The sequence below is a fragment of the Amblyraja radiata genome, chromosome 34 (genome assembly GCF_010909765.2).
Source record: "Amblyraja radiata isolate CabotCenter1 chromosome 34, sAmbRad1.1.pri, whole genome shotgun sequence".
Taxonomy (NCBI): domain Eukaryota; kingdom Metazoa; phylum Chordata; class Chondrichthyes; order Rajiformes; family Rajidae; genus Amblyraja; species Amblyraja radiata.
The window spans coordinates 17,567,684-17,797,995 of NC_045989.1; the positions used below are offsets into that span (position 1 = coordinate 17,567,684).

The 230,312-nt window shown below is 41.0% G+C and overlaps 4 protein-coding genes and 1 long non-coding RNA gene across 11 annotated transcripts; 2 read left to right on the forward strand and 3 right to left on the reverse strand.

Annotated features, from left to right (window-relative positions):
- The first annotated feature begins 33,085 nt into the window (after positions 1-33,085).
- mesd (mesoderm development LRP chaperone) lies at positions 33,086-39,712 on the forward strand. Its single transcript, XM_033050273.1, has 3 exons — positions 33,086-33,318; positions 35,229-35,461; positions 38,754-39,712. The coding sequence occupies exons 1-3, from the start codon at positions 33,154-33,156 to the stop codon at positions 38,980-38,982; spliced, it is 627 nt and encodes a 208-aa protein (XP_032906164.1). The 5' UTR covers positions 33,086-33,153; the 3' UTR covers positions 38,983-39,712.
- Positions 39,713-40,819: 1,107 nt separating this feature from the next.
- LOC116991566 (cell migration inducing hyaluronidase 1) lies at positions 40,820-163,680 on the reverse strand. 2 transcript variants are annotated; one of them, XM_033050270.1, is made up of 29 exons: positions 163,552-163,680; positions 114,887-115,051; positions 109,502-109,639; positions 107,538-107,679; positions 104,345-104,581; positions 103,525-103,704; positions 97,558-97,628; positions 96,823-96,918; positions 94,577-94,698; positions 93,047-93,194; positions 90,871-91,062; positions 81,183-81,352; positions 80,369-80,578; positions 70,665-70,870; positions 68,042-68,111; positions 67,777-67,905; positions 66,534-66,619; positions 65,290-65,421; positions 63,359-63,394; positions 61,801-61,956; positions 61,241-61,421; positions 60,113-60,328; positions 56,505-56,716; positions 55,527-55,712; positions 52,946-53,150; positions 51,133-51,219; positions 48,516-48,673; positions 46,997-47,094; positions 40,820-41,548 (listed from the first exon to the last, which is right to left on the reverse strand). In XM_033050270.1, the coding sequence occupies exons 2-29, from the start codon at positions 114,987-114,989 to the stop codon at positions 41,421-41,423; spliced, it is 4,095 nt and encodes a 1,364-aa protein (XP_032906161.1). In that variant the 5' UTR covers positions 114,990-115,051; positions 163,552-163,680; the 3' UTR covers positions 40,820-41,420. The 2 variants fall into 2 exon arrangements, with proteins under 2 accessions (XP_032906161.1, XP_032906162.1); XM_033050271.1 differs by having other exon boundaries at positions 163,537-163,666.
- On the reverse strand, positions 118,905-192,767 carry LOC116991565 (cell surface hyaluronidase-like). 6 transcript variants are annotated; one of them, XM_033050268.1, is made up of 26 exons: positions 192,684-192,767; positions 187,040-187,383; positions 178,147-178,626; positions 173,934-173,981; positions 162,950-163,090; positions 162,117-162,675; positions 161,122-161,285; positions 158,478-158,663; positions 155,401-155,570; positions 154,493-154,702; positions 152,633-152,838; positions 149,153-149,222; positions 145,038-145,166; positions 142,865-142,950; positions 140,519-140,650; positions 140,197-140,232; positions 138,123-138,275; positions 137,849-138,026; positions 136,936-137,151; positions 136,607-136,815; positions 131,904-132,086; positions 129,334-129,556; positions 126,861-126,962; positions 125,890-126,050; positions 124,893-125,002; positions 118,905-122,127 (listed from the first exon to the last, which is right to left on the reverse strand). In XM_033050268.1, the coding sequence occupies exons 2-26, from the start codon at positions 187,374-187,376 to the stop codon at positions 121,931-121,933; spliced, it is 4,686 nt and encodes a 1,561-aa protein (XP_032906159.1). In that variant the 5' UTR covers positions 187,377-187,383; positions 192,684-192,767; the 3' UTR covers positions 118,905-121,930. The 6 variants fall into 6 exon arrangements, with proteins under 6 accessions (XP_032906159.1, XP_032906158.1, XP_032906153.1 ...); XM_033050267.1 differs by having other exon boundaries at positions 192,679-192,759; XM_033050262.1 differs by lacking the exon at positions 192,684-192,767 and adding an exon at positions 190,023-190,275.
- A 2,503-nt stretch (positions 192,768-195,270) lies between these two features.
- abhd17c (abhydrolase domain containing 17C, depalmitoylase) lies at positions 195,271-208,328 on the reverse strand. The gene is made up of 3 exons (XM_033050272.1): positions 207,669-208,328; positions 202,208-202,387; positions 195,271-196,959 (listed from the first exon to the last, which is right to left on the reverse strand). The coding sequence occupies exons 1-3, from the start codon at positions 208,127-208,129 to the stop codon at positions 196,740-196,742; spliced, it is 861 nt and encodes a 286-aa protein (XP_032906163.1). The 5' UTR covers positions 208,130-208,328; the 3' UTR covers positions 195,271-196,739.
- A 32-nt stretch (positions 208,329-208,360) lies between these two features.
- On the forward strand, positions 208,361-210,930 carry LOC116991570. Its single transcript, XR_004416826.1, has 3 exons — positions 208,361-208,456; positions 209,145-209,560; positions 210,920-210,930. It is a non-coding gene; the product is annotated as an uncharacterized LOC116991570 (long non-coding RNA).
- The last annotated feature ends 19,382 nt before the right edge of the window (positions 210,931-230,312 follow it).

Sequence of the window (230,312 nt, forward strand, 5' to 3'; positions counted from 1 at the left end):
CCACTTTCAAATTGAGTAGCAAGAGAACACAATTGTTTAAGGGATGATTTTCAACTGCCTCCTGCACAGTGGAAATATATAAGCAGTATTCTGCAATGTATTATCTCTTTAGTCTTATAGGTAGAAAAATGAATGCGGTCCTTTAGTATGAATATAGGGTGTTAGGCAGAAGGTTAAAAAGCAGAACCTCGGGCCATAATCTCTGGATTAATCCTGGTGGGCAATCTGGGCAGGTGAATGCGTGGTTGAGGAACTGGTGCAGGAGGAATCTCTTCTGGGGCAGAGATGACCTGTACAAGAGGTTGAATTGAATCTGAAGGGATGGAATTCAATTCAGACATGCAATTTTGGAAGTTAAATCAGGGCAGGACATGCGCAGTAAATGAGAAAGTTTTGGTTCTCTGGAAAACTCTGTTCGCTGATTAGCACGGTGATCGCTGGCCCTCGTTAACAGAGAAACTGGGATCAGCAATAATCTTATTAAATGTGGAGCAGGTTCAAGAAGCTGTGACCTACTCCATGTTTGTTATAGGAATTAACATGAGACGTAAAATTAAAATTCAAACACATATGCTGTTGTACCCTTCTATATTAAAATCTAGGCTTAATTAAAATATATTGATATTCTAGATGGTTTGCCTGAATGAATATTACTTGTTTTGTGCACTCCTTAGGCTAATGAATTATTGCAAGTATTTCTGTAATGAGCTGCTTAATTGTTCCATGACTGTCACACGTCCAGCACCATAAAAGTGTGCTCAATACATTTCTATCTTGTAAATACACAGGAATTAGGTTAACTCTTACTTAATACATACCCACTGAATAAAACGTATAATTATATGTTTCTGTTTAGAATCAGGGATCAGTCAGAATAGTGGTTGTAGCACATTCTTTTCCTTTGCAGGTAACTTCTCAGGTTCAAGGATGATGTGCTTCAATCCTGTTTTTGTGGGTCCTGGAGTGACTAATTAGCCTGGCCTGAGCGTTTAAAGGCAGGCATTTTTTGTCAATGGCTCTTGCCGCAGGTGTGGAGCCTTAACGATAGTTTGCTTCAGAAATGTTCTCTCAGTAATCCAGCAAGTATTGGCGAGTGACTTTTCTATGGAGTAATGACCCGAAAATACATAGGAAACTCATCAACATATTTGCTCCTTGAGATCTCAATTCCTTTGAGAAAGTAGTTCAGAAAAATGTAAAGTGCATAACATCTGTGAATTATTTTTACCCAGCTCTCTCTCACATTGCTCGGCATTAGAACATAGTAGATTTCAATTTGCGCTTCCTTCCACTAGCCATGTGTAGAACCAAAATAAAATGCTTTTTTCCCCCGTTCCTGCATATGTGACCTAAATTTGGATTAAATTGACCTGATTTGCGCAGCTCCGTATTTTTGTGATTGTTGACCTTTGAACCCTTCTCAAAAGAGTTAGTTGTATTCCTTGTATTCTTTTGAATATAAAATGTTAGTGCCATGTTTTGCACAAGTTAGATTTTCACAACTGAACACCCAAGATTATTGAATTTAAAATTACTATTAAAACAATTAACAGTAATCAAGTTAGTGATTTTTTTAAAATATTTTCTCTTAGGACATGGGCATCACTGAAAGGTGAGATCTTTTAATTAATTGCCCTCAAGAAGATGTTTGTCAGTCTCTTTCTTCAAGCCCTGCAGTCTGTGAAGAGCATTGCTTTAAGTAGTTCCAGGATTTTGACCAGTGTTGATGAAGGTACAGGAATGTCATTCTAAGGCGGGTCAATGTGCAACATGGAGGGGAACTTGCAAATCATGATGTGTAGAAAGGAACTGCAGCTGCAGGTTTATACTGAAGATCGACACAAAATGCTGGGGTAACTTCACTGGATCACTGGAGAAAAATAGGTGACATTTTGGGTCAGAACCCTTCTTCAGACTGACATGCAAATCATGATGTTCCAATGTGCTTGGTGCCCTTGACAACAGAAGTGATTGTTGGGATATGCTGTCAAGGAAATTCAGTGATGCATGTGAATAATTTTAATGTTATCTGATGATGAAAAATAATCATAAGCATTTGCATCTCATAGCTTTGATGCAAACATTTAGGTGCCCGGGTCTAGTCTATGACCTTTAGTTCATTTGGTTGATGAAAGTGGAATTACCTACCTGCAGTTTTGTGCATCCACAAAGCTACATTGCACATATTGACATTTATTTATTTTTGTCATGTGCACGGAAATACAGTAATAAACTTTGTGCTATCCAGTCAGATCATACTGTACACGAGTACAATCAACAATCCCACCCCCTTCCCCACTTCACCAACTCGCACCTGAACCCTCCCATCTACAATCTTTGCGCTGGCTTTACACTTTTCTTCCCTTCTCTCCTTACCTGATATTCTTTAGTCTCCTTTACATCACTGGCCCTTGTCAATCCACAAGCTAATCACCCCCCAACTCCTCACCTGTATCCACCAATCACTTGACAGGCTTTGTCCCTTTCCCATCTCTGTTTCAGCTTTCTCTTCCCTACACAGTCAGTCTGAAGAAGGGTCCTGACCCAAAGTGTCACCAATCCGTGTCCCCAGAGATGCTGCCAGACCCACTGAATTACTCCAGCACTTTGTGTGTTTTACTAAGTTTCCAGCATCTGCAGCTCCTTGTGTCTCCATACATAAGTACAACAGGCTATGTAAAGAGAAAAGTATCAGAGTGCAGCATATAGTGTTGCAGCATTGTACCGTTACAAAGAAAGTGCAGATAAAAAACAAGCTCAAGGGTTGACCGATGTGGACCACAGCCTTATTTTATGAGAGGTCTGTTAAGTGGTCTGCAACAGGAGTGACGAAGCTGTCACTGAATCTGGTGGTATGTGCTTTCAAGCTTTTGTATCTTCTGCCTAGTGGGAAAGCATTTCCCCAATGCTTTCTTCAGTCTATCTTGCTTCATATCCAACAAGCTTGTTGCTTGGGGGCAATGATGACACCGCTCTGAACTGAGATTGCTTCTGTTGTAGGAAATAACCTGCAAGAATCATGAAAAACAGTTCCATCTCTGTCACCTCTACTCCAGAATCAAGGTCACCCTAGCTGAGCTGTAGTTGATAGGGGAGTCAAGAGGTGAATCACTCACCACAGAATACCCAGCCTGACATGCTCTTCTAGCCCCATTTTTTATGTGGCTGGACCACATGTATTTCTGGTCAGTGGTGGCATGACAATAATCTTTCAAGCGCAACTGAAGGGAAAAAATCATCTCACCTCTGTTTTAAATTGGCGTGAGAATTATTGTGGAAGACAGGATGTTTACTACACTTGAAGTTCGATATGATGCATCAATTAAATTAATGAAACTTGATCTTTTTGTCAATTAATGTACTTAATTAGTTTGGATTAATCTTTGGCAGGCAGTGAAGTTTTCCTTGACATGTAGACCAGCCAGAGAAAATGTACTTTGAATGCACAGCTTTTGCAATGCAGGCAGGAGATGTTCGGGGGGGGGGGGGGGGGGGGTGAAAGGTTTGTCAAGAGAGTCAAGAGTGTTTTAATGTCATGTGTTCCTGATAGAACAATGAAATTCTTACTTGCTGCACAAGTTTTGAAAACCTTCCTGAACCTCAATCTGAAAAGCACCAAAAACACCAGCACAATGTTTCAGAGTAACCGTTAAGTAAACTTATTAAAACTTTCTTTCAATTGTCTAGTTTAATACTATGCTGCAAGGCTGTTTGATGTTTACTTGGTTTTCTCCCCTTGTTAGTTCCCCGTTGAGTTACACACAGCTGTGTCCAGCACTCATGTGTGATACCATTTCCTGCAACGCTTGGTTTGCTTTATTCTCTTGCTCCAGATGAGAACCAGATTCACAGATCAGAGAATCATAAAGTCCTTGGAGCTCCAGGAGGCCATTCAGCACATCATGTCTGTACCAGCTTCTAATCGACCAAACCTGGCAGTTTGATTTTCCCTGTTCTTCCCCATTGTCTGCCAAAGAATATCCTTTTGAATATGCTGATTGATTATTTTAGTACCACTGTTAAAAAAATAACCACTCTTGTATGAGCAAAAATGTTTATTCCTCGCGGCCCCTGGTGACTTCATCGAAGTGGAGCCATTTTCTCATGACTTGGATCTGACATTTGTTTTATTGATTTTAATCAAAATCTTTTTTATTTAGTTTTCAGGACATAACAAAGTGCAAAGTTGTCTATTTGTTACAGACAGAGTGTACGAAAAGAATAAATAAAAACAACTTATGCTAACATATAACAAGAAAACAACAATTAAAAAAAAATGAGATACCAAAAATAATCCCTCCCCAGTCACTGCCAGTGAGCATATGCAAATATCAGCCTGTCACAACAATAATCCATGATAAATGAATGGGTAGACTGTTAAGCTGTTAAACTGTGCTTGATGATCAAGCATTTATAAAGTCTGGAATGCATTTAAAAAAGGTCCCCAAGCTTTCTGAAACCTTCCATTTGAATGTTGGAGTATCTGATTTTCTCGAGCTTTAGGCAGGACATAATATCTGTCAGCCATTGAGTATGAGTGGGCGGGGTAGGTTCTGTCCACCTGAGCAGGATTGTTCGCCGAGCCAGAAGGGAAGCAAAAGATACAGTGTGCCGTTTATCTGCAGTTAATCCAACCTCCTCACCAGTGACCCCAAAAAGAGCGATTAGAGGCTTTGGTTCCAATTTGATGTTTAACACCTGGGATAATGTATGAAAGACCTCTAGCCAGAACTTGTTAAGGCTGGGGCATGACCAATACATATGGATAAGAGAGGCTTCAGAAATTTTACATTTAACACAGAATGGACTAACCTCAGGGTAAAAAGTAGATAATTTGGCTTTTGAGATATGAGCCCTATGTACCACTTTGAATTGAATCAGACAGTGACGAGCACATAGAGAGGTGGAATTAACCAGTTTAAGAATGGAACTCCATGTACCTTCCGAGAGAGAGGAGCCCAAGTCTTCCTCCCATGTTGCCTTGAGCTTGTCCATGGGGGCACGTCTTAGGTCCAACATCCTGCCATATAAAGGTGAGACAAGTCTATTCTGAGATGGGTTTAAAGAAAGAACTGTATCAACAAGGGTTGTGTCTGTTGGTATAGAAGAGCTGGGCAGTTTATAGAACACATAATGTCTTGTTTGCAGGTATCGGAAAAAATCTGACTTTGGAAGATCGAATTTGTTGCTTAATTGTTCAAATGATGCTACAGTGATGCTACATTTGTTTTATTGATTTTAAATGTTTTTTAATGATAAAAAGAAACCTAATTACACCTATGATATAATTTATTTTATCCTTCCTTCCTTCCTTCCTTCTCATTTTCAACATCACCCGTCTCAGTGTTCCTATACCAATCTCTGTCAAATAGCAAGCACCATCAGACATAGCATGCCAGAAAGATACCTGCACATATGAGAAGTTTATTATAATTTCCCAAACAAAGCCACATTTAGAGATATAGTTATACACCATGGAAACAGGCCCTTCGATCCAACTTGCCCATGGCAACCAAGATGCCCCCATCTACGCTAGTCCCAACTGCCCGTATTTGGTCCATATCCTTCTCAACCTTTCCAATCCATGTACCTATTCAAATGTTTTTAAAATGTTGTTTTAGTAACTGCCTCAACTACTTTCTCTGGCAGCTTATTCCATATACACACCACCCTCTGTGTGAAAAAGTTGCCCTGCAGGTTACCATTAAATCTTTCCCCTCTCACCTTAAACCTATGTCCTCTGGTACTTGATTCCCCTACTCTGGATAAAATACAGTGCATTCACTCTCATGATTTGATAGACCTCTATATGACCATCCCTCAGCCTCATGCACTCCAAGGAATAAAATTCTTGCCTGGCCAACCTCTTCCTATAGCTCAGATCTTCAAGTGCTAGCAAAATCTGTACATTTTCTGTACACACTTTCCAGCTTATAAACATCCTTCCTATAGCAGCATGACCAATACTGAACACAATACTCTAAATTTGGTCTCACCAACTTCTTGTACAACTATAACATAACATCCCAACTTCTACACTCTATATCCTGACTGATGAAAGCCAATGTACTGAAAGCCTTCTTGACCACCCTATCGACCCGTGATGCTACTCTCAGGGAACAATGTACCTGCACTCCTCTATCCCTTTGCTCTACAATACTCTCGGGGGCCCTGCCATTCACTGTGAAGGTCCTGCCCTAATTTGACTTCATAAAGCTTGCGCTTATCTGCATTAAATTTGATTAACCATTCCTCAGCTTCCTTGCACAGCTGATCAAACTTCATATGATGCTTCTTCTACAAATATGGTGGTAAATCCTAGTATACTCAAATATTTAGCGGCGTAAGGAACTAAAGATGCTGGAATCTTGCATAGAACAGATGGTGTAACTCAGCGGGTCAAGGCAGCATCTCTGGAGGACATAGATAGGATCGCCCAAAACGTTGCCTGTTCATGTTCTCCATAGATGCTGCCTGACTTGCTTAGTGTTCTACTCAAATATTTCCCAGTCTAACGTTAATATATTAGCTACACAAAAGTAGTCTAGTCAAGTCAAGAGAGTTTATTGTCATGTGTCCCTGACAGGACAATGAAATTCTTGATTTGCTTCAGCACAACAGAACATAGTAGGCATTGACTACAAATCAGATCAGTGTGTCCATATACTAAGTTTCTGTTTTCTGATAATTTTATTCCTAGCTCTGATGGACTCAAAGGCGTCAGATTTAAATTAAAGATCCTATAGCCATCCGGAGAAAACCAACAAAACCAGGAACCAGAACTGCACCACAGAGAGCATATTAACGTATGGCATCTCTGTGTGGTACCTCAGCTGCACGGAGGCGGAGAGGAGAGCTCTTCAGCGCGTCGTCCACAGAGCGCAGAGGATTATTGGGACACAGCTACCAGCCTTGGAGGGCATCTACCACACACGGTGCCTCAGGAAGGCCGTCAGCATCCATAAAGACTCCTCACACCTTTGTAATGGACTGTTCGATCTACTTCCCTCCGGCAGACGTTACAAGGCCTTCTACGCCCGAACCTCCAGACTCAGAAACAGCTTTATTCCCAGAGCTATAGCGGCTCTGATCCGGCCCTGCTGAGTGACCCCCATCCCCCCTGGACTGTCTCCCTCAGATGGTCACGTCGCACAGTTTATTTATTTATTTTATTTTTTGACATCGGTTGGAAGCTGCATACTAAATCTCGTTGCACTGATATGTAATGACAATAAAATATATTATTATTATTATTATTATTATTATTATTATTATTATTATTATTATTATTATTATTATTATTATTATTATTATTATTATTATTATTAAAGGATAATGTTGATTTGTATTCAAGGGCATTGAAAAACAGAGGTAAAGGAGAGAATATTGTTTGACGACTCTTAGAGGAACATATACAATACATCACAGTCATGGTGAGGAAAATATACCAGGACATAAAGGTAAGCCTTAATCTGTCAATATGGGTTTATGCGTAAATGTTAACTTTTCAACTCATACTATCCAGCAGCCTCCATTCACCTTCCAAAGATGCTGTCTGACGTCAATTCTTTCTTGCATTTTCTGTCTATACATCAGTTTCCAATGTCTGCAGTTTTTTCTGATTTTTAACTTTTCAAATGTGGTAAACCTCGACTATTTGATACCTCACTGCGCTACAGAATCTGATAATGAATACTAAATCATTCAAGCCACAAGCTTTAGCGTTATTCTGCCTAGAGGTCTATTCCTTACTCTGTGGTCATGCACTTTTCAGTTTAGATCAGCATTTCCTTCTTGGAAATTCATGTACAGAACTTTTATTTAATCATGATGCATGATCATAGTGGGAAAAAAATTTCTAGAGAGATATATTGTACAGTAAAACTATATTAATCTAGCACACGCGAGAATTTGCAGGAAAGAACTGCAGGTGCTGGTTTAAACTGAAGATAGACACAAAAAGCTGAGTAACTCAGTGAGTCAGATAGCATCCCTGGAGAAATGTAATAGGAGACATTTCGGATCGAAACCCTTCTTCAGTGAGAGTCAGGGAAAAGGGAAACGAGAGATATAGTCTAATGTATAGAGATATAGAACAAATTAATGAAAGATATACAAAAAAGAAACGACGACAAAGGGAAAAGGCCATTGTTATCTGTTTGCTAGGTGAGAATGAGTACAGACAATGACACTCAACAAGACGACTTGAGTGGGGGAGGGATGGAGAGTGAGTCTGTCCAAGTCTGTCCAAGTCATTCATCCATTATCAGAGTGAGGCTAAACGCAAATTGGAGGAACAGCGTCCTATATTTCACTTGGGCAGCTTACAACCCAGTGGTATGAATGTTGATTTCTCTAACTTCTAGTAACCCCTGCATTCCCTCTCTCTCCATCCCACCTTGCTTAAAAGAAAAGTAAATGGAAAGTGTGCTGGAATATTAGAGTTAGATTTAGAGTTAGAGTTCGAGAGAGTTAGATTTAGCTCTTAGGGCTAAGGGAATCAAGGCATAGGGGGGAAAAAGACGGAACAGGGTACTGATTTTGGATGATCAACCATGATCATATTGAATGGCGGTGCTGGCTCGAAGGGCTGAATAGCCTACTCCTGCACCTATTTTCTATGTTTCTATTAATGGAATAATATTCAATAGTCCATAAACAGCAAATTCCCAATATTTGTGGAACAGTAGAATAATACATTTTTCACTGAATTTGGTAAGTTTAAAGGGAGTGTAGAAATAGGACCAGCAGTGAAATTAAAAGCTCAGGTTTAGGTTTATTATTGTCACGGGTACTGAGATACAGAGAAAAGCTTAGTTTTGCATGTTATCCAGTCAAATCAGGTAAAACCTTCAACATTGTTTCTAACCACCACTCCATTTTAAGGAACCTACAATCTCCAAACCTCTGATTCTCCTCCATGCCTCTTCCAACACTAACAATTTACCAGTCTTCTCCATTTCCAATTCAAGCCACATTCCACTCATCACAGGTCTGATTGGGGTTTCTGGCTGACAAACTCACAAGCCCAGCCATGGCAAACAGAGAAGAGAATTCAGAAATCAGAGGTGCAAAGGGACTTGCGAGTGCTGGTGCAGGATGCCCAAAAAGTGAATTTGCAAGTCGAATTGGTAGTAAAGATGGCAAATGCAATGCTAGCATTTATTTCGAGAGGAATAGAATATAAATACGGGGATGTAATGCTGTAGCTTTATAAGACACTGGTCAGACTGCATTTGGAGTATTGTGAGCAGTTTTGGGCCGCATTTCTGAGGAAGGATGTGCTGGCATTGGAGAGGGTCCAGAGGAGGTTTACGAGAATGATCTCAGGAATGATTGATTGGGTTAACACATGACGAGCGTTTGACGGCACTGGGTCTGTACTCGCTGCAGTTTAGAAGTTTGAGGGGGGGGGGGGGGGGGCTCATTGAAACTTACCGAAAAATTAAAGGCCTGGATAGAGTGAATGTGGAGAGAATGTTTCCACCAGTGGGAGAGTCTAGGACCAGAGGCCATAGCCTCAGAATGAAAGACGTATCTTTGGAAAGGAGATGAGGAGGAATTTATTTCATCGGAGGGTGGTGAATTTCTGGAATTCATGTCACAGAAGGCTGTGGAGGCCAAGTCAATGGATATTTTTAAGGTGGAGATTGGTGGATTCTTGATTAGTGTGGGTTTCAGGGGTTATGGGGAGAAGGCAGGAGAATGCAGGGGTTTGGAGGCAAAGATATGAATGGTGGAGTGTACATCATGGGCTGAATGGTCTAATTTTACTTCGGAGTCACGTTAGTGACTACGTGAAGAACCCGCCAGGACGCATGCGTGTCATATCGCTTCACGCATTGCGAAATGACAGGCGGGGTGGAGCGTTCCCCTGCAGCGGTAAATTTGAAACCGCGACCGACAGGTAAGTGAATTGCTCTGCGGTCATTTTTTGTTTCCCGCGCTGTTTTTTACAGGGGGAAACTGGACAAAAATAGAGTCCACAAGGGCTGCGTCTAAAGCTGGCTGGGGAGGACCACGGAGTTGCGGGCAGACAGCAGCAGCTGAAGGCATCAGCATCACCATGAATGGGATCAGCTGTGCCCGACTTAGCACCGGCGCCGGCCAGATCAACACCACGGCCGGGCGGGAAGGCCACACAGGTCAGAGCCGTTGACTCTGACAAGTCAAAACGGCAGGCGGGGGGGGGGGGGGGGGGGGGGGAGTATTCCCCTGCAGTGGCAAGTTTTTAAAACCAAGACCGACAGGTAAGGGAATTACTGCGGTCATGCTTTGTTTCCCGTGCTGTTTTTCACAGGGGGAAACTATGGACAGGAGTCCACAAGGGCTGCACTTGCTGGGAAGAACTACGGAGTTGCGGACAGCCAGCAGCGGCTGACGGCATCAGATCACCGTTAGTGGGATCAGCTGTGTCCGACTTGGCTGACAAGTCGAACTGCAAAGAAATGCCGCGTGGACCAGCGTTACTGGGGCCAAATAGAGCGGCTTATGGAGCACATGCTCCACTGTGACAGACTCTGGGAGATGGAGTCTAGTCACAATGGGTATATAATACACCCATGGCAGCATCTTATCAGGGCTGCACAGTCCATCTCCCTCGACAGAGTACTGGGAGCCAATTCTGGGCTGGCTCTGAAGAGGGGTTTTGCTGAAGAACAAATCAGTGTGCAGGGGGTGCAAGAACAAGGGAACCTCCTGGAAAAGGAGTCCAAGTTTGTACATCTAAAAACAACTACAGGAACATGGCTGTAATAGACACTACTGCCAAATATTTGGCACCGGAAAATGGGTATCCCTCAAAAATTTCCCACGGTGAACAGTTACATCTGAAAACACATTGGAACGGGAGTCAGAAGGCAGGATGTTTAGCTAAGATGCTGTGGCATTATTGTGCAATACGGAGTATGGGATTAATAGTCTCAGGAGAATGCCATCCGCCCAGCTTTAAACCCTAAGTTTGCAGAGCTGTGCAGACCTGGAGGGATTAAACCACCAAAATTACTACTTGGGGGCAACCTGTCAAAACAGGTAAAAGAGCTCAATAAGGAGGCCAATACCCTGGGGCTCATAAAGGCGGCAACAGGCAGGATCTCCTACACACGACAACAGTACCTCCACGCACCCACCAGCAGGAAGACACACAGAAGCTGGTGAAAGCTCAAAGGCCGGGCTACAGGACAGAGGTCTTTTAGGCCTAGCCCAGACCGGCCTTCGTGGAAGACGTGCAACCCCAAATCCCAAATCCAAGGAAGAAAACAAACTTTCCACTGGTCACCATGGAGGTAAGGGGGTCTGGTCTCTTCCAAAAAACAGGAAGTGTAAATAACACAAATTGGGTGTAGATTACATTTTCTTGGGAGGCATGGAGTGCAATAACTACTAACACTTATTTTCTACCTAGTGTTCAGGGATATACAATTGAATTTGTGCACAAAATTTCCCGGTTCAGCATGTACTGAACTGAACGTTCGTGCCTTCACGATAAGAAAAACTGGAAGCGCACGCTGAACTGGAGAGGCTAGATGCTAGGGAATCATGGGGAAATCCCAACACGACTCTTTGGAATTCGTGTCAATATCTTTACGAAAAGCAAAAAGATGTGGTTACCAATCATTCAGGTCTGACAAAACTGAATACATTGTGCAGTAAATTCATTCGAAATTGGAAACCTTTGTTACTGCCAAACAATTGATCCATAGGCTACTTTATGGATTGCATCCATTAAAAGATGCTTACTATATGGTGCCTATGCGGAAGGATTATAGACGTTATTAATTCTAAGCTAACACCTTCCACCACTAAGGACTACTTGGGGTTCACCTTTGACTTAGTCTACATGTGGGTAACTTATCAAAGGAAGGTACAGACTTAACTGAGGCCAACAACCTCATTGACATCAGTAAACCACCTGTTCGACTGGTAGCAAGGGTAATTGGCAATACTGTGGCCTTGCCAGCCACACTGTTTGACCTTTGTATTACAAATAATTACAAGGACAAAGGTATAAGCACTTAAAATCAATACTGGTCATGTGTAGAGACCAATGAGGCTACCAATCTAAGCAATCACGGAATTACAATGATAGGGGAAATATTGGGCATTGTTCAAACCCTATCATTGTCAGCAACCATTCAGTGGTGCTACAAACTGATGCCAGTGTTCATGGTTGACATGTTACTAACCCCATCTCTAGTTGTGGATATAGATGGGATGCACAAGAAGCATCATTGCTTCAGATACGTGTCATAAACTACTTGGAAATGTTGGGTGCATTTTATGGACTAAAATCATACTGTTCAGAAATGCATCACCTGCATGTTAGACTACAGATTTATAACACCACCATGGTGACATATACTAACTACATGGGTGGAATCAAATCGGTATCATGTGATAATCCGGCTAACACAATTTGGCAATGGTGTATTCAGAAAAACATTTGAATATCAGCTAGTTACCTACCAGGTAACCTCAAATTTAGTGGCAGACACCAGGTCACGCAAATTCTCGTTTAATCCAACTATTCTGCTCCTTGAACCTATAAACTTATGAACAATCATACATTTCATTTTCACATAATAGGCACTCTAGAATTTCCTGGTATTGATATTTCTTTCATTAGCATTCTCAGCAAGCAATAGAAATGTAGCTGTGGCAGTAAATAATTAAAGAAAATGGCCTCACTCTCATAGGTTTTCAGATGCTCACTCGCCTTCTTTAGATTCAGTCATGTAGTTTCCACAGTTGAACTCTTGCACTAATTGGTTATTTCAGCGCAAATGCTACATCTCCTTGCTGGCTACATCAAAGTATTCGATTTTTATGAAATTTCACCATTTTTGTAGAATCTGTAATGACAGAATGAATGTTTGATTGCCACCATATGTGAGAAACAACATTCCTTCAATATACACTATATTTAGTTTGCAAACACAAATTTTAATATGCTTCATTTAGTAGTTGTCTTCAAATTTGTTTGTATTGTATTTTCTCTGAGATTCATATTGTAATAGAGCCATTTTAATGTTGAGATTCAAAATATAAAAGCAATTCTGTTGGTTAATCAGTATTAATTCAGTCACGAATAACCCGAGGAAACTGCATTAAACACTGGTGTAGTTGAATGATTTTCGATTTGTGCAATGATCTATTATTTATTTATCACCTGGTTTAGATTTCCATTTCTACTTTCCACATTGACTGAGTTGTGCTTTAAATTCTCAGAATCTCACTGCAGCAGCCTCCAATGTTGAAATAACTCCAAATGAAGATCTGTTAATCATTTTTGAGCAAAAATCTCAAGCCGTAAATTCAAATTGCTTCCTTGTGTAAGAAATACTAGTTATATAGAAATATTATATATAAAAATACATTTAGGAACAAACTTCTGCAACCTTTTAAATGGACATATTTCGGGGGGGATCAACTGAAGTATATATTCCATGTGTATTTTTTAAAGTCCTCCCTTTGAACTACAACAGATCTTGTTTTGAATCCCAGAATATTGATCCTGCAGAGAAAAATATGTGGTATTAAAGGTCTGTTGGTGTGCTGTTTAACTTGAAGAGGAAATCGGTAAAGATCCCAATTTTCTGATTTGGTTGATCCAATTCTTCTTTATTTTTAATGCCATGGTTAAGAAGTGCTCTCAAAATATTATCAGTGAGATGCTTTTGAAAACCCTTTAGATTTTACACACTGCCATGGGAGTGTTGACTCCATATGCAGGAGCACATAGGTTGTGTTGGACTGAATAATGCCAAATTTGATTAGAAAGTTGTTAAGACTGAATTCAATCAGACAAATGAAGTCGGAAGAAGGGTTCTGACCCAAAATGTCACCTATCACAATGTTTAGGAAACATTTAGATATCACAACGTTTAAGAAACGTTTAGAGAGCTACATGTATAGGATAGGTTTAGAGGGATATGGGCCAAATGCAGGCAGGTGGGAATAGTGTAGATGGGGTATATTGGTCGATGTGGGAAAGTTGAGCCGAAGGGGCCTGTTTACTCCAGCACTGTGTTCTTCCTTTGTAAAGCAGCATCTTCAGGTCCTTGTTTCTTGAATGATAAGTATATTCATCATTTTCCTTGTGTGACCCATGTAGATATGGAGAGGCCTGCAGGGCTCAGAGGAGAGCCGTTGATTGCGGAATACACAGGCTTTGCTCAGCTTACTAAACTAATGTAATCGGTCAGTGACCTCAGTCTTCTAAGAGTATTAAAGCAGCTGCGCAAGAAATAAATTATTCACCATTTGAAAGCTTTCTTACTCGATCAAGGTAGACAAAACGTTTAAGAAGGAACTACAGATGCTGGAAAATCGATGGTAGACAAAAATGCTGGAGAAACTCAGCGGGTGGAGTTTCTCACTATGGAGTGAAGGAAATAGGCAATGCTTCGGGTCGAAACCCTTCTTCATACTGATGTGAGGGTGGGGGGGGGGGGATAAGAAAGGAAGTGGAGACAGTGGGCTGAGGGAGAGCTGAGAAGGGGAGGAGAAAGTAGGGAATACCGGAAATTAGAGAAGTAATTGTTCATACCGCTGGGGTGCAAACTGCCCAAGCGAAATATGAGGTGCTGCTCCTCTAATTTTCGGTGGTCCTCACTCTGGCCATGGAGGAGGCCCAGGACAGAAAGGTCGGATTCGGAATGGGAGGGGGAGTTGAAGTGCTGAGCCACCGGGAGATCAGGTTGGTTATTGCGAACCGAGCGGAGGTGTTCGGCAAAGCGATCGCCAAGCCTACGCTTGGTCTCACCGATGTGGAGCAGCTGACATCTAGAGCAGCGGATGCAATAGATCAGGTTGGAGGAGGTGCAGGTGAACCTCTGCCGCACCTGGAAAGACTGCTTGTGTCCTTGAATGGAGTCAAGGGGGGAGGTAAAGCGACAAGAGTAGCATTTCTTGTGGTTGCAAGGGAAAGTGCCCGGAGAGGGGGTGGTTCGCGTTGGAAGGGACGAATTGACCAGGGAGTTACAGAGGGAGTGGTCTCTGTGGAAAGCAGACAGGGGAGGAGATCAAGGTGTCTATCTTCATCCTATATCATTTGTTTCATGCAATTTGTAAGGGCAGAACAAATGGTTAACTGCTGCCATTTGTGAGAAAAATAATTAATTTAATATAAAACGCTTACATTCGCAGACATGCAGTTTAATATCCCACACTACAGATGGTTATCACAAAGCATTTGGATATTTATGCTCTTACATCAGAACCAGACAGTTGTGAATTCAAATCCCATTACAGAGACGTACCAGTGCACTGCTGGGGGACTATTTTCAGAGATGTTTGTATTTCAGATGGGACATTCAAACAAGGCCTGTTCTGCTCTCTCAGGTGGAACTGAAAGATCCCAGGACGGGTATTTGAAGAATAGGATGTGATTTATCCCTGGTGTTCTGTCTAAATTTAGCCTTTGCTCAGCAAGACTGAAAACAGGTTTTGGTAGCTGCTTGTATGCAGCTTGATTAACACGTTCTTGCATTGCAGGCTGTCAAGATTTAAAAAAAACACTTAAATAGCTGTAAAGAGCTTTGTGATGTCCTGAGAGGTTTGGGTGAGGTTTTGTATGAACGTAATTATTTCTTTCTTTTCTCTGTTAAGGAAATAAATGCAGTGTTCTGTTGTTATAAGATTAGCAACCCTTATTCCTGGATTGAATTAAATCCGACTTTTTCCAGAAGTCTGATTGTGCAAAGGCAAAAAGTCAGGATGGTAGAACGGTGATTCCATACAGAGAACTAGAAATAACTCCGAGCTGAAGACATATCAAATTTCATTTGTCCAGAGTTTAGTCATTTAAATTCAGTGCAACAAAATAATATTTAAATGTTGTAATAAAAATCCAACTGGTTTACAAAATGCCTTTTAACTTTGGCCCATGTCTGTCTTCTTGATGCCCAGCAGGCTACTCAGTTGTGTCAAAGTTGAACAAAATCGAAAGTAAAGAGCAGTAAATGTCAGCTTTGTCAGAACAACCATCTCTCCCTAATAAATACAAAATAAATGCTAAAATGTGGATTGTAAATGAATTATGAATAAATACAATTACAATACAATACAATATACAATACCGTTTATTTGTCATTTGAACCTCACATGAACTTCAAACGAAATTTGGTTTCTGCAGTCATACAAGAAAAGAACCAAGACACACACCAACACAATTTACACAAACATCCATCACAGTGAATCTCCTCCTCACTGTGATGGAAGGCAAAGTCTTGTCTCTCCCCTGCTCTCCATTCCTCTCCCGAAGTCAAAGTCAAAGCCCCCGGCGGGCGCTAGCAAGTCCCACGGCCACTTAAAGCCGCGCCGGGTGATGTAAGGCCCTGCCCCGGGTCATGATGATGGAGCCCCCGGAGGGCGCTAGCAAGTCCGCGGCCATTTAAAGCCGCGCCGGGCGATGTAAGGCCCCGCTCGGGTCACTCTCAACCCCGCAATTCGAGCGGGAGAAGTCGCCGTTGCCGGTGCCCTGCAAAGCAGTCTCCCACCGGGGACCCGCGAGCTCCTGGTGTCACCGTCCACCGGAGACGGGTCGCAGCAGCGCGCCACCGCAGCTCTCCACGCTCTGAAGCCGGCCAGCTCCACGATGGTAGGTCCGCAGCTCCGCAGGCTCCGTGACTTGAGCTGTCGTTCCGGTTGGAGGCCGCTCCACGGTGCTAGGCCCCAACGGCAACGGAGACCCGACAGGGAAAAGGTCGGGTCCCCGTACAGGGAAGAGATCTAAAAGTTTCCCCCACCCACCCCCCCGCCCCCCACACATACACAGTCAAAAACCCACCACAAACTATACACTCAACAGGGCAATAAAATAAAAAAAAGACAGATGGACTGCAGAGGCTGCTGCGACATCGGTCGCGCTGCCAACCGCACAGAAAAACTTTACTTTACTTTAGACTTTAGATACAGCACAGAAAAAGGCCTCCAGCCCACCGAGTCCATGCCGACCAGTGATCACGATGTACACTATCCTACACACTAGGGACAATTTACAATTTTTATTCAAGCCAATTAACCTACAAACGTCTTTGGAGTGTGGAAGGAAATCAGAGCATCCGGAGAAAACGCAAGCGGTCACAGGGAGAACGTACAAACTCTGTTCAGACAGCAACCGTAGTTAGGATCAAACCCGGGTCTCCGGCGATATAAGGCAGCAAATCTACCGCTGCGCCACTGAGTTAAAAAAGCATTAATACATATGTAATATATTTATATTACTTTATTGTTTTTCTTTCTAATGTTAAACTAAATTCTAATAGGGATCAGGAGGCCCCAAAATGGACTGGGATTAGCATAGACAATTCCCACTTAGAATTTGCCTGTCTTTGTATCACAAATATCTGGCTTCCTATTTTCATATTTCCTCATGGATAGGATGGGTTTAGACGGATATGGCCAAATACAGGCAGGTGGGAAGAGTGTAGATTGGGCACATTGACTGGCATGGGCAAGTTGGGCCAAAGGGTCTGTTTCCATGCTGTATGACTCCATAACTCAGTGGCATAACTCAGACTGAGAATTCACAGAGGGTTGTGTGTGGCTAATCCATAACCAAATCCTCTTCAATGACTCCTTCTATGTAGATTTGACAACCATTTACATTATAATCACACAGTAGGTTACCTTTAACCCTCAACTCCCTTTCATATTGATAAGAGATTAACAAGCCATTACCACATTGGTGAATGACAGAGCTCTCTCTGCAGGACTGCCCAAAGATCTTAGAGCAGAGCCTTTGGGACTGCCAACACTACCCATATGCTATAACAGTCATTATATTCCAGTCTTGACTTTGACTCTTATCTTTGACTTTAAGAGGTCAAGTCAAGTCAAGTTTATTCGTCACATACACATATGAGATGTGCAGTGAAATGAAAAGTGGCAATGCTCGCGGACTTTGTGCAAAAAGACAAACAAACAAACAACCAAACTATAAACACAATCATAAACACACACATATTTTTTTACATATTAAATATTGGAAGGAAAAACGTTCAGTAAAGTTAGTCCCTGGTGAGATTGGAGTTCTTACCAGGATAGGAGATAGGGTCCTGACCTGAAAAATATCATCAGCCCATTTCTCTCCACATATGTTTCTTGGACAACTGAGTTCCTCCAGCTGTTTAGTTTTTGCTCAATATTCCAGCATCTGCCATCTCTTGTGTCTCCTGTTACTATACTTCAAAAGTTCTTTATGTAAAACACTTTTGGACAACCTAAGACCATGCCGCACACTGCATTAGTCACAAAATGTTGGAGTAATTCAGCGGAAAGGCAGCATTTCTGGAGAGAAGGAATGTGTGACGTTTTGGGTTGAGACCCTTCTTCTGTCCCACTGAGTTACTCCAGCATTTTGTGTATAACTCTAGAAATATATGTAGTTAACGCTTCTAATTAGGGAGTATGAGGCGTTGTCAGTCTTAACTGAAAAGAACTCTTCAGGTAGACACAAAACGCTGGAGTAACTCAGCGGGACAGACAGCATCTCTGGAGAGAAAGAATGGGCGACGTGTCGAGACCCTTCTTCAGACTGGTTAGGGATAAGGGAAACAAGAGATATAGACAGTGATGTGGAGAGATAAAGAACAGCCGCCAACTCCTCGATGTTAGGCAGCAGGGCAGACGGAGATATGATACGGAAAAAAATTGCATCTCCGTCAAGGTAAGAGATTAGAAAAAGTTTCCCCCATCCCCACCCCACGTAAAACAAGCGAAAGAACACTAAAAGCATACATTTAACACATATCATTAAAACACAAAGAAGGAAGGGACAGACTGTTGGCGAGACAGCCATTGCTGGCCCCACCCGGTGGAATGAACCATACAATATGGTGAAACCTCTTGAAATGCGTCATCTGGGTAGCAGTGGAGATCAAAGATCCTATAGCGTGGTGGAGATCTTTGCGGAAGGGTGGCAAGGTAAGACTGGAAAAGCAGGTTATCTGGCCTGGAGCATCTGACTGGTTTGAGCAACCTGAGAAATGTTGCACTGGATCAGCAAGTGCTGCTTTCTTTTGTGAGTAGGAATTTGTTGGGTGTATCTGTGCAATGTTTTACATTCCTTATTTTAAAAAAAATCTTTTTCGTAAAACAAACCTGTTACAGATGATGCCGAGGACATCCACAATTTTGACAAAAAAATATTTTTGTTCTCTACCAATTTTTCAATCTATTCTGAAGACACTGTATAAGAAATATGCATGCATCACTGTACTTTGTTTTTCAACCTTATTGATTACTATGATCCTCACACCTAAACCCATTACTTAAATTGGAGGGCAAATGCGGAGACAATTTCCTGTACATTCTATCCCTGAGCCAGTGATCCACTCTCTTCCTGATCGGAGCAATATACTGGGCCAGAATGATACACGTGAAGTGTTCCGTATTTTTTGTGACACATCATGCTGAAGTCATGCTAATAGCTTAAGGCTCCTTTGGTCTTTGATTTCAGTTCAGACACATGCATTTGACATCTGCTGTGATTAGTACAGCTAAAATTAGGAACTCATGATATAAATGCACATTCCACGATCATATACTAACCCAGTAATCATTTATTTTTCATTACACCATAACCTATTGCGACTTAATATGTTTATCATTATCGATGAATCGATTTAAGATTAAAATATAAAAGAACCAATCAATTAAGGAGTAAGATTTATAGTTTCACTTTTGTTAATAAAAATATTGTCACAGTAATGGTCAAAGGGACCTGTTGATTTTTTTCTGTAAATGGGAAAAGCACTGACCCAGTTCAAACTAGTTATACTTTAGTCAATATAGTTATAAGATAAATTTTAATTCCGCCTTTTTCTTGAACTAAGTTGAAATATCTGAGCAAGAGCTGCTGCATGTCACAGGAAATAGCTGGAGCTTTTGAGGCATTCCTTCGGCTATTGTTCTGCTGTTGGAAAATGAACTCAGCATAATGTCACCTGTAGATATTTGGTTCAATTGTCAATGTGATGATGAGGGCGTTGAGTGATTCTGCCATTGATTCCACCCATAGGTGTGATGCAAGCATTGTCAAACTGTAATTTGTCCCGCTGAGAATATATGAAGGCATTCAGAGCCACAGCAGTGAGCAACAAAGAGCAAAAGTGACCTTGGAAGAAAAAATAAAGGATGTTGAAGGCAGGTTAAACAAAATACAATACATATTGTTTGATGAAAGCATGTACAAATTAAAATTTTCAGTATCAGATTTCCCAATAGCTGTTTTTACATTAATGTATAAAAAATCATATTGTTACACTTTTTCAGTAATTTTGATCTTTACTGTTATCGAAGAGCCTATGAATTATCGTCAGTGATCAGTCAACATTATCATCACCTCATTATTATGTACGGACGAGTGGCAGCTTGCTGTGAACAAATTGGCAGTCACATTTCTACATTACAAAGTACATTTGTAAATTCCTTCATTGATTGTCAACTACTTTGGCTGTTGAGCTGATTACTATGCCCTACCTGTGTATGAATACTTTTATTTCATGGCAGAAGATACTCATAGTTGTTCACAAGGTGTTCTATTGTTAGAGTGAGCTGGAAAAGCATGCTGACTGTTAAATCTGGTGACTGATTAGATTAGATTAGATGATTAGATAGCCTTTATTGTCATTCAGACCGAAGTCTGAACGAAATTTGAAGCAGTCATACATACAATACAATACAATAAAAAACAACAATAAACACATATTAACATCCACCACAGTGAGTCCACCCAACATCTCCTCACTGTAATGGAGGCAAAAGTCTTAGGTCTCCAGTCTCTTCTCTCCTCTTCTCCCTCTGCGCTGAGGCGATACCCCCCGGGCGATGTTACAACTGTCCCGCGGCTCAAACACCGCGGCCCGGGGTGGTCGAAGCTGCCGCTCACCAGTCCTGCTGACGCAGCCGCTGGCCCGCGGCCGAACCCCGGACTCAGGCCACCGCCGCCAGAACACCGTGCAAGCCACCGGAGCATCGTTCCAGCCCCGAGCCGGATCGCCCTCACGTGAGTGCCGTTACCGTCTCAGCCTCGCGCCAGGCCGCCCCGACTAGGCGCCGCTCCTCCCTCGGGCTGGGCCGCCCCGACTGGGCGCCGCTCCTCCCTCGGGTTGGGCCGCCCCGACCGGGCACCGCTCCTCCCTCAGGCTGGGCCGCCCCGACTAGGCGCCGCTCCTCCCTCGGGCTGGGCCGCCCCGACTGGGCGCCGCTTCTCCCTCGGGCTGGGCCGCCCCGACCGGGCGCCGCTTCTCCCTCGGGCTGGGAACGCCGTACCTCCCCGAGCTCGGCCACTCCGACGGGAGCACCGTTCCTTCCTCGGGCCGGCTGTCCTCACGGTAGCGTCACAGCCCCTCACGGAAGCCCTGTTCCAGCCCCGAGCCGGGCCGTCCTCACGGGAGCGAGCTCAGTGCGAGTCCTGGCGGGCTCTGCCTCCTGAGCCTCGAGGTCGCCAGCTCCGCCATTAGGCCTCAGCGCAGACGGAGGCAGAGAAGGGGAATACGACATAAGTCGCATTCCCCCGCAGGGAGAGACAGCAAGCCCCGTTTCAACACCCCCCCCCCCAAACAGAAACTAAAAAACAAAACTAGACTAACCAAAACGAAAATAAACAACCCAAAAAACACAAAACAAACAGGACTGCCGGAGAGCCGCTGTAGCCAGAGCCGCGCCGCCACTTTCAGACTGTAAACTAATTCCCAACAAATCTTGGTGCAAGAGCACCAGACTAGATCTGTTAGGAGTCAAGAGTCAAGTCAATTGTCATATGTACTGAAATGGAACAATGAAATTCTTACTGAAGATAGACACAAAATGCTGGAGTAACTCAGCGGGACAGGCAGCGTCTCTGGAGAGAAGGAATGGGTGACGTTTCGTGTGTCAAGACCCTTCTTCAGACTGGTTAGGGATAAGGGAAACAAGAGATATATTCTTACTTGCAGCAGCACGACAGGTTTGTAAACACAGTACCCAATAGATAACATAATAAGCAAAACAAAAGTTCAATAAATAAAAAACCCAAAGCTTGAAGACCCTCGGGCAACCAAGACAGTTTGGAGTTTAGTTGGAACTCGTAGTGTTCAATAGGCTGATGATTGTTAGGAAGTATCTTTAGGAATTTCTTTAAGATTGCATCAATGTGCTCGGTCCAGAACAGATCTTTAGCGATAGGCACGCCCAGGAACTTGAAGTTGTTGACTCTCTCCAGCACTAACCCGTTGATCTTTGGCCTTCCTCTTCCAAAGTAAACCTTCTCTTCTCAAGTTAAACCTTAATCATCAATGACAGTCCTTATTATTGTTGTTTAATTTGCAAGTTATTTAGATGTAGGATACTGTGGCAGCCCCTCCTCCATCGTGTGCTGCTCCGATCCCCATCACCAGCAGATAGGCCAGGAGAGGCCAAACCTCAGCACCAAACCTCAGCCCCTCATTGAGCTGAGGCCACAACCAAATAAAAGAAAAGAGAAGAGAGGGAGAGATAATAAACAAAAATCACATGAGATCACCCTACTGTGAATGTCGGCCCGATGACATCCCTGACGCCACAATGCTTAAAGTCTGAGCTTCCACCAGATATGTGGCATTGGTATGGAGATGTCCACACCAATGTTAAGGAGCAATAGCGTACACGGTAAACATCAAATTTAGTCAATGTCAATCAGGTTCATCAAGGCCATCATGGCAAGTGTTCTGACTTTAGTCTCTTCATGTAGGCGAATTACTTGTTGAGTGTGATTTTGATAGTCCCCACCCCCCTCCCCCCTCCCCCAATTTATGGTAATGTCAGAGGCCCAAATGTTGATATAGACATTATAAATTGATAAAAGTGTAATTTTGGGCCTGAACAGATTCTGAAGTGGACTATGGTTGCCCCATTCAACAAATCCTGTTTTAGTATTTACATTATAACGAGACGTCATTACTGTCTATCAATATGGCAGCTATATTGTAAAAGAAGTCTTACATGAAAGTCTGTCTCCTCCATCTATTTAATGATTTTGCATTCAATAGCATCTTACTGATTATGAAATTGCACTGGAAATACTTGCACAATTTTGTCAATTGATCATGCAGGGAGGTAACCAAGCCACAAAACAAGCCTTGCTAAAACACACCCACTGCATATTTATCAGTGGTACCAATTAAAACCTGTTTTTACACTCCCTTTCTTGAGGAATTTATCGAACGTGATTGGTATTTGTAATGAGGCTGATCAAAATGACCCAGATCAGCTAATGTTAGATACCTTCAGTAAAGATAATAAAAATGGTTGGATAGTAAATATAGAAGGGGTCCCAACCAGAAATGTCAGTTATCCATTTCATCCAGAGATACTGCCTGACCCTCTGAGTTACTCCAGCACTTTGTGTCTATCTTTGGTATAAACCAGCATCTGTGGTTCCTTTTTATTATAGAAATGATTCGGATGAGAACATACAAGGGCAGGATTAATAAGTTTCCTGATGATACAAAAGTGAATGGTTTTGCAGATAGTGAAGATGGTTGTGAAAGATTGCAGCACAATCTGGATCAATTAGCCAGGTGATCAGAGGAATGGTTGATGGACTGAGATGAGGAGAAACCTTTTCACCCAAAGAGTTGTGAACCTGTGGAATTCTCTGCCATAGAGGGCAGTGGAGGCTAATTCACTGGATGTTTTCAAGAGAGTAAGATTTGGCTCTTAAAGCTAAAGGAATCAAGGGAAAAGCCGAAACGGGATACTGATTTTAGATGATCAGTTCTGATCATGTTGAATGGCGGTGTTGGCTTGAATGGTCTACTCCTGCACCTATTTTTCTATGTTTCTAAGTGGGCTGAGAGGCCTGCTCTCTTCTGTATAGCTCAATGATTCTCTGCAGGAATGGATCAAACCTGAATTAAACAATCTAAGGTGGGACAAATAGTGTTCCAATTGTGCCTGGGGAATGAGCATATTAGCAGTGCTACATTTACAATTGATCAAGTTAAACATTTTTGTAGAGTGAGTCGACCTAAATTTAAACATGACTAAATCACATTATCTGGATATTGTCAGGCTGGCTTTTGAGAGAACTTGCAATGTGCAAATTGGCCACTACATTCCCCATGCTGCCTCAGTAACTGCTCTTCAGAAATATGCCATTGACTGAAAAACATGTCAGAATTAACAGCACATGTAAACATGTCTTTCTTGATTCAGATTAAATTCTTCAATCTCCTCATGCGATTCTAAAAGTTGCCACTTTAATGTCGACAGTTGAGTTTTAGTCATACAGTCATAGAGTGATACAGTGTGGAAACAGGCCCTTCGGCCCAACTTGCCCACACCAGCCGGCAATGTCCCAGTTACACTAGTCCCACTTGCCTGTACTTGGTTCGTATCCCTCCAAACCTGTCCTATCCATGTACAGTGCATTGAGAAAGTATTCAGACCCCTTCAATTTTTCCACATTTTGTTACATTACAGCCTTATTCTAAAATTGGTTACAGTCATTTTTTTTATCATCAATCTATGCACAATACCTCATAATATAAAAGCGAAAACAGGTGTTTAGTAATTATTGCAAAATAATTAAAAACAAATAACTGAAATATCACATTTACGTAAGTATTCAGACCCTTTGCTGTGACTCTCAAAATTGAGCTTTGATGCATCGTGTTTCCATTGATTATCCTTGAGATGTTTCTACAACTTGATAGGAGTCTACAAGTGGTAAACTAAATTGATTGTACATGATTTGGAAAGGCACACACCTGTCTATATAAGGTCCCACAGTTGACAGTGCATGTCAGAGCAAAAAACAAGCCATGAAGACGAAGGAATTGTCTGTAGACCTCCGAGACAGGATTGTGTTGAGACACAGATCTGGGGAAGGGTATAAAACATTTTTTGGAGCATTGCAGGTCCCGAAGAGCACAGTGGCCTCCGTCATTCATAAATAGAACTTTGAAACCACCAGGACTCTTCATAGAGCCTGGCCAAACTGAGCAATCGGGGGAGAAGGGCCTTAGGATAGAGACTTACTAACATATTCAGGGAGGTGACCAAGAACCCGATGGTCACTCTGACAGAGCTCCAGAGTTCCACTGTGGAGATGGGAGAAACTTCCAGAAGGACAACTATATCTGCAGCACTCCACCAATCAGGCCTTTATTGTAGAGTGGCCAGACGGAAGCCACTCCTCGGTTAAAGGCACATGACAGCCCGCTTGGAGGTTGCCAAAAGGCACCTAAACAAGATTCCCTGGCCTGATGAAACCAAGATTGAACTCTTTGGCCTGAATGCCAAGTGTCACGTCTGGAGGAAAACAGGCACCGTTCATCACCTGGCCAATACCATATCTACGGTGAAGCATGGTGGTGGCAGCATCATGCTGTAGGGATGTTTTTCAGCGGTAGGAACTGGGAGACTAGTCAGGATCGAGGTAAAGATGAACGGAGCAAAGTATAGAGAGATCCCTGATGAAAACCTGCTTCAGAGCATTCAGGACCTCGGACTGGGTCAGACGTTCACCTTCCAACAGGACAACAACCTAAAGCTCACGTCCAAGACAACGCAGGAATGGCTTTGTGACAAGTCTGTGAATGTCCTTAAGTGGCCCGGCCAGAGCCCGGACTTGAACCCGATCGAACATCTCTGGAGGGACCTGAAAATAGCTGTGCATCAACACTCCCCATCCAACCTGAGAGAGCTTGAGAGGATCTGCAGAGAAGAATGGGATAAATTACCCAAATACGCGTGTGCTAAGCTTGTAGCGTGATACCCAAGAAGACTTGAGGTTGTAATCACTGCCAAAGGTGCCTCAATAAAGTACTGAAATACTTATGTAAATGTGATATTTCAGTTATTTATTTTTAATTATTTTGCAAACATTTCTAAACACCTGTTTTCACTTTTTTATTGTGGGCTATTGTGTGTAGATTGCTGATAAAAAAAATGAATTTAATCAATTTTAGAATAAGGCTGTAACGTAACAAAATGTGGAAAAAGTGAAGGGGTCTGAATACTTTCTGAATGCACTGTATCTGTCTAACTGTCTCTTAAATGATGGGATAGTCCCAGCTTCAACTACCTCCTCTGGCAGCTTGTTCCATACACCTACCACCCTTTGTGTGAAAAAGGTTTTTTTTTTTTTTTTTCCACTTTCATAACTTCTCATTGTAAAATTGAGATAAGAACTACCGTACTTCTCTTTGTAAAGATGCTGCCTGACTGTTCCAGTCTTTGCCTGTTTTTTGATCAATTATCCCATTGGATCTCCGAGTTCTTTATTAGTTTTGACCATATTAAATTGTCTGTTCTTTTCAGTTTATCTGATATCTGTTACCAAATATTGCACCTCCTTTGCTGTAAAGCAGATTAAACCAGTATTTCTTCCCTTTGTTTTAGTCCCCTCTGTTTTGATTCGGTTGAAGTGCCCGTTCCGATCAGTTCATCAGTTTTCTTGGTTTTGAAAAGGACTTGCACAACTTCAACACTTCTCTTGTCTGCAGCTATTATCCAGTCTGATGAGTATTTCAGACACATTTCAGACACATTGTCTTCATTGTTGCAGTTTTTTGTACTTATTTTGTATTTAATTCCCAAATCATGGGAATTACTGGAAATACACTGGAGTCAGGTCAGTGACTGTGGAGAAATTACAGGGTTTTAATTTCCAGATGTACCCTAAACGTACGAAGGATCTAGCCCTGAAGTATTAACTAGTGTCTTCTTTCGTAAGCCTGGCCCCATAATTGTATTCAACATTTTGTTCTTTTCATTCAGATGCCTGACATTACCTCACTTGCTACATATTATAAAAGCATACAGTATATATATTCGATGCTTGAAAATGAATGCAGATAATTTCCTATCTGATTATGCATATGTTAAAATTTCTAACAGGTTTCACAACTTTCGCAGTGAATGAGGAGTCTATAAGAATGCATGAAGAGAAGATTAAGCTCACGATGGGACTGAGCAGTGAACAGCACCATCTGCTGGATATTATGCGAGTATATGAGTGTGCAGAATTCTCTGCCTCAGAGGACGGTGGAGACTGGTTCTCTGGATACTTTAAAGAGAGAGAAAGATAGAGCTCTTATGGATAGCGTGTTAAGGGATATGGAGAGAAGGCAGGATCGGGGCACTGATTGTGGATGATCAGCCATGATCACATTGAATGGCGGTGCTGGCTCGTAGGGCCGAATGGCCTACTCCTGCACCTATTGTCTATTGTCTATTACACGATTTATACCAACACAATGATTCTGCAATAAAGCTCTGGAACAATATACCTTTTCCCATAGGGATGAGGTGATCGTGTGGACAACTCAAAGATTTTTCAAGTAACCTCATGAATTTTTCCATGCTAGCCTTGTTAGCAGAGCCCGCCATTTGCTGTGAAAATCCCTAATATTTCTTGGCCTTTTCAAGGAAACTCGTACAGCCTACTCCTGTGGTTTGAAGTAGAGTACGTGCACTAGTGTCTCTCATCATACAGCTTGCTGGCTCTGCTCGTGGGATTGGGAGAGGTTTCCCTGAGGGAAAGGACATCTGGAGTCTAGAACAGAGTGTCCACAAAGTTTAGCACTGAATGATGCATTACTGCGGAGCTGTTCGCCCTTCATGCCTATGCCAGCGTAAATGAAGCGATTGAATTTTTATAGCAGTTTAGTAGCCACTTCAATGCCTACGAATACTTTATTTCCACAATTCACAAACAATTCATATTCTACAACTATCAATGTGGGATTTAAACTTGCAACTAGATCATTAGTGCAGGGCGACTACTACTATAGACCAAAAACACACAGTGGTGCAGTGGTAGAGCTGTTACTTCACAGGGCCAGACATCCAGGTTCAATCCTGACCTCAGATGCTGTTGTATGGAGTTTGCATGTTCTCCCTGTGACCACGTGCATTTCCTCTGGGTGCTTCGGCTTCTTACCATATTCCAAAGACGTGCGGATTTGTAGATTAACTGGCCTCTGTAAATTGCCCCTAATGTGTAAGGTGTGGTCGAGAAAGTAGGAAACATAGGCATGGGCTCAATGGGCTGAAGGGCCTGTTTCCATGTTGTATCCTTAACCTGAAAAGCAAGCTGTATTTTTGTCTAGGTAAATCTGTGAGAAGGGGCATGGGTTTGACTGACTTGGCAAATGAAATTCCTCGTATGTTACAAAACATACTTCGCTTATCAAGTATTATTGTGATTGTGATTGGGTTTGTTACAGTTCAGATCCTTACAATATTAACCCACTGCAGCCTGCAAATATGTTGTTATTTTCTCTTCTTTCCCAAATGAGTACAAAATGTTGGAAATCATCTTTTTACAAGGGTGAAGAGTATAAGTGAAGATTTCAAGGGCCAGGTTTGGTTGAGTAGCTCCCGGTTGAAACACAATCATGCCAGAAAGGAGCAGGAATTGTTGCATCAAATGGAACACCTCTGCTTACAAATTAAATACAAAACTGCAAGTATTACTTCACAGAACAAAAGTAAAATTGATATTGAGCACCGAGTTGTTTCAAAGGTATGAATTGTACAAAGTAAAAATTACAATGGAAATTTATCATAGTGCCTGGGTTATATTAGATATTTCATGTTAGTTGTGTTATTGAGAACAATAACAAAGAACCACAAACAACCCACCTAGAGAATGTTGGCATGGAGAAAGGAGGAAATAGGTAGCAAATAGGTAGGAAATAGGTAGCAAATAAATAAAATGAAAGACCAATCAAGCAACTTTTCACCAGGAACTCTTTGTCTACGAGTGATCCATGAAGTTTAACACAATGGATATTGTATGAGCTCTACGGAGATTGATTGTCATCTCGTGTGTGTGTGTGTGTGATCGTTTAGTGGCCAGTTCATTAAAACAGTAGAAGCTTTCAACTAATTTGAGTTAACAGCAAAAATAATACAATTATTAATTATTAAGTGTGCACAATTCAGCAACATTAAATTGGTGCAGAGGTATAATTTTAATAACATTAACAGGGTGCCTCTGCCCATTTAATGAAATTGCTTGGCATCTAGAGCATTGAAACAGATATTAGGCTTGTTTAAGTTCAAATCAAGCCTCTCCCCTCCGATTCCCCACCTGCTACTTTATCCAAGTCTGCCTGTCCTTCCATTTCCCATTTTTATATCTGGTATTCGTTTACACATAAGTAAACCATTTATCCCAATTAAATAAAAACACAAAATGCTGAGGGAGCTCAGTGGTCAAGCCAAATCTGGGGAGGGAATAGACAGGTAACTCTTTGGTTTGGGACCCTTCTTCATTGATTAGGAGTAGGAGGTAAAAAAGTTGGAAAGGAGTGATGAGGCCAGGACAAAGCCTGGCAAGTGATGTGGGTACAGGTGAGATTGGCAGATAAAAGGAGTAAATTGCAAAGGCTAGAGGTGAAAAGGAGAGAAAGGGCAAAAAAAAGTGTCAGATAAGGAAAGGAGAAGAGGGGAAGAGGGGGGAGGAGTGGAGGTGAAATAGTGAAATGTAAAGCCAGAGGGAGCATTGAAGATGGAAAGGGAAATACAATGGAGAAAATAGGAAATGGGAAGGAAGGAACTGCAGATGCTGGTTCCTTCTGGTTTACACTGAAGATAGACACAAAGTGCTGGAGTAACTCAGCAGGTCAGGCAGCATCTCTGGAGAAAAGGAATAGGTGATGTTTTGGGTCGAGAGCCTTCTGCAGACTGTCAGTGGAGAGGGAAACTAGAGATATGAAAAGGTACATAGAACAAATAAATGAAAGATATGCAAAAACAATGATGATCAAGGAAAGGTGGAGCCCACAATGGTCCATTGTTAGCTGCACGGAAGTAGATAACGAGAGATGCAAACACGGAAAGTCAGTAGGAGTAAACTAGTACGACCACTGAGAGAGTGAGGATGCAAGAGTTACTTGGAGTTAGAGAAATCTGCATTAGATCTTTAAGACAAATAGCTGAAGCAAAAATGAAGCTGGATAATGAGCAGCTGCAGAAAGAAATTCTTCAGATAAAGCAAATGATTGATACAATTTTTACAGGCTTGAATTAATATGTCTGAGGTGGACAACATTCTTTGGGCATTGCCCAATAACTGTAAACTTTCATCTTTATGGCTTGAAGCTACTTTAGATATTTTTTACCAAGTAGAGGCCTCAGTAAAACTATTTAATTACCTGCGAATCCACCTGAATTGAGGAAAGTTGCAATGTTTTGCATAACTATTTATCCCAATAAAGTAATGTGCGTGAATGTTCTGGTACATAAAATGCTTTAATGGAATGTACATCAAATTATATTCTAAAATGTAACCAAATGTAATCATCATTCTAAGGATGTCGACTTTTGCTCAGTATGTGTGCTTAATTTACATTTAGTTATGTGGTTCAAGAACTGGAACACTCAATGTAAAAGTTTAATTCTGTGAAAACCTATTCATAAGACATTTACTCAAAGTTATCAAGAATTAACAATATGTTTGATTTCAAGAAATATACTATTAATGATTGGATAGGGCAATTATTGTCCTTTCTCTCTATCATTGCTGTTTAGATTACACATCTGGGTGCTTTAAGATAGTATTATACAATCTACCACTGAATGCCGTGCATGTTATTCCTGAAATATTATATCAGGACAATGCATGTTTTACTCGAGCAGTTCTGCACTGTGTCTATATCTGTTCTGTGTCCTCACTGAAGTAGTATTTTACTCCACCAATACCATGACCAAAATGAGGCAACTTGCAAAACCAGTTACTGCGTCAGTAGCCTCCAGGAAAATAGTTCCACAGTGTGAGGACATCTGTGCATTTTAAATGTGATTTGTCGTTGCATCAGCCTTCATCAAAATAAAGAAAAAACTTAAAGACGTATTGGGACTTCCAGCTGTTGTAAACTGCTACAATTAAAATTGCTTCTGCAATTTCCCCGTTTGTGAGTTCCTAATCTTATTTATGAAGCAAGATTACTGGCTGCATGAGCAAGTGTTCTCGAATACTCAATGTCTGATGTATGATTGATTATCATTTTTCAAAATAGTTTGTTATGGTGGTAGTGGATGAAGATACGATAGTGGCATTTAAAGAGGCTTTTAGATAGGCACATGCAATTGTTGAGATATGGATCATGTACAGGCAGATTAGATCAGTTGACCTTGGCATCATGTTCAGCACAAACATTGGTCTGTTCATGTGTTATACTGATCTAAGTATATGTGAACAAAGTAACACTTCTGTCTCTTTTCACACAACCTTCACTGGCCAAGAAGCTTATTTGCTCCAGCAAATAAATGCTTTTCACATAAAAAGATTATAACCAGTAGGTTCAGCTCACAGACACAAGTGTGATTCACTTCATACTTCAATTGCTTTTAACCAAGCAGAGTTAACTCCTACAATTAAATGTACCCCACTAAAGCTCTTCACAAAAGGAGAAGTAGTTTACAATCTGTGATGCAACTAATAGACTCAGTTGATAGAAATGTCTTCATTGTGAATGAGCATTGCTGATGGCGCTGCCCTTTATGTGAGCTGCATATGACGGGATGTAATTCATCAATGTGCTAAGTCTAAGTAATTCAGCATTACTATTCACATAACGTTTGCAGTCTATTAATGATTTTTTTGCTGTGCTTCATATATTGCAAATTAGCTTTGCAGATAAAGCCACACTCTGAATGAGGTTTTTAAATTTATTTATTTTTTAATTTCAAAATATTGTAGCCTGTACATACAATACATGATCCTTACAAAACTCCATCCAACATTCTCGGAGGCGATACATACATACAATACAGTTTCCCCAAATCTCAATTTTACCCCACACCCTTGCCGCTCATGTGGCCCACTGAGATGCCTTTGAATAGGGTGATTTCACGAAAGGTCACTGGATCATAGATCCTCACCCACGTGACCGCAAAATTTAACTGGGGTACAAACGTCACTTCCAGTACATGTTATTGATGCTAGAAACGCGAACTTTCACCCCCGTTAAAAACCGCGAAAACGGCCCGTTTTTGAGCTGTAAATAACTGTGCCAGTCGGGGTGACCGTGAGACACCGTTATCTTACTTTAGAGTCCAGAAGAGAAAGAAAAACGAAGGTAAAGTCAAGAGAGCGCTGAAGGGAAAATAACAGCGGAAGTTGTTGGTTGTGCAGAAATAAAGATCGAAAATATCGGGAATTATCGCGTTTGGTCACTGCATTTCATCAAAACATCAATAATGCCTTAGTTTTGATGAAATGCAGTGAGCAAACATGATAATTCCCGATATTTTCGATCTTTATATCTGCACGGCCAACAACCCGCTGTTATTTTCCCTTCAGCGCTCTCTTGTCTTTACCTTCGTTTTTCTTTATCTTCTGGACTCTAAAGTAAGATAACTGTGTCTCACGGTCACCCCGACTGGCACAGTTATTTACAGCTCAAAAACGGGCCGTTTTCGCGGTTTTTAACGGGTGTGAAAGTTCGCGTTTTCAGCATCAATAACATGTACTGGAAGTGACGTTTGTACCCCAGTTAAATTTTGCGGTCAAGTGGGTGAGGATCTATGATCCAGTGACCTTTCGTGAAATCACCCTATAAGATAATGGCTATCATCTAATGAAGTCCTACAACGGGATAAACCTTTCTGACTACCTTTCCGACATTTCACTGTACATCTTGTATGCGTACACGTGACAGATAAAGTTGACTTGACTGACATTGCACTTCACGTAACATTACACATTTTATATTTGTTATGCGTTAGATTTAATGTTCCATTTTGTGACGGAACAGCCATTTGCGCCCGTTATTCCCATTGAAGATGATAAGCCTTCATTGGTACTTTGATTAGGCCAATGAAGATGATTTGATTTAGGCCAACATCCCCATCTCCAGTTGGAGAAATAAATAACTCAGTGAACTTGCCTGAAGCAGCTCGCGCCGCGCGCTCCCGCCCAAGTCGCCCAGGCAACGCCGCGCGCGCTCCCGCCCAAGTCGCCCAGGCAACGCCGCGCGCGCTCCCGCTCCCGTCGCCCAGGCAACGCCGCGCGCGCTCCTGACGACGTCGCCCAGTGATCGCCGCGCGCGCTCCCGCCCACGTCGTCTCCTAGGCAATGCCGCTCACGTAATGCCGGGCGCGCTCCCGCCGCCGACGCCCAGGCAACGCCGCGCGCGCTCCCGACGACGTCGCCGAGGCTTTGGTTGCAAGATGGCGCCGAGCAGGTTGTGCCCACTGCTGCTGCTGCTGCTGTCGCTGGCCGTGCTGTGTGCCGGCGTGGTCGGTGACGACAATCGGCCGAAAGCCGGCAAGAAGAAAAAGGACATCCGCGACTACAACGATGCCGATATGGCGCGGCTGCTGGAGGAATGGGAGGTAACACTCTCCGTGGGGTGGGTAGGGTGGTGTGGGCCACTACACTACAGGGCGCAGACCCAGGGCGCTACCGAACCCAGACCTTTGTGTATAATAGCGCCAATATCCTTCTGAGTCCACTTCTCTGCTGCGTAGCGATTGCTCCAGAGTTAAAGAAAGACTTTGGAAACACTTTGGCTTTCCGTTTTATATATATGGAACAAAATAAAATTGGGTCCGACCTTGGAAACCGTTAAACCGCAGGCCAGGAAGTCGGTTGACTCTTCGTTTGTACAACTTCTTGAATTTGTGCCTGCTCTTCCTCGAGACCCACTGACCTACTGCTTAAGGTCAGTCGTAGTTAACCTGTTGGTGTGTGTCCTGAAATCACACGTGTTTGTGATAAGTACCAAACCCGAACAATTACATTAGCCCAACGTCAGTTGTAGGGAAACTGTTGGAGTTTGTAATGGAACTCGGTCTGTAGGAGGGTCTCGATCCAAAACGTCACCCATTCCTTCCCTCCAGTGATGCTGCCTGTCCCGCTGAGTTACTCCAACACTTTGTGTCTACGTACCTAAACTGAACAATCACATTCTTTCTCGCAGGTTCATACACGTTTGTAAGCACGATATTCAATAGATAACATAATAAAACAAACAAAAAACGTTCAATAAATAATACAACAACAAAAATATTAGTACAAAACAAAACAAAAAACAAGACCCCAGTGTAAACCGGACAGTTTTTAGTTTGAAGTTTAGTTAATGTTTGTAGGGTTCAGTAGCCCGGTGGATGTTGGGACGAAGCTGTTCCTAAACCTGGAGGTAGACAAAAATGCTGGAGAAACTCAGCGGGTGAGGCAGCATCTATGGAGAGAAGGAAATGGGCAACGTTTCGGGTCAGGTTCAGGAAAACCTTGGAAAGAGCAATAATACTGATCAGAAGTGGCAATGGTTTATGAAAGAAAAAAAATGTTTCCAAGTAATACTATTGAGGATGTGACTATGGGGGTCATTTAAAGTATTTTGGATATTTAGAGAGTTTTTGAAGATCCACAGGAGGTTGGCCATTAAGGTTAGAATGGGGTTAATATACTGACATGGATAGAGAGTTGGATATCTGACAGAAGAAAATGTGAATAAATGGATTATTCTGCTTTTGGCAAGCCCGGATTTCCACAAGTACTTGTCAGTTCCATGCTGACCATTGATCACCCGTTCACACTAGTTTTCGTTTCCTACACACTAGGGGCAATTTACAGAGGCCAATTAACCCATAGACCTGCGCGTCTTTGGGATGTGGGAGGAAACCCGAGAAACCCCACACGGTCATGGGGAGAAAGTGTAAATTCCACGAAGATTGAACACTTTGGCTCCACCAGCTGTGACATTGTGCCACCTTTTATTAAAAACATAAAACTATTAAAAAATCCAAAATCCAAAATCAAAAAAACTACTTTTTATATCTCCTCAAACGAAAAATCCAATGACCTTGTATGAATACTTCTGTCAGTAGTTTTTAATTGAAATGAATAAACCCATTGGATTGTTCAGCCCACAGGTTTCCCAGCCTAAATGCTGTGAAGCAAATGGAACTTTGCATTCCTCATCTGGAGTCCTTCAAGGAATACTGTGATGGAAAGTCATCAGTCTGAAGAAGAGTCTTGACCCGAAACGTCACCCATTCCTTCTCTCCAGAGATGTTGCCTGTCCCGCTGAGTTGCTCCAATATTTTGTGTCTAACTGATGGACAGTATTTGTTGTGCAAGGGTTGATTAGCTGTGTGGAATTGTTTGCAAGAGTCCATGTTCGCCTGCTAGTCCTGAGCTTTCTCCTTGCACACCCACTCTATCACTATGAAAATCTAAAATCACTGACAAAATAATTTCTTCTTAGCCGAAATTCATCGTGTTTTTTGTTTTAATACAGAAAGATGATGATATAGAAGAAGGGGATTTACCAGAACACAAGAGAACTTCACCACCAATAGACTTTTCCAAACTTGATGCCAGTAATCCTGAAGGGCTTCTAAAGTTAACCAAGAAAGGCAAAACATTAATGATATTTGCAACAGTGGGAGGAAATCCCATAGAGAAGGAAACTGAAGAGATAACCAGTCTTTGGCAAGGCAGTCTATATAATGCAAATTATGATGTACAAAGGTAAGTGCCTGAGCATTATGGTTAAAACAATTGTGGATGTGCAAAGCTCATCCTAAAACTTTGTTTTAGAATGTTTTGGCAGTGTGGCAGTTGTGTTGTATAACGTATCCTAATCCAGGGTATTAGAAACATTTCTAGTTTGTTGATATCAGGTTGTACTTGGAAGCCCTTTCAATTATGCAGAATTTGTTCAGTGCAATTGCCGAATTGGTCATTCTAACTTAATATTGCATGTTGACCAGTGATCATTGAAACTTGTGCATGATGCACCTGATTGGATATCCTTCTACTGTTGCACTTGCTGCTGCTTGATAGATACATGTGCAGTTTCTGATAGTTTTTTTAAATCTTATGCCTCATTGCCTGGTTCTAGTTGGATGCAAGATAATTTTATGCAAAAAAATATTGAAATTTCAAGCTTTGTGTTTTTCATATGAATATCAGAGATTATGGATCACTAGCTAAACCATTGAAGGCCTGAGTAACCAAACATTGACCTCCTTTTCTACATCCTAAATTTGCTGCAGTGAGAATTAATGTTGAATCACATTTGTATTTTCTTGTTAAAACTGGTTGTACATCATTTCCAGCCTTGGGCACTTCCTTCTGTTTAATATGTTGCATAAAACTGTTATCTACTCCAATTCTTTTTTTGACACTTTATAAAGTTTAGTTTGGCTGAGCCATGTTTGAAGTTATGATGGGTTCTTCCCAGTGTCTATGCTTTCACCAACTTAACTGAAACAGATCATTTTATTGTTTGTAGAATCTTAGTAGACTGGATTGCCACAGTTCATGCATTACAAGGGTGCTTGTAAATCAAAGGACCTTGGGTTGTAAAATGCCAAGGCTGCTGCAGAAATGACCAAATCTATTGATTTTTGAGGTGATTTGTAAACGTCATTATATTGTATAATGTAAAAATAGAAAACGCTGGCAGTACTCGGCAGGTCAGTCTACATCTATGGAGGGAGAGGCAAAGTTAACAATTCTGGTCAATTGTCCCTCATCAGCTTGTTAACTGTTTGACATTTCAGACACCTGAATTGCAGAGTATTAGTTTGAAATAGATTTATTGTTTTCTAGATTGTAACTGTTGTAAAACTATCTGATAAGCAGAAAGATCAAATTGTTTTAAGAGACTATCAGTTACATTACAATCTTGTGGATAATATTGTTTGGAAAGGGAAGTTTAACCAATCTAGAGTTTAAAACACGTTATGAAAGTGGAAAAAGAAAAACAACTTTTAATGGATCACATGAGCCTCTTTTTTGTTATCAGCCATTGATAGCTGGTGACTTAATTGTTAGCTATTTATGAGATGATTTAATGCAAAGTAAAAACATGCAGAATGAATTGGAACTATCAGATTAGCAATGAATTTGCCAATTGTGGATTTGTGGATTTAGGTTGCTTATTTTACTCAAGCGTTCTCTTTAATTATTTATACTCTGCTAATGTGACTGGTCATAAATGCAGTATAGTACAAAGTGTTTCCTTATGGTTCACTATTCTACACTAGATGGTAATTATATTTTTAATGCAATAGACATTAGGTGCAAGAGTAGGCCATTTGGCTCTTCGAGCCAGCACTGCCATTCAATATGATCATGGCTGATCATCCACAATCAGTATCCCGTTCCTGCCTTCTCCCCATATCCCTTGACTCCGCTATAAGAGCTCTATCTAACTCTCTCTTGAAAGCATTCAGAGAATTGGCCTCTGCTGCCTTTTGAGGCAGAGAATTCCAGATTCACAATTCCCTGGATTAAAAAGTTTTTCCTCATCTCCATTCTAAATGGTCTACGCCTTATTCTTAAACTGTGGCCCCTGGTTCTGGACTCCCCCAACATCGGGAACATGTTTCCTGCCTCTAGCGCGTCCAATCCCTTCATAATCATATATGTTTCAATCTCATCCTTCTAAATTCCAGAGTATATCAGCCTAGCCGCTCCAATCTATCAAAATATGACAGTCCCGCCATCCCAGGAATTAACCTTGTGAACCTACGCTGCACTCCCTCAATAGCAAGAATGTCCTTCCTCCAGGCGTGGTCTCACTAGGGCCCTGTACAACTGTAGAAGGACCTCTTTGCTCCTGTAATCAACTCCTCTTGTTATGAAGACCAACATGCCATTAGCTTTCTTCACTGCCCGCTGTACCTGCATGCTTACTTTCAGTGACTGATAAATAAGGACCCCCAGATCTCGTTGTACTTCCCTTTTTCCCCAACTTGACACCATTGTTTTTTTCCACCAAAGTGGATAACCTCACATTTATTCACATTAAACTGCATCTGCCATGCATCTACCCACTCAGCCAACATGTCCAAGTTACCCTGCATCCTCATAGCATCATCCTCCCAGTTTACACTGCCACCCAGCTTTCATCTGCAAATTTGCTAATGTTACTTTTAATCCCTTCATCTAAATCATTAATGTATATTGTAAATAACTGCGATCCCAGCACTGACCCCACTAGTCACTGCCTGCCATTCTAAAAATACGTGATGTTTTAATTCTATTTGAAATGAAAATGGACTGGATATTGGCATAAGAATTAAATGCAGCAGTAGACCTGATGCCCCTTTGAGTGCTTTGTCATTTATTAAACTAATTGTCCTACACTGTCCACATATTCCTTGACTGGCTTAATATCTGGAAATCTATCCATCTTTGTTTGGAATAAATATGGGACAACAAATCCCCAAAGATGTTAGACTTTTCCTGAAGGCTTCTTGTAGCTCAAGTTTGGTTTGCCTGGACATGCTGGGTCTCCTGGTTGCTAAACATTTTAACTCTCTAAGTGCTGCTGTTAACTCTCTCTACTCGCCCTGTTCTCCAAAAACATTTAAGTTGATTTACTAATTTTATGTTTCTCCTTTTAAAATGTCCTTGTTGGTCATTGTTGCTCAGTGATTTTATCTTTGTAATTATGACATATTTGCAAAGTGTCAAGGCATGTTGTACTGTGTGACACCTAACTTGCAGTCCTTTGTGTTCCATTCTTCTGAAAGTGCCCAGCCCCATTAATATTTTTGATTGCCATTAATGCCCATGCATTCATGAACAAAATCAAATGAACCATGCTAAGAGGAGCACAGGGAATGGACAGAAAAAGCCAGTATCTTGAGCCAGAGAATTAGAAGCTTCTATGCTTCTCCTTTTTTCTCGGCCTTTTCCATTGGCACTTTCTTAATTTTGTTTTCGGTTATCTGCATACCATATTTGTGTTTACTTCAGCACTTATATTCTTAAATTTGAGCATAATTGTTTAATTTTCCTCTTCTAGATTTGTAGTTGGTTCTGATCGGGCCATCTTCATGCTGCGTGATGGAAGCTACGCTTGGGAGATTAAAGACTTTCTGGTAAATCAGGAACGCTGTGCTGAGGTCACGGTTGAAGGGCAGACATATCCTGGAAAAGGAGCAGGGAAAAAGAAGAATGACATCAAGCCAGATAAGAAAAAACCTACAGCAGCTTCACCGAAAGATAATCGGGCCAACAAAAATGAGCTGTGAAGTAACTGAGTTAGATGGAGATCAAAAATTTCTTTTTGCATTACATGTGTTGCCTTTTGATGTTGAGATTCCTTAACATGGAGCTGCAGTTGGATTCATGAATACTGAATTTTGTAGCACACGGTGATAGTTTTTAAAGTTGGAACTGTGGTCGGGTCCCAATGCTCATTGTTAATATATCATTTTCTAATGACTTTCAGACTCGATGAAAAGAGTGCAACTGAAGTACAGTAAAAAAAAGATCACCTTTTTGGCCTGCACTTTGTGCTTTAACACTGAATGGGCTGCCTCTTCATTTAATAATATTTAAATGTAAAATAACACCAAGTACCTTTGTGATTGAAGTACTCTTCACATCCTCGGGTGATTTACTGTTGATGACTTCTATGAATGGTGACCATAACATGAACTCTGTTATTGGAAGAGTTGCTATTTTTCATTCACCTGTGTTGTGTACCAAATTTCTTTTGGACTGTACTTGGGAACAAACGGTACTGTGTCCATTTATGTTATTGTCTTTCTTTTGATTAGCCTTGTATTGAAGAACATTCAATCTGTATCTAATTGTATTACAATGATACAGTAATGTCAAATGTACTTTTCATACAGTAGGAAGAATACAATTGTCAGTAACTTCTGATATTTTTCAAAGAAAATTGTATTCCATTCATCTGAACTGAAACTATGAATCGGTAAACATTTTTTACAGAATAAATCTATACAGTCAGAACAGGATGTCTTGCAATTGCTGTAAAGAGTCACCTATAACTTCATTTCTTTGTTGTTTGCTATGCTAGTAATCTAGCTGCAGCAACTATTGCTTCTTTAAATTGTTGTATCACTACTGACATTTATTGATCAGTTTACTCAGTCCAAACAGCAGCACAGTGGTGCAGTTGCTGCCTTGTACTGTCAGAAATCCGGATTCAATCCTGACAATGGGCGCTGTCTGTAAGGAGTTTATACGTTCTCACAGTTGCCATGTGAGTTTTCTCAAGGTGCTCCAGTTTCCTCCCACACTCCAAAGACATACAGGTTTGTAGGTTAATTGGCTTCTGTAAATTGTCCCTAGTGTGTAGGATGGTGCTAGTGTGCGGGGTGATCGCTGATCGGCTTGGACTCGGGTGCAGAAGGGCCTGGTTCCATGTTGTATCAAATCTAAAGCAGCAGTCGAGCGTTGGCTGATTTATTGATATGTGTTGACATGCTCAACCTTTCTGTTCATTTCAAATTTGTTTCAATTTTTTGTCATTCATAAAGCATAGAAGCAAGCCCCTCAGCCCAACTTGTCCATGCATGTGCTATATTTAAATGGTGTCAATTGTTAATAAACAGTGTGCTCACGATGGGCATCTGGTCTCAGAGGTCCAAAAGATGACCAGCCTAAAGCAAATGTGATCTGGGTCTTGCTATGCTGGAAAAGTTGCTCTCTAGGGAATTGACACTGATGTATTCCAGATGTATAATGTTCTCCTTACAGGCATTCTGAAGAAGGGTCTTGACCTGAAACATCACCCATTACTTTGCTCCAGAGATGGTGCATGTTCCACCAAGTTACTCCAGCATTTTGTGTCTATCTTCGGTTTAAACCAGTATCTGCTGTTCCTTCATATACAAGTTAGAATAGTTGATCTTTTGGCACAAGTCTACACCAAGATTACATATTTTTGAATTGTTTTTTTAGTACAGAGATAATGATCATGTTAATGGCATTTTCTGTCAATGAAAGACTTTGGACTTCAGTGCCAGTATTGCAGAAAATGACTAATATGTACCTTCCAATAGCAATTATTTGGACATGTATGGAAGTGTGTGCCATTCAACAAGTCACTGCAAATCCTTTTCAGCTTTACATTTATTAGGAAACATCACATAGACAATCTGTAATTTATTCAAATGATAGGTTATAAATTACATCCAAAGGTCCCCTTGAAATGCATCTCAACTCTAATAAATTACAATCTCAGCCAACACTTAGAATGCCATTATTTCAGGAGAGCGGTGTTACCAGATAAAGCAACAGCTAAATGGAAAATACATGTAAATTGTACAATACAGTTCCACGAGTGTCTTGGTGTTGTTCTATAGTGACTCAATAAATAAATAGAAATTTACATACAACAGTAAATAAAGTCAGGTTGAAAACACCTCAACATACAGACGTAGGAAGAATAGCATATCCGAAAATGACCAGCTATTTCGGGTGTATGGAAAGATTGGAGTTAAAATGGTTTCTCAAGTACTGTCTACAAATATCAGCTTTTGAAACAAGCCTTGTTCACAGACAAATAAACACAATGTTAAATATATTGTACTACCGCAACATCTTGGGAACTTTGACTATGTTGCAACAATCTGCATTTAAAACTCAGTAGTATTCCAAGATTGATCCTGTATACCCAGACTTGCATTCAGCCTCTGCAGTGAAGTGCGGCCGCTCATAGTTTCAACTTCTTTGTGATGGGGATTGGGAGGACCTCATGAAGTAGGGCTGTATCTTCCCCAACAGCGAGCTTGACCCACTCAGGTTTGAAACTTCCTTTATATCCGACAAATACCAATTTATCTGAAATAAAATAATAAGCAGAGAAACAGCTGTAAAAGTGCAAGTTGCAATGATTGTATATAAACCAAAGCATATCTATGTAAACAGATCCAGAAAACCTGCAATAACCTAACATAAGTATTTCTCAGTAGTGTAAATAGTGATTTTTTTTTTGCATTGGCAAGCAAAGGGTGGAATCAGGAACAAAAACCCAAATGCTGGCAGAACTGAGCCAGTCAGGTAGCATTTGTGGAAAAAGAAACTGGTCAATGTTTCAGATAAGTAATTATTCATCAGACTGGGGTGGGGTAGAGATTGGATGGTTTACAGACACAAATTAACAATAACAGATATGTGAGAAGTAGTAAAATCAGGACAGGTAATAAGCCAAGCTCTTGGCTCTGTGCGTATCACCCTGTTGGCGACAGTGTGAACCAATCTTACAAGTGTGTACCATGCAAAGATATGGCAACAGTGATAATTCCTCAAGCTCTTATTTTGCACACATGGGCACTACTTTAGCACATCCTTCAGTGTAAACAACAATAATGCTGTTTCAAACTACTTTTTGGTCACTTTCACCATTTTTTAAATTAAGGGATTATCACACCAAGAACAGTGTGGTTTTAATGGTGAATATAAAGCAAATTCAACAGGACATGCAGTTATAACCAAGATTGGATAGGCTGGGGTTATTCTCAGTGGAAAGTAGAAGGCTGAGGGGTATCCTTACAGAGATTCATAAAATTATAAGGGGCACGAATAGGATAGTCCAAATCTTTTCCCCAGATCAGGGGAGTCTACAACTGTAGTGCACAGGTTTATGAAAGGGTAGATATTTGAATGTGATCCGAGGGGTAACTTTTTCACACCCATTAAGAATATCTGGCTGACAGTGGTGGTGGCGGTGGAGGCAGATACATTCACAATGTTTAAAAGTTTCTTGGATAGGGAAGACATAGATGGTCAGCATGATGAAGTGGGTTGTACATTTAGAATTATACAGCATGGAAACAGCCCCATCAGCACAACTCGTCCCTGCTAACCAAGATGTGATGTCATGGCTGATGGAGGATACAAGATAGATACAGGATACATTTATTTGTCACATGTACCAATTGGTACAATGAAAAGTGTTGTCACCTTATAGTGAAGAGGGTTGGGGGCAGTATTAGCTTAGTTCATCACAATAGGTGAAAGCTAACTTTCTGCAGTACGGTGTGTGCTTGAATAAAGGAGATGCATTGCAATAATCACTGCAATGTTAACAGAAACTCAGGCAGAAGAAAAGGGTGTGCAACTGGGAGCAGGGGCTTTGAGAGGGATGGAGGTCAGTTTTGACGGTTGCTAAGGCTTTGTGGAACCATGGGGGAGACAACCCTGCTAAAAGCATGGAGTAAATAGATGAAATGCATATGAACAACCTCCAATTGCCCCTCTCAGCACTCTGCTGAAACAGTGCCTTCAAGTAGCAATTGGAGTTTGGACTCTGCTGGGTGGGTTGTGCATGCTGATTTGATTTCCTTTTGTTTCACAAGTTGAGCTTCGACTTTAACTTGTGAAATCAGGAGTGATTTTTCGACAAGAAATGAAAGCTCTGCAGCTGATAAAGGCTGTGTATGCTGGAGATCAATTATAATTTTCAAGGTTGAGATTGATATAATCCAGCTGCCAATCCCAGAATTACAAACAAGACAACTACATAGGACCAGAATGATCACATTGACTGGAGCTGTGATACCCAAACCCAGCATGACTTGGAAGCTTCCAAGGATTGAGACAACAAGGCTGATTATCTTAGGTACACAAAATTGCTGGGGAAACTCAGCGGGTGCAGCAGCATCTATGGAGCGAATGAAATAGGCGACGTTTCGGCCCGAAACGTCGCCTATTTCCTTCGCTCCATAGATGCTGCTGCACCCGCTGAGTTTCCCCAGCAATTTTGTGTACCTTCGATATTCCAGCATCTGCAGTTCCCTTTTGAACACAAGGCTGATTATCTTCCCCAGTTCTTAGAATAGGGAAAGACGGAATGTTAAATCCATTGTCTACCACATGGTGTCACTCAGTGCACATGAAACAACCCAAAATATTTTCAAAACCTAGACATGTCTGGGGTTATATTACACAAATACAGTAAAAGTTATTACTATGAAGCAAAACATGCTATATCAGAGGATTTATCCACAAGATAAAGTCTTCATATCACATAAAATGTACGGCATCAGATCAAATATCTTAACCCACTGAGGACTATGGTTATTTAATATCCCCATCGGGGCAATGACAGACAGTATTTAATCCTGATAAATGTGAGATGATGCACTATAGAAGAGCTAATAACGACAGGGTCCTAGGGAGGATTGAGGGATGGTGGGACATTGGGGTACAAGTCCACAAATTCGTGAAGGTGGCAGGTAAAAAGATACACAAAAGGCTGGAATAACTCAGTGGGGCAGGCAGGTAAAAAAACAAGTAAAAAGATAAGATGACGAAGAATGCATACAGGACACTTATATTTTATGCCCCTGCTAACGAATACAAGAACATGGAGCCTATGGAAGAAATTTATGAAACATTGGTTAGGCCACTGCTGGAGTATTGGGGACAGTTCTCACTGAAGGCCCCTTATTACCAAAGTGCACACTCTAAGGACTAGTGTGGGCAAACCATGTTCTTGCAACACTAGCTGAATCAACTGCCTCAATTTCATCTTGTCGTTTTTAAATGATTCCCTCAGTAACAGGCTCCCCAATTAAAAATACAATCGGCCCCATAATGGGCAGTTTGTTTACCTCCTTAACTGAAACTGTGTTCCAGCTAATAGCTTCAAAACTACAAGGCTAACACCCTAGTAGTCACTAGATGTGACTATTACACTTATAATGAACATAACAATAAAAATATGTACTTTTACCCCTATTTATTAAAACCTACACTCTAAAGACCAATTGTAAACAAACTAACCCTGAATATATCCACACTGAGCACACATTTTCTGTGCCAGAGTTCCAAGAATTTACATCAGTCATGTGTAATGAAATGGCTGACCTCTTATTCAGAGACTGCTTTCAAGTTCTAAACTCTTCAGCCAGGGGAAACAGCCTTTGATATTTATCCTGCTAACCTCCCCTCTCAGAATCTTGGAACATGGTGGAGAAAAGTTCTAATTTTTCTAAAGTCCTGTCAATTTTGGCCAGCTCTCCTAAATCTCTGCTCATTGTACAAGCCCCATCCAGATGATCAACCTGGTGACACTGTGCTCTCTCCAAGACTTGCATATCGTTGTCCAGGTAAGGTCACCAAAATCTGCACACATTACACCACATCAACTCCCACCAAAACTCTCTGTATTCTTAGCAAGACGTCCTTATCTTTGTATTGCAGCCTTCTTGCAAGAAAGGCCAATAAAATACTTGCCTTTCCAACAGCTTTCTCTACCAGCATATATACGTTAAACCTCTTATGAGCCAGTGAACCATACAATGTCTTGCTTCTCACTGTTTACAAATACTCATGTTTTTCCTTCTTCCTTTGAGCAAAAGCTTTCATTTTCCTACATTATGTATGATTCCCTATCTCATTTGCCCAGGAGCTTAACCTGTCCATAACCCTTTGAGTCCTCTTTCAAACCCAGTCCCCCATGTTCTCTATCATCAATGAATTTTTCAACAAAGCAATTGGCCTGAAATGTTCCACGTTTAGCAGTAGTTCTGTAGAGAACCCGCCACAATGTCCCCTTCCTGGGTCAGCTTGTGTCAGACTTCCACAACTGTGTAATGCAGAGCACAATGCAGGAGTGGCTGGAGCTTGAGGATGGCTTATCCAACCTTCCACTGTGCCTCTGGACTTAACACTGAGCCCAGTGGCAGAGCCCCAGCAAGCTGAGGGCTTGGATATCACCCTATGTGCAGCCCCTCAGGGATAGCTGGAACATATAACATAAGCCCATGGATTGGGTTGTTGACCTTGTGTAAAAGTTCATTATGGTATAAGTGTTTGTGTTTTTTTTATACTTAATGTTTACTCGTAACTTTTAATTTGTACATTTTTTTGAAATGATTTGAATTGCTGTTAAAACATTTCTGAGCATCTCTTAAAGGTTTAAAGGGCAGCACTAAAGTGCAGTTTGTGGAGACATTGTCTCATCACTCCACCATATCTGCAGCCAGTGCATTCCACATCCAACCACATAGTTTCCCCTCATGTCACCCTTGTCTTCCCCTTTATATTACACTTTGTCCTTAATCCCTCCACAAAACGGAGCAGCCTCTCACGGTTTACTCTGCCCAGACCCTAATCATTTCATGCACTTCTATCACATTTTCTCTCAGCTTTCTCTTCTTAAAAGAAAGCATTTCCCACCTCCCTAATCTATCTTTATAATCTGATTTGTATTACCAGGAAATGTAATAAATCTTTTCCACACCTTCTATAGTGTCCTCACACCTTTCCTACAACCCGGGGACCAGAACAGAACAGAACAGAACAGAACAGAACAGAACAGAACACTACCCCAGTTGAAGCAGGACCAATATTTATTATTTTTTCGTTTTTAAGAAGGAACTGCAGATGCTGGAAAATCAAAGGTACACAAAAATGCTGGAGAAACTCAGCGGGTGCAGCAGCATCTATGGAGTGAAGGAAATAGGCAATGTTTTGGGCCGAAACCCTTGGGTTTCGGCCCAAAACATTGCCTATTTCCTTCGCTCCATAGATGCTGCTGCACCCGCTGAGTTTCTCCAGCATTTTTGTGTACCTTTTATTATTTTTTCTGCATTTATTAAATTGCTTTGCTCATATTACCATTGGTTAAAGGACAGAAGCCCATGAATTTATACTCTCTGTATTAAACTTTCTGTGTTGGACCCATAAATTTATATTCAATGTATTAACCTTCTACGTGGAACCTTTTCAAATGCTCTGATAAACGACATCTTCTGATTTTGCCTTGTTATACCCTGAAATAAAAGCTATCAAACACAACGTTTACGGCCTCCTTGCTCCTTTGCTCATATCCATTTCTACCAGAGGAAACCATTTTTACTACTCATCAAATAAATGAATCATGTTAATCACCTCAATATTAACGCTTAATATTCTATAGTCAATGGAAGAACATCCTCATCTCCGCAGCATGTACTATAAATTAACTGTTTTAGCTCTGATGAGTGTCTGGAGGGAAAAGAGCTTGAGGTTCGAGGTCACGAGTGGGATACTTGGGACACCAGTGCTTGCAGGGAAGGCTGTGTGGGTAACGTTCAGATGCTGCACAGATCTGGTGGAATAAATTGTGCACCGCTGTCTCCCAGTATGTTACAGCTGCTCTATGCTCACTCACTTGGCAGCACAGCTGGCAATAAATTAGGAATACGTGGAACTAAAAAAAAACTAAAAGTAAAGTCATTCAGATACGAATAATGTTGAACAAATACAGAGTGACATCAGGAAAGTGCCTCCAGGCATTACCCTTCAGCTTTATGTCAGTGGCTCCAAGTTCTGCCAGAACTTTCATCCAAGGTCTTCCTGAAATTAGTCTTCCTTTGGATGTTACCAGTGCAATGGAGCTGGAAATGGAAATACCTCATTAAGGATCTTTAAAGTAACAGAACTCAAACCACTTTTAATAAAAATATATTGTGTGCGACATATGAATTGTGAGAACAGTTCTTACACAGAATGGTATCGCTCTAAAACAACCCACAAAACTTTGTTCAACATTGAATTTATTTTCAGTTCGCAGTATAGAATTAATTGGTTTGAATGTAAAACATCTATTTGGAATCTGTGGTCGGGATTGATGGAGTTTCGCACTTGTCAGCAATCAATGGATATTATGATCAAGAAGAATCTAAGATTGGCCATTATCTCACTGGATGGTGGAGCGGGCTCGAGAGACCATGTGGTCTGTTCCTGCTTCTAAGGTTTTTAGCATTTTGGAATTTGCAAGATGTTCAATAGACATAAAGTAGGGGTTTGATAATCCTGCAGCAGGATAAATATTTTAACAAATTGTCAGGAAATGCTAAAAACCGCACATAACCTGTCCTCATGCTTTTCCTACCAGGAATTAGATGAAGGAAAGACTTATTTTTTCAGGTTGATTAGTGTCCTCGAAGTTATGGCACAAACTAGCTTTCTCCCACACGATTCCTGTACCTGCACTTAATCTTTGCAACTCTGGCTGCCAAAGCAAGGCAGAGCGTGCTGCAAGTTGCAACAAGACCTCAGGCGCCTGTTCTTGAGGCACTGGCCCAGAACACATAAAAGTTTTGAACTGTGTTTAAAGGTTTTTCCAAGAGATCAAGTATTTACTGTCTTTTGCTTTTATAAGTGAATGAAGAGCAGCTCAGATTATCATCAGAGGCAGGGAATCATCATTGACATGGGGTGGAAGATTGCAAACTTCACGTGGTCCGCCCTGTTTCGATGAATGCAATCAACCTGGCGTGCACAATCAAATTAGTTCAAATAGAACAAGCTGTCCTATAACTTTAGACTGTGCACACCATACGCAAGAAGAAGAAGTTCATTGACTTAAAATCTGATGGCTATTGATGATCAATATTCTATTTGAATTATTAATGACTGAAGTCCTCAGGAATCAGCAGGATGGCTTGTGGTTAAAGACAAATTGCCCCAATTTTTTAAAATTCTAAATAGGTCTAAAATTCTTCCTCTATTTTTCCGTCTCTGCAGCAGTTTTCAGAGATGGTAATGGCTGCCTCTTGAAAGATTGTATAGTCGTATAGCAACAAAAACAAGCCTTAAATCGTTTGCTCTCTAGTTGCAGACTCCCCTACCATACAGGGTTCTTGCACACACTGGGACCCAGTTCACATGGGCATTAAGTATAGAATGCCACTGTACTCTCTTCACATCAAGAGTTCCTCACCAGAACTGGGGCTAGACAATCTAATGCTTCAGAACTGGTCATCAACTCTTTCGGGTTTGCAAAGGTGAAACGGCAATTAGTCCAGTGACTCACTTGTTCTTCATGTTTGCCACATAATTCTCCACATGCATTGGGATTCCTCGCAGGATTGCACGCCTGAAACTTCTATTATCCACCACTTTTCCGGTCTTTCCATCTATCACAACAATCTGCATTCCTTCATCGTCGTGGTGATACTTCTTCCCATTCACCTGCCGAGAGAAAGTACAAGAAACTGCTGAACTGATGGATTCGATAGGTTCTATTACACAGAGACGATCCTGGTCGAGTGACGGAAGTATTGGAAAATATAAAGTTGTGCAAAGATACAAAGGAAGCTGGGGACACTTGTACATGGGCCACAAAAAGAGCTGTTCACTTCAAGCCTCCATGTTCCATTCGCACCAACCACTCCCCTTCTCACAGTACTTTGCCCACACAATGAATGTGTGGTGGAGTGGCACAGTAGGTAGAGCTGCAGCCTCGCGGCTTGATCCTGATCTTTGATGCTGTTTATGTGGAGTTTGTAAGGTCTCTCTGTGACTTTCCCCGACTGCCCCAGTTTTCTCCCACGTTCCAAAGACATGTTGGCCAGAAGGTCAATGGGCCATTGTAAATCACCTCTAATGTAAATGGGTAGTAAGGAAATTGGGGGTAGGGCTAAATTGATGAGCGCGTGAGAGGGAATAGATTACAGGGAAACAAGTAGGGGAATGGAACTGAACAGATCACTTTGAGAGGCAGCATAAATTTGATCAGCAAAATGACCTCCTCTATTGCAAGATAATTTGACCGAGTCATTAATTTATTATGCTCTCAAAGACCTCGAGCAAATGCATTACCCTGGCCTTGCCCTATCAGAGATATTTCCCTGCTATATCCCATTAATCACAAAATAATGATAGGGAGGAATTAAATCACCATCATTAGAAATGTGATATTAAGCAAATTAATTAGGCCAAAAGCGGAAAGTGCCCCTGGAACAGATGACTTGCATATCAGGGTACATAAAGAAATGGCTACTGAGTTAGTGGATACAAAAGGATTTGAAAATTGCCAATATGAGATCAATATCCAAAAAGAGAGGCAGAATGTGGGGAACTGTCAATTAGCCAAATATCTATTGTTGGAAAAATTCTGAAATCAATGCCCATGGAAGCAGCACATTTGGGAAATTGTAATCTAATCGAACAGTCAGCATGGCTTCATGAAGGACAAATCGTGCATGGCAAATTTATTGGTAAATGTTTGAAGTTTAAAACAGAATGAAAAGGGGAACTGTAGCAATATTGTATTTGGACTTCCAGAAGACGTTCAACAAGGTGCCTCAGAAAATAAGAGCCCATGGTGTTGGAGGGAAGAAACTAGCACTTCAGAATGATACTGGGGCTTAGAGCAGCAAATTGCAGTAAAAGGGCACAGTGATTCGAAGAATTCGTTTTTCCTGACTGTCAGAAAATCTGGAATTCCTTCTTAAAAAAGGCTGCCGATGCTCTAAATTGACACGTTTTGGTATGTGATTAAGTTTTATAGGATAAAGAAACGAGGAATATGAAACAAAGGTGAGAAAATAAAGTCAAACTACTGATTGGACATGATTGCATTTACCAATAAAGCACCACAAGTTAAATTGTCTAGTCATGTTGATAGGTTTATCAAAACTAGGTGCCTGAAAGGCAAGGAGTGTCTGTGCACACAATATTTGTCGAGCATAAATAATAGGGAATATGGTGTACTCCATAATTCAGATTGGATTATTGATGTCTGTCCTATCTCTTGGTGGTAGAACTATTGAAGAGGGTGGCGAAGGGGCAGGACCCCAGTATAACCAGACACCATCCCTAATTCTGCCCCATCCACCCAAGAAAGCATTTTATGACCTCCAGCCTGCCCAAAAGATCTTAAAATCAAAAATATGTAAGAAGGAACTGCAGATGCTGGTTTAAACCGAAGATAGACACAAAGTGTTGGAGTAACTCAGGGGGACAGGCAGCATCTCTGGAGAGAAGGAATGGGTGAAGTTTCAGGTCGAGACCCTTCTTCAAACCCAGATTTTAAATCAAAAATTATTGAAAGGAAGCAGGCAGTGGTATAGCTGAAAAATGCAGGTATAAATCAGGGTTCATACAATAAGCACTGTGTCTTGCAAAGCCCTGATGTGTACAAGGGCATTTTATTGAGACACAAGAAACTGCAGATGCTACAATCTGGCATAAAACACAAAGTGCTGGCATAACTCAGCGGGTCAGACGGAATCTCTGGAGGACAAGGATAGGCAACATTTTGGGTTGGGACTCTTCTTCAGACTCATTGTAGTTGGGGTGAAGAAATTGGAAAATCAGTGGGGATGGGACAAAGGCTGGCGAGTGATAGGTGGATAGCAGGGCAGCAAGAATTAGAGAAGGGAATCAGTGAGAGAGGGTCTTACAGAACTCTCATTGGAGAGAGAACTTCTTCAAAGTAGTCATACTTTAAGGAGACTCTGCACTGGAGCTGTCAAATGGAGACACAAGGAACTGAAGTTTTATTTGCAAAGATCACTGCCACTGAACAGTACGGACCAAGACTTACCTTTGCGAGATGCATAAATCCCTCCATTTAAGAATCTCAAGGCAACAAGAACAGAGCAAATCAAGACATTAACTAGGAGGGTTAATCTGATGATACTCACTTCAGAATAGGCCATGTCTTCTCTTATATGAAAGAACCTCATTTTATAGGATTCAAGTTTGACCTCAACGAAGTGATCACTGTTGCTCTGTGTAAAGAGAAATTGAAGAGGCGAAAATGTTTTTCAATTTATTTCACTTGATGGAGTACACAAAAGCTTGTAACCCGTCACCAGATCATGCTAAACCATAGATGACCTTGTGTTAGTGTGGGTAATAAGAATTCAGGAGTTGGCCACATTATGACTGTTACGTCATTCTGGTTAATTCTCTTCAACCTCAGACCAACGCTCCTCTTCCAAAGAACGTGCCACTTCACCACAGTCCCTGTCCACAACATACACTCAAGGTCCTTTAATTTTATGGTCTCTCATTGTCTGTAAACCCCAAAAGAGAAATGAAAGTGTTGTGTGACCCATGAGGACAGAGGTCCATTCTTGAATGAGGAACAACAATTGGACACCATAGGAGTTAGTGAAGGAAGCTGCAACCATTGGTTCCCAGATGCTTTGAGCAAAAGGTTGCATTTCTTGAAAGTTGTGACAGTTAAGGATGCATTGATTTATTCCCTGACCTTCATGCAGATGAACACGTTGGCACCAGTGAAGGTGCAGAAGGAAATTGACCCACTGAATACAAGCCAAACCTGACCAACCATTATTTTATTTCACTTGATCTTTTTGAAACTTTTCTTTGCATAAATAAACATTGTATCTGCCCAATTAATAATGGTACATTAAGATTAATTCATGACATGCCAAGCACTTTCAGATGCTCAGATGTATTTTACATTGTTTTACTGGTGCATAATAAAGCATGTCACATGTGATGGGTAAAAAGCAATGCAGGGAAAAGGACAGACGAAAAAGGGAAAGGACAGAAGAGAGAAATAAAGGAAGAAAAGTGGGAGTTAGAGGAGAGAGGGAATAAAGGGCTGCAGCAAAGTGTAGGCATGGGTAGTGCTGGGATTAGCAGCGGCATTTGGAGGCGATGGAAGCCGATTCTTCTTCTCTTTGTTTGGCTGCACACTTCTCCCCAGCTCTGAGATACATCCAATTAGCCAGGTACCCCGGCAATGCTCACACTTACTGTGCCAGCCAGGTTTGGCCCTGAGCCCCTGATCTCAGCAATGAGTGGCTGGACTATTGGCCGTGGCCTGTTCGACCTTCACCTTGTCCACAATGATCCTTTGCTGAAGAAGGCAGAGGTTTGCTCTGGGCTCCCAGCAATGCAGCATGTACCCAGGCAAACATTTTTTTAAATGTGTGTACAGATACGTGCGTATGAGTGTTTTGTCTGGAAGACCACGGATTGCATAACAGATCAAAGCATTGCACACTACACCAGGTAAGGTCTCACCAAGTCTCTAAACAAATATAATCAAACTTCTTTATGACAGTGTGTAAGAAGGAACGGCAGATGCTGGGTTAAACCGAAGATAGACACAAAAAGCTGGAGTAAGTCAGCGGGAAGAAGGGTCTCGACCCGAAAGGTCACCCATTCCTTCTCTCCAGAGATGCTGCCTGCCCCGCTGAGTTACTCCAGCTTTTTGTGTCTATCATTTTTATGACCGTGTCCTACTGTAATCGATTGTTGAATCCCTATTGTGGATTTTACTGCCTTCCAGAGAGACACTGAAGTCTTTGCCCAGTGGACCTGTATCAATCTGCTATCTTTGTTCGTATAACTTTGTGATTTGTTTCGGTGCCAGATGAGATATTGCAGCTCAGACAAAAATTTCAAAGATGCTTCACCCTCACTGTAGTAATTTGAGGATTAAAGGGTAAATATCAGGCAGAGCCTCGAGCAACTTACCAGCTGTGCTGTTGGTAATTTCTTTGGCATAGGGACATCAACCGTTGGCATTTGGCTGTACTTGGGATAGGCTGTCAATACGCAGTCGCTGACCCTACTTTTGTCAGCAAAGGAGGCTTTGATCTTTATTCTCTCGCAGCCTTGTAATGAGCAGAAAGCAAACGTGTGCCGTTTCTTGTGGGCTTTCACTTTCAGGAAGAGAAGCCTTTAGGAGCAAGAGATAAATACACTTGTTTGTCAGCCAGCTGCAGCAGATTTATGAAAGCAATCAGTGTTAGACTAATACATTAATCACATTTTCTAACAGAAGAAAATTGTGCAAATGTAATAAATTTTGACTCCATGTTTAGTTGTACTAACAGCAAAGCTAATGGCTAGAAATTCACGTGTACAACATCATAAAGAAAGTGTTGTCGAATGGAGCAGTGCAGGAACCTCGCAGTGCAGGAACCTCGCAGTGGATGGTGATTCTCGGAGGTTTATGGAAGTCAGATCATTGGGTATGCAAATGGTTCAATAGTTCTATTGTGCTTTAGCGGAGGCAGGTAAGGCTTTGAACAATCAGGGGATAGATGCTTTAGTTTAAAAACTGATAGTTTAAAACTGGTAGTTTTAGTTTTAGAGATTTAATTTTAGAGATACAGCGTGGAAACAGGCCCTTCAGCCCACCGAGGCCACTTAGACAATCGATCACCCATACACTAGTTCTATGTTATCCTGCTTTCGCATCCACTCCACACGCATTAGGGGCAATTTACAGAGGCCAATTAACCTACAAACCTGCATGTCTTTGGGATGTGAGAGCAAACCCATGCAGTTCAGGGAGAACGTGCAAACTCCATACAGGCAGCACCCGAGGTCAGGATCGAACCCGGTCTCTGGCACTGTGAGGCAGCAGCTCTACCCTTGTGCCACTGTGCTGCCCAATGGTACAGATGAGAAGATGGGACCCAGGCAGATGGGCCTTGATCATGTTGATTCGAGGGATGGAGTAGCTGAATGACCTATTCCTACTCCACTCTCTTTGTTGTACTATTGTTTATTGTATCTTTATTTGTTGTGTTGTTGCATTTATGTGCCTTTCAAGCTGCAGCAACAATTTTATTGTTTTCTTCTCTGTGAAAACAAATGACCTTTGACCCCATGTTTTTGTATTTAGAAAAAGCATTGAGGTGACATGCAATAGTGCTTTAACATCATAATAATCACACTTGAATTTTTAGTCCAATGGCTACAGATTGAGAAGTTTCTTTCACCATAATGTGTGTGGTTTTCTCCCTGCCCGAGATAATCTCAATTACAACACGGCAATGCAGCAAAGACCATTTAAGTCACAAACGTTTGAATTAGAAACATCTACAGATGCTGGAAATCTGGTTGCTAAGTTTGAGGATGACAGCAACATTGGTGGTGTGGTGGGCAGTGAAGTAGGTTGTCCACGATTACAAGATCTAGATCAAATGGGAAAGTGGGCAAAGGAATGGCAGATGGAATTTAACCTGGACAAATGTGTGGTGGTGGATTTTGGGGAGTTATAGACAATAGACATTAGGTTCAGGAGGAGGCTATTCTGCCCTTCGAGCCAGCACCGCCATTCACTGTGATCATGGTTGATCAACCACAATCAGTACCCCGTTCCTGCCTTCTTAACATATCCCCTGACTTTGCTATCTTTAAACTTGGACAGGATATTTACAGTGCATGGCAGGGCCCTGGGGGATGGCGTAGAACAGAGAGAGTTAGGGATGCAAGTGCATACTTCCCTGAACGTGACAATAGAAAAGATAGACAGATAGAACGTGACAGATAGAAAAGGTGGTGAAGTAGTTACATCGCATGCTTATCTTTAATTGGTAGGGGCACCGAGTTAGGGATTTGGGAACATCATGTTACAATTGTATTAGATGTTGCTGCACCAAGAGTATTCTGTGCAGTTCTTGTTGCCATATTGTAGGAAGGATGTGAATAAGATAGTGAGGGTGCAGAAAAGATTCACTAGGATGTTGCCAGGACTGTAGGGCTTTAGTTATAAGTTGAGATTGAATGAGCTGGGACTGTTTTCCCAGAGGCGCAGGAGGCCGAGCGATGACCTTATAGAGGTTTATGAAAATAGTATCTGGTCACAATCTTTTCCCCAGGGTAAGGGAGTCTAAAACGCGAGGGCAGAGGTTTAAGGCGAGATGGGAAATATTTAAAGAGGAGCACATAGTGGGGCACAGGGTGGTGGATATATGGAATGAACTGCCAGAGGAAGTAGCAGAGATAGGTACAATTACAATGTTTAAAAGACATAAAAGACATCTGAATGGATCGATCGATAGAAAAGATTGAGAGGGATGTGGGGCAATTGCTGGCAAATGGGACAAACTCAGGTAGGCAACTTTGTCACATAAATGGGTTGGATTGAAGGTCCTGGTTCTGTGCTGTGTAGCCTTATGACTATGAAACAAAAACAGAAAATGCTGGGGGTAGTCAGCATGTTAGGCAGCGCCTATTGAAAAATCTGTTTCTCCTCAAATGCTGCCTGACCTGCTGAGTATCCCTGGTTTGTGTGTGTCATTTACAAATATGAGGGACAAACCCAGTGTCTTCATCGAAGAAATAATAGCTTCTGCCCGGGTGGCCGTGATCCAGGTTGTTCATCTTGTACGTCCTCTGAAAGGTTCCAGTCTTAAACGTCCTTTTCGACAAGCGATTATGGATGTCCGATATGATGCTAAACATGCTGCCTTTAGGATAACAAAGTCCCACTTGTATCCAGTCATTCCTGGCGTGGATTTCAATGGGGAAAAAATAAAATCAGTGTTGGATTTGCTAGCTTTTTTTGTACTTCACAATTGTATTTGCATTTCACATCCTGATCAAGGGCAACAAAGAACATTGAATCCAAACCATCCTAAACACAAAACCATCTGTACAGTTTCAATGCATTCAAGTTGTCTACACTGGGACTGCTGGACATCGTAAGGCATAAATCTCAAGCCTCCGAGCCCAATAACATCTGCTCTGCCATTGTGTTTGGAAATCTTGCTTGACAATAACAGCTTGACTTTATGTAGCATGTTCTATGGAATAGAAATCCAAGTGACATGGGATTAGCATCAGTAAGTGCACTGAGTAACAGTTCAATTCTGATTTTATTGAATGGAGGAACTGGATTTATTATTTGTGTTCTTGTATTCTTATGTTGTTAACAATTCATAAGTTCATAAGTTCCAGGAGCAGAATGAGGCCATTCGGCCCATCAAGTCTACTCCACCATTCATGGCTGATCATGTCTAATCTATCTTTCCCTCTCAGCCCCATTCTCCTGCTGTCTCCCCATAACCCACAATACCCTTACTAATCAGGAATATGTCAATATACTAATATACTAATCAAGAATATGGCCTCCACAACCATGTTGGTTGATGCTCTTATCTAATTATTATCTTAATATTTTTAATTTTTTAAATTCTACCATTTTTAAAGGCGCAGTAGACTCGAAGGGCCGAATGGCCTAATTCAGCTCCTTTGACTTATGAAAGTGTCACAACTTGGATCACAAAATACCACTCACTGGTTGAAGTTGATGAGCCATATGGTGAGTTCCTGGGGTGCGAGTCCATCCCAGTGCACTGTGTATCCTTTCTGTAGCATCACCACAGGCTGGTACTGTTGGTAATGGGAATGTCTGCCCAGGGCTCCCTTTAGGAAGAGCGGTTTATCGGGATACTCATCTTTAATTATCTTCATCTTCAGCGTTGATGGATGCTTGGCCTGAATGTAAACCTTCCAGCAAAATAAACCACAGTCAAGCTGAGAAATGGCAGTATACCCTGTAGTTCAGATCAAACTTCTGTTTTCACTTCTCTCAGAGTGAAAAACAGTTGCCAGCAATGTCTGGCAGTCACGGCTCACATCAGAGGTTCAAAGCGGAATGTGCTCGAATTTCTACCATCTCTCCAATATACATCCTTTTATAATAGGAAAAGTTGATAAAATATTCCCCATTAAAATATTTCTCTACATGATGTCAGATACACACTGTTGTATAACAGCAGCTCATTTTCAAATCTGAAGTCAAGGATAAAATATGTAGCTTATAAACCTTTCAGATTATTCGTCCATTGTGAATGGGGCTAAAAGGTTTAAATTGGAAAATAAATTCTCCCGCAACATAAACGTCAGGTTTTGGTATTTTGGATAATGTACAGGCAGATGAGATCAGTTTAACTTGGTACCATGTTTGGCACATACATTGTAGTCCGAAGGGCCTATCCTTGTGCTACATTGCTCTATGCTCTAACTAACAATCTAGAGCCCTTTCACAATTTGATATTAGATGCAGTGTGGAGATTTGTTTGTTAACATTTCCTCGGTTGACTTGATCGTTAAAATGGAATGTGAATTTCACTCAGGATAACAGATATAGTGAATCTTCAACACTACTGTGTAAATGCACCATGCAAACCAGCGAACGTTGGTTAAGCACAATAATTAGTACAAAGGCAGGCAGAGGCAGCTTTCAGAACTCAGGAAAGAGGGCAAGTTTGTCCATGGCATCGATGCACAAAGTAGATGCTAAACTTTAGGGGGAGATAAACAATGTTGTCTTGTGTCAGTTGACAATTGAGGACCGACATGGGTAAACAACATGCTGCAAGATGAAGATGACAAGGGGCAGTGGGGTGTAGGTTAGAGCAGCAGACAATCAGAAGCTCTGACATGTGCACAGGGTGGTAGTGCTCTGGAAAGTGGCCAGCCAATCTGTGCAGCGCTTCTTCTATGTGGAGAAGTGTTTAAGCACCATGTTCAGTGCATTGAAGTTGAAGAAGTCCAAATGAATTGTTGATTAACTGAAGGAAGTGTTTGGGTACACAGGAAACACCAGGACTGCAGATGCTGGAGTCTGGTGTAAAAAGGGACCCGGAGTATTTTGGTGGCAGGAAAGGATGAAGTAGATGGGTAGGTGGTGCAAGGAAAGGTGCCACGATGAGGAGACCGAGTATTGGTGGGAAAGGGAAACGGAGTCAGAGAGGTTGTACATCTGTGCTGACAACTCCATGACTCCATGAGAAAGTTTGATGGATGTAAGAGTTATGAACCAATATGGGCTGATTGAGCTAAGCAATAAATTAGATGTTCAGTTTAATTTAGTTTAGAGATTGAGCATGGAAATAGGCCCTTTGGCCCATTGAGTCCCCGCCAATCATCAGTCACCTGTACGCACTAGTTCAATGGATATGATCGCGCTTAATGGCAGAACAAGCTTGAGTGGCTAAATAAGCCACAACATTCTGAAAGAAGTTTACAGTTTTCTTTAATCCAAGTCATTAAAAAAAGATAGTGAAGAGATCAGGTATGGTCATAATTTGATTTTGCCAGTTTGGTGAATTGAGGCTCGTGTAGCTGCTGAAGAATGTTGAGCCAATTTTGCAGTTGTCCAAATTCTGTTTTTTTGAAATGTGAATGAAAAATATTCACATTTTCAACCATGAATTAAAACCTGTGATGTCCAACTGAGATAGAGTTGTTTCTGCCCAGATGTGTGTTAGGATTCTAGCTCTCCACTTATCATGCAGTTAGCACCAGCACAACACATAACATGTGTCATCTCTGGGAGTAATCACCGCCACATGAGCAGACAGTGAACTTGGTCCACTTGGCAACTCCATCACTTGAAAGTGAATTGATGAGAACAACATGTCCTGGCAAAACACAAAGTGCTGGAGTAACTCAATGGGTCAGGCAGCATCTCTGGAAAAAAGGAATAGGTGACATTTCGGATCGAGACGCTTCTTGGGGTCTCAACCTGAAATTTCTCCAGAGATACTGCCTGACCCACTGAGTTACTCCAGCATTTTGTGTCTTATCTTCAGTTTAAACCAGCATCTGCAGTTCCTTCCTAAACATATTTTAAATGGTGTTGTATTTTATGCTTTTGCATACCCTGTCCTACTTCAGGTAATTGTAATGATTCAACAGTGAAATGATTCAATACAGCTGAGACTCTGGCAGCCGCAGGGAGGAGTACTTTAACCATAAACGACATCTTCAAGTTGCCATTGATTAAGGTCAATGTAATTGTTGCTTTAGAGATCTTGAACCTACTCAGATGCCACTGTATAATTCTGACTACACATGGCATCCTTGTTGACTAGTTTGTCTCCTGGATCGGTCCTTCCATGTTATCTTTTTCTTTTCCTCATCAATCAGCCAGAAGAAGAAACTGGGATAATGTATAAAAAGGAACAGCAGATGCTGGTTTATACCAAAGATAGACACAAAGTGTTGGAGTAACTCAGCAGATCAGGGAAAATTGATAGGTGACATTTCGGGTTGGAACCCTTCCTTAAGGCTGATTTTAGGGAAGGGGGGGTAGGGAAGAAAGCGAATAGGAAGCCAGAAAAACAAAAACAGGACAGATCCCCCCCCCCCCCCACCATCAGTCTAAAGAAGGGTCATGACCCAAAACGTCACCTGTCCATTTTCTCCTGAGAAGCTGCCTGACCCGCTGAGTTACTCCAGAATTTTGTGTCTATCTTTAGATGAAACTGGGACTTTGCTAATCAACTCTGAGAATTAGTTCCAGAGTTATTGGAACTTATTGATCCACCTGACTTCCACGCAAAATGCTGACCTTCACGTTAGAAACTAGTACCACAGAGGGAATAGCAATCTGTGTCTCAAACAGTGGCTTCAGAGGCAACTTTAAAAGTGGACGGCACCAATGCAGAACTTGGCATAAATGGAGTGAGATCCATTCATTTTAATGTGGAAAATTTTCCAGACCATCATACCGGCTTGTGATATTTCCATACAGATGCTGCCAAAGCTTTAAACTGAACTGCTTCAAGAATTAGTTTGCGCCAACATTTTCCTTCATGTTTCTGCCATGGTGTAATTAAATTATATCATGTAAAGTCTCATTTGCTATATATATATATATATATATATATATAATATATATGAAAAAATATAATACAATTCATCACATCAGATACTTAATATCACAAACAAAAATCGTGGGCACACCTCTGAAATGTTTGTTGTAGGAATAGAGAGCTACTTTTCTTGGCCCATGCAATTGCAATGTTATTTCTGCCGGCACAGTGCGAAGTTTAAAATGGGCAATTGCATGAATGGAAATTCAGAACGATGGATAACCGGAGGTATGAGCGTTACCTGGGCGTAGTGACCACTGCAGATAGCAGATCGCCAGTCTGGGACATCAATGCAATCCGAATGCCTGAGGAGCCAGTTATCATGCTTAACGATATAGGCTCCAGGATACTCTGATACCGAGCCGTCCACATCATGTAGGATTGTTGTTTTATCACCATCCAAATCCAAGTGATTGAACCAGTGGCCTGGCTCACCAAAGAAAACTCGTGATGCGATCTTAAAGGTGGAGATAAACAAGTGTTACATAGAACATGGAATAGTACAGCACAGGAATGGGCCCCTCAGCCCACAATGTTTGTGCTGAACATGAACTAATCTTATCTGCCTGTACATGATCCATATTCCTCTATACCTTGCATTTCCATGTGCCTATCTCAAAGCCTCTTTAACGCGACTATCTTATCTGCCTCCACCACCACCACTAGCAATGAGTTCCAGGTCACCACCACTCTCTGTGAAAAAAAACATGTCCTGCACATCTCCAATAAATCCCCCCCCTCTCACCTTAGCACCCTGGGAGAAAAAAGTTTTGACTGTCTACCCTATCTATGCCTTTGATAAATTTATATACTTCGATCAAGTCCAACGTTCCAGATAAAACAATCCATGTTTATCCAACCTGGCATTGTAGCTGAAACCCTCTAATCCAGGCAGCATTCTGGGGAACGTACATGCTGGACAAAACATTCTTTACGTAACTGGTGCAACATTCATCAACTCAGGACATGCTAAAGCTACAAAGAAAGGTCACAGAAAAAGAGATGGCCATACCCAATATTACATTTAATATATATTCTACGTAGGAATCCAATTAACATTCTCTGCCCTTTGCTATTCGCGAGCTCAACCCAGATTTAGTCTAATTCTACATCATGATCCATCATAAAGCATGGCGATACACTTTTTGGCAACATCTTCATAAATCTTCCAGATGTATGTTCCTTTAACTTTTAGTAAAGAAACATATATTTTAAAACCCATGCTCTATCACTGCTATTACCGAACAGTATTTCTTTGTGTTAATAATTTCTGTAGATATTTTATCATTAACATACCCCCACTAAATACACATTTGCATTCGTTGACCTAATCATGAATAGAGAGAGGTACTAAAATCAGACGACCTACCGGGACATCTTGGAATGTGATGTTGGTCATGTTGTTATTTGGACAGGTCTGCCACGAGTTGTTGAACCGGAACCCAATAGCACTGGTGTGACGACCATCCAGAGCAACAAATTTACGGAAGGTACAGTTCTCTACGTTTATTGGGCCATCGTAGATCTGTATCCCTCGCATAGGAAATGTCCTAGAAATGGGGTAAGGAAATAAAATGGTTTGGAATGCAAGGAAGCAGGAGGGAGTGGGTTAACGAACTGACGCATCGAAGGGGCTGTGTGACAATATCAATGTCTCCTACAACTGTGACATAACATCCCAACTTCTAGACTCAATACCCTGACTGATGAAGGCTAATGGAATGAAAACCTTCTTGACCTCCCTATCTACTTGTGACGCGATTTATAAAAATAATCCAATTGGCCTGCCGCGTCTGTGTCTCCCGCTGAGTTTTTCCAGCATTTTTGTCCACCTTTGATTTTTTCAGCATCTGCAGTTCTTTCTTAAACATCAAAGTCAGAGAAGTACTTTAATACATGAGTGAGTAGATGACTCATTGAGTTACTTACTCTCCCTTGGGAAGAGCTCGGCCACTGTGATCCAAGCCACCTGGACCCCAGAAAAGGTTGTCTGGCATCTCTGTTCCACGGTTTTCACTCTCCCCAACAAACAACGAGTTCTTTACCTCCTGTTTGGCCCCGTCATCATCTGGAAAAGTTCCACCACTGGAAACAGAAACGTTTAATATCAGCTTGGCTCCATTATCAGGAGTCTTACCTGCAAACCAAAGGATTGTTAATAATGGGACAAACTGGTTAGGTCTGTGTGTGTGTTGTGCTGAAGGAGAGTTGTATTAGAGATGCCATCTTCTGCACGCAGCTTTAAAGTCTGTTCAGAGGGGGATGTAAAAGATCCAGACCATTTATCAACACCTAACAAGGAATTTTCTTGGTAGTTTGTATAACTCAATGCAAAATTCTCACTGTCCATTTCTTGTTAATCCCGCTGTGTTCAGTTTGTTTATATCACAAGAGTGGGGATTCTTCAAAATAAATCCACTCCGTAGAATATAGGAAGCCACTATATATAAAGCTAACTTACACTTTTGTGCCTCATGTTTCAGAAGTGCCTCTTGACATTGTCTTTGACAGAATTGGATGCCATGACCCACGACTTTTTAAATGTATAGAAATGTATAAGAAATTTAAGATAGACACAAAAAGGTGGAGTAACTCAGCGGATCAGACAGCATCTCTGGAGAAAAGGAATAGGTGGCGTTTCGGGTTGAGACCCTTCTTCAGATCCAGTCCTGTTCTCCAGAGATGCTGTCTGACCCACTGAGTTACTCCAGCTTTTTGTGTTTATCTTCGGTTTAAACAAGAATCTGCAGTTCCTTCCTACACGTTTAGGAGAATTTTGTTTCTCAGTACAATCCCAATAGTTTTGTTCTGAGCCCCACTTTGTTGCCCTTTGGACTCACCTTCCATTGTCTGTTGTTTAAGGTATTTTCTCTATTGGAGATGATTCTGTTCTACATTCACCACTGTTCTTTGGACCTCACCTCCATTGCCATCTCTCTCTCCCCTCTTTTATCCCTCCCTTATGACCTCTGGTCTTTGTCTCTGTTTCAATGGATAGATGCTCCTCTCAAATATTTCTTCAATGCCTTCCTGTTTGTGTTTAGTGCCTGGACTACTTATACTCTTGCTAATCTGTTCTCCGTCTATCTTATCTACAAATTCTCATCTCCTTCAATTCTTCCTTCATCCAATAATCTTCAGAGATATAAAATGTTTTTTTTTTTACCATCACTGTCAGTCCCTTTTTCTGCACCTCAGCATTCCTAAGACTTCCCTGCAATCTTAATTGTCTGCTGGACCCTCAATTTTAATCCTTTATCACGATTTCTTAAACATTTTAAAACAAGTTTTGTTTTACATAGACACAGCGATTGCAGATGCTGGAATCTTGAGCAAAAAAACAAAGACTGGTGGATCTCAGCAGGTTAGGCACTATCTGTGAATGGAATGAACAGCTAACATTTCGGGTCAGGACTTTTCTTCATTCTGACCCAAACTGACCCAGACTGTTTTATTGAAATGGCTTTCAAAAACCACAAGTGCTTACCTTGCAAGTGTTAATCCAATTCCATTGTCAGAAAACCTAAGGAAAAAGGCAAACATAGTAAAAGGTCACAGAGTCTCACAGAGAGATACAGTACAGAATTAAGCCATTTAGTTCACAACCCCCCCCTCCTCCCCCCAAGGCATTAAATCAAACAGGGTTAAATGGATAACACAGTACCAGATCACAGTGTCAAAGTTTGCTCCTTGCAATAACAAATCTGGCGATGCCCTCTGGTGTTGGACATTTCCATCCTGGGAAAAAGACTCTGACCATCTATCCTATCTATGCATCTCATAATTGTATATATTTCTATCATCTTCACTCAACCTCCAGAGGAGGTTCCAGAGGAAACAATCAAAGTCTATCCAATCTCTCCCTGTAGCTGTTAATCATTGTCCCTTCATTTTTTTACAACAATGGGGAGCTCAGGGTCTCAATGTATGACCTTCCAACTTATTGCAATGAAGCCAATTCCAGTTTGAAAGCAGCCTCTTTCAGCTGGTCTGCCCTTCAAAAGTTCCACTAATGTATTAGGATCTCAACTGACAGATCTGAGCAGAATTATTTGTAGCTAGCCTCATTTATAGTATTTCATTTTTTTTTATGGGCTCCAAATGAGAACTCACGCTGTTTGGGATCTATAAAAATAATCCGGGCCATTCCCACCCAGGATGTGCATGCTTTCTGATCGCCAGCATTTCTCAATACCAAGATGGCAATGTGCTGCTGTTGACCACTCCACCCAGTTGGATGGCTCAATCTGCCGAGCTACATCCGGTAGTGTTGGTCTTTGACCATACAATAATGTGGATGAATCGGTAATATGGTCAGAGCAATGGCAGATGGAATTTACTGAGGTGATATACTTTGGGAGGACTAATGCAAGGATATACATAATGAATGGTCAGATCCCAGGGAGTACTGATCTCACCCTACATGTCCAACGAATCCTGAAACCAGCAGGCCAGGTAGGTAAGGTAATCATCCAGAATATAATTTAAGAACAAGGAGATATTGGTTTAATTTGATAAAGCAATTGGAGTATTGCATGTAGTTCTGGCCACCCCATTACAGAAATATGTGGAACGCAGAAGTTGAGGGGAGTCTTGATAGAAGTATATAAAGTTCTGAGAGGCAAAGATAGCGTAGACAGTCATAACCTTTATCCCCAGGGTGGAAGTGTCAACACCAGGGTGCATGCAGGGGATTTACTAGGAACCTGGATGAGTGCATTGAAGAATATTGAAAAAAGTAACAGCAGACGGAATTCAATAGAATAGCGGATTGAAGCTCAGGACTGGGTATGAAAGAAATGCTGAAATTTGATTCAAAGTGTCAAGATTGGAATAATTTGAGTGAGGCAATGAGAAGCTCTCAAAACTCAACTGTGATTTATAGATGTATCAGTAATATGTGTTTTGAGAATGGCTGTTAATTAAGGCTCTTTTGGTTGACAGGATAATGAGTGGTCAATTGAGTAATTTGCACAGTTCACCCTACAGGTCCTGCACCCTTCTTCATTATATAGAGCTTTAAATCACTCCATCTTTCCCTTTGGGGGACTCTTCAAAACCCAGCTCCAACCAACATCTTTCCCCCCTCTGCAATATTATCTTTATATTTCTTGGACTAGGCTCCTATGAAACAGGAGAGGATGCTTTCCTAACTCGAAGAATTATATTGATGCAAGTTGTTTTTTTTTTTTTAATTTCAAAATATACTTTATTCAATTGGTATTGATGCAAGTTGTTGCTATATCTGATAAACCTATGTGGATGCCAAGCCAAAGGGATGCATTTTTTAAATGTCATTGGACTAAAGTAACTGGAGATACTTTTAATCTGCAGTGTGCAGAATACTCAAATTTAAAACACATTGCAAACAGTTAAAACATATTGATTCAGCATTTGTAAGTTTAAACTGGAACTTACTGGCAGTCCTCCAACCACACGTCCCCACCTCGAAGCCAGGCGCCATGGTCTTGGTTTTTATAGGCAATATAATTCTTGATTAAAGCAGGTTCTCTTGGCTTGTAAGGGTCAGCTCCTACGTGAGGGCTGTACCTAAAGACATAGGGCAACATTAAATTTAAAATAGATATTTTCATGAGTGAAACGTGGTATTGGTCATATCCAGGTTATTTTGAGTCATTGGATAAAGTCAATTGGGTTCTTGCAGTCTTTGGCTTTATTCCATTTTCTGTGTCAGGGATATACATAATGATGGCATTCTGGGCACCCAAATCCTTTCTACCTCAGGCATCTCCACCCTTAAGGGAGGCACAAAATGCTGGAGTAACTCAGTGAGACAGGCAGCATCTCTGGAGAGATATATGGGTGATGTTTCGGGTCGAGTCCCTTCTTCAGGCTTCATCTGCTCCACTGCGATATCTACTTTGAAGAAGTTCTCCTCTCTCCGACGAGAGTTCTGCAACACCCTCTCTCGCTGCTCCCCCTCTCTGCTTCTCCTATACACTCAAACCATAAGGGATTCCACTCAACCATTTCCTTGCCATGCCCACCATCAACCTTCCCCAGGAGCCAATGCCAAACAATTGCCCCCCCACCCCCTCCCCTCTTCCAGGCACACGGTGATCCTTTGGCTGATTTCCTCCCTTCTCTTACTCTCGTTCCTAGCCCTCACTCAATCTTCCTGCCACACACCAAGCCCAGGCAAGGAAGTTTACTCTCCAATTCCCAGCTGCAGGGTCCCAAGATCCAGGTTTTGGCTACGGCTCGAATCAGACTTATGGCCGACTTCCCGAGCCGTGGGAGAGGAGAGCTGGGTACTGCATCTTCACCAGTAAAAACACATGGTCTTTTATTATCGACTGCACAGACATCTAATGAGGCAGGCAAACACCTAAAATGGTCACCAGTCCACTGCATGAGATCGTAAGAAACAGGCGTAAGGGGCGGCCATTCAGCCTGCTCTCCCATTTAATAAGATCATGGATGATCTAACCTTCATGTCAGCAGCACATTCCCATCTCTCCTGACTCTCTTTCTCTCAATGTCTATTGCTTTCTACCTTGAATGCACCTAATACTTTCGCTTCCACAGCTCTCTGGGAATGGCATCTATGCCATTTAGCAGTCTGATGCACGGTTGCCCCCGGTGAGATAGCTTTCAAACTTCTTCCCTCTTCATCAATGCATGCTTTTTCAGGAACTCACCTTGCGCCAACCAGCGAGAGGAACGGCCTTTTGTCCCGTGCATTAGCTTCGGTTGTCTTCACCCCATTATCAATGATCATACCAGCCTGCGAAACAAAATTCAAAATGCACTTAAGGTGTGGAATTCGAAGTGGTTTTTAATGAACACGTTTCAATCACGATTCTAAAGGTTGAACCAGATCCACAACACATGTAGCATGGTACGCACTGTCTTCATAATGTTCAATCTACTGCGAAGTGATAAAAAGCACCAGCATTTACCCGTTTACAACTAACAACGTCTGTGGGCCATCTCAATTGGGGACGGGCTCTACATTAGACTTTATACAGTGCAGAAACAGGTCCTTCGGCCCACCGAGTCCACGCTGACCAGTGATCACACTAACACTACCCTACACACCAAGGACAATTTTACAATTTCTACTGAAACCAATTAACCTACAAACCTGAAGGTAGACAAAAATGCTGGAGAAACTCAGCGGGTGCAGCAGCATCTATGGAGCGAAGGAAATAGGCAACGTTTTGGGCCGAAACCCTTGGTTTCGGCCCGAAACGTTGCCTATTTCCTTCGGATTCTGAAGAAGGGTTTTGGCCCGAAACGTTGCCTATTTCCTTCGCTCCATAGATGCTGCTGCACCCGCTGAGTTTCTCCAGCATTTTTGTGTACCTTCGATTTTCCAGCATCTGCAGTTCCTTCTTAAACACTTAACCTACAAACCTGTACCTCTCTGGAGTGTGGGAAGGAAACAGAGCACCCAAGTGGTCACAGGGAGAATGTGCAAACTCCGTACAGACAGCACCCTTAGTCAGGATCAAACCCGGGTCTCTGCCGCTGTCAGGGAGCAAGTCTACCGCTGTGCTAAATGGCATCGATGCCATTCCCAGAGAGCTGTGGATCTAAAGCAATTCTTTTGGATCCTTTTCTTTTCTGCAAAAAGATTTCCCCGTGGGGAAGTAAATGTGCGAAGCTGTAGGGTGGATTGAAGGCTTGGTCTGGACCGTAATTATCTGTGTGCTTCTGTTGTGTTTTCAAATGATATTTATAGAGACACTCGTGGTATGGGGAGAAGGGGGTTAAAACGAAGCTATTTTTGATCCGTTTCCAAATGTGCAGAAGCTACAGTGGCTTAGGAATGTCTTGTAAATGTTGATGGAAAATTACATAGCGCAACAAACGGCAGCAGATTGACTGCGTTTGCAGAGCAGCAATCTTTAGTATTATAGCCATTGCGTGCAGACTTACCCTGTGGTTGGAATGAGCCCTATTGTTGCTGAACCTTCCCAATGGCATGTGTTCTGAATAACCAGGGGAATACATTCCTTCTGAAGGCCCTGTGGGCACGTGGTGGAAAATGAACCAAAACCCTGTTTCCTGTAACGTAAACATGTTGATGAATGCTTGAAATTTCTATAAAAGGTGTTCCGCTGTCATTTAAACATGAATTATTGGCAGCAGAGGAATCTGGCCTCCACTTAAACGTTAGCATACACAGCATAAGATTATGTACCTCAGATCCCGCAGCGGCACAGTTGATGAGGCTATTGTTGGGGTTTGCGATCCAAAATGTTGAGACAGCACTGTAACAAAGCAGCATAGGAGGTATTGGCATAGAACATTCACAGTCCGTTTAACGAGAAGCAATTTAATGAGAATCAATAAACAGCAATGCATGAAATATGAAATTGAAATAGTAAATGCTGAAAACGCACAGCAAGTTAGGCAGCATCCTTGGAAGGAGGAGCAGTAAATGTTTCATCAAAAAACAGATACAAGTGTTGGAGTAACTCAGCGGGACAGCGCGAGATGTCGCCCGACTCGCTGAATTACTCAGGCTCTTTAGGTCTTTTTGGTAAACCAGCATCTGCAGTTCCTTGTATCTTCTTAATGTTTTATGAATAGAAATGGGAAGGAGAAAGAAAAGACATGTTGGCTTTATGTTGCAGAGAAGGGTGAGAGATAGATTGGATATTGGTAGTGGTGCCTATATATACAGCCTTAGATTACAGAATCATATCGATCAGTTGGTAAATTGAGAAAAGCAGTGACATCTGGAATATAATTCCAATAAGTGCGAGGTGGTGTATTTTGGGAAGTCTGATAAGGATAGGACATATGCTATATATGGTAGGGTCATAATATCAACTGAGGACAGAGGGACTTTACAGCACTGGTGTTTTGTAGACAAAAAGTTGGCGGTTCACATATTACTGCTCATGCACCGTTACAGGGTGCTGTAACATCAATCTAGTTCAAACATTTTCTAGAGATTCAGGAAGGTCGTAGTGGCACATACCAACACAAAAAAAAAAAACTGTTTCACAAGTCCACAGTTCCCCATGATTGGCAACACATATGGATAAGGTGGTGAAGAAGGCATACAGGATACTGGCCTGCACTAGCCAGTGCTTAGAATATTGGAGCATGGAGGACTTGGTCCATCTTTAGAACATTTTGGTCAGGCCTAAACTGAAATAATGTGTGCGGTTCTGCTCACCAACTGTGGGGGGAGGGGAGGGAGTGGTGAGGGAGGGGATGGAGAGTGAGGGGGGATGGAGAGTGAGGGGGGATGGAGAGAGAGAGGAGATGGAGAGAGAGGTGGGAGGGAGGCAGGAGGGAGGAGTGAGGTGGGAAGGGAGGGGGGAGGTGGGAGAGAGATGCAATCAATTAACCATTTGAAAATACTGAAGACCAATTGGGAGGTCATGGATGAGAAAGATTGATAGAGGCAGTTGCCGTTTGTCATTTATTAGCTAGAATTTGAACTTTATTTGCCAATTACTTTTCAAAAATGCTAATTGCCATTATATTGTAGACCTTGTTCACAAGAGGCACATTTATTTCTCATCTCTAGCCATCATGAAGCCATTACAATCAACGATGTTGTACGGAATAGGCTTTGATGCCATTTCTCGAAAATGGTTAATTAGTTAATTAGAATATTAAATAGAAATTCACAGTGAAATTTGGCACCTGGACCTGTGGTTGCAGAAAATTAGTTCACAATTCAATCAGTAGATGCAGTTATGAATCCATTGTTGGAAAAAAAAAAAACTAACAAGAGTTTATCCGCTGCAGATCCAGGATAAAAGCCCTGGGAGGAAGTCTATCTACAGGGGAAACTATCTACCATGTGGAACCTAATCAAAGGCCTTGCTGAAGTCCATATAGAATTTGTCTACTGTCTTTTCCTCATCGACCTTCTTGGTTACTTCCTCAAAAAACAGATATATTTTCCAGTTGTATCATTATTTGTTTCTACCAATTAATATTTCAATGCTCAGTATACTTCAAGCACTAATCTTGAATACCCCCATTACATATTGTAACCTTTCTTCATATGAACATATTGTGGTAATTGGGGACAGATACTATAGTTAGGGGGATAGATACTGCCCTCTGCGGCCATGAATGCAAGTCTTGAAACTGTGTGACCTGCTGTAAGGCCAGATCCACATTAAAACGAATAGACAAGAAAGGAGATGTGTTCAGACAATGTATAGCTCAGGCCCACATCAAAAGCAAGGTAAGCATCCCAAAATATGCTGGTCAATAGGAGGGCGGTGGAGGCGGGTTCTATGGATGCCTTCAAGGGAGAGCTAGATAGGGCTCTTAAAAACAGCAGAGTCAGGGGATATGTGGAGAAGGTAGGAACGGGGTACTGATTGAGGATGATCAGCTGTGATCAGCTGACTCGAAGGGCTCAATGGCTTACTCCTGCACCTATTGTCTATTAATAGGTTAAATGGCCACTGTGGACTGCCCCTAGATAAATGGTAGAATCTAAGGGGGAATTAATGGGAGCATGGGGAGAATAGGTCAGAAGAAACATTAATGGGGAAGAGGGATTTCTCTTTGAACCAGTGTACACTTGCTAGGCTGAAATGGCATCCTTTTATGCTGTAGAGATATAACGTAATTCTTCTGAACCTCTCCATCCATCCAGCATCGTCTGGCTGTACAAACCCATACCAGCATCACTATTACATCCCCAAAAGAGAGGAACCTGCCAAATGGCTTAGATAGACACAAAGTGCCGGAGTAACTCAGTGGGTAAGGCAGCATCTCTGGAGAAAAAGGACGGGTGCCGTTTCGGGTCAGAACCCTTCTTCAGACTGGGCTGGATGGCTTACTTGCAGTCCTGTTGAGGTCTGGGCACGTAGCCTGGGTACACCCCGTCCGTTATCATCCTGCACATCTTGCTGTTGCGATCTGACGGGAGCAGGGTCCCTGCTTTGACCAACAAACCGAGGCAGTGGTCGAATGTGTTTCGTTCCTCTGCCCCATCTTCAGTGAAGAAGCAGTGCCCCAAGGTCTTGTAGCCAATGACGTCTTTCACCTAAAAGGGAAAAATTAACCTATTAAAACTTTATGTCCGCCGGTGACAATTCCATTCAATCCTGCCCCCACCTTCCTTAACCTCCTGTCCAATGCTGATTCTTAATATTCCTCATGCAGTGATGTGTAAATGGGGTGCTTGATGGGTGATGTGGATTCAGTGGCTGAAGGGCCTGTTTCCATGCTGAATACCTCATTGGAAACCTTCCAACTATCATTAATCGGACATTATTGGACCCTGTCTTGCACTAAACATTATACCCTTTTTCCTGCATCAGTAAACTGTGGACAGCTTGAATGCAATCCCTTTCTCATGCTTTCACCATGTAGCCTATGATGTCCTTACTAATCAAGACTTAATTGAGGTACAGTATACACAATTATGACTGGTAATATAAAGTGTATATAAGTTCATGTCATAACAGCAGAATTAGGCCATTTGGCCTGTTGAGCCTACCCCACCATTAAATCATGGCTGATCTATCTTTCCCTCTCAATCTCATTCTTCTGCCCCCTTCCCATAACGTTGACAGCCTTACTAATCAATAATCTGTCAATCTCTGCTTTAAAAATACCCAATGACTTGGCCTCTACAGCCGCCTGTGGCAGTGAATTCCACAGATTCGCCACCCTCTGACTAAAGAAATTCCTCCTCATCTCCTTTCTAAAGGTACCTCCTTTTATTCTGAGGCTATCCCCTCTGGCCCTAGACTCTCTCACTAGAGGAAACATCATCTCCCATCAACTATAACCAGGCCTTTCACTATTCAGTAGAATTCACTGAGGTCCCCCCCCTCATCCTTCTAATCCTTCTAACCAGCGAGGACAGGCCCAGTGCCTTCAAACACTCAACATACGCCAACACAATCATCCCCAGGATCATTCTCGTAAACCTCCTCTGGACCCTCTCCGAAGTCAGTACATCCCTCCTCAGATATGGGGCCCAGAACTGCTCACAATACTCCAAATGTGTTCTGGCCAGTGCCTTGTAAAGCCTCCGCACTACATCCTTGTTTTTATATTCTAGTCCACTTGAAATAAATGCTAACATTGCATTTAGATTGTGAGAACGTTTTCTCCTCAGCAGAGATGGTCACAACGAAAGGGCATAGGTTACAGATAAAGGGGAAGAGACTTAGAGGGAATTTGAATGTGTTTTTCCCACTCACAGGGTGGTTGAAATCACGGCGTGCACAATGTAAGGAGGTGGTAGAAGTGGCTACTTGCAATATTTCACGAATATTTAGATAAGCACTTGAAAGTCATGGTACTGCCAACTACACAACCAGTGCTGATAAATAGGATGAGTAGATAAGAACGATGCTGGCACAGCCACTGTGGGCTAAAGGATCTATTTCTATGCAGTATGACTGTGGAAATAAAGTTACTGTGGGAAATCAAATTAATCAAAATGGACAACTTTTCAGTTTAAAAGATTACAAATGATTCAGGATGTGCCACAAACCAGTTTACAGCAGATCATAAATAAAAACAGAAAATGCTGGAAATACACAGACATTGCCTCAATCGCCGAGGAGAAAACAGATTTAACATTTCTGCCTGATGTCTTTTCATCTAATTTTTTTGTTTAAACCTAAAACATTAGCTCTGATTCTGTCTCCATGGATGTTGCCTAGCCAACTGAGTTTCTCTAGCATGTCCTAGTTTTATTTCAGATTTACAGCATCATAGCTAATACAGCACAGAAACAGTTCATACAACCTACCATTAGAGTGCCGAACATCAAGTAACTATTTACTAATCCAATTTACCAGCACGTGCCCATTGTTATACAATGCCTATTCATGTGCTTATCCAGATGCTTCATAAAAGTTGAGTGCACCTTTCTAAACCCCTCTCGAGGCAGCACATACCAGGTTACCATCACCCTCTGGGTGAAAAAAAATAATTCCTCAGAGCCCTGTAGAACCCTTAATCCTCATATTAAAACCATGCCCTCTGAACATTGACACGTCTGCCATGGGGAAGAAAATGTCTTAACATCTACCCTGTCTATACCTCTCAGTTATCCAGTCTTTATCATAAAACATAGAACAGTACAGCACAGGAACTGGCCCATCGGCCCACAATGTTTGTGTCGAACATGATGCCTAGTTAAACTGATCTAATCTGCCTGTACATGATCCATATCCCTCCATTCCCTGCAGATTCATGTGCCCATCTAAAGGCCTATAATACGCCACTGTCGTATATATCTTCACCACCACCCGTGCCAGTGCGTTCCAGGCCCTCACCACTCATATAATAACCATATAATAATTACAGCACGGAAACAGGCCATCTCGGCCCTACAAGTCCGTGCCGAACAATTTTTTTCCCTTAGTCCCACCTGCCTGCACTCATACCATAACCCTCCATTCCCTTCTCATCCATATGCCTATCCAATTTATTCTTAAATGATACCAACGAACCTGCCGCCACCACTTCCACTGGAAGCTCATTCCACACCGCTACCACTCTCTGAGTAAAGAAGTTCCCCCTCATGTTACCCCTAAACTTCTGTCCCTTAATTCTGAAGTCATGTCCTCTTGTTTGAATCTTCCCTATTCTCAAAGGGAAAAGCTTGATCACATCAACTCTGTCTATCCCTCTCATCATTTTAAAGACCTTTATCAAGTCCCCCCTTAACCTTCTGCGCTCCAGAGAATAAAGACCTAACTTATTCAACCTATCTCTGTAACTTAGTTGTTGAAACCCAGGCAACATTCTAGTAAATCTCCTCTGCACTCTCTGTATAAAAAAAACATCCAGGAATCTGCATTAAATATCTGCCTTTCACCTTATAGCGATGCCCTCTAATGTTGTACATTTCCACTCTGGGATAAAGGCTCTGACTGCAAATCACAACCTGATAGCTGTAACATCTTTCCCGGTCATATTGGTGTTATTGGGATCTTGCTTGACATGTTACCTATATTACAACTGCTATACTTCAAATTATGACAAAAAAAGTCTTGCTAAGCGCTCTTCATTTTCTCTGCGAATTTCAAAACATGGAATTTTAACTTGACCAGCGGATCAAAGTCCACGAAGAATGCTGGCTAAAGAGCAGGATTATCATAACCACCCTTTAGAAACTCAACACCATCTTGTTCTGAAAAGCATTCATAACTTGTTTACTTAAATACATGTCAAAATGAGAAAACACAGTTTACCACAGTGAGGAACAGTCAGTGGCGCACATTCATTTTACATTTTGTCATTATACACGTTTGCTGGTTTTTGTAGGATTTATATATAATTAGGATTATTACATTTTAAATATTCAGAGGGGATTAATCATGAGTTATATTGGTTCAATACTTAGCCATTAGTTACACCAATCTAACACAAGCATATTCCAAAATATTAATTGATAAAAGCTGGTTTGAAGTTGGGGGAAGAGAAAACAGCAAGATTAGTTTTGGTCCAAAAAATAAAACATTGCATATGCCGAAAGACTGAAATAAAAACAGAAGTATGTTATAACATCCTCAGTGAGTCTGCCAATGAGAGAAAAATCGAGTTAACATTCAAAGTTGATATTTCAGCAAAGAGCTGTCAAGGGCATACAAAAACAATGTTTTCAATGTTTTATTCTCCTATTGTTTTCAAGATATTCAAACCATATGCTGTTAAAAATAATGACACCATCTTGCAAGTGGTTGATTATACTGATAATTAAAGTGATATTTGTCAGTTTTGGCCAATTCCTTCCAAAAGCATAAATCATTAGAGAGAAATGAATTAAGTAAAATGAGACTTAAACTCATTGATTACTGGCATTTGGATGAAGCCAGATTGGGCAGGAACCCAGAAACAGAGTTCCTTTTATATAACTGCATCAATAATGGCAGGTTGAATAATGACAGCATTAATTCAATGCACTATTTAGTACTAAGCTCCAATCTCCAGCACATAAAGAATTCATATCCAGAGAAAACATCATGGTTATGATATTTTTACATAAAATAGTTCAGACAATTCTTTTATGTTTTTCTCAGGAAGGAATAATCAGGTTTAAGTGCAAAGCTTATCCATCTGGACTACTTTTCTAATGCCTTTCATTCCTGTGCAAAAATAGGGATGGTGGCAAAATGAAGGTCTGATCTCAGAGGAAGATGAGAGAGGAAACAGTGGTATGGAGGGAGTGTTACTGGAGCAGTTAAGTGGCACAAGGAGAAAGAGAGAAGTGTCAAAGTAAAGTAGGAAGAAGGGTCTCGACCCAAAACGTCACCCATTCCTTCTCTCCAGACATGCTGCCTGTCCCGCTGAGTTACTCCAGCTCTTTGTGTCTATCTTAGGTAGAGAGAGAAACTGGGATAAGGGAGTGGAGTTTCAGTTTTCCGTGTTAATATTTGTCCCAATTTACCGTGGCCTCACCCAGTCTCATCGCACTGAAACTGGCCTTCCTCCATTCAATTATTTTTTATTTTGGTTTGGCTTTTCCTCTGTGTCTCCAAACTAAATCCTAAGATGTTATGATCACTAACTCTTATATGCGTCCCTATCAAAACATGACCCACCTCATTCCCTAGAACCTCCTTCCATGTTGGTCTACCACCTTACCCTTCCTTCACTATTACAACAGGATGATTGAAGTCCACTAGTATAGCCGCCCAATAGTGTTTACAATTCTCTGTAATCGCCCTGTATATTTGCTGCTCTATATCTTCCCGCTCAGTGGTGACCTATGCAATGTACCATGCATCATCATTTTGCCTTGAGTTGCCTTTAGTTTTAGTTATAGAGATACAGCTCGGAAATAGGCCCTTCGGCCCACTGGGTCAGCGCCAATCTGCGATCCCTGCATTTTAACGCTATCCTACACACTCCAATTAACCTATATACCTGTACGTCTCTGGAGTGTGGGAGGAAACCAAAGATCTCGGAGAAAAACTCACGGAAACGGGGAGAACACCCAACCTCCGTACAGACAGCACCCGTAGTCAGGATCAAACCTGGGTCTCAGGCACAGCAAGCGCTATAAGGCAGCAACTCTACCACTGCCCCACCTGGCCCTATCGCTCTTTCTTAACTCTAATCAAACAGATTGTGACCCTTCTGCTACATATTCTCCCCCAACCACTATTTAAACAATGCTGCATCCTTCCTTCCCTATCCTTCCTTAACATTTTGCATCAGGAATAGTCAGTGCCCAGTTCTATCCCTTTTTCAGGCAAGTTTCACATCAAAATCACACACGGCTTATCACACCCCTTTTACCACTCTCTGCATATTTTCAGATATACACGTTAAACCAAATTAAGTCCCATCATTTGTGTTTTCACAGACCTCAATAAAATCCTTACACTAATGTAACCTGGTCTGAACTGCCTTCCCGTTTCTTTTGCTTTGTTGCTTCTATTTCTGCCTCCTTGTTCTTCCTTATTTTGACTGGATTGGCTGGCACACTGTAAGACTTCATCCCTTCACAATACACTCTAGTTATCTCTTTGCCTTGCCTTGCAGTATTTTCCTTTATCTCTTTGTCTTGCCTTCCTAAATATATGCTGACCTGAACCCTACCGTTTGTTTCCAGCCTAACTTTGGTCCTTTCTGATTCTACCTCAGGTTCCCATCTTCACCGTCGTATTGGCTTCACGCTTCCCCAACAGCTCCGGTGGCCTTTCACACTAGAGCATTGGCTCTGTTCCTGTTGTCCTGCCACCAATCTGTCTTACAGAGCTTCCATCTACCAATGATGCAAACCCAGCAATCTAAAGCACTTGCTTCTACCATATCTCTCCAGCCAGGGATGGCACAGTGGTGCAGCGGCAGAGGTGCTGCCTTCTCAGAGCCAGAGACACGGGTTCAAACCAGACTACGGGTGCTGTCTGCTTGGAACTTATATGTTATCCCTATGACCGCGTGGGTTTTCTCCAGGTGCTCCGGTTTCCTCCCACACTCCACATATGTACTGGTTTGTAGGTTAATTAGCTTTGGTAATTGTAAAATTATCTCTAGTGTGTAGAATAGTGTACACACTAGGGTTGTTCGCTGGTTGGTGCGGACTCAGTGGGCCCGAGAGCCTGTTTCCTCTCTGTATTTTATCCAACCTATCTTTCTGTTTTCAGAACAACAACGGATTTCCCAACGTTCATCCTCATTATACAGCATCTGCTCTGCATTTGTCTACTCACTCAAGTTAATTAAATCCCACTGGAGCCTCTTTTCCATTCTCTTCACATTCCACCCCACTCCCAGCTTTGTTTTGTCTGCAGACGTGGAGATGATACATTTAGTTCCCTGATCCAAGTCATTGAACAGCTGGTGCCCAAGCATTGTTTCCTGTGGCATCCCCTAGTTAGTGCTCACCATTCAGCATCAGATCAATTATTCCTACACTACTTGTAGGGTGGCACAGTGACGTAGCAGTAGGGCAGCTGCCTTACAGCGCCAGAGACCCAGGTTTGATCCTGACTACGGGTGCTGTCTGTACGGAGTTTGTACGTTCTCCCTGTGATCGCATGGATTTTCTATGGGTGCTCCGGTTTCCTCCCACACTCCAAAGACGTACAGGTTTGTAGACTTATTGGCTTCGGTAAAATTGTGAATAGTGTTAGTGTGTGTAGTGATCGCTGGTCGGCGCGGATCTGTAAGGCCAAAGGGCCTGTTTCCGCACTGTGTCTCTAAAGTCTCAACTCTAAGCACCAGAGGTCAGGATGGAACCAGATGCCTTTCTAAATCTCCTCTGTCGAGTTGAAAGCACATCTAACATGATGGTCCAGAGTTTAACTCTGAATCAAGGAGGACTTTCAACAATATAACACTTTCTTGGTAATGCACTGAAGGTCAGCGCAAAATTTATGCTCATATCCCTGGAACAGCATTTGAACCCATGTTCCTCAATTCTGAAATGAGATTCCTGTCAACAACGCATGATAGATAGCTTTTCTGATACATCTTTAAAGAAATGGATACGGCAAGATATATTTTTATACGATTAGGAAATATGCTTGACTAATGCTAAGTTTACTTTTCACTGAATAGATTTATTGTACAATGGTGATTCATGTTGCTGCAGGGCAAAATTCACTAATCCCAAGGTACTCGAGAGAGAGAGCCAAGTTTTAAGAGATGTGTTGTTGGCGTTAATACAGAATTGCCATTTCTGCTACCAGTCCATAGATGGTAAACGTGTAAAACATCACACCCGTATTGCTATGCCATCCATGGGAATATCTGACCAGCTAAAAGGTTCCAAGAGATTAATTCTGAAGAGTGTTGAAAAGGGGCTTGCATTAAATCCGGACAGGGAACAGGCAAATGAAACATACACCAGATTCAGTAAACATTAAAAGGTTAGTTTAAAGTTACAAGTGAAAAACACATCAGAACTAAACACACAGCGCGTGAATGTTTAAAATGGGTAACTTGACTCGTTCTTGGAATGTCACACAGCACTGTATCATGCCATGTGTGGTTGAATAATGTTGGTTTGCAGGTTTAAATATTGCAACTGGACTGAAGGATGGAAGCAGCATAAAGTTAAGACGAGCAAACAATATTTTAATTTATGTCTCGGTAGAGTCATGACTTCACTCGCTGTGTTTGAGTGGTCAGTGCAGAAACTTTCCACTGATGCTTGAATGCCAAGGTTTGGAAAGCAAATGAGCTTGGTAATGTATAAATGGAGCACAGAACACGAGTCAAGTTCTGTGGAGGACAAGTCAATTGATATATGTAAGGCAGAGATAGATAGATTCTTGATTAGTATGGGTGCCAGGGGTTATGGGGAGAAGGCAGGAGAATGGGGTTGAGAGGGAAAGATAGATCAGCCATGATTGCATGGCAGAGTAGACATGATGGGCCAAATGGTCTAATTCTGCTCCTATCACATGAACTGATCTCCATGTGAAGAATGGAATTCTATAATTGAGAATCTAAATCCATCTGTAAGTAACTCATGTAATAGCAACATGGAAAATAGGTGCCGGAGGAGGCCATTTGGCCCTTCGAGCCAGCACTGCCATTCATTGTGATCATGGCTGATCATTCGCAATCAGTAACCCGTGCCTGCCTTCTCCCCATATCCCTTGATTCCGCTAGCCTCTAGAGGTCTATCTAACTAAAGATTAGAATGTTATAAAGCCAAATGAAAATTGAAATATCCTGCTAAAATTTAGAAAGATATCCAAAATATGGGAAAATGTCAGAATGCATTTATCCCAGTATGATTCTGCACATAAATAAAACCTGCACATAACTAAAAAATCTTGCACTTCTATAGCCGCATTTACAACCTCAGGAGGTACCGCACTGTTTTAAAATGGATGGAGTTCTTTTTAATGGCAAGGTAAAATATTGCAGGTACTGCATCTGTAATAAAATCAGGAAAAGCCAGAAATATTCAGCAGACCATTTAATATCTGTGGAGTAAAAAATACTAGTTAAGGTTTCCTGTTGAAGGCCTCTTGAAAAAAAATCATCCTTCTGAGATGCCAACTGACTTGTACAGTAATTTTTGAAGTGCAGTTATTTACGTGATAAATAAGTTAAGAAGGAACTGCAGATGATGGAAAATCGAAGGTAGACAAAAAAGCTGGAGAAACTCAGCGGGTGAGGCAGCATCTATGGAGCGAAGGAAATAGGCAATGTTTTGGGTTGAGATCCTTCTTCAGAAGAGTCTGAAGAAGGGGTTCGATTGGGACTCGATTGGGACTATCCCAACATTTAAGATAAACATTTAAGAGTCTGAAGAAGGGGTTCGGCCCGAAACGTTGCCTATTTCCTTCGCTCCATAGATGCTGCCTCACCCGCTGAGTTTCTCCAGCATGGTCTACCTACGTGATAAATATGGTCACTAATTAGTACACGTCAGGATCCATGCAAACACCATAATGTGCAAATGGTTTAATTTAGTTTAGAGATACAGCGCGGAAACAGGCCCTTCGGCCCATCAAGCCTGCACTAACCAGCGATCCCCGTACACAACACTATCCTGCACATCAAATAGTCAGTTCATTGTTTATGTGGATATATCTTGATCAAACTGCTGAGCTTTCCAACACAAGAAATAGTCCCACAATATACCCTTTATATCCACTTGCAAAAGGTGATGCCTTAATCTCCAATTAATATTTGAACAACAACACCTCCATCACCATTCCTGATTAGTTCATTGGAACATAAGCCTGAATTATAGCTCAAGTCTCTCGATAACATAATGACAATTTGAATGGAATTTGTGAAGGCTGAGGGTCAGGTTTAGTGGGAACTGGGCCAAACGCAGGCAGGTGGGACTAGTGTAGATGCAACATGTTGGACGGTGTGGGCAAGTTGGGCCGAAGGGTCTGTTTCCATGCTATAATTTAATGTTGTTGAATTCAGAGCATTCACAAGGATAAATTTATGTCTATTGTAGGGTCATTTTGCTCTGTAACATAAAAACTGTTGGAACATATATAATTGCAATACAATACAATACAATTTATTTGTTGTCATTTGAACCCAGAGGTTCAAACGAAATTTGGTTTCTTGATTGGCCATTACTCACCAGCAATCCATTGGATCCATGAATGGTCACACATCGCGAGAAAGAATCGTGAATAGAGACTTCCTTCACGTATGTTGGCGGGGTGTAGCCCCCTTTCCCGTCCACATCTCCTGTCATGTGGAAATGAATAGGGTAGTGGCCCATGGACTGCTGGCCCATGTGTTTCAGCACAGCACCTTCAATGTGAACTGCTTTGAAACCCACACCCATCTGCAGAATACACGAGAGAGACAACATTCAAGTATAAATATACTGCACTCAGTTCAGTAAATCCAGAATAATCAAATAACCCATGCAACAACCTATGGTGAAAATCTTTACATCTCTTCAATAGACACAAAATGCTGGAGTAACTCTGCAGGACAGGTGGCATCTCAGGAGAGAAGGAATGGGTGCAGTTTCGGGTCTGATGTTTCAGACTGAAGTCTGAATGTCTCGACCCGAAATGTCACCCATTCCTTCTCTCCGGTGAAGCTGCCTGTCCTGCTGAGTTACTCCAACATTTTGTGTCTATCGTAGGATTAAACCAGCATCTGACGTTCCTTCCTGCCTGTTATCCATTGAGTTCTGACCCAAAACATCACCTATTCCTTTTCTCCAGAAATGCTTCCAGATCCACTGAATTTCTCCAGCATTTTGTGTCTCTCCTGTTATCCATAAACAAATTATGTTAAATGTTGGAACTGCTAAGTGTTTTCTCCCTGGTCAATGTCAGTCGAGATTTATTTAAATTAACTCTGCTAATGACAATTGACAATTATTTTAATTTAGTATTTCCATCAATGTCAGGAATAGTTTGTTTTACTTCACCTACCTTAATATGGCCGCCAACTGTGTCAAACTCAAAATACGTGCAAGCATTGTTGCCGTAGCACTGTGCTTCCATTTCTCCCATGATGACGATGTTTCTGGATAGTATTCCCACTTCTGCTCGCATGTCGACGCCATCTACTTCCCGTCCCATGTGCAAATACTTGGCTTTTCCTAAAAGATTGAAAGTACACGGTCAGTACCAACTTAGTCCACCTGTCAAGCAGCTCCAGCACCAGGATCACCGTGGGCCAAAGAGAGGGGCCAATGCACTTTCCATCCAGCCCTCAGCTTCACTTCAGGCCTGGCTAACACACTGATCATGATCAAATTTGTTTGAATGGGCTTGCTGACTCCGTGATCATAAGGCAACGCAATAAATATTTAGAGTTATTTTACCTAATCTTACTGCTCTTAGTTATTCTTCATACCTGGAGATGCTTTCATTATCTAAAATATGGATGAATTGTTTTTTGATTATCTAAATCTATTTGAATATTCTCTAAGTGCAGTGGTGCTCTGGGGCATGTTCGGGACCAGCCCACCCCTCACTGTGGCACAGTGGACAGGTGTGGAGTACCCTTGCAATCCGTCCTCTGCATCTGGAAAAGGGGTGTCTGAACAGGATGATTCTGTGCAGTGAGTCCAGGGATATGGCACTGGCTGGCTTAATTCAGCCCATCCAAAACACTGCCCAGTTCACAGACAGAGAGGTTGTATGACGATAGGCCACCCCACCGCCTTTACCAGCTTCGACATCAACAATCTTTATAGCTTATGCTCTATGTCTACACCAGCCACACAGAAGAGGAAGGATGATTGGAATGACACAATAAAAGTTGTCTTGTCTTTCCGTGTCACACCGACCTAGGTACTGCAACACATTTAATGCAGGTCTGGCCATGGCAAGTGGAACCTAGCCAATTGCTTTGCAAATGAAAAACAGATTGCTTATATTTTCCTGACAAGTTAAACTTTAAAATCTTTGGGATGAGGATGGCTTGCTTCCAGCATGCTTGTGTGGGGGTATTGTGGATGATGATGTCAATGTGGGAACCACAGACTCTTCAATCGGGTCAGGATGAGTGGGAGGGTAGTGTGAGGTCTCACTCTCTGCTTCTGCCGAGACCGAAGCACAGCTTTGGGGTTCTCATTCCGAATGCTCCTTCTCCACTCTGAGCAGTTAAACGTCAGAGATTATCAGGGGGTGGTACGGATGTTGCACTTCAAGGAAGCTTTGAGCACTTTCCTTGCACCTATCCCTTTATACAACTCATAACCTCTTCTGCTTTTGAGTTTGGAAACAGGGCACGTTTCAGAAGTCTGGCGTTGGTCACGTGAGTGACATATATGTCAGATCATTTTCATTAACAAGTAACAACTTGCTCAATTATTTAGATACACATTGTATGAGTGGTGGGTTACAACCTTAATAGCTGTTGAAATTAGCCCAGGGTTCAGAAGCTTATTAGAGGACAGGTATCACTGCTTTCTGGGAGGTTTGTGCCAGATCTGAGCTTAATCTTCAAATAATATTTTCTTCAATCAAACAAAGGATATGCTGGCACAATGAAGGTGCTGGTAAACTTCATCATCAATGTCTGCCTAGTCTGAGAAGTTGCTCTAGACATGTGGACTGTAGTTCATGTTTTCCATTGTTTCATTGTGAACCTTTATTGGTGGGGGACAGGTAGTAAAGGTGGTCTTGAAGATGTAAGGCATAAGCAAAGATGCTATAGCAAGCAAGATAGATCACTCGACCAAAAAGACGTAGTACGGTCATGGGCAGATTCATGGGTAATTTTCGGCCCCATTTCCGTAACCGGCTTCCGTCTCCGCACCAAAGATCCCATAGGATACTAGTGCGGAGATGGAAGCCGGTAACGGAAACATCCTCGTAAAAATAAAAGTTATTTGGGAAAAATGTCCTCCTCATTTTCAGAATTATAATTTATTAACACAAACTGTTCCCCCACAACGCTGATTACACTGCGAGTCGGGTCGGGTCGGGTCCGGTCCGGTTACTGAAATGGATGAAAAAAAGGCCCACGTTCCGCTCCGTTGCCCATTGCATTTAGAAGTGGTCTATCTTGCTTGTTATAGGATCTTTGGGCATAAGGGTCTATCAAAGTCTTTTATGTTCATGTTAACAATGTCTTGGCTCGGTCTCAAAGTGTGTGCAAATGCAAGCATTAAAAACTCCGTAACACAGCTCCAGCATTATATGCTTGCTGGAGCCAAGTCACTGAGGTTTTGTTCTGCAAGGTGGCTCTGCAAAATCATCCAAATTCAATAAAAGGAGAAGCAAACCAACATTGGCATTCTCTGCCAAGCCGGCGTCCCCAGCACTGAGGCCCTGGTTTCCCTCAGTTGTTTATGTTGGGCAAGTCATGGACTTTGCACGGCTGACAGCCGATTCCAGAAGCAGACCCCCTAATCCGAGGTATGCCATGGGAGGGTATCACCGTGTGGACAGCAAAAAGAGATTCAAGGTTGTGCTCAAAGCAATCTTGAGAATTGTAAACATTCCCGCTGACTCCAGGGAATCACCGTTCCTTAACCTTTAAAGAGGAGTATTTGGGAATTCAAACCTTCAGGCTACACATCTGGAGAACACAGAAGCTCTGCATCAACAGCGGAAGGAATGCACCGCCTCACAAATTAACCACTATCCCACCACATCAGGCACCACCCGACCCATCTGCGGAAGGATCCATGGGCCTCGTTAGCCAACTTGGACACAAAGGACTAGTGTAAACCAGTCATCCCTCAATCCTGAGCTACTGCTTAAATAAAAGGGCTAACTTAAAAAAGGAATACTGTATGCTCATCTCTGAAGGCAGGATTTTGCATAAAGAATTACTGGTTAATTTTAACAGACATTAACAATAACTTCTGTACCTCTTCTCAATGGCCTTCAATATCATCTCCTCATATTCTTATTAACGTGGCTACTACTGTGAATACAAGGTGGAGGCACACCAAGACATTATACGTCATTTATTCAATAGGTGGGCTTTACAATGTTGATGTTTCCTCTTTGGAACTAGAGATTGCAGATTCAAAATACATTGACTATAGCAAAATAACCACTCAGATGCTTTTTTTAAAGGGCTTTCCTCCTAATTACAACTTTTAACATCAACTCCTAACATGTATTGGGTCAGTTAATCTTAAAGCAGGTATAAACAATGATTGTGTTGGAAATGCTGGTTTAAACTGAAGAAAGACATAGAATGTTGAAGTAACTAAGTGGGACAGGCAGCATCTTTGGAAAGAAGGAATGGGTGACGTTTCAGGTCGTGACCAAGAAGGGTCTCAACCTGAAACGTCACCCATTCCTTCTCTCCAGAGATGCTGCATGTTCCGCTGAGGTACTCCAGCTTTTTGTGTCTATCTTCAGAAAAACTACAATTGCTTTCAACCCTCGTTGAAGCACAACTTTACTCCTGTGATGCCCATGATCTAATGACATCTGCTAGAAACTATCTACCACAGTGTGGGGCAAGGGCACCACTACCACTTCAGAATCCATTTCAAATCACACACCATCCAGACATGAAAGTATTTCTGTGCTCCTCAGTGTCACTGGGTCAAAACCCTGAAACCCCATTTGCATGCATTTGGCCCATTTCATATCTGTCTAAATGTCTTTTTCTTTTTTAAAGTCGTAACTGTATCCACTTCTATAGATTCCTCTGGCAGCTCATTCCTGACACAGACTACCCTCCGAGTAAAAAAAGTTGCCCCAGAAATTCCACTCACCTTAAGCCTGTGCACTTTAGCTTTAGTATGCTCTACCTTCTGAAAAAGACCGAGTGCTCACTTTATCCTTGCCCTTTGTGATCTTGTACACCTCAATAAGTCACACCCTCAGCCACTTGTATTCCAAGGAAAAAGACAGCCTTTCTAATTCACTGTAACTCAAACCCACAAGCCCATGTGGTATCACTGCTGCACCCTTTCCAATTTAATGACATCCTTCCTTAAACTGGGTGACCAGAACTGCATACAGTACTCCTAGTGTGGTCTCACGTATGGTTTAAAGATATATTATTGAAAATAACAAAGAAGATGAGAGGCTGCAATTCAATAATGTCAAAATTACGGACAATATTCACATCCATAATGAAAGTCAGCTTTGGCTCAATAAAAGCACTCAGGCGTAGAAGTGAAAGTTGTGGTTACACAGAGTTGTGGACTCGGAGAGAATGCAGTGGGTTCAACTCCAATCCTTTAGGCCTTGCGTCGTGGAAATAATTATGTACCACAAAAGAGATGCTTCATGGTCCCTACACGACAGTCCACAACTATTTTGGTTATGTGCCCATTACCTCAAAGTTTGGACCGACTCAGACTCTTGTCACAGTATCCTTCACCCGCTTCATTCATGTACATCAAAATGTACCCTCTGAGGGGTTGGAAAGATGATGAGGGACTGCTTGTGGGAAAGACAGCCAGTGGTCAGGGACTGAAATAGGGGGGTATTTACAATCCCCAAACAGCTGGGTATGGCTGAGGCACGTGGAGGGGCCATCGTATAGTTATGGTGGGAATGGAAGGTAAATCAGGACCTCACTATCAAGAGTAAAAAAATCTGATGATATAATCTTTGAAGTATCCAATGCTCTCAGTCTAGTTTAGTTTAGAGATACAGTGCAGAAACAGGCCCTTCGGCCCACCGAGTCTGTGCTGACCAGCGATTCTCACATACTAACATTATACCACACACTACGGACAATTTACATTTATACCAAGCCAATTAACCTACAAACGTGTACGCCTTTGGAGTGTGGGAGGAATCCGCAGCTTCCCAGAGAAAACCCACGCAGGTCATGGGGAGAACGTACAAACTCCGTACAAACATCACCTGTAGTCAGGATCAAACCCGGGTCTCCGGTGCTGTAAGGCAGCAACTGTACCACTGTGCCACAGTGCTGACCTAGACATCACATGGAGTGAATTGAATTGGCTATAGACTGGCTTCTGCAATGAATCAGATTTCTGGAGGAAGCAAGCTTGATCACTTATTCCGCACTTCAGGCTGAACATGATTGTGAATATACTGTAGAAACAAAGAACTGCAGATGCAGGTTTTATACCAACGATAAACACAAAGTGCTGGAGTAACTCAGCTTGTCGGGCAGCATCTTTGGAGATAAAGGGTAGGTGGCTTTTCGGGTTAGGACCCTTCTTCAGACTGAAATGATCTGAAGAAGGGTCCCGATCGGATACGTCACCCATCCTTTGTCTCCAGCGATGCTGTCTGACCTGCTGAGCTACCAGCGTTGTGTCTGACACTCAAATGCTGGGCCCCACCTTCACTGAAGATGAGGATAGTGTTGGGAATCTCATCCTTGTGTTTGTAGTTTAGATGTGGTAGGCTGCAGAGATTTATGATGAGTACTGGTTGTAAGATTGCTTGGCCCTGTCTATTACTACATGTTTTTTAGGTTTTTGGCATGCACATATCCCTGTACTGCAGCTTCACTATGCGGTTGGTTTAATTTTATTTGTTTAGTATTGCTGATTTAAATTGATTTTGAATCAAGCTATTTAAATTCAGTGGAGATTAATGGATTATGTGGAAGAAAATCAGAAACATATGCAAACAGTTAGAATTTCCAAATCTATGGCACGGTGCTGTGTTCAACTGAGTTTCCTCCATGATAGAAAAAAAAGTAAAGAAAATAAAAACATTAAGAAAAATAAATTAGACATCTTGGTCAAAGGCAAAGTGTACTTTGGTTGTCCTAACACAGACGCCTGTTACAACCTACGCCCAAGGCATTGTACATTTGCACAGTGGGTGGTTTGCCAAAATCTAGGGTTGGGTTCCTTGAAGTCCAGCATTTGATGGGGGGAGCAGGAGGGTGGGAAGTGAATGGAGGCACACTGGCCTTATAGTGGAGTATGTGGGGATGGAGGGCAGGGATGCACCAACAGCATTGTAAGAGGGTTTAGGTCTCCAGAACAGACAACGATGTTGCTGCACAGCAGTCTGGAGACCACGATTCAAAGCAGGAGCAGAGAATAGAACAATGAGGAAATGTGTTGTAATGCGAGGTGGCGTTCAGGAGGCTGACTGGAGATCAAAGGTGACTGGAGACACGGGACACGGCCGATGCTGGAATCTTGAGAACGAAAAGTCCACTTTGAGTGGAAAAGTCCTCCACTGAAAGTCAGTCACTAAGAACTATCATCCTGGATTTCACTAAGGTGGAAAACAAATATTTTATTAGGAAGGATTGCTGTCATCTTTTCACTGGTCCTCTGATGGACACAGGGATGGTTTAAATTTTGTGGACTCGTAAAATAGAATCACATTGTCACCAATCATATCAAATCCCCAATTTTCCCTCTGCCGCTTGTCAGGAGGTTCAGAGTTTACTTGCTGCAGATGTGGCCACCTAGACCGCAAGAAGTGTCCTGGAAATCCCACATGCTGAAGACTGCATGAAACTTGGGAAGTCAGCTTCCATGTTAATCCTTTCACTTCAAAATTAACCTCAAAAGCATTTCACGGTGCACGTGAGAATAAATTAATCTGAAACTGAACTGAACCCCTTTATCACACTTGATAACTCAAAACTTCCAGTCCCAGTAACATTCTTGTAAATATTATTTGCACCATTTCCAGTTTAATGACACCCTTCCTGGAGCAGGGTATTCAGAACTGTACCCTCACAGTTGGTAAGACCACACTTAAATTCTGTAAATATGGCCTTACCAACTTTTTGTATAGCTATAAAATGATGTCCTAATTCTTGTACCCAGTACAAAGGCAAGCGTGCCAACCAGGGGCAGGAGGTAGACAGTAAATGGTAGGGCCCTTCTTCATTACCATGTCTATCTGTATGATATGAATTATGCCCCTGCACCCCTTGCTCTCCCCGTTCTATGGCGCCCCAGGGCTCTCCCATTTACTGTGCAAATCCTGCCCTGGTTTGCCTTCCCAAATTGCAACACTTCTGCATTTATCCGAATCACACCCCATCTGCTATTCCTTGTCCCATGAACACACCTGCTCGGGATCCCATTGTAATCTTAGATATGCTTCTTCTCTCTTCACTATACCACAAATTTAGTGTAATCCGTGCACTTACTAACAATGCCACCTAATTCTCATCCACATCGCTTAGGCTTTCCAGCTTGACAACACCTATCCCATAACATGGTGATCAAAACTGGACACAATATTCTAAATGTGCCTCACCAACATCTTATATAACTGTGACATGACCTTTAAATCCAATACTCTGATGAAGGCCAGTGTGCTGAATGACTTTTTGACCACCATATCTATCTGTGATGTATTCACACTCCTTCCATTTATAAATTATGAGAACTTTAATGAGAAGATAAAGTGTGAGGAGAACCAAACAAAAACAAACTTAGCTGTAAAATGAATCACCCCAAAATTGGTTGCCCCAAATTTGTTATTTTATGAACACTTACAACCCAAGAGCTGTAGCCCCATCAAACCTGCCCCATGTTTATAGCTAGAGCATTTAGGGTAGTATGGTGGTGCAGCAGTAGAAACGCTGCCAAACAGCGCTTACTGCACCAGAGATCTGGGTTCGATCCTGACTATGGGTGATCTCTGTACAGAGTTTGTACGTTCTCCCCGTGACCGCGTGGGTTTACTCCGAGATCTTCAGTTTCCTCCCACACTCCATAGACGTACAGGTTGGTAGGTTAATTGGCTTGGTCTAAATGTAAAACAATTGTCACTAGTGTGTGTAGAATAGTGTTAATATGCGGGGATCGCTGGTTGGTGAGGACTCAGTGGGCCAAAAGGCCTGTTTCTGCGCTGTATCTCAAAACTAAACTAAAGCATTAGGAATTCCTATCCCTAAAATTATCTCCAACATGTTAATCTTCAATAATTGCATACTTTTCAATGTTGCCTAATTATTTGGTAATCTAACAGGGCCAGGTTTCTGCCCTGAGAATCACAGTTGCTAAATATTTTCAACCATTGTACTTCATCAAAGCAATTCTGAATTGTTAACATCTGGCACACATCAGGACATTAGCATATTCTGTAAACATTCCTATTGAACTGGGATAAAGTCTCCTTTCTTGGGATCAATCCAAGTAAACAACACATGCAGGAACAGTAACGCAAGGCTTGGCTCATTCTATGCCACTGTCACACACTCACATATAATTGCAAAAGCCTGATTGTAAATTCATCCTGAGAATTGATGTGTAGTAGATGATAAATGCAGGCTAGTGATTTTGGATTTTGGATTTTGACAGTTGTTCTCTTTAATTTTTTAGACAATCTTTTTCTTTTTTTTTTAAGAGGGAGAGAGAGAGAGGGAGGGAGAGGGGGAGAGGGGGATAGGGGAGAGGGAGAGAGGGAGGGAGGCAGAGAGAGAGGGAGAGAGGGACAGGGGGAGGGAGGGAGGGAGTGGGAGCGGGAGAGGGAGAGGGAGAGGGAGAGGGAGAGGGAGAGGGAGAGGGAGAGGGAGAGGGAGAGGGAGAGGGAGAGGGAGAGGGAGAGGGAGAGGGAGAGGGAGAGGGAGAGGGAGAGGGAGAGGGAGAGGGAGAGGGAGAGGGAGAGGGAGAGGGAGAGGGAGAGGGAGAGGGAGAGGGAGAGGGAGAGGGAGAGGGAGAGGGAGAGGAGAGGGAGAGGGAGAGGGAGAGGGAGAGGGAGAGGGAGAGGGAGAGGGAGAGGGACACTTTTATTGATCAAGGTTTGTTGATCATAATTTGAAGTCCACAGCTGCCTGTTTGGAGCAGTCACTGGGAAAACCTCAGGGAATGTTTGTATATAGACATCAAAGTTTCTCTAAATATCATCCACATCACGCTAATCATTGTGCAATGTCTTTCCAGGTCAATATTTTCAAATCACCACTTTGTCCTTATTTGTACCGAACTCTATCTGCCATGTTCTTATTCATTTCACCATTCTATGACAGCCCAAAGTCTATTAATCTGGTATCCACTTTGCCAAGTTTCCTACAATTTACAAAGTTTATAATGGTGCTGCCTAAACAGAAGTCACAGTTATTTATAATATTGTGCATGTAGCATAAGTATTGGTCTCAGTCAGGTCCAAAATTGAACACTGATTCCCCAACAGCTCTAACCAAGGGTCCGGATCCAAGCATCGCAGTGAATGAAACAGAATTTGAATAGACAACGAAGAGGAAAAGCAACGTGTATTCATACAACATATTTAACAAATGGGATTGAAACTATTTATAACCAGCAGCAAAACAAAAAGGATCAGTATCTGTGAAATTGTCCGTCAAGTGAGGAACTTGAGAAAAGAGAGTTCAGGATGACCGATGCACACGGAGTGTAAGTGCTCAGCAAAATGGTCACCTAGTCTGCGCTCAATCTCACGGAGTAGAGGAAGCCACAACGAAAGCAGCAAATGCAGTACACAATGTTGGAGGGCGTGAATGCGAATCTCTGCTTGACCTGAAAGGGCTGTTTCAGGCGCAGAATGGTGATGAGGGAGGACTGCTGAACTATTGGATTGTAATGTGTGGAAATACATTAGATAGTTTACTTTAGAGATACAGCGTGGAAACGGGCCCTTTGGCCCACCAAGTCCGTGCTAACCAGCGATCCCCGCACACTAACATTATCCTACACACACTAGGGACATTTTACAATTTTTACTAAGTCAATTAGCCTACAATCCTGCTACAATTATAGGGAAATTGTACCTTGAAGCTTGACTTGATTTTCTTTGCATTCCGGACAATGTAGAAGCTGAAATTCTTCAGTCTGATACATAGAATAATCTGTGCTGGCAACAAAAACGACATCGCCGGCTTTCCATGTGCTGGCATCTTCCGCTAAGTCCACAATGCTGCTGTTAATATGTCTATCTATGGTAACCGTCACCTTGGGCCACACTGAAACAAGACAAATAAATGATGTGAGTGTGCATGCATTAAGCAACATCCCCTGCCAATTTTTACATTGCAAAGCAGAATCATAATCAAACTTATACAGAACAATCTTACAGCAATATAAACATTAAAAAAAACTTAAACATTCTTTTCCTATACAATGGATTGAATATTAAAATGAATACCTTTGTATACACACTTTTTTGATGAAAAATTGTAATTATTTAAAAATAAGGCAACATTAAAAGTTTCAGCTTCATTTTCAGTTAACTGTGCATCTTCCTCACAGCTGATAGTGCCCATCCTAACTTTGCATTTTCAGCAATACTTGAATATGTTGCAAGGAAACTGGGAGCAGGGGTGGGCCAAATTGGTGTACAAAGATACAAAGGTGTCTTGTATCTTTGATTTAATCTGGAGCTAAAGGAGAAATTCCATTACAGATATCACTTTCCATATCTCAATTGAATCGGTTCTGATGGCCAGACTTTCCACACCCATGTCTTTCAGATGTCTTTCCTTCTTCTTCACTTAATTTTTCTCTTTGACAATTTCTAATTGAGCGATCACTTTGCAGAACACCTTTGTTCGATCCTGAGCACAGCACAAATTACTGGAGTAACTCAGTAGGTCAGGCAGCATCGGTGGAGAAAATGGAGAGGGGACGTTTCGGGTCAGGTGAACTTCCAGTCACCTGTCACCTTAGTTCTCCATCTTACACCCTCTGTGATTTATTTCTCTGGGCTCCAATTCCCAATGAACAATCATCGATGTGGAAAACTGCCTCTGTTTAACACTGCATTTTGCCTGACATGCTGAGTGGTTTCAGCATTTGCTGTTTTTTGGTTAAGATTTTCAGCGCTAGCAGAGTTTTGTTTCAATTAACTTTTGGTAAGCTGTTCCAAACAATTTGTCTTTATGTTGCTTGCCAGAATACCACTGTGTTCTACCTTCGCTTTCCTTATCAATACCTTGGGGTGATGCTTGTGGAAAGCTTAATGAATCTTCTACACTGCTCGCCCACAAAGTAGGGTTTGAAAGGCACAACATAAAAAGTTCAAAGCCCAGAAGATGAAGGTAGTGGGAAGGGAATGTGTGAGTTTCAAATTGGAAAGCTTAAGAATCGACCATCACACACAGGTCTGGATCACATCAAGCCTGATGACAGGCTATTTCCTGCAGAGAAATGAAAACAGAATGTATTGGGGATGGGTATGCTATTACCGAAGGAAAAAAAATCTCGCCAAGGGAATAATAAAATGAAGACACAGGAGACTGCATTTGCTGGAATTTTGTGCAAACATAAAACTGCTGGAGGAGTCAGAGGATTGGGCAGCAGAGTTCCTCCAGCAGTTTGTTTTTTGGACATTGAGGTGAGATGGTCTCTTATCAACCATGCAAAAACAAAATCAAGAAATTGTGTGAATGAACAAAAGAGTTTAGTTTATTTAGAGTTCAATTTATAGTCACGTGTACCGAGGTACAGTGAAAAGCTTTTGTTGCCTGCTAACCAGTCAGCGGAAAGACAATACATGATTACAATCGAGCCGTCCACAGTGTACAGATACATGAAAGAGGGGATAACGTTTAGTGCAAGATAAATTCCAGTAAAGCCAAGCCGATCAAAGATAGTCTGACTAGATAGTAGCTCTCCAGTTGTTGGTGGGATGGTTCAGTTGCTTGATAGCGGCTGGGAAAAAACTGGGAAGAAATAGGCCAAGGTGACTTTGTCACAACACCCCCAATGCAATTACTATAATAAGGTAGAGACAATGTTTTCCTATTATAAAATGATTAAAAAATTGTAGAGAATAAATTAAGATTTATTATGTACATAAAAGGTTGCTTACCATAAATGTGGATTTAATTAGCTTGTTAAATGTTGACATGAAAACAGTTTCATAGTAATTTTCAGGGTCTAGTCATGCATGTTACAGATATTAGATCTAGAGCTTCGCAATAAGAGATAATCAGACCTAGGACTGACCTGGTTTACCACAAAGGAAGCGTACTTTGTAGTTATGGCAGATGCCATTAACCTGATCCTTATTACGGCAAACAAACCCATAGTCCAGATCATGCTTATGGAAAACCTGTGCTGTTAGATGGGCTGGAATCCCATCAACAGTTGCAACCTAAAAAAAGAGAGAAAATGGCACAGTAATCAGACATATCATTTACATCTGCATTTTTGTGTTTTAATTAAGTTAACAGTGTGAAATTAGGAGAAACCTTTGCCCAATTGATACACTTGACAGCACATGTTGAAATGCAACCTGCTGATCTCTTGATTTGATGTTGGCCAAAACCTCAGAGTAATTGGACTCACATCATATACATCTGCACTTTTCTGATTTTCTTTAAAAGTTAAAAGTGTGATATTTGACTTTTACCCAATTGATAGATTTTGCTCACAAGCAAGAATGCAAACATTTTGTAAACTTTCAACAGATTCAACTTTTAAATGTTAAGGGTTGAAGAAGAAAATTGGAGTCATAGAGTCATAGAGTGATACAGTGTGGAAACAGGCCCTTCTGCCCAACTTGCCCACACTGGCTAACATGTTCCAGCTACACTCGTTCCACCTGCCCACATCTGGCCCATATCCATCCAAACCAGTCCACGTCCATGTACTTGTCTAACTGTTTCTTAGATGTTGGGATAGTCCCTGCCTCAACTACCTCCTCTGGCAGCTTGTTCCATACACTCACCACCCTTTGCAAGAAAAAGTTACGCCTTAGATTTATATTCATTCTTTTCCCGTTCATCTTAAACCCATGGCCTCCAGTCCCCGATTCACCTACTCTGGGCAAGAGACTCTGTACATCTACCCGATCTACTCTCATGATTTTATACACCTCTATAAGATCACCTAAAACAAAAATTGCTTTATTATGCTTTGGAAAACTGGTTATTTTGGAGTGAAGTTCTAACCCAGTGCAGACTAGTCAAGCAAGCAATATCTCACATGTTGTTTCCCCTTGCAGTGACTGCCCGATTGTCATTGTCCATCGTGCAGGCACCAGGACACGTTGCCAAATCTGGTGGGGACTTGTTAAAATATCATTGGGAGCTTAAAATCTAATTTAGAGAATTGGTCTGCAAATCTACTAACCACAAATTTAGTTTCATAACTTTCCACTGCTTTATCCTCCTCTGGAAATTAGTTTGATATCCTGAAGACCCTTGAGGGTACAGTTCACTTATGAACACATCACTGCAGACTTTTATAACAAGTCTGAATACCCCAAGACTATTAACATTTATGAAAGAAGATACAGAGTGCAGTTTATGTATCATTGTTCCAACCAGTAGTGCAGCAAGATTGGATGTGGGGTGTTTAATGAATTGGAATTGGTTTATAAATTAAGAGTTTTCATTTAAAAAGGGGTCCAGTAGTTACAGTTGCATGTTTATCATAGAGTCATACAGCTTAGAGACAGGCCCTTCAGCCCAAGTGGGCCTGGACCACCCTTATTGAAGCAACAACCAAGAAAGTTTACATACGAGGGTTTACCTGCATGTCAATTGGACTCTCACAGATTTTTCCAGGAAAAGCAGATTTCAAGTCCGTCAATTTTTCCCAGTCTCCAGAGCCTCGCTCATCATCCCGGTTAAACCAGGCAGTCCACTCCACATCTGCAAGCAAGAGGCAGCAAATGAAAGTTCCAGTGGTAACTGCAAGCATACCGATTGAATGCTGCACATGTTAATGGATGACAAAAGAGGAATGTGCTGAATATTACAATCTAGTTGTTGGCGTGTCTGCTCACTGTTCTTGAACCTACAGTGCGTTTTCCTGAAACTTAATTGCTATAATTCACTGCCCATTGGCCAGCAACAGTATTATCAGGATAACTAATAGACTAACATTCCAAAACTAAGTTATTGAACTCCTGCAGCTTTGATATAATAAGTTCAGAATTTTAGGAGACCTCAGACTTTGCAATACACTCCACATTGTAGTACTCCTGCAGTACCTTACTAGTCACAGCCTGTCAATCTGAGACAGATGTATTTATTTCCAATCTGTGCTTTATTACCAATCTGATAAAAATCTCAATCCTTGTCAACACATTATCCCCAATTACAAATGCTTCAATTTCTTGTGTGGGACCTTATCAAAGACCTTCTGGAAACCCGAATATACCGGACCCACCAGTTCCCCTTATCTATTCCACCGTTCAATTTTAAGGCTGGGTGACTGGACTATCATATTGGAGAGAACGCGTGCGATAGAAATGACCTGCCCATCGCCTAACTTGCATCAACTCCCATTCTCTGTTCTTGTTGACTTACTCTTGTTTCCAGTTAAGTAACTAATTAATTAAAAAAAACATTTCAATTTTATTTTCAAATCCCCATAGCCTTGCCCATGACAAGTTTATAGTTGATTCAGAATTGACAGCGCTATGCACTGAGCCAAGCTTCAGAACTGAAATAGTGAAGAACCTTTTCCGGAAGTACCGGAAGTGGCAGCACTGCCCTGGCAGCAGCGGCTCACCTGCAGTCTGTTTGTTTTTGCTTTTTTTTGTGTTGTTTATTTCATTTTGGCTAGTCCAGTTTTTGTTTTTTTAGTTTGTGTTTTGGGGGGGGGGGGGGGTTGAAACGGGGCTTGCTGTCTCTCCCTGCGGGGGAATGCGACTTTTTTGTCATATTCCCCTTCTCTGCCTCCGTCTGTGCTGAGGCCTAATAGCGGAGCTGGCGACCTCGAGGCTCAGGAGGCAGAGCCCGCCAGGACTCACCCTGGGCTCGCTCTCGTGAGGACGGCCCGGCTCGGGGCTGGAACAGGGCTTCCGTGAGGGGCTGTGACGCTCCCGGGGGGCGGCTTGGTCCGAGGAAGAAACGGTGCTCCCGTCGGAGTGGCCGAGCTCGGGGAGGTGCGGCGCTCCCAGCCCGAGGGAGGAGCGGCGCCCATGTTTGGACGGCCCAGCCCAAAGGAGGAGCGGCGCCCATGTCGGGGCTGCCCGGCCCGAGGGAGGAGCGGCGCCCATGTTGGGGCTGCCCGGCCCGAGGGAGGAGCGGCGCCCATGTCGGGGCTGCCCGGCCCAGCCCGAGGGAGGAGCGGCGCCCATGTCGGGGCGGCCTGGCGCGAGGCTGAGACAGTAACGGCACTCACGTGAGGGCGATCCGGCTCGGGGCTGGAACGGTGCTCCGGTGGCTGGGATGGCGTTCTGGCAGCGGTGACCTGAGTCCGGGGTTCGGCAGCGGGCCAGCGGCTGTGTCAGCAGGACTGGTGGACGGCAGCTTCGACCACCCCGGGGCCGCGGTGTTTGAGCCGCGGGACTATTTGCTACATCGCCCGGTGGGGTATCGCCTCAGCACAGAGAGAGAAGAGGAGGGAAGAGACTGCAGCCCTAAGACTTTTGCCTCCATCGCAGTGAGAAGGTGCTATGTGGACTCACTGTGGTGGATGTTAATATGTGTTTATTGTTGTTTTTTTATTGTATTGTATGTATGTATGACTGCAGGCACGAAATTTCGTTCAGACTTCGGTCTGAATGACAATAAAGGAAACCCTGTAACCCTGTAACTTTGCACAAGCACTATATTGGTTAGGACTCTGGCATGGAGATAAAAGGGATATATATTTTAATTTTATAGACAATCTCTTTCAAAAACGTAATTCACTTTTTGCCAATTTGAGCACATCTGGATTGCACTAATACATTAAATGCTTCATAGCCTGGAAAGTCAAAGACTTTGCAATGTGAGAATTTGTTTTGAGGCACAAATTAACCCTGACAATACATTGTTGCTTACCTTGTACCCACTCACTTACTGAACCCACAGTAAAGTGATCACCATTTGGGGACTGGAAAAGTTTGAATACTTTTGCTGCAGCGGATCCTCTGGCACCTGTGAGATCACCAACAAGAGAATGGATTCCGATCAAAATAATGTTTCTTGTCCTGAAAGCTTTACATTCATGTTTGTTCTTTTAATAGATGTTTCACAAGCAAATAAATTGCTCCAGGAAATTACTTTGCTAAATATTCTTGAATAATAAAGGCTGAATATTTATGCAGGCATAAACAATGTCTTTGCTTTGATCAATTTCTCAAGGCTTGTTACAAGGAGAGTTCACAGGGAATTCAGGAAACAACCATTCAATTCCCTCAAGCACCAGCACAGCACTGAGGTCATAAGGTCATAAGTGATAGGAGCAGGATTAGGCCATTCGGCCCATCAAGTCTACTCCGCCATTCAAACATAGCTGATCTATCTCTCCCTCCTAACCCCATTTCATGCCTTCTCCCCTAACCCCTGACACCTGTACTAATCAAGAATCTATCTATTACCCTAAAAATATCCATTGATTTGGCCTCCACAGCCTTCTATGGCAAAGAATTCCACAGATTCACCACCCTCTGACTAAAGAAACGCCTCCCCATCTCCTTCCTAAAGGAACGTCCTTTAATTCTGAAGCTATGTATTAAACTGATTTCAACTGACGATTCTTACTGTAATTTGGTAAAGGTATATCTTCTTGGTTACCTTGATAAACAACATGATCCTCAGCAGAAGATTCAGGGGAACCTTTAACAGTGACAAAGCTCCAAGGATGCCTTTAAATTTAAATGGAAAGAACTTGCTGTTAGAGCAAACCTTGAATGGGCACATATGCAACAGTGCAGAAAACTGCAAAATATTCACCAGCATTGGAAACCAATCCTCTCAAAGAGGCTCTAAAAATGATAATATCTGAACACAGCAAGTACAAAGTACCTGAATAGCATTAAAATCTGACCCATTTTTTAACTTTTAAACCAGTGAGGCAGTAAATGAAAATCTGATGATTCCCATTAATTGACAGGTATTTGGTGAGATTTATCTCTCTCTTGCAGTTTTATTTCAAGCCTTGAGCATCTCTTCTCCATCTAATCCACTCCCACGACAAAAACTAGTGAATTAAATTATTAAATTACCAGCCCAGAGTCTGTGTCACAATAAACCACATTACTTCCCCGATGATGTGATTATGGAGGTTTTGCCATTAACACATGTTGCATCTTCTTATCAAGCTGATCTTAAGTGTCACTGTGTACTCCACTCCAATTTGTACATTTTGTTTAATGCCATAATAGAGATATACAGCACAGTGGCACATAGGTAGAATTGCAGCTTTACAGCTCCAGGGACCCAGGTTCAATCCTGACTGTGGCTGCTGCCTGTATTGAGTTTGTACTCCCTGTGACCATGTAGTTTTTCTCCGGATACTCCAGTTTCATCCCACTTTCAAAAGGTTTGTAAGTTAGTTGGTTTCTGTAAATTGCCCCGAATGTGTAGGATGTGAAACTAGGATACCATAGAACAGTGTATAGGTGATTGTTGGGTTCCAGAGGAGGTAGTTCAGACAGATGCTAGAACAACAGGGATATGGGCCAAACATGGGCAGGTGGGACCTGTGTAAATAGGGGATCTTGGTCGACACGGTCAAGTTGGGCTGAAGGGGCCATTTTCGTGTTGTACGAGTCTAAGACTAAATGTCTCCTGAAAATTCAATCACCTCATTCATTGTTTCTTCCTTATCAATGTTATTACACTGAAGTAGGGCTCCCACCAAATCATCATCTATCTATTTCTCTCCGCAGATGCTGCCTGGCCCACAGAGTTCCTCCAGCAGTTTGTGTTTCTAGCCCAAAATTATAAAGTATTTTCCAGACATATCAATGAATAGAAGGAAAGCTCAGAATAGGGTCACTAAGGACTAGACAAGACAATAAACCATATTCAACTAAGGCAGTAGTATAAACATTATTTAGTAGCAAGACTGAGAAAGTTGACATGACATTGGAAGTTGAGATAAGCAAGGAGATAAGTGTACTTAAAGAAATCCTTAACCAATCATGCTCAGAATAAAATTTCCATCTTGATAGATTGTATCCATGCATTTAATACCATCTCAAAAAGAGATTTCAAAAGCATTACTATATTTTAAATAATTTATTAGAAAAAGGTGAAGAGCTAGACAGTGTTGTGGTATCTTATATGGTACCTATATGTTAGCAGTACTGTGGGCAGTGAGCTATGGAGCAACTGCTTCAATATTAATAGCAAGAAAAACATTGAAATTCCTACTAAGATGGGGGAGGGGGGGGGGGGGGGGGGGGGGGAAGGGGGAATAGAAAAATATCTAGGAAAATAAAATGATAAAAAACAGACAGTATAAATTTATAAAGGGGAAATCTTTCTTGATGGACTTAATTGTATTTTGTATAAAAGGTGCATGTCATTGGTACAATGGGTGGCATAATGGTGCAGCAGTAGAGTTGATGCCTTACAGCATCAGAGATCCGGGTTCAATCCCGACTATGGGTGCTATCTGAACGGAATTTATACATTCTCCCCGTAGGCTGCGTGGGTTTTCTCCGAGATCTTCGGTTTCCTCCCACACTCCAAAGACATACAGATTTGTAGGTTAATTGACTTGGTATAAATGTAAAATTGTCCCCAGTGTGTGTTGGATAGTGTTAATGTACGGCGATCGCAGGTCGGCGCGGACTCGGTGGACCGAAGAGCATGTTTCCGCGCTGTATCTCTGAACTAAACTAAAGGTAACAGGGAAAGTAGAGAATGATAATGTAGTTCACCTAGTTTAGTTGGATTTTCAGAAGACCTTTAATAATATCATAACAGATTAACAAATAATGTCAAGGCATAAGGAACTACAGATGCAGGAGTCTTGAGCAAAACACGAGGCATTGGAGGAACACAGCGGATTAGGCAGCATCTGATAGAAGCTGTCTGATCGATAGATTTCCTTTAGCACTTTGTGGTTTGTAAGAAATAAAGTTAGTTCGTATCAAACTCTTATCCAAACTTAGCTGGAATGCTCTACACAATTCTGGTCACTGTAATATAAAAATGATGTAGAGGCAGAAAAGATTCACAATTATAATACCAGAAACACTGAGGTATATGCATAACTAATGATGACAAGCTATGTCATTTTTTTCTCGAGCAAAGAAAGTTGAGGGGTGAACGAACAGAGGTCTTTTAAATTATTTGGGTTTATTGTATATGCTCAACACATCAACAACGCATTTGGATAGGGACATGGATAGGAAAGATTTAGATGGATATGGGTCAAACGTGGGCAGGTTGGACTAGCATAGATGGGAAACTTGGGTTAGCATTGGCAAGTTGGGCCAAAGGGACAATTTCCATGCTGTATGGCTCTATGACTCTAAATGGGGTTGAATTAAATGTCATTATAGACAAGGTTGTAGGAAACAAACGCTGGGGGCAAAATATTCTAGGCGTAACATATCATGGTTACATATTCTGTTCTATTATATCAAAATATAATAGCTCAATCCCAAGCTTTCCTTCTATTCATTGATATGTCTGGAAAATATTTTTTAATTTTGAGCAAGAAACAAACTGGTGGAGGAGCTCTGTCAGGCAGCAGCTTTGGAGTGAAATGGATCGATGATCTTTTGAATTGGGGTCATTCTTCAGACTGTTCTCACTTGAGGGGAAGATTGATGCTGGCAACAACAGCAAATTGGCCCCAGCAACCTTGGGTTGTTCATTCAATTGGGAGAATAAAAACCTTTATGTAATTGTAGACAATAAGAAAGTCAGAGACTGGATATGGTTGTGTGCAGCCATGATCAGACTCCTGAAGGTTGTGTTGCCTGCCTGAAAATCAAAATAAAGAAAACTGCCATTGCTGAAAATCTGAAATAAAGACAGAAACTGCAGGAAACATTCAGCAGGTCTGGCAGTCACTACAGGCAGAGAAACTGAAATAACTATCAAGTGTAAGACAAAGTGCTAATGAAGGGTCGTGTTTCTGTTCTAATGTTGGCTGACTGCTGGCCTCTTTGGGGAGGAAGAACTTTGAGTACATTTATACCAAATAAATGAGATATGGGTGAAAAAGTTAAGGTGTTCAATACCAAATTAGAAAGCAGAACGTTAAAAAGGTTAAAAAAAAATAAAAAATCACTGGATTGTGAGCCGACGTGCAAACTGGAACATGGAGAAATGCGCAAGAGAATTAAATGTGTGTCTCAAGGAATAATGTGGATGATTAGGATCTTATTTCGTGCAACACTGACTCTGAAATGGGGAAATGAGAGTTGTTCAAATGAGAAGGTTTCCACCTTTACCACGTGGAGCCTGTGCATTGACAAATGGAAAACTCAGTTTATAGATAGGGCTACAATTACAGGCCAGGAGAGGCAGGAGGGTAAGGCTCACGGGAATAAAATTTTGAATTCTTAAACATAAATGTGTACTACATGGGTGTATGTGTACAATAACTACATTAAAGATACTTAGATAGTAAAGCTTTAGAAGGATATGGGCCAGATTTCAGGCAGATTGGACTAGCGTAGATGGGGCATATTGGTTAGCATCGACGTTGGGCCAAAGGGTCTGTTTCCATGCTGTATGGCTATATGACTCTACTAACATTTGAATTAATTATCTTTATAGCCACATAGTTATAGGAAACTAATGGTGGGGATATTCTACGTATTAAGACATTACGAAAAGAACGGAAAAAGAGGGAGAGTAGCAATGATATTACATAGAACTGTACTGCACAGGGCAGGCCTTTCGGCCCACAACGTCAGTTTGCAACAGGATACCAAATTGATGTCCACTGCCTGTACTGGATCTATAACCATCCAATCCCTGCATATTCATGTGCCTCGTAAACACCACTATGGCAACTGTTTCCACTGGTATGTTCCACGCATCCACCACTCTCTGTATAAAGGTATGTATTTGAAGTAATCGCTGAAAATCGTCATCAATGATGCAAAGTAAAATTAAAATTCCATGGGGAAAGTGTTATGCCCATAGGCAACTAAAAAAAAATCTCATTAAAAGAAATCAGTGAAACCAAAAGTTTGGAAGATTTTATAAAACATCAAAGGATGAATGGATTAAAAAAAAAAAGAACATTGAGTATGTGAGTTAACTTGCAAGAAATATAAATAGAGAGCAATAAAGTAATAATGTAATAGTGGGTCCTTCTGGGGCAAAGACAGGAAAGTCCAGATGGAGCAGTAGCACAATTAGTACCCCACAGCTCGGGGTTGTGACCCTTCTTCAGTTGACCCCTGTCCATTGCCCTTCTGTATGGGTATGTGGTGGAATGTGAGGAGATTTGATGAGAATATAGGAGGAATAAAATGGGATTAGTATATTTTTACAGTAATATAATATTGAAGTAGCATCTATCTGTGAAATTGAGGTGGGGAATCAAGAGGAAATCAGATAGGAAAACAGACAGGTAGCAGTTCTGCCCCGATCTTGACTCATGGCAGAGCAGAGATGAAAGGGAGTATGGTCTGCTCCTACACCTATTTTTATAGTACAGACACTGCCCGACTTACGCAATAGGGGACTTGCGTCAACTCACATTTGCACAAACAATTCTGTATTCAGTCCCTGGTGCAATCAAGGCAGCTTGTAATTCCATAATAATGTACGACCACTCAATTTGACATTGGAAACAAGCTGACAATGGCGGCAGTGTTTACCCAGAATACCATGCCCCACAGAAAGTGCCCCAACGGTGAGACGGAACACAAGCCGACAATGGCGGTGGTGCTTACCCAGAAGGATGTGTACTGCAGAAAGTGCCCTGGATGCAGCCAGATGCCACTGGGACAGTTAATACTCTTAGTGACTTATTTTGGGCAGGGGATGGGGATGGTGATTCCGACGGGTAAAATCTGACTTGTGCAAGGGTTCATGGAACCCTTGCGTAAGTCGGGGAGACATGTTCTGTAGGAGTACGGCCAGAAATGCAGTGAAAATATTAATGGAGATTCTTATTCATAGATCCATTGAATTGTATAAGTGACTCAAAATTGCTAAAAATTCACATCTGGATCTGGAAGGAGAATTCAATTGACATAAACTACATAAATAGGAGAGCATAACTGTGAGAGAGCTAAAAGAACAGACAGAGGTAATGTAGAGAGATAATGTTTGCAAGTTAACAGAAACATAGCACAAAATTAATTCAGAGAAACGTAGAATTCATGAAGTGATGCAAAGCGTTTAGATACCACATCGAGATATTGAGAGATGTGTTGAAGGTGGAGTTTGCCGAGGTGACTGATTTTGTTGCTATGTTTTATTTGAGTCAAACAACCATATCATATTTGTGGCCAGAGATGCTAGGCTTTTATGGATGAACAAAACTCAGTAACTTAAATGGGTTTACCTCAAAGAACATTATTTTGCTATCACTGCCTATCAATAATTGCTGTTGAATACATCTTATCAGAATGAAATTGTGCATAATGGCAGCAGTAATGTTCCGACATTTGAAAAATGGGGCTGATTACTGGCCTATAATCTGAATGTTTAGTGACTGAGAAATTGCTTGCAAGTCAAGAGAGGCACTGAAGTTATCTAAGGTATCATTGTTGTTTTATATTTCAGGTTTTCCTTTAACAACAAAATAAAAACTTAATATTTTAAAAGTTGTACCTGAACCCCAGGCGTCTGAAATACTTGCTGCCCAGCTTTGACAGGGCATTCCTGGCAAACTCATCCAGCTTTGTCGATCCTTCGTCATTCACAGCCACCGATATTATCAGGCCTTTTTTAACTCTGTCCAAGTACTCAGCAAGTCTCTTACTTTCATCTGTGCTTTTATACGTATCAAATCTGTTTTATTTTTAAAAAAAACCCATAATTGGACATTTGTATATTAAATCCATCAATCATATTGAGAGATAAGAAACATGCACACAGAACCCTTGTTCATGGAATGGAAACAGAAGCACACTGAACAATAAAACTAACAGGCGCAGATCCAACCTGTGTATCAGAGCAGCAGAGAAGCAGGGATAAAAAGTTCAATGCTCCAATTTAAATAAGGTCATAAGTGATAGGAGTAGAACTGGACCATTCAAGTATAAAATCATGTATAAAATCAATAATCTATAGGAATAGGTCGGGTTGATGCACAAAGTCTCTTGCCTAGAGTAGGTGAATCGAGGAACAGAGGACATAGGTTTAAGGTGAAAGGGAAAAGATTTAATAGGAATTCGAGGGGTAACTTTTTCACACAAAGGGTGGTGGGTGTATGGAACAAGCTGTCATAGTTGAGGCTGGGACTATCCCAACATTTAAGAAACGGTTAGACAGGTACATTGACAGGACAGGTTTGGAGGGATATGGATCAAACGTGGGCAGGTGGGACAAGCGTAGCTGGGACATGTTGGCCGGTGTGGGCAAGTTGGGCCAAAGGGCCTGTTTCCACACTGTATGACTCCAAGTCTACTCCGCCTCTGTGAAATCATACCTGTCTGAATGGATCACATCTCCAAGCTGATTAATGACATGAACAATGATGCCTCGATGTCCCCAGCTCCTTTCAAAATAATAGCCGCCTTCTCTCATTCCACCAGGATGCAGGGTACTGTTCAAAAATGTCCAGGACAGTTTATGAGCTCCATGAATCTCCAGTGTCCCTCCTCGACTAACACCAATATACTTCAGCCCAAAGTAGCTATGAATATTTTCCGTTTCTTCATCAGATCTACAAATAAAACAGTAAATAATGATATATATTTTTTAAACCACAGATGCTGAAAATATGGAAAAAAAACCCTAAAGAAAAAACCCAGAGAGGAGAGGACAATGATTCAGGTTGATGAAGTCATTGATCAGTTGATGAAGTCATTGAACTGAAATGGTTTCCTTCTCAGGTGTTGCCCGATCGGCTGAGTATTCCCAATACTGTTCAGTGTTTTAACACAAATTAAACATGTCAGGAATTAAACCAGCACCTGAGAAAGTATTGTTTAAATTTTCATTGACCATATGGGACAGGCTTTACCAGCAGGAGATAGGGATCTTTATTGGTCAGTTTTACTAGCTACATATGGGCTGAGAGTTTCAGAATGGTGTCAATTGTAGGTCATTGTGGAGTGAGTCACTCTAGTTTTAGCAAAAACATTTGTGGATAACTGCTGAATGAATCCAGAACATGTAAAACGTGTCATGAATCAGCATGTATAATTTGATACCATGCTCTTATTTTGGAGATCAGCAATTCAACTGCAGCTTATTTTAACACCTTCACAGCCAGAATGTGCTCACCAGCAGATAATGTCCTCACCTGTGGTATTTAATTTTATTTATTTATCTTTCGGGATATGGCAAAGCTGGCAGCTTATTCTCCCGAGAGGGAGAACAAAGGAGGACCCGGCACGGGGGAACCACCAAGAACTAAGAGGGACCACAAATGGAATGTGTTAAAAATGATTTAAGTAAAATGGAACACTGTGTAACTTTGCCAGTGCCCGTTATGTGGCGACTCTTTGCATACCTTGGGTATGTAAAACAAAGAATATCACTGTGACAATAAAATATCATTCATCGTTCATTCACTTTTGAATATGCTGGAGGTCAGCACCTTCTTGTACTGCTGCGGTCCTTCTGATTAAAGTGCTCCCACAGTGTTCTTGGGAATAAAGGTCATGGATTTAGATAAAGTTACGATGGAAGAAAGGCGATATATATATATATATCCAAGTCAGATGTTATATAACCCTGTAGCACTAGGTGTTCCTGTGTGACGAACAGGTTTGAGATGTTGTCACAGTAGCCAAGGTGAGTAACTTGGAGAGTGGGGGAGAATCTTGAACCAGGATCACGGTTTAATAATCTGTCATCCATTTAAGGCAGAAATGGCAAAAAAAAAAAAAAAAAATTTTCTCTATCAGCATCTCAGGTCTTTGGAACTCTCTTCCCTAATGAGCAGTGAACGCAGACAGTTTGAATATTTTTCAGACAGAAGTAGATAGTTTCTACTTCAAGGTTACCGTGGTTGTATTGGAAAATAAATTTGAGATTGCAAATACTTTGTATTGAATGGTGAAGCAGGCTTGAAGAACAAGTGGCCTATAACTACTCCTAATTAATATGCGGGGAGTGCATTTTGTGCACATTAAAGCCACGGTGAGTTATTGGTAAATGGAATGCATGTCTAAGATGGTGAATGGGATATCGATCAAGCAGGTTACCGTGCCCTGGATGCTGTAGAACAACCTAACTGCGTCTGGAGTTGCATAGATCAGGCAAGTGGAAAATATTTCATCAAACTCCTGCTTTATGTGTTGTAGATGGCAGAAAGGCTTGGGATGTCAGTTGATGAACACCTCACTGAGGGTTATCTAGTTTCTGTGCAGATCTGATAGCCAGGACATGAAGGATCAGTTACTGATTTCAAGTTGTCTGTACAAATCACTTCCTCCATTTCCGTTAAATACATCATGAACAGCAGTGGGACAGAGGCACAGGGCTGACCAGGCTGCTAAAAAGGTACGGCGACCTCTCAAGAGGACGTTATACCCACTCAGATTTCTCAGAGTGCAATTCCCTGCACTCGGTGCCACAGGGCAGCACTGTGGTGCAGCGGTAGAGTGGCTGCCTTACAACGCCGGTGACCCAGGATCGATCCCGACTACTGGTGCTGTCTGTATGGAGTTTGTTTGTTCTCCCTGTGACCGTGTGGGTTTTCTCCGGGTGCTCTGGTGTACAGGTTAAATGGCTTTGGCAAAATTGTAAATTGTCCCTAGGGTATAGGATAGTGCTAGTGGAAGGGGTGATCGCTGCTTTGCATGGTGTTGCTGGACTGTTTTTGCACTGGTTTGGACCGAAATCTCCAAACCAAATTAAAAACGAAACTATCACAAGAACCTCAGTGTGAAATAGAACATGAGATATCTTCAGCCTTTGGGGGAGCACTGCATGAGATCACTAGGGTAGCAAAATACATCTGGAAGCCACACATAAGTATACAATTTGCAAAGTTAACCAGGGAAAGACTTTCACAGGTACTGGGGAGAGATGTGGAATAGAGGGGCCTAAGGAGTACAAGTGCATATTCCCCAGAAAGGGTGGTGAAGCAGGTTTTCTCATGCTGGCCTTCATCAGTAAGGATAATGAATGTAGAAGATGGGTTATACGTCATGATGCAATTGCACAAGACATTGGTGAGGCCACATTGGGAATATTGTGCTCAGTTTTAGTCATCCTGTAAGAGGAATGATGGCTAAACTGGAAATAGTACACAAAAGATTTACGCTGCCAGGACTCGTATGACAATGCCCCAGCAGAAACTTGCACGTTGCCTGTGACCAGGGTGGACAAAGTCTATTTCTCCTGGTTCACAGTGCTAATTACTTCATTGAATAATCTATTCTCATGGGTGCTGTGTGCATACAAGAGCAAGAAAGTCAACAGAAATTAAAACTGAGAGCTATGATATTCGAATGAGTAGCGCCTACTTGAGATAGTTCCTCAATTCCTCGAATTCCATCCTCAAGTTCGCCAACAACACAACCGTTGTTGGCCAAATTACAGATGGTGATTGATCATTAAGTAGATATAAAATGGTGCAGTGTGCACGACATTCCCTTCCCTGCTCAACATCAAAAATATGCTCAAGGGCAATTAATTCTGCAACATTAATCTTGAACTCTATTTACCTTCCATACAAAATGATGGTGACATCTCTTTGAAAGGGGCAATCTTCACTTCCCACATGAAACTCCCCGCCATCTTCAATCAGGATATTTCGTGTCCGAAGAACAATAGGATCTTTGCCACTGTCTGAAATGACTAGTTTGCCTTAAGAAGATAAAAAAATATATATAATTTTATAGACTGTCACAAAACATAAGAGGAGCCCACCCTGCATGTATATGTACTAGTTCTTACAGCATTAAGACATTTACAGCAATGGATGAGGCTATTTTCATGCTAGCTAAAACAGTGACCCTCAGACTTTTGCTCACTTTGCAGTTCGTAGTATGCAGCCTTGTGGTTAATGACACCAGTACACATTTGAATTTTTTAGGATGTGCGGTAGGTTTTATTGGATTTTGTGAAACACTTGTTCAGATTGCACGGGCAACCTTGAAGATACTACTTCAATTCTGAATTCCGCTCCCTGCCTGACCTGTCTATCTGAAGCCTCCTGCACTGTTGCAACAATCCCAACGTAAGCTTGAGCAGCAACTCCTCATCTTCCGTCAGGGAAATCTGCAGCCTTTGGGACTCAGCAACGGAAGATACAATTTCTGGTTATATCCTTCCTCTGGCCATATTAGGACTGGCCATTTCTGCTGTACATTATCCTTCAGTGATAAAGGCCCAATGGTCCTTTCTTCATTAGCACAGCCTGGTCTGCTGGGCAGGTCTGACCATTCAGAGTTTTGTAAAGTTTTATACTTCTTTTCTTGAATTCTCGCTCTTTGTCTGCTGGCACCAATTCATCAATATTTCCTTGCAGGAACAAGGAACTGCAGGTGCTGGTTTATACCAAAGATAGACACAAGGTTCTGGAGTAACGCAGCAGATCAGGCAGCAGCTCTGAAGAAAATGGATGGCTGAAGTTTCAGACGCTTCTGAAGAAGGGTCCCGACCCGAAATGTCACCCGTCCTTCTTCTCCAGAGATGCTGCCTGACCCGCCGAGTTACTCCAACACCTTGTCTAATTTTTCCTTGCTACCTGACCTCACCCTATCACAGTTAATCTCTCTGCCGTTACTATTCCCCTTCTCACCCCAACCTTCTCTGTAACTTCAAACCAATTTGTTTTTCTCACTATCCTGCTTCTGACACAAGAGTTTAGTTTAGGGATACAGCATGGAAACAGGCCCTTCGGCCCACCGGGTCCATGCCGACCAGTGATCTCCGCACATTAACACTATCCTCCACTCACTAAGGACGATTTTTACATTTACCAAACCAATTAACCTGCAAACCTGTACGTCTTTGGAGTGCGAGAGGGAACCGAAGATCTCTGAGAAAACCCATGCAGGTCACGGGGAGAACGTACAAACTCCGTACAGATAGCACCCGTAGTCGGGATCGAACCCAGGTCTCCGGCGCAGCATTCGCTGTAAGGCAGCAACTCTACCGCTGCGCCACTGTGACCGCCCAAGAATCTTCGAACAGAAACGTTGACTTTTTTCCCCCATTGATCCTACCTGATCTGCTGAACGTTTTTAGCATTTGCTAGTTTTAATTCATGTTCTCTACTCTTGTACTACCTGTCCCTCTATACATCCAAATATCACCAATACCTCCGTGAAAGGGCCAAATAACTTGCTCAGTTTCCGTTATCTTTAAAAAATATATATTTTCACATTACGGCTTCGGCGAATCCAATTGCATAAATTTTCAACAAATAGGATCAGTTTACTCAATCTAACTTTCGTTTGATTATCAAATTACCAATATAACTACATTCTGCTGGAGCAATGGTTTTATTGTTTCATATAAACCAACGCTCGATTGCAGAATTATATTGGTGATATGGTGACAAAATAATATAGAACCAGGTTACATTTTTATTGACCAAGGTTAATTGAGTCTTTATCTTTCTTTCTGTGAAAAGAAACTACATTTGCTTCAAGCCTCTTAAATAACAAAAGTCAAGATGTACCTCCATCAAAGATATGAATAGAATTGACTGTCGCTGAAGATGATAGAAGCAGTTTCCGATTACGTCCAATGTGGGCATGGTGTTCCTTGTTATGTCCAGGGTTCCATATTTGGAGATCTGGATCCTGGTCAGGGCAGGCTTACAACATAAAACAGATTATCCTCAGAACAGAACATTTGCCCTCAGTGCCGATCCCATTGTTATTCATCCACAATAGAGAATTATCAGTCTCAAAACTGAACCCCCCTCACTCAATATAGAATTACCATTCTCAATGTGTAACAATGGTTTCATTATTTGTGAGGAATGAGACGTTTAGGTTTATTATAATTGTCGTGTGTACAGAGGTACACTTAAAAAGCTTCATTTTACATGCTATCCAGTCATATCAAATAATACTATACATAAGTACAATCAAGTCAAACTCAAGCAACAATAGTCACAAAACGCTGGCAGCACCTCTGGAGAAAAGGAATAGGTGACATTTCAGGTCAAGACCCTTCTTCAGACCAGATAACAATAAGATAAGAGGCTAGGTAAGATAGCATTTGTTATGTCTGATCCTTGGTTATTCACTAATCACTTAGGATATTTTGGTGCACAGAATTGCTGAAAACAGTATTTGAGCTTGCAATGACAGATATAATTGATACAATTATCTGACGATAAAATATTCTACTGGACAGGATGAACAGCGTGAGGGAACAATATAACAAGCCATTATATGTTCTAATGGCAGGAATGTGAACAGTGAATGGATTTACCAAGTTACAAGTAGATCCTTCACATTTCTAAAGGAAAGCCACCCCCTCCTTTGTGCCTTCCTCATTCTCCCTCCTTTGACAAGGACACTCATCTCAGATGCCTTTACCAAGTCATAGAGTCATAGCATCATACAGCACAGAAACAAGCCCTTTGGCTCAACTTGCCATGCCAACCAAAATGCCCTATCTACAGTTGACCCACCTGCCTGCATTTGTCCCATATCCCTCTAAAACTTTCCTACCCCATCCATATGTCCAAATGTTTTTTAAATACTGTTATATATTGGCATATTGTACCACGGTGTGATGTGCCGGCTGCTCAGCAGCAGACAGGACAGCACTATAGAGAGTGATCAAAACCGCCCAGAAAATCATCGGCTGCCCTCTGTCTTTTCTGGAAGACATCTCCAGCTCTCGGTGCCTCTGTAGAGCCAGGAAAATAATCAAAGACCCTTCACATCCTGGACAGTTCCTGTTCAACCTCCTACCCTCTGGGAGGCGGTACGGGTGCGTCAAAAGCCGGACAAACAGACTCAAGAACAGTTTCTTTCCCTGGGCCATTAGAACTCTAAATTCCTCAAATATCCACACGACATGCGAATGCGGTCATCCACTATAAAACAGACCACTCAGTTAATATTTCTTCTTTTTTTTAATTCTTTTAAAGTATCTATTTAATTTTAAAGAGTAATATTCTCCCCGTGCAATGTTCTACCTAGGTGTGATAATTATAATTTATCTACTATTTTAAGCAGTTAAATAAAGTATTGAATGTATTGGTTGTGTTTTTGTCTTGTTTGGACTTATTTTGGTTGCACTGATCAGGAGTAGCTCTCCTAATTCCGCTGTATTTCTAAGTACAATGACAATAAAGGCTTATTATTATTAATACCTGCCTCAACCACCTCCTCTGGCAGCTCATTCCATATTCCCACCACCCTTTGTGAGAAAATAATTGTCCCTCAGGTTCCCACTAAATCGTTCCCTTCTCCCCTTACACCTATATCCTCATGTTCTTATGTACCCTACTCTGGGTAAGAGACTCTGCATTCATCCTATCTACTTCCCTCATGATTTTGTACATCTCTATAAGATCAGCCAGTGCATGGGGATTGATTTTTTGTTTAAAAGCACTTTTGAAACCCCACGGCAATTAAGATAATAGGTGAATTGTGGAAAATGGGATTAATAAGGGTGCCCCCGGTCGGTAGGGCTGTGTTGAGGCGAATGGGCTGTTTTGGGGCAGTATGATCCAACATCTACAACAATTTGTACCAGTGAATCTGGGGATGGTAGGATTTCCACAAGTTTGAGTTGACATTTTGCTGAGGATTATGACATCTAAGTTTGCCCGAGTTGTTATCTGTCCCGATGCAAAAGTAGCAAGTGTGGGAGTGTGTCAGGATTATCCCCTGTCTTCAAACATAGTGACTAGAGGAAAGATTCCTTGAACGATATGAAAATCTGTCACTACAGGGAGTCCATAGATATGATTTTAATCATTCACCCACTCTGTTAAAATTGTTTCTCTTGCCCAGATTTCCTCTATTCTCATTTATCAAAGTTATATTGCTATGTATATATTTCCAGCAAAAAGCTTGTTATGTTCCAAGTTGTTTTTAGTTTATAATCCGGTTAGGAGTGGTAGCAAGGCAACAATCACATCCAAATATATTAACAGGAAGCCATTTGGTCAACTGAGATAATGAATGCCAACGCTTTGAAATTATTATCCAATTAGACTATTCCTTTGATCTTTCCCCATGACTGAGCAAACCCTTTCCAACTATTTATCCCTTTTCAAATAAAAATAAAGAATTGTTCCCACAGTGACAATAACAGCTTACGAAAGTATGCATGCTATGTTTTCATGGCTTCAACACATTGCAAAATGCTTACATCGTGTATTATTGAAGCGTTGTTTCTGAAATGGACTGATATAACTGGATGATATTTGCTATGTTGGGCACATGCTTAGTCATAGAGTCATAGAGTGATACAGTGTGGAAACAGGCCCTTTGGTCCAACTCGCCCACACCACCAACAATGTCCCAGCTACACTAGTCCCATTTTCCTGTGCTTGGTTCAGATCCGTCCAAACCTGTCCTATCCATGTAACTGTCTAACTGTTTCTTAAACGATGGGATAGTCCCAGCTTCAACTACCTCCTCTGGCAGCTTGTTCCATACACCCACCGACTGATTTCTTAGGACATTTTGGCATGCAGAGTAGTTTTAAAACAAATTTAAACACAGCAAGTACCACATTAAATGAAATAATGCATTTGAGGATAATTCAAAATAAAAATAGAAAATACTGAGAACAATCAGCTCCTTAGGCAGCGTCTATAGAAAGAGAAACAGATACTAATTCAGATCCGAGATCCTTCTTCAGAACTGGGAAAGGGCAGGCATTCTACAAATGGCAATGAGATAAATGACTGATGGTGCTTTGGGATCCTTTCATCATTTAAAAGATCATTTGATCCGTCAGTTTAATAGCTCACCCAAAAGGACAATGCTTGCAGCAGAGTTTTCACCTTTCACTGGACTTTTAAACCAATGACAAGTGGGAGTCTTTGTTAGCCATTGTTAGCTGTGGGCTGGGTGAAAACTCATTTTCACTGTAACTCATTTTCATCTAGCTCACAGATAACAATGGCTTGTTACCTCTATCTCAACTTTTTTGCATATCTTTCATTCATTTGTTCTATTTCTATCTGTATCACCATCTATATCTCTCATTTCCCTTTCCCCTGACTCTCAGTCTGAAGAAGGGTCTCGACCCGAAACGTCACCTATTCCTTTTCTCCAGAGATGCTGCCTGACCCGTTAAGTTACTCCAGCTTTTTGTGTCTATCCTCAACAAATGGAATTGGCCACAAGTAATTCCTTTTCAAGATCAATGGCAAGTTTTCCATTCTGATATATCAGTTCCTAAATTTTCAGGCAGCACATACATTACTGAGAGATCTTGACAGAGTGGATGTGGAGAGGATATTTCCTCTTGTGGGAGAATCTAAAACAAGGAGTCACTAATTAAAAATACGAGGTCACCCAGTTAGAGATGAGATTAAATACTTTCTTCTTAAGTGATCTGATGATTTTCCTCAAAGGGTGGTGGAAGCAGAGTCTTTGCATATTTTTAAGGCAAAAGTAGATTAATTCTTGATAATCAATGGAGTGAAATGTTGGCGGGTGTACACAGGAGTGCAAAGCTAAGATCACAATGAGATCAGTCACAATCCTACACAATGGCATAGGAAGTTCAAAAGATTCATGTGGTGTACTCCTGTTTCTAGTTCTTATGTTCCCAGGTGTACTTAGTATGGATCTTCCTTCACAAGCAAATGTAGACAATCCCTTTTTCTTCAGTGTTGTGTAGAAACAAAACCTTATATACCAGATGGAAATACAACATCATTGCCAGCACTGCCCATAATGATGCAAATATATCAGCAATGTCTGATAGCCACTAAGTTAAAGCACAGCTGTAGCTTTCTCCAAAGGCCAGAGATCTCTCGCATGGTGTCCAGATATGTTGCTGCTCAGAGAGCTGAGAGAGCTGGAGATAGGAGTGTGGATCACTTGGATGACTGTCATGGGGCTTTTCTTCCATCCTTTCAAACTTGGAGGTCTTGATGAGCTGGCCCGTTTCTATTATCTGCTCTGCAACCCTTGTTCATGTAGCACATCTAACAGGACCACCACAGAAACACCCACAGCAAGAAATTGGCAAGCGCAGAAATGGCAATTGTGGCAGGATGTCCTGCTACTGCTCCCCGTTGGATTGCAACCTTGTCGTGGTTGGGGAGCTTGTGTGTCTCAGTGACCCCTAGAGCTATGCCAGCGGGAGATTCGTCTCCTGTTAGGGTCTCCCATGCTGGACAGGTCGAAGGGTAAAGGCGAGATGAAGAGCGATCCACTGGTCCTCCAGGTTGAGCACAGTGCTAACAACTCTGTCTCGTAAAACAAATATGTAATGGAAACAGCAACTGAAGGAATCAACACTAAGTGGAGAACGTTTGTTGCTGCCCTACTTGCCAGGGGGCACAATAAGCAGCAAGTAAGTAGTTTTGCAACTGATTGCATAAATATGCAACCATTATGTAAAAGATTATTCAATTTATCATGTATCTGTACACTGTGGATGGCTCGATTGTAATCGTGGATTGTCTTTCTGCTGACTGGTTAGCTGGGAAAAAAACTGCTTTTCACTGTACCTCGGTACACATGACTATAAACTAAACTAAACAAAAATTGTGCAGTTGCATTAAGTCCTGCATACGCACGTTTCTCTGCAAGTGGCCAATATATTTAGTGAAGCAGAATGTTGCGATCCAATTTCCCCTGGCGACACTCTAAGAGCATTGCATGATGAATGGTAGCATGAAATGTCCAATTGCACTACAGGCATAGTGACCAGAAGTGATGGGTTAAATTTCACAAACTGCGCAATTCTTGATGATTAACCGCGTTCGTGTGTGATTTCCTCCTAAAAGTATCAATTTTCTTGCCATGTAACTTTCAAAATTAGCACAAAAAAAATCTGATTCTCCAGCAATTTACCTTACGTATTAGTAATTTAACATTCACACTGGATATCTCAATGGAACACATACCTGCAAATAACATGGTGAGGTTTAGGGTTAGCAGCCACCCAATGTTCCAGAACAGGTCTGTTATCATCATCATTGTTATATTTCTCCTGCTTCCACGAGCCATTGAATGTCTGGTTGTATGCTGGATGTAGGATGTAGAGTGATCTGCTGTTCACGGCCAAACCTCTGCATGAAAACAATAAAAAAAATCATTAGTTTAAACACATGATTTTTAATGCCCGTTTCAGCTGATTGTTGGGGAATATTTATCTACATTTCTACTAGGCTGCGAAAGTGGCGATAAGTTGGCTGAGTGAATCTTAATTCCATCACAGAAAATGAGCCCAGCAGCAGTACATTTTGTAACCAACGTCAGACAAGATATTAAACTATCATCTTCAAATTCAGGCCTCGCATGAGCGATGCAGATAAATTACACACTCACACTTTAGAAACATCTTTAGCAACAGCAATAATTCAAAGTTGAATACACACTAATTTTAAAGAGCAAGGTCTCAGCTTGCTGTCCTGGTTAAAACCAGCTGCTTTTTCTCAAGGCACTGGTTTCCCCACAGTTCTGGCATAGTTTAAAGTTGATGCCACACATTTTATTCAGATAAGATACTTATTCTGTTCCTCAGAAACACTAAATCAGAAGTTAATCTCTAAAATAGGAAATATTCACTTTGACGTTATGCTGAGGATAGACTGAAATGGCAATATTTCAACTCCTGTTACTTGTTCTGTTCTTATGGAATTCACTGGCCTTATTAGTCATGGAGGCAGGTTCAATCATAAAACTCAAAAGGGATCAGGGCAAGGAACTGAAAGGAAATAATTTTGGTAATAAATATAAATGCTGAAGTACATAGTATGGACCGAAGGACTGTACAATAACTTGGAAAAAAAACGAGAAATGACGTACTTATATGCCATCATTCTCATAATTTAAGTAGTCCATAAAACAGTTTTTAAAAAACAAATCACAACCCTCAAAATCACAATGTCAGATCCATCAGAATCAGCTACTCAACAGGGCTAGTGGAATCAAGGGATATGGGGAGAAGGCAGGAACGGGTTATTGATTGGGGACGATCAGCCACTATCACAATGAATGGCGGTGCTGGCTTGAAGGGCTGAATAGCCTCCTCCTGCACCTATTTTCTATGTAACATTTATGGAGACTAATAATAACATTAAAGCCATGATAGACACAAAACACTGGATTAACTCAGCGGGTCAGGCAGTATCTCTGGAGAACATGGATACATGATTTTTTTGGATTGGGGTCCTTCTTCAGAGCCGATCCAAAACATCACCTATCCATGTTCTCCAGAGGTGCTGCCTGACCTGCTAAGTTACTTCAACATTGTGTGTATATCTTTACCAGCATCTGCAGTTCCTTTTTATTATACTGTGAAGCCATATGTACCTCTACAAGTTGGGTGTTACCCACAATATCTCGTACTGCGTTGAAAAGCTGAAAATGTATTTATCTGCACTATAGTTTGGTTCAGATGGAAACAGGCCCTTTGGCCGACCGAGTCTGCGCCAACCAGTGATCACCCACACACTAGTTCTGGCTTGCACACTAGGAAAAATTTACATAAGCCAATTAACCTATAAACCTGTACGTCTTTTGAATGTGGGAGGAAACAGGAGAACCCAGAGAAATCCCACGCGGTCACAGGAAGAATGTACAAACTCCATACAGACAGCACCCGTAGTCAGAATCAAAACCGGGTCTCTCACGCTGAAAAGCAGCAACTCCACCACTGCACCGCTATGCTGCCCTGAATTCACAGATCTGGGTCCCTAATAGGTTTGAAAGTTACACAGCAAATTTGCCCAAAAATCAGCTAAACCCAGTTGAAAGGGCAGCATGATTCTAACTGCAGGTTAGATATCGTGCAACTTAAGTTTCTACAATTCATTTGCACCACTTTTTGAAAGCAGTACATTTCGTAAGCAACTACGGACAGATCTATATCTACAACCAAGAAACACTGCCGAGGTTACCTGGGCAGGATATGGAAAACCTCTCGTATAGGTCTTCCCATGCTTCAGATGGACTGCAGTGGAAGGCAAAGCTTTATCCCATTGATAAAGCTGCTGTTTCAATGTATTATACTTGGGGAGATAATTAAAAACTACCAAAAACAAAGTAAATATTTTTTGAATAATTTAAACATATCACTTCTAATTTGATGTTTACAATAATTTTGAGCAAAGTGATGAAAAAATGTTATCTACCCCTTTGCCTTCTACCTTGCAGGGTTAAAACCTTCTTTGAAAAGCCAAGGAGACTCAGATCATACAAGACAGATTGTTTTTTTTCTTGCACAGCAAGCCACAGAAACTGAGTTGCGATCCCCCGTGATCAGGGTGCCTTCAGTGGACTGCAGGTGACATTGAGTATGGTGACTGGCTTGGCACCTTTAAATCTTTCAATAAGAACCTAGTTCTCAGAATGGCAATGGCACAGCACGATAGGTGGTCATTTACACTATTGACTGCAATCCAAGTGCTTCCAAGACTCCACTTTCTCCACAAAGCCTTTAAAATACTTTCCTTTCCATTCCTTGCCCCACTCTCAATTGAATCTACCTCCATGACTATCAAGGGCAGTGAATTCCATAAGCACATAGAAAGCAAGAGTAGGCCATTCTTTTCCTTCTTTGATACCCTCATACGTTATATCTTATTTTCTGTAACTGTACACTGTGGACGGCTGTGTATAGTCACAAATGTTCTTTTCGCTGACTGGATAGAATGCGACAAAAAGCTTTTCATTGTACCTCTGTACGTGTGACAATAAAAAACTAAATTAAACTCAGCGAGATCATGGCCACTCTTTTACTTTACCACCACATTCTTGCACTAACCCCACATTTCCTGATTCCCTTCACATTCAAAAATGTGTTGGTCTTGGACATATCCAGTGACTGAGACCCTGTGGTCCTTTTTGTTATAGAATTCACTACTCTCCTAATGACGACATTTCTTCTCATAGCACAAACAAAAATTGCTTGAAGAACTCAGTCAATCAGCTTATGTGGAATGAGAAATTGTGATTAATGTTTCTCATTAGGGTCAGTCTCAGAATTCCTAGATAATAGTTTCAGATTACTGCATCTGCAATTTTGTGATTTCCAAATGTCTTCTCATCGTTGTCCTGAATGGCTAGCTCTTCAGTTTGAAACCCCCACCCTAGCAAAGGAAAATATGACCCTCAATCTCGCTAATTAAATCCCATAAAAGTTAACTCCCTCTACAGAGGCTGCCGGACCAGCTGAGATCCTCCAACAGTTTGTTTTTAGCTTAAGCCCCATAAAAAATGTGTACATTTTAATGAAATTACCTGGAATAAATAACTTGCCAATAAAATGGCATACTGGACATTGTGGGCCAAAAATATTGTTTTTGTGTTGGAAAACGCCATTTACTTTTCTAAACTGGAAGATTTAGGACCTACCCTGGACTTAATTCGGGTGAACCTTTTGCTGCACTTTCTATTCTTCCTAAGGTTAGGAGACCAGACCTGTACATAATATTGCTGAAGTGAGCTCAATGGGTATTTCACAATTGGAAAGTTAAAAACTGCTGATGCTGGAAATCTGAAATACAAATGTGCTGTAAAAACTTAGCAGGTCGGGCAGCATCTGTGAAGACAGAAACAGAGTTAATGTTTCAGATCTGTGGGTTTTAAATCAAACTTATAATTCGTGCAAGGAGATTTTCCTCTTCCACACACTAACCATTTGCTTAGTAAAAAGATTGCCCCACATGATAGTTTTGGTTCTTCTGCCAGTCGCCACAATTTATATTCCGCTCTGCTTAATCATTCAACTAATTTTATAATTCTAAACACTTCTTTCAAGCTTCATCATAACCTTATTTGTACCACAGAGAATGTTTCCAGCTTCACCGCTCCATCCATAAGAAACATTTCAATTTTGGATGCTAATAACTTTGACACTATTAGACGTTTAAAAAAATATATTAAACTTATAAAGGAAACAATGAGTAGTCATGCATGGTATAAAATGATTTCCATTTACTTAACATTGTTATTGGCAGGTGATGGACCAGACATTGATACAGATAGCTTGATAATAAGTATATTTGCAAGTGCACAGTTACCAATCTCAAATATATTAGCAGATATGTTTAAAGTAAACCTTAAACACTTTCTAAAGTGCTGCCGGCTATTGCAAATTTTACATTCAGCACCAAACTTGGGCAAATCTCCCGAAACACTATGACAAATTTGAGGTAAATTTGCATTAGATTCATGAAAAGCAGAAATTTTAACAAAGAATCTTAAAATATATAAAGTACCGGTACCTTTAAGTCCTTCAGAGCAATAAAAATGGTAAGTGGATACTTAGCTAATGAGGGGAACATTTGGAAAGGTGACCAAGAGCTTCAGCAGGGACAAGTTTTAAATGGAAGGCAGGAAGGTTGTTGGATTGAGGGAGCTCAAAGAAGGGAATGCTTGGGGTCCCTTGGGGAGGAGAGAGGCAGAGGCATGAATGGATGTAAACACTGGGATGAAAATCTTAAATTTATGTTGGTGATTGAATTGGGGGGGGGGGGGGGGGGGGGGGGGGGTGCAGGCAGGCAGGTCAGGAAAGGATTTTCATTTTATCTGAAGGAACATCTCGTCAGAGAATGGACATTTGTTACAGAAATTATCAGCAGCGTAGTAAGCATCAATTATTTTGTTCAAAAATTAAATTCTAAAACTATTTGGTATATACTTCAGGAAAGATCCCTAAAATTATACAAATGGTAGAAAACTATCACAGTAAAAATGATCATTTTGTAGGCATTGGAAGAATCTAAATTTCATTGTACAATATGAAAGTATTCAACTTGGTTTATAAGATATAGGGATACTGTTAGTCCGTGAACTCACATTAACAGATTTTTATGAGGCCCTTAACAGACTCTATACTACACTTCAGATCAACTTCCAAGTTGCAATGAATCTGGCCAATGGTATCTATAACTGCTTGTTGAACTCCAATAGATTTTCTAAAGAATGGATCACTTCGTTTTTCTCTTGCCCAAGGTTAATTATCATTATAGTTTTCAGCCTCTAAAATTGGAGTCAGAGTCACAAACACAGCATGGAAATTGGCTCTTCAGCACCATCAAGTCCAGGTCGACAATCAAGCACTCACTTACACCAGTCCTGCACTGATCCCATTTATATTCGCTTCACACAACTTACACACATTGTTCTACTTAAGCACCAGGAACAGTGGTCAATTAACCGACCAACACACATATCTTTGTGATGACTGGAGGAAGCTGGAGCACTTTTGGGGAAAGCCATGCAGCCATGGAGAATGTGCAAACTCCATATTGGCAGCGCTGACGGGTAGGAATGATGAAACTTTTGCACACAAATATTTACAGATCTTAAAGGCTTAGGATTTTTGTTTATATATTATGGTGGTTCCCAAAAGCACAATTGGAGCTTTCAGCTTCAATCTCAACAAAACACTAATAAATCTAACACATTTTCTGACAGTGTCATTTTGTATAACTTGGGGGCGAAAACATTTCCTTCATTAAGCCCATGGAAATTATTGCCTGCAATGTATAAAACGTCAGTGTGCTTGCTATTCTCTTGTTCTCAGGTTGCTACTTTGAGCATTAAGTAAGTCACTGGGACCTGATTGGAACCACAGCTCAAAGATGTGCGGGTTTGTAGGGCAAAGGTACATTGATAAATGGTGGAAACTAAGAGGAGTTGATGAGAAGGAGGGGAGAACGATAAATGGGATTAATTTAGAATTGGTGACAACGGGTGGTTGTTGGTTGGTGCAGACTCCGTGGGCTGAATGGCCTGTTTTCATGCTGTTTCACTCCATGATTCTATGAGGTGCTACAGTAGCACCTTAGGGTCCAAGTCCATAGCTCCCTGAAAATGGCAGCCTAAATAAAAGGAGTGGTAAAGAAGCATATGTTATGCTTGCCCTCGTTTGGTTGGGATTGGGTACAAGAGTAAGGGAAGTAAATAAAGACATAAAGTGCTGGAGTAACTCAGTAAAACCGAGCAGTGAGCAAAAATTAGGAACCAAGCTTATTTTCTGTAAATAAATCTGCATACAATTAGTTTCTACTGAGGCAAGCTACAAATTTAACTCAACACATAATTTGATTTATGTCATTCATATAAATGTATTTCAGCTTTAAATATGTGTTCTGTATTCAAAACACAGCTTTAATGATAACTGTATCATCTACATCATCCAAAGATGCAAATCTGAAGGGTGACAAAGCAGAAAACTCTCCATATACATAATGCTAATGGTAACATTCATGCTGCATATACTTGGGTTATATTGGTTCTGCATTACAATCTACACCCAATCTTTATATCTCATCACTGTAAACCCAGCTAGTTTTCAAATGAATCTTCAGGAAGTTCTGTTTGCAGGAACCATGCTTAATGCAAATCTGAAAAGATCTATACCATAAATTAGCCGCATGCATACTTCATTCATTTTACATCAGATGTCATGAATGCCAACAGGATTTCAATATTATAAACCACTGGGGTTTAGGGTACCACTTACAAGTTTTGAGATATATGAACAGTTCTACTTTTCATAATTACTACTTTTCATAATTACCACCACTCTCGTGAACAATTCAAGATTTATTCCCACATACTCGGGGTTAAAAACAAAGCGCAAAACTGAGCATTTTGTAGTTGAACGCTAGAAAGTACATCATGTCCCCAAAGATCAACAAGCACATGAATACATCTACTTTTGTTTGTATATCACCAGAACTGCATTTGTCCATTTTATGGAAACTGTTCATTTCTTAGAATGACAAATCGCTTTCCATATGACCAACAAAATAAAACTATGAATAACAAAAATATTGTATGCTCATCTCCACAGTTATATTACATCAAGTTAATTTACCTTTAAGTAAAACCATTTACTCACTACTCATGTACATAATATTTATTTAAAGAAATGATACAAAAAATGTCAGTATGTCAACAAATTCTCTCCCTTTCTTGTCATTAGTCATAAATTAGAATGGAGACATTAAGTCTTGAAACAACTTTAAATCTTTCCGATTTTCCTTCAGTTTTCCAGGACAGCCGTATTCATGTAGTTTCAATGGAACATACTGCTGCACGGAGGCAGCCAGCTGCCCAACACTGTGGCTTATAATTTTAATCCATGCTGGTGTCAGCTGGCCCTTGAAACCTAACATAGCAAAACTTCCTAAAATCAGAAAGGAACAATTTATTGTTAATTTCAGTCTTTCCATATTCAGATATCAGCTATATACTTAAACAAATGTAGTGTTCAGTATTTGTAATTCTTACTTGTTTGAAAAAAATACCGTACAGGGTAATATTAAAAATATATATATAAACTAAAAATCTATGAACAAAGCTTTAAGTTTAAGAAGAAGGCAAAAGGGAACAATTTACTGGCTCATGGAATGCATTATAAATCTTTTACCCAAATACCTTTGGATTGTTAAATGTCTATATTGAGCAGCAGAGGAGATTTCAGAAGAGTGAGCAAAAGAGCGAGGTTATATGTTTCGACAGAATAAAACATTTATTCCCCTCTTCACAGCATCCAACTGGTCTCTTATAAGATTACAGATTTTCGTTCTCCTACACACAGCCAATGGTTGATATTAATTGGTCTGACGTGCTTCCAAATGTCATCCCTCGATACAGTGATTGGAGCCCATCCAAAAACACGAGTTGATGGGTGATTATAACTGATAAATGATCAATTTATGGTAGTAACAGACCATTTGATTTTAAACAAATGAAAAATATTGAATTAACCGGCCTCCATCAGTATTGTACTGGAATGTAATTGGTAAGCAAATGTTGACAAGTGCAGCATACTGAGTGTGGAGGACCTATAGTCCAGACTGCAGTCCTGGAATCGTATCTGCTTAACCATTTTCTATCTATTGTTTTAAGCCAACGTGCAATACTCTTTGGTAGACACAAAATGCTGGAGTAACTCAGCGGGACAGGCAGCATCGTTGGATAGAAGGAATGGGTGACGTTTCGGGTCGAGACCCTTCTTCAGTCTGATGTCAGGGGAGTGGGCGGGACAGGGATAGAATGTAGTCGGAGACGGTAGGACAGGTTGGAGAACTGGGAAGAGGGAGGGGATGGAGAGAGAGGGAAAGCAAGGGCTATTTGAAGTCAATGTTCATACCGCTGGGGTGTAATCTACCCAAGTAAAATATGAGGTGCTGTTCCTTCAATTTGTGCTGGGCCTCACTCTGACAATGGGGGAGGCCCAGGACAGAAAGGTCAGATTGGGAATGGGAATGGGAGTTAAAGTGGTGAGCAACCGGGAGATCAGATAGGTTAAGGCGGACTGAGCCGACGTGTTCAACAAAATGATCGCCGAGCTTACGCTTGGTCTCGCCGCTGTACAGGAGTTGACACCTGGAACAGTGGATACAGTAGATGTGGTTGGAGAAGGTGCAAGTGAACTTCTGCCTCACCTGAAAAGACTGTTTGGGTCCTTGGATGGAGTCGAGGGGGGAGGTAATGGGACAGGTGTTGCATCTCCTGCGGTTGCAGGGGAAAGTACCTGGGGAGGGGGTGGTTTGGGTGGGAAGGGACAATTTGACCAGGGAGTTGTGGAGGGAACGGTCTCTGTGGAGAGCAGAAAGGGGTGGAGATGGGAAGATGTGGCCAATAGTGGGATCACGTTGGAGGTGGCCAAAATATTGGAGGGTTATTTGCTGTATGCGACGGCTGATGGGGTGGAAGGTGAGGACAAGGGGGACTCTGTCCTTGTTACAAATGGCCGGAGGGGGAGTAAGAGCGGAGCTGCAGGATATCGAGGAGTCCCTAATGAGAGCCTCATCTATAATGGAAATGGGGAACTCCCGTTTCCTAAAGAATGAGGACATCTCCGATGACATGGTGAAATACTCTTTTGCAATCCTCCTTGCTTGGTATTCCTCAGTTTGGCAAAGTCAGTTAGTTTTTCTTTCCGAGAATTGGGAAAGCACCTATGTCAACATATTAACAAGCAAAAATGAATTCAAAACTGGTAACTAATTGCAGCCTTTTATAATTTACATATGCCAGATTAACTTCTTGGCATGTCATTTGTTTTGTTCCCGCAGAAAGCATAAAATCATCAGCTAAGATGAATCCACATTAAGTGATATTCATGTTAAAATGTTGACAGAAGTTAAAACTTTTTGAATGATTCTGAAATTTGCCAATATCTCTGGACAAACACTGCCTTAATGCAATAGAATGTAATCTCCTTTCTGCTGTAAAATTTCCAATACGATGGGAACAAGAGCGATGACTTCCTCTAGTTCTGGTTCTTAGCAATAAGAGCAAATTTCCGGAGTTAATGTTAATTTAATGCACTAAATTCACAACTTCCAATGTGACTTTTCAGACAATGTAGTGAGTATTATTATCATAAGATCATAAGTGATATGGGTAGAATTAGGCCATTCGGCACATCAAGTCTACTCCGCCATTCAATCATGGCTGATCTATCTCTCCCTCTTAACCCCATTCTCCTGCCTTCTCCCCATAACCCCCAACACCCGTACTAATCAAGAATCTATCCATCTCTGCCTTAAATATATCCACTGACTTTGCCTCCACAGCCTTCTGTGGCAAAGAATTCCACAGATTCACCACCCTCTGACTAAAGAAGGAACATGTGAGGGGGGGGGGGGGGGGGGGAAGGTTTATAAAAGAAGGGTTTCGGCCCGAAACGTTGCCCATTTCCTTCGCTCCATAGATGCTGCCCGCACCCACTGAGTTTCTCCAGCATTTTTATCTACCTCTTATAAAAGCTAGGATCTTCATAATCAGTTCTTGAACAATAACATTTTAAGTTCTACTACCCATTATGACATACGATATTTCAACAATATTGTTATCAATACTTTCCCAGGACACTGTATTATTTATCATCAATATTGCTTTTTTTTTAAATGGAGAACCAGCACAAACTAAAAAAATTACCTTCCATGAAAAATTTGATGGGCTTTGCAGCACCTATCCTGAGAAAAGCTGAAGAGACACGGTTTAGTGGCCAGGCGTAAACTCCCCTTGAACAGACCAGGGTAATTGATCTGCAAAGGAAACAGAACAAAAAAAGAAACTAATAACAAGGATGAGCAAAGTTCATTGTTAAATCAGTTAGAAGACATTCTTTCCAAAATGGTTAATGCCCGTAAGTCAGCATGGCTAAAGAAATAGCTCAGTCCCCAATTAAGTCATATACAGTATCTCCTATTGGCAACATATGGATCTCCTGTTTGGCAATGTTATGAATAACGTGGACCTCGGCAAAATATATCATGCCGCACATTGGTGCTGATACGACATACCACATCATGACAATCAAGAGGTAGAGAATGGAGACACAGTCCTGATATAGGGCCTCAACCTGAAAGTCACACATGTTCCTTCATTAGCAAGATTCTGAAGATATCAGAGAAGAAAGTGCAGAAATACAGATCTTCAACAGAAAATATAGTCATCAGATAACTAGTTGTTTACATGTATCCTTCCTGTACTCACCAAGCACAATTAGGGGAAAAAAGCTAAATAAACCAATAAGAAAACTTAATAAAAGAAGTCTGAATAATATAACAAATTTCAGAATAGAAGAATATATAGAACAAACATATCTGAACATAGGTAATGGGAAGATTTAGAATGAATGGAAAAATCAGATAATTGACTTGTAAAATGAACCATTTTGGAGGTCTTGTATATTATGATCCTGTCCCAGTTCAGTTAAATTATGTGTATAGAAGGTTATACAATTTATCTTCAAGTTGTCTCTTCACAAACTTGAACTGCTGTGGACTATAGATGGTTATCTTCGTGCTGTGTAGCATTCTCATTCCCAGTCTTGGAAGAGGATGACTATTGGTCTATCCACATTTTCACAGCTGCTTTCACATTGACAGTCGGCATTTTATGAAAAATAGATAATTGACCATCTGCTCACCTTTCTGGAATAATTGCTTGGATGTAATTAGCTATAGAGTCAGCCATTGGCAGTGTTTGGGCCGTGTCAAAGTGCTGTCTGCCCAATATCTCTCCAGAGCATGCATCTACTGTGATAACAAACAACCCCGGCTTCACAAAGAGCAAAACTTCATCATTCACCTACAGGAACAGAATGACAACACTTCAGTTTGCCTGCAAGAAATCCAATGCTCAACTTTTGAAACAGATTTAACAAAATCCAAATAAATTCTGCACTGATAACACAAGATTGCTATTTTCAATAGGTTTGGAAATCCAACAGTCATTGGTCAAAAAACTTTAAATCAAAAGTTTCATTGGTTACTATAGTGAGATATTTGTATATTATGATCCATAAGATATTTGTATATTATGATCCATAAGGTATTTGTATATTATGATCCATAAGATATTTGTATATTATGATCCATAAGATATTTGTATATTATGATCCATAAGATATTTGTATATTATGATCCATATATAGTGAGATACCTCGAGCATGGAGTGGACTCTGAAAATGGCACCACTTGCATGTGGGATCAGTAGACTGTTTCTGTACAAATTTGCTAATCAGGTTGTAAGAAAAGAATTTCACTCAGCGTTTGTACTTCGCACATGTGACAATGAAAGCAGCAACAACCATTGAAAGGATTCAAATTTAGGAGCTATGGGTTGTTTGGCTGGTATCATAATTCCCCAGCATAAAACAAAATTAATGTTCAAGCCCAGGGTCTGTGCGATTTCAAATTGGAGTTAATGACATTTTCTCCAAAATGAAAAAAAAAAATCAGAATTATAAACAAAAAGTAGTACTTTAATAATATCAACGTGGTTAGTGGCTTACCAAGATATTGAATGAAATAATATTAAAACTATCAGGTCAAAAACATGCTTTATCATTACAGATAAAACAGAGAACTTCAGAAATAATCAATTTATCACTGTTACCTTAATGAATGCAAATTCATGGCCATTTTGTAGGTCTCTTCTGCTCTGGGATTGTATCTGAACTCTGATGTAAGTTCTGTGTGGATCGCTGGTGATTGCTACCTGGTATACAGTAGATATAAATATAATTACATTTAACATCCAATGTCATTAATAACACTTTGTCTCTCAACCCGTCACCAGGAAACAAGCAAAAACATAGGCACCTTATAAAATGATTTCTGGCACCTCAACAAATAAAAAAAAGGTAACATTGATTGAATTTTTAATTTGTTTAGAGAGAATCTCTGGTGCCAACTCACATTAAAATCACACAATAGAGTCATTATGCAGGAAAAGATCTTGTTTGGTTTCATTGGAGAATGGGGTTTGCAGGGATTAAACAAAGGCAAGGTAACTGGAACAAATAATCACTTAAAAAGGTTATTGTGAAACCTGGGTGAACAAGGAAGAGAAAGGGCTTTAAAATGAAGGACTGGAAAACAGAATTAAAACAAAGCATGTAATTTGGTTTTAAAATGCATTAGGAATAGGAATCACAGAATAAGCGAGAACATTTAATTTCCTTCAAGTATGGAAAAACAGGGCAGGTCCTGCATGGATTTGCATTCCTCTCTATCCAATTTTCCACTGCCTGCACAAACACATGAGCAGACAAAGGCCATCCTTGTTTCTGCTCCATTGTACAGTTTGATCATGGTTGACTGACATCTAAAGTCCATCAACCCGTGCTACTTCATTTCATTAATCCAACGGCAACCTCGGTTTCAATGGGTTAATCAACATTGTGATTAACCCACAGTTTTTGGAGAGAGATTTCCACCGTGTGGCGCCGTACGACGGCAGCCTCGCCAACAGTCTGTCTCGTCCTTTTCTTCTTTTGTTGTTTTAAGTCTGTTGTGAAATGTATGTTTTATTGTATCTTTACTTTTGTATTATGTCAGGGGTGGGGGAAACTTTTTATTATCTCTTTCCTCGACGGAGATGCAACTTTTCCGTATCATATCTCCGACCGCACTGCAGACTTAACATCGTGGAACTTGCGATCCCTTTGTCAGGGATCGATTTTGGGAGCTCCAACCGCTGGAGCTTTGACCGCCCCAACGCGGGGGCTTCGACCGCCCCGACTGCCGATAGTTCAACTGCCCCGACCCCAGTCGAACTATCGGCAGTCGGGGCGGTCGAAGGAGGAAAGAAGATAATACGTTAGTGCCTTCCATCACAGTGCGCTGTGGTGGATGTTTATGTTAATTTTTATGTAGTTGCGTGTCTTGTTGCCTTTTTGGTATGACTGTGTGGCAAATCAAATTCCTTGTATGTTTTTACATACTTGGCTAATAAATTGATTACAATCACAATTACTTTGTGGGAAGTAAGAGGTGCTTCATGATTACACTCCGGCAACATCTAATTTGATTTAATGTTGAGATATAGCATGGAAACAGGCCCTTTGGCCCACTGAGTCTATGCTAACCAACAATCACCCAGTCACGCCAGTGCTATGTTAACCAACATTCTCAATCATTCCCTACTCTTTAGGGGCAATTTTATACAGAGGTCAATTAACCTACATGTCTTTGGTGGGAAGAAACAGAGCACCTAGACTAAGGAATCTCATGTGGTCACAGGGAGAACATGCAAACTCCACACAGACAGCTCCTGAGGTCAGGATCAAACCTGGGTCTCTGGTGCTGTGGGGCAACGGGTCTATCAGCTGGGCGGCTGTGTCACCCAAGCGTAAGGTTGTGCTTCCTTCTTTGAGATGACTGAAGCACAGGAATTATTTATCTGTATCATTCCTATTAAATCCCATTACAATTTAATGAGGATTCATTAAAGCTTCCACAGCCAAGGGTGAATCTATGCCAGCTGTCCTTGCAACTTAATTGGTTAAACGCTGGTACTATTTAGTTCAATTTGTGCTACAGCTTCTCTATGATTCAATGACTTTGTCAACTTCAGTGTCCTAGCACAGGAGCAAGAAACCACCCATTTATCTTACCTCTCTGTATCTCATGTTAAGCACACTCAATGTAGAGAGTGTTTGATGGCATTGGACCTCTACTCGTTGGAGTTTAGAAGGATGAGGGGGTACCTCATTGAAACTTACCGAATAGTGAAAGGCCCGGATAGAGTGGATGAGGAGAGGATGTTTCCACTAGTGAGAGAGTAGGACCAGAGGTCATAGCCTCAGAATTAAAGGACGTTTCTTTAGGAAAGAGATGAGATTCAGAAGGTGGTGAATCTGTGGGATTAATTGCCATGGAAGGCTGTGGAGGCCAAGTCAATGGATATTTTTTAAGGCAGAGATAGAAAGATTGTTGATTAGTACAGGTGTAAGGGATTATGGAGAGAAGGCAGGAGAATGGAGTTAAGAGGGAAAGATAGATCAGCCATGATTGAATGACAGAGTAGAGTTGATGGGCTGAATGGTCTAAATCTGCTCCTATCACGTGAGCTTATGAGAGCATACCTGTGGTGCACCACACTGACTGCAGGAAGCAGCGACACGCCCAGTTAGAGTCGTGAGGTGGCCCTGCCCACTTGTGTCTTTATTTGAATAACCAGTTTGCAAGCAGGAGCTGGTTTCCCAGGTGTTGATGTGTGCCAAGATCCTCACTCGCTCACACCCATGCTTGGAGCAGTAACTGTGACCTTTGCGTGCTTGTTTTGCTTGGAGGATAATAAAAAGAATCCTATCAGGAACGAAGGAAATTGAAGTGAACAATCATCATTTGCATATACTGTACCCAGCAAACGTCAGACTATGAATCATACAACATGATAATTAGAGTAGGGGTGTGAGATGCAGGAGAGGAGTTGGGAGATACAGGGGGGTAGAAGGGTGGTGATGAAATGAACCTTATGAAGTGTACTATTGGCACTTCTGCATTAAACAGGTTCAATAGGGCTCAAGTTCAGAGAGAAATTATTGGGTCGAATTATTTTACAGTGGTTCTTGACAGCTGCCCAAATAACACCAGTTCTCTCAACTTTAGAAGTGAAAGGAAGAAAAATTATTTTCAGGGACCTTCAGTCTTTAATAGGAGGCTCATAATCCAAATCAAAGAAAGATATGTTAGCTTCATTTTAATCGGTAGGACTTTCCAGAGTCCCATTCCAAGAGACTTGTTACCAATTTCATTACCTGGCCAATATTCATCCTTCAAACAGTGTTTGAGGAAAGCAATGCCACATTGCTGTGCTGCAAACTTGTTTTCTGCAAATTGCCCATTTACTATTCGTACAATGTAGTGTACTGTCCAGCAGACACTGTACATATCAAGAATGAAAAAATATCTAACCTAAAGTTGTGGAAATATCTGACACTACAAGTTTGCAACAATAAAAGTGGAAGCTGGTCGAGACAGTGGGCACTTTATTTTATTAAGAAACAATTTATTCTTGTCACAATCCTAATTTTAAACTTTAGATGCAGTTTATGGGCCTTTGCAAGCCATGGTTTACACAATAGGTATGTGTCTGGACCTGTTGATAATGCAGCTAAATGAGCCTGCAAAACATGATATGCAAACCTACCTAAAAAAAGGTTTGTCAGTAAAAAGCTTCCAAACATCCAGAGAATTTTGTCATAACCTAATTGGTGCATGTGACAATAAATGTGATCTTGAACTGACAGAGAGCTGTTGCTCTGTCTAAATTTACAATACTAAGGGTAAAGTGTCAAATGTGAATGTATACTACCACAGTCTGTTTAATGATGAATTAAGACAATTACTCTGGCAAGTTAATCTAGACGCTATTGTGAGACCACAGAGACCTCCACAAATATAAATCTCTTTCTTCCTTCCATTTTATTTGAGCCCTCATTTGATTCACATTGTATGTAGTACAAGAACAAACAGTGAACGTTACTTTGGAGATATAAAAAGGAACAGTGCAGCTGGGATGAATGCAGAGCCTCCAGAAAACATGGCTGGTGAATGAATAATGGCAAAGACACGTTGAATTAATTTTTGCATCATACTTCACCGTGGAAGACCTTGTGAAAAACCCAATGGGATAATCTCAAATATCATGTCAGCATTGACAAAAATCCCAATTACAAAGGAGAAAGGATTTGGATAACCCGGGGGTTTAAGAATGGACAATGTTTCAGGACTGCATAATAGGGTTTTAAAAATAAGTTGTTCCTCTGGTTACATTTTTCATAATTTGTTGACTCTGGCAGGTTACTAGAAGTGTGGGAAATAGCCAATGTAACTCCCTTGATCAAAAACGGAGAACGGCAAAAGGAAGGGGACAACAGGCCAATTGGTTTAACAAGTATTATTGGCAAGATGCTAAAGTTAATAATCAAAGAAGAAACAGCTAATCATTAGAAAAACTAAATACAAATAAACCTGGTCAACATAGAATTAAGAAAGGCTAATCATGTTTAACAAATTTGCTCTATTATTTTAAGGGTGTAACAGGCAGGGATAGAGGGACAGCTGTACATAAAGAGGGTGGTGCATAAACTAACAGCTATGGTATCAGAGGAAGTCCGTTAGAATAGAGTGAAAACTGGCTGCCTCTTTAAAAGTGTTCAGTCTATTTTAATATACAAGGGCCAACTTGGGACATGTAAACATACAATGAAACAGAAGATAAAGAAAGGGCGAAGAGGAGGTAGAGAGCAAAGGAGAGTGCGGAAGACGTCAGCGTGGGGCAGAGCAAGAAAATGAGAATGAATGAAAATCTGAAGCAAGCAGCAGTGAAGTAAATGGAAGCATTGATTATTTTGAATCTTTCTATTCTAATTGAATACGGGAATGGCGCCAGTAAAGGTTAAATGCAATTAAGTAGATTAACAAATTTATCCAATTTATTATAACTCCTGAAGAGTAGATCATTAAATGGAAGACATGGAGATGGAAGCTCTCTGACCAACTGCAGCGGGTACATTGAGCAATGGTGTGAAATAGGAAAACGGGCTAACCTTTTTAAAGCACTTAGTGGGAGAGATACATTACGATCAATTGACCCAGCATCACCTACCTTGGTTAAAATTACCACTCATGCAACAAGGTATGTACCTACCCAGAATCAATGTCAAAAAAGTACAGGCTCTTGCTTGGGTTTTTTTGAAGAATGCTTAAAGACGATGCTGTTTTGTACTGTTTCACACTGTGCACTCTTCCACTTGTTCGTTGGTATATATCGGACATGACTTTAAAAACTGTTCCTCTGGGATAACAAAGGCCGACTTGGATCCAGTCTCCTCTATAATGTAATATAGCACATTGAAGTTAGCACCTCCACATTACAATTATTAATCATTGTCCACATTAATTATTGTCCTCGTTAACATTTAAAACAGATATATTTTCTGATAAATTGTTGCTACTCTCTGCTCTATCCATGATTTCCATCACTCAGGGTATGACTCATTTCATTGATCTATGCTATAAGGAGAGCTTTTGATGGTAAATTACCCCCCCCCCCCCACAAAGGGAGTGGAGAGTAAAGATGGGAACAATCCCAGTTGAGCAATGCAGTGTCATCCATTCCTAATGCACAGTTATCATGTCATGGGGAGAAGGCCATGATTGAATGACGGAGTAGACTCGATGGGCCGATTGGCCTAATTATGCTCCTATGACTTATGAATTTATATTTGGGCAAACCAATCTGCAGTGAAACTTTGATAGTCCAGAGCATAGTTGGGACTTTGGTGGTGTTGGGTTAACAAATTCCTTGGACTGTTTTATGTTGCTCATGTTAATATCTCAAGAAAATTAATATCTCAAGAACAATTATTGTGGATACTGAGCACCAAATGTGGATTAAATAATAAAGGAATCGACCACATATCATAATAGCAAGTGGGACAAACTTAGAAACGCAGGAAGCATTGAAGTGTGGGCTGATAATGAGACTGCACATTGTTTGCTGTTGACTCCAACATCAAAGATAGTTATATTGTTCATCACAGCTTTATGACTCTACTATAAATAACAAATAACATTAGCAGTTAAGCATATTTACCCTATATCTGCCCCCATTTGACCTGGTTTCATTGATATTCTCTTTTGCTCTCTCCCTTCCACCTGTCACTTCTCTGATACTTAAAATTACTCTTTGTGTTTCTTATACCCAGTTCTGCTGAAGGGTGCATGACCTGAAACGTTAAATCTGTTTCTCTTTCCACAAATGGTGGATTATTCTGGCATTGAGCCAGCAATGACTCAACAGATGAACGTTCTCCTTCTGTAATCATTGTGATTCCATGAAAAAACCTTCAAGAGCTGGAAATCTAATAACCACACTGGAAAAACACTGACGATAGTACATTTTGTTTGTTAAATTACTCATGAGGAGAATTCTATGGGTTTGTTTATACACCATTCCAATTAACAACCCCCCATGTGTCATTTTCCCTCCAAAATGTTTTCTCCCATAAGGTAGAAATCCAAACCTACTGGGTATTTCTAAGGTGGAGATTAACAGATTCTTGATTAGTAAGGGTATCAAGGGTTATGGGGCGAAGGCAAAAGAATGGGGTTGAGAGGGAAAGATAGATCAGCTATGATTGAATGGTGAAATAGATGCAATGGGCCGAATGATCTAATTCTGCTACTATGACATGAACTTAATACCATCTTTAATTTCTCTTGCCTGCCATAGATGAATCACATTTCCTTCTTGGTTTTTATGACTTAAGAAATTTGTTTCAGCAGCTTCTGTATTTTTTTCTTTAAACATTTTCTTCTAACCATTGCCGGGCCCTGACCGTAGTTTGTGATGTGTTCTTCCAATCAACCACAGCCAATTCACCAATTATACCATCATTACTTAAAATTAAGAAATCAACTTCACTTTGGGTTTAAAGTGATGCAGTTCAATCTCAAATGCCTTCATATTATGGTCCCTTCTCTCTAACGTTCTGTTGACAAATGGATCAATACACCTTCTCTAATTTCACAAAACAAGATTCAAAATAGCCCATACCCTGCTGGTTCCTCAACATATTGATTTAGAAGAGCATCCCATATACATTCCATAAATGTATCTTCTGCTTTATTACAGTAAGTATAATTTGTCCAGTATACCCGTAGGCTAAAGACTTCCATGATTACTGTGCTACCTCTAATTTCCTGACAGCTATTTTGTCACTGTCTCTCAACGACAACCAACATCTGCACCCAGAGGCCGGTAGGGGTGGGATAGGGGATAGGGTGGCTTGCAAGGGGACAGGCAGACCACCATTCCTCACTACCCACCCCTGCAATCCCACCCAAAATGGATGAAATGGACAGATTTACAGGCCTGCCAAGCCTCCTCCAAGATCTTTATTATTCAACCAGAGGCTTAGTCTTTCCAACTGGTTTTGAATTGCAGCATCTCTAACAAAGCAGCATCCTTTCCGTTGTGCACTGAAATGTCATTGAAGGATCGGGGCGACAGAGTGACGCAGCGGTAGAGTTGCTGCCTAACAGCGCCAGAGGCCCGGGTTCAATCCTGACTACAGGTTCTGTTTGCACAGAGATTGCACGTGACTGCATGTGTTTTCTATGGGTGCTCCGGTTTCCTCCCATATTACAAAGATATGTAGGTTTGGAGGTTAATTGGCTTCTGTAAATTGTCCCTAATGTATAGGATAGATCACGGGCGATCTTTTTTAAAATTTTTAAAAAAAAATTATTTTTATTAGAAGTACGGTAAATTACAATAATACACAACACATATATCTTAATACATTTTTTGTACCGCTTCATTTTTTTGAGCTTTAAGAAAAAGATAGAAGGAAAGTAAAGAAAGTGCGCAAGAGTCGTGAAGTGCAAGAGAGTGTTGGAAAAGAAAGCCCCTTAGAAAAGAAGTTAGAGAAGGAAGTAAAGTAAGAAAGTAGACCCTAGAAAAGAAAGAAAAAGAAAGTAGGAACAATCGCTCTATTATAACATTAAACTCCGCAGAAAGGGGACTACCAACCAAGTCTGTTTTTGTTGTTTTACCTCCCATTGCCAGGTCCTGATACCATTTATTTATTTATTTAATATTTAAATTACTATTGCACCTCCATACACGGGCGATCTTTAGTCAGCGCAGACCCAGTGGGCCGAAGGACCTGTTTCCACGCTGTATCTCTGAACTAAACTAATGACATTCAACAAAATCTCTTCAGCGAGATTAACATTCACAGCATTCCGATTCCGAGGTGAAAGCTACGACTTGTAGATAGCATTCAGCATCATCGTGCAGCACCTGATCTTGAACCCAACTGAGCCTAACATTTGATGTGCATATCAACAAGAACAAGGAATTAGTTAAGTAAAATGGATGTATTGCAACTTGTCAAAAAACTACGAGTGCCTCTGAATTTGTTTCAAGAGCAAGTTAAACAATTGCGTTTTTTCTTCCTAATAACAAGCAGTAACGACACCTCATTGGATAGCGATAGTACAATATACATCCTCCAGACTTATGATGTTCCTTTACTAAGGCAACACAAGCCCTCATTTGTCGTTTTCCCTCCAAAGATTCTTCCCTCTCATAAGCCAGAAATCCAAATTGCCAAGTTAAAGTGCCACAAAGTAGGCTTGATAATTTGAAGGCTATGGAATATAAGAGGCTGTGACAATTTTGTTTGTAAAAGGTTCATCATGAACCTTGTTTATAAAAGGTTCCTTGCTCTCAGACTCTATTTTGAAGGTCATTTTCTCAATACACCCCCTTATTTTCTATGTTTCTATGTTTACGTGAATAGTCTGGAGAAGCTGATCTTTCAATGGAGGTTGGTGTGAACCTGTGAAAGAAGGAACTGCAGATGCTGGTACAAACTGAAGATAGTCACGAAATGCTGGAGTAACTCAGTGGAGCAGACAGTCTATCATTGGTGTGAACCTCCCTCAATGGGTGAGTGGTTAAGCACTCGGGAACATAGAATGAAGGAATTGACAAAAAATAGATAAAAGTGACACCAGGAAACTTATTTTTCTTTTCCAAACTACTAAATAATTAGGGTCTGCAAAACACCAATGTGGTATTGGTGACAGCAGATTCAATCGTGGTGTGCCAAAGAGAGCTGGATAAGTATCTGAAAGGAAAGGATTTACAGAGCTATGTGGAAAGCGAGCAGTGGAATGGGATTAGCTGGATTATTCTTACACAGCCAGCGATGACTCAACAGTTGAATGTTCCCCTTCATGTAAATATTGTGATTCCATGAAAAAAAAGCTTCAATAGCTGGAAATTTGAAAACCACAATGGAAAAACACTGACGCTAGTACATTTTGTCGATCAAATTACTCCTGAGGAGAATTCTAAGGATTTTCTTTTACGTTATTAGAATAAACAACTTGTTTAGAAACATGGAAAATAGGTGCAGGAGTAGGCCATACGGCCCTTCGAGCCAGCACTGCCATTCAATATGATCATGGCTCATCATCGAGAATCAGTACCCTGTTCCTGCTTTTTCCCCCCACATCCCTTGATTCCGTAAGGGACGGAGGCCCAGTCAGCGAAAACCACAGGATTGATGAAGACGGGTGAGAGGGCAGAGACTCACTATACATGTCCAATGGTTTTTTTATTAGAGCAAGTTTCGATATTCCAAAAAGAGCCCAGAAAGCATTTTTTATTTGGTTTGTGAATAAATCATAACCAAATTATAGTGTTGAGCACAGGGTGAACAGAACACAAAGAAGAAAAGCAGCATAGGACTCAACCTGAATAGTTAATTAAATGTCTCTCTCCAGATACTGCCTGACCAGCTGAGCATTCCCAGCACTATGGTTTTACATTACCTGTTAAAATTGATCGGGTAGAGGACAATCTGCTCAGGCGTACTGCCATTCCATGATAATGTGTAGGCTTGTTCCAGCATGACCACAGGCTGGTACTGCTGATAGGGTGCCCTACGATTTACACCCTGCAGCTTCAGTGGGTGGTTTGGGTACAAATCCTTTGTAATCAGGAGAGATGGATTCTCTGGATGCCATGCTTGAACATAGAGCTGTGGAAAAGAAAGGAGAATATTCATTACGGATTCCGGCTGTAAAACAAAACTTCTGAATGGCAAAATATGTTAAATTCTACAATTGCGAGTTATTTTATTAGCGGAACTAAAATTCACCTGTGCATACTTGCCAGTGCAGATTACACCATTCCACCTAGGCACACTCAGGCAGCCTGGATGACGGACCAAGTAGTTATCAGCCCTGACCACAAATGTATCAGGAAATCCAGTCACTGAACCATCCAAATCATGGAAGATAGAAGTCTGGTCACCATCAAGGCTGTTGGTGCCAAACCACTGCCCTGGCGTGCCAAAAAATACCTCAAGATTAGCCTGATGGGGAAAATGCAAGGAAATAAATTAGGAGAGATACATAAAAGGAAACTTGTCCTCAGTCATTCCCCCCACACAGAAAAGCCATTCTGGAGGTCAAAATTCACAGAGGAACTAATAAATCATGCAAATATTAGTGGAGTAAAGAAAAGATGTAATAATGATTCTAGGCCAATATATAAATATATAATTCTCAGAGCAATGGGAAACAGGTCTCTTGCTCCAAGACCCAACCTACTCGATCTCTCCCCAAATGGCAGACCCAAAGACACTAGGTTTGTAGGTTAATTGGCTTCAAATAAGAATTGTAAATTGTTCCTGGGTGCATAGGATAGTGCTAGTGAACGGGGAGAGAGCTGGCTTGAGTGGACTCAGTGAGTGGAAAGGCCCGTTTCCACACAGTATCTCTAAATAAACTAAACTGCCATCCAAGGAACCAGTTGAGTGAAATGCGCTGGACTTTATCTACAGCAACCCATTACCAAGTAAGGAGCTCAAATTATACTAAATACTCCAGACCTGGTCTCACTAAATTCAATATAATTGTAGCAATCTTTACTCTTGTACCCAAATATTTTCACAATAACATTATTTTTCAATCTAAAATGTCACTATTTTTACTCCACTACCAAGGAATGATTTCTTCTGATGTTTGAGAAAATATAGTAAAGTATACAGTAAAATTATCATAACTTACACTAGTCTCCAACTTGACTTGAGATATATTATTTTGGGGGCTGATTTGCCAGGGATTCCTCATAAAGAATCCAAGTGCACTACTGTACCTTTCATGGTTAGATAAGTATTTCTTAAATGTGCACCGTGTCAACCTGACTGGACCATCATAGATCTGGAATCCGCGGATGGGAAATGTTCTGGAAAGCAAGAAAACCCGTAAATTTAGCTCGCCCTGTAGCTTCCTGCAACAGTTTGATGCAATACACTTTATAATGTTGCTTTATATGTACTACCTGTTTCTTGGCAATGTTCTGTACTCTCCATATGCACCCTTGCCCCAGTATCTGTTCTGTCCGCCATTGTAGCCCACGTTAATGCTTTCACCAACAAAAACTGATCTTGTCACTTCCATGCTCGAGCCTTCATCAGTTGGGAATGTTCCATCACTATGGAAACAAAACCACAATAGTCGTTGAGAATCCTTCCTATTGTGAATTTTCAGCAAAAAAGTGATATCAAGTAGAGATAGTTAGTTATCCTTTGTACACAATTCTTTGAAGATTATTCTTTGTATATCTGAAGAAAGAACTAAATTGCATGTTATCTTAGAAGATAATTTATTTTTTGAAGTAGTCAAGAGAAACTGGAACTGCATCTCCACATAAATGTAATACTGTACATTAAAACTAGTTACTTTGCATAAAATACTGAAAATTGCACTCAGTGCAAATTCCTGAAGACCAAATTGCAAGCCACATTTAATTTAATGCGTACAAAAAACAAATCAAAAGCAAACATGTTTCTGCCTCTAACTGCACTCCATCACACCCTCTTCAATGCCATTTTCTCCCCCCATTCCATCATGAATGGTCCCTACCTGAAAATGTATCTGTCCACTTCCCTCTGATGCTGCCTGACCCATTGAGTTCATCCAGCACTGTTTTTTTAAACTCAAACTTCCAAACTTGTGTCTCCCAGTCACTAAGTATGTTCAAGGCAGAGATCAGTAGCTCTTTAGATATTAAAATAAACCATGGGATGTGGGGCTAGTGCAGAATAGCAACACAGAGGTAGGAAATCAAGGATAAACATGTGAATTGATAGGTTTAACATGAGGACATAAACAGCCCACTCTGATTCCATGAACATCACAAGGTTGAGGTTGCTGCACTGTCAATGATGTATTAGATGAGACTAAAGCAGAGTTGGATGTCACCATGTACATTGTCCCAGCGTTTTGGTCAACAATACTCTCCTAACACACTTAAATACATTCTCTCATGAGTTATTTGTTTATGCTTATAGATACTGTGTCTCTCTAAGCAAGGGATGCTTTGAAGATTACATGTGTTGCAGAAAAGCAATTGGAGGAACTACCAGAGCACAAAAGCAGAACAATTGCAGGATCTGAGCGAAGTGGCAACAACATTATGGGAACTTATACGGTGTTGACCTTGGCCAATAAGCAGGCTAAACCAAAATGACAAAGTCAAACCCAGTTACACGTTGAGAGATTTAGTTATGTTTTCAATTGTTCTATATTTTATTGCACTTCATGGCATAACTGATTATTGTTGGGATTAGGTAGACAAAAATGCTGGAGAAACTCAGCAGGTGAGGCAACATCTGTGGAGCGAAGGAAATAGGCGACATTTCGGGTCGAGACCCTTCTTCAGACTGATCAGTCTGAAGAAGGGTCTCGACCCGAAATGTCGCCTATTTCCTTCGCTCCATAGATGCTGCCTCACCCGCTGAGTTGCTCCAGCATTTTTGTCTACCATCAATTTTCCAGCATCTGCAGTTCCTTCTTAAACATTGTTGGAATTAGGATAATTATTTTTCTACCTAATTTTCCTTTACAACAAATGTAAAAAAAAAAAAAAATTCTTGCCAGATTTGCATACAGTTTAACAATTTTATAGAACAGAATTCCTTTAGAATATTAAACATCTTACACTGTACACTTGCCAACATTGTATTGGAAATTATTAATCACATCGGAATAACTATAACACTTTGTGTCATCCTGAACAAGGCCATATACTTGCGAGAATTTTTCATTTTAGAAAGGGATGAAAAAATATGCAGGAAAGATTTTATAACGGATTGAACGATCCTCAGGAATCTTGTCACTAAACCAACTGCAAACAAAGACTACCTGAAACTTGAAAATACTGGAAATGCTGGGCAGCATGTGTGGCAACAGAAACATTAACATTCCAGGTCTATGACCTTTATCAGTAGCATGATTTTTGAATCTGTTGGGATTGGAAATTGATAAGCATTGTTCCTGCACATATTGGTTTTTAACCCAAAATGATTTGATTGGGTAAGCTCGTCACCGAATAATTAGAAAATCAAAGTTACCTTGCTAGAGTCAGGCCTATCCCATTATCAGAGAACCTGCAGAAGCAAAGAGAATGGGGTCACATTCCAGGATTTCATGCATCTTACATTATACAGCAAGCAACATAATATCAACTCCTTTGTGAAACATATGTGATCAGCGAATTGTTTTGTATAGCCGTAGTAACTACCTCTGCATTATATCTTCAGTACCATGCAAGCAGTGGAACCTCTAGCTCAGTGACTGAGATAGACCATCTCTAGTAATTCATTCAATGCTTCTATATATAATCAAAGATATTTTCTGTTGCAAAGACATGTTCCAGCATATAACAGAACTTACCCGGAGTTGCGGAATATAATGTCTCCCCCTCTAGCCCAAGCTCCATGCTCATTGTTTTTAAAAGCTATAAGACCATCAATAACAGCAGGAACACGTGGCTGCCTGGGGTCAGCATTTTGATGAGGGCGAAACCTATGTCAAAGATACAGAGCAGGAGTTACAGATCTGTCACGGTTCTTGAGAAATAAAGTATTGAAAACAGAAGGCAGACACTCAGGCCCAAGGAATTAATAGACATTAGAAACCAAGATTCAGCGGGAACAGAAGGCTAAATACAACAGTTTTAAACACTAATGAATTATTAATCCTTCATTATCAGTTGAGCATAAGATATTTAGAGCCATATAAATAAATCATTAAAGGACAAATCTTTTCTTGTTACATGATTTCAGCCAAAAAAAAAATTAAGCAATCATTGCATATTATGCCAAATATGCTTGCAGCAAAGTGTAAACATCAAGGAAATTGGAGATTATAAATAATAAAAACAAGTTGAATGGTAAAGAAGACTCTTCTTGCTGCACATGGAGCATGTTATTAGAAGATCCAATGGCTGTTGCTGGCAATATATGCCAGAATTGTAAGAGGATTATTCAATATTTTATACATATTATTGATTACATGTGAACCCACAATATTCATTATTTATTATTTAAGCTTCACAGCAGCAGATATATCTATCTGTACTTCAATGTATGTTGGCACTTATCGCTAGAACAATGCAGTTTTACTCATATTGTTGCAAGATATTCTGAAGTAACAGAGAATTTTAAAGCAGAATAATTTTTGTTTACTTGGTTTCAGCCCCGAGGACTGACCTTTTCAAACAGGGTGGCAAGTACATGGAACAAGCTACCAGAGAAAGTAGTTGAGCTAGGTACAATAACAACATTTAAAAGACATTTGGATAGGCACATGGATAGGAAGGATTTAGAGGGCTATAAACCAAATTGGACTTGCTTAGATGGGGCATCCTGATTGGCAAGAACGAGTTAGGTCGATGGGCCTGTTTTTGTGCTGTAAGTCTCCATGACACCAAGTGATAATTTTATCATGCTCTCTATTGGGTCATCAGTCAAGAACCTCGCTTGACTCATTCCCTTGACAACTGACCTAACCCAGCTTGATTACTATGTTGTCAATGCCAGTAGTGAGAAACAACTCTATATCACTCTGTCTCTACACTCTATCCAATCCCAATCTTCAAAATACCCAACAGTTAATTCTGCCCCATGCATCTCAATATATCTAATGGCCTGGGTACACAACAATGCTGGAGAAACTCAGCGGGTGCAGCAGCATCTAGGAGCGAAGGAAATAGGCTACGTTTCGGGCCGAAACCCTTCTTCAGACTAATGGCCTCTTGGTCCAATCTTCATTACTGACTCCCAGTTGACAACGTCCCAGCTATTGAGTTCTCCTTTCCCCTTCCTACTTTTTTAGGCATCAACCCACTGAGAGATCCCCAACGCTGACCTCCTCCCTTAATTCCACACTCTCACCTCCCTCTTACTAGTAACTGGTGGTATCAAACAATAATACCCAATGCCAAAAACAAACACCAATCTCCAGCATTTGACCATGCTTGGATAGAGTAAGGAAGCTGTATGTTATCAAAACAAGCACAAAAAAATATTGGCTGAATGAAATCATTTCCTAACAAATAGCCAAATCTTGCAGGGGAAGTAATCAGCTATTTAGTTGCCACAAGGAAGAGGCCACAAATAAGCATCAAAACTCACCAGTGAGCACAACTTGCATAATTTCTGCCTGAATAATGCTTACATGGAATCTGCTTCGTTCAATTTAAAAATGCTTCAAGCATTGGAAAAATTAATGCTTATAAGTTGGGCTAATTTGCATAGAGTTTATATCAAATTTCCCAGGGTGATATCATGCTAGCAAGCATTACTAGTTCACTAAACTAGCCCCAGCGTTTCTGTGCATTATTGAACATACAACCAACATTTGTCCATCATTCGTCATGAAGCCAATTATGTCATAGAGCACACCTTTACTCCTGGCCAAAAGTAGAGCCTGTGGAGTGTTAATGGGCATGTGAGGGAGAATGGTTAACAGGCAACTAAGTGGACTATAATATTTAAGGGATTGCTCTGAGAGCTGGGATAGACCGAATGGCTTACTTCCATGCCTTAAGAAAATATGATCTAACAAAACCTTCTAATAAAAATAAGTAGTTTGAATAAGAGCATAGATTGAACCAGCAAAGATAAATTCACCGAAACTGCACACAAAGACAATCCTAAATAGAGAAACATGTAAAAATATGGAAAGACCTTTACACAGAAGTAAATCAATCTTCTGAAATATTTAATTCTGCTATACCTTGCAAAGTCCAGTGCAAGAATTTCCCTGGGATCATTGTCATTGCATTTGGTTGTCTTCACTCCACTGTCAATGAAAAGTCCAGCCTAGGGGAAAGGAGACCAGAAATCAATAAATCATTGGAGATAATAATCCCAACATTCCAGCCTGGCACTATAATAAAACACACATTTGTAACACTGAGTAGAATTAGCAACTACAGAAACTCACTCTTCTTTTCTGGAGGATTGGGTATTTCAAAATGATAATGTACAGCAAAAGTGAGTTGACTGTCTAGCAGAAAACACTAGGCACACTAGGCTCTTTCTGATTGGCAAGATGCAATGAACAAGGTGCCAACGCAATTGGTGTTAGTGCCATAATTCGTGCTTACTATGCATACACAGTAAATGACTTGGATCAAGATACCAAAAGCTAAAACAGCTCAATTTGATGATGGCACAGAGATGTCGTGAAGCAGACATAGAAAGGTTAGAGATGGATTTGGTGTTCTACCAAGTGGATTATGTGGGAAAATGGGAAACTGACCATTTGGGCAAGAAAAATAAAGGAGGAGAATTTTATCTGAATAGTGAGAGACAGTTGAGTTCTGAAATGCCGAGAGCGCGTGTTTATGCATGATTCTCAATGGGCTAGAAAGCAAGTAATTAGGGAAGCTAATGGAATGCTATCAATGCTAGTGGAAAATGAGTCAGATAGGTATCTCAAAGATTCTCCCTGTAGAGTATGTGAATACCATGTGCCTCTCCCACTAGCTCAATCATGGATCTAATACTCTAGGGTCATCAGCACGGATGTCCCCCCACATTGGGAACTACGGGCAAACCCAAAGAGGACTTCTGCTCAAGAAATCTTGAAAACGCCCTGGCTGTGAGACAATATGAGACAAAGCAATCTTCCTGGATAACCTCAGTGCTGGAGAGACAATCTGGTAGCAAGACAGAATTTACAAGGAGGGAGTAGGGAAAGATCAATCCAACAGAATCCTCCTGACAAATTGCTTGAAGCGCAGACTTGTCAAAATCAACAACCTATTTTGTCAGAGACAATCACAAGGCTTTAAAACAATGTGCTTGATCTTGTCATAGGCAGCAGTTCGACTACATCACTCTTCAAACTGGAAACCACAAAGGCGATGTCAGTTGGATTGAGCATTACCTAAAACCACCAGGCACAAAGTAATAAAACCACAAGAAACAAATGACTTTGGAGTTTCCAAGTACCGCACAAAAGATGACTCTATTCAGACAGCACCTTACATACAATCTGGTGACACTACAAACAACATGAGCTTCAATTAGCACCTATTGAAAGACTTAACCAACCTTCACTGTATGGTGTTTTGGGATTAGAAACACCACTGTGATTTAAAAAAAGCAGCTCTTTAAATATAAGGCGGCTCAGAACACAAAACACTTGACCCAAAAAACAGGAGGAAGAGCATAGGCTATCCAACACTGATAACACACACTGTTAATAAGACAATCAATGGTCTAAACACCCAAGAGTAGGAAAGAACTACAGATACTGGTTTAATCGAAGGTAGACATAAAATGCTGGAGTAAGTCAGCAGGACAGGCACCATCTCTGGAGAGAAGGAATGGGTGACGTTTCAGGTTTCAGGTCGAGACCCTTCTTCATCCAAGAGTATACCCACTGTAAGTGAGGAATGTAGGAAACACATCATGGACAATAATGTAGGGAGCGTCCACTGCACGGAACTTTTGAGATCTGACATTACCCTTGACATTAATGTTCTTGACTCATCTCTCAGCAAGATATCCAGTTAGTATGTTTTCCCGGTGATTGCATGGGGTTTCTCCAGGTGCTCTGATTTCCTCCCACTTTCCAAAGGCATGCAGGTTTGTAGGTTGATTGGCTTCTGTAAATTTCCCCTAGTGTGTAAGATGCAAACATGGAATGACGTAGTGTACAGGTGATCGATAGCTGGAGTGGACTCGGTGGACTGAAGGGCCTGTTTCCATGTTGTATCTCCAAACTAATCTAAAAAATTTGGGTTGAAATCTAAACCTAGGCGTAGAATACACAAGTGTGCCTACAGGCTATATTTTAAATAGTTCACAACAATAAATTGGAAATCTTATTTTGAAACAAAAAATACATGCAAAATAAATCATTGTTACATGCTCTTTTTGCAGCAGAGTATACACACCTTGAAGTTAGAATGTACCCTGTTGTTGTAAAATATTCCCAAGGGGGTAAACTCTGACTGGCCATCTGGAAATTGACCCACAGATTCTCCGGTAGGGTTACGGTGGAAAATATACCATATCCCCACATCCTGGAAAGGAAGAGATTAAACAAGGAACGTTAAAACCAGGAAAAACAACATGTATATTTTTAAACAAAACACTCTCTCTAAGCATAATTGTGCTTCAGTAGAAATATTCAAATACTAAACTAACCTATACATTTATTTAAGAAGGAACTGCAGATGCTGGAAAATCGAAGGTACACATAAATGTTGGAGAAACTCAGCGGGTGCAGCAGCATCTATGGAGCGAAGGAAATAGGCGACGTTTCGGGCCGAAACCCTTCAGGAAAGGAAATAGGTAACGTTTCGGGCCGAAACGTTGCCTATTTCCTTCGCTCCATAGATGCTGCTGCACCCGCTGAGTTTCTCCAGCATTTTTGTGTAACCTATACACTTAAATTAATTCACACATCCCAGAGGAGAACCAGCTTAAAATAGGTTTTGAGGTTAATTATTGCTTTTTGTAGGTTGGACCAAATGTATGCAGAAATTAAAATGGAAAAATCAGCAAATGCTGAGCATCTGAAATAGATGCAGAATAAAATGCCCTTGCTTCTATTAAACATGCAAGGACTGTTCCCGGCCACGTGCAACATATTTTGCAGCAGTAATCTTTCATACAAAGGAGCTGCCTACTTGCCACACACTGAATAGAAACATTCATAAAAATGTATTTCTATGGAATCAAGGTATTATTTGCAATTTCATTTATTGCTGTTCCATAATTTCTCTTGAGAATTTTGTGGTGAGCTAAACCATTGTAATTCTTACATTTTAAAAAATACCAGATATGCTCAGCAAGTCAGGCAGTATCTATGGAGAGGTAAAAATGACCATTTGAGATCAAAGTTTCATCACCAACAAGTTACACTTGTGTAGATGTATTCAAAAGGCCCAGCAGAACAACACCAGTCCCACCTATATATTTGTGTAGGAAGGAACTGCAGATGCTAGTTTAAACCGAAGATAGACACAAAAAGCTGGAGTAACTCAGCGGGACAGGCAGCATCTCTGGAGAGAAGGAATGTGTGACCTTTTGGGTGGATCACTTCTTCAGACTGAGACCACAAATCCCATATCAAAACTTGCCCCGTTTCATGACCACAAGTTGAATAATATAATTAATATGTTAAAGTTTGTAAACTACTGCTTGGAATCTTTTTGGGTACTGTTATATTCTGCAGGTTTCAGACCAGTTAGATCTGTGATAACTATATCATTAATTCACTCCTGGCGATGATGGTATTTGACATCGACACACTATTTACATGGTAAGAATGAAGTGACTGGGAATTTTCACAAATTGGTAAGCCAGCGACAAAACGATTGTTTGGGATATGTTAATCCTCATTATAAATCAGTCATAGCTCAGCGATAAAGTTCTTGCATCTTGGAAACAAAGACTGAGTGTTTTGAGCAGCAAAATTTCAGGTTGATACCGAATTACAGAAATGAGGGGAAGCTGCCTTTTGGGCAAGACATTAAATGGAAGCCCTACCATGTAACCACGTTGATGAATTTGAAGAATAGAAGAGCTCTCAACTGGACAACCTCATCCAAAATTCATAAAAATGGCATGAATACGGATTCTTGCTGAGATCAGGGTGAACGGGTGATTGATGGTCAGAGTGGACTCAGTAGACCAAAGGGCGTGTTTCCATGCTGTATTTTGCAATCAATTAAATAAAAACACCATGTTTGGAGCAGTACACCTTTGGTCACCTTACCCAGGAAAATGTATACTTGACATAGAAAAAAATAACACAAAGGTTCACCAAACTGAGTCCTGTTAAATTAGAAGGGATTGGATGGACTCAAGTTTGGAAGAATAAGTCCCATGAAGCAGGCAAGTGTCTAACAGGGCTCAACTGGCTGGATGACGAGATGATGTTTTGCTTGGCTAGAAGATCAAATATAGATGGTCAATATTTGGTTAGGCCTGAAGTCAAGCTGCCTTGGCAAGATCCAAACTTGGCATCAGCAATTAAGTGTTGCATAATACTATTGTCCATGACAGCTCCCATCACTTTGCAGATGGTTGAGAACAGATAGATTGGCCAGTTGGGATTGTCCTACATTTTGTAAACAGAGCACAGCAAGGCAGTTTTCACATTGTTGGGTAGACGCTGATGTTATAAGTGTGCTAGACGGAGGTGGGAGAAACGTTGAAAATAGCAAGAGCACCAAATGTATTCTGGGGTGCACGGATTTCATTATCCATAGCCAAGTGATTAGGTAGCATCACTATAATGACCAGGCCATGTTCTGAAGGGCAAAACTGAAATAACTGCGTATACGTCCTGGACCACGCCTCACCATTTACCAGCAGTAGATGGATCTGCCAATGCTACTATTAGTAGAAATGATTAATGCACAATCGTTGTGCAAAGCCCTGTCTTCACACCAAAACTAACCACTAAGTTCTAATCAGGAAGAGGTTTCCTTGTCCACGGCTGTCCTGATGCCATGTGTATTTATGAGGTGTGGCATCAAGTCTTGCCTTTGGTGAGCCTGTTCTACTCATGGAATTTGATTGGTTTAATAATAATGCTCATGGATTGTGTTGGAGATCTAGTACATTGTCAGGAATGAATCTGCAAGTATGATAATGTGGGGCTTTTGAATGAATGGTCAGTGGCATAGCACTCTGCAAATCTTTGTGAGGAGGTCTTTGTCTGATGTTTTTGGGAGCCATTTGCTGTATCCAGATTTAATAGAGTCATTACAGCACGGAGACAGGCCCTTTTGCCCAACTTACCCACACCTGCCAACATTTCCCATCTACAGTAGTCCCACCTGCCAGCAATTGGCCCACCTGTCTTATCCATGAACCTGTCTACATGTTTCTTAAACATTGCGACACTCAAGTCAATGCCAGGCTGTCTCATCCAATTTTCTGCCAGAGACACTATTTCACAGCAGTCAGTGCTGTTATCTCACAGCTTTGGGAACCTTGGTTCCATTCTGGCCTTGGATGCTGTTTGCGTGGAGATTGCACACTCTCCCCATGACCACCAGTTTCAACTGACTGACCCAGTTTCCTCCCAGGTTCTAATGAAATGCTGGAAGGTTAATTGGCTACTGTAACTCACTGGCAATTAGAAGCGACGGAAAGGTTGATAAGAATATTTGAGAGAGAATAATTTGAAGGACTACTGCGAAATGAGAGGGAAGAAAGGGACTAATTGCTCCCAGGGGCTTGGCAAGGAAGCGACGGTTCTCCTTCTGTATCATTATGTGTACAAGAACATAAATTTAAAGTTTGACTGTAATGGAACCGAGTGATTTACTCGGCCACTTCATTGGCAATTAAGAGTTAACCATATGGGGTGTGCCTGGAGTCACCTGCAAATCACATTTGAATTATAGCTTTCCCCTCAAGGACATTGGTGAACCAGATGGGGGTTTTTTTTATAACAATCCAGTAGTTTTCAAGAACATCATTATGAAGAATAGTTGCTGTTTCTTTTTTCAGATTCAAATTTATTAAGAAATTTTAATTTTCTTACTGGTGGGTTTTCCCTTCTGATAGATATCACTAGTCTCTGGATTACTATTCTGGTGCTTTAACAAGTGTCCATGCCCATGTTGAGAACATTATGATCATATGAACATTACGATGTTCATGTGAATAGGCCACTCTCTGTGATCCTGTTTACTGCACAACTTTAACTAAAATATCAAGCCAAAATAAAGGACAACAAATCTAATTCACTTCATGTATAAATGGAGCCTGTATAACAACTGGGCAGATTTACAAAACAAATATATAGAGACAGCAGCCTGTCAGATTAAAAAAACATGATTCCCAGGTCATGATTTCCTGACTAAATAGTATCAGTAATGTTAGGGACATGTTGCTGGTAGGGGTGGTGGGGAGACGTTACAAGAATGACTCTGAAAAAGAATATCTACGATACGATAGAACTTTATTTTTACCCAGGAGGGAAATTGAAATCCCAGGCTGCTGTCTGTATAAACTGGTTTTCCAAGTCAACCAAGTATTGCCTTACCTGGGCACCAGCTGCTGCATTGTTGATGAGGTGGTTGTTAGGGTTGGATATCCAAAATGTAGTGACAGCCCTGCAAATTAACATTCCACTTTAGTGATAACACGGCATCCAATAAAGCCAAATTCCCTCTTAAAACGAGAGTGACAACAGTAAATTTATTAACGGAATTTTATACTTGGAACTCAAGCATATGCTACTCGGGTTTGAGCGAGATCCAAATTCTCAACAGTCCAATGGTTAATTAGATTAGTCAGTTTGTTCGACATGTTTCTGAAGCACTTTAAATATCTCAGAAAGTTGACAATGTGTTTAAATGAATGTCATTTCCTTTCCAAGGGGTGAGATTAAATAAGTTATTCTTCTTCTCACTCCTTTTCGAGCTTGTAAAGAAAAAGTGTTGGACATTTAAATTTTGCTTTATGCTTTTCATTGCTTTGCAAATATTGCCTGGAATGTCCAATTGTTTGACTATTTCGATTTTGTTGTTGTTATTTATTCCTATTTATGTCTTTACTTGTTCGGAACAAATAAACAAATAAAATAAATAAACCCACAGTACGGCTAGTATACTAAGTCTGGGAACACAAGGAACAATAGATGGTGGCTTACAACAAAAAAACAAATGCTGGAGTAACTCGGTGGGTCAGGCAGCATCTCTTGCTGACATGGATAAGTCTGAAGAAGGGTCCCGACCCAAAATGTCAGTACTCCATGTCCTCCAGAGATGCTGCCTGACCTGCTCAGATACACCAGTACTTTGTGTCCTCTTTAGTAGCCCAAGCATGTTGGGCGGGGTGATGGAGGTGGGGAGGGGGTGAGAGATGGGGAGATGTGATGGGAAGAAGGAGCATTTGATGGGGACGTGGGTGACAGGGAAAATTAGTGTGGAAATATGATTAATAATTGCATGTAATCGTAATATTTATAATCTACATTACTGAATGGATGGACAGACAACTGCTCTTTATCTTGTTCCATTTAGTATGATCCATGGTAACTCCACACAACACTTGCAAGTGAAACATGTGGCCAAGACTGGGCTGTTGGAACTCATTCTGGATTTCCCCTCAACGCATTGCAAAGTCTACAGAATTAGTCTTGTTATATGTAGTCTTGGAGACTTTGGAAGAATAAATTAAAATATGACATCCAACAATTCTACTGTGCAACACAATGTATGTGGAATACCAAATAGAATTCTGAACTGGAAAAGCAACAGCTTCTTACATTCATTTCAAAATAACTTTGGCTTCAGACTCTTCTGTGTGTCTGAGCACATGAAATTTCCAAACTAGATCTGCACCCCAACTCCAGCAATTCATTTGCACTGTGTAGCCTGCAGACAGTAAAAACCACTCATGCAAAAGCAGAACAATACAAGACCTGCTTCAATAATACTTAAAGGATTTAGCCCAAAGGATCCGGTGCTGAAAACCAGCTGCAGGTAGATTCCCCGTGTTAGAAACTTAACCCTTGATCCAGGTGTCCTTCTGATCCCCCTATCGCCAAACCCTGCAATATCGATGGCACCAACATCCCCCTCACATCATAACAATTCAACCTTAATCTTCCAAACCGATTGCAACCTTATTATTCTATCCCACTCTCTGCACACACACACACTAATGCACTGATTCTAGATATCCACCCACTTCCCCGATATTCTTTCTGCACCCTTGATATGACCATGATCTTTGCGGGACCATTTCAAATGATCATCAGATTGCTTGATTCTAGAGTCACAGTCGACCTGACCAGGCATGGAAGAATGACATCCACCATGAATATAACAATGATGAATAAAATAGATCTTTGCATATTTTTTTAATGACAAACTAGTGGTTGTCACCTGGACGTCTTTGCAATATGGGAGGAGACCCACGTTGTCACAGGGAGAATGTACGTACTCTGCACAGACAACACCTGTAGTCAGGATCAAACCTGGGTTTCTGGCACTGTAAGGTAGCAACTCTACCGCTGTGCCACATCACAAATAAGCCTTTCCATAAATATAGCAACCATATTTCCTGTATAAATACATTTAATCGGGGACCCCAGAAAGATCATAGGTCTGAAATTCTTTCTATTCTCATACCCAGAAAATTGAGCAACCGATTCAAATTGCAAAAATTACATGAAATGCAATTGGCCAAGCAACAAAAAAAAATTAGAAATATTCAAATGGTAAGAAAGCATCTATGGAGAGAGAAAAACAAAGTTTCTGTTTGATGTTTTATCAACCTACACAGGTTGATGTTCCTTGTGTAGACAAAGCTTGTTGGATTTTAGCTTATGGGAATGATTTGCTCTGAAACATATTTTCCTCTCTCCATAGATACTGCCTGATCTGCTGGGTATTTTCAGCATTTCTCTTTCAGATTTCCAGTATCTCATGTTTCTCAATTTAGGGTGCATAGGCTATGCAAAACATTATAATTATCTCTGCTCATGAAACTCACACCATCCTAGGAAAGGGGAGAATAAGACCGCATCAGGCAATTACATTTACCCAAAGGTTTTTTTTTTCAAATTACAATCAGTTCCTTACACATTGTAGGAAGATGCATGTCATCATTAAAAACTAAACACCTTCTTCATTTATAAATTTCTAGCTACAATGGGACACATTTTGTAGTCAGCAGCTGGAGCTGTCAACTTGCTTTCAACCTAAGTAAATATTTTAAACTCAGTAAATCCTCAATGGGAACCTGTAAATACTACTGGAAATATTCTTGGTGATGAGCCCCTACACTTCAAAAGGGGCCTTCAGCTTTTCAAGATGCATTCAGTGGAACATAAGACTTAGCCAGAAATCTCAAACAGGTTCAAAACATATTGTAAAAAGCTTAATTGAAAAATACTTTAAAGCATTTTAAAATATAAATTAATAGGCCAATTAGATACTTTATGAGAAATTCTCAGAAAGAGCGACTGAATTAACAAAAATCCAGAATTCCACATTACTAAGTTCCCACCAGGAGCACAACTATTAAAATCAATGTTTTCAGGGAGGGTTACTAGTGCTGCTTGGTGGGGAGTGGGGTTTAAACTGGGCTCTGAGCAGTAGATCATCAGGTGGAATCATTGAGGAAAGGGTGGAGATTAAGTCAAGCAAATCTGACAGGAAAAACTGGTAGGTCCAAGATCATGAACATGATAGGAAAGATGGTATAGTACCTTTGTCTTAATGCGGGAAGTTATTAGGTAAATAAGAAAATGGAGAGCAGGTGGAGGAACTCAACGGCTCAGGTAGTAACTATGGAAGGAAATGGATAGTCAGTGTTTCAGGTCAAGATCATTCATAATGGGCAAGGCAGATGTGCTTCGAGCTAGAAATACAATTTTGCAGCCATTACAGAAACTTGGTTGAAAGAAGAGCTGGAGTGGCAGCTTAACATTCCAGGGCATAGATGTTTTAGAGAGGGATGATGTGGCAATATAGTGATTCAAACAATGGGAGAAATTCCAGGTTTAACTTACATGCAGTCATTACTTGGTATGGGAATATAATTTCCACAAACTTTATTACGGATTGAAATGCACATAATTTCATTGCGGTCAGAAGGGAGGATGGTGCCTGGCTTGGTAAGGAGACCCAGGTTGTGATACAGTATGTTTCTCTGCTCCACACCATCCTCCAGGAAGAAACAATGTCCAAGCGTGTCATACCCTATTGTATCTTTGACCTATAGAATTAAAAGATTAGATTGAATTAGGGAAATAAACATAAAATAAATAAAATTAAGGATGCATTCGCTACATTTGTATTAAATGGCACAGCAAGCTGAGGGGAGCCAAATAGCTTACTTCTTCCAATTTGTATGTACATTTGATAGCAGTTGCAAGCCATGGCGTATTGGGCAAAGGCATGCACTATGTTTGTTTAGAATGGAGGATTGAATGTAAATCAACATAGTTCTCAAATGATCAGTCTTCTTGTTAACATGTAATTCTCTGCATTTTTAGGAAAACGCCCTCTGTAACCCATTCAAGCTTAACAAGGCAATTTGCGCAAGATGTAACAAGCCTCAAATGATCATATATCCAGAGCTCTGGGTGCACTCCCTATATTTAGTTTAGTTTATTGTCACCAGTACCGAGGTACAGTATGGCTTCAAGCTCAGCAGTATGAGCGCATATGGAGGTATAAATTTTGATTTAATCTGCAGCACAAATACAGTGATTACAAATGTAAACCCAAATTTTCTTTACCACTGAAATTAACAGAATAGTTGAAATTCTGATTTACTCCGTCTACTGCTAAAAACTACAAATAAAAAATAAATAAAAAAACAATAGCATTCTCAGAATCTGCATAAAGGGTAAATATTTTAGGTCAGAGATCCTTGTTCAGAACTGGGAAAGAGTTAAAATGGTTCATTTTAAGTTAAGAAGCTGGAGGGAGGGAGGAATGAATAGAATATCTAATTAGATGAGACCAGTCTTGTTGTTTAGATACATAGACAATAGGTGCAGGAGTTGGCCATTCGGTCCTTCGAGCCAGCACCGCCATTCAATGTGATCATGGCTGATCGTCTACAATCAGTACCCTGTTCCTGCCTTCTCCCCATATCCCTTGATTCCACTAGCCCTAAGAGCTCTATCTAACTCTCTTTTGAATGCATCCAGTGAATTAGCCTCCACTGCCTTCTGAGGCAGAGAATTCCACAGATTCACAATTCTCTGGGTGAAAAAGTTTTTCCTCATCTCAGTTCTAAATAGCCTACCCCTTATTCTTAAACTGTGGCCCCTGGTTCTGAACTCCCCCAACATCGGGAACATATTTCCTGTATCTAGCGTGTCCAATCCCTTAATAATTTTATATGTTTCTACAAGATACCCTCTCATCCTTCTAAATTCCTGTGAATACAAGCCCAGTCGCTCCATTCTTTCATCATATGACAGTCCCACCATCCTGGGAATTAACCTCGTGAACCTACGCTGCACTCCCTCAACAGCAAGAATGTCCTTCCTCAAATTGTTGTTAACACATGTGCTACAGGATAATTCAGAAAAATTAGCCCCAAAATTCAGTTTTGATTGGTTAGAATTGGAAATTTAAGAATATTCCCTATTTAAATAAACTGTGGAAACTAGTGCAATGTTCACAATGTTTTGGGATGGTGGTGGACGGAGGGCATGTTTTAACAAAAAAGAGTAGAAAAATTAGCTTTCATATATCACAATGCACCAAATAGGGTCTGAAGGAGTAACTGTGCATGCTATACTCACCAAATCTGTCATTAGCATTTGCTGGTTACCCATATGAGAAAACATGTAGAATGTGCTGATGAATTAGTTTGGTTAAAATTAGAGAGTCGGGTGGAATGATACACGTACCAGCAAACCATTTGTTCTATGTATAGCCACACATCGAGAGAAACAGTGATGTATGGATAGGTTGTCCACATAAGTTGGCGGATTGTAGCCGCCTTTCCGATCCACATCTCCAGCCAGGTGTAAGTGTACTGGGTAACTCCCAAGTATCTGCTGGCCCATGTTAGTCAACTCTACACCAGACAAGTGAACCGAGGCAAAGTTTCTTAGGATCTGCCAAGCCAAGATAATGAAATTAGTTCTTCCCTATGAACTTGAGATAGATTCGAGAACCAAATCTTTGAAAATACCAATCTGTCCATGATTCAAGTGTTTTATCAAGAAAAATACAGTCTACAAATGTTAAAATATTCTGGCATGACAGAATACTCTAGATAGCAGTAGAATAGAAGACAGAGCTTTGAACCACTCTGTATGGCTTTGAAGGGGGGGGGGGGGGGGGGGGGGGGGGATCAGGGCATGGGTTGGGAAGCCATTGCCAATCCAGAAAAAGCAGAAAGTTCACTGCACCATTTTCCTGCCATTTAGTGTCATAGAACAGTACAACACAGAAAAGGACACCTCAGCCCAACTCATCCATACCAACTGTGACACAATCTATACTAATCCCATTTGCCTGCATTGGGCTCTACTCCTTCTATCCAAGTGCCCGCCCAAAGGCTTCTTTAAACATTGTGGTTTTGTTTCTGTCTCTACCACTTTTGGCAGCTCATTCGATCCCTCTGCGGTAAAAAAAAATCCTTTTCATCCTACTGAAATTTCCTCCCTCTCACCCCAAATCAATTTTGAAAACTCCACAAGGCACGATAAACAGCGTGTATTTTGGCCAGAGACCAAATATACAGGATTTGCTTTACCTCTAATTAATATTATCTAAACAATGTTGAAGGACCTTCAATAACACTGCTTACCTTTATCTGTCCACCAAATGTATCGTAGCTAAAGAAGTGGCAGAAGTTTTGTCCGTAACAGGAGTCCTCCATTTCTCCTTTTATGAGGATGTTTCTACTTAAAAGTCCAACTTCAGCCCTCATGTCGATTCCATCTACAATTTCGCCCATATGGAGGTAACGTGGCTTGCCTATGATAAAAGATTATTTTTCAAAACTACCACTCATTGAAATGGCATATCACCAGCAGGTGAAGACATTTATTTGACAAGCCCCAATGATTACAGCAGATTGTAAAGAGTACAGAGAACAACTCGACAAGTGTTGATTTGATGCCAATCAACTTTACTACAGTCAATAACTTTAGGAATATTGGAAAAAGTTCAAGTTATTCAGTCTATTTTCTCTCCATTACTTTTAGTAACAAAAATCTATCCATTTCAGATTGTAATTTAACAACTGATCAAGCAATAATGCTCATGGATAAAGGTAAAATATTTTTACTATAATTTAAATGCAGAAGTGTCAAATCTAAAATGCTTGGGTCAAATTGTTAGATTATATATGTATCGAACCTGGATTTCCCAATCATCATAGATATCTCCCTCTTTCTATCCTTGGTGCCCAACATCTTAACATTTTAATTTAATCACTCCTTATCCTTCAGTTTCAGGGAATGCAATCCAAGTCTGAGAAAACATTTTTCTATATTTAACACATCATGCAAATTTAAACTGCACTTTGTATTTTTCCCAAGAGAGGGTAGTCGGCTGCAGTCAAATCAAGGCTTTGGGAAACTGCAGCACAACTTCCTTCGCCTTGTGCTGCAGTTCCCTCGAGTTAAATATCAACTAGAATGTATAAATTGCTATTGATCTTTTGCACATACTCATGACATTTTAATGACCCATGTAGTGTTCGTAATAAAAATTGATCCAAATCCTCAGGGAAGTTAGCTGAGAATTAGAGGTGGTGCTTCTAGGCACTGTAGGTTAAAAATAAACATAGACTAGAAAGTAAACTAAGAATGAGAAAATTTAATGATAAAACACTGAAAAGTGTGCAATCCAAATAAGCATTATTTAAAAAAAGCATAGAATAAGAAGCAAAGTGGATGAAATTAACAAATTGCTGGCTGACAATTAAAATTGGAGGTCAAATGATAATCATTATGGGGACAAATTTGCAAGAATGAGAGCAGGAACTAAAAGTACGTGATCCACAGAAGCAAAAGAAAAATAGCAGGTAGGAATATAATCTTGGTGATCAAGGAATGAAGTGAAGTAAATGAAAGAGGCTGTAACAAGTAGCAATCAGTAGGTGGTGACTTCACAGCTAGAGTTAATAAGCGTAGACAGATTTAAGACTCCAGAGGGGAAGTCCAAGATCCCAGGCGGCAGCTGGGAAATGGTAGAAATAACATGCAGATATTTAACAAGCATTTAAGAAATACAGGATGTTTTTTATTTGAGGGGGAGGAGGGTTGGTATTTTAACTTACATGCTTGGCCATCAGCAACTATAGTAGTAGACTATTCAGCTCCCCCCTCCGCCTTCCCCACCCTCCAGAGTCCGCTTTGTCATTGAAAAGGTTCATGACTGATCCAAGATTTCCTAAATCTATGCTGCCTTCTCCTCATCAACTAATTCTAACATTACAGTAAATACACCCGAAGGACTCTGCTCTCAATTCTCTGTGACAAGAGACTCGCCTCTGTTTTAATGCATCTCCTTATTCTGAGACTCTGAGGAACTTGCAGGTTGAGTCAGCGGTAAAGAAAGTTAATGCAATGCATTCATTTTGAGGGGATCATAATATAAAAGCAAGGGTGTATTGCTGAGGCTTTATAAGGTGGTGTGAAGTCACATTTGGAATATTGTGAGCCATTTGGCCCCACATCTGAGGAAGGATGTGTTTGCATTGGAGAGGGTCCAGAGGAGGTTTCCAAGAATGATCCCGGGGATGATTGGATTAATGTATGAGAAGCATTTGAAGGCACTGGGCCTGTATTTGCTGGAATTTAGAAGGATGGGGGAGGGGGGAAATCACGTTGAAACCTTCTGAATATTGAAAGGCTTAGATAGAGTGGACATGGAAAGGATACAAACACTCCTGACAAGGTAAACCTCTCTGCAACCTTGTGCACCAGGTAACACATTGGAGCCAATCTCATTAGTAAGAAAGCTCAGGGATGATTTATCCACCTACCACAGGAAACTGATCATATAACTATCACAAGAAACTATAATCAGTCTGAAGAAGGGATTCGGCCCGAAACGTTGCCCATTTCCTTCGCTTCATAGATGCTGCCTCACCCGCTGAGTTTCTCCAGCATTTTTGTCTAACTTCGATTTTCCAGCATCTGCAGTTCCTTCTTAAACAATAAACTATAAGTTGTGCAACATGCCAGGTTTATCAGAGAACACTCTTCTCTTGTTCAGTGTTGATATACTCATTACCAATGGAAAAATATATTTTTGTGTGTTAATCTGTGCAGGCAATTCAAATGTTCCTGTTTGTTGAGATCACCAACTCTAATCTTTGCTCAGCCTAGTGTTGTAAAGGCTCAGCATGGAAGCAAATTGAAAGGATATTTAATCACTCAGAATGTGTAGGAAGGAACTGCAGATACCGGTTTATACCGCAGATAGACACAAAATGCTGGAGTAATTCAATGGGTCAAGCCGCTCCTCTGGAGAAAAATAATAGCTAATATTTCGGGTCCGATGAAAGGTTCCGACCCAAAACGTTACCTATTCATTTTATCCAGAGATGCTGCCTGACCTGCTGTGTTATTCCAGCATTTTGTGTCTAATCGCCTAGTGTTGGGAATTCAAATTGGTTGAGCAAAATTGAACATCAATAAAGTATTGCTTTCTACACTTTAAATTCAGAACATACAGTCTACATTTCTTGTTACAGTAGAAAAGACAGGAAACAGATTGCATATCAGAACTGTCCCCAGATAAACCTTGAATAGCATTGCACAATTTAAATCCACAGAGTAAAAGAAATCCGAAGTGTTGATCCATAGAATCTTTGAGATAAAGTTTTAAAAAGAGATAAACCCAAAATTACTGTAGATTCGCAGTTCTTACCAATTTTAATCTGATAAATATTACACCCAGGACAGGGAAGGAGATCAAATTCTTCAGCCTGATGCATAGAATAATCAGTGCTTGCAATGACTATTTGATCACCAGGCAACCAGCTTGAGGCATCATCCATTAAATTAAGAATAACACCATTTGACACATCTACACGAAAGCCACAGTGAGGGACACCTGTGGAATAAATAACACAATGTTATAAAAGCACAAAAGGCATACATTGAGAAAATAAATATTAGAAAGAAAAAATACATTGCTTTCCTTTAAAGATGGAGAATGGTACAGCAATATGATTAGATGCTAGACTTTGCTTTAGACTTTAGAGATACAGCGTTGAAACAGGCCCTTCAGCCCATCGAGTCTATGCCTACCAGTGCTCATTCTACACACTAAGGACAATTTCCAGAGGCTAGTTAACCTACAAACCTGTACGTCTTTAGAGTATGGGAGGCACCTGGAGAAAACACATACGGTCATAGAAACAATGTACAATATCTGTACAGACAGCAACCCATAGTCAGGATTAAACCTGGGTCTCTGGTGCTGTAACCACTGTGCCACCCTAGACAATTATCTTTTTTTTTGTTTCCTTTCCTTTCCTGCACTATATAACTGTCCAATTCACTTATGTGACAAGTCAGTTCTCATTCTTATCTGCCCCAAGCTTATCTAGTTCAATAAGACTGTCAACCGACGTGTTTGAATTTAAGCCCAGTTATCAATAGCAGCCCGCATATGATATATTTCACTATAACCATGCGTGTGCTGTTCAGTGTTGACTTTTTAAGTTTATAATAGAAAAAAAACCAATTGAGTTGTAGACAACTGCTTCAGAAATGTCATGCAGAATGTTCGATGCAAAAACCAAATCTCAACTCCTCTGTGCCAGATAGCCAGAGCCCTCAAATTCTCCAAAACTTTACCTCTTCAAGCGAAGTACTTGTCATGAGCTAGCTGCTAAAACTCTCAGGGTCAGTGAAATCTCAGAGATTTATCACTCTCACAGAGAAGACATTTAAATGCAAATCTGTTCTAAATGACTCACTCTTTATTTTGAAGTTATTCGCCAACAAGTGATCACACTGACATCTACCCTGTCACAGTAGGCCGTGGAGACCAATTCATTGGATGTTTTCAAGAGAGAGTTAGATTTAGCTCTTAGGGCTAAAGGAATCAAGGGATATGGGGAAAAAAGCAGGAACAGGGTATTGCTTTTAGATGATCAGCCATGATCAATTCGAAGGGCTATAGTGCCTACTCCTGCACCTATTTTCTGTGTTTCTATGTCACGCCACCTTCGAATCTTATGTTTAATAAGGATCAGTCCTCATTCTTCTCAATTCCAAAGTAGGCAAATCATAAGATGCCCTTCGATCTATTTTTGTCTTAATGGCAAACTCTGATACCTTAAATCTGACCCCCGCCTCTAGGTCATTAACATAAATAGTGACTAACTTAGGACCAAGAGCATATCCCTGGGATAATTGAAAAGTTATATCCACTCACCCAAGAAAAAAAGTATCATTTATTACATCTGTTTTCTGTGCAACAACTGGTTTTCAATCTATTCTTACACTTAGAATTTTTCAGTAATCAGTGATGAAAGTTCTCATAAGATAGGGAACAAAAAAGAGTTATTAGGAAACGCACAATGTTAAAACTAACTTTCTATGGAGATTATATTTATAAAAGATGTGATTAAGGTCATCACAGTACCTTTGGAGAATGTGGCTGGGAAATTAATGTCAGTAAAACAAAAATGACATATACAGGAAACCATCCCCCCCCCCCCCCCACTCGCATTATCTACACCGTAGAGGACATTACAAATATCCCAATGATAACAACTGCGGAAACATCTTCACCATATTCGCTCTGTCAGCTTATGCACCAGTGGTGTCACCTCTCAGTCTACTACTCTCCAGCAGATTCAAGCCTAGTTTGCCCAACTTTCCTCACAATCCACCATGCTAGGAATCCTTCAAGTAAACCTTCTTGGAATTGCTTCCAACATAGATCCTTCCTTAAATAAGTGAGACATATATGGCACACAGTACCCCAGACGTAGTCTCACCAATACTCTACATAGCCAAACTTTAACCTCTCTACTCTTATAGTCATTATCAAAGAAATACAGCATGATACCACCAGCACAGCACGCCACCCCCTTTTTGATATTTTTGTCAAACTTGGTTGTCTTTTTAAATTCCAATCATTTGCAGGACATCTGGCTTTGAATATTTGCAAGTGTTTCTCAATTGTTTACATAAATGCTTGTGTTCTTCTACAAATAAAATATTTTTTTAATCAGTGAAGGAAGAAAAGGCAGAATTGAGAATCAGGTATACCTGTACAATAGGTATTTTTTAAAGTGGAAATTGATAGATTCTCGATTGGTAAGGGTGTCAACGGTGATGGGGAGAAGGCAGGAGATGGGGATTGAGAGGGAAACATAGATCAGTTATGATCGAATGGCTCAGCAAACTCGACAGGGCAAATGGCCTAATTCTGCTCCCATGTCTTATAATCGTATGGCCTTCCGCTTACATGCGTCTATGGTTCTTAGCAGACTGTGACCCTAAAAAAGACCCAATGTAAACCTCAAAAACACAAAACTGCTGATGAGACTTACCTCTCACCCACTCACTGAAAGCAGTGACTGTGAAATGAATCCCATCATATGTCTGAAAGTCTCTTCTTACTATAGCCATACCGGTTGACCCATCAGGCTTATACAGTTGTTTGTCTTCCATAGCAAATAATTCACCAAGAACTCCAATCGCAGCCCATGGTTGCCTAAAGTAAGTCGAGATCGGCAAAGATGAAATTGTCTGCCACCATGATTGATTTACAATGGAAAATATGCTTGTATGAAACAAATGAATACTTAATTTGAACTATATAAACATACACATTATGGGTTTCAAGTATGGTCTTTTTTTTAGAGACACAGGTAACTGCAGGTGCTGGAATCTTGAGCAAAACTTATTGTGCTGGTGGAGGGAGGAGGGAACCGAGGAAGGGTCCCCATAGGAAACATCTCCTGTCCATTCCCTCCACAGATGTTATCTGACCCGCTGAGTAGCTCCAGCACTTTGCGTTTTACTGTCACTTTGCAACCATTCTGACCAGTCGCCCGAGAAAGGACCCGGGGAGCTGTCCATGGTGGCTCCAATTGCAATCATTAAAATATACTTCAGCGAATGTATACCCTTGGCTTTGATCCAAATCTGCTGAAGGACCTGCGAGTTGAAAATCTCACCCCAGTTGACAAGATAATCGATACCTTCCACGTCAAGCAACGTTTCCGACTGCATGTGGGGAATAGGGAATGCCCCGGCCTCTGGCTTCCTCCATCTTGTTGACACACAATTATAAACGCAGGCAAACATTGGTAAGAGGGTAAAAATTGCCGCTCCAAATGAGCAAACGGAAAGCCTCGTTTACCGGATTAGATGTAATCTAGCACGCGGCTTGAATTAAAGCAGCAAACGACAGGGACGCGTCTTACTGTCTGTTGAAAGTAAACTGGATTTAAAATGTAAATACATTCCTCAACACGCAGTGGGAGCGCGGCGGTGCGGCCACGCACAACAATCAACCCGTGCACGACCCGAGCTGGCTCACCTGTAGCCCAGATACATCGCCTCTTTGCTCCCCAGCAGTTCGCTCAGGTCATTCCTGGCAGACCGCGTCAGTCTCCTGGCGGCCGAGTCTCCGACAGCGATGGCCACTATTCGCCCTCTGGCTTGGCGGCGTAAAAACTCCTGCAGCCGCCTGCTCTCATCCGCCCAGAGGTGAGTGTCGAAACGGTGGGCTGCGAGCACCTTGGCCGTGCCGGGATCTATCACCCTGATGTTGATACCCCTGCTGCCCCAGTACCTGTCAAAGCGGTAAGACCCAGACTGCAAGCCACCCGGGTAGAGAGTTTGGGCTAAAAATGTCCAAGACAAGGTTTTCCTTCCGTGCAATTCCAAAACACCACCTTTGTCCACTCCAATGAACTTCTGACCAAAATGCTCCACGTTTAATGCATCTGTCGACTTTCCGTAGAGAGTAATAGTGGCGTTGGAAATATAGGGGCATTTTTCCGCTCCGATGTGCAGCTCGCCCCCGCTCCTGATCAGAATATAGCGAGCTCTCAGAGTGATAGGGGATTTCGGCGCATCGTTAAACACGAGTTTACCTGCAAAATAATGTCCATAGTAAGGTCACCGATGGTCACCAGGGGCGATTTTACCACCTTGAACAGAAATCCCATCACAAAAATAATCCCAAACTCAGATGCATTTAGCATCACCCGCACTTTCCAACTGTAAATAAAGGCAGCATCTATTCTGTCAGAAAGGTGACAGCCCTCACCTCCCCCACTACGCATAAAACAGAGCCCCGAAGAAGAAAAACAGTTTGATTTGGGAATTATTTACAAGTATGAAAGACATTTATCAAATTAAACTTACCCCCGTTCTCTATAACAATGGAATGTAGCGAGGCAGAAGACTCCAGTTTTAGGAACATTCCCCGTCCAATCTTAACCTTCTTATTTTCATGATGTCCAGGGTTCCAGGGTAATAAATATGGGGCCTTATGTGGGCAATCCACTAAAAGAGAATTCTCATTCACTATCACATGTGGTTGCAATTTCTTAATATATAGTGTTCAAATGTTGATAACAAGAAAGTTACACACCTGTTGTATAAACCAGTGTGCGGTGCACAAATGGGCTCCGGCTCATCATGCCGCGGATGCTTTGAGTTTAATCCTAGTTTCAGGCTGTCAACGTCCCTCATGAGAGGGGCAGGTTTGCCGTGGATTATTGATAGATAATCCATACTTATTTTGGTAGAGGGGCCAGGCGGGTGGTTGATGGAGAATCACAATGGAGAAGGCAGCACAAAATACAAACTAGAAGCCTAGAAATCAGAAACTGTTTGGCACGTACTACAGCCAGCACAACTCCCTGTACCAGTACTTCCCCACACACTCCCGCCACACAGAACACCCCCTGCCAACCTGGTCCCGACCACCCGCTCACCACAACACCCACCCGGGTAGTGCGCACCTGTAGCAAGTTGGGAGCAGCGTTTCCCAGGCTCCGGCCGCTGATGTCCGCCTGTCTGCCGCGGATTGAGAAGCTGTGATCGCTGTCTGCTGGTGTGTCGGTCAGTGTGTCAGTCTGTCCCAGCGCCGCTGCCTGCTCGCCGCCGACTGCCCGCAGCCGGCAGTCACAGCTCTATTTATACCCAGCTCACTGGCCGCTCACCTCGCCCGGCGACACCGCACCGCCGCCCCGCCTCCCGGTGCTCATTGGCTCGGTCCGCCCTCTGTGACAGCGAGCGCCTGCCGCCCGCCCGCCGAGGGGGAGACTCCGGCCCTCGGGGGAACCCAAACCGGCCGCCCCATCCCAGCTCAACACCGCCTCGACACCACCACATCCTTCACGCCCCTCTCCATACCCCTGACTCCCTCTCCACATCCATCACACCCCCTCCACACTCATCTCCCCATCCACACCTCTCACCCCTGCACCTCACCTCCTCTCCACATCCCTCACCCCTGCACCTCGCCTCATCTCCACACCCCTCACACCTCCACACTCATCATCTCCCCATCCACACCCCTCACCCCTGCACCTCACCTCCTCTCCACACCCCTCACCCCTGCGCCTCCTCCTCACACCCCTCATCTCCATCACAGCCCTCACCTCCCCCACTCCCCTCCCGCACACTTCTCACCTCCTGCACACCCCTCACCCCCCCACCCCACACCCCTCACCATCCCAAACCCCTCCTCATCACTTTACCCCCTCCCCCCCTCGCAGCTCACACCTATCCCTTCCACATCCTTATCGCACCTCTCCCATCTCCTTTTCATCACCATTACACACTCGCCTCATGCCCCCTCTCACTTCTCCTCACCTGCACCACACCCACACTCCTCTTTAGCCCTTCCCTCCTCACCCCATCTCCTTCTCATTATCTCTCCCCTCCAATAAGAAAAAAATACAAAAGACAATTAACCTTTCAGCACACACTGGTCTGAAACTTGTGGTCACAGGGAGAATGTGCAAACTTCCTGTAGAAAGCACCCGAGGTCAGCATATATCTCAAGTCCCTGCAGCATTGAGGCACCAGCATGAAATGTTGTGCCAAATGCTGTTACATCTCATTCTACCTCATTCATTCTTACCACAACCTCTCACCATTCAATTCCAGTTAACCCTTTTGTTGCCTCTCATTAACCTCAGATCATTGATCCTTTTCCCTCCACAATCTTCATATTCACTGTCACCGTCTCCCTCATCCACACTCCATGTTGCAATTGTAATGCAATGACCATGGTGGACTTCAACCTACGCATATACCATGCAAATCAAATTAGCAGCAGTAGGGTGGAGGATGTATTCACAGTATCCATATAAGATTGGATATTTAGAGTTCTATGTTGTGGAACCAATTAGAAAACAGGCTATTTTAAATTCAATATGCAATGAGAAAGGACTAACTAATAACGTGGGTAAAAAGAATGATTATATTACCTAAAAAAGTTTGTAAGTGAATTAGTTCTATTGCAACCCAGATCTTAAAACTAAACTAAACCAAATATGAATGCATGAGGCACCTGTGGTCCTGATAGGTTGAAAATCTACTTTAAAAATGCCTGACAGTAGACAACCAATATGATATTTAGAGAATGAATACATAGATTACAACAAATACATTTCCATTTAAGGCAGTAAATTACTAAAAATGTATGGAAGTATTAATGGACCCTAAAGTCGATAAATCCTGGGACTCACGACTTACATTTCAAGGTTTGGTAAAACCTGGCAGTGGAGATATTGGATGTATTGATTGTCAACTTCCAGTTTAAGACCAGCTGGCCTGACATTGATTGTAGAGCAAATGTAGGAATCTATTATTATGGAAGTGATAGAAGGGCACATTGAAAGTAATTATAAGATTCAGCAGTCAACTTAGATTTATGAAAGGGTGATCAGATTTGAGATTGTAGTTAACAAAATTGCATAAGTATAAACCCGTGGTTGATCAGTATTCAAATTGTCATAAGATTTCATTGGAGAATGTGATACTATGGTAATATACTGCTGACTGGAGATTAGTTATTGGGCTAGGTTTGGAGACTGAACCTAACGGAGTGCCACAGGGGTTGGTGCTGGGGCCCAGGCTTGAATTCTTGGAGTCAGAAAGAACGGAAAAATGTACTCTGACCCACCTAATCTGTGCCAATTTGGACGAGGGAGTCAAGGGGTATGGGTTAGTACGGCATATGAATAAAGTCCCCCATGCTAGGCTGACCCAAAAGAATAAAGTGGATGTGATTAACAATGACTTGGTCGTATGGATTCAGAAATTGCTTACTGATGGAAGACAGAGGATTGTGGTGGATGGAATTCAATCGGAGTAAATGTGATGTGTGGAAATATACAATTAATGGCACTGAAGTACAGAGGGATATTGAGGTCCAAGTCAACAACTCCCTACAAGTGGCAACACAAGTAGATAGAGTGTTGAAGCAGGCATATGGTATGCTTGTTTTCATAGCTCAGGGCATTGAGTACAAGAGCCAGGAAAGCATAATACAGCTTTATAGGACATTGATTAGGCTGCATTTGGAGTATTGCACCCAGTTCTGGAAGGATATGGAGGCTTTGGAAAGAGTGAACATCTGGAACATTCAGGTTCAGGAACAGCTACTTCCCCACAGCCATCAGGCTATTAAACACAACATCAAACAAGCTCTGAACAATACGTCTATTATTACTATTGCACTTTATCTGTTTATTTATTTTATATATATATATGATCTATTGTATATAGACAAACTGAACTTTTATCTCCTGTTCTGTGTTATGTTTACATATTCCGTTGTGCTGCAGCAAGCAAGAATTTCATTGTCCTATCTGGGACACATGACAATAAAACTCTCTTGACTTGACTCTTGAGAGGCGGTTTACCAAGATGATGCCTGGGATTAGGGGATAATGCCAGAGGTTGCATGGGGACATATGAGAGGCACAGATAGGATGGATAATAAGAATCTTTTTCCCAGGATGGAAAAATCAAATACTAGTGGGCATAGCTTTAAGATGAGAGGGGCAAAGTTTAAAGAAGATGTGTGGGGCAAGTCTTTTTACAAAGGGTGGTGAATTTCTGGAGTGGTGGTTGAGGCAGATACGATAGGGCATTTAAGAGACTTTTGGATAGGCACATGGATATGCAGGTAATGGAGGGATATGGATTACGTGCAGGCTGCTAAGAGTTGGTCTTGGCATCATGTTCAGCACAGACATTGTGCGCCTAAGGGCCTGTTCTTGTGCTGTACTGTTCTATATTCTAAAAGTGGTGCTGAAGTAAAAGATCAGCCAAGATCTTATTGAATGAAAGCAGGTTCGAGCAGATGGGTTTAGAGGGATAGGGCCAAAAGCAGGCAGGTGGGGCTAGTTTAAATGGGGTTTGTTGGACGCCATGGGCAAGTTCGGCTGAAAGGTCTGTTTCCACACTGTATGACTCTATAACACTAAGATGAATGATCTACCTATGTTCATGCTTTGCCATCACCCTCCCTCCCTCCATTATTTTCTCAACTATTCTCACTTCTCTCCCTTCCTCCTCTTCCTATAATCTGAGCATTCTCTATCCTTCACTCCTCCTTACTTGCAGCTCTTTCTTCCCTCCATACTTCACTCCCACTCTTTCCATTGCTCTTTCTTTCAATCTCTTTGTCCTTTTCTTGTCCTAATTCTTCCTGCCCTCCACACCCTTTCTTACCTACTCAGTCCTCCACACCCCTCCATCAAACTCCCTGTCCAATTAGCCACCTTTCATCCCCCCTTTGCTATTCAGCCCACATCACTTCCTCATTCCTCTTCTTCCTTTCTCTTCAGTGGTCACATCCCACTGGTTTCACTTTTCCCTTTCATTTCTACATCCCTCAATCTCACCTCACCCTGCCTTACCCTCTCTCTGCTTCCCATCCCTTAACTTTCGCCACCTCCTAAACCTTCCTCAACTCACTTTATTTTTCTTGTCCCTCCCTTTTCTTTTGTCTCTTCTTCACTCTCAGAGAATATCATTGGCACTTAATGCATTGACATGAAATTTAACTTTCAACTTAACCCACGCCCCCGAACAGATTTCACCTCTGGGCACATGGTGCACATCAGCTGCTGTTTCACCCACTGTTCAGTGAAGGAATGTTGACCTATAGCCCTAGATTTTTTCATTATTCCATTTATGGGTCCCTTTACACATTGTGGATTACATTTTATTCCTTGAGCATTTTAAAGGAAACAAGAAATAATTTACAAATCTCACCAGGGAGTACAAGGGTTACAAAGAATAAACATCATAGAATGGGTGGTTTCTAACACAACACATTTCCCTTCATTGTAGTCTACTTCTGATGAGAGTTTATATTGGAACTAAGGACGTGTTTTAATTTGGCAATGAATAAATCTGTAACTCAACACACATTATACCAATGTTCCTAAATCTCTAACAGAATGTTAGCAATCACAAGTTTCATTGCTGTTTCTTCTACTTGCAGCTAACTTGAACATCTCCAATTGTTTTCATATACCTTTTATTATCCTTAACTAATTCTCAATTGCAGAGCTAATGCATTATATCATCAATATGAATTATTGTGATCCATACAGGCATATGAATTTGTAGACAACATTCCGATTCACACAAAATCTATATTAACCAATTGAAAGTCAAAACTAAAATCTAAATACTCTCCAATTAACGGACACCTATTTTCCAATAACATTCTAAAAAATACTTAAATTAGAAAAAAAAAACATTTCAGGGAACTTTACAAGACTAGTAAAAATTCAGATTCCAAATGGTGAACGATGGCATAGTAGGAGATGGAGAGGAAAGGTGAAGTTATCCCAGAAGGTCTCTAGTGATAGGGAAGAGATGCCAGGGCTATTTGAAAAATGGAACAGCCGTGATGAAGAAGTACTGTACATTTGCACTCATGCAGGTCTGAAACGATGCTTCTGTGTTGCCTCAAACCAGCAAAAAGAAAATCAACACAATCCATACTCATTTCAAATCACCACTAAAAATAAATACACTAATCGTCTTTATGACACAGGAGGACATTCATCTATCAAGTCTATGCCATGTTACAAAATAACCCAAAGACCCTATTTATTTCACTGCAATCTTTCCATATGTTCATTGAGTCATCACCTAAATATCTTACCATCAACCTACTCCAGGGGCAATTAACCTCCGAACCAGCAAGTTTCTGCGATATGGGAGAAACTAGAAACAGCAGAAGTATATGTAAATTCCACGCAGACAGCAGCAGAGGTCAGGGTCAATCCTAGGTTGCTGTAACTGTGAGGGCAGTTGCACTTCCTTCTATCTCACTCTACTGTCCTCATGTTTCAATCAATGGATATTCCAGTCAAACTAATATCTCAGCATTATGCTCCAACCTAAACACATACCAATTCATCAAAGTTACAGAAGGTTGAAACATACCAGTAGACCAACGAAGTGGGGTAGGCACCACATCCACTTTCTCACCTTGTCAAGGGATCTACAAACAGTTGTTACAGCTCGGCCTGAGAGAAGGTGCAAGAGGAGGTCCCCTGATTTCCTGCCAACTGGCCATAAACATTTGTCTCGGCCGCAATACCCATACCCAGTGAATGAATGCACGTGTCTGCTAGAATGTAAACGAGTTGGGCAGAACAAGGCCATACGATACGAAAGAACTCAAAAGGGAAATTGGTCATGAATGAGGATTTTGATTGAAATAGAAAAGGAAACAAGGAGAGAGCTGGTGGGATCAGCTGCTGAGTGAGCAAAACCTGATTGATGAGGATTGAGTTTCTATTCTGTGGTACTCAGGCCAGCAAAACTGGATTGCAGGTCTCAAAAGGCATGGCTGATGATTTTTACAGCAGAAGATTTGGGATGTGATGTTGAACAGGACTCTTGAGCTGAGTAGTGCAAAGTTGGGATTCTATGAGGAGGACTGAAATTGGGAAGAAGTGTGGAGAATTTCTATCGGGAATACCGGATGGCTTTAACACGGCTCACAAACAGCCCTATAAGTATTATATGATGTGGATAAAAATGCTTAATCATTATCTACATTTATTACATTTAACATGCTGAAATGTTGCTATAAATGAAGATTTTCCAGCTGTCACTGTTGTATTAATGTCACATTGTGATTCTCAATCAAACCAACAACCATTCTTTCCCCCAGTGATTACTCTGTGATCTTAATTTCACTAATTATAGAACCAGATAACAAATGTGCCCACATATTCTATTATGTTCAATAGGAATATTAGCTTTATGAATAAAGGTGAATTATTGATCATTTTGAGTATAAATTAGTTCTTACCTGTATTTTTTTTAATTCATTTTCAGAATATGCCAATATTTTTAGTTCATCATTATTGATACAACCCAAGTGGCTTGCAGTAGTCAGGGCTGCATTCATATACCAGGTTAAGTCATTAGTAAGCCAATTATGATTTTATGACAGGTACACAAAATTGCTGGGGAAACTCAGCGGGTGCAGCAGCATCTATGGAGCGAAGGAAATAGGCGACGTTTCGGGCCGAAACCCTTCTTATGACAGTGGTTTTGTGGTCACTTTCACAGAAAACCAGCTTTTTAGTACCAAATTCCATACAGCATTTTCAAATTGCTTAAATAGATTAGTCCAGTAACGTAACCATTACACCACTAAACTACTGATTGGCACTTGTACACTTTATTAGCTATGCAGTGTTTTAATTAGCACTGATGGGAAAGGTGCTTTATAAATGCAAGTTTGTTCTTTCATTCTATTACTCTTCCAGAGTAGTATCCTCATTTCTAACTGCAAGCTGCCTTCTGCCTGCTTGGTAGTCATTTTAAGCAAGTTTGTGGTTTGCCAGGAACACTTTAAATCTGACAGCTATTCCTCACAGTCCTGGCACAGTGAGGCAGGCTGAGCAGTAATTACTGAACATTATGCCTTCACAGATATCCTTAGCGTGTATACAAAAATTCTTCAATGTCTTAAACCACCTGATATTGGTAGAAAATTAAAAAAATGCAAATGCTAGGGGAAAAAAAACAGAAATTGAAAACAACAGCATTATTCCTTGTTCTCGTTTTCACTGAAATTAAAGTAGTAGATAATAAATATGCCCCTCCACAGGAGATGATAAATATTAAATAGAATCACTAGCTGTGGGAATATTAGACAGAAGTAAAGGTTTAAAATGATTGTGAAGAACATTGTTTAATCTCTTTGGCTAAATTTGAAATGTATAGATTTACAGCATGTTTTACTTTTGTGTATGAGATTGCTAGTAACTTTAAATAGATACCATCTTGTCCATGACAACAAACTAGTAACTGGAAACCAGGGGGCACAATCTTCTATTTTTTGAATAGGCAGAAAATATTTTGAGCACAACATATTCACAGAAAGCAATGTGATGTTATGGGAAATGTTTACAAATTAAAACTTAGTATGATTTTCAATCAGCTTATATGTCCCATTTTAGATTACTATTTTTCATTGCTATATGTCTAATCAATATTGATTAGTAAATATTTAAAAAGTGTAAAAGGTTAAAAATTCAGACTAATTAAAACTGCTCTCAGAGATTAATTCAAACTCCTCACATAAACAATAGCAAAAACAAATTTGCATTTAATATGTGGCTTTCATCCATTCAGAATGCCCAATAGCTTTACAGCCATTTTATGTTGATCTGCATTAAACAACCTTGCACAAACAGCAAAACAAGAAATTTGAGTGATGTTGGTTTTGAAGTAAAATTAAACAATGTACAAGGAGAATTCACAGAAAAGGAGTGACACAGTTTGGTGTCAATGGATATACAGATAAAGCCCCAGTTAAATATCTCATTTAAAAGTGGCATCATCGGCTGTGTAGTGGCATCATCGGCTGTGTAGACTTTCTTAGTCATGTGTAGAAGCATCACTCTTAATCATTTGCTCAGGTCTCAGGAGTGAGACATGAATTCAACATTCTGACTGAGCAAAAACAAGTAGATGCCACAGGTAATTCATCACTAATATCAATAGACTTTCCAGTGAAATTGATATGTTTACAGTAGGACACATGTAAAATAAGTTTATCACTACATAGTTATGTTTTGTTCTGGTGAGGGAATCTCCTTTCAATTAGAACTGATTCTCTTTTATAACGCAATGGCTAACTATCTATTTTGAATCTAGTTTGAAGACACTACCAAAACAAAGAACTATTCATTCATCATCATTGTAAACATTAAGAAGTTAAAAGTGGCTATTAATGGATTCATAAATTACGAGCACATACAATTTTCACTTAATAAGTGGAATCCCAATTGACATCTAACTCGGGTTCCATTGAGCTGGAAATAGCAGTCAGCCTTTACAGCTTTGTTGCAAACAGTGGGTTTTACACGTTGATATATCCACTGCCTTTCGATAACTATACTTATTTTAGCTGGTATAATGACCTCATGAAATATAACAAATATTTTTTATTTTGAAAACCTAGAGGACAAATTATTTCAATTTTTTTAAATCAAGTCATAGAGTCATGGAGCCATACGACATGGAAACGGGTCATTCAGCCCAACTTCCCCATGCCGACCAACACTGAATTGGACATGTCGAGGGCAGAGTTTAAAATAATTTAAATTTCTTAGCAGTATGGCTGGTACTGCTAATATTGCCAATTTATTAACGGTTTAAATTATATATTGAAATGTTTTAAGTAAGACATGAATGCAGTCTAAGTAATGGAGCACAGAAACAGGCCCTTTAGTCTATCTTGCCCATGCCGACTAAGATGCCCCATCTATGGTAGTCCCACCTGCCTGCATTTGACCCATATCCTTCTATACCTATCCTATCAATATACCTGTCCAAATATCTTCTAAGCATTATGATAGTACCTGCCTCAACTACCTCCTTTGGAAGCTCGTTCCATATATCCACTGCCTTTTGTGTAAAAAAGTTGCCCTTTAAGTTCCTTTTAAATCCTTTCCCCCTCACTTTAAACCTATGTCCTCTGGGCTTGATTCTCCCATCCTGGGTAAAAGACGCTGTCATTTACCCTATCTATTCCTCTCATGGTCTTATAGGCGTTTTATGTTTCTAAAACTTCAAATTATCTATTTACCAAGGAGGATAAAGTAAATACTAAGTGAGAAACAGTTTTGCTCAGGGCAGCTTTTATGTAAGCCTGCTGAAAGTGGAGCAAAATATAATCTCAATGGCCAAGTTACCAAATGTCTTTTATTTCAGAAAAGACACTCTGACTGTTCATTAGGTGGCAGCACCAGCAGCACTGTAGAGAGAAAGTTGCTGAAAGCACACCATCAGTGGGTGTGTTTAAAATTACAGTTATATGATTTATCTCTCCTGCTGGGGCAATATATATAATTAATTGAAATAAATAAATAATAGATTGGATAACTAGGAGACTGAAGAAACTGTCGATAATGTCGACTTACTTACTTACTTACTTACTTACTTACTTAATGGAATCTTGAGCTAAACACAAAATGCTGGAGGAACTCTGAGGGTCAGGCAGCATCTGGGGAAGGAATAGACGTGATGTTTTGGGTCTTGGCTGAAGGGTCTTGATCTAAAACACCACCAATCCATTCACTCCCCAGATGCTGCCTCGCATACTCAGTTCCTCGAGCACCTTGTGTTTTGCATAAACTAAATAATCATTTGGCTATCTTTCTTTTGATTTTAACAGAGTGATTCCACATGACATCTGTTTTTAAGAGCCCATGTAACACACATTAAAATGACAGGTATTTCTACCTCAATTGATTTTATGTTACTAACTTTCTATCACCTTTTAAACATCATCAGTACACCCAAGCTAGGGTGGAATAGGGTGGAATTTCCTCTTTCTTAAGTAAATTTATGTGTGTCATTCTCTATGAATGGCCACCTACTAAATATAATTTCTTGTTGTGCTTTTGATGATTTTATTATTTTTAAAAAGTCCTCCTTTTTCTCATTAAAAAAGGAAGCTATGGCTTGGTGGCAGTCTGAATGAATTTAATGATGTGTCTTATCTCGTGTCCTATCTATATATCAAACATCATGTCCAGCACAACTCAAAACAATTTGTCTGTCAAGGATGGCAATACTTTGAGATTAGTGTATAATTTATTCTGGATTTGTCCAACAAAATCTATTTATTCGGGATAAATAGTATCACGAAACTCATTGACCTACTCAGTGCCAAGTCGGTCGGTGCAACAGAATGGAGCACAAAACAATGGGAAGAATTAGATTGTACCCAAGATGTTTGAGCAAGTGAAATGATCGTTATACACTGGAGTTGCCATGCACTAACAACATATAACACAGTCTGGACCAAGTAAGGGTCTTGGCCGAACTCTACCTTTAAAGGACTTTCTGTGGGTCCTGTTCCTTTTCAGCCATTTTAAGACTGTAAAAACAAAGCAAATGGATAGACATAACATGGAAAAGCATGGAACATTCTGACAGATCATCTAGAAAAATAACATACACAAATGGATTTAGTGAATGGGATGCGTACAATTAAAACATTTAACTTTAAGAATTTCAGGTGACATTCTATCAGACAGTATGATTAGCCAATGATGAACCCAGAGGTGCTATGACCATGCAATGAATGTCACTGTGTATAAGCCATGATATGAGGAATAAACCATGAAGACAGTAGAAGTTTGCTGTTCAGACCCACACAGCAGATGTTAGAAATGTATCTCAATTTTACTCACTTTGATGGACATGACAGAAATTGAGGCCTTGGAGAAGGGCAAGAAATGATCAAAGTTTTAAGCTATCAGACTCTGGAAATCATTTTTTTCAACGGAAAAGGGTAGAATGAGGAGTTCCACTTGATATTTTTTAAATGATAAAGAGCACCGATTTTTTTTCTGACTGAAAGATCATTTGGTATTAATTGTAAGGAAATAACATTGAAATAAAAAGGTTATTTAGATTTTAATATTGGTCCTTTGAATGCAGGATTCACTTAAGCTAAAAATAAATGCTGGAGGACTCAGCGGGTTAGGTAGCATGTGTAAGAATAGATAGATGACTTTTCAGTTCTGGACCTTTCCTCTGATCTTAAGTTAAGCCCTTCACTTAAGATGTCAGACACTTTAGCCCTTTAAAGGTGAACCCATAAGAATCAAGGACATTTCCAGTTTGAGAGGTATGTGGACTTGTAGATGTTGAAATTCAACACATATGCCTCATGGAGTTTTATTAAACTACCTTCGGAGGTCAAAAATATTTTTCCAAATATTTTTAACTAAATCACTCTTGAGGCATTTTCTGTGTGTTTGACTCATCTAATTGACTCATATGATTCCTGATATACATGAATTACACATTGCCTCAGTAGTAGTGCCTTGATGGATTCACCTTTCCATGACTGGGACAATGAGACAATGGTACAATGTGACAAAACCTAAGAATTGTGATCGAAGAATACCCCATTTGATCTTGGCTAGTGAAATATATTGGGGTTTCAGAGTTTACAGTGCAGATTCAGTAAAATTATACCAGCATTGAAAACTGGTTGTGCAAACTTGACTTGTTTTCCTTGAATTTATTTGAGCTGTTGTGTGCAGTCAACACTAGTGTATGCGCATGTTCTGAGGACAAGCTCCAAGATGTTGATGACCTATTCACTGAAACCTATGAGAGAATGGACCTAACACCAAACATATTTAGAACAAAGCTCCTCTATCAAGCTGCATCCTACAATAAAGGTCCACAACAGATAGATGGCGATAAATGAAGACAAAGAGAAAAAGAAAGAAACAATACTGGGGCTGTGAGTGCAGAACATTGTAATGAGTAGGATATATAAAGCATGGAAATGGGTTGTTCAGCCTATTGAGACCTTACTGACCATCAAGCACCCACTTTATTTCCCTCATATTCACATTAACTCCCCTCCAGATTCTAACATTCACTGACACGTTAAGCAAAATTTGAATCTACCTTTGTGATGTGGATGGAAACCGAAGCACCTGGAGGATACCCACGTGGTCACAGGCAGAATGTGCAAACTCCACACAGACAAATCTCCAGCTTACCAACCAGCATGTTTTTGGGATGTAGGGGAACACCCAACAACCTGGCATAAAATTGCATGGTCATGGGAAGAAGGTGAAAACTCTACAGACATCACCTGAGCTCAGGATCAAACTGTGAGGCAACAGTGCCAACCACTATGCTGTGGTGATTCTATTGTAACCAACCATTTCCACGCGACAATAACAGAGACAACACCTTTCCCTACATCACCTCCCATTCCATCATCGTGGGACCCCTTCCAGGTAAGGTATTATTTGCTCTCCTGCCAATTTGGTGTACTGAGTCCTGACCTCATGATGCAGAGAAACTAAATACAGATATGAGAGCACCTCTGTTCCATCAACATGAGTGTTGTGTGCTTCCAGTTGCTGTAACATTAATTTTTCATCCCTCTTCCATTTTGACCCATGTGTTTTTGCTTCCCTATTTTTATAAAGTTATAAATGTATTCAAAGAATTCAAAAGTATTATACAGTAACTTAAGAGTTACTGTGACATTTTGGAGCAGATCCACTGCATTGAAATAAATGGAGAAAGTTTTCATGCCAGTCCATTCTGAGACAGGCTGTTAAGACATATTCCTGAACTGAAATGCTTGTGAATAGTGACATCTTTGCACTGAAGTATCCATTATCCATTAGACAAGTGAATAAAATGTCAGCAAATATCTGTCAGTATGTCTAAGACTTCAGTTTTTGTACAAACCGTAAATGCAATGTAATTTGATAAATTAATCCTTTAGAACGCGGAAATGTAATGAACTATCCTCACAAACCTGACAATCTACAGGTGGTAGACTCAAAATGCTGGAGTAACTCAGCGGATCAGGCAGCATCTCTGGAGAGAAGGAATGGGTGATGTTTCTCGTTGAGACCCTTCTTCAGACTGTCAGGTGAGTGGGCGGGACAGAGATAGAATGTAGTCGGAGACAGTAAGACTGGTGGAGAAATGGGATGGGGAGAGGATAGAGAGAGGGGGAACGCAAGGGCTATTTGAAGTTAGAGGTCAATGTTCATACCACTGGGGTGTAAGCGACCCAAGCGAAATATGAGGTGCTGTTCCTTCAATTTGCGCTGGACCTCTGACAATGGAGGTGCGAAGATGTGGCCAATAGTGGGATCCTGTTGGAGGTGGCAAAAGTGTTGGAGGATTATATGCTGTATGCGACGGCTGATGGGGTGGAAGGTGAGGACAAGGGGCACTCTTCAAATGCCCCTGCATTCCCTCCGTCTCCATCCCCTCCCCCTTCCCAGTTCTCCCACCAGTCCTACTGTCTCCGACTACATTCTATCTCTGTCCCGCCCACTCCCCTGACATCAGTCTGAAGAAGGGTCTCGACCCGAAACATCACCCATTCCTTCTCTCCAGAGATGCTGCCTGACCCGCTGAGTTACTCCAGCATTCTGTGTCAACCTTCGATTTAAACCAGCATCTGCAATTCTTTCCTACACAATCTACAGGTGGTTAAGTGTCCACAAAACTAGAGAGGATAGTTCATTATATTTCTGCGTTCTCAAGGATTAATTTATCGAATTACATTGTGTAGCTGTCATTATAGTATTTTGCTTCATATTTGTTTCTCTTTGGGATCAGCCTTATAATGATATATTCCTTATCTCTCAGAGCAAGGATGACTTGTTGCTACTCCAATTCTGCAGGTTCTGAAGGCCAAATTGCTGAGGCCATTATGAAACTTATAGACTCAAACAGATATGGTGCAATAATTGGTGCCTTTGGATTGGACAGGAGGAGAATTTCTGAAGTAATGTATTTCTTCTGGTTTTGACATTGGGCTCAATGTGGTTCTGAACAATTGACTCTAGGTTCTCAGTTCTAAATCAAACATTTACTCTACTTGGAGAAGAGCATGGGCCAGTGATTCCTTGAAGTCAATGTGATAATTTTATCTTTTCCAGGTTTTGAGAACATCGTGGAATCTTTCTCCCCAATCAAGATGGTAATCTCTCTCTGTGACAGTACTCGGAAAAGGGTGTCCGTTGCAAGAGACTGATGCTGGGCGTGCAAATGACAGGATCTGCTCAATTGGAGCAAACTGAGTAACTAGAGCATCAACACTGGGAATGTTGACGTGGGAGAGGGTGCTAACATTGACTCACTTACCTTTCTGGTGAATCTGGAGGAGTTTGCAGAGACAGTGTTGATGGTGTCCTTTTAGTGTTTTGATGTGACTGTTGCAGGTAATCAAAGACTCAGAAACATAAAGAAGAGCAGGATTAATGCTGCCTGGGAAACTATGAGTTTTGTAAAAGGGTCTGATCTTCAAACATCCTTTTCCTCAGATAACCGTGTACGTGTGTGGTGATGGCAATGGTGAATTTCATAATTAGGGTCTACCATATTGACAGGTGGCTTCCTACATATCGGAAGTTTTCCACACAATAAATATGTACTGTGTTTCCTTGGATTCGCATTTATCAAAAAATTCCACATATGTTTTTTAAATTTAGAATCTCAACAAATCTACATGGAAGGAGAAAATATAAACAAATACATACCATGTTCATTATTGGTTTTACTTGTCTTTCCCAATATCATTTTTTGCTTAATTAGCTTTTTCACAATGTAGAACGCTTTTGCTAGATGAGCATCCGCCAGCAAGTCTAGCTCTTTCAGGAAGTGTAAGACTTGGTAAAGTAACTGTGGTTTTATCTTAACCCTAACAAGAATGAGTGGATCAATTTTGGTAATCTGATTATTCAGCCTCTGATCACAGGTTGGAAGTGGGTGGAACTCCAAAGTTTTCCCCAAAGCATCTCTCAGAACATAGTTGGTCACTTTTACAAGAGATTCACATTGCAGTAGTATTTCTTTAACTTCTGTCATTCTCTGGTAGATGGTCAGCAAACTTTTCTCCTGTTTGTCTTTCCTTGGTATTGTGCTCCGTACAAATCGTTTGTGCAGCGGGTATATGTCAGATGAGTTGGTTGTGAAGTATGGCAACTTCCAATGAGTGCTTTGAATTTGTTGATCACCATCTGAAGAACAGAAATTAAATATTCAGATTAAAAAAATAAATTACATGGGTTGTAACTCTTAATGAATACTTATACTTGTCTGTTTATTATTATTATATATTTTAAAATGCAATGAAGACAGACTGAATTTATGATCACACCTTTGTCAGTATCAAGATGTCCCAAAACACAAAGTCACAGCTCAGTATTTTGTTTTGATGTATATAAGCACCACCATAATATGCACATAATCTGATTTACGAATTTACCGAGGCATGAATATTGACATGGACACTGAGCAAATGTTTTATTTCACCTTCAAAATGATACTATAGAACATCTCATGTTCACTCGAGGAAGTAGTTGTGGTCCTGGATTAATATTTTTATCAGATTGACAGTACATTAGTTGGACCCCAGCTGGAATACTTTATGCAGTTTTGGCTGGCACAACTATGGAAAGGTTGCGATTACACTAGCGAGGGTGAAAAAGGATTTTTACCAGTATGGGGCTGAGGTGGAGTGTTTCAGCTAACAGGAGAGACTGGAAAGGCTGGGAACATTTGCCTCAGTATGAAGAAGACTGAGAAGAGATCTGATTGAGAAATAAAGCTGAAGAGCATAGATTAGATTAGTAAGAAACGTTTACCAGACTTATACATTACCTGAAGTAAAGTTGGGAACTTTAGAGAGATTTAAGGAAGATTTTTGCTCCACCACAGGCCAGTCCCTGAAGGGGTGAGATCAGTGGCGGACTGGCCAGGGTGTCAGCTTTCCCGATGGCAAGTGGGCCCCTGATGAAGTGGGCCCCCTATATCAAGTGGGCCCCCTTTGTCTCCTGGCAACCAATATTTTTAGACCCAGTCCGCCACTGGGTGAGATTGGGTGCTCCCACCCTCACCACTGCTTTTGCCCATTATGAAGTGTTCAGACAAGAGAACTTAATTTGTTATTAGCATTTATCATTTTTGACAAGATAATATATTTGACCATCCTTGGTTGCCTTAAGGAGATCAGGTGTCCATTGTGCTGGTGTAGAGTTACAGAGGCCATTGCGTTCGTTCATCAAAATTATGACAGACCTTCAAAAAGTATCTTGTTAGATACAAGTCATTTAGGACATCCCAGGTGGTGAAGATGTTATAAAAATGGAAGCCTTTTGTTTCACTTTTGAATCACATTTTTCCCTTTTTTGTAACAAAGAAATATGAGAATTTAAGAATTAATTTGTTGGTAGACTTCACAGCAAAATTTTGCTTCCTTGTAAACCATTAAACAGATTTAAAGGCATTATTGCCCTATTCACCACCTCATCTATCTTGTTCTCACTTTCAGGCAACTATGTATCCGTGCATCCAGGTCTCTCTGTTTTACGACTCTCCCCAAGGCCCTGTTTTATACCCCGTTTTGCTTTAACTTACCAAAAAACAATAATTCACACTCATTTGAGTTAATTTCCATCTGCCATTCCTTTACACACTTTCCCAGTTGATCTAGATCCGTTATAATCTTAGACAATCTTCTCACTGTCCATCGCACCACCAATCTTGGTGCCATTCGCAAAGTTACCATCAAGGCATTTATATTGTTAATGTATATGACAAAACAGGGGATGCAGCACCGTTCCTGTGGCACACCGTTGGTCACAAGCCTTTCCAATCTGAAAAACAATCCACCACTGTCACCATCTGACGCCTTCCACCAAGCTAATTTTGTATGCAATACACCGACTCATTCCTGGATCCCTTGTGTTCTCACCTTCCAGTCTGGCCTGCCATACAGGGCATTGTAAAAAACACAGCTAATGTCCATGTAGTCAATGTCTACAGCTCCACCCTTGTCAATTTTCTTGGTAACCTCCCTCAAAACCTCAATCAAATTCATGAAACACAAGTTCCCATGCGCAAAGCCATGCTGACTATCCCTAATTAGTCCTTGCTTTTCCAAATGCAGATAGATCCTGTCTCTCCAAATCCCCTCCAATAACCCCCCCTCACCATTGATAAGAATTATTGACGTCATAACAACCCATAGTTTCATAAACGTCCTTCAGGAGATGAAATGTGCCAGGATTAGCTGATCTGGGCAATATACGACTTCAATCACTGCTTGTGGTTGACTCTTAAATGCCACTTGAAACAGCCCAGCAAACCACTAAGTTGATGGTGGTTCATCACCACCTCAATAAGCAATCAAGGAAGGACAATAAATGAGGCTTTGCCAACAGTGCCTAGTCCCCAATATCAGAATTTTAAAAAATTACATTGAGGACATCATTGGATACAGGAACAAGTTAAGATGTAGTTTGTGTTTAAACACCAAGAGGCAGTCGCCCCAGAATGTATCTTAATTGTTAGGATTATCTTAGGTAGACAATCTTACAAAGCATTTGTAGAAATTTGAAGCTGCACTACTTTTCATTCTTGCAGCAGTACGAGGCAGGAAAGAGTAATACTGAGTGGATTGTGTGTGACGTGGCTATTGGCTTTGTCCTTCTTGATGGTAGAGTTCATAGGTTTGGAAGGCTGTTGAATTAATCCAGGCACGCACCTGCAATGCATTCGAGGGCCACAACACTACACAAATGTTTGGAAGTGGTGGAGAGAATAAATAGTTAGGTTGGTTGATAAGCACCAGTCAAGTGGCCTGCTTTGTCCTGGACAGCATCTCAAGTATCGCTAGAATTTCACTCATCCGGGCAATTGGAGAGCTTTTTATTCTGCTTCAGACGCGCTTTGTTTATGGTGGAAAGAATAAGATGGTGGAAAGCATTAGGGTGCCAAGACCAACCCAGCATTTGGCCTTTTCTTGCAGCCACAGTACTTGGGTGTCTGGCCCAGCAGATTTTCTAATCAATGGTGACCCCCTAGGATGTTGATGGTGGTAGACTTGGAGAGAGAGAGAGGCAGGTCAGTGCATTGAGAAAATGTTTCACAAAGTGTACTTGTATTGTATATCTTTATTGTTATTTTCCTGAGTACTCACATACCCAGAGGAAACAAAAAAACGTTACTCAAACCAGTGCCCATTCAGTGTGCAGTAAAAAATAAATAAAAATAAAAATGCATATATCATGAACAAGTTTAACACTACTCTCAACTAAACATCAACAGGCGTTCCGATCGGCAGCGGCACGATAGTGGCTCTGTCCAGGTTGGTGGTTGGTGCGCGATACTTTGGCAGGGGGCAAAGTCCCTTTAACAGTCTTATAGCCTGCGTATACTTGTCAATATACATAGTCTATGATTTGGAGCAAGGGTACAGATCTAACTTGCAGAGCAAGTTTGAGAAATCGACTGTGAGGCAGCAACTGTGAAGTGAAAATTAATAACCATTAAACATAAATTATTTATAAACATATATTGAAATGAGATTTGAATACAAGAACTTCAATTGGCCTTGAATGATTTTTTTCTGAGCATTACACAAAAATGTGCCGACAATTATACATGGATGCTTGTCAATGGAGATGAGGCTCATTTTGACTCATTTGACAATGACGGAGTCCTACGTGCAGTTCAGTGTGAGTTGAGACATTGAGAACATGCAAGTATTTGCAGGTTTCCTTTTTAGAAAGCCTGAAAGAAAAATGGTGCAGGATTTTGAGAGGTGGACGCACAAAATAAAATCTAATTCCCAGAGGAGGAGATTGTGAGGTCAATGATAAAATTACTAATTAATTGGAAAGCTAGTTACCGTGGTAAGTTGGCACTGGAAGCCTTACAAGTAGAATTATGAAATAGAAAATCATTTTAAATGCTGATGGGAACTGTTTATTGTTTTGGTAGCATTTGAAGATGTAAAACTCAAATTCTAAGATTAGATAAATGTGTAACAAGGGTGGAGTAATTCATTAGCAGTAAGATTTCAACTTCCATACAGATGCAGTTAAATCCTATCAGGAAGGAAGTAAATTTCTCAAGAATTATCATGATAGTGGTCAGCAACAAAAACATTCATACAGCTGACAACATAGCTGGATATATTAGTAATGAGCTATGTATCAGATTTCATTAACAGCCTGAAAGTGCATGGATATTTATTTAAAAGTAGTTGTATATTCAAGATCAATATAGTAATTAAAATAAAAATAGAAAAAACAGCCATGAAGTATTCTAGACTTAGACAAGCCCACTTCAATACTGACACATTGACGGTTTGCAATAAGTTGTAATTGGGGAAAAAAGACAAAGACCAGTATGAAGTATTCATAAAGGAATTTAATGGGATAAGTGCCAGTATAGTTTCCTCAGGAGGAAAGAGTTTCAGTTGGCAACTAATTTGTAGTCTATGACTAAGAACTTAACATGAAATTAAAAGAAAACGCATCTTTCAATACAAGAACCAACGCCCAGAGCCTGTCAACTAGGATAGATTGCAAGAACAATAAATGGCCACAGAACAGTAAAAGCTTGAAAAAACAAGAACAATATTTTTTATAACATTAGGAAAAGTCAGAAGCAAAGCAGGATTCCTTGAAAACATATAAAAAAAAAAAAATCATGAATATTTTACATCAACATGTATTACAACAAGGATGGCATACTGTCATCAGGACATGGGGTCCAAATGGCAGAATGTAAGTAGATCCAACAGGGATCTACGTTGGAACCACAACTACTCCCAAAATTTGTTGATACATGGATGAAGGAGTGGAAAGCCACATCTCCAAATTTTCAGATGTCACAAAAGGTATGTTGCATCGGAAAATACCTACGCCACCACAATACACGCCATTAAGGGCGGTTTAGATAGAAGCAATGAATTAATATTAATAGATTAAGGAAACGAGAAAAATGGCAACAAATGGATTGCAATCTTGACAAGGCGCATGTTTTTGTACCTAAAATAGTAGAATAGAGTACCTCAAACATGGTGAAAAGTTAGTAAGTATCAAGAACACAAATAGGATAAGGGCCAATCCACTATCCTCAGGAGGAAAGTGTTCTAGAGGCGTCTTACATATCCAAAGAACTATGGTGAAAGAACTATGAGAACTATAGTGATCTCATTTTATAAGATCATAAAAATAACATGGACAGGAAAGAAATATCAAATAGTGGGTTTGTCTTTACAGCTTTAGAATTAGAATGCACAGGCCTATATTTTAAGATATGAGGGCCTAAAGGCTGAGGTGGCAAAAGTTGCTTTGTGCAAGTAATGCTTAATCTAAGTGAATGCTGGACAGGCTTGGAGGAACTATATGGCCTCCCTTCTGTATGACTGTTATTCCTATTGCTGCTATTCTTTATTCCTTTATGGCTGCTATCTGTGTTGCAATAAAGTCTAAATCAACAGAGATTAGATTCTGCAATATAGCTAGTTGTATACTCCATTTTGGAGATCTCGAGCATGCTTGCTAACTATGCATTCATTGTGCATCTTCCTTAGATTGCTTCAGGTGAGCTCTTGGCAACAGAACCTGTTGCTCTTTGCAACAGAACGGTGTTGAACCTCTCCCTCTTAAGTTTTTCTCTTTCCTCTTGGCCTGACTTAAGCGATGGTTGCTTAATGTCCCATCGTATGTCATTTTTATTTTTCTGCTATCCTCCAAGCATGAAGATGCAATCCAACATTCAAGTCCTGATTAATACAGATTGTTGGGGGCTGAGTGATCTGACATATGCACAGAGTGGCATCTGAGGCAGATGGTGCTCGTGGTAAGAAAATGTACCTGAAGGAGCATTTACAGGGCGTGAAACCAAGGAGCTTCTTCCAACACCACACACAAACTCTTGAGCACACGAACTTCAAGCATGGACCTCCTTAATTCTCTGAGGATATAATGGCATGTCTACTTTCCATCTCTTCTGTCAAGATCTCCAGTGGACCATCCATGCAATACCCTACCATGTTAAATAATTCTTCAATGTTCTTAGAGCAAATTAACTTCCTACATATCTACCACCTGCCTCAATTAAAAAGCATCTCTCTTGCTTTGTACAATGTAGGCCGATTTTATGTTGCTACTAATATTCATTCCTGTTTTTGTTTCCACTGAAATTTGAAATCATGTTGAAGAGGCAACAGGAAGTTGGTGTACTCTGCGTTATAATCAAGTGTTTTGGGTTATTGCATTTGGAATATTAGTATCAGTTTTCAGCAGTTTTGCATATAGGCAGCTGCATAAGCAGCCTGCTAATCAATATACTAACCAACCCCATGCAAATAGCTTGAAGATAAATAATGATGCAGCAGTTTATTTGCTGAAATATTGCCTTTTCATGTGTTGCTATTAATTAGGGTGGGTGACTCTCCAACGGAGACAGCGACTAAAACATTACACTGAGCACACAATGTGCTCCCAGCTGTTGTAGTACGCCCTTTGGCCTGTGCCCAATACAAAGCAACAAAACAAACTGCTTTTACAAGTTGGGTTTGCATGTCTCTATCAACATCTGGAAGACACAATAAGAGCACCTAATAATTCCCACAGCTTGAAGGCATTCAGGTGTTTCTGGCTTTCTAGAGGTCTGTGATTTTCCAGTTTAGAGGTCTCTTCAGGTTAAGACAACTGGTGCCAGGTTGTCACCTGTAGTAGATGGAAATTAAATCAATAGTGCAGTCTTACATATAATAGCAGGAAGAAAACAACTTAATTTTATAGATGGATAATGCATGCTTTTTTCTGGAGTCCACTGAGATGGAATTTCCTCCTAAAAACGTGGAAAAGACTATTTTTTTTTTTTTTTTAATGGGATAAGACATTCTGCAACATTTTATGAGATTATGTATGATTGGTGCCCTAACTCCATCTACTTGTCTTGATTTTATATCAGTCAATATCCTGAGCTGGAATTAGAAACCTCAGATTTAAAATTATTAATAGAGATAATGTTTTGTGGGCAAATACTCCACACTTCTATTACTTGCAATAATAAGAACTACTTTCCAAGCGGCCTGCCTTCTAGTTAAAACTAATATTCCTTCATCCTTGAACTCCCGACTAGCAGAAAAGGATTTGCTTTGTCCCCCTTAACAATTCCTGTCCAAATCCTTCAAATCTGGTTCAAATCACCCATTAATCTTTGACTGTACAGGAAATACAAGGCTAGTTTATATAATTTGACATTATAATATAACTTGGAGCAGTGGCAATATCCTGGGAAATTGTGCAGGACAGATTTACAAGAAATATTCATAACAGCAGCAACTTGTATTTGTATTATATCGTAATGCATTCAAACATTTCAAATTTTTCAAAGGAACATCATTAAACATTGTGCAGAAATACAAAAGATTGTCCCTACATGGTCTCTGTTGCATAATCTAATTAATTGATATACATTTATTACACCAGCACAGATACTTAAGGGACACCAAAGGTTATTTTTAAAAATACGTGTACATATCAATTATTAATAATTTCTGCCTTTTACTTTCTAACTAAATTTCCACCCAGGTCAATACTTTGTGGATTTTTATTATTCCAAAGTTTATTATATTGAACCTCATTGAAAGCCTTCGAGTGTATAAACTGTATCCATAAACAATACAATCTTCTACGTTAAATCCCCCCTTCCCAAAAGAAAATCCAATCAGTCCAGCTGGACTTACCCTGAACTAGATCCCTCTAATCATCGTGCCCTTCAGCTATTATGCATTATTACATATTTTAACACATCCTGCACAATCCATTATGTTAAAAAAAAAATCAGATTTTTCTTTAAGTAAATGTTTGTTGTTTTCCAATCAAAAGAGCACACCCTTGTAACGGACTGTTCGAACTACTTCCCTTCGGGAGACGTTACAAGGCCTTCTACGCCCGAACCTCCAGACTCAGAAACAGCTTTATTCTCAGAGCTATAGCGGCTCTGATCCGGCCCTGCTGAGTGCCCCCCATCCCCCCTGGACTGTCTCCCTCAGATGGTCACGTCGCAGTTTATTTATTTATTTTATTTTTTTGACATCGGTTGGAAGCTGCATACTAAATCTCGTTGCACTGATGTGCAATGACAATAAAAGATATTATTATTATTATTATTATTATTATTATTATTAAGAGCTAATTTCTGAACCAAACCAATATGGAATACTACAGCTCTTTTTCTTCAAGAACTGTGGATTTGTAAGTCATTACGTGCCATTATTTTTCCTGTACCATCTTCTATCTCACTTGAACGTAGTTGATTCCAGTCTTTGATTTTGTTTTATTAGTTTCCTGGGATGCCAAATGTACTGTCATTTTCTACTGTCATGTTCTGCCGCTGCTCTATTTTCTTTGTAATTTCCCATCCATCTGTGTATAATGAACCTGTTATCCTTTTTATCTTTTGTCAAGTTTGAAATTTCTCTCAGATCTGAGTCTAATGTACTATTTACTTTTATTCTTTCCTTTTGGTTTCATGGCACCTCTCACTACTTATGTTCACCATCTTTCCATACCGTATCTATATTCCCTTCTATTTTAGTAGTTTTAATGCTGTCTAGCTTACCTTTGCAACTTTTTCCTTGGAATAGCTGTATCATGCCATGCCAGTGAAGTAAACCCAGTACAACTACAGCAAAAAACAGCAGGTGAAGTGCAAATCCTCTTGCTACCTCTGGGCTAGAAAACACTCTCCTCCTTTTCTTTAGTGTATGATCCTCAGGCACGAGAAGCCTGGGAGCAGCTTCCAATGCAGGCGAGACATTTTGAAACAGCAACTGCTTTTGATGAGGCCATAAATGAAGGGACTGAGGTATTGTACTTTGCGAAAACCTCTTATCTGTGCAGTTGTCGCAATTGGCTTTGGGGGAAGATTGGAACTTGGGGGTTTCATCTGTTTGCATTTTGAATCTGAAAATGACAATATAAAGTCAAAATTAACATCATATAACCCACCAGTGAAATCAATCAGTAATCATCAAATTATCATTGTAAACCAACATCTGTAGTTCCTTGTGTCCTTGATGATCACTGTAACCCTGTAACCTTGTCTTAAGGATGATTGCGGGAGAGCCACTGGGTGTGGAGATGGTATTGGCGAATGAAAGGACATGGGAGAAGTAATTACTGCCTTTGGATAACATCTATACATGGAATATATCAGCCTATCTCATTTAAAGCTTCATAAGCCTCTTCCTTGACACCAGATTATTTTAATTTCTCGAATCTAAACCTTTTGTTTACGTACGTCTTCTTAAATTACCATCCCATTCATCACTCTTCCTGTTCATTTTCTGCAAGTCTTGTATTTGCTTAAAATTGAAGTTGTTTGTGTTCATTATTTAGTTTAGAGTTATAGCATGGAAACAGGCCCTTCGGCCGTGTCCATGCCGACCATTGATTACTCCTTCACACTAGTTCTATGTTATCCCACTTTCCCATCCACTCTGCACACCAGGGGAAATTACAGAGGTCAATTAACCTACATACCCACACGCCTTTGGGATTCAGGATGAAATGGGAGCTCCTGGAGGAAACAGTCACAGGGAGAACATGCAAACTCCACACAGACAGTACCCAAGGTCAGGATTGAACCCGGGTCCCTGGTGATGCGAGGCAGCAGCGCTTGCAGCTGCACCATTGTTCTTGTCCTTTGGCCTGAAATTTCTGTCTCCACAGATACAACCCGAACTGCTGCATAACCCAGTCATTAGATAAACATTTACATTTAACCTACCGTCCATAGAAATTGTGAGTAATTATCAAATTAGAAGTGGGAAGCAAGAAAAAGGGCTAGCTTGAAAGATTTGTATGTTTTCTTCCAAATTACTTCCTGAATAAATATATGTATTTCTGACCTCTGGAACTCCATTCGCTGTTGGTCGCAATGTGACAAACTAAATTCACAGCAATGATGTGACTAAAACTATGAATGCCCAGGAAATTCGTGTTCCTTGAACTCCACGGTCATCAACGTCTTCACGCAAGTTAAGCACATTTGATTGTTATGAGGATGTTAGGAGGATGAGGGGAGATCTTATAGAGGTATACAAAATCACGAGAGGAATAGATTGGGTATATGCACAGAGTCTTTTACCCAGAGTAGGGGAATCGAGGACCAGAGAACATAGGTTCAAGGTCAAGGGGAAAAGATTTAATAGGAATCCGAGGGGTAACTTTTTCACACAGAGGGTGGTGGGTGTATGGAACAAGCTGCCAGAGGAGGTAGTTGAGGCTGGGACTATCCCATCGTTTAAGAAACAGTTGGACAGGGTACATGGATAGGACAGGTTTGGAGCGGTATGGATCAAGCGCAGGCTAGTGGGATTAGGGTAGCTGGGACATTGTTGGCTGGTGTGGGCAAGTTGGGCCGAAGGGCCTGTTTCCACACTGTATTACTCTATGACTCTATGGAGGCTGCTCTTTTTAATTAAGGTCAGTCGATTTTCTTAAATCAAAGATCTAAATATGTGACTTTTCGCAATATTCCAGGGAATAAAAGCCACAATCAGTGAAATGAAACAACTTAACAGCACAAAAAATAATTCCTTTCAAACACTAATTCATTTAAAATTGAATCTTTGAATCTCTTTCCAAACCTCACAAATTGAGCCAATCCCGCTTTTGGTTAAAAATGAATAGATATTTTTAATATCTGATTATAACTCCAGATTTCGCAGTTACAAAATATGATTTACATCTGAAAAGCTCTCTGCTCTTCAAAAGTACCACATTCGTTTTTTTTCCACCGCACTGTACATAGTTAATTATCAGATGTCAACCCGCCAATTTCCAACACCTACAAATCTCACTTACCTTGGTCCAATAAATTCCCTACGGCAGTTACTCTTAATGGTATGGTTTGTGTTTTTCATCCAAAAACTGAAGATAAACTATTCTCTCAGTCGTCTTCTCATTCTCCTGCCAAATACTCCGTTAAAGTAATTTTATAACATGCCAAGCAGCGAACTTCAAGCTGGCTAGCCGTGTCTGAACTTTTCAAATTAGGGCCAGAGAAACATCATTGACATTACGTTTACTCTTCAATAGAAACACACGTCTATTTATTATTTGTGTAAATCACTACGCACTAGGACCTTCCTGGCAGAATTCTACTGTTTCCAGTGATGTTGCACAGTACTGGAGACTGCCGATTGAGGGTGGGAGTTGTTGGACTGTCAGTCAACAGAAGTGAGAGGACGGCAGAAAAAGGTCACTTCAACTAAAGTTGGAAGGATTTCTCATCGTTTAAGTAATGGAACAACGCGCAGTTCTAATTACATTATTTAAATACATGGAAATAAAAGCAAGGTTAAAAGTTGATTATTTCATTCTTTTTTTTTCTCTAAGCAAATATATTTAAAGTTAGATTATCGTCAATCCAGTGTTCCTTTCCATTTAAAATGATTTTGGTTTTCAATGTATAGGGGAAACACACACAATGTGAAACTTTGGAATTGATGCTCAGAAATAGTAGGTGAAATATTTGTATTTTACCGCGGCATGGTCCCTAGTACCAATCTCGGCTTCTCGCCCGGTCAAACTGATACCTTTCTTTCCTCCGCTTTTGTTGTCGTTGATTGCAGCTGGAGCCAAAACAAAATCCACGTGGCATGTGACATCACCTGGCAGCGAAACGTTCGGGACAGCGAGCCAAGCACTGGGATCTCAAGCGCATCCCCAACCTGAAGCGAGAAATAAGCACGACCACATGCGGAGTACCCGCCTCCGAAGCCGAGCTGGTAACTCGGGGTCGATGTGTACAGGGAGCCGAACTGCAGGCGCCAGTAGTTCAGGCTGCGATGCGCAGCCTCGTTTCCACAGCCTTACCTTTGGCTCAGCTCATTGCATCGAGTGTAAACCTCCAATGTCGGTAAAATCCTGTACCGAGGGACAAAGACCCAGGAATTACAGTTCGGTTATTTGTAGTCACTGGATTATAAACAAAATCAATAATATCGAGAAAGAGGTTGGCTCCATTCACTATAGTAAAATTGTATTAAAGGACATTATTGTTAAACAAATCACTGTTTTAAAAAACCCCATAAAAAAGTGTAACCATTTTCTAGTAAGTGAATTAGTTGGAAATTAATACAAAACTGCAGCTGCTGTAAGTATGAAATCGAAACAGAGAAGGCTGAAACACTCAACAGAGGTCGAACAGTACCTGTGGAAAGAGTAACAGTTAATGTTTCAGGTCAAATACCTTTCTTTCACCAATTATTTTGAGTTGACAGTTTTTCTTGATCACCTCCTACAAGACAAAACCAGGAGGCAGCTCGAATGCCGGTGTAACATCACTCCCTGACGAGCTCAATGCGTTTTACGCACGCTTTGACAGGGAGAATACTGATGTGCCTTCCCGATCCCCCATTCGCTGTGATGGCATTTCAGTCTCAGTCACAGAGGCCGATGTCAGGAAATCCTTCAGAGGGGTGAACCCCCGAAAAGCACCTGGACCTGATGGTATACCCGACCGTGTTCTAAAAACCTGTGCGGACCAACTGGCGGGAGTTTTTACGGACATTTTCAACCTCTCACTTCTGAGGTCTGAGGCCCCCACCTGCTTTAAAAGGGCATCAATTATACCGGTGCCCAAGAAGAGTAAGGTGACATGCCTCAATGACTATCGACCAGTGGCACTAACGCCGGTGGTGATGAAGTGCTTTGAGAGGTTGATCATGGAGCAAATCAACTCCTACATCGACAAAAACCTGGACCCACTGCAGTTCGCGTACCGCCACAACAGATCAACGGTGGATGCGATCTCGCTGGCCCTCCACTCCGCACTGGACCACTTGGACAACAAAAACTCATATGTCAGGCTGTTATTCATTGATTACAGCTCAGGCATTTAACACAATCATCCCCTCCAAACTGGTTACCAAACTCGCAGAACTGGGTCTCTGCGCATCCCTCTGCAACTGGATCCTCGACTTCCTCGTCCACAGACCACAGTCTGTTCGTATTGGTGGAAATGTGTCAGCCTCAATAACAATCAGCACGGGAGCACCTCAAGGCTGCGTGCTCAGCCCCCTGCTGTACTCACTCTATACCCATGACTGCGTAGCGAACCACAGTGCGAACTCCATCATCAAGTTCGCTGATGACACCACTATTGTGGGGCGTATCACTGATGGGGATGAGTCAGAGTACAGAAGAGAGATCGAGCAACTGTCCATATGGTGCCAGCGCAATAACCTGGCCCTCAACACCAGCAAAACCAAGGAACTGATTGTGGACTTTGGAAGGACTAGGAGGGGGACCCACAGCCCCATTTATATCAACGGGTCGATGGTTGAAAGGGTCAAGAACTTCAAATTCCTGGGCGTGCACATCTCTGAAGATCTTTCCTGGTCCGAGAACACTAACGCAATTATCAAAAAAGCTCATCAGCGCCTCTACTTCCTGAGAAGATTACGGAGAGTCGGATTGTCAAGGAAGACTCTCTAACTTCTACAGGTGCAGTCGAGAGCATGCTGACCGGTTGCATCGTGGCTTGGTTCGGCAATTTGAGCGCCCTGGAGAGGAAAACACTACAAAAAGTAATAAACACTGCCCAGTCCATCATCGGCTCTGACCTTCCTTCCATCGAGGGGATTTATCGCAGTCGCTGCCTCAAAAAGGCTGGCAGTATCATCAAAGACCCACACCATCCTGGCCACACACTCATCTCCCTGCTACCTTCAGGTAGAAGGTACAGGAGCCTGAAGACTGCAACAACCAGGTTCAGGAATAGCTACTTCCCCTCAGCCATCAGGCTATTAAACCTGGCTCGGACAAAACTCTGATTATTAGCAACCACTTTCTGTTATTTGCACTACCAGTTTATTTATTCATGTGTGTATATATTTATATCATGGTATATGGACACATTTATCTGTTTTGTAGTAAATGCCTACTATTTTCTGTGTGCTTAAGCAAAGCAAGAATTTCATTGTCCTATACAGGGACACATGACAATAAACTTGAACTATTTGAGATACCTGCCACCACGTGATTGATCATTTGGTCAAGGTTCAATGCCTTTCTGGCAATTACATTCATTATTTGGAACAATTATAATTCCAAGTAGAAAACGAAGTATTTTATCAACATTTGAGTTGTAATGTATGACAATGTGACCTGCTGGTATACAGGCCACACACACATACACACAAATAAAACAGATAACAAGTGATTTTTTTTTTGGAATATGGGACACACCTTACCATGACGTTTGAGTATTGACACCAGAACCAGATAGCGACTTGGAGGCGGTACAGATACTGTTTGTTCAATATTATTGACATGTACTGCAAACATAAGATGTAACACAAATTATAGCAGAGCTCAGATAGAATTATTAATGCTTTACAATTTAATGAGCAGGGGATAATTACAAAACAAATTTGGTGTTTTAAATTATTCAGTCATTTACAGCAGTAAAGCCTTGGCTAATGAAAGAATTACCTGAACATCGCAATTCCGACCAGTGTTGCCATATGTATGCTTATTACAAATAGACATAATAATAATTCAAATTCAGGATGTTGATTTGTATTCTAGCTGCATCTTATCTGGTTGGTGAACCCAGGGAGAGAAGGGCTGAGTGAAATTCTAGAACATGTTATCATTAACAGATACGAGGTGTTGAGATGGTATAAATCCTCAGGGATTCATAAGAAGTATTCAAGGCTGTTATGGAAGGCAAGGGAGGAGATTGCAGGGGATGACAAAGATTGTTAAATCTTTGCTGAACAAAGGGGAAGCACTGGATGACTGGAGGACAGCAAACATGGTAGCTTTATTCAAGATGGGTAGCAGTGATAAACCATATATTTATAGGACTGAGTGTCCAATGTCAAGATTGTTATTGGGAAAAATTCTGTGGGACAAGATTAATCTCTACTTCAAAATGCAAGGATTATTAACAATCAGCATGGTTTTGTTGTGGGAGGATTCAGCCTGACCAACTTGACTGAATTTTCCAAAGTGACAAAATGTATTGAGGCCAATGCTGTTGATGTGGTCCACATGACTACAGTAAAAAAGACTAGTCCAGAAGGTTAGAGCCCAAGGCATCCAAAATTAGCTTGGTGATTAGGAGGGAGAAGGTGATGATGGAGGTATTTTGTAATAAAGGCTAGAACGTGGTGATCATTATATTCATTAATATCTTAGATATGCAAGATGTTTCAAGATGACACAAGACACTCAGTAGTGCTGTTGATAGTGAGGGGGGGGGGGGGGGGGGGGGGTGGGGGGTGGGGGGTGGGGGAGGTTGGAGTCCTACATTGTAGAATTATATTGCTCAGCTGGTAAAATGGAAAAATAATGACTCCAGATAAGTGCCAGGTGATAAACTTTGGGTAGAAACATAGAAAATAGGTGCAGGAGTAGGCCATTCGACCCTTCGAGCCTGCACCGCCATTCGATATGATCATGGCTGATCATCCAACTCAGTATCCCATCCCTGCCTTCTCTCCATACCCCTGATCCCTTTAGCCACAAGGGCCACATCTAACTCCCTCTTAAATATAGCCAATGAATTGGCCTCAACTACCTTCTGTGGCAGAGAATTCCACAGATTCACCACTCTAGGTGGGGTGGGGTGTACATAATAAATGGTAGGGTCATCGAGTCGTACAGTTGTATAGCTCAGAAGCAGGACCAATGGCCCATCCCGTCCGTGCCACTATTGCCTATAAATGTTAATCCCATTTGTCTGCATGAGGCCTGTGTCCCTCTACTATGGTCCTATCCAGGTACTTTATCCAAATGATTTGTAAACATTCTTATTGTATCTCCCTCTACCACTTTCCCTGGCAGCTCATTCTGTATAATCACACCTTATGTATGGAAAAAGCTTGCTATTCAATTTTCCTTTAAATTCCTCCCCTCAGCTATGCTTTTAGTTTTAGACTCGTTCATCCTGGGAAAAGGACTCTATCTACCCTATCCATGCATCTCCCTCCCCTCCTCGGGTTATTTACACCCCCTGCCCCCTCCATGGGTTATTCATGATTAAAGTTTCCAAAAAAAAGCCAAAACAACCTTTTAAAACACCAGCTTCCAGTGACTAATCGACTAACCCTCTCTGGGTTAGTCCCCCCCCCCCCCCCCCCCCCCCCCCCCCCCCCCCAATGGTACAGTGAAACAGAATATTCCACCACCTTCCAGTGACGTCAGTGGGAGGGCCTAATTTCAAAAACAGCTTCATCAGCTCTCCAACACACACCGTTGGGGGAGCAGACCCAATGGGTCTGCACTTTATCTAGTCATTTTATAAACCTCTATAGAACCATCCTTCAGCTTCCTGTGTTCTCATGAGAATAAACCGAGTCTACCCAGTCGTTCCTTACAACTAAAGCCTTCCATTCCAGGCAATATTGTTCAAACCTTTCCAATTCAGTATTCTTTTACCTCACCTGTGGCAAATGAAGATGCAAAACTCTTAAGAGTCCCTGGATAGTTCCCTCAGGCTTAAGGATTTGCACACTTTAATGTGTGGTACTATCTCGAACGGTTTCTCTTTCCTGTTCCAGAATATCAATGCAAGGCTTCCCTAACTCTCTATCCTCCATATGTTTCTCCCTGGTGAATATCAATGAGAAGTACCTATTTAGGATCCCACTCAAATCCCATTTCCAAATAAACCTTTTCGTCCTTGAAGCAACCTATTCTTTTTCTAGCTATCCTCTTGCTTCTAATATACTTTGTAAAATATTTTGGGATACTCTTTGATCCTACCTGCCAATCTCCTTTTTAAGTTTTCTACTATAAACCTAATAGGATAAAATAATTGGAAAAAATAGATGTCGTCAATAGGTTTATTATGCACAATATTTCCTATGTTTAATCCATATTTTGAATCATTTTTTAAACTGATTACACCAAAAAGGCTGAAATTGGTTTCTTGTTGTTTCTTACTTTACACAATGTTGACTTTAATTTTTTTTTCTACATTTCATGCATCTTTCATTCCATTGTGACAATTTGTTGCTTATGTATAACTTACAACAATTGGTATTGAAATCAAATATACAGAGGTCCTCATTACATTTAAGGCTTTGATCAGTTTGTTTAGCATTGTCTTGCATTATTTCTGGATATTTCAATACAATCCCAAGGTCAAAATCAACCTCAAATTTCTGGTCTTTCCAACTGTTCCCATATTGATAATTGATATGTGATTTTTTTGAAACTAAATGGCTGTACATCTTTTAAAGTTGAATGTGTAATTAATTCAGGGTATAAATACAAATGAAAACATCTCACAGGATAAAGCTAATAGACAGTTATCACATCAATTCAACACTTGAAACTGAAAAGTTCCTATAACCTTGAAAGATATCACAGAAGAAGCAATACTATTTAAGATGAAGACACAACACTTATTTTTGGAACTCCTCTCCTGAAATACAATACGCAAGAACTGTCAATTAGTTCGTAACTTGTGTAAAAGTATGCAGCCATGTACCATGTTTTGCACCATTAGGGAAGTATGGGGTATTGTTTAACAATTTTAATATGGAAATATCGTGACCACTTTAAAGAACATTAGTGAACATTAGTTTCCTTTCAATTTCATTGAGTTTTACAAATACAATACTTAGGGACAATACTATAAATATCTAGAAGGTAATAAACATTCAGATTAATTAATCACATTGGTTTAATCATCTTTCAATGAAAGGCTGTTTTAGCTACTTATTCACAATCGCATACTCTGTCATGTTACATTGTACAATAAATTTCCAGTTTATAAACTAGTTGCAAAAAAATAAAGGGTTGAGAGTAATCTTTGGTCATTATGACTAAACACAGTATTGGCAGCTGGTTGTACTCATCTCAAGCTTCAATCATCCAATATAAAAGGAATTGAATGTGTAGAGTACACCAATGACCATACTCATACATTTATTAAGTGACCAAAGAGAGATTTCTACTCCTAAAAATTCAGGAAAATAGTTGCCAGGATGCTGAACAGCTTACATCCCCAGACAGTTAAACAATAATTTGTAATTCAGGAAATACTAAACGTAATAACAATCAGAAAATATTTAAAATTACAGTAGGTGAACATTATTTCATGTGCAAGATACATAAATCATATGGATTTATCCTGGTATAAAAATTACAGATTTTGTGCTGTTTCTCACATGAATCAGCCTGAAAAGTGATAGCTTCTTGTGTCCTCAGAAGCCCCAGTGGTCCAGTTTGACCATGTGCAAATTAAAGCAGTTCATCTATTCACATTTGCCTCGGAAACATCCACAGAGTCTTCAAGAAACAGGCAGTTCATGACTAATGAACTGTTTCAATCTTTCAAGGTACTGCGCATAAAGCTCAATGTCATTGTGGCCGGCTCCCTCGACCCAGAGGGGTTCCACTGCTCTTGGGCATTGCTCGTACATTGTAAGACCATGGGAAAAATCAATCACTTCATCCTCAGTACCATGAATTACCAGCACGGGAGAAGCTACCTTGGTTATCTTGTCAATGCTGAAAGAGACGAAATAAAGTTTGAAATACAAAAGTAATAATCCATCAAAAAAAAGGATTAAAAAGCAATAGCAATTTTCATATTGATGCATTAGTGAAAAAGCCAAAAGGTGAATCAGACTCCAATTGGTTTAGAATTACAAGCTAAAAAACTGCTAATTTTAAGTCTTTTGACAGTTGAAAGATCTTGATGTCATTATCATCACACACAAATAAGAGATCGAGGTGTACGTGAGAGTAGGGAAGCAGTGTTGAAACCATTTTGCCATAATTTTACTGTGACAGAGGAGGCTTGAACAGCCAATTGTCCTCCTATTTGTAATAACAGTATACCACTCGCTTTCCCCAATCTGCTCTACCAATCAACATGATTATGGCCAATTTCATTTTAGCCTCATTGCCTATGAAGAATCAATTTATCTCTGCTTTAAAATAACCCCCCTTTGAGGAAATGTTCCAAAGTAAAGAGAGAGAAAAAACACTTCTTGTCCTAAATCTATAACTGCTGTATTTTCAAACAATAATCCCAAATTCAAGGTAAATCCACCTACATTCACTCTTCCAAGTACCCTTTTACCACTTTAACTGGTACTCTTTCTGATCTGTTGAGTATTTCATTTGTTGTTTTTATTTCATAAGACTGTAAAATCATGAGAGGAATAGATAGGGTGAATGCACAAAGTATTTTACCCAGAGTATTGTAATCAATAACCATAGCACAAAGGGTTATGGTGAGAGGAGAAAGATTTAATAGGAACCCGAGGGGCAACAGAGGATGGTGGGTGTATGGAACAAGCTGCCTGAGGGAGTAGTTGGGGCAGGTACAATAACAACTTCAAAAGACATTTGGACAGGTATAGTATGTGGATAGGAAAGATTCAGAGGCATTTGGGCCAAACATGGACAGGTGGAACTATCGTAGATGGGGGCATCTTGGACAGCATGGGGAATTTTGGCCAAAAGACATGCTTCTGTGCTCTATGACTAAGATTGTGAGTTAATGTCTTACTTCAGACAATTCAGTATATTTGGCAATTCAACGATTTGGCAATATTAGCAACAGGCCATACTTTTAATTTAGCCCACTGAATCCACGCCGACCAGCGATCACCCTGTATACTAACTCTATTCTACACACTAGGGGCAATTTACAGGTCCAATTAACCTACAAACCTGTAGCTCTTTGGAATGTGGGAGGAAATCGGAGCACTTGGAGAAAACCCACCTGGTCACAGGAACAACATACAAATTCCGTACAGTCAACACCCGTAGTCAGGATCGATCTTGGGTCTGGTACTGTAAGGTAGAACTCTACTCCTGCGCCACTGTGCTGACTGCTAAGCAATGTACATATTTTTAACTCTGCCTTCAGCATGACCAATTCACAACAAGCCATAACCACAGTTGAATAAATAATCTCAATGCTTATGTTGTCATGGCATTCCAGGTTTGTTTTAATAAATTTAAGCACTTGTTGAGCGAATAAATGGAAGTGTATTTTGCTTTGAAGGATTTAGTATATGCGCAAATTAATGTACAGTAATTCACTAGTGATGTGGGAGTGTTAGTATGGAGACATAAGGAACTGCCGATGCTGGTTGACCAAAAATGACACAAAGTGCTACATTCAATGGGTCAGCAGCATTTCTGAAGAACATGTGCGACATTTCGGGTTGTGGCCCTTCTTCAGATTGCTTCATACGAAGATTTGTATTGCAGCTAAAATATGCTTGCCACACCATTTGCTTGCTACCAATTTCTTATGGGTGATGGTATATTACTTTGTGCTTGAAATGTTTTGAAGTCCAACTATCTAAATTCCATTCTGTCTACTAATTGTGCAATTCAGTATATCAACTCCTTATTTTCACAACAAAGTGCTAAATCAATTTTGCATTTAGGAATTAGTTGGTTTTTGCCAGAGAATTACAGTAATTAATTGATGACACTTGCTCCTCCAGTACAGAATCTAACTTTCAAAATTATGTTACCAGTACGTTTCACCATATTTAAAAGTGCTGGAATATCTCAGCACATTGGCAGCATCTCTGGAGAACATGCATAGGTGACGCTTCGGTTCGAGACAGAGGTTCACCTGCACTTTAACCTCATCTACTGCATCCGCAGTAAATGCTACTTGGAGGGGTTTAAACTAGTCTGACAGAGAGGGGAAAAACAACCCAAAGTAGTAGTGTGGCAAATGAGAAATTTGAAGCAAATGTAGAGGTTAAAGCAAGCGTATTCATTGAGCAGGCCAATCAGGAGCAAGACAGGGAAGCAAGGTCTGATTTCCCTGACTGCATTTGCTTTAATACAAAAAGTATCACAGGTAAAATAGATTAACAGAGCATGGAATGGCATATGATTGCAATATTTTAGTTATAACAGATACATGATAGGCAAGATTCGCAACTCATTGTTCTGGGATATCAATGCCTCTAGCGTGACAGAGTGGAGGAAAACGAGGAGAGGTGGTTGCACTGTTGATCAAGGAGAACATCGCAAAAGTACTTAGAGAAGTTAACCAGGAAGGGATTAGGGAAGAAGTCCAGTGAAGTAACCTGGGTAAAAATAATAAAAGGGGTAATGATAAACCTCATCTCTCTGAACGGGATATACTAGTTCCCCCATCTTCCCAATTATCAGCAGGAATTTGAGATGCAGATATGTAGAGAAATCACAAATAGGTGTAGGAATAATATGACTGTGATAATAATTTTAGCCTCCCTACTATTGGCTAGGACTGCCTTAGTGCATTGTACATTTAACTTCTGTGCAGAAAATCTAGACAAAAATGTCTTCAGAAGCTATTACAAACTGTATTCGTGCGTTAAACGTTAAAATAATTGGCAGAGTAAATGAATTAGTATTGCAGTTTAACCCATCTGGATACCACTATTTATTTTTTATTTAAAAAAGTCAAGTTTCTACCACAGTATAACTAATCAACTAATCAAAGCTACAGTTATCTAGAAAGAGTTACACATTGTATTTTAAGCTGATCAGAGAGAGCCAGCATGCTGCTGCAACATAATGTGTGCCTAACAGATAAATTAAATCCCATTTGGAAGCTAACCTAATTATGGTGTTCAAGCTGATTCAAGAATTTGATAAATAAAACTTATTCTCTGCTTATTGAAAATGATTTCAACATGAAGAATTGCAAATGAAGATGGATTTTTAGATTTGATAAGAATCAGAGTTTGATCAAAAATTAAATCATTGCAAAATAATCAAATAGGTAGAATTGCTGAGGCTTCCTTGTGAAGGCTGTCAATTGAACGGCTTTAAGAAAATCCCTGGAATTTTGTCTACCTTTGATTTTCCAGCATCTGCAGTTCCTTCTTAAACATTAAGAAAATCCCTTGTAATTGCCATCATGTTCTCATGACAGGGTTACATAAATTAGTAAATTAAGAAAAACTTACATCAAACAGCAAATTTCAGATTGACTCGGAGGAAATGAAAGCATGAAAATTAAAACCTGAATGCTTTCGAACACCAACTACAAAAGTATGTTAGAGGGAGAACATCCTGCAATGAGTGACTCACCTTGATATCCTCAAATCGTTCCATCATCTTCGAGGTGCAAATCAAGTGTCATAAAATACTCTCCACTTGGACGAAAGCAGCTCCAAAACAATCATTGTTGGACACCATCCAAGTAATTCACTTGGCCAGAATTCTTTACGTCATACTAAACAAACATTACTTCCTTGAGTAGTATGCACAACTTACAGTGTGTATCAGTTATAAGTTGTGTTGGCTTCTTCAAATAAATTAGCATGAAATTTCAGACTATATTGAATGGATCAGATCTATGAAGATGCAATTATTTTGCAATCACATCTTGCAGAAAGTATAATGGGTAAAGAACAATGTTGTTCAATTTGCCATCGGAATATATATTTTCATGAAATTGGAAGCATTCTCTGCATGGTGGTTCAAAACAAATACCCTTAAGTAAAGACGGATATTAAAAAGGGAAGTAAATATTACCATGGAAAAGGGAGGGAGAGAGAGAGAGAGAGGGGGGGGGGGCAATGGTATCAATGCTTCTCTGGATAGACACAAAAAACTGCAGTAACTCAGCAGGACAGGTAGCATCTCTGGAGAGAAGGAATGGGTGACATTTCGCGTTGAGATCCTTCTTCAGACTGCATTTAAACCAGCATCTGCTGTTCCTTCCTACACAATGCTTCCCAGGCTCTGGCCTGCTGAATGTCCAGTGTTAACCATTCCACCTTGGGCAGCTGTGTATTCATTTCATGAATTCCTCCCCTAAAGTGGCACCCATTCCAGCACATGCACACTTAAAATTTCAGTTTTTGTTATCTGCAACATCTTATTTGCTGCTCTAAGCCAAGCAATACTTAGTATTGACCAGGGTTTATGGAACAATAAATACAAACATTAGACTGTTTACATAAAAAGAACATGTCTGTACTGAAATGCCTATATTATGCCAGAACGTATAGCTTAAAGTTCATGGGGTTCCCAAATGACACCATTCTTGGCCAGGATATTCCATAGTTCAGAGTAAGAATTTGGCCCTAGAATCCACATTTTTTGGATGAGGTATATACAGTCAATTCACAGAATATTTTTCATAACAGAACTCACTGTACAGCTTTGGATCAACGCAAATTGACAGTAGATTTTCTGACATTGATTATTTTCATTTATGCAAAACAAGGAAAAGAACAGACTTCCATTTATGTAGTCTGTTTCACAAGCAGCGACGACGACTGGATTTGCCTCCACGGCAAACACAGCACAGCAACCCAAGGAATCATTCGATTCAGTAAAAAATATCTAAATAAGTAACTTTTCTTCAGAATTTAATAATCTGGTTTTTAATCTACTGCCTTTTGTACATACCTGTTATTTTACTAAACCCAAAGAGATAAGAATATTAACAGCTAATTTACTTGGATCTTTTCTTGCTAATATACATTTGTATGTGACTTAATATTTACAACCTGCCATGTTGTTGGATAACCTGTATTTAATTGAGGGTCGAAGGGAAAAGAAGTAGAAAATTACTTGAATTACTAAATACGTTTCTACATCTTAAATGTGATTAAACCACGGATTTCATTTTTTTAATGAGTTAATCCAGCATGAAAGAAAATTGGGTACATTGGCATGTGCCCAATTTTCAGTGTTCTCTATTTAATGAAGGGTTTAAAGTGTACAAATGAACAAAGTTTTAGTAATTCAGATCACCAACTTTATCAGCACATACCTTGGAAATGCATCAAAACAGAATGTTTTCCTGGCATCAGGGAAGGCCACACGCAGGCCAGACATAAGAGGCGAATGGAGGATAACAGCTGCACATTCATAACGGGATGCAAGATCAACTGTTGGAACCGTGCCAATACTCTGACCATACAGAATAATGTTCTCCGGACTAACACCATACCTGAAAGAAAATAGACAAATCTCAGATTTGAACAAAGTAAAATAAACTCCTTTCCAATTATTCCAAATACAATGCTAAATGTATTTATACCTTTACCCACCCTACTCTAACACTCTTTCATGGAGTTATTGAATGGCCACAGAATAGGAAAGCTATTCGACCCATCATGCCCCCATCAGCTTTCCATCAGAGCAACTCATTATTTGCACATCATCCTCCCTCCTTCAACCTCCCTCTGTAGCCTTGCAAATGTTTACTCACCATGTATTTTTTTCCCCTCTTGAAGCCTATAAGGAAACCAGCCTCCACCACATCTGCAGGCAATGCATTCTAGATTCCAATCACACTGTATGGAAAGTGTTTTCCTCGTGTTTTCATATACAGCCTTGATCTACACACCCCAGTTAGGGGAAATATTTACCGCACATCTACATGTCAAGCCCCTGAAGAACTTAATATGATTCAATGATTTTACTCGCATTTTTATGAAGTTACGAGTCAGCAAATCCTGCAATTCTCTTGGAGTTGTCATGCAAATGATGATCATGCCCATTCCACTTTTAGATCGACAGAATTTACACAGATTCAGAAGCATCACTTTGGTCATTGGAAGGTGAGGGTAGAACCCTTGCCACAACTTTTGCTGTGGTAAACAGCAAGGAGACGACAATCTTCTTCTATGAAGACAGTCATAAGAATGTTTGAGCTCCCTTGGTATGTCTACTTTTTCCCCTGACCTTACAGTTAAGTTTGAGAGCTGTGACTATTTCTTTTCTGTGACTTAAGAGAACTCCACTACAGGTTAGGTTAGAATTTTAATTGCTGGAACTGTAAAGCATCTAAACAGGAAACCCCTCCTTATGGCCTGTTGGGGTTTCCTATCCAAGATCACCTTACATTTGTCCTTCTGGAACTCTCCTGATCATTCTCATCAACATCAATGAAATATCTTCTATTTTGCATAATTAATGCAATTCCAGCACTCAAGATTCATGCACACTTGCCAAACTGAACATTTTATTTTCCATAATAATAACTGGTAACAATTAAAAGGGGCATTAACAACAGGGTGCCTCAAACCTGAATTCAATAACAATTAGAAAGACAAAGCTTATGGGCATGAAAGCACCAAAGCTTCCTTAAAATGTCACACGCCACACTGATTTATAAATATCTAATAGCATAATGAAAATAACTTGACCATGCCCTCTGCAGCAGTGACTTAATGTCAAATTTGAGGGCAATTACAACTAGGAAACACATGGCAGTAACATGTGGACCCTAATTAAAAAGTAAAGATTTTTAACCACTATATACGGAAAATTCAATTCCCAGCATCAGTGCAAGAGATGAAAAGTACAGCTATCTGGGGTACCAAAATGATCCCCGAGTACACATCCAGACAGAAAATGAAGAAAAACTGGAGAACGTAAAAATAGTACAGGAAATCCAAGTTTGCAGTGAAAATTGACAAACATTCTAAATTATTACCTTTTATAAATATCAAATGAAGATCCTGCAAACAATATTAACAACCAAGCAATAACTTTAGGCATTGCTTGAAAAATGCTTCACTTTGTTGCCAGGTCTGGCGTCAATGTGATTCCAGAGTCATCAGTGTGATCGACTCCTCACTGACTCTTCGATTCAGGAACAATAAAACATGGACATAGTACTGGCATTTGCCAATGACAACCATATCTCAGGAACAAATATTAAAAAAAACATTGCAACTACATTCGTACCCACTTGGAAATGCACTCCTTATCGTTTACAACTTGAAGAACAGGTTAACATCTCATGTCAAGGGCTGACTCCACTGCACACCCACCATATGAAATAGAACTTCAGTAAAATATAATGTAACCATGACCCCCTACCCCCAGCTCCCCTTACCAGTCTCATCTGTCGCCACCCACGAGTTCTGATCTATTTCCACTACCCCTGAAAAGTCCAAAAATTCCTTCCCATACCAATCTCATCCATGGATGCATTGCAGCCTGGTTTGGTAAATCAAATGCCCAGGGACAAATGCTCTGCAGAAGGTTGTAGACACTGCTGAATCCATCACAGGTATTGAATTTCCTATCATAAAAGGGATTTAAAGGAAGCACTGCCTCAAAGAGGCTACTAATATCAAAGATACACACCACCCAGGCCAGGCTCTAATTTTGCTGTTACCATCAGGAGCCAAAGAACCATAACCTCAAGGTTCAAAACCAGTTTTTTCAATCAACCATACCTTGAACCACACTTCACAACCCTGACCACAACGATACCTCAGCTCCGACCTACTATGGGCTTTGTTTCTACTGTGTTCAGCTCCGATCTACTACAGACACCTCTCACCAACCTGTCCACTAACCTTGCAAATCTCCCTTCCCATCCCCCAACACTTCTTCTTCTTGCGTATGGTGTGCACAGCCTAAAGTTGTAAGGCAACTTGTTCTATTTGATCTTATTTGATTGTGCACACCAGGTTGATTGCATTTGTCAAAACAGGGCGGACCACGTGAAGGGTGCAATCTCCCACCCCACCCCACCCCCCAACTCGACACCTCATCTCTCCGGCCTTCCTACAACCTGACACTTCACTCCTCCATCTCTTAATGCCAACACCTCTCTGTTGGATTGAATTGCAGTTATTTTAATGTGAGAGATTTGACAGATAAAGCAGATTAACTCAGGGTATGGATAGGTATGTGCAACTGGCATGTTGTAGCCATTACAGATACCTAGCGAATAGAGGGACAGGATTGGCAGCTTAATGTTCCAGGTGCTATAGGATATATAGAGACGGGGTAAAATAGGAGGGGGTGTTGCTTTATTGAAGAAGCAGCCAGACCAGCGAGCGATTGGATTGGCTGAAGGAAGGCTTTCTCCTAGGTAAGTAAAGTTCTGGAGATTTAAAAAGAGAGCCAAGACTCAGCCTGTGGCAATTACCTTGAAAGTCGCAGATGAGCAGCAGCAGCAGCCAGACCAGCGAGTGAATGATGGAGTGGATTGGCTGAGATATCCTAATTAGTTGAATGGTTAGTTGACTTGATTAGATAAAATTAAGTTCAGGTCTAGGTGGGCAGCCTTGTTGTTGAGGGGAATTGCCTAGGTGAGGTAAAGTGCGAGTTTTCGGCTCAAGAGACTTCGGCAAGGAGGCTACACTTGATTCCACTGAAGTAATGGCAGGCAAGTTGTTACAGTGTCTCTCTTGCATGATATGGGAAGTTAGGGACATTGTTGGTGCCTCTGACAACTATACCCGTGGAAATTGTGTCCAGGTGCAGCTCCTGAAGGACGGCATTAGGGAACTGGAGCAGCAGCTGGATGACCTCAAGATCATATGGGAAACAGAGTTTCCTGGACAAGACCTACAGTGAGGTTGTCACATCGACGATACAGGAAGAGCGAAGGTGGGTGACAACGAGGAAGAGAAGTAAACATTGAGTGCAGGAGCCCCCCCCCGTAGCTGTACCTATTGTAAACAGATACACCCTCTTGGGAGCTGGCGGAGCGGACGACACAACAAGATTGAGTGGCAGACAGGACTGTGACTCCAACCCTGGGGCTGAGGCTCAACGGGGAAGAGTGACGTCAGGCAGAGCCGTAGTGGTGGGGGACTCTATAGTCAGAGATGTGGATGGGAGATTCTGTCGCAACAGGCGAAACATCAGGATGATATTGTTTCCAGGATCCAGGACACCTCGGAGCGGCTGCACGGCATTCTCAAGAGTGAGGGAGAGCAGCCGGAGGTTGTTGTGCATGTTGGAACGGTGGATATAGGCAGGATTAATAGGATGTTTTGCAACACGAGTTTCCGAGATGGGTATAAGACGGAAAAGCAGGACCTGCAGGGTAGTGCTCTCAGGATTGCTTCCAGTACATTGTGCTAGTGAAGGTAAGACAGCGGAAATGAATATGTGGCTCAGGAGTTGGTGCAGGGGGCAAGGATTTAGATTTCTGGATCATTGGGATCTCTTCTGGGGCAGGGGTGACCTGTACAAAAGGGACGGGTTGCACCTTAACTGAAGAGGGACAAGCATCCTAGCGGGAAGGGTTGTTAATGCTACACGGGAGGGTTTAAGCTAGATTGGCAGGGGAGTGGGATCTCGCACAGGACAGAGACACGTGAGAGGCTAGTTGGTATGGAGGATGGTGTGGGAAAGGTTAGTGGACAGGATAGGCAGGTGAAAGGTGGAATCTCTGCTGTTTGAAGGATGTTGTTCACCTAGAAACAGAGTAGTGACAACTTGCAAGGATGTTGCAAGTACTTGAGGGCCTGAGTTATAGGAGGTTGGGCATGCAAATACTTTATTCTTTGTAGTGCAGGAGGCTGAGGGATTATCTTATAGAGGTATATAAGATAATGTGGGGGATAGTTAGGGTGAATGCACAGAGGCCTCTACCCAGAGTAGGAAAATCAAGAACCTCGGGACATGGGTTTAAGCTGAGAGGGAAAAGATTTAATAGGAACCCGAGGGTCAACATTTTCTACACAGAGGGTAGTAGGTATAACTAATGAACTGCCAGAGGAGGTAATCAAGGCAGGTACTATAACAACATTTAAATTACATTTGGAAGGGTACATGGATAGGAAATGTTTATAGGGATATGGACTAAACACAGGCAGACAGGGCTTGTGTAGATGGGGCATCTTGTTTGGCATAGGCAAATTGAGCCAAATGATCTGTTTCCATGCTGTATGACTCCTCCCCCTCCAACCTGACCCCTCTTCTTCCCGTACCACACCCCAGCTCAATTTCTTAGACCCCCCAACCCAACACCTCCACCCTAACTCTCTCCCACAAATCCCCTCCATCCATTGTCCTATTACATCTGCCCCCCAATCACCCCATCCCCAACAAAGATGCCACCCCCATTCTCCTCATCCCCTAACCATACACATCTGCCCCCCGCAACCCCATCATCCCCTAACCTGTGATACAACTGCCTCCAATCTCCCCATCCCCAAACTCCAACACATCTGCCCCACAATCTCCCCATCCCCAAACTCCACAATCTCCCCATCCCCAAACTCCACAATCTCCCCATCCCCAAACTCCACATCTGCCCCACAATCTCCCCATCCCCAAACTCCACATCTGCCCCACAATCTCCCCATCCCCCTCCCCCAATTCACCTTCATTCCCTAACCCGACACATCTGCCCCGCAATTCCCCCTTTACCCCACCCGATACTTCTCCCCAATCTTGCCTCGTCCCCCCAACCCAAATCCTTCCCCCTACGGGCCCAACCTCCTTCCAGCACATTTGCTCCACGCTCTGACCTTGTCCTCAGCGCCGTCCACGCTGCGTCAATGTCAGCGTAAAGGTTCTTCTCGGACGGTTTCCCGTTGCTGGCTCCGTAACCCGAGTAATCGTAGGAGAAGACGTTGCAGTTGATGCGGGAGCCCAGGCCGATGTAGAAGCTGCACATCTGGCCCAGGTCCACGGCGTTGCCGTGCGAGAAGAGCAGCGTGTAGCGGGAGTTAGGGGCGCAGCGGACGAACATGCAGCCGATGCGGGTGCCGCGGCTGGTGCGGGTGAAGAACACCTCCAGCGAGTCGAGCTCCCGCTGCGTGTACTGCCAGTCGGCCCGATCCGACAGGTGCAAAGTGTTGCTCGTCTCCTCCACCAGCATCGAGTAGGTGGGCTCGGGTGGGAGGAAAGCGAGCTTGGCTGCGATGCGGCTCGGGCACGGCGGGCAGCAGAAGAGCCAGCACAGCTCGCTGAGAGAGAAGCCATTCATCCTGAGGGAGGGAGGCAGGCGCTCGCCCGCCCGCTCTCGCCGGCCCCGTTACCAGGCAGCGGGCACGCGCGGCGGAGGCGCCAAATAACGGTCACAGCCGCGAGCGCCCGCTGACGACAGGTAAACTGGGCCGCACGAGCAGGGGCGCGCGGGGAGGTGTCGCCCGGACTCCGCTCGCGCCAACTCACTCGCCCGCTCACTCATAAACCGTCCGCGGCGCGAGGCGGCCAGGCCGCCGGCCCGCGCTCCCGACCAGGCGGCACTTCCGGTCGGCCGTGGGTACCTCTCACAACAGCAGGAAAATCCCTCCAAAGTAACACCACCAAAGTAAGTCGCTTGTAACGCTGACTGCTTCTTGAGAACACGGAACGACCCCACACGAGCGCTGTTTTGATACTGTTGGGTAAAAACACCCGGGAGAGGTGGCTTGGTCACTGTAGGAGAGGATGGGGTGGGAATCTTAAGGGGTTGGACAGGCTAGATGCAGGAAGATTGTTCCCGATGTTGGGGAAGTCCAGAACAGGGGGGTCACAGTTTAAGGATAAGGGGGAAATCTTTTAGGACCGAGATGAGGAAAACATTTTTCACACAGGGAGTGGTGAATCTGTGGAATTCTCTGCCACAGAAGGTAGTTGAGGCCAGTTCATTGGCTATATTTAAGAGGGAGTTAGATGTGGCTAAAGGGATCAGGGGGTATGGAGGGAAGGCAGGTACAGGATACTGAGTTGGATGATCAGCCATGATCATATTGAATGGTGGTGCAGGCTCGAAGGGCCGAATGGCCTACTCCTGCACCTATTTTCTATATTTCTATGAATATTGATTGAGCTGGTAACAACAGGCCAGTATCTAGGTCAATTCCTGGTGATCCCGCAGTTTTATTATTTTGGATTCAATGACACAACCAAATGGTTTGCTGGGCCTTTTCAGCGGGTAGATACGAATCAATAGTTCAAATGTATTTGATTGTCTCATTCACCTAGGTACAGTAAACTTTATTTTATCCATACACTAGTAAAAATCTTACAAATCTTCCCAAGCCCACCAGCAGGACTGGCTTCCTCGCCGTGGCCAGTGGACCAAGGATTGCCCGGGAGACCCGCTTGCCTGCTGCGGACTGAGGACTTGGAGGTGCTGTCGGTGGGCCAGGCTCACCCACCACGGACTGAGAACTCGCTCACTAAGGATGGAGGACCAGCCCAATATGCCTAGCTCACCCATCGCAGGCCACGAACTCGGCCACGACCACCGAGAGCGTGGGCAACTGTCGAGAGTGAGGTGGACCGTCGAAAGTACAGGGGGTCCAGCGCCGCCGAGAACATAAGGGGGCTGTCATTAACGATCGTGGAACCCGGCAGAGATTGACGGGGTGGCTGCTTGCTGCCACATGTGGCGGGAGGCATGGTTCGTCATTGCGGGCAGAAGATAACTGTGCGAACTGTTGGTAGCAGAAACGTGGCGACTCTTGTGTATGGCCTGGTTGAGGTCTGCTGTATGATTTTACCAGGTTGTATGAAACACAAAGCATTTCCCTGTATCTAGGTACATGTGACTATAAAGTGTCATTGAATACATAAGCACAATCATTCTTAAATACAAATATGTAAGAAAACTAGATCACACGAAGGCAATGTATATGAGCCACCATATTTCCAACACCATCTTGCATCTTTCAAGTTTCCAGGTTCTTCAAAATATAGAATTTTAACTTGGCTTAAAGGCATGGTGAATCAACCACATTCCTACTCGTCTGTGCACAAATAAGAATGGTGTTTATGAGTGTATGTTGTTATTTCCTTCTCCAAAGATATTGATTATTTAAATGTGTAGGAAGGACCTGCAGATGCTGGTTTAAACCGAAGATAGAAGAAGTAACTCAGCGGGACAGGCAGCATCTCTGGAGAGAAACAATGGGTGACGTTTCCAGTCAAGACCCTTGTTCAGACTGAGACATGGGAAAGGGAAACTCGAGATATGGAAGGATACAAAGATTATGTAAGGTGTGAAAAGGACAGATCAAAGCAGACGATGATCAAGGAGATGTTCAATGTTGGTTAAGGGGAAAGTGACAATGTGACATACAAACAGTAAAATTAATCAGCAGGACAATGAAACTAATCAGAGAACTAGGGTGGGGGAGGGACAGAATGAGGGAAAGCAAGGGTTATAAGATAAACCATTATTCATCTGTTGGGTTGTAAGTTGCCCAAGCGAAATATGAGGTGATATTCCTTCATTTTGCATTTGGCCTCATTCTGACAGTGGAGGAGGCCCAGGACAGAAAGGTCAGTATGGGAATGGGAGGAGGGGGTTAAAGTGTTTAGCAACCGGGAGATGGCGTAGGCCCAGGCGGACCGAGCGAAGGTGTTCAACAAACGACCTCCGAGTCTGCACTTGGTCTCACCAACAAGGAGTCCATACCTTAAAAGTGAATACAGAACTAAATGTGTTTTTACAACAGTCTGGTAATGTTTCATGCCCATCATGTCCAAGACTAGCAGTTCTGCATTTTAAAACTTTTCAGATTATTTGCTGAATCTAAGTATCAGAAATGCTAAAATAGGATTTGAAGGATCTGGAGAGTTTTGTCCATCTTTAGGTGATTTGTCAGATGAGAATTCACTGAATAAATGTATGAGAAATTTTGTGAATAGCATGTAAAAATTGAGTACTTGTTAAATGGTGAGAGATTTGAGACTGTTGAAATGTGTGCTTGTACACAGGTTGCTGAAGGTCAAGGTACAAGTGGCGCAAGTGATTAAGAGGTCAGTTTAAGATGTTAATTATGAGCATGTTTATTTATAGGGGTAAAGATGTTTTACTGCAATTGAATTGGGCCTTGGTGAGAAGGCAATTGGAGCACTCATTATGTACAGATTTGGTCTCCTTACCTGGGAAAGAATGTACTTGCCATAAAGGGAGTGCAGTGCACATTCACAGGACTGATTCTCGGGAAGGCAGATTGTCACATGAAGAGACATTGATTTGAGTGTATCTGTATTCACAAAAGTTTAGAAAAATGACAGGAAATCTTATCAAAATATAAAGGAAAGTTATTCCCACTGGAGGAAGAATCTAGGTCTATGGGGGCACGGGTTCACAATAAAGAGATGAACATACAATAGAGTACAGCAGAGCACAGGAACAGGCCTTTCAGCCCACAATGTTTATGCTGAACATGACATCAAATTAAACCTCTGCCGGCCAATGCTCCAAATCCTTTGATTTCCTGCATACCCATGTGCCTATCTAAAAGCCTCTTAAATGCCTCTATCGTATTTGTTTCCACACCAATCCCAGGCAGAACGTTACAGGCATCCAGTACTCTGTGTAAAAAAAAAAAACTTGCCCCAATGCATCTAATTTAAAAAAATTCCCTTCTGATGTTATGCACTGTAATATTTGACCATTTCACTTTGGGGAAAAGGTTCTGTCTATTTTATCCAAGTCTCTCATAATTTTAGAAACTTCTGTCAGGTCTCCACTTAGCCTCCAATTCTCCAGAAAAAACAATCCAAGTTTGTCTAACCGTTCTTTATAGCCAATTCCCTCTAATCCAGGCAGCATGGTTGGTAAACATTTCCCTCTCCAAAGTCTCCATATCCTTTCTACATTCCGGCAAACAGAACTGCACACAATACTCCAAATGTGGCTGAACCAATGTTTAATAAAGCTGCAACATGACTTCCTGACTCTTATGTTCAATGCCCTGACTGTGAAAGCAAGCATACCATATACAGTGGCTTGCAAAAGTTTTCATACCCCTTGAACTTTTCCACATTTTGTCACGTTACAACCACAAACGTGAATGCATTTTATTGGGATTTTATGTGATAGACCAACACAAAGTGGTGCATAATTGTGAAGTGGAAGGGAAATGATACATGGTTTTCAATTTTTTTTACAAATAAAAAACTGAAAAGTGTGGCGTGCAAAAGTATTCAGCCCCCCTGAGTCAATACTTTGTAGAACCACCTTTCGCTGCAATTACAGCTGCACATCTAGAGACTGAAATTTTTGCCCATTCTTCTTTGCAAAATAGCTCAAGCTCAGTCAGATTGGATGGAGAGCGTCTGTGAACAGCAATTTTCAAGTCTTGCCAGAGATTCTCAATTGGATTTAGGTCTGGACTTTGACTGGGCCATTCTAACACATGAATATGCTTTGATCTAAACCATTCCATTGTAGCTCTGGCTGTATGTTTAGGGTCGTTGTCCTGCTGGAAGGTGAACCTCCGCCCCAGTCTCAAGTCTTTTGCAGACTCTAACAGGTTTTCTTCCAAGATTGTCCTGTATTTGGCTCCATCCATCTTCCCATCAACTCTGACCAGCTTCCCTGTCCCTGCTGAAGAAAAGCATCCCCACAGCATGATGCTGCCACCACCATGTTTCACAGTGGGGATGGTGTGTTCAAGGTGATGTGCAGTGTTAGTTTTCCGCCACACATAGCGTTTTGCATTTAGGCCAAAAACTTCAATTTTGGTCTCATCTGACCAGAGCACCTTCCTCCACATGTTTGCTGTGTCCCCCACATGGCTTGTGGCAAACTGCAAACGGGACTTCTTATGGCTTTTTTTCAACAATGGCTTTCTTCTTGCCACTCTTCCATAAAGGCCCGATTTGTGGAGTGCACGACTAATAGTTGTCCTGTGGACAGATTCTCCCACCTGAGCTGTGGATATCTGCAGCTCCTCCAGAGTTACCATGGGCCTCTTGGCTGCTTCTCTGATCAATGCTCTCCTTGCCTGGCCTGTCAGTTTAGGTGGACGGCCATGTCTTGGTAGGTTTGCAGTTGTGCCATACTCTTTCCATTTTCGGATGATGGATTGAACAGTGCTCCGTGAGATGTTCAAAGCTTGGGATATTTTTTTATAACCTAACCCTGCTTTAAACTTCTCCACAACTTTATCCCTGCCTTGTCTGGTGTGTTCCTTGGGCTTCATGATGCTGTTTGTTCACTAATGTTCTCTAACAAACCTCTGAGGCCTTCACAGAACAGCTGTATTTATACTGAGATTAGATTACACACAAGTGGACTCTATTTACTAATTAGGTGACTTCTGAAGGCAATTGGTTGCACTGGATTTTATTTAGGGGTATCAGAGTAAAGGGGGCTGAATACTTTTGCACGCCACACTTTTCAGTTTTTTATTTGTAAAAAAATTTGAAAACCATGTATCATTTTCCTTCCACTTCACAATTATGCGCCACTTTGTGTTGGTCTATCACATAAAATCCCAATAAAATACATTTACGTTTGTGGTTGTAACGTGACAAAATGTGGAAAAGTTCAAGGGGTATGAATACTTTTGCAAGCCACTTACATTCTTTACCACTCGATCTACTTGTGTTGCCACTTTCAGGGATCTATTGTTTTGGACCACAAGATTCCTCTGTGTATCAGTGTTGTTATGGGTCTTGACCATTGACTAGTTATTGACTTAAGGAAATATGGTGTACATGCCCCAGTCAGCATCAATTATGCCGAAGTGGAGAGGGTCGAGTGCTTCAAGTACCTTGGTGTAAATATCATCACTAATCTGTTCTATTCCAACCACATTGAAGCCATGGCTAAGGAAGCACACCAACACCTTTACTTCCTCAGAAGACTTAGGAAATTTGGCACGTTTCCAACGTCTCTTGTCGATAACACTAATCAGCATTCTCCTCCATCTACAATTAACATTGTCTTGGGAAAGCAGGCAACATAATCAAGGACCATTTACACCCTGATCATTCCCTCTTCTCTTTCCCATCAGGCGGAAAATGTAAAAGTTTTTTAAAAGGCTTTTCTACTTAATATTGTGGAGAGTTAAATTTGCACAAGAAGTGTTTTGGAAACTGGACTGGAATGTAGAGAAACATATTCTGGGAAGGATATTGGAAAGGATGGCAGAGGGGTTGTAGTTGTTGAAAGAAAGGGGCTTGAGAGAGGTCATAGGTTGGGAAGGGAAAGGAGAGAATTATAGGAAGAGTGGGGGGAAAGGAAAGAAGGATTCAATTTGCTGTGATAATTGGAGGATGGTCATCTATGAAGATAATCAGGAAGGACCAAATGGAGTGGATTGGTGGTAGATTAGGTTGACATTCATTGAACATTTATAGCATTCTAGGAAAAAAATCAACAATTTTTCAACTAATTAACTGGTCCAAGTAATTAAAACACATTGCTTTTGGGTATTATTTTATCTGAGGTTTGCTTGACAAAATTTATCTTTCCTCTTATATTTTGTAAGATTTGTCTCCATGTGTGTTGAAAGGCATATGGAAAATGTATTTGTCCAATGCGAGTAGCATGGATCATATTGCTTTAACTATTCATTGATATATTTTTGTTTAATTATGCACAAACATTACCTTTATTTTAATATCTTAATCTTTTAAACCAAATGAACATAATAGTGCATTTCAAAACCTACAAAGCAATTTATTTAGAGAACTATCTGTACCAATGACAAATGGGTTAATATCAGGCTAACATCCATGGAATTGGAAAATTAGAGGAAAGTCCTCTTGAATAGTAATTATATGCTAAAAAATGAAATGTTATAGAAGTATCCGGAATCAGAAACAGGAAAAGGATATGAAACAGCTGAAAAGTCAGATTGCATCAATTTATTTCCATTAAAATTGTTCCCCCGGAGGCAGTGAATTTTACATAATATAGTCGCAAACAGTCCATCATTGAGTGAAAATTACAAATTTGATATGGTGGACATTTTTAATTTCCACCACCAAATGCTATTACTATCATGTCTTACCATTAGTTAGTGTTTCCCAACATACAAAAAAAGTATGTAACCCAAGATTTTGTCTTTCCAATGTACAAAATAATAATTGTGTTCTTTAATTTTATCTGTAAGCTCCTGATCCTTATTAAATCTAAGCAGAGATATTATTCCAGAATTTGCTAGAATAATAAGTGCATGAATGGTTACGGATGGTAATTTCAGCACTCCCTGTCTAACAACCACCCATCATTCCCCCTGTAGATGGCCGTGAAGAATCAATATGCTGAGAATGAGAATTCACCACAAATTATTGGAATAATTGATTTTGTTTAAAACTGGAATTTGTTTTCCACCTCCATGTGAGTTAAAAAATTGCTGCATCTGAGCCATAATAGCACATTAAAGCTATTACCAACGAATAGGGTTAGCAATTAATAATATAAGGACTATTGTACTGTGAACATTTATGTGATTGCAATGTTTTTCTGGTACAAAGCAACAATAGAATCAGTGAAGCATTCCTTTCGATGGGTAAACTGTCTCAGAACTTACTGTTACTCGTTTTTTAAATCTTTTTGTATTAGTCTCTTTTTTCTGTCTTCCTTAATCTGTCCCTAACCCTTTGTTGCAATAAACATGCACTGCCTATGGCACTATTGCCTAGTAGCATTTTCTGAAACAAAATGGACGAAAATATATTGGAAGTGAGTTTAAAGAGACCAGGAGTATAGCAAATGTTACATGATGAGCAAAATTGGGAAATACTGGATATTCCAGAGAGCGGATAATATAGATTTTACAGTTAAATTGTTCCATGGTCCTTCAGGATATCCAGTCCATAAAACGTTTAAAATTTGTGTGTACCATTGTATTAGAGCATCCACATCCTTTTCTGTAAGCCTCTTCTCATGAAGTGCTTTGGCTCAGCTCATGCCTCAACTCAGTACAAGTGCTTACCAATCTGAGGCATTGGATTTTGTAAAATGGACTCTACATTATCTGATTAAATAAGAATGCATGATGCCAGAAGGGAATTGAGATCTTATTTCAGGAAGACTTGCCAGCATGTCAAGAGATTCCACCATCTCATACTTCTCTCATTTATTTCAGCTGCACTCTTCCAAAGTGAGCATCATTTCATGGAACTGAATTTGTGATTTAATTCAAAAATAATTGTTGATAAATATTCCTCTTTTAAAGAAATTGCATTCTAAATCTATGGACAGAGAGTTTACAGAGAGTTGATGGGGAAACACACAACATTTGCACACAAACTGCAAATACTATTTGCAGAAATCATTCTTATATAAATCTTGTGATTCATTATATAGAAAACATAAATGCCAGGCCAATATGAGCACATAGAAAATTTTAGCCAACTTACTGGAAAATGTTACCCACATTGGGTGACGCCCTGCTTATTTAATCCATTGGAGAATTATGTAGAAAAACAAATTTAGCATGTTCTGACAAGAATTATATTATACGGTATTTAGGTAATGATATTGAAGTATAAAATATTCCGAACTGCTGAATTTTATCAAAAGAATCTGCCATTTGATCTTTTGTGCTGCTCTGCCATTGAATGAGATCATGGTTGAACTTTTACTTCAATGGCCTTTCCTGCAATATCCACATTTCCCTTGATTCCAAAGAACTATCAATGATGATTTGATATTCAGCAATTGCTTCTACAACCTACTAAGTAAAGAACTCTGAATATAAACTACCAGCTGATTGAAGGAATTTCTTCGTAACTTAGTCTTGAAGGCCCAACTGCCAATTTTGAAATGGTTACCCTGACCCTAGATATACCAACAAGTGGAAAAATCACTCTGATCTAGGTCAGGCAGTATCTGTGTGAGGAAAAAAAGTGAATGTTTCAGATCTGACACTCTTTCATTAGTTTTGACAAAGTGGTATTGATCTAAAACATCACTCGGCCAATATCTGAAACACCTGATGGTTTATTTCATTGTCACTGCCTGCCATTTTTTGCTGCAGTACAAAGATAACTTCATTTTCCCTTTTGATGTGTTGCAACTGGAAAAGCTGATGGTTAAATACAATTTATTTCTTCAAGAACTTACAGGAAGCTGCTTCATTTCTAATGAACAGTCACAGGCTAGAAGAGTTGGGAACACATTTTTCAGGAAGACTGATAATCCACTATTTGATTGTTTTGAAATCCTGTTGGTTCGGCATCTGGTCCAGCAGTTGCTGATTCCTGTGATCCATTTCATACACTAGAGCCCTGGTTCCCACACACGGTGTAGCACACAAGAGCACTGGTTCCTGCGCTCTATCTTGCACACTGCTGCAGTTCCCAATGATCACCAAAGCATCAGTCCCAGTTTCCATGCTTCCTTTAACTCAGCAGGACCTTGGTGTACTCCCTTTAAAGTTAGTGTATTCCCTGAAAATGTTATTGTCCCACAAAAAAAAAAGTGTGGATATATTAATTGGAATAATATCCAGTAGTCAGAAAAATTGGCCTGTCTGGCATTACCAAAGCCCTGAGTATTCAGGCCTGATGGAATTTTACTATAATTGCTGTGATTACTGATCTTAGCCACCAATAGTGCATTATCAATATATTTATATGCCCGGCATCATGCAATTTTGAGATACCCATGTATCTTCAGAATTTTGGTAATGCCATAGACAGGTTTTGACCGCTGGATAGAATTCAAATTGATCCATCACTTCAGATTTTCCTGATGAGTCCTTAGCCGCAGCACCTTGTGTCTCTTCTGGGGATGCTGAAAAAGATTCTGTATTTTGAAGGAAGGAGTAGGTTAAATTTAAGGGAATTCCGCTAACATGCATTGTCAGATGAACTTTCGTCATAATTTGTCTGTGCCTACCATCACCGAATGAATGTGAGAGTGTACAAAATGAACTTTAACTTCACTTAATTAAACTTCCCTGCATTGAGGACATGCTTTTGCTTTCCGCGGCAGTTTTTGGAGTGACTAGCTCAGTATGAAATTCATTATTTAAGATTAAGTAAATGAACTTTGTACCCCTTCCCTGACTCCTACACGACACCGGGTCAGAGAAATGAGAGGTTCTCTAACTTCAAAGCGCTTCAGGTAAAGTTTGAGTTTAATCGCTGCACGTTTACTGTTGAGGAATTTTTGGTTTCATCCTGCATTTACCAGGTCAAATTTATACATGGGAACATGTTCACACAAACAACCAGATGAATGATACAGACATAATGAACTGCAGAAAGAGACATAAAAAGACACAAATTGCTGAAGTAACTGATCAGCCAGCATGTGTAGGAAAGAACTGCAGATGCTGGTTAAAACGAAAGATAGACACAAAATGCTGGAGTAACTTAGCGGGACAGGCAGCATGTCTGGAGAGAAGGAATGGGTGACGTTTCAGGTTGAGATCCTTTAGACTGATGCCAGCATGTTTGGAGAACGTAAATGGGCTGTGATTCGGGTCGGACTCTTCTTCACACTGATATTACTAAGGCAGAGAAATCTGTAAGAGAGGTGAAGGTGGGGCAAAGTTTGACAAGTGATAGGTGGATGCAGGTAATACAATTCTGATGTATCTTTTTTTGAAGTTATTAAAGAGCTATGGTCAAACTCACTATATGTTCCAACCCCTCACATGTCTGCAGGATAGCAGAATAATAAAAACTGCTGGGGTTAATAAATCGATATGGAACTTCTGCTTTTGGGTGAAATGATTGAAATAGTTGGTAACAATAACAGATCCAACTATGAATACAAATCTAGCCATGACATATAACTTATTTTCTTCACAATTCCCAAATTCTCTTAAAAATTGCGAAAACACGGATGTGGTTCTTTGCTCATCAAACAAGGGTTCATCAGCACTGTATTACCTGCAAAATTCCTACAATATTATGTGCTGGTTTTCAAAAGGTGCTAAATCACTGCTCATTCTATGGGTCCCTGACTTGAGGCAAAGCAGAATCTGATATGGGCAGAAAAATAACAGTAATTTGTGTTCCTTTGTTTCTTAGCTATATCTGTTGCTTGCCTCTGCTTCGTGATCTCATTTCCCATCTGTAATTCATTTTGTTTTAAAGAATTTAACCAATTCTATCAGAACTAAAGGGCTTTGACCTTTCAAATCTATTTCGAAAGCATAAACACTTTTATTGCAAACCAACACGCTCATGTCCATTATTGTCCCCAGATTATAGATCAAATAGTTTGTAAAGAAGCATCTACTTTTGGCAAGTTCCCATCAATAATGAACGATAGCTAACCAGAAAGGAATTTCAAATATCTCCAAAATTACTAAAGAGCTTTCTACACTCCTAGATAAATTATTTCCATGCACCCTGTGTTGTTCTTTTATTGGCACCTTGTGAGAGTGGGATTGATTTTGCTGCGTTTTCACATTTACAAGTTCAGAAAGTTCAGTTGGAGGCAGGGATGAGCGTTTCCTCTTTGTTCCAATCAACATGTTTAACATGGTTCTGATGTTTTTCTGTTTGCTGAGGGCATTGAAGCTTTTCTGCAGATTTCAGATTTTTAAGTTTCTTTGAGTCTTGCTGTGAATAAAAATTAAATGTATCATTCATTTGCCAAACTTCTGAAGATATAAGCTGTTGCAGCTAATTTTTAAAACAATGTTATCGCCTCATCTTATCCGTCTCTGCACTGCCATCCGCCATGTCCGAATTCATAGTTTGTGCTACATAGCAGACATCCCCAAAGAATTTTAAAGAATACATTTCTAAGAGATAAAGGTCAGTAAATGTACCTCAACCTAATAGCTAACATTCCAAAGAAATAAAATAAATGTGAGATGTAAGTTCTTGTCAGTAAACTTGAGAAGAAGTGCCTTGCAATGTGAAATCAGAGAACAGATTGTTTTTTATTGTAAACAAACCAAAATCCAAGAAATCCTGTGGCCGTGGAGGACAGGGCAGTAACATAATTCAATGTAAGATGGCAATACATTTTGACAGTGAAGTCAAATGTAACACTGAGCTGCTATCTGATTCAACCTCATAGTTAGCAAGAGGGTAATGAAATGGCTGGGAATGGACCAGAGTTACTGGGGAACAAAAGGAAATGGTTTTGATATTCCTAACATGTAGTTGTTGAAAATTCTTCAATGTTGGATATCAGACAAATATCTAGGGATATTTAAGGAATCAAGAGAAGTTGTAGTTCAGGAAAGCTGGGTGTCACAAGCATGCATAAAATGGGACTGAAAGTTAGATCCTTCACACCTTAACGCTGCAGAGTGGAAAGGAAAACATATTGGTGGCAGTCTGATTCACAGATTGTTCATCATGGATGCCACCTTGCTTGTCTGAGCTCCTCTTTGTATTGGTGCATCAGATTAATGGAGAGCCATAAAAAATACAATGAAAATCAAAGTCCACAAGGAAGGATAAGAAAATCTCTCAGGCCAAGATCCACAATTGAGAACTTAACTAGACTTGGTCATTTTCAATGTGTTAGGTCTAGGACAGGGGTGGGGAACCTTTTCATGTTAGAATGCCGCATTGTTAGCTGTAATCTAATAAGGCCGCATGCAAGAAACTTAATTTGGATATACTTCAAATTGTACATCATTTTGTAAAAATCTAACTACTATGTACTAACTTCAATAAAATGAAAAAAAATAGTTAATTCTGAAGTTAACTAACCTTTTAATGACTTTGTTGTGAGAAAGCATTTGAATATTTGGTTGCAACATGGAGGTACGCAGTTTCAGCTGATCTTCTAGATGGGTATCCATCATTTGTGACCTTAAGGGCGTCTTGATTTGGGTTAGGTAGGAGAATGTAGATTCGCAACAATAAGTGGTTGAAAAGCAAGAAAGCATTTTTCTTGCATGTTGCCGAAGACGTGGGTATTCTATTGCATTTATCCATATTTCAATTGGATCTTTGTATTCGTCAAATAAGGACTTTAAAATGTCATCTTCTGACAGTTCAATCAATTCCATTTATATTTCTTTAGGAGCCTTGAAGACATTAACTAGGTGAGGTTGAAATGCTAATTTGAGTGTGATATCATGATTCTCAAAGTCAGTGAACCTTTCATTGCATACTTTAATTAATAAGTCTATAACAGCTGCGTATTCTTCAAATGATTCGCATGAATCCTCCTGCTCATCAATGACCTTCGCTAACTGGGGAAAATGTTCATCCGAAATTTCATTTTGAAGAAGAGTTTTGAAAAAAGATAGCCTTTTCGAAATGCTTGGATTTTTTGCCACATATCATATATAGACTTAGTTTTACCTTGCAAAGAAAGGTCATTTCATTTAATCTTCTTTTACTCTTTGGTATTTTAAATACATTCATCTTAAGTTAAATAAGTTCATTTCAATTAAAATAATAAAAGACAAACAAAAACATATTAATAAAAATTAAAAGGATTTGTTCTACAAAATTTGGATTCATTCAAAAGGCTGCACTTAATGGCCTAGAAGACTGCAGGTTCCCCATCCCTGGTCCAGGACCATTCATCAAAACTGGGAAGTAGAAAATAAACAAAATAGAGTCCAATAACAGACAAAAGGGGAATAGGATGGGTGAATTAAAACTAATATCTCTGGTGAAGTGAGACTGGATTTACTAATGTGCCAGTTAAGGAGCAGTTAAGATCAAGATTGCACTCCTTGATCTGTGTATTGTATTACAACTGGGAATGTTGTGGGAGCAAGTCTGGTAAGGCAGACTAAATTATTTTTTTAAACTGACCTAAAATGATGGCAGAAAAAAATGGCAAGTTTTGATACAATCAGATCGAGTGGGTTACCTAAAGTTGGAGAACTTGATTTTGAGTCCTGAAGGCTGCAATGTGCTGAGACAGTTGAAGAGATGTTCCTCAAGCTTGTATGGGGCCTCAGTGCAACAGGTCACAGGCGTAAACGTAATTTGATTTTTAGCTGCCCCTTATCTGTCTCATTAGATTATCCACCTTAATCCCTTTGTTTAACCCATCCCCTAAAACTGACTCAATTTCTTTCTTTTCCAGCTCTGATATAGGGCTGCAGACCTGAAATGTTAACGTTCTACTTGCCTACTTCCATCATTTTATGTTTTCATTTTGGATTTCCAGCATCTGCAGTGTTTTTATTTTAATTTGAAGGTTAGATTGATATGCTCATTTCAGGGTCTGGAGTATTACTGAGAGAGATTGCTCCAACTGCTAGAAAATCCAAGTAAATTGCAACAAGGCATATAAGAGAAAATGATAAATATTTTTGTATTAATTATGGAAGCTTGTGGAAGCAGCTTATGGAACCAGAAAAAAAACCTGCTTAAATTTGATATTAGCTGAGAGATTAAAATACCCCAATCATGGTGTTCTGCAGTAGGATAGCAGAAATTAAGTTGGAGTTGAATATTGTTGAATCACTGCAGTTTAATTGCCACCGACTAATTTAGAAGAAAGTGACTTTAACTTAATGTTCAATACCATACTGTTCAAAAGCTGCTAGAATGCATCAGCAGCTTTTTTCCAAGGGGCACATTGAGAGGAGCAGCAGATGAGGCCTTCATACCACAGCTTTTTCCTGTATGTAGTCTGCAGGATTTATGGCTTTATTACCTTCATCACAGGGGAAATAACACCTCTCAGTTACATCCACAGTGTACTGGTAACCAGTGCTATCCAGGTCAACTATACAATTACCTCAATGTACACAAGTCAACCCTGCAAACATGTCCAACATTCCTGCCTGTCGACAACCAGAAAACTATATTGCATGTAAACTCAACTGTCAACATTCATATCAGTGAAACACTGCTAACAGTAGCAATATAGATCATTTGGTCTTTGGGTTAAGGTTAGAGTTAGGATGATAAATTATTTACATGACCCATTGGAGCCTTTTGCTTGGTCAATGGAAGGGAACCTCAAGTAAAATGCAATAAGAAAAATACTTGACAATTTTTCATTACTTCAGCACATACTCTCCAGACCAGATGCAAGATGAAACATTTAAAATGCTGACTGTTAGAAATACCAGATAATGTAAGTGTGAACTAGCTAGAGGACTCAGCATTGGTGAAGTAACAAGTAGGTTAGCAAATTTTGCTCCTTGAAGGATAGAGCTGAAACCGATCATGCTTTACAGGAATACAAATGTAACGGTTATTGATAACAATTGAACTTTACGATCATAGACACATATGAGTGCAGCACGTAAACAAGCCATTCAACCCACCATGTCCATTGCAAACATTGAAAGCACCTATACTAAACATATTTAAGTGCATTAGGTCCATTACCTACCATGCCACTGCAATTCCAATGCTTTCAAGAAGAAGCCACATAAATGTGAGAATATCTGCTTCTCCCATCTCCTCAGGTAGCATGTTCTAGTTTCCACTTTCAGGGATTTATTGATTTGTATCCCAAGGAATCTCTTAACGGAATTGAGGGATATGGGGAAAAACAGGAACGAAGTACTGATTTTGGATGATCAGCCATGATCATATTGAATGGCGGCGCTGACTCGAAGGGCCGAATGGTCTACTCCTGCATCTATTTTTCTATGTTTTTAAAGGCCCCTTTGCAATAAGATCATCAATTAGCCATTTCTACGTCATTCCAGCATCTGCAGTTCCTTGTGTCAGCCGTTTCTAATTGTTCAATTGGTCTCCAACACAGCCTTTTCTCCAGATGGTTCCTCAACATAGTGATATAGAAAAAAACATCCCTTATACATTCTATCAATTCACCAAACTTCTCGAACAGCAAATCTGATTTGTTCACTCTATATGTATGTTGAAGTCTCCATGATTACAGTATTACCATGTTACACTCTCCTCTAATTTTCAGATGTAAGCCACAACAAATCTTTCAATGACTTAGTGGCCTTACAAATAACTCCTACCCTGCGATACTTCTTGGCTTGATCCATATTGATTCCACTTCTACATCATCACCTGTCCAACCAAGAACATGTCTCGCCACTGTAATGATGTTACCCATCCTTCCTAAATGTTGATGTGCAGAGATTTGCACTGCCTTTAAACTCACAGGACCTCTATATCAGCAGGCCTCATCCTTCAAAGACTCTGTTTCTCACAGCCCTAAATCTGTGTGGCCTCTTGCACCCATTGACTCTATATCTATATAATGCCGGGAACCCATTGCCACAGGGGTTATATACAGTGCCTTGTGTGTGATAACCATTGCAATCTTCCACTTGTACTGCTAACTGTAATGAATCAATTCAAGTTCATACCAGATATTAATGTCAGTGAATTTTTGGAGTCTTCCATGAATCTCAAGCACTAGTAAATTGATTGCTACAGACAGTATTTCCTAATCTATTTTTTCCCTCCATTTCAAACTGTAATGATTTTGATTTCACTTCAACAATGTATACACTAATCTTTTTTGGGAGTGGACTCTAGAGACTGAGATAATAGATACTGGTGAACTAGATTACAGGGAATTTTTCTGCATTCTTTAGATATTTGGCTAGAAATAAAGTGGATGAGCTTGAGGCTCAGTTTGAAATTGGTAAGTATGATGTTAAGGGAATTACAGAGACATGGCTGCAAGAGGATCAGAGCTGGGAACTGAATATTCAGCGGTATACGTCCTATCGAAAAGACAGATAGGTGGGCAGAGGGGGTGGGGTAGCTCTGTTGGTAAGGAATGAAATTCAGTGACATAGAATCAGAAGATGTTGTCATTGTGGATAGAACTGAGAAATTGTAAGGGTAAAAAGACCCTAATGGGGGTTATCTACAGGCCCCCAAACAGTAGCCTGCATATAGGGTGCAAGTTGCATCTAAAGTTAAAATTGACATGTAACAAAGGTAATGCTATGGTGGTTATGGGAGATTTCAACATGCAGGTAGACTTGGAAAATCAGGTAGGTACTGGACCCCTAGAAAGGGAGTTTGTAGAGTGCCTCCAAGATGCATTCTTAGTGCAGCTTGTACTGGAGCCTACCAGGGAGAAGGCAATTCTGGATTTAGTGTTGTGTAATGAACCAGATTTGATAAGGGAACTCAAGGTAAAGGAACTATTATGTGGTATTTACCAGAATATGATAAGTTTTAATCTGCAATTTGAGAGGGAGAAAGTAAAATCGGAAGTGACAGTATTGCAGTTGAACAAAGGGGACTATGGAGGCATGAGGGAGGAGCTGGCCAAAGTTGACTGGAAAGGGACCAGAGCAGGGACGACGGTGGAACAGCAATGGCAGGTATCTCTGGGAATAACCCAGAAGATGCAGGATCTTTTCATTCCAAAGAGGAAGAAAGATTCTAAGGGGAGTAAGAGGCGATTGTGGCCGACAAGGGAAGTCAAGGACAGTATAAAAATAAAAGAGAATACATATAACATAGCAACAATGAGCGGGAAGCCAGAGGATTGGGAAACATTTAAAGATCAACTGAAGGTAAAAAGGCAATTCGGGGAGAAAAGATGAAGTACGAAGGTAAGCTAGCCAAGAATATAAAGGAGGATAGTAAAAGCTTCTTTACGTATGTTGAGGAAAACATTTGTTAAGACAAATATGGGTCCCTTGAAGATAGAAACAGTTGAATTTATTATGGGGAACAAGGAAATGGCAGATGAGTTGAACAGGTACTTTGGTTCTGTCTTCACTAAGACAAACTATCTCCCAGATGTACTGAGGGACAGAGGACCTAGGGTGACAGATGAACTGAAGGAAATTCACATTAGTCAGGAAATGGTGATGGGTAGACTGATGGGACTGAAGACTGATAAATCCCCAGGGCCTGATGGTCTGCATCCCAGGGTACTCAAGGAAGTGGCTCTAGAAATGGTGGACGCATTGGTGATCATTTTTCAACGTTCTATAGATTCTGGATCAGTTTCTGTGGATTGGAGGGTAGCTAATGTTATCCCACTTTTTAAGATAGGAGGGAGAGAGAAAGCAGGGAATTATAGACCAGTTAGCCTGACATCGGTGGTGGGGAAGATGCTGGAGTCGATCATTAAAGATATAATAGCGGCGCATTTGGACAGCAGTAACAGGATCGGTCCAAGTCAGCATGGATTTACGAAGGGGAAATCATGCTTGAATAATCTTCTGACAAAATGGACACAGGAGAGCCAGTGGATGTAGTGTGGTGTAGTGTGTCTCCCCGGTGGGAGACCGCTTTGCGGGGCACCGGCAACGGCGACTTCTCCCGCCCGAACTGCGGGGTTGAGAGTGACCTGGAGCGGGGCCTTACAACGCCCGGCGCGGCTGTAAATTGCCGCGGACTTGCTAGCGCCCGCCGGGGGCTCCAACATCAAGACCCGGGGCAGGGCCTTACATCGCCCGGCGTGGCTTTGAGTGGCCGCGGACTTGCTAGCGCCCGCCGGGGGCTTTGACCTCGATTTCGGGAGAGGAATGGAGAGCAGAGGAGAGACAAGTCTTTGCCTTCCATCACAGTGAGGAGGAGACTCACTGTGATGGATGTTTATGTGAATTGAATTGTGTTGGTGTGTGTCTTGGTTCTTTTCTTTTTTGTATGGCTGCAGAAACCAAATTTCGTTTGAACCTCATGTGAGGTTCAAATGACAAATAAAAGGTATTGTATTCTATTGTATTGTATTGTATTGTATTGTACCTGGACTTTCAGAATGCCGTTGATAAGGTCCCACACAGGAGGTTAGTGGGCAAAATTAGAGCACATGGTATTGATATGGATAGAAAATTGGTTGGCAGACAGGAAACAAATAGTAGGGATTAACGGGTCCCTTTCAGAATGGCAGGCAGGGACTAATGGGGTGCTGCAAGGCTTGGTGCTGGGACCGCAGCTATTTACAATATACATTAATGATTTAGATGAAGGAATTAAAAATAACATTAACAAATTTGCAGATGACACAAAGTTGGGTGGCAGTGTGAACTGTGAAGAGGATGCTATGAGGATGCAGGGTGACTTGGACTGGTTGGGTGAGTGGGCAGATGCATGGCTGATGCAGTATAATGTGGATAAATGTGAGGTTATCCACTTTGGTGGCAAAACCAGGAAGGCAGATTATTATTTGAATGGTACACAAAAATGCTGGAGAAACTCAGCGGGTGCAGCAGCATCTATGGAGCGAAGGAAATAGGCGACGTTTCGGGCCGAAACCTTTCTTCGAATGATGTCAGGTTAGGAAAAGGGGAAGTATAACGAGACCTGGGTGTCCTTGTATATCAGTCACTGAATGTAAGCATGCAGGTACAGCTGGCAGTGAAGAAAGCTAATGGCAAGATGGCCTTCACAACAAGAGGAGTTGAGTATAGGAGCAAAGAGGTCCTTTGCAGTTGTACAGGACCCTGGTGAGACCACACCTGGGTTTGGGTCTCCTAATTTGAGGAAGGACATTCATGCTATTGAGGGAGTGCAGCGTAGGTTCACAAGGTTAATTCACAAGGATGGCGGGACTCTCGTATGATGAAAGAATGGAGCTACTGGGCTTGTATTCACTGGAATTTAGAAGGATGAGAGGGGATCTATAAAATTATTAAAGGATTGGACACTTGATGCAGGAAACATGTTCCCGATGTTGGGGGAGTCCAGATCTAGGGGCCACAGTTTAAGAATAAGGGGTGGGCCATTTAGAACGGAGATGAGGAAAAACTTTTTCACCCAGAGAGTTGTGAATTTGTTGAGTTCTCTGCCTTAAGAAGGCAGTGGAGGCTGATTCACTGGATGCATTCAAAAGAGAGTTAGATAGAGCTCTTAGGGCTAGCGAAATCAAGGAATATGGGGAGAAGGCAGGAACTGGGTACTGATTGTGGATGATCAGCCATTATCACATTGAATGGCAGTGCTGGTTCGAAGGGCCGAATAGCCTACTCCTGCACCTATTGTATGTCAATGTATGACATTTCTCCACTTTTCAAGATAGAACAATTAACCTAGTGCACTGTAACTGGGTGAGTAAACGAAATGTTTATTTATCACCACTTTTTTTCCACCATTTCACTTGTGATGGAAATGTTACTTGCCACTTATCACACCATGCTGGCCTGTATGTCAGAGAATTGATTTTAAAATCCTGCTGCTCACCTATAAATCACTACATGGTTTAGGGCCAAAGTATATCACTGACATGCTTCCACTATATAAGCCTTCTAGACCGCTAAGATCTTCTGAAACCAATCTGCTAGTGATTCCCAGAGTAAATACAAAACATGGGAAAGCAGGATTTAGTTACTATGCAACAAATAGCTGGAATAAACTTCCTGAAGATTTAAGACTTGCCTCAACTTTGACCACTTTTAAAACAAGACTGAAAACTTTTATGTTTACTTTAGCTTTCAGCTAAATCTTAACTACATTGCACTTTTAACTTTTGCACTTTTTATAATGCATTTTTAATTTTGTTTTTCTTTTCTTTTAGTTCTTCTATTTTATTTCATTTTATTATTTCATTTATTGTATGACATGTTTTTATGTGAAGCACTTTGAGTCTGCCTCGTGTATGAAATGTGCTATATAAATAAAGTTGCCTTGCCTTGCCTTGCCTTGCTGCAAGCTGGCAGGAACTGCTTCACTACGAAATGAAGTACAAATAGAATTGATCATCATACCATCACCAGAGAACATTCTAATTTCTTACCACATCATGGATGAAGTAGTTGAAGCTTAGGGCACAATACTAACAAACTGAGTTTGCATTTTCTGCAACATTCAATATGTTACATATTAGGTTGTGATTATATGACACCAACTTCCATCAACTCTATGAAGCTTAATTTTTCTTCTTTATGGCACATTCCCTTTACACTTTTTTGGCAGGAGCAGCTTGGCCAGAGGTGCAGCTTATTCTGTAGTGCTGGTCCTCAGCAATACAGCTGGGTTCCTTTATGTGCCTTGGTGCTTGCCGCATCTAGAGCTCCCAGCTTGATTTGTTACATCAGACCAGATACGTCACCCATTCCTTCTCTCCAGAGATGCTGCCTGTCCCGCTGAGTTACTCCAGCATTTTGTGTCTACCTTCGATTTAAACCAGCATCTGCAGTTCTTTCCTGCACATTGATTTGTTACTTATTGAATTGGCTGAAAAATAGTTCTGCGATTATGGGAATTTCATGAGGAAGTCGAGGTGAATTATCCACTCAGCACTTCTGGCTTCTGCTTCAGTATTTTCTTCTGCATTCAGCCTGGGTCCTGCCATGATGGGAAATGAAGATGTTCTTGGTCCCTTCTCCCATTAGTTGTTTAATTGTCCACCATCATTCACAACTTGATGAGGCAGGACTGCAGAGTTTTGATCTGATCTGCCAATTGTGAGTTTGCTTATCTGTCTATTGTATGCTGTTTTGCAGCTTTAAATGCACATAGTCCTGCATTTCAGCTACACCAGGCCTGCACCTCATTCTTGGATATGCCCAGTGCTGCTCTTGGCATACTCCCCTCAACTTTTATTGGTTCAGGTTTGATTCCCTGGTGTGACAGTAATGATAGCGAGAACCATGCCATGTGGATAGACAAAATGGTGTTAATGATCCATAGCACATCATGGATGGCCTATTCTGAGCTACCAGATCTGATAGAGCTTGTCCCATTTAGCACATTAGTAGTACCACACAACTTGATGGAGGGAATTTGTCTCTCTTATCAGTGCTACCATGGACTGAAGCACCTGCCAAAAGCGAATTGGTGAGAATTCAGTCATGTAGGTTTTTCTTTTGTTGCTTCACTCACTACCTGCTGCAGATCCAATCTGCCAGCTCCACCCTTCAAGACTATGCAATTCATTCCAAGCCACTCTTTTGGTGATGGATTATAAAGTCCCCCTCAGAGTAATGATGTGCCTTTGTTACTTTCAATGCTTTTTCCACATGCCTGTTCTAAGAGAAGAAAAAAATAGCTCAGTATCTACATCAGGAACTAACCCACAAGAATGTTACACAAAAAAGGTGGAAAGCATACAAATACAATCCTTCCTTCTCTGAAGAGCTTGAGGCTGTTACACAATTGCATTTACAAATGAATTTCCATAACGACACAGGCCACTTAAAAACATCTTTGGATGTTTGAAAAAAAAACCTCCCGATTCCAAACAAAAGTGGGGAAGGAATTAGTCTTCAGTTTCTTTGATCTCTTTGCTCTTCCTCACATCTTCCACCCGCTGAACACCGATTCATCAGCTGAGGGAAGATAGTAAGTGGTAATCAGGAGAAGATTTACTTGCCCCTATTTGGCCTGGTTCACGGGACTGAAGTCAAGGTTGAGGACTGTGTAGGAAGGAACTGGAGATGCTGGATGACACACAGAAGCTGGAGTAGCTTAGGACAGGCAGCATCTCTGGAGAGAAGGAATGGGTGATGTTTCAGGTCAAGACCCTTCTTTAGACTCCTCGGTTCATTTCCACCCACCTGCACCCAGAGATTGTCATGGACCATTCCCGCTTGTAACATGTATGGTCTGATTCTGTGAGTACAACTATGTCATGCCTTTGCTTAATTGTTCTGTGGTATAGATGTCCCCAGATGCATGTAAGAATGTGTTTA

Coding starts and splice junctions, on each gene's coding strand:
- abhd17c (XM_033050272.1), bottom strand. CDS start 208,129: ATGAATGGCTTCTCTCTCAGCGAGCTGTGCTGGCTCTTCTGCTGCCCG. Junction 202,388..207,668: donor TGGACGGCGCTGAGGACAAG/GTCAGAGCGTGG, acceptor ATTTTCTTTCAG/GTATGGTGTTAGTCCGGAGA. Junction 196,960..202,207: donor TGTTTTGATGCATTTCCAAG/GTATGTGCTGAT, acceptor CGTCTCTTTCAG/CATTGACAAGATAACCAAGG.
- mesd (XM_033050273.1), top strand. CDS start 33,154: ATGGCGCCGAGCAGGTTGTGCCCACTGCTGCTGCTGCTGCTGTCGCTG. Junction 33,319..35,228: donor GGCTGCTGGAGGAATGGGAG/GTAACACTCTCC, acceptor GTTTTAATACAG/AAAGATGATGATATAGAAGA. Junction 35,462..38,753: donor GCAAATTATGATGTACAAAG/GTAAGTGCCTGA, acceptor TTCCTCTTCTAG/ATTTGTAGTTGGTTCTGATC.
- LOC116991565 (XM_033050262.1), bottom strand. CDS start 190,087: ATGCCACGTGGATTTTGTTTTGGCTCCAGCTGCAATCAACGACAACAA. Junction 136,816..136,935: donor GCACTGGCAAGTATGCACAG/GTGAATTTTAGT, acceptor TCTTTTCCACAG/CTCTATGTTCAAGCATGGCA. Junction 122,128..124,892: donor CATCAAATTTTTCATGGAAG/GTAATTTTTTTA, acceptor TTCTGATTTTAG/GAAGTTTTGCTATGTTAGGT.
- LOC116991566 (XM_033050270.1), bottom strand. CDS start 114,989: ATGGCTCGTGGAAGCAGGAGAAATATAACAATGATGATGATAACAGAC. Junction 109,640..114,886: donor CCTCACCATGTTATTTGCAG/GTATGTGTTCCA, acceptor TTATGTTGTAAG/CCTGCCCTGACCAGGATCCA. Junction 107,680..109,501: donor TATTCATATCTTTGATGGAG/GTACATCTTGAC, acceptor TATCTTCTTAAG/GCAAACTAGTCATTTCAGAC.